We start from the raw sequence: 288,358 nt of genomic DNA, 5'->3' as shown, positions 1-288,358 counted from the left end.
TATATCAAAAAGAGTTAGTCGATATTCAGCCATTTCAAGAGGTGGCATATGATCAGGAACCGATGGTACTGAAGGAAGAAGTCCAAGCTGCTCTGAAGGCATTGGCGAAAAACAAGGCTGCAGGAATTGATGGCATATCAATTGAGATGTTTCAACAAACAGATGCAGCGCTAGAGGTGCTTACTCGTCTATGCCAAGAAATATGGAAGACAGCTTCCTGGCCAACTGACTGGAAGAGATCCATATTTATGCCTATTCCCAAGACAGGCGATCCAACCGAATGTGGAAATTATAGAACAATATCATTAATATCACACACAAGCAAAATTCTGCTGAAGATCATTCAAAAACGGCTGCAGCAGTGTATCAAAAGGGAACTGCCAGAAGTTCAGGCCGGTTTCAGAAGAGGACGTGGAACCAGGGATATCATTGCTGATGTCAGTTGGATCCTGGCTAAAAGCAGAGAATACCAGAAGGATGTTTTCCTGTGTTTTATTGACTATGCAAAGGCATTTGACTGTGTGGATCATAACAAATGATGGATAACACTGTAAAGAATGTGAATTCCAGAACACTTAATTGTGCTCATAGATGAAAAGGCAGTTGTCCAGACAGAACAAGGGGATATTGATTGGTTTAAAGTCAGGAAGGGTGTGCGTCAGGGTTTTATTCTTTCACCATACCTATTTAATCTGTATGCTGAACAAATAATCCAAGAAGCTGGACTATATCAAGAAGAATGGGGCATCAGGATTGGAGGAAGACTCATTAACAACCTGCGTTATGCAGATGACACAACCTTGCTTGCTGAAAGTGAAGAGGACTTGAAGCACTTACTGATGAAGATCAAATACCACAGCCTTCAGTATGGATTACACCTCAGCATAAAGAAAACACAAATCCTCACAACTGGACCAATGAGCAACATCATGATAACCGGAGAAAAGGTTGAAGTTGTCAAGGATTTCATTTTACTTGGATGCACAATCAACAGCCATGGAAGCAGCAGTCAAGAAATCAAAAGACACATTGCATTGGGAAAATGTGCTGCAAAGGACCTCTTCAAAGTGTTGAAGAGCAAAGACGTCACCTTGAAGGCTAAGGTGCGCCTGACCCAAGCTATGGTATTTTCAATCGCATAATATGCATGTGAAAACTGGACAATGAATAAGGAAGACCGAAGAAGAGTTGATGCCTTTGAATTGTGGTGTTGGAGAAGAATATTGAATATACCAGGGACTGCCAAAAAAACAAACGAATCTGTCTTGGAAGAAGTGTGGCCAGAATGCTCCTTAGAGGCAAGGATGGCGAGACTGTGTCTTACATACTTTGGACATGTTGTCAGGAGGGATCAGTCCCTGGAGAAGGACATCATGCTTGGCAGAGTACAGGGTCAGCAGAAAGAGGAAAACCCTCAATGAGGTGGGATGACACAGTGGCTGCAACAATGAGCTCAAGCATAACAACGATTGTAAGGATGGTGCAGGGCCAGGCAGTGTTTCGTTCTGTTTGGCATAGGGTCGCTATGAGTCAGAACCGACTTGATGGCACCTAACTTGAATGGGGAAAGGGACTTACCACTCTATCACCATCTGAAGTGTTATTACCCATGGTTTGGTTTGCTTTTTCATGGACTGTCTCCTCTGCAAGATGGTCGGCTCCGCAGTGCAGGGACTCAGCCACATTTAGAGCTGCTCCAAACAGCGAGAGCAATTTCTGGCACTCAGTGAACACACAGTGAATATTCATCACAAAACAAATGAAAGAATCCATACCAGGAATCTCCAGTGATGAAACAAATGCTTTTCCAATAAAACAAAAGCAAAAACAAATCACAGTCCTGTTTAGGTACCGCCTGGATCTCCTGGCCAGCACAGGTGAGCTTCCAGGTGCAGGATATACAAGCTTCCTCCTTGGGCATGGCTAACCTGCCCCCTGAATGGCCTGCCGCCATTCTCCTCAGCCACCAACACATGTTTTCAGGTTTTGGTTTAAATGGAAAAGAAGTTTCCCCCCCAGCACTAGGATGAGCACAGTCTGCGGATGAGTGGACGGCTTCCACCCACCATGCTCCAGCGGATGCGGGGTGGGTGTTTGGCCATTTACAGGGAAATAAAAAGCGCTGCTTGAGACCAGTAAGTATAAGGCATAAGTGATGCTCCCCGCTGTTCTACTTAATCTAGAGATAAGAGCAATGTTTTTTTCAGGCAATTGTTCTTAACCTTAATTATGTCAAGGATCACTTGGAGCATCTGATGAAATCTATAGCCATTCTTCTCAGACAAAAAGAGATAGCTCATGTTCTTGAGGGGCTTATAAATCTCTGGAAGCCTTCCTGTGGACCCCAGATAAGAACACCTGAGCTAGGAGAAGGATGGGGCTGCCTCAGAGCCTGCAGTCATTCCTGTACGGGTACCACGTTGTTGTTGTTAGTTGCCATTAAATTGGCTCCTATTTTTTTTATTCATAGCAGCTGTGTGCATTACAGAACAAAATGTTGCCCTGCCTTGTGCCATCCTCGCGGAGTCTCTGGTATATTTGAGTTCATTGTTGCAGCCACCGTGGCTATCCATTTCATGGAAGGTTTCCCTTGCTTTGCTGACCCTCTACTTTACTGAACATGTTAGCAATTGGTCCTTCCTGATGATGTGTCCAAAGTAACCAAGACAAAGCCTTGCCTTCTTTGCTTCTAAGGAGCATCCTGGCTATACTTCCTCCAAGATGAATTTGTTCGTTCTTCTGGCAGTCCATAGTACATTTAGTATTCTTCATCAACACTGCAGTTCAAAAGTGTCATTTCTCCTTCGATCTTCCATTTTCATTGTCCAGCTTTCACATGCATATTAGGCAATCGAAAGGCTGTGGCCTGGGTCAGGGGCACCTTAGTCATCAAAGTGACATCTTTGCTTTTTAACACTTTAATGAGGTCTTTTGCAGCAGATTTTTCCAGTGGGCACCACATGGTGGATGCACTCTTCTGGGCAATATCCGAGGTGGCCTCATGTCAATGAAAGAGCACAGTCTTTAGAGTGAGACAGACTTGGGTTTGAATCCAAGTTCTGACTGTGTGACCCACTTGCCCCAGTTTGTCCAGGAATGTTCCAGTTTGAGAACAGAAAGTTCTGCATCCTAGGAGCTGCTCAGTCCCAGGCAGTCTGGGGTGGTTGGTCACCCTAGCCTGACATTTGTTACCCTAGGGACCTTGAGTAGCTACTTGGGCTCAGAGGAGAAGCTCTGCTTGTTCCCTGAGAAGTCGATTCTGAGATTCTGAGATGGAGATTCTTGTGCAAGTGACTGATGCAGGGAGCGCTCTCAGGTGTGACCTCATAGGGAGGGAGAGGAGTAGCACTGGGCAGAGAAGAAGCGAAGTGACTGACTTCCAGTCTGAGCCTGAGTGCACAGGGGACACACAGCCCCACAACGTCCTCCTCTTTGAAGTAAGGGTCCGGACTTTTGTCATTGTCTGTGGAGCCGGCTCTGAGGGACATATCCTCCCAGATGTTTTTGGGCAAGCACCTCCTGTTAGCTGAGGGCATTTTTTTAGGAGAACAGGGCTACTGTGGGCTGTTATCAGCCAATGCAGCAGCTGGACGATGGGGGCCCCAGCCCAGTAGAGGGGATCAGGGAAGGGCACCGACAGTGTCCACTGCATTCTAATTGATGGTTTCATTAGAGTCCCCCAAGTCTTCCTTTAAGAAATGCAAATCCCCTGCTTTGTGGGGGCTCATGAGATTCAGGCATACCACCTTCAGGTCCTCTTAGAACGTCTGTGCCCTGAGGGAAAGAGTCATGAAAACATACTATGACAAGCGTCTCCCTAAACTTTGCAATGCTTGGAACCCAAGCATCCCCTCTGTGGGACTCCCAAGTCAACTGAGCCACAAGTCCTCCTCCTTATCTTTTGAAATCATCACTGGCCAGGGTGACTTGCAGTGGGGTTCCAGCTACACGGGTACCTACCAGCCCGGCCCATCACATACTAGGAGGCACTAGCCTTCTGCTCACACACCGCTCTCACTCTGTGACATTTTGGTGCCCGGATCCTGGTTTTCCTCACCACCCCAAGTCCCAAAATGTGTGTCAACTTGGCTAGGCCATGATTCCCAGTGTTGTGTAATTGTCCACAATTTTGTCATCTGATGTGATTTTCCTATGTGTTGTAAATCCTACCTCTATGATGTTAATGAAGAAGGATTAGAGGCAGTTATGTTAATGAGGCAGGGCTCAATCTACAAGATTTGGTTGTGTCTTGAGTCAATCTCTTTTGAGATATACAAGAGAGAAGCAAGCAGGAGGGGGTGGGGCATGACCTCATGCCACTAAGAATGAAGAACCAGGAGGGGAGTACGTTCTTTGGACTGGGGTCCCTGCACTGAGAAGCTTCTAGACCAGCAGAAGATTGATGACAAGAACCTTCTTCCAGAACCTACAGAGAGAGAAGGACTTCCCTAGAGCTGGTGCTCTGGGTTTGGACTTCTAGCCTCCTAGACTGTGAGAGAATAAATTTCTGTTTGTTGAAGGCATCCAGTTGTGGTATTTCTGTTATAGCAGCACTACATGACTAAGACACCTGCCATCATCTTGAGTACCTTCCAAGTTCATACGGATGGCCCATAAACACCTGACCTTCACCTCCTTAGCTCTGATGACTTTGTCTCTACGCCACTCAGCCACACAGTCATTCACTCATCACACTTGTTATATATTCTAGGTATTGGCCCCAGCCTTTCCTCCTTGCTTGCTTGTTCCATTTTCTCATTATTGCCATGCTTTAATTGAACAGAAATCTCTGGCCAATGACCTTTCCTCTTTCTCTTTCTCTCAGTCCGTTAGTTGTCCTTATCCCATGTGGGAGGTCCATGTGCATTTAATTTCAACAATACTCTTCCCAATAACCTAGTTGTGGCCTCATTTTCAGGAGCCCTGGTGGTGGAGTGGTTAGGCCCTCAGCTGCCAACCTCAAGGTCGGTGGTTTGAACCCACCATCTGCTCCTCAAAAGAAAGATGTGGCATTCTGCTTCTGTAAAGATTTAGAGCTTTGGAAATCCAATAGGGCAGCTCTGTCGTGTGCTGTGAGTCGTAATAGACTTGACAGTAATGGGTTTAATCTCACCTTTTTCCTGGGATATTATAAGACTTCAGCATGTTATTTATGTGCACTGAGCTTAGTTTCTCTATCTCTAAAACATGATAGCAGGCAATTATCTCAGCTATCTGTTGCTGCTATAACAGAAATACCACAAGTGAATGGCTTTAACAAACAGAAATTTATTCTCTTACAGTCTAGGAGGCTAGAAGTCTGAATTTAGGGTGCCAGCTGCCATGGAGTGCTTTCTTTCTCTGCTGGTTCTAGGGGAAGGTCCTTGTCATCAATCTTCTCCTGATCTAGGAGCTTCTCAGTGCAGGGACCCTGGGTCCAAAGGACGTGCTCCATTCCTAGCACTTCTTTCTTAGTGGTATAATATCCCTCTCTCTCTCTGCTCGCTTCTCTCTTTTGTATCTCAAAAGAGGTTGACTCAAGATACAACCTAATCCTGTAGATTGAGTCCTGCCTCATTAGCATAACTACCTCTAATCCTGCCTCACTAACATCAAAGAGGTTAGGATTTACAACACATAGGATAATCACATCAGATCACAAAATGGTGGGCAACCATATAATACAGGGAATCACGGCTTAGCCAAGTTGACGCACATTTTGGGAGGGACACAATTCAATCCATAAAGAATTGCTAATGAAAATTAAAGAAGAGAAAGCATAAATGACATCTGTTGTAATATTTGGCACACAGTAGGTGATTAAAGGCAGAGCTATGTACTTTATTCTGATTAGAGGCAAAGCTGTATACCTTAATATCAACGAAGAGGACGGTGGGGTTGATATTCTGTGAAAACAGAGGACCCTGGACAAGAGTCTTCCTTGAGTGGAATCTCTCTGTGAGTTGGGCTAAGGGATGGCCATTGGACTGGATGTTGGGGTCCTGAGTGTAGGAACTTGGAGGACTTTGATGCATCTTTGAGGGCATCAGTGCATGATACCACTAAACAATGTCTTAAGTTCAGAAGTGTGACAGCGAGCCATCCAGAAAAAAATTAAATTACACTCTGTAAACTCTCCTGAAATAAGGCAGAGGAGTATAATTTCTAAAATAAGTTATGTTAGAAATTACTAAGATGAAATCTACTTAGTGCTTAAAGGATGTGGTAATAGTGAGCTGAGGAGCCCTGGTGACACAGTGGTTAAAGCGCTTGGCTGATAACCAAAACGTTGGTGGTTTGAATCCACTGGCTGCTCCATGGGAGAGAGATGTGGCAGTGTGCTTCCATCAAGATTTACAGCCTTGGAAACCCTGTAGGGCAGTTCTACTCTGTCCTTTAGGGTCACTATGAGTAGGCCTCAGCTCGACCGCAGTGGGTTTGGTTTTTGTTCTGGTTTAATAGTGAGCTGGAAAATGAATTTCTGGGCACACGTCCTGAGGATTTACTGTAGGGAGAGAGCAGACGGCTGTGCTGGTGATTTCTGTAAAAACTTGTTGATTTTAAATCAGGATGAAAAAATGCACTGAAGAATAAATTGCCTTTTTCAGTTTGTTTAAGGGAAATATATAAAGGTAGGATTATCCTTGGAATCTTGTGCCCGAGGTAGGGTTCGTCAAGCTCAGTGTTTTATGATACCGGCTTGTGTTGGCCTTTGGGAAAGTAAAAAGAATAATAATATAATTGCTTCTGAAGAACAGAATGAGATTCCCTTGGTTTTCTTTTTTTCTTCGTTTCAAAAGTATGTGGATATTGGAGGCAAAAAAAAAAAAAAAAAAAAACCCAAAAAACCATGAAATCATCTTTAGGCGATGGATTAGAATTGAATTATTGGGTAGTACAGGGAAAGGAAGCTGTTTCTAGGCACTGACTGTGTTTCCCAGATGATACTTTTATTTAATCTTCCTATAGGAGCCATTATGAACCCCACTTAAAACTGAGGAGACCAAGGGACACGTAGATGTAATAATTTGCTTAGGTGTAATAATTTGCTTACAATCACACAGCTAGCAAGAAAGGTCAGAATCTGATCTCCACGTTAGTCTGATCCCGAAACTTTTGTCTTCTTATCTGCCCTATAGATATCCCTTGTGAAGGGCATTTAAAATTCTCCACAGATTATAAAAAAGCAAAGCCCAAACAATCCTAGTCAAGATCTTTAAATTTTTTTAATATAATTTTTATTGCGCTTTAAGTGCAAGTTGACAAATCAAGTCAGTCTCTCACACAAAAACCCATATACACCTTGCTACACACACCCAATTACTCTCCCCCTAATGAGACAGCCCACTCTCTCCCTCCACTCTCTCTTTTCGTGTCCATTTCACCAGCTCATGACCCCCTCCACTCTCTCATCTCCCCTCCAGGCAGGAGATGGCAACATAGTCTCAAGTGTCCACCTGATCCAAGAAGCTCACTCCTCACCAGCATCCCTCTCCAACACATTATCCAGTCCAATCCATGTCTGAAGAGTTGGCTTCGGGAATGGTTCCTGTCCTGGGCCAACAGAAGGCCTGGGGGCCATGACCACCAGGGTCCTTCCAGTCTCAGTCAGACCATGAAGTCTGGTCTTATGAGAACTTAGGGTCTGCATCCCACTGCTCTCCTGCTTCCTCAGGGGTTCTCTGTTGTGTTCCCCGTCAGGGCAGTCATCGGTTGTAGTCGGGCACCATCTAGTTCTTCTGGTCTCAGGATGATGTAGTCTCTGGTTCATGTGGCCCTTTCTGTTTCTTGGGCTCGTAATCACCTTGTGTCCTTGGTGTTCTTCATTCTCCTTTCATCCAGGTGGGTTGAGACCAATTGATGCATCTTAGATGGCTGCTTGCTAGTGTTTAAGACCCCAGATGCCACTCTTCAAAGTGGGATGCAGAATGTTTTCTTAATAGATTTTATTATGCCAACTGACTTAGATGTCCCCTGAAACCATGGTCCCCAGACCCCTGCCTCTGCTACGCTGGCCTTCGAAGCATTCAGTTTATTCAGGAACTTCTTTGCATTTGGTTTAGTCCAATTGTGCTGAACTCACCTGCATTGTGTGCTTTCTTTCCCTTCACCTAAAGTAGTTCTTACCTACTATCTAATTAGTGAATGCCCCTCTCCCACCCTCCCTCCCTCCCACCTCTCCTAACCACAAAAGAATGTTTTCTTCTCAGTTTAAACTATTTCTCAAGTTCTTATAATAGTGGTCTTATACGATATTTGTCCTTTTACAACTGACTAATTGCACTCAGCATAATGCCTTCCAGGTTCCTCCATGTTATGAAATGTTTCACAGATTCCTCACTGTTCTTCATTGATGCATTGTATTCCATTGTGTGAATATACCATAATCTATTTATCCATTCATCCATTGATGGGCACGTTGGTTGCTTCCATCTTTTTGCTATTGTAAACAGTGCTGCGATAAACATGGGTGTGCATATATCTATTTGTGTAAAAGGTCTTATTTCTCTAGGATATATTCCAAGGAGTGGGATTGCTGGATCGTATGGTAGTTCTATTTCTAGCTTTTTAAGGAAGTGCCAAATTGTTTTCCAAAGTGGTTGTACCGTTTGACATGCCCACCAGCAGTGTACAAGTGTTCTAATCTCTCCACGGCCTCTCCAACATTTATTATTTTGTGTTTTTTGGATTAATGCTAGCCTTGTTGGAGTGAGATGAAATCTCATTGTAGTTTTGATCTGCATTTCTCTAATGGCTAATGATCGTGAACATTTCCTCATATATCTGTTAGCTACCTGAATGTCTTCTTTAGTGAAGTGTCTATTCATATCTTTTGCCCATTTTTTAATTGGGTTATTTGCCTTTTTGCAGTTGAGTTTTTGCCGTATCACGTAGATTTTAGAGATCAGGCGCTGATCAGAAATGTCATAGCTAAAAACTTTTTCCCTGTCTGTAGGCAGTCTTTTTACTCTTTTGGTGAAGTCTTTGGATGAGCATAGGTGTTTGATTTTAGGAGCTCCCAGTTATCTAGTTTTTCTTCTGCATTCGTTATAATATTTTGTATACTGTTTATGCCACGTATTAGGGCTCCTAACGTTGTCCCTATTTTTTCTTCCATGATCTTTATCATTTCAGATTTTATATTTAGGTCTTTGATCCATTTTGAGTTAGTTTTTGTGCATAGTGTGAGGTATGAGTCTTGTTTCATTTTTTTGCAGATGGATATCCAGTTTTGCCAGCACCATTTGTTAAAAAGACTGTCATTTCCCCATTTAATTGTTTTGGGGCCTTTGTCAAATATCAACTGCTTATATGTGGATAGATTTATGTCTGGATTCTCAATTCTGTTCCATTGGTCCATGTATCTGTTGTTGTACCAGTACCAGGCTGTTTTGACTACTGTGGCGGTATAATAGGTTCTAAAATCAGGTAAAGTAAGGCCTCCCACTTTGTTCTTCTTTTTCAGTAATGCCTTATTTATCTGGGGCCTCTTTCTCTCCCATATGAAGTTGGTGATTTTTTCTCCATCTCATGAAAGAATGTCATTGGGATTTGGATCAGAATTGCATTAAATGTATAGATCGCTTTTGGTAGAACAGACATTTTTATAATGTTAAGTCATCCTATCCACGAGCAAGGCATGTTCTTCCACTTATGTAAGTCTCTTTTGGTTTCTTGCAGAAGTGTACTGTAGTTTTCTTTGTATAAGTCTTTTACATCTCTGGTAAGGTTTATTCCTAAGTATTTTATCTTCTTGGGGGCTACTGTAAATGGCATTGATTTGGTGATTTCCTCTTTGATGTTCTTTTTGTTGGTGTAGAGGAATCCAAGTGATTTTTGTATGTTTATCTTGTATCCCGATACTCTGCTGAACTCTTAGTTTCAGTAGTTTTCTGGAGGATTCCTTAGGGTTTTCTGTGTATAAGATCATGTCATCTGCAAATAGAGATACTTTTACTTCTTCCTTGCCAATCTGGATGCCCTTTATTTCTTTATCTAGTCTAATTGCTCTGGCTAGGACTTCCAGCACAATGTTGAATAAGAGTGGTGATAAAGGGCATCCTTGTGTGGTTCCCGATCTCAGTGGGAATGCTTTCAGGCTCTCTCCATTTAAGAGTGATGTTGGCTGTTGGCTTTGTATAAATGCCCTTTTTATATTGAGGAATTTTTCCTTCTATTGCTATTTTGCTAAGAGTTTTTATCATGAATGAGTGTTGAACTTTGTCAAATGCCTCTTCTGCATCAATTGATAAAATCATGTATTTCTTGTCTTTTGTTTTATTTATGTGGTAGATACGTTAATTTTTTTTTTTAAACGTTGAACCATCCCAGCATACCTGGTATGAATCCCACTTGGTCATGGTGAATTATTTTTTTGATATGTTGTTGAATTCTATTGGCTAGAATTTTGTTGAGGAGTTTTGCATCTACATTTATGAGGGATATAGGTCTATAATTTTCTTGTGGTGTCTTTACCTGGTTTTGGTATCAGGGTTATGGTGGCTTGATAGAATGAGTTTGGTAGTATTCCGTCCTTTTTTATGCTCTGAAATACCTTTAGTAGTAGTGGTGTTAACTCTTCTCTGAAAGTTTGGTAGAACTCTGCAGTGAAGCTGTTAGGGTCAGGGCTGTTTTTTTGTTGGGAGTTTTTTGATTACCTTTTCAATCTCTTCTTTTGTTATGGGTCTAATTTAGTTGTTCTACCTCTGTTTGTATTAGTTTAGGTAGGTAATGTATTTCTAGGAATTCATCCATTTCTTCTAGGTTTGCAAATTTGTTTGAGTATAGTTTTTCATAGTAATCTGATATGATTCTTTTAATTTCAGTTGGGTCTGTTGTAATATCTCATTTCTTATTCAGGTTATTTGCTACCTCTCCTGTTTTTTTTTTTTTTTTTGTCAGTTTGGCCAGTGGTTTATCAATTTTGTTGATTTTTTCAAAAAACCAGCTTTTGGTCTTGTTAATTCTTTCAATTGTTTTTATGCTTTCTATTTCATTTAGTTCAGCTCTAGTTTTTATGATTCGTTTTCTTCTGGTGCCTGTGGGTTTCTTTTGTTGCTCTCTTTCTATTTGTTCAGGTTGTAGGGATAATTCTTTGATTTTGGCCCTTGCTTCTTTTTGGATGTCTGCATTTATCGATATAAATTGGCCTCTGAGCATCACTTTTGCTGTGTCCCAAAAGTTCTGATAGAAAGTGTTTTTATTGTCATTGGATTCTCTGAATTTCTTTATTCCATCCTTAATGTCTTCTCTAATCCAGTCTTTTTTGAGCAGGGTATTGTTCAGTTTCCAAGTGTTTGATTTCTTTTCCCTGCTTTTCTGTTATTAATTTCCACTTTTATGGCCTTATGGTCAGAGAAGATGCTTTGTAATATTTCAGTGTTTTGGATTCTGCTAACGCTTGATTTATGACCTAATATATGATCTATTCTAGAGAATGTTCTATGTGCACTAGAAAAGAAAGTATACTTGGTTGGTGTTGGGTGGAGTGTTCTGTATATGTCTATGAGGTCAAGTTGGTTGATTGTGGCATTTAGATCTTCCATGTCTTTATCGAGCTTCTTTCTGGATGTCCTGTCCTTCACCGGAAGTGGTGTGTTGAAGTCTCTTACTATTATTGTGGAGCTGTCTATCTCACTTTTCAATGCTGATAAAGTTTGTTTTATGTATCTTGCAGCCCTGTCGTTGGGTGCATAAATATTTAATATGGTTGTATCTTCTTGGTGTATTGTCATTTTAATTGTTATATAGTGTCCTTCCTTATCCTTTCTGATGGATTTAACTTTAAAGTCTATTTTGTCAGAAATTAATATTGCTACTTCTGCTCTTTTTTGATTGTTCTTTGTTGATATATTTTTTTCCATCCTTTGAGTTTTAGTTTGTTTGTGTCTCTAAGTCTAAGGTGTGTCTCTTATAGGCAACATATAGACCGATCTTGGTTTTAATCCATTCTGCCACTCTCTGTCTCTTTATTGGTGCATTTAGTCAGTTTACATTCAGGGTAATTATGGATAAGTATGAATTTAGTGCTATCATTTTGATGTCTTTTTTGTGTGTGTTGATAGTTTCTTTTTCCCACTTGACTTTATGTGCTGAGTAGATTATCTTTATTTACTGACCTTTCCTCATATTTGTTGTTGTTGATTTTGTTTCTGCTGAGTCTGTATTTTTGCCTTGTACGTTATTTTGACGAGTAGGATAGTTTGTCTCCTTTGTGGTTACCTTATTATTTACCCCCATTTTTCTAAATTTAAAACTAACTTTTATTGCTTTGTTTCACCTTATCTTTCTCTCCATCGCCATATCTATCTTTCTCTCCATATGTAAGGTGCATGATTATATTTCTTAATCCTTTATTTTTTTTAATGTTGTCTTCTTTTATATAATATCATCGCTGTTACCCTGTTTTGGGCTTTTTTTTTTATAGTCTTGCTTTGTTTTTTTGGATTTCCCTGTCTGGGTTGACTTCTGGTTGCTTTGCCCAGTGTTCTAGTCTTGGATTGATACCTGATATTATTGATTTTCTAACCAAAGAACTCCCTTTAATATTTCTTGTAGTTTTGGTTTTGTTTTTATGAATTCTCTAAACTTGTGTTTATCTGGAAATGTCTTAATTTCTCCTTCATATTTAAGAGACAGTTTTGCTGGATATATGATTCTTGGCAGGCAATTTTTTTCCTTCAATTTTTTAAATATGTCATCCCATTGCCTTCTTGCCTGCATGGTTTCTGCTGAGTAGTCCTAGCTTATTCTTACTGGCTCTCCTTTGTATGTGACTTTTCATTTATCCCTCGCTGCTCTTATAGTTCTCTCTTTATCATTGGTTTTGGCAAGTTTGATTATAATATGTCCTGGTGACTTTCTTTTAACATTTACCTTATGTGGAGTTCGATGAGCATCTTGGATAGGTATCTTCTCATCTTTCACAATATCAGGGAAGTTTTCTGCCAACAAATCTTCAACAATTTTCTCTTTATTTTTTGTTATCTCTCCCTGTTCTCGTACTCCAATCACTCGTAGGTTATTTCTCTTGATAGAGTCCCACATGATTCTTAAGGTTTCTTCATTTTTTTCAATTCTTTTATCTGATTTTTCTTCAGATATATTAGTGCCAAGTGATTTATCTTCAAGTTCAGAAATTCTAGCTTCTACTTGCTCAATTTTGCTCCTCTGACTTTCTATTGAGTTGTCTAATTCTGTAATTTTATTGTTAATCTTCTGAATTTCTGATTGCTGCCCATCTATGGATTTTTCCAGCTTGTTAAACTTTTCATTATATTCCTGAATAATCTTCCTAATTTTTTCAGTTGCTTTATCTGTGTGTTCCTTGGCTTGTTTTGTGTATTGCCTCGTTTCCTTTCTGATGTCTTGAAGGGTTCTGTATATTAAACTTTTGTATTCTGCATCTGGTAATTCCAGGAATGCACTTTCATCTAGGAGATCCCTGGATTCTTTGTTTTGAGAGCCTGTTGAGGTGATCATCGTCTGTTTCTTTGTGTGACTTGATATTGACTGTTGTCTCCGAGCCATCTATAAGTTATTGCATTAGTTTATGCTTGCTTACTGTGTCGAAGCTGCTTGCTTTGTTTTGTTTTGGTATACCCCTATGGGTTGATTATTTTCGCCTTTGGAGCTCTGGTGTCCTGTCCCCAGCTGGCTAGAGCTGTTATCAGGTATATCAGTCTAGGAGTCCCTTCAGTTTTCTTGTATGAATTCAGCTCAGGTTTCCAGGTAGCTGATATCAAGTGTGTGGTACAGGCTCTGTCCTACAGTCTTAGAGGTGCAGGGGTGATTGGCGTATATACCGGTATCTAATTGCAGCAGGGGGTCATGCTCTGAACAAGGCAGGCGGCTGAGAACCGATCCCCAAGTGTCTCTGAGGAAAACATGTCTCTGTTCCCTAGAGCATGCTGGTGCGTGGGTTCTGCAGAGGGACCATGGGCACCCAAAGTTTTTGGTTGTACAGAGTGGGAGGTACCAGTTATCTTTGGAACCCTGTCACGGGTGGCTAGGTGACCTGAGTGGAGCTACCAGTCCTTAGGTCCCTGATGTGGGTAGGCGAGGACCTTGTTTAATAGGCAAAGCAATGTCAAATGTCAAACATCCACCTCTCCACCGCACAGCTGAAATGGTTGGAGTTTGCCAACAAGGACCTAGTCTCCTGAAATAGGCCCATGCAGGTCCATGCAGGAGGGATAGGTGCTCAAGGTCCATGGATTGTTTATGCCTGGACAGGAGCCGCTTCTGTCCTGAGCTCCGCCGGTTAATGGAGCTAGCAAATTATCTTTTCCCCCAGTTGCAATTTTTTTCCTTCCCTGAGGCTGGGAGGATGGCTCTAGGTGCTTACCAGGGTGTATCTCAGGCCCAGTGATTCAGCCACTGAAGCCAGCTTGGGGGTGGGGGGAGCGCGGTAAAATATACGCAAGTACATAGCTTTTGCCGAGTGCGCCGTTCTCATCAGGTTCTGGAGGTATGAGTGGTCTGTGCAGCTGGCTGCTTCTCCCTGAGGAAATTGTGGCGGAACGCTAGTACCAGCCTGCTTCCACTGCTTCTGCTCTGGGAATGGTGCCTGAGGGCTCCCTGCAATTCAGGTCCGGTAACTCCTGTCCACTTCTGAACGGTTTCTTCCTCCCCCTGCCCCTCAGTTCGTTGTCTAAGCTTGCCTTTGATGCTCAGGGCTCCCAGCTTGTCACAAATATACTCTTTTCACTTGTTTATTCGGGTCTTTGTTGTAAAGAGGGCTCCCCGGAAGCCTCTGTCTATTCTGCCATCTTGGCTCTGCCTCCTGTCTTTGTTCAAGATCTTTAACTTTTAACCAGCAAGGTGTGTGAACCTGGAAAAGCCATTGAGCTGCTTCTATTTGACTTGAAACAGGAAGGGAGTAAGTAACAGTCTTAACTGATGGTCCCTAATGTTATATAGGTCCCAGGGTGGAGCAAGGGATTGCACTCAGCTACTCACCTAAAAGTTGGAAGTTCACACACACCCAGAAACCCCACAGAAAAAAGGTTTGGCCATCTGCTTCCATAAAGATTACAGCCAAGAAGGCCTTATGACACAATTCTACTCTGTCACGTGGGATCGCCATGAGTCAGAATCGACTCAAAGGCAACGGGTTAATGTTATCATGATTCAGAACATACATGAAAGGCTGTAAGTATGCTTACTTGGAAAGACCCTTTATAGAATTAGGGGTTGGCTGAAGCTTAAAGGGAAAAAAAGAAAAGAATTCAGGGCTGTCTTACCTCCTCCCTACTGCTTCAAGTACCAACCAACCAACCCATTGCTGTCAGTCGAATCTGACCCAAAACGCACTCAAAAATTTAGTTGCTCATCTTTCTGCTTTCTACTTTATCAGCTCTCTTGAGCTAGTCAAGAAATGAAAAACAAAAAATGAAAAAAACAAAAGTACATTTACAGAAATTCTGGATCTCCCCTTTTCTCTTTGTTCTGTTCCCTGCTGGCCATTTTTATTCAAAATTCAATGATGACGTATGTTTCAAAACTTCTGGAATGTTAATGTGATGTATACATGGCTAGACTTAAAATCTACCTGATTCTTTAAGGTACACATTCTCTTAAGTTACAGTGAGACTGGATTGGCACCCTGTTGCCTTCTAGTCAATTTCAATTCAGAGTGACCCTGTAGGACAGAGTAGAACTGCCCCATAGGATTTCCAAGGTAGTAATCTTCAGGGAAGCAGACTGTCATGTATTTCTCCCATGGAGCTGCTTGTGGGTTTGAACTGCCGACCCTTCGGTTAACATCTGAGTGCTTAACAACTTTGCCACCAGGGCTTTGTGGGTTGGAACCCGTAGGATGTGGCATAAGACCTGTCTAGGTCACTGATGGGGTGAACAGTCTGCGTTGGTCCCCATGGACAGTAGAACGAAAAGTAGCCCAAGCCTTAACCATCGCCATGATTGGTTGCAGATCAAACCATTGTGATCTGTAGGATTTTCATTAGCTGATTTTTAAAAGTAGATCACCAGGCCTTTCTTTCTAGTCTGTCTTAGTCTGGGACCTCTACTGACACCCGTTCAGTATTATTGCAACCACAAGTCCCCACTGACAGGTGGTGGCTGCACATGAGGTGCAATGGCTGGGAATCGAATCTGGGTCTCCCGTGTGGGAGCTGGGAATTATACCATGAAACACCAATGCCTCATGTATATAGTAGAGAGAAGCCAGAGATAGCAGGCAGTGCTTTCTTCTCCAAATGATGCACTCATTTATTTAACAGGTATGTGGAAGTCTCTTAGCCGGTCATTTGACTTAGGTTTTCTCATGAAATGTTCGTGGCTGTTTTATGAGATAAATGGAAAATCTGAAGCTCAGAGAGATATTACCTTGCCTAGAATCACACAGATGATCAACATAGACCCAAATTCCAGTTTGGGGCCATCTGATTCTGAAGCTGTTTACTGGAAGCTATATGATAGAATAGAGGCATACTTACTGTGTCCACAGAGCAGTGCGTCCTTGGACCGGTTGGCTCACTCCTCAGCCTCGGTTTCCCCTCTGTTAACATGATGAGCTGAAGAGATACGCCCTAGTGCTGTCTCCACTGGGTTTTCTTCCACCTGAAATAATTTGTTTTCTTTGTATTTGCCCCCTCTACTGAACCTCTCTTATTGATACATATGTATATATATATTTTAATATATGTGCTTTTTACTTTTTTATTGTTCTTAGTTACTGCCAAGTTGATTCCAACTCATGGAGACCCCAGGTGTGCGGATTAGAACTGCTCCATAGGGCTTTCAAGCCTGTGACCTTTTGGAAGCAGATCGCCAGGCTTGTCTTCTGAGGCACCTCTGAGTGGGTTTGAACCACCAACTTTTTGCCTAGTAGCTGAACACTTAACTGTTTGTACCACCCAGGGACTCCTCTCTCTCCTTTTTATAATTTATTTTGTTGTTGTTGTTGAGAAAATGTACAGCAAAACATACACCATTCAGCCACTTCTGCCTGTACAATTCAGTGACATCGATTATATTCTTCAAGTTGTACAACCATTCTCACCCTTCTTTTCTGAGTTGTTCATCCCCCGTTAACATGAACTCACTGCCCCCTAAGGTACCTGTCAAGTCTTTGAGTTGTTGTCAATTTTATCTCATATAGGTAGATCTTAAAAGTGCATAATGCTCAAGGCAGACATTCTTTACTAGTTAAGCTGAACTACTGTTTGGTTTTAAGAAGATTTCAAGGAATATTTTTGGTATTAAGGTTTAAGGTTATCTCAGGGCAGTAGTTTTTGGGGTTCATCCAGCCTCCATGGCTCCAGAAAGTCTGGATTTCCTGAGAATTTAAAATTATATTCTGAATTTTCCCCCTTTTAATCAGGATTCTTCTATAGAATCTTTGATCTGCATGTTCAGTAATGGTAGCCCGGTACCATCCAGTTCTGGTCTCATGGCAGAGGAGGCAATTGTTTATGGGTCCTGTCTCTTTTAGGAGCGGTAATTATATATGTGAGTTTTATTCTTTCCTGTCCAACTGTGGGAAATATAAAGACTGAGTTTATTTCATGATCATCTATCTCCACTGTGCTTCTGACCATAGGTGCACACTGAGTGTTTGATGCAACTAGGATTTAATTAAACACAGCAGCAACAATCCTTAGAAGTAGGGTAATTCCATCATGTCAAAGAAGACATTTTGGAACCATATGGGTCAGAACTGCAGAGGTCTGAGATTGCCCTGGTGGTGCAGTGGTTAAGCACTTGGATGCTAACCCAAACAAAGATTGGCAGTTCAAACCTACCAGCCACTCCATGTGAGAAAGATGTGGCAGCCTGATTGCATAAAGAATGCAGCCTTGGAGATCCTACGGGGCAGTTATACTCCATCCTATAGGGTGACTATGAATTGAAATTGACTTGAAGGCAATGGTAATGGGCATAAGGTTGCCTCTGAGCCACCAGCACAGTCCTATCTGAGCTAAGCCCTGGTTGTGAATGGCTGTTCCCTTCTCTTCCGCCCTCAGTGGTCACAGGGAGGCCTTGTGGAGGTGGCACATGGAAGATTAAGATGTCAGGAACGAAGGAGCCAGGGCTGAACTGCCTGAGGCTCATGAGTATTGTCTTAGGCTGGTTCACTAGAGAAGCAAAACCAATGAAGCATTTGTATATATGTGTATAGAGAGATTTACCTCAAGAAAATGGCTCATGTAGCTGTAGAGGCTGGCAAGTCCCAAGTCCGTGGGTCAGGTATCAGGCTTTAGGCTTCTCCTGACTCATGCAGCTGCAGGGGCTGAAGGACCCATAATCAGCAGGTCAGATGGCAGGCTGCTGGCTCACGAGCTGTGGAAGGTTACAAATCCAAGATTGGCAGGTAAGATGGCAGCCTGCTGGCTCACAGGCTATGGAGGCTGATGAATCCTAAGATTGGCAGGCAGTATGGCAGGCCGTTGGCTCAAGTCCCAAGAACCAGAGGTCAGATGATGACCAGATGAATGCAGGATCCAGAGCAAGCAAAAGCCAGGGAGCTTTGCCAGAAAAAAAAAAAAAAAAAATTTTTTTTTTTTTGCCAGAACATCCATATATATTGGATGCAGGCCACACTCCTGAGGAAACTCCCCTTACAACTGATTGGCTGATCGCATCACATCACATCATGGAGGTGGTTACATTATATCACAAAATGGAGGATAATTACATCATTATATAACTGTCAAACTATATCATTATATAACTGCCAAACCACTGAGATCATGGCTCAGCCAAGTTGACATACAGCCTTAACCATCATAGACATCTGTTGTTGTTAGGTGCCATCCAGTCAGTTCTGATTTATAGTGACCCTGTGTACAACAGAATGAAACACTGCCTGGTCCTGCACTATCCTAATGATTGTTGTTATGCTTGAGCCCATTGTTGCAGCCACTATGTCAATCCATCTTGTTGAGGGTCTTCTTCTTTTTCTCTGACCCTCTACTTTACCAAGCATGATGTGCTTCTTAGGAACTGATCCGTCCTGATAACAAGTCCAAGGTATGTGAGACATAGTCTCACCATCCTTGCTTTTAAGGAGCATTCTGGTTGTACTTCTTCCAAGACACATTTGTTCATTCTTTTGGCAGCCTGTGGTATATTCAGTATTCTTTGCCAGCACCGCAACTCAAAGGCATCAACTTTTCTTTGATCTTCCTTATTCACATGCATATTAAAAAAAAAAAAAAAGCATATTAGGTGATTGAAAATACCATGGTTTGGTCAGGTGCACCTTATTCCTCAAAGTGTCATATTTGCTTTTGAATACTTTAAAGAGATCTTTTGCAGCAGATTTGCCGAATGCAATGCGTCCTTTGATTTCTTGAGTGCTGCTTCCGTGGGCATTGACCATGGATCCAAGTAAAACAAAATCCTTGACAACTTCTGTATTTTCTCCATTTATCATGATGTTGCTTTTTGGTCCAGTTGTGAGGATTTTTGTTTTCTTTATGTTGAAGTGCAGTCCATACTGAAGGCTCTAGTCTTTGATCTTCATCAGTAAGTGCTTCAAGTCCTCTTCACTTTTAGCAAGTAAGGTTGTGTCATCTGCCTAATGAAGGTTGTTAATGAGTCTTCCTTCAATCCTGATGCCCTGTTCTTCTTCATATAATCCAGCTTCTCAGATTATTTGCTCAGCATACATATTGAATAAATAGGCATCTAGATCCAACTAAGAGTAACCCTGTTCAGCCCAGTCCTGCTAGCACAATTGGTCCCACTGAGAATTTCCCAGGAAAGTTACTGCCCGGGGTCTCACTGTGCTCAGAAACGTACTTTCAAGCAGACATCAAGAGCCTGTCTAATGGGCTGAGCTTCTGGGGATAAACACCAGGAGGCATTTTGCTGGGAAAATCAGGTCTACAGGGTTACCATTTGATTTTATGCCATTTTAGGCTGGGACTTGAGAATGCTTCATAATTTAGAACCAATAATAAAAAACTTGAATTTCAATTTATTTATTCATCCAGAAAATATTACTCAGTACTTAACTTGGACCAAGCCCAGTACTAAGGATACAGAGGTATAATAATGATAGTTGTTGTTGTTGTTAGGTGCCATTGAGTCAGTTCTGACTCACAGCGACCACAAGTAAAACAGAATGAAATGCTACCTGTTCCTGCACCATCCTCCCAATCATTGCTATGCTTAAGCTCATTGTTGCAACCATTGTGTCAATCTATCTCATTGAGGGTGTTTTTCTTTTTTGATGACCTTCTACTTTACCAAGCAAGCATCATGTCCTTTTCTAGGGACTGGTCCCTTCTGATAATATGTTGAAAGTATAGGAGATGAAGTCTATCCATCCTTGCTTCTAAGGAACCTTCTGGCTGTCCTTCTTTCAAAACAGATTTGTTCATTCCTCTGGCAGTCCTTGGTATATTCACTGTTCTTTGTCCACACCATAATCCAAAGGCATCAAATCTTTCTCGGTCTTTCTTATTCATTGTCCAGCTTTTGCATGCATATGAGGCTGTTGGAAATGCCATGACTTGGGTCAGGTGCACCATAGTCCTCAAGATGATATCTTTAAAGAGGTCTTTTGCAGCAGATTTGCACAATGCAGTATGTTGTTTTATTTCTTGAATGCTGCTTCCATGGGCGTTGATTGTGGATCCAAATAAAATGAAATCCTTGACAACCTCTATCTTTTTTACATTTATTTTATCATCATGTTGCTTATTGGTCCAGCTGTGAGGATTTTTGTTTTGTTTATGTTGAGGTGTAATCCATACTGAAGGCTGTGGTCTTTGATTTTCATCAGTAAGTGCTTCAGGTCCTCTTCACGTTTAGCAAACAAGGTTGTGTCATCTGCATATTGCAGGTTTTTACTGAGTCTTCCTCTAATCCTGATGATGCATTCTTCTTCATATAGTTCAGCTTCTCAGATTATTTGCTCAGCATACAGATTGAATAGGTATGGTGATAGGATACAGCCCTGACTCATGCCTGTCCTGATTTTAAACCATGCGATATCCCCTTGTTCTTTTTGAACAATTGCCTCTTGTCTATGTTACAGGTTCCACATGAGCACAATTACATGTTCTGGAATTCCCATTCTTCGCGATGTTATCCATACTTTGTTATGATCCACAGAGTTGAATGCCTTTGCATAGTCAATAAAACACAGGTAAACATCTTTCTGGCATTCTCTGCTTTTGGCCAAGATCAGTCTGACATCAGCAATGATATCCCTCTTTCCATGTCCTCTTCTGAATCCAGCTTGAATTTCTGGCATTTCCCTGTCTGTGAACTACTGCAATAGTCTTTGAATTATTTTCAGCATATAGTAGTAATAATAGTAATAAAAACACTGGTAAAAAACTAAACCAAACCTGTTGCCGTTGAGTCTATTTCCCTTGCATTCATGGTAGCAGGCATTTTACTAAACACTTTGAATGTATTATTTAATCTGCAGGGTGCTCACCTTCAGGGGTGCCAGCCACATATTATTCTGTACACATGTTGGAGGGTCACTTGTTATATAAAATATATTAGCCCTGGAATTGTGTTACTTGACAGCTCTAGAAAACCAAAAATCCCAGGTGCCCTTGAATTGATTCAGACTCATAGCGACCCCATGTGTTTCAGAGGAGAGCTCTGCTCCATAGGGTTTTCATGGCTGTGACCTTTTAGAAGTAGATCACCAGGCCTTTCTTCTGAGGTGCCTCTAGGTGGGTTTGACCCACCGGCCTTCCAGTTAGCAGTGTAGCACTTACCAGTCTGTGCCACCTGGGCTCTCGAGCTATCTTTACAGATAAAGATTTAGAGAATATAAAGATTTAGATACAGGTTTAAAAAAGATAATCAATTTTCCACAAGTCACAACTTAAGTAGGCAGATCAGTTAGATTTACTAGTGCCCTTAAACACTTTATTGAACGCTGATAAGGCAAAGTCTCTGCCCTCCGGAATTTCAAGTTCGGATGGAGGAGAAAGATGACTAAACAAATAATTCGGAAGTGAAGTGTTAATTGGTATATTGGAAGCAGCTGTGTGAGCTCTTTGGCCATTCAGGGGATGGGGAAAGCATGGGATCAGGGAGGTCTGTAGACGAGGTGCTGTGTACTCTAGGATCGACAGGTGAGTTGAACTTCTCCAGGTGAAGCCAGTGGGGAAAAGCCATTCTGAAGCTGAAGGCAGAGTCCCTGAAGACAAGGACATGTGACGAAGCATGTCGTTTTCAGTGGACTTGCCAATGGAGCAGTCAGAATGACTGGGGCTCAGAATGTGTGATGGGTGTGGCAGGAGGGCCAGGGTTGATAAGGTAGATTCTTGGGTATACACTGAAATGAAGACAAATGAGATTTTAGTTTGCTGTCACAGAAGAAATTATGTATAGTTTTGTGTCAGTTAACACTGGCTGTAGCTGTAATCATAGAAACCTGACAACAGTGGCTTATTCAGGCCACTGTTTTCTTTTTCTTGGGTAACAACAGGTCTGGCTCCTGCAGTTGCTTGTGGACATCATCAGGAATCCAGGCTCTTTGAGCTTCCTGCTCTGCCATCTTTGGCATGTAGCTTTCTTTTTCAAGTTCATGGTTGGGAGATGTCAACTCTACCACTACACATGATGTCTATGTTTCAGATGTGAAGAAGGGAAGAAGGATGAAGAGCACAAGGCATGTGTCAGCCAAGTTTGTCTCTTGACCAGGAAAACAACAGCTTTCTCATAATCCCATCTGGTAGACTTTCCCTCACCTCTTCTTGGACAGAATTGTGTCCTGTGGCCACCACTGACCAAAAGGGCATCTGAGGAGGTGTCTGTTTGTGCACCTGGCTGTGCTAGACCAAATCAAGTTTCTGTTACTGAGAAAGGGAGAATGGGTGATATTGGATAAGAATCTAGCAGTGCCTGACATCATGAGTGACAAGGTCAGCTTTGTGTTTTACAAACATGGCTTCAGCAACCATCCAGGGGTGGATTTTGCAACCATGACCTGCAAGAGGGATGTATGGTGATAAAAGAGGCAAATAATCAGATGATTGTAATATTACATCTACCAACCATCTGTCAGCTTGTTGTCCTGTGGTGGGTTAATGTTACTGTGATGCTGGCAGCTATGCCACCAGTGTTTCAAATACTAGCAGGGTCCCCTATGGTGGACAGGTTTCAGTGGAGCTTCCAGACTAAGGCAGACTAGGGAGAAAGGCCAAGCAATCTATTTTAGAAATTTAGCCAGTGAAAACCCTATGGATATCAGACCATTGCAATTCACTTGCTTTGGACAAGCCATGATCCGGAGTATCATGGTTACTGGAATGCTAATTGAGGTCAGTCTGGCTTCAAAAGTCTCAGTCATCTACACCATGCTGCAAAAGTGGCCTTGGCACTCTGTCCAGTATGAATCCACAGGGTACATTCATACTCCCTTTGCTCCAGAAAGAAGGAACCAGGGCTATGTTTGCTTTCTGTTGACTGGCTCACTCTTTACAATGGTATTTGTGAACCTCAGATAGAATCACTGAATCTATTTAAAGCTTCTCCCAAGACAAGCTGATATAGTCGAATAAACATGGAATACTTATCTTTATGTGGTGTGCATAACAGATCTATCCCAAGGCACTCCTTGTAGCGCTAAGCTCCCCAGAGAGGTGCTAGCATTCAAGGGAGCTCATTCTGTTTATAGTTTTATAAACATTTACACGATGCTCAGAATGAATTAAAATGATGAAATTACAATGAAATGGAAAAGCTCTCTCTGTTTCTCTGTTTCTTTCATATTTTGAGTTAAAAAAAGAATCACTCAACAATGACTACCAGCTGGTCAAGAACTGGTTCTTATTTTCTTTACTCTTTTTTCTTTCATTTGTTAAATATATATATAACAAAACATTTACCATTTCAACATTCTTCACACGTGCTATTCAATGAGATTGTGTTCATCGTGTTGTACATTCATCACCGTTATCCACCTCCATATTTTTGCAATACCCTTGACAGAATCTCAGTGTCCCCTAAAGCAGTAGTCCTCCTTTCACCCTCCCTCCTGCCCACCCCAGTAACCACTAATAAACCTTGGTCTGTGTACACTTCCTTCATCTCTCTGCTGTCTAGGCTGATCTCTCACTTGTCTTACTTATCTAGTGCTGCTATAACAGAAATACCACAAGTGGATGGCTTCAACAAAGAGAAATTTATTCTCTCATAGGCTACAAATCCAAATTCAGGGCATCAGCTCCAGGGGAAGACTTTCTCTTCTCGGCTCTGGAGGAAGGTCCTTGTCATCAGTCTTTCCCTGGTCAAGGAGCTTCTCAGCTCAGGCACCCCAGGCCAAAGGACACGCACTCCTGTTCTTTATTCTTGGTGGTAGGGGGTCCACATGTCTCTCTGCTCGCTTCTCTGTTTTATATCTCAAAAGAGACTGGCTTAAGACACTGTCTAATCTTGTAGATCTCGTCAATGTAAGTGCCATTAATCCATCTCATTACATCATAATGATAGGATTTACAACACATAGGGAAATCACATCAGATGACACAATAGTAGACAATTGTACAATACTGGGGATCATGACCTAGCCAAGTTGACAGACATTTCTGGGGGACACAGTTCAATCCATGACACTAGTGAATTGTGTTATTCTCATTGGCAGTGAACGGCTGCCTTCAGCATTGTCTTAGTCATCTAGTGCTGCTATAACAGAAATACCACAAGTGGATGGCTTTAACAAAGAGAAATCTATTCTCTCACACTCTAGTAGGCAACAAGTCCAAATTCAGGGTGTCAGTTCCAGGGGAAGGCTTTCTTTCTCTGTCAGCCCTGGAGGAAAGCCCTTGTGCTCAATCTTCCCATGGTTTAGGAGCTTCTCCATGCAAGAACCCCAGATCCAAAGGGTGCACTGCTCCTGGTGCTGCTTTCTTGGTGGTATGAAGTCCCCGTCTTGCTGCTTGTTTCTCTCTTTTATATCTCAAAAGAGGTCGGTTTAAGACACAATCTAATCTTGTAGATCTTATCAGTATAACTACTGCTAATCCGTCATCCATCTGATTAACATCATAGTGATAGGATTTACAACACATAGGGAAAATAAACAATCACAATACTGAGAATCATGGCCCAGCCGAATTGATACACATGTTTTTTGGGAACACAGTTCAATCCATGACAAGTATCCAGAGAATGATTAGCAAATTGCTTTAAAAGACATTAGGATAATGGAACCACAGTCTCTACCAGCCTGAGCCTGGAAGAACTAAATGGTGCCCGGCTTCTACTACAGACTGTTCTGACAAAGATCACAATAGAGGGTCCCAGACAGAGTGGGAGAAGAATGTAGGACAAAATTCAAATTCACACACACACGCACACACACACACACACAGACCAGACTTACTGGTCTGACAGACTGGAGGAGCCCCTGAGATTATGGCCCCCGAAGACCCTGTTAACTCAGAACTGAAGCCGCTCCTAAGGTCCATCTTTCAGCCAAAGATGAGACAGGCCTATAAAGTAAACAGTAACACATGTGAGGAACGTGCTTCTTAGTTCTATCAAGTATAGGAGACGAAATGGGCAACACTTGCCCAAAAGCAAAGAAGAGAAGGAGGGAAAGGACAGGAAAACTGGACAAATGGACATGCGAAGCCCAAGGTAGAAAGGGGGAGAGCTGACACATTACAGGGATTGTGACCAATGTCACAAAACAATTTGTATATAAAGTTTTGAAGGAGAAACTAATTTGTGCTGTAAACTTTCACCTAAAGTACAATAATAAAAAAAAAAAAAAAGTCATTAGGCTTAACCTGCTGCAACAGTGTTTTTATCCCTTGTAGTAGTGTTCCTGTTTCAGGAATGACCATCTCTGAGCAGTTAGAAGGGAAGTGACCACAGGAGCTTAGAACCCTCTAAGGTATATATGGGAACTCTGGTGGGGTGCTGGTTAAGAGTTTGGCTGCTAACCAAAAGGTTGGCAGTTCTAAACCACCAGGCGCTCCTTGGAAACTCCATGTGGCAGTTCTACTCTGTTCTGTAGGGTCGCCATGAAATGGAATCAACTCGACAGCAGTGGGTTTGGTTTGGTTTTAAGGTATATATTTCTGTATTGCAAGAATACAGCAACGGTGGTGCGAGAGAGCCTGGAGAAGCAGCAAGGGCTTCACCCTAGAGGCCTGTGTAAGACATCCCAAGGATGCTGTGCATTTTTCTGTAGGCACCAGGAAGTAAACAAGAAGTGAGGATATGGGGACAGTGAATTTAGATGCCCTTGTCTAGAATGGCTGTGCAGGAAAAGAGAGAGAGAGAACAGGAACCAGAAGGGATCATGGGGTCAAGGGTGGGATTTTTAAGTGACAGAATGGCATGAAAAGATTGTAGATTTTTCATGGGTTATTCTGTGGCAGTGAGGATGTAGTAGCATATGACATTATTATGCATTTGTCAAAGCCCACTGAATTGTACAGCACAAGAGGGAACTCCAATATAAACTATGGGCTTTGGTTAGTAATAATGTAGCCATATGGGTTTATCCATTGTAAGAAATGTTCTACACTACTGTAAGCAGTTAGTAACAGGTGAAATGGTGTATATGCTGGGGTCAGAGGTATATGGGAACTCTCTTCTTTACAGAAGGTTTGAGGAGAAGGTTCAGAGAGTTTTCTAGCTTTGACAGAGTGTAGGCTTATCACTTTTCTATCGCTCTCTAATAGTGGAAAATATTTGAGTTTTCCTTCCTGGGAGGTTTCTGCCTTATACAAGCTCTGGCTTTCTCAGGTTTTATAGGTTTATACATATATATATATGTTTATATACATATATAAGTGTATATATATGTTTATATACATATACAAGTATATATATGTAAATCTATATATATATATGGAAGAGTGGAAAGAGGAGAATGAAAAAGCTGGTCAAGTGGAATGATACTGAATTGTTTCCTCGTGATTGTGAGAAATAAATTGGAAATGGCATGTGAGTAGAATGTGCAGACTTTTCTTCTGTCCATGGATAAGTCATGAAAAGCTAAAAGCTGGTGAGTCCGAAATCACCATGGAAGTATCCCTCTCATTTGATCTCCTTGACACAATGTAAGTAAAGTAGTGTTAGAGGAATGAAGTCTTCCATTACTAGGTGAGGAAGGCAGAAAGGGCTCTCAACTACAGACTGCTGTAGAGTTTTGACACGTGAGGCTCAGTAAACGCCGTAGGGATGTTGTTTCACAAAAATTTTATTATGAAAAATTTCAGTCACCCAGAGAAGTTGAAGAATGACACTATGAATACCCACATTCCCCACCCCTGGTTTTAACAGTTGTTAACGTTTTGCCATATTTGCTTCATCGATGTACGAATGTATGGATATTTTCTACATCATTTGAAAAGAAGTTGCAGATACTTTTATTTCTGCAACTGTATCATTCAAAGTCAACTGGTTCAACACAAATACTTCAGCATGCATCTCCTGAGAATAAGACATTCCTCAGTGTGACCCCAATGACATCGTCACGCTGAAGAAAGTTAACAATATTTTATAATATCTAATATATACTCCATATTTGTATTTCCCCAATTGTTCAAGAAAGTTATTTATAGCTATTAAAGCAGAATCCTATCAAAGTTTATGCATTTCTTTTTTATGCCATATCTCCCTATTCTCCTTATAGAAGAGTCCACCAAACTTCCACTGAGAACCCCCTGTCCGTGACATTGACTGTTTGAAGAGTCTGGGCCAGTTGTCTTATAAATGTCCCACATTCTGGAGTTGTGTGACTGTCCCCACATAGTGTCGTTTGCCTTGGCTCTTGCCCCTGTATTTCAGTAACCCTGGAAGAAGCTAAGTGTAAGGCAGTGCTGTCCAGTGGAGCTTTCTGTGATGAGGGAAATCTTCTCCATGTGTTGTCTGGTCTGGTAGCCACTAGCCTCACGTGGCTGTTGAGCACTTGAAATGTTGCTAGTACACTGGGGAAATTCATTTTAAATTTTATTTAATTAAATTTATATAACCAAATGTGTCCACTGGCTACTATCTTTGACAGTGTAGATCTAGAGGCTTGACTAAAGTCAGATTAAATACTTCAGCAGGAATGTTTTAAATTTGTTTCGTAAATTTGGGGGTTCGGACTCTGCTCTCCCTCAGGTGAACATTAGGGTTAGATCGGGCGGCAACTAATATAAGGTAATGTTTAGTGACTCACAGACCGTGTTCTTCTATTCTTTCAGAAGACTAGATGGAATCTTCTATTCAATATTTGGGAAAGATAATGACTATGTAGACCTTTTAGTGATCAGGGTCTTACTAGGAGCTTGCTTTTTGAGTGAAGAGACGAATTATTGGAAGACAAACCAGGAAGGATATTTTTTATCACCATCTTCGGTGCGGGAATCAGCTTCCCTTCATTCCAGTTTGCTACACCTTCATAATCCATATTCGCATGTGCTAATAACCAGTGCTTCATGTGATGACACGGCTGTCTGATCCTGAATCATCAAAGCAAGGTTTATATAAATTTGCCATACCATCTTTATTAAGGAAAGAAAAAAAATTCAATAACCAAGGTTTCTGCACAAAGTATTTTGTCTCATCTCCTTAATTAGACAAAGTAAATTAAACAGGACAACCCAGCCCTAAATATTTCACTCAGAGCTTTGAAGATGGAAAGGTTTCTGATCAGCTACTCTCACTGCATTGGCACAGATAAATTAATTTGCTCTTACCTCTCATCCTGTAAGACGCAGCATCATTTTTTATCTTATTTTTAAATTCTGTCTTTCAGCCATTAATCCCTCAAACAAACGTTAGTGATCCGTGTTTCTTTTCTTCGTGACTTTAAGGTTGCCGACCTATATACCTCAGCTTGGAAGCATATAAGCAAATGTCATTGTTAAATGTTGTCCGGTGCCTGTTGAGTCAATTCCAACTAATAGCGACCCTACATGACAGAATAAAACTGCCCCACAGGGTTTTCTAGGCTGTAGTCTTTATGGGGGAATAAGGATCCCTGGTGTCAGTGATTCAGGCTCTCAGCTGCTAGCTGAAAAGGTGGTGGTTTAAACCCCCCAGCCACTCGCTCCATGGGAGAAAGATGTGACAATCTGCTTCCATACAGATTTATAGCCTTGGGAACACTATGGGGCAGTTCTACTGTGTCACAAGGGGATGCTGTGAGTCAGAATTGGCTCTGTGGCAACAGTTGTTTAGTCTTTAAGGGAACAGATTGCCGGGTCTTTCTCCGTCGGAGCCACAGTGCTTAAACGTTGCCCTGCCAGGTCTCCTTTCAAGCAAACATTAGTGAACAATTTCTAGTGCCGGGCACCAGCTCCTAGTCCGCATGCACCTCGTCTCGTGGGCATCGCGGTGGCTCCCCGAACTCTGCGGCCCTTCCACACCCACCGCCTGATCTCATCTCCCTTTCTTATCCACTCCATCCCACTCTCACCTACTCACAGGCCTTTTCCACATACGTCTCCAGGCTCGCGTTCAGCCTGTGCTGACCTATTTCTTGCTCCTGCCCAAGGTTCTGACCCACTCCCTTAACTGGGTCATGGCAGCTCTCCTGCTTACATTGACCTGTCTTAGCTTCAGTGCCAGAGCAGAGGTGTCAAGAGCAGGGACCCATCAGCCTTCTGCTGTGACTGATGTCGGCATTACCCTCCTCTCTGACGCTTCCTAGGTCCTCAGCATATGAGCAAGACCTGGAGCTCACCCAGCTAGAGAAAAAGCAAAACACCAAACCCGTTGCTGTGTAACTCATGGCGTCCCCATGAGTTACACAGCACAACTGCTCTGTAGGGTTTTCTTAGCTGTAATCTTTATGGAAGCAGTGCCACTGGGTGGGTTTAAACTACCAACCTTTAGGTTAGTACCTGTTGCTGTCAGGTTAATTTTGACTCATAGCAACCTTATAGGACAGAGTAGAACTGCCCCATATAGTTCCCGAGACCTATAGGACGGAATAGAGTTGGCCCATAGGATTTCCAAGGCTGTAATCTTTACAGACACAGACTCATAGGGTCACTATAAGGTCTGTATAGGGTTGTTATGAGTCAGAATCGACACAGCGGCAAGGGGTGTAGTGTGGTGTGCCTGTAATCTTTGAGAAGCAGACTGCCCCATCTTTCTCCTGTGGAGTGGCTGGGTGAGTTTGAACTGCCGGCCTTTTGCTTAGCAGCCGAGTATTTAACCTCTGCTTAGGGCTCTTTTTTAGGATAGTAGCAGAGAGCAAACCATTTGCACCACCCAGGGACCTTAACCCAGCTAGAGGGTGGAATAACTGGGCTACAGCCAAGGATCGTATGTGAGGGAGGAAGGTGAAGCTTGCATCAGGATGTGGAGTCAGAGCCACACGAGGGCTGAGCGGGGGACTCAAGACCACCCCAGGTAAGAGGGGAGAGGCTTTTGCCATCTGCAGGGCTGAGCTCCACTTGCTGCATTAAGTGAGGCGTGGGTTAGGCAGAGGGTCAAGTGGCAACGCCAGCACAGGCAGAAGAATGCATTTCTTTGTGGTTAGCAGGGACCCAAGGGCATGAGAGAGGATTTTAGGGAGCAGCCACACAGAGTGAAAAGAATGAGGTCTCTGGAATCGGATAGTCCTGAGTTCCTCTTGTAACCCTGCCCCTGACTTACTGTGTGATTTGATCTTGCAGCAGCGTCTCAGTTTCTCCACCTGTAAATCAGGGACAGGATTAACTCTTTGAAGGAGGGTGAGGATTAAATGAGATGACGCCCCTGACGGATTCTAGCATAGGGCCCCGCACAGAGTGAAAGCTTTGTAAACATCCGTTAAGATAAGGTCATGCAGGACAGTAGGCAGATGGCATTGGGGTGTGAAGCATGTGATGAGGGAGACTTCATGCTCGCTGCTCCCTGCAGTTCCTGGCTTCATCACCTCCGCCAGCAGCTGCCATCGCGTTGATTCCCTCGCAGGGTGAACCCGTGTGTGTCAGAGTAAAACTGTGCACCATAAGGTTTTTAATGGCTGATTTGTTGGTAGTAGATTACCAGGTCTTCCTTCTAAGGTGCTTCTGGGTGGACTTGAACTTAGCAGCCAAGTGCGTTAACCATTTGTACCACCCAGGGACTCCTACCAGAAACCTGTTGCTGTCAATTATCTGCTCAGAGCAACCCCACAGGACAGAGTAGAACTGCCTCCTGGAGTTTCCAAGGAGTGGCAAGTGGATTCGAATTGCCAACATTTTGGTTAACAGCCGAGCTCTTAGCCGCCGCGTCCTGTGTATTCAAGGCCCCATGTAATTTTCATGACAACCCTAGGCAGTGGGTATCATTGCCCTCCTTCTAAGATCAAGTTCCTGAGGCTCATGTGGGTTATGTAACTTGACCCCCTGCCCCTCCAAAACCAAACCTGTTGCTGTCAAGTTGATTCCAACTCATGGCGACCCTGTGTGTGTTAGAGCAGAACTGTGCTCCATAGGGTTTCAATGGCTGGAGTTTTGGAAGTAGATCTCTAGGTCTTTCTTCTAAGGTGCCTCTGGGTGGACTTGAACCTCCAGCCTTTCTGATAGCAGCTGAGCGTGTTAACTGTTTGTACCACCCAGGGACTCCTCCCCCACTTCAGAACCACCTCCCTGAGTCCTGGTATTAACCTGGATTCTGGGAGTGCCTGGCTTAGTGTGGATCCTGCTCTCTTCCTGCTCTTGACTAGACAGTTTGTTTCCCAAAACTGCAGCCTCTTATTTTCTTAATTGCCAAATTGCCCACAAGCCTGTGACTCCAGCTTGTTGCTGTTTGCTCATTAATTGTTCTTTAAACAATGAGTACAGCTGGGAGTCCCCCCATCTTCTGAGTGTATCCTTCTGTATTCACAAACTTGTTATCATATGGCCCGCGAGTTCTGGGTGCCCAAGACAGGGAGAGTTGGTATCTGTCACGTCAGCTGCCGTATTTGCTGGCCTGGCATAGTGTGCGGTGTGGTCTAGGCATTTAGTACAACGTTCCAGAATCTTCAGGCACATTTCCAAGTATGATGCGCGCTCCCTTGTTTTCCTGCTCCGAGTTCTGGGCTGCCAGCCCATTGCCATCCAGCCCCAAGGATCTCTGTCAGGGCGATGGCAGAGTATCCTGAAATCCTTCCATCCTGGTTTTTTCCATCTCAGAATCTCACTGTGGCCTCACCAAACCTCCCATCTCCCAGCTCTCCTTTCTTGGAACATTTGTCTCATCCTGAATTCTAAGGCTAACTCTCCTTGTGTCTGTGAGGGAACAGAAGGGGCTCCTGCCTGTGGCTGGCCCCAGACCAGACAGCTCAGAAGTGACAACTGAACTCTTGCTCCAAGGGAACATGTGCTGCCCTTTCCTTTTGGGGTCCTGTGCCATGGTGTGTGTGTGGGTTGGGCGGGTAGGGGCATGGGAGGACTTTAAGGAGTTATTCTCTGAGTAGGGGGTAGGGCTGAGAGGGGGTGCTTTGGTGAACCCTACCGAAGGCACCAACCACAATGGACCAGAGACTGTTACTGCCTTGGGAAGGAGAAGACCCTGTCTTGTGCATCATGGCCTCTCACATACCCACTTGATCGACTTTGCTCAGGTCCATCTTAGCCACCTCACTGTCCTCTGTGCTAGAACACAGCCTTCCAGAATCCCAGGACTGTGGCCATCTCATTCCTTTCTTCACGTCCCTTGTCCAGTGGAGCTCTGACAGTACCTAGTGAAGGAACGAGTGCATACGGGTATTTAGTCTCTCTGAGCCTCATCAGCCCAGCCTGGGCAGTGATGGCCCACACTCAGCTGTGCTCTGGATCTTCTTCCTCTTCTGCATCTTGACTGCATCTTTCTTTGTGTCTCGTGCTGGTTCTAGCCAGATGGGTAATGTCTGGCATTTTCTCTTTCCTGCTTATGAAAATGTGCCAACTCTGTTTTTCAGCTGAAGTTGAAAAGAAAATCTCTGTGTAGGAAATGGATAGGGAGGTGAGATCTTTGGGTCAAATTATGGGTTGGAGGTCCAGCGCTGCATGGACTTGCCCTGGCCTTACCCTGCCCACCTTCCCCTTTGCCAGAGCAGCATTTGCAGACCCATGGGCACTTAGGAGGGGGGCTGGAAGTCCACAGCCATATATGTCTTTCCTGCCTCTCCACAAACATTTATGCTCAGCAGCAGAACTGACTCCCCTGGAGCTGGCTTAGTTTATAGCAGAACCCTGGGACCCTAATCCCCATCCACTAGAATCCTTGAAAGAACTTCGGTATGACTTACTCTACCAAATAGGAACACATTCTGCAAAGCAACAAAAACAAAAATAAATGTAAAGAGCAGTAGAAAAAATTGTGTTGTTCCCAATAACCTTTGATATACAATAAAGTAGGGATCAGTGGAAAGGGAAATAAAAGACTTGCAGTATTACCTATTGTCTTAGGCTGGGTTCTCTAGAGAAGAAAAACTAGTAAAGCATATATATATATATATATATATAGAGAGAGAGAGAGAGAGAGAGAGATTTATACCAAGGAAACAGCTCACAGGATTGTAGAGGCTGGAACATCCCAAGTCCATGGATCAGGATAGAGATTTCTCCTGATTTGCGTAGCCACAGGGGCTCGCGAGCCCAAGGTCGGCAGGTCAGAGAGCAGGACTCTTGCTCACAGGCTTTGAAGATTGATGAATCCCAAGATTAGCAGGTAAGTTGCCAGCTCAAGTCCCAAGAGCTAGAGGTCAGATGAACAAGAGGCATTTGCAGGATCCAGAACAAGCCAAAAGTCTTGGCAAGGCAAGCAGGAAGGAAGTAGGTGGTGGAGAGATGAAGCCTGAGGGGGTGGTGAGCCACCACAGGCCCTGCCCCCACTGGTACCACTCAGCAGATTCCATCATGGGGGTGATGACATATTAAATTTCAACAGGAAAGTGATCACAACATTGTACAACTGCCAAAACACTGAGAGTCATGGCCCAGCCAAGTTGACACACAATTTTAACCATCACAGTCCACCCCTTGTCAACTTGGCATCTGTACATATCTCCTGAAACCATACATAATCTTTGAATAAAGACAATTACAAAGTCATACTTGTGCCGAACATGATACAACTAACACACATACAATTGAAAACACACTAGCCCCGTTTACATCTTATATTTTATAAGTGAAGAAAACAGAAATATTTGATGCACACATACAAAGCAGAAATACTCATAACAATTACAGTCCTTGTTTCTGCAACTGGTCATGTGGCTGTAACCGGTATTCAGAACTACCTTCTTCCACCACCCATTCCGTATTCCCTTTGCCCTCAGCAAGCACCTCAGCTGGTTGTGGTTCTTTGCCTAGTGGTGTGACCCAAACCTTCATTCCTGAAGAGTCTGGGCCATTAGTAGTCATGTCAGAATCGGGTTGCTGTAGTTTTCCATTGACTTTCATCACAGGGCGTGGTTGTACTGAGAGATGCCCTAAAGGATCGCCTGCATTCTAGACATACTCTTCTTTACCTCCATTATGTAATATCAATCTGAGTTCCTCTTGGTAATCAGGATCAATCACACCAGCCAGTATGATAACTCCGATAACCCCCTTCTTTGCTTATTGATCCAGAGGCATAAGGAGCCCAAAGTGGCCAGCTGGCATTCTTAGTTTCCAGTTCAATGGAATCAGTGATGTGTCTCCAGGTGGGAGCATTCCTTCCTTTGGAACTAAGACCTCTAGACCTGCAGAGCATAAGGTCATGGGGACAGGAAGCAAAAATCTTGCAAGTGGGTTACTAGGGGTAATAGTGAGTGGTGCCACTCACATTTACACCCCTTGATTCCTGGACCTATGAATACTGGTTATAGGAGAAGCAGCACCAGTATTGGACACTGGTTTAGAGAATATACAGCCTTCTGGAGAACACTGCCCCAACCCTGCAGGTATTGCCACTTAGGTGGCTCTGTAATTGTGTCTTTAGGAGGCCATTCCATCGTTCTATCAAGCCAGCTGCTTCAGGATGATGGGAAACATGGTAAGACCAGTGAATTCCATGAGCATGGGCCCATTGCCATGCTTCATTTGCTGTGAAGTGAGTCCCTTGATCCGAGGCAATGCTGTGTGGGATACCATGATGGTGGATAAAACATTCTGTAAGTCCACGGATGGTGGTTTTGGCAGAAGCATTGCATGTAGGGAAGGCAAATCCATATCCAGAGTAAGTGTCTTTCCCAGTAAGGACAAAACTCTGTCCTTTCTGTGATGGAAGTGGTCCAATGTAGTCAACCAGACACGAGGTTACTGGCCACATCAGGGACTCAGTGTTAGTCTCTGCTGCTGGCAGATTGAGCACTCAGCAGTGGCTCTAGCCAAGTCAGCCTTGGTGAGAGGAAGTCCGTGTTGCTGGGCCCATGCATAACCTCCATCCCTGCTACCATGGCCACTTTGTTCATGAGCCCATTGAGCAATGACAGGAGTAGCTGGGGAAAGAGGATGACTGGTTTCCATAGAATGCATTATCCTATCCACTTGATTGTTATAATCATCCTCTGCTGAGGTCACACTTTGGTGAGCATTCACATGAGACACAAATATCTTCACTTCTTTGGCCCATTCAGACAGGTCTGTCCACATAGCTTGTCCCCGTAAATCTTTGTCTCCAGTTTTCCAATCGTGTTCTTTCCAAGGCCCTGACCATCCAGCCAAACCAATGGCCACAGCCTGTGAATCAGTATACAGTCACACATCTGGACATTTCTCCTTCCAAGCAAACTGAATAACCAGGTACACTGCTCCAAGTTCTGCGTATTTGGAGGATTTCCCTTCACCACTGTCCTTCAGGGAGGTTCCAGAAACGGGCTGTAGTGCTGCTGCTGTCCACTTTCGAGTGGTGCCTGCATATCGTGCAGAACCACCTGTAAACCAGGCATGAGTTTTCTCTTCTTCAGTCAACTGGTCATAAGGAACTCCCCATGAGGCCATAGGTGCACACTGGGAGATGAAAGGGCCCCACTCAAAACCAGCAGCTCTTCGAGTCACTTGATAAATAGGCTGGAGTAGTACACCCACATGAGTGACAGGAGTGGATACCATGGACATTTGGGCCATATCCTCATGCAACTTACTTGTGCCTTCAGGTCCTGCTCAGGCCCAATTTTGTATATACCACTGCCATTTAATGACGGAGTGCTGCTGTGCACGTCCAACTTTATGGGTCTGTGGGTCAGACAACGCCCGGTTCATGATGGGCAGCTCAGGCCTCATGGTGACCTGGTGCCCTATGGTTAATCGTTCAGTCTCTACTAAGGCCCAGTAACAAGCCAAAAGCTGTTTCTCAAGAGGAGAGGAGTTATTTGCAGAGGATGGCAGGGCTTTGCTTCAGAATCCTAAGGGTCTGTGCTGTGTTTCACCAGAGACTCCAAACAGCATCTCTATCTGCCACGAACACTTCAAGCACCATTGAATCAGCTGGATCTTATGGCTTAAGTGGCAGAGCAGCCTGATGGCAACCTGAACCTGTTGCAGAGCCTTCTCTTGTTCTGGGCCCCACTCAAAACCAGCAGCTCTTCGAGTCACTTGATAAATAGGCTGGAGTAGTACACCCACATGAGGAATATGTTGCCTCCAAAATCCAAAGATGCCCACTAAGCGTTGTACCTCCTTTTTAGTTGTGGGAGGGGCCAGATGAAATAATTTATCCTTCCCTTTAGAAGGAATATCTCAACATGCCCCACACCACTGGACCCCTAGAAATTTCACTGAGGTGTACGGTGCCTGAATTTTTGTGGGATTAATTTTCTACCCTCTGGGACACAAATATTTTACCATTAAGTCCAGAGTCATTGACACTTCTTCTTTACTATGGTCTGATCAGCATAATGTCATCAATGTAATGGCCCAGTGTGCTGTCTTATGGAAGGGAAAGGTGGTCAAGGTCCCTGCGGACTAAATTATGACATAGGGCTGGAGAGTTGGTGTTGCCCTGAGGTAGGCAAGTGGAAGTGTTTTGCTGGCCTTGCCAGCTGAAGGCAAACTGCTGCTGATGGTCCTTTGAAACAGGTATGGAGAAAAAGGCATTGGCCAGGTCGATAGCTGCACACCAGGTACCAGGAGATGGATTAATTTGCTGAAGCCATGAAACTGCATCTGGAATAGCAGCTGCGATTGGAGTCACCACATGGTTAAGTTTTCCATAATCTACTGTCATGCTCCAAGATCCATCTGTTTTTTGCACAGGCCAAATAGGCAAGTTGAATGGGGATGTGGTGGGAATCACCACCCCTGCATCCTTCAAGTCCTTAATGGTGACAGTAATCTCTGCAATTCCTCCAGGAATGCCGTTTGCTTTTGTAGGGGCAGTTCTAATGGCTTCCACTTGGCTTTTCCTACCATAATAGCCCTTACTCCATTTATCAGGGATCAAATGTGGGGGTCCTGCCAGTTGCTGAATATACAATTATGCATTCTGGACCTGGGGAAATCACTCTAAGATGGGTTCAGGGACCCACTGGGCCTACTGTGAGATAGACATGAGCCAAGACTCCATTAATAACCTGACTTCCATATGCCCCCAGTCTGACTGGTGGGCCACAGTGACGTTTTGGGTCTCCTGGAGTTAGTGTCAGTTCAGAGCCAGTATCCAATAGTCCCCAAAAAGTCTAATTATGTCCTTTTCTCCAATGAACACTCACTCTCATAAAACGTTGTAGATCCCTTTGGGGAAGGCTGGGAGTGAGATTAACAGTATAAATTTTTGGCAGTGTGTTAGAGTCCTTCCTCAAGAGGATGTGACCTCATTCATTCAAGGGGTTGTGGGTCTTTAAACTTGCTGAAGTCTGGGAATTGGTTGAGGGACTGTGACTCTCTATTCTGGCAGTTCGAGTTAGATTGCTGTTCACTTGACCTAGAATTCATCTGCTTGTACAGATCAAGTAAATATTTAGTAGATTTCCCATCTATTTCACTCCTAGGGACATCCTGACTAAGCAGCCAGCGCCATAAGTCCATACGAGTCAGACTATTCTGATTACTGCTTTGACTCCACTGTCCGTTACTGTAACCATGTCCACCTTGTCTTTGTCAATTGAGTGCAGCCACTTGGCCCCTGGTACCACAGGGTCCAATCGGAGCAGTTCCCACTGTCAAGTCTGATTTACATAAAATAGCAATCACAGCAGCCTTCAAGGATGCTGGGGCTCCCTTCACAAATTTGTTCCTCACCGTTGTGGTAAAAGGTATGTCTTCTGGGCACTCCAGGTGTGGGTCTGTGGGTCTAACCTGATAAATCCACTCTAGCATGCCAGCTTCCCTAAGCCTGTGGATACCTTCTTCTACAGTACACCAAGGCAGGTCTGGTACTTCAACTTGATTTAGTGTAGGCCACTGTGTAATCCATGCTTCAGTGACCCAACCAAATAAACTATTATGTCCTTTCCTAACTTCTCGAGCTGAAACATTGAAGAATCTGTGCTTAGTGAGCCCATATCAATAAACTCAGACTGATCCATCTTTATGTTTCTTGCACCATTATCCCACACCCTTAATAGCCATTGCCACACATATTCCTCAGGTTTGTGTTTGTACGTATTAGAAAAGTCAAGCAGTTCTTTTGGAGTGTAGTGTACCTCTTCCTGAGTCACATTTTGTACCTCACCTCTTGGGCTTGCTGGGATTTAAGTCTAGTTACAGGTCTAGAAGCCAGAATCCGTAGTATAGAATTGTTTTGAGACCATTCAGCATTGTCCTGTAAAGCATCTGCCTCAGGCAATGCCCCAGGCAATGACTCAGACAAGGGCTCTTTGGAGGCAGCTGGGATGGGAGTGGAGGGGTAAGTGGTTTTTCTGGGCAGGGTGGTGTAGCAGACAAGCAAGAAGTAACCTCTTCAGATGGGAGTGGTTCTGTTGGCAGGAGTGATTGAACAGAATTTAGGGTCTCAGTGTCTCTAGCTTTCTGATTATCTGACCATATGTCCCCATCCCAAGTTTCAGGATCCCATTTCTTCCCAATCACTGTCCTCACTTTAACTTCAGACACTCTCGAGGTTGGCATTTGAGCTGGCACTGTAATTCAGCCACTCTTACAGTAAGAGTCTGGGTTTCGTTTTCGGCGATATCAGCTCTGTTACTATAAGAAATAACACTTTCTTTCAAAGCACAAGTGGAATCTTTGAGGTGGTTTTTTGCAGCACTTGAGCTTTGGCTCTGAAGCCCTGAGCGTATCTCTTTCTTTTACCAGTTTGTCTAGGGAAAGTAGGACCAACCAACCAGCTTTCTTACACTTCTCATTACGACAAAATTGTAGAAAGGTATCAAATATACAATCACTCAGAGCCTTGCCTTTCTCTAATACCTGATTTATTGATGGTGATATTTTGTGTATTTCTAATGTCACCTCACGCTATGGATTAACAGTGCCCTCTTTACTGCTGGAAGCAAAGTCATCAACAACCTTAAGACTAACCAGACTTGAGAACCAATTTAGAAAACTCATCCTTACAATTTTGTTTCTCTAGAACCACTTTCAATACCAAATGCCTTAGACTGAATTCTCTAGAGAAGCAAAACCAGTAAAGTGTATAAATATACATATATAGAGATAGCAAGAAAAACAGCTCACGTGATTGTAGAAACTGAAACGTCCCGAGTCCATGGATCAGGATAGAGGTTTCTCCTGATTCACATACCTGCAGGGGCTGGCGAACCCAAGATCGGCAAGTTGGAGACCAGGGCTCTTACTCACAGGCTGTGAAGATCGACAGATCCCAAGATCAGTGGGCAAGACCACAAAGCATCTCATTCACATAGCTGCGGGGGCTGGTAAACCCAAGATCGGAAGGTAAGCTGCTAGCTCAAGTCCTAAGAACCAGAGATGAGATGAACAAGGAGAAGCTGCAGGATCCAGAAGAAGCCAAAAGCCTTGGCAGAAGGAAGTAGGAAGGGAGCAGGAAGGAAGTAGGTGGCAGAGGGCAGAGAGATAAAGGCAGAGGGGGTGGTGAGCCACTACAGGCCCCGCCCCCACCGGTATCACTCAGCAGATTCCATCATGGGGATGGTCACATATAAATTTCCACAGGGAAGTGATCACAACATTCCACAACTGCCAAAACACTGAGAATCATGGCCCAGCCAAGTTGACACACAATCTTAACCATCACACCTATAGTGGTGCAAATAGTTAATGTGCTCATTTCTAACTGAAAGGCTGGAGGTTCAGTCCATTGGAAACCCTATAGGACACAGGTCTACTCTGACACACATGGTGTTGCCTTGAGTTGGAATTGATGCCAACTGGTTTGGGCTTTTTGTGTTGTTTTTGCTGTTTACTGGTGATGACATAGTGCATGGGTGTGGAGTCCCCTAACACAGAGAGGCCTAAACAAATACAACAAAGTCATGGCTTCTGAATCCACGCAACTGTCCCCACAACCTGCCAAAAAAAAAAAAAAATCAGCCTGGCGCAAAAGGAACTGGGGAAAGTCATGCTGACAGCACTCAGACTCTCTGGTGGAGAACCACAGGCATGCAGCAGAAGTCGTAACTAGTGGAATGACCAAAAGAAGAAGAAATTTCGGTTGCAAAACTTGGTTCATTTTGGCGTTAAAACCATCAGGCTTTCAAAGTGCCAGTTCTTGAGTGTTTGGGGAATTTGTTGATATTGCTCCAGAACCACTTCTCACAATTGACAAAACGCCATGAGAGGAAATGGCAGATAAACCCAGTGGGAGGGGTGGGGAGCTGGCGTGGGCTGCAGGGAGCCAGGCGCCACGCTTCAGCGGCCAGGACACTGTAACCCCCAGGACTGCAGGGTCTCTGCATCAGATGTTGAAAAGGTACTCCAACGAATTCCTGATTCCTTGGCTTTCCATTGGCAGAGAGGTCTCCCTCAGTGTGCCCACAGCCTGGAAGGTCTCTAACGCCTCATTAGTAATCTCTTTAAGGACCAGGGCATTTGAGAGGCCCAGGTGCTCTTGATACAACACACATTTGTGAGACGGTGAGGTATGGAAGCTTTATCTCATTCCTTCCTCTTCAAGGAAAATCCGCATTGAGCCTCGGCTCTGCACAGTCCCTGCTTCAAATGCCGACTGAGGCAGGGCTCAGACCCTAGACAGCATCCTGGCCTGCTGCAGCCAGAGCACCTATGTTCAGAGAGCTCAGGATTTCCCATCTCTCCTCTTCCAGCCTGGAGCAAAGGGATTGGAGAAATAACAGCCAGGCTCCTTTGGAAAGCCTAGAAGAGCCACCTTAATTCAGCAATAGAACACAGCTCAGCCCAGACTGCCTTGGCCTGAGTTCTCGGTGACTTGGCCCAGTTGCTTCACATCCCTCTGCCTCAGTTTCCTGAGCTTCTAAGAAAGAATCATGATAGAACCTTCCTCATGAGTTTGGTATGAGAATGGACTGGTTTAATATATATAAAAACACTTTGAATAGGGTTGGGCTCACAGTAAGTATTAATGGGTGTCCCGGGTGGTATACATTGTTAATGTGCTCAGCTGCTAAATGGAAGGTTGGAGGTTCGAGTCTACCCAGAGGCGCCTCGGGAGAAAGGCCTGGTGATCTATTTTGGAAAATTCAATCACCGAAAACCCTGTGGAGCGTGGTTCTACTCTGATGTACTTGGGGTTGTGATGAGTCAGGGTCGACTTGGTGGAAGCTGGTTTTGGTTAAGTATTAACAACTGTTTGCCTTTTTTTTCCTGCAGTTTAAGCTTTTACCTTGAGTAGAACACTGGCACTTTTCATTCATTGTCTCACTTATTCTTCACAACCACTCCAGGAGGCAGATGCATCGCTTAAATTCTACAGATGAGGAAACTGAGGCACAGAGAAGGGAACTCGTTTGTTCAGAGGCACACAGCTAGCAAGCAGTGGAGCCAGGAATGGAAGGCTCCAGGGACTGTCTTCGAAGCCCATGATGATGACTACCTGACACCCACAGTCCCAGGGAGCTAAAGCCTTCCCTCCAAGTCCAAAACGTGAACCAAGAGGGCGAAGCTCACCCAAATCTAGAAGAGGTGGGAAGAAAGAGGAATAGTAAAATTTTGGAAGCTATTAACCCAAGGGAAACCTTGGTGGCATAGTGGTTAAGTGCTACAGCTGCTAACCAAGAGATCAGCAGTTCGAATCAATCAGGCGCTCCTTGGAAACTCTATGGGGCAGTTCTACTATGTCCTATAGGGTCCCTATGACTCGAAACCGACTTGACGGCACTGGGTTTGGTTTTTTTTTTGGTTTATTAACCCAAGCATGGCAGATGCTGCTGGCCGTCTAACCCAAAAGTCATTCATTCCTAATCTCCTCTCTTGTGCCTCTGACTATAAAGACTGGGAGAAAAGAAGACAAATATTCACTTCCCCAGCTACCATCTAGTTAAAATGACCATGTGACTCAGCTTTGGCCAATGAATTAAAAGGAGAAATATTCTGGTAGGCTTCTGGGAATTTTTGTTTTTTCTGCTTTAAAAGGGACAAAGGAGGAGAGTGACTGAGGCTGCACTTCCCTTTCCTTCAGCCTTGAACACAGATGTGATGTTTGGAGCTGTGGCAGCCATGATGCAACCATGAGGATAAGCCAATAACTGGGGATAGCAAAGATGAACTTCATTTTAAAAACAAAGAGGTGATGCCTTTTCACAAGCATGAAAGAAAAATGTCATGAACTGGCCACCTCCAGGCTTATTGAACAAACAAGATTTGGAGCCACAGTTAGTCCAGTATACCTTTACATAGAGCTGAGAGCAATCATGACCAACACTTCAAGGTTTTTCACCAAAGAAAAATTTCCTCTCTGGAATATCAATTCTCATTTGTAAAATAAAGAGGTAAAATGTAATGTCCAGAAAGGAACATTTCAGTTCTGAGTGTCTATGACTTTTTGCAGTGAGAACCTCCTGAAAATATTTGAACAGCAGTGTAACATGATAAAGACAGAGTACACATACAGGAAATTACTAGAAATATTATTGAAATATGGTCTCACACACCAACCATACTCTTGGTGTTATGGGCTGAATCGTGGTTCCCAAAAGACTTGTTGAAGTTCTAACCCCTGGTACCAGTGAATGTGACCTTATTTGGAAATAGAGTCTTTGCAGATGTAACCAAGTAAAATGAGGTCCTACTGGATTAGGGTGGGCCCTAATACAATGGCTACTGTACCTACAAGAAGAGGCGATGAGAACAGACACAGAAGTCCCGTTGACCACAGAGGCAGAACTTAGAATGATGCATCTACAAACCAGGGAACGTCAAGAATTGCCAACAAACCAGCAGAAGCCAGGAAGAGGCAAGGAAAGACCCTTTCCGAGAGCCTTCAAAGAGAGCATGACCCTGCCCTCGCCTTGATTTTGGGCTTCTAGTTCCAGAGCTGTGAGAGTTCCAGAGCTGTGAGAGAATCAATTCCTGTTGTTTTAAGCCACCCAGGTTGTGGTACCTTGCTACGGCAGGGGTAGGAAATGAATACACTTGTTTTTCATAGTCACGTTGACATATGCAAATAAAATGGTAACAATACCCAGTTTCTACAGGACAGCCGTTGTAGGCAAGGAGCCCTGGTGACGCAGTGGTTAAAGCCCTTATCTGCTAACTGAAAGGTCAGTGGTTAGAGCCCACCAGCTGCTTCGTAGGAGAAAGATGTGGTTGTCTGCTTCCATAAAGATTACAGCCTTGGAAACCTTATGAAGCAGCTCTGCTCTCTCCTGTAGGGTGGGTATGAGTCAGAGTCAACTCATGGCAATGGATTTTGGGTTTTCCCATGTTTAGGACCCCTATAAGTTTCATTGCACATATGCCACTTAAGCCTCCTGAGATCCATGTGAAATGAGTAGGATTACCGTTTCTAACAAAAATGAAGCTCAGACTTCAAAAGCCTGAACGAGTCAACCAGGATCTCATAGCCAGCTGTGACAGTGCTGGGGTCTAAGCCTAGACCTGACTTCCTGTGTGGGCTGTAACCACAGCAACATTGTCCCCTAATTCTTCTCAGAACCAGCACACACTCAGAAACTACGCACTCTCTGCATTGCATTCCATCCTCTGGTGGCAGAGAGTTGCTGACAGCCACCCACCCGAAACAACATGACTCATGTGGCCATCATTGTACTGAGTACACAGATGCCGGTGACAAGGCACTGGTCCCCTCCCAGAAACCTCAGAGACATGATAGCCAGCTGAGCCAGTTATCCAAGGCTGGCTAGGTACGTGCAAGAAGACGAATAAAGAAAAATATTCCCATCCAATGCCAACACTTCCAGAAACAAAGGAAAAAATATGTATATGTGTAATATACCAGTAACTGTCAAAAAGTCAGTTCCAGCAACTGGTCACTGGTTACCATGTGATGGGTAACCATTGTGGTAACTGCTGGAGAGTCAACGGTGAACAAAAAATACACAGTTTCTACCCTCATGGAGCTTGGAGTTCAGTGAGAAAACATTTAATAAGCTATTATATGCTCATTTGGAAAAAAAAACAAAATGTCACCATCGAGTTGATTTCCGTTCATGGTGACCGCATGTGTTCCAGAGTGGAGCTGTGCCCCATGGGGTTTTCTTGGCTGTGATCTTTATGGAAGCAGATTGCCAGTCTTTTCTTCTGCAGTGCTGCTGGGTGTGTTTGAACTGCCATCCTTTAGATTAGTAGTTGGGGGCAGACCTTTTCCACCACCCAGGGGCCTATTAAATGGCCATAAGGATGTATAATTTGTATGAAATTGACAAGTGTTGTAGGTGTTATAAAGCAGAAAGGATGAGGATCTTTGTAAATGTCAAATCTCTGCTTAAAACCTTTCAGTGGCACCCCACTGCCTGTTGGGGTCGTCGACTAAGAGTGAATTGGGGTCACTGGGGTGTGGGTTACACCATAGCCTCTCATTCAAAAAACCTATTGCTGTCCAGTCGATTCCGACTCGTAGTGACCCTATAGGACAGAGTAGAACTGCCTCATAGGGTTTCCAAGGAGCGGCTGGTGAATTCCAACTGCCGACCTTAGAGTTAGCAGGTGAGCTCCTAACCACTGTACCACCAGATCTCTGCCATATTGGTTTGTTAAGCCTGGAAAGGGCTGGGGATCTGAAGTTTTAATGGCCATCTCTGGTGATGCTGAGGCAGTTGGTCATAATATCATTTGAGGAATTCTGGCCCAGAAAATATGACAAGAACATGGCATGCCACACAGCATCTTGCATGGTCAGCCCCATTCTCCATCCTCCTCTTCTGTGACTCTCGCTTGCATGGCCTTGAGATGCCTGGAGCTTCTCAGGGTTCCCCACATCTCCAAGCCCCTCCTCCATCCTTGCATTTGCATGCACTGTTGTCTTTGCTTGGAATCTTGCCCTTTTCCTTTTCATCTGGCCCCCACACCTCTTCCCAGGTCCAGCATGGAGAGATGGATACAATCCCCGCTCCTTTCCGGGGACATTTTGGCTAATTTTTAAATTTCAAGTCTGCATTCAAATCTTTCTTTTCGTTCCTTTTACTTTTCCTTATCCATCTCCATTGTGTCCCAGTTTTATTCTCCCCAAAGCATCCAGAGTGGTTTTCCTGAGTTCCTCCTTTGTTTCATCTTCCCTTGTCAAAGATGAGAGTGAGAGTGATGAGGTAGGACTAGAGGAAGGGGGTGTGGTTCATGTCCACACTGCCCGTCTCCTCTTCATCTTACCAAGCACTGATCTAGGTAGAACATAATGGTGAGTCCTTTGCTTTCACTGTTTCAGTGTGAACCTCCTTTTCATCTTCTCTTTGATGGGGAAAATGTGTTTTTTAAGGCGCTTCAAGGGAATACGGGGAAACTACTGTTTGATGTGTATTAGAATGAAGATGAAGACTATAAAAGCTTTAGACCAATCTTGCTTTTCTAGCTGGGTGTATAATTATTACCCAGGGGTTGTTGGAGCTGCTCAGGGGGTCTCAGTTAAACACCCACCCCTCACAAGCTCATGACCTTGAGGGCAGGGACTTCCCATTTAAGTGCTGGATAATGCCTTCTCCCTAGGCTCGGTGCATGGGTTAAATACAAATAGCAAGCCCAAAGCAACTTAGGCCTTGCTCTAACCTTGCAGTTGCTCAGTGAAAGTGGTTTCTCCCCACTCCCCTCATCCTGTTTAGAAGTGCACTTGTTGTTGGCAAAGCGCAAATCTGTAGTTCAAAGCTACAAAGGATCAGGGAGATTACCTGGCTTTGTGGAGCGCAATCGGTTCTTAGTTCATTTTGACGACTTGAATATAAGTGAAGCCTGAACATTTCCAATACATGTCCAATGATACGCATAAGGGTTTAAAATCTAAATCTGGGGATTTTCATGGTATTGTTGCATTTGGGGAATTTTACAGGACCATCATGTGAGGGAGACCCCCTGAGTCCTAGCTTTAATTCACATCCCCTTCGTGTGCATGATGAGTATGTCGTTGACTCATTCACTCCTTTCAACATACACGTACTGACCTCCTGCTATGTTCCAGCATAATATCTAACCCTCACACACTCTTCAGAGTAGATGATTTGTTTCCCCCACTTCACAGAGTTGGAAATGAAGGCACAGGGAGATCACACAGAAGGGCAAACAGCTTGTGGTTGTGGAACTGGCATATGGATGGGTGTGTCTGACTTCAGATCCTGCATATCCATCCATCATCCTTGGCCTCCCCAACAATCCCAGTAACACACAGCTCCACAATAGGAATCTACACTGTGAACCATAGGAGAGGGTGGATACTCAGAGTCTGCATTTCCATAGCAGTGACATCCCCTTATTTGGCTCCTGCCTCTTCCCATTTTTAATTAACTCATCCATTTACCCATCCACCTACCCACCCATCTAGCCATTCATTGCCCATCCACCTACCCACCCATCTACCCATCCCCTGTCCATCCACCTACCCACCCATCTACCCATCCGCTGTCCATCCACCTACCCATCCACTCATAAGGAAGATAATGTCAGGCATGGAGAGACAGGAGCAGAATTTAGAAGTAGCAGGTCTGTCGGATTTAAGTATTTCTCTCTCCCTCAGCTGCCTCATCTGTAAAATGGGCATTAGGTTTGTTGTGAAGGCCAAATGAGTTAACATATGTATGATTCTTAGAATAATGACAGGCACTTTGCAATTATGTTATTACTATTAAGTCAACCATATTATACTTCATTTCACATCCTTGTCTAGAATCTTATTAGGAGATGCTGTTAGACCAACTGCTTGGGGTTTAAAGAACCTGAAATCCTAGTTAGTTTGGACTTCAGTGACTTTGATGTCTAATACAGCAGTATAGACCAAGACCCTACTGCAGGTCAAATATTTTGTATCCGTCTTAAAAGATTTCACTAAGCAAATCGGCCAACATAACTGCTTGGGGACATATTTAACCTCCAAAGCACGTGGAAAGGACCTGTTTTGGTAGATTCAAAGAAGTCTTATTTCTACGTTAAAATAGACCCCCCACCCGCCCCCAAGGACCTCATCTTTCTAAAGCTCATGCAGTTACTTCAAATTCCCATATTTACATTCTAAATGGCTTGGAAAATCTTTTGATGAATCTGAGCTTTAGTTCTCTCATTTATAACCTGGTACTCATCTGTCTCTTAAGATTTAAGTGATCTCATTCATCTGCTCAGCATTTTTTTTTTTAATTTTTATTGTGCTTTAAGCGAAAGTTTACAAATCAAGTCAGTCTCTCACACAAAAGCTTATCTACACTTCGCTACACACTCCCAGTTGCTCTCCCCCTAGTGAGACAGTCTGCTCCCTCCCTCCACTCTCTCCTTCGTGTCCATTTCGCCTGCTCAGCACATTTATTGGATGCCTACGGTATGCCAAGACCTGGGCTGAGGATAATAATACAATGGTGAGAAACAGTGGACTGATTTCTTTTTTCATGGAGGCTACCATCTTGCGGGGAACACTGGCTTTACACAGAGCATAGAACACACCACCTGGTGCACAAACAAAAACAAACCTGTTACCATTGAGCCGACTCCCACTCATAGTGATCCTATAGGACAGAGTAGAACTGCCCCGTAGGGTTTCCAAGGCTGTCATCTTGAGCCCTTTTGGTGCAGAGTTTAAGAGCTAGGGCTGCTAATGAAAAGTCAAATCTGCCAGCGGACCGCTCCTTGGAAACCCTACAGGGCAGTTCTACTCTCTCCTACAGGGTTGCTATGAGTTGCAATTGACTTGATGGCAACAGGTTTTGGGGTCTTTTTTTGGAGTGTTTACAGAAGCATACTGCCATATCATTCTCCCGAGAAGCACCTGGTGGATTCAAACTGCTGACCTTTAGGTTAGCAGCTGAGCCTGTAACCACTGTGCCACCAGGAGTCCTTGGCGCACAGTAGGCCCACAGTAATCAGTTGTCCCCATCCCTCCTGATTGCAAGTTTAGTAGTGCTCTTTGTCTGTGGCACTACGATAGCCAGAAAGTAGAACTCCTCCAAATGGACTTCAGATGAATTTAGGGCTGTAAGAATCTTTTAATTTTTTTTTATTTAATTAAGTACTGAGCGACAGAGAAGAATGGGTGTAGAGTCAGTCCTTACTGCCTGTCCTCCTTCTTTGAAATATCAAGAAAATTGTATACTACTTTTGGCTCCAGCTTCCTCCTCTCTTTAATGATGTGGTTCAAGTAGTTTGAATTCCCGGGTCCCTTCCAGGGGGAAGATGCTGGGATTTGTCAGCCATTTTGTATCCCTGTCAGCAGCAGTAAGACGGTAAGTCCCTCAAAAGTCATCATTCAGAGGAGGCATTGAGGACAGTCGTTTTCCATTTGACGGATGAGGGAGAAAATGGGTCACTGAAACATGGCTCCTTTCCAGTAATCCACTTTGGCTCAGAGAAGTGGCCTTTGCAGGAGCCTTGGCCAACTCAGTGGCTTAAACACTTAGTCTGCTTGTCACGAAGGCATTTCCAAAATTATTCTTTTCCGTTTTAAAAGCAGAGGACTTAAAAGGCACATTCTCGTGTGACTACCTGCCCTTTCTCCTGCCCGAGCAGAATTATTTTCTTTTTCTGCTTTGTCTGGACCATTAGTGCCATGCCCAGGCCTGGGAGTCGGGACTTAGGAGCTCTAGGCCTTATCTATTGGCTGGGAACCAGAGGCTTCTTTTATGAAATGAGAACGTGATGTTGACAAGAGTGCAGGACAGATCCTCATGCTCCATGTGGATTATTTAACTTAATGTGCACCTCATCTGATGAAGTTCCTACTGCCTTCGAGACGATTCCAACTTGTAGTGACTCTATAGGACAGAGTAGAATTGGCCCATAGGGCTTCCAAGGCTGTAAATCTTTATGGAAGCAGGCTGCCACATCTTTCTCCGTGGAGTGACTGGTGGGTTTGAACCACTGACCTTTCAGCCAGCAGCTGAGTGCTTAAACCACTGTACCACCAGGGCTCCTGTAGTACTGTTCTTATCTCCTCTGTACAGATACTGACACTGAGGCTCATGAGGTATATATAAGTTGCTTGGCAAATTCACCCAGCTTCTCTCAGTTTTCTCCACTTGGACAGCATCTTGCCAGAACTTTTCTCTGATTCCTAAATCCTTCCAAACACCATCCTGACACCACCCCGACTTTTTCTTTTTCATTTTTATTCATCTCTGACCTCCCTCCCCAGCCTCTGCTCTTTGTTACGTAGCTCCTGTGCTTTCTTAATTTTCCCCCCTTAGATTTGCCCAGTACACTGATTCTACTCAGCAAATTTGATCACAGAAGTGGGCCCAACACGCAAGGCTCTTCACTCTTAGCAGATGTGGGAAGAGGTGGGAGGGAGACTCAAAGACTACAGCCACTGATAGGTGAGAGCGTGCTCAGGGATTACTGCTCTTTAGGATCACTTGCACAAACTTCCTATCCTCTCATAAGTGGATAAATCCGTTGCTGTCAGTCAACTCTGACTCATGGTGACACGATGGGTATCAGCAGAATTGTGCTGCACAGGGTTTTCAGTGGCTGATTTTTTGGAAGTAGATTGCCCGGCCTTTCTTCTGAGGCACTCTGGGTGGATTGGAATCTCCAGTCTTTTGATTACCAGCCAAATGCTTTAACTGTACCATTCAGAGACTCTCATAACTGAACATTACCCGATGATCATAACTGAATACTACAAGACATAGAGTATATACCTTTGCTGTTCATGGTGGTTTTGATGGTAGTGGTGGTGATGATGGTGGTGATGGTGGTGATAGTGATGATGATGGAGGTTGTGGTGGTGGTGGTGGTAGTGGTGGTGGAGGTGGTGGAGGTGGTGGTGCCAATGGTGGTGGTTGTCTGCCAAAGGTGATGATGGTGGTGGTGGTGATGGTGATGGTGGTGGAGGTGGTGATGGTGGAGGTGGTGATGGTGGAGATGGGAGAGGTGGTGGTGCCAATGGTGATGGTCGTCTGCTGAAGGTGATGATGGTGGTGATGGTGATGGTGGTGGAGGTGGTGATGGTGGAGGTGGTGGAGGTGGTGGTGCTGATGGTGGTGGTTGTCTGCCGAAGGTGATGATGGTGGTGGTGGAGGTGGTGATGGTGGAGGTGGTGGAGCTGATGGTGATGTTTGTCTGCTGAAGGTGATGATGGTGGTGGAGATGGTGGGGGTAGAGCTGGTGGAGGTTGTGGTGATCTCTCTGTTAAGAGAGTTTTATATCCCATGTGTTAATTGTGTGTCTACTGCTCTATTCCAAGTGACTTTAGCAGTGCTTATCACATAGTCAGGCTTAGTAAACACTTGCTAAATGAATTTATTTAATCAATAAGACAATTTCAAAAATAAAGATGTCTTAGATTGACTAATTAGCAGTTCTGTTTGGGTAAGTACTGCCTTCAGATTTGATGTAAGATTTTGGAAGATCAGACATGCCTTTTTTTATTTGTTTTTTATTTCCTGTTTTGTTCCTGATAATAAAAGGAACTTAAGAATGTCCTAATGAATTGAACTCATGTTTTTTGGCTCCCTTTTGGAGACGTTCTTTGGAACCAGCATGACCTAGTAAAAAAAGACAAAAGGGTATTTGGGTCACACAGATTTCAAATTCTGTCCCAATCACTTATGAGTTCTGGCACATTAGGAAAATCATCCATGTATTTTATTAACCCTTTGTTCCATGGTCTACTATTTGGGATTAGCAAGATGTACTTCACCTAGATATAATGAGAAATGATCCTTTTACTGCCCTGCATTGTGACAGGTTCATGAACTATACCCCTGGGTGGCTCAAATGGTTAAGCGTTGGACTACTAGCCTAAAGATTGGTGGTTTGAACCCCCCCAGAGGCACCACAGAGAAATGCCTGGCTATCTGCTTCTGAAAAGTCACTCTGCAACACATGGGTCTTCATGAGTTGGAATTGACAGCAGCCGTTTTTTTTTTTTTTTATGTGTGGACTTTATCTCTCCATGAACAGATTCTGTCTGGAGATAGGACTAGTGGGGTCATTATATTCTATGCAGTACTAGCCATGGGACGAACCATGAGTCGTTGGCGGGGAGAAGCTGCCACTGGGCTCCACTTGCTAACTTGATTAAAGATGAGCCATTTTCACACGCGGGGACAAGGGGACATAGGCATGCTCTCCAGAGAAACATCATCTAGTCCTTTCTGATTTATCAGTGGCATTTGCGCTAAAATTGATCCATTTCCCAAACTCCATTGCTGCTGTCCTCTTATTGAGTTAGAGATTCAGCTAGAGTGCATCAGTTACCCACGGGGAGCGGGAAGTCCCAGCACAGCAAGGCTCTTCGACTCAGTACTGTTTGCTTGGAATTCATTACTCAGGGGACTTGGTGAATTGAAGAGCTATTACTTTTTACATTCTGCTCTCTGTGGAGCACCTCACATCATGTTCTGGCCACCCTCCAAAATATTTTTTATTGTTTTTGTGCCTTTCTTTTTTTTTTTTTTTTTCTCTTGGCTTCGTTTATTTTGTTTTGTGTTTGGCAGTGGAGGTCAGGTGGCGATAACACCATTGTAAAAGGTATCAGTTCTAGACCTGAAAGGCAGAATCTGAGTCCCTGCTACACCTGGTCATTTGGCATTTTTGAGCCTTTGAAGTAGGTTGATAAATAGCATCTCTTCTGGGGGATGTTGTGTGTACCTGACACATAGTGTTGTTGTTACTTGCTGTCAAGTTGGCTCAGACACATGGCAACCTTATGTATAACAAAATGAACTATGCCTGGTCCTGTGCCATCTTCATGATGGGTGATGTGTTTGAGTCCATTTTGGGGGCTACTGTGTCAATTTATCTCATTGAGAGTGCTCAGAGGTAGGTTCTTAGTCAACACATGTTGAGCAAACAAAATATTAAACACATACATACTTTGTGACCTGTAAAGAGAAGCTCATCTGTCAAGAGTTATGATTGCCATTTTCCTCTTCTCACTATAACTGATTTTTTTTTCTTTCTTTTTAACTAAGACGCTTGACTTGCTGTTGTTGTAGTCAGTTTTTGACTCATAGTGACCTCATATAACAAAGTAGATCGCCAGGTCTTTCTCTCGAGGTCCTGCTGGGTGAGCTCAAACTAACAACCTTTCAGTTCGCAGCTGGGCGCTTAATTGTTGCACCACCCAGACTCCTTAGACACTAAGTTAAGACTAGAAACCTAGGTTCTAGTCCCTAAGTCACACCCCTTGGATACTATTTTGAGCCCTCTGCTTCCTCATCTGTAAAATGGGAGCAAAGTGTCAGTGTTCCTTTTTATCTTTTGCCTACTGCGTAAAGACTAATTTATCCAACCTGATGTATAAAACATCAAACTGCCTTCAGTCGGCATCTCTGTTTGTGTGTTTATTTTTAAAGTTTATTTCTCACTGCTGTCTTTTATGTCTTCCTCCCTTCCTCCTCCCTCCCAAACTACTTCTATCTCTCTATCGCTCAACAGTTATTTATTGACTGTGTGCTATGTGCAGGCACTGTTTGAAGTAGTGAATACAACAGTAAATATCCTTGCTTTCATACTTATATGCTAGTAGGGAAAGAATAACAAACAAACAAAAAATCTTACGAAGGAAATAGTGTGTCAGACTGTGTTCAGGGCATTGTGTTAAGTTCTTCATGTAACGGTAATTGTGATACAAAACAGCTGAAGACTCTCCGTTGGTCTGAAGAAGACCATGTGCCCCTGCTAAGGGTGTCTGTGCCCCACTCCTTCCCACTGATGCCCCGAAGTTCACATAAGAGGCTTGATGAGTGTGTGACATCAACTTCCCTTGTAACTCTACAACCTTCACAGATACGTTCCAGTTCTGATTTTTAGCCTTGTTTTCCCTGTGGCTATAAGAAATAAGAGATAGTTTTAGGGTAGCCACAAAAGCACCCTTATTCTCTGATCGGTACTGAGTTGATAGAGCAGTTTAAGCCCAAATCTTATTATTTTCTTCTTTTATCTCTTCAGTGCAGTAAGACATATCCATCCCACCCAGTGTCCTTTGTGGTCATCATTAATGATGTAGGCAAGTGCAGCAGACACTGGGTCCTCCAAGGCACTTGTCAAAATAGGCACTTCCTCTCAAGGGTGCACAGGCCGTAAGTGAATTAATTGTGATACCACTGCTTTCCATAGATTACTGGGTATCAGTAGCTCATTTTTTATTGGGAAGAAGCTCAGCACTGCATTCAACTCCAAAGACATAAGCAAACCAATCCTAGAGTTCTATCTTTGAAGGTTGTGTTTCCTTGAACTAGTTCTGGTGCTAAGTAGAGTATTAATCAAAGCTCAGACAGGAAAACAGAGTTGTCACTAGTGATTTCAAACAGAGGGTATTTAATATGGGGAATTATTTATATAAGTTTTGGAAGACTGATGGGGCCAAAAGGGGATATTGAGACGGCTCAATGATTCATGATTGCAAGAAAGCAAGGCCTGGGGGCACAAAAAGTAATTGGAGCTACCAGAACCTCAGAGTTCTTAGGGAAAACTTCATGCAGCCAGTGTTCAGATTTCTGAGGAGGGGCCTCTACAAGGCTTATGCTTGGTCCCCTAGGGAGGGCTACCTGCAGGCACCATTTTGACTGACTAGGAAATACAGTCCATTTTTGTTGGTGATAGCTTTGAAGTAGTGCTGGGTGGCTGATGCCAGGAGTGCCAAAGGCATCTGAAGTCCAAAGTAGAGCTGTCCACTGTTGCTGGGGTGGTGCTGACAGAAACTAAAAAGGTAGAAGGCATCCATTTTCCCTCTTTGTTTCTTCCTAGTCTCCCTCTGGTACCTTCAATTGACAGAGTCTAACAGGAAGCCAGATTGCCGGGGAGTCTGGGTAATGTGGTTTTAAGATTCCCAGCTGAAGTATCACAAAGCAGAGTTGAGAAAGGTGGGCTTAGAGCTGAGAGACACAAGGTATAGAGCTATGGAAAGGCAAAAATCAAACCTGCCATTTTAGGGCATGTGCTGAGTACTGGGAACTAGATAGGTCCACTGCATAGTAAGAATGATGTTGACAGGAGTGAATAATGATTTCTGCTTTTTAAAAGCTCTTATGTGCAGGGACCCTTGGCCCAATCTCATTTACATAAAAATTGTTCCCTCTTTTATCTTCTTCATTCCCCATATCCAATTCATCTTGTCAAGTCTTGCTAGTTTTACCTGCTCTTTTGAAAATTTGTTTCTTGTCCTTTGTATCCTCAAGTTCAGCACAGTTTCAGTTTTACTCAGTTTCTTGTTTCCATTACTACAGGGTCTGTCTGGTCTTCCTCTTTGCCTGTACTTTCCCTGAAGCCAGCCTTCATGTTCCGGCCAGATAATCTTCCTTCTAAGCCAAAATTTTTTATCATTCCCCAGCTAAATTATTTCACTTGCTTACTGTTCAGACCTCCCACACATTGGCTCACAAGGCCATTGATGATCTAGCTTAGGTTATTCTTACATGCCCCATCATTTCATGCTTCCCTGCCCTCATTGCTCATGCTGTCACCTCTAGCTGGGGTCATCCTTCTGTCCCTTGTCCATCTGTAGACTCTCCTCATACAACAAAGCTTCCTTCAGTGGCCACATCCTCTCTGAAGCCCTTTCTCATCTCAGTGTTGGCTTCAAGGTTAGTGTGTGTGTGTGTGCGTGTGTGCGCACATGCGCGCACACCTGCACTTCACTGGACAGCTATTTGTATCTCTGCTGCACTTATTCCATTATTGTTAAATGTTAGGTATAGGTAGAAGGGAAGGAGCAGTAAACATCCTTGGTCTCATGGTTTATATGCTCGTAGGGAAAAGAATAAAAAACCAATAAGGAATTGAGGTCCAAGGATCAAGAAACGTATCACATATGGTGTCATCAGGCAGGAACCCAGGTCTTTCTGACTCTATGGTACTGAGATTGAATTGAAGCCCAGACACCCAAATACGAGGTGATTTTGTCCAAGTGACGTAGGCTTTCGGAATCTCAATGCCCACATCTGAAAAGTTGGACCTTAACACCTAATTCCAGCGTTAATTTTTGTGCCCAAAGAACCCTGACTGATTCAGTTACCTATCACCTGACTTTAGAGGTGCCTGGAATAGTAGAAGGAGCCCTGGTGGTGCAGTGGTTAAAACACTTGGTTGCCAACTCAGAGGTCAGTGGTTTGAAACCATCAGCTGCTCCATGGAAGAAAGATACGGCAGTCTGCTTCTGTAAAGATAACAGCCTTGAAAATTCTGTGGGGAAGTTCCACTCTGTCCTGCTGAGCCGGAATCAACTCAATGGCAATGGATTTGGGTTTTGATTGGAATGGTGGAAAGCACTTGGGTACTGGAGCCAAGAAGAACTGGGAACAAGCCACAGATCTACCTTTTTTATTTGCACTGTAACAATGGACAGTCAAACTTACTGGGTGCCTTTTTCCACATGGGTCACATGGGACACAGTACCTAGGAGAGGTGTGATACTCAGCTAGAGAGCAACTGTGAAGTGCCCAGGAGGGGTCTGGCACACAAAGGGAGTTTGAAAAAATAAGTTCTCTCTCTTTTTGGTACAGTAAAACCTGCAAAAGCTAGAACCTGTATAACGTGGAAACCTATCAGAGAAGGAAAACTCAAATATTTTCCACTAAAAGGAGTGATAGAAAAGTGGTAAGACTGCATCCTGTTAAAGGCAGAAAAATTACAAGACCCTGAAAAACAAGACAGTCCCATCAAGTTCCAGTTCTCACAGATTTCACTGTAATGTGTGGTATTCCTGTCCACAGAATCTTGATTGCCTCCAGTCGAGGGAATCCCAAAATATTCTCTCCTCTCCAGGTTATGTCTTTTTCTAATATTGTGTGGTTCTGTGTGGGAAGTAGAGTCCCTGGGTGGCACAAAAAGTTGCACACTTGACTACTGACTGCAAGTTTGGTGGTTTGAACCCTCCCAGAAGCAACTCAGAAGAAAGGCCTGCAGATCTGCCTGAGAAAGATCACAGCCATTGAAAACCCTGTGGAGTACAGTTCTGCTTTTCATGGGGTTGCCATGAGTCAGAATCGACTCACCAACAACTGACTTGGTTTGGTGTGTAAAGAATTTTCTTGGGGATCACAGATAAGGCTGTGGCTTGTGGTCCTCTAGGACCATGGAGGCCACATGGTATAGGGGAATGAACATGGGGTTTGGAGCAGACAGACCTGGGTTCCTGCCTGAGCACACCATATGTGATGTTTCTTGACCCTCCCCCAAAATCCAAACCTATTGCCGTCGAGTTGATTTTGATCCTCTGACACACAGCGACCCTACAGGACTGAGTAGAACAGCCCTATAGGGTTCCAAGGAGCAGCTGGTGGATTCTAACTGCTGACCTATTGGTTAGCAGCTAAGCTCTTAACCACTGTGCCACCAGGGCTCCCCTTGACCCTTGGACTTCGTTTATTGTTCTGTGCGGTGTGGATTCCTTTCATGCCTACCGTACAGGGCTATCGTAGTCTGATAATTGATAGTTCATGGGAAGGTAGTTGGTAACCAGTAAGAAAACTACCTTTGTGCAGAAGCCTCAACCAAGATTTCCAGGACACAGACATTGGAAGCCTTGCCTTGTGCATCTTCCCATGGATAAATGAGGTCCTTCAAATAGGTGGGAGATGATCCAGTTTCCACAAAAGTTAATTGAGATCTGTGTTTTCTAAAGGCTAATGGCCAGAGGAGAGGGGTCCTGAGTCAGGTGAATGTGGTGACACACTTGTTTTCTCAGGTACCAATTATCAAATGTAAGTCACATCTGTCACGGTTACCTTGTTTGTACAGTGACCCCGCCTACCTCACCCACAAGGTCTCCTTGGCATTTATAGGGGTAGAAGATAATCCCGGTGAAAGACGTAAGTGCTAATGAGTACAGTGCAGCCCCTAGGAAGCCTGGAATTGGTCATCACTACACTTCACCAAGCAGCCAGTCACATATTTATCCAGAACTACTCTGTCGACTAAGGACTAAGGTGTGCCTGATCCAAGCCATGGTGTTTTCAATCACCTCAATATGCATGTGAAAGCTGGGCAATGAATAAGGAATACTGAAGAAGAATCAATACCTTTGAACTATAGTGTTGGCAAAGAATTCTGACTATACCATGGACTGCCAGATGAACAAACAAATCTGTCTTGGAGGAAGTACAACCAGAATGCTCTTTCGAAGCAAGGATGGTGAGACTTTGTCTTACCTACTTTAGACATGTTATCAGGAGGGATCAGTCCCTGAAGAAGGACATCATGCGTGGTAAAGTAGAGGGTCAGTGAAAAAGAGGAATACCCTCGGTGAGATGGACTGACATAGTGGCTACAACAGTGGGCTCAAACATATCAACAATTGTGAGGATGGTGCAGGACCAGGCAGTGTTTCATTCTGTTGTACATAGGGTCGTCGTTAGTCCGAACCAACTTGACGGCACCTGACAACAGCAACTCTATGCCAGGCACCAAGCTAGACACAGACTCAAGGAGGAAAGGCTGGGACCTTCGTGCTCAGAGGGTTTGCATCTATTGGGGTGGGGGAGAGACTCAAAATCAAAATATCACTACAAGCGCAGCCACGATTCAACATAAGGCATATGTGAGGTGAGGATGGGCCATTGTTAATGGCAGTAAATGCTACTTGAGGTATCTTTGAAAGTTTGAAGTTGCCCAAGATAAAGTGTAAACCGCACACGACATGGCAGGAATCAAGAAAATTACTCACCCTTACCCCAGCCAGGCACATTTTATCCTAATTTGCTGTCTTCATACAACTTACCAGGATGTGAAATTACATTTTTCTCTCTCATACACACACACACACACACACACACACACATATATATGTATATACCTACACACACACGTATACGTATATACATTTGTTTACTTGTTTGTGTATCATGCTGTTTATTGTTGGTCTCTTTGCACTAGTGTAAGACCTTGTTCTATTGTCCTGTTTCCCTCTGTTCTCTTTCCATTAGCGTAATACCTGTATACATTGCCTTAGGTATAACGGAAGGAGCCCTGGTGGCACAAAAGTAGCCCTGGTGGTTAAGCTCTCGGTTGCTAACTGAAAGGTTGGCAGTTCGAACCCACCAGCTGCTCCGTGGGAGAAAGACCTGGCAGTCTGCTCCCATACATATTACAGCCTAGGAAACCCTGCGGGGCAGTTCTCCTCTATCCCATGGGCTAGCTCTGAGTTGGAATCGACTTGATGGCAACAGGTTTGGTTTCTACTTTTTTCAGGTGTAAAAAGGTGCTCAATTAATACACAATGATTGACTTAGAAGCCCTCTCAACCTCTGGTTCCATTCCTGGATGCACAGTGTAGCAGTTTTAAAACAGGAATTTGGGACTGTACGCATGGTTCTGTTCTGACACTTATCATATATGCCCTTCAGCAGGCTGCTTAACCTCTCTGAGCCTCAGTTTTCTCATCGAAAAAGAAATTGGCCTCTCAGGAGGAGAGAATGAGATAATGCATTTAAAACACTTGGGCAACACATGACAAGAACCAACCCAAAACCCAAACCCAGTGCCGTTGAGTCGATTCTGACTCATAGCGACCCTATAGGACAGAGTAGAACTGCCCCATAGAGTTTCCAAGGAACGCCTGGCGGATCCGAACTGCCAACCTTTTGGTTAGCAGCCATAGCACTTAACCACTATGCCACGAGGGTTTCCCACATGACAAGAGGGAGCCCTTAATGGTGGCAGCTACAATTATTACCTTCAGCTTCTTTTCTCATGCCCTCTTTCCTCCTCCAACCCTACACCTAGAGAGATCTTGGTATATATGTATATAAAATGAGCTTGCCAAAATATGAGCAAATGTAAGCTTTTAAGTTTTGTACTCCTGTACTCTTCCTCATTCCTTAAACACATAGTACCTTGTTATCCTCCATGTCCCAAGATTTAGTCCTTGGGTTTCTTCTCTGTTAACTCTCGTTCTCGAGGCGGCCTTATCTGGTCTCAAGGCTTTAAGTCATTCTGTATGCTGACTGAATCCCAGTTTCATCTCCAGCCAAGACCCTGACCTCCAGATCTATGCATACGATTGCCTCTTGACCTATCCACTTGACTGTCTTAACAGGCATCTCATGATGACATCTGTCAATCCAAAACTGCACCCTTGAGCCCCCTACTGCCCTTCTGATTCTATTTTATCATCCATCTTTCCCATCTCAGTGAATGGCAAATTGCATTCAGTGGTTGTTCAGGCCAAACTTTTTGCAGTTCTTTTTGATTCTCCCATCCACATCCAAACAAATAGCACATCCAATGGCTCAACATCCAACATGTTCCCATAGTCTGATCACTTCTTAGCTCCTCCTGAAGTACCACCCTGGTTCTGCCACCATCATCATTTGCCTAGCTTATTGCAGTGTCATCCTCACTGGCATCTGCAATTCCATCTTTACCCACGTATAATCTATTCTCCACACAACGGCTAGAGCATTTGTTGAAATGCAAATGAGATTATGTCATGCTTCTGCTCAAAACTTTTCAAGTCCCCCATCTCAATCATATTAAAGTCTAGAGCCCTTCTCATGGCTTACAAGGCCCTCCACGATGAGTCCCCTGCTCTCTCTCTGACCCATCTCACACAGGGAAGCACCACCTTCATTCTGCTCCTGCCACACTTGCCATCTTGGTGTTTTTTCAAAACTCTAAGCCATCCCAAATTGGGGCTTTGCTCTGATATTTCTTCTACCTGGAAATCTCTCGTCCCAGATGTTCAAAGGGCTCACTCCCTTACTCTGTTCCTTTCTCTGCTCCAAAATCTCCTCAGAGAGTCCTTCCCTGACGACCTTGCCTATAACATCCCCCCCACCCCATATACTCTCATCACTCTGTGTCTCTGACCCTGTTCATTTCCTTAGAATCATCACCACTTGAAACATTAAGTATTAATTAATAACTTTTAATTAATTAGTTTATTTTTATTGGCCTCATTTCATTAGACTAAGACCAATGAGAGGAGGAACTCAGTCTTTGTCTGCTTCTTCATACCTAAAAGATAGCCTGGCACCTAGTTGAAGGGAGCTCTGTAAATATGTACTGAATGTGCCAAAGCTTTGTGTGTGGTTGTTCCTTCATTCTTGAGTTGTGTTCCGTACTTCTCTGCTTTGACCTCTCTAGTTTCCTTTGTAAGGCTTATCTCATATGCCGCCTTCTCTAGCACATGTCCTTGACCCACCTCTAGAAATGAATTGGATTTTCTTTTTCCCTGCACTTCAATTATAATTCTCCCACATCATATAAGGGTGTGTTTTTTAATTTCTCCCCTAGTGATCTCAGAGCCCCTCAAGGGAAGGAGTACTAGTTCTCACCCTTTTGCTTTTATTTCTTGGAGAGCAATAAGAAGCCAATACATAGTAAGTGCTCAAAATCTAGTTGGAAATGAATGAGAGCTATAGATTTTCCATGGAGAGGCAACCTCTTGATACCTAGATCAATAAGGATGGGCTTAGGAAGAAGATGAGGACAAGAAGCATAGAATCAGGTTAAAAAAGACCCAGAGAAAATAGTCTCACGTATCAACTGTATGATATAAACTAATGACCTCACACAAAGCAGTGACTATCTATGCTGAATGTAGAAGAGAAAGTCCAAGAAATCTGGTGTCTTACTGAGTTCAATTCTGTATTCCTGGCACCTAGAATTATACATGGGGCCTAGTAAGTGTTCAGCAATTATTTGTTAAATTAGTTGATCTATTTATTAATTAGTTAATTAACAGTTTTATTGAGTTGCCTGTCGCCGCAGTCCCAAGTATCTGGTCTGTCCAAAGGTTTAGGCCCCAGATAAATGTGAACTTTCCTAAAGCTATAGTCTCGTGTGATTAAAATTTTCCAACACCATAGAATACTTGTTTTTCATTTGTAGTCTGAGGTATATGTAAGCTTATGGCTAATTTTCGTTGTGTATCAGCATATTTTCCATTATGTTGAGTATAGTTTTGTTGTTGTCGTTAGGTGCCACCTAGTCGGTTCTGACTCATAGTGACTCTGTGGATAACAGAACAAAACACTACCTGGTCCTGCATCATCCTCACAGTCATTATAATGATTCAGCCCATTGTTGCAGCCTCAGTCAGTCCATCTCATTGAGGGCCTTCCTCTTTTTCATTGATCCTCTATAGTCATTACAATGTCTGCTAATTCCCATGCCTGGATCATTTTAGAGCCTGTTTCTGTTTATTGTCTTTCCTTTTGGGAATGGGTCACATTTTCATACTTCTATTGTTGAGCAATTTTGAACTGTAGTCTGGATATGGTGAATGTTATGGTGTGGAGACTCTAGATTCCGTAATATTCCTTCATAGTGCTTTTTGTTGTTATTTGTTGGTTGGTTTGTTGTAGTGAGCAGTCACATTGGTTAGACTCAAACTGCAAACGCTGCCTTTTGGGTTGTAGTTCAAATCTCAGCTCAGTTCTTTCATCTGTTGTCAGGCTGCTTGGAGTCTTCCCCACACGTGCGCAGTCTGGGGTCATCCAGAGATTTGGGAAGGATTTATACACAAAATGGATGTCTCCTGTCTCTGGCTCTTTCCTTTTCAGAGGCTGAAGTTGCTCTGAATCCTGACCTGTGGTTCTTCAGGCCAGAAAGAGTACGGGTCTCCTACAGAGCATGTTATCCTGCTTGTGAGCATTAACTGCAGCCTTCCCTGCAGCTAACAGCCATACAAAGAGGAAGCTCACCATGTTTCTTTTCATTCTTCCAAATGTTGATTCTCCTCCAGAACCTGTCTGCCTTTTTTTACTTTGCCTGACCTTCAGATAGTTGTACTTTTCCATTGTCCGGAGTTTCTGTGTATTACCTGTCAGAAAGTTGGTCTGGTAGGAGCTTACTCAGCCACATTGGAAGTTGATTTTTAGTGTGATGATGACTGGCACCTTTAAGCACTGGTATAGGATTTAGCATTTCACCAGCTACTAGTACATGTGGTCTTCCCTCACTTATGGAATATTCTGGAATCAAGGATATGGTCATAAAGAAGTATAATAATTCCAGTGTCACCATTTAGCAAGACCTTCCATTTATCTGGAAACGCTGGTGGCGTAGTGGTTAAGTTCTACGACTGCTAACCAAGAGGTCGGCAGTTCGAATCCACCAGGAGCTCCTTGGAAACTCTATGGGGCAGTTCTACTCCGTCCTATAGCATCGCTATGAGTCGGAATCGACTCGACGGCAGTGACTTTGGTTTGGTTTTTGGTTTCCATTTATCCATAAACCCATTACCATGGGGTCAATTCTGACTCATAGTGACCCTATAGGACAGAGGACAACTGCCACAGTAGGGTATCCAAGGAGCAGCTGGTGGATTCGAACTGCTGACTTTTGGTTAGCAGCCAAGCTCATTACCACTGTGCCACCAGGACTCCCATTTAGCCATGGCAGCTGGTAATAGTGAATAATATTAGTCTCCATAGGTTTCATTTACTGAGAGCCTACTAAATGCCAAAGAAATGCCTGTTATCTCCCAAGCTATACATTACTTTTTTTTTTTTTTTTTTTGATGAAGAGATTGAAGCTCAGCGAGATCAAAGTCAGCATTCAAGTCCTGGTTGTCTCCATAGCCTGTGTCCTTTGCACTATGTAAAGAAGAGGGCTGTTTGTATAGGGAGGGGGCAGAGGCAGCGGTAAGAGAAGGAGAGCAGGGGTTTGATCTCAATGAAAAGAAGGAAAGGGGGCTAGTCAGTGAGGGTATTGACCACTGCTGAGACCTGAGAAGCTTTTGGTCATAATATATCTTGATGTTTTATATGAGTTTGAATTGCCTGTGAATTGTCCAGAGAAGTGTGTCTAGTAGGCATCTGATGGCTCAGGTCTGGAGCTCAGAAGTACAATGTGAACTTGATTTATAGATGGAGGAGGAATTGGCATTTATTAGCTGGTGTTTGAGGGACTCAAATTCCACCTCTTTTTACTATCTTTTATTGCATTTTCTAAATCTGCCCCACATTTCTTCTGTTACTGTGGAGTTCCAAGATCTCTCAAGAAGCTCATGGGCCCCTGGCCCTCAAGTAGGCATTACAATGCCTTTTCCTAGGTAAGATAAAACAAATTAAAATAACAAAGCAAAGCAAAACAGCTGTTGAGTTGATTCTGACTCCTGGTGACCCCATGTATACAGAGTAGGACTGCATTCCACAGGGTTTTCAATGGCTGATTTTTCCTGGAAGTTGGTCAACTGAGCTTTCTTCCAAGGCACCTCTGTTGGGGGGGTGGGGGAGCAGGGACCTCCAGCCCTTCAGTTAGTAATGCAGTGCTTAACTGGGTGTACTACCCAGGGACTCTTTCTCCTAAGTAAGGGGTGTGGAATGCCAGCAACTCCTTTTTGCTTGAAAGCCCCTTGAGTAATAATCATAAAAAGGTGTTTAAATACAACTTTGCATTTAAATTGCCTCTTATTCTTAGGATGTCAAAGTGCTTTACAAACATGGATTGCTAGAAACCTTTTAGGTTAATTAAAATGAGCAGGTTTCCCAGACAAAGAAGGTGGCTGTTTTGTACTTTCTGGTGTTTTTACAGATGGGCGAATTGAGGCACAGCTAAGTTTGTTAGCTGGTCAAACAGTGACGTTCTGCTCATAGGCGAGTTCAGCATGAGCACACCAGCCCCGTTGCTGACACTGCATTGTTCTTCAGAATAATAATGGTAATACTATCAGAGAGCCATGAATACTGGTACCTATGATAAGAGTATTTGTGCTACCTTTCACTGAATGGCTAGAATATGCCAGGCATTAGCCGAGCACTTGGTTTTCAGTAGTTCATTGTGTCTTCACAATGCTTCTGTAAGGCAGGTCTTATCTTCATTTTACAGCCCAGGAAACTGGGGTCCAAAGCAGCTGAGAACTTGCCACAAGCCCTCCAGAAAGGAAGAGGCAGAGCTTGGATTTTAACCTCAGTTTGTCTGATTCCCAAATCCATGTTCTTTTACTCTACCGATGTCATTATCAAACTTTATTACCTTTTTTTCCCTATCGCTAAAACCCTGAGGGACAAAACACATTCCCATGATAAATGAAAACTCATCATTGAAGAGGCCTTCTATGTTAGGTTTCTGGAACTTCCACAACAAATTTGATATCTTAAAACAACATAAATTTATTTGGTGGCTCCAGGTGTTCCTTGGCTTGTGGCTGCATCACTCCAGTCTCTGCCTCCGTTTTCACATGGCTTCTCTTTTTTCTGTGTTCACTTCTTTGGGTGTCTCTTATAAGGACCCTTGTCATGGAGTTTAGAGCCCATTAGGTTAATGTAGGATGATCTCATCTTGATATCCTTAACTTAATTACATCTGCAAAGACCCCCTTTCCAAATTAGGTCATATTCACAAGTTTCAGGGCAGGACTGGACATACTTTTTTGGAAGCCACCATTAAGCTCACTACACCTGCTGACTTGGAGTGGGCATTCCATACTGATGGCTAAAGGACTGTTGGTGGAGGTCAGAACATAGGGGGCTTTGCCAACAAGCCAAGGCCTGTGAACTTTCTTCTTATATGCCAACCATTTGTCAATATTAATCTATGGCACACAGGGCTACAGGAGGCCAAGGGAAGCAAACTTCCTTTCCCTGACCATATACTTTGGGAAGAAACTGTAGTAAACACACATTAACAAACTTAATTCTCAACCACCTATAAGGTAGGTTCTCTTCTCCATTTACAGAGTAAGAATCTAAGACTTAGAAAGATTAAAGGGTTTGGCCAAGGTTGCACCAAACAATAACAACAACAAATAAACCAGTTGCCATTGAGTTGATTGCGATTCATGGCAACCTCATATGTGTCAGTAGTGCTGAAATCCATAGGGCTTTCAATGGCTGTGATCTTTCAGAAGTATATTGCTGGGTCTTTCTTCCAAGGTGCCTCTGGGTGGATTTGAACCACCAACCTTTCAGTAAGTAGCTGAGCACTTAACTGTTTGTGCCATCCAGGGACCCAAGGTTGTACAGCCTTTACAAAATGCCACAAGCTCATTGGACTGCAAGTCCAATTCCTGCCATTCTCACACTGCTTGAAAAGTCACTTTCTAATCAGATCCGATGGCTAAGTCATTCTGAATTTCCTATGCCACACATGTTCACATGCTATGTAAAGATTTTATGTTCTGGGTGATCACATGGTCACCAAGTTTGCATATGGAGCAGTATGAGATTTTCTAACCTGGACACACCAGCGAAATACAAGAGCACCACTCTTTTCATCATATCCATCATAGCATCTGGTGGCACAGTGGTTAAGAGCTTGGCTGCTAACCAAAAGGTTGGCAGTTTGAATCCACCAGCTGCTCCTTGGAAATGCTATGGGGTAGAACTCTGTCCTATAGGGCTACTATGAGTCGGAATCTACTCAACAACAGTGAGTTTGGTTTGTATAGGCTTATCTTAGTGTCTAGCATGTTTATATACACAGACAACTTTGCCCACAGATAAGGCAAATGGTGTTCCTTTGCTAAGTTATATTTTGTGCATAGAATTTTTAACGATGTCAAGATCTCTTCTGTGTCTCGGAGGCTGTGACTCTGTGAACAGCAGGGTGGTGTGATGACAGTACAGGCCAGGCTGCCACGTGCATTTCTCAGAAGACAGTGCTCATGGCTTGGTGTTCAAGCAAAATGAGCAAGCACTTTGATTCCTCCTGTCTGACATGCTGGATGCATGTTGACAAATATTTCCATAGAGTAAGCACTCTTCACGTTGCATCACACCACTTGCCCCACATAGTAACAACACACATCATAGAAAATGCCCTGCAGAGGGGTTTTCCAGGGAAATGGAAGAAGTGAGCTTCTAAGTGTGATCTTTTCCCCAATCCAGATACATCGGTCCTATCATGTTATTCCTAGTGAACTTCACCTCTTCTTGTGAAATTGTTCCAGATGTATCCAGGTTCTCTCAGGCTTTTTATCACCAAAGATATTGCTGAGTTCCATGTTTTCCCTCCCCAGTGGCCAGTTATCACATGTAAGGTGATGATTATGATTAAATACTCCCTGTGCATCCTGTTTAGTAAAGGTGAAGGATCCCAACTCTGACTCTTTAATCGCACTGTCATTACAGGGTGAGACGGTCCGAGCGCTCCCTTTACAATAGGGCACCCAGGTGGTCAAGACGGAGATGTCTGGAGGTCAGGAGTTGTTGGAGGTTAGAAAGCTGAGATAGCCTGATCGACAAGGCAATGCGAACAAAGTAGTTTTGAAATATCTGCTGAATTCAGACTCTTGGTCTTGAGCTGAATGACTGGAGTAGCTTACTCCAGTCCCATTGAGGAATCAGTTTCAAAGTCTCCCCTACGATTTTAAAACAAAGGGACTATATGATCAAATCTATGCTTTAGAAAGATCATTTCAAGAGCAGATGAGAGAGGGGTTTATGACCTTCAAATAAGTGTTTTGATTCGTCTGTGTGGATTTATTTAGAAGGATTTATTGTGATATAACTTAGAGAAAAGCAAAGCCTGGGGGGATAATGTAGTTGAAAATACATGGGGATTTCTAAAACTGTCTATATAAACTCTTTATTGATATTTTTATTGTAATTTATATCCAGCTGCCATAAAGTTGATTCTGACTCATGGCAACCCCATGTGTCTCAGAGTAGAACTCTCATAGAGTTTTTATTGGCTGATTTTTTGCAAGTAGGTCACCAGGCTTTTCTTTCTAGTCTGTCTTAGTTTGAAAGTTCTACTGATCCTGTGGGTAATTGAAATACTGGTGGGATAACTTCCAGCACCACAGCAACATGCAAGCCACCACAGTATGTCAAACCGACAGATGAATGGTGGAATACAATTTAATATAATATTTTCATTATTACATATGAATACAATAGAGATACTAGTTAATAAAGCCACCCACCTATGAATCTGTCCCTTCTTGGAGCTTTGGTTTCCTTCAGCTTACCATGTGGTGAGGAGGCGTCAATAAGATGATGTGTATTGGGGTGCCAAGCATAGAGACCAGCTCATGGCTTAAGCCAGACTTGGAAGATTGGAAGTTTAACCTTGTCTAAGAGGAAGATTAGGCTTTGTGCTAAAGGAACGTTCTTGTCAGACAGATGTGATTGCTCAAGACATGTCCTGGAGCTGAGGTCTCCAGTCTGACTGGCACTGATGCTTTGTAGTTATGAAATGCTGGTATAGAACCCCACCTACTTGAACTGTGTACTTTATATTAACTTTATGAACCAGGCTTGGTGGGTGTCCCCATTTCTTATATTGTTAACAACTTCACAGATGATTAGTCTCCTGACCCTTAATCCAGGGTTCTAAGGATGATAGTAGAAATCAAATATCATAGCCATGTTGGGGACAGCCTTGAATGCCATTGCCAAAGAGAACTATAGCATGGAGTCAGTCTGACCCTTTTTTGTGTGTGTGTGCCAGGAAATCAGAAGCACAGGATTTGGTGTCTAATATGCCTCCGTTTGAATCCTAGCTTGTAGATGCCAGCTAGGAATAAATTGTTTGGCTGTACCAGCTTCAGGTTCCTCATCTATAAAATGGGAATATTTATATCTACCTTGACTTTGAAAACTACAGAGCGGGGTCACGCATAGAACAGGCACTCAATAAATGTCACTTTCTTTTCTTAGCTTTCCTGATTATTCTCACTCCCAAAGAAAATGAAGGCTCAGAATTGAATAAATTGAAAAGCCTCATAAGCAACATTAGATTCGTATTTAGACAGCAATTGGTTTTTTTGTTGGGTAAGAAAAATTACACATTTGCTTCTAAACTGTGAAGAGCAGTGATTATGATTCATGCACACATGATTCATAGAGAAAGCTGGGGCTAAAACACAGCTAAACTAATTATATTTCATCCTTGTGACTAAAGCTTGTCTAAGCTTAGAATGTGTACCCAGAGTTAGGTGCAAAGAATCCCAAGGGCAATTTTGATGTTTTGTTTCGATAATGGTACAAAGCAGAAAAGATTGAACATGGATGCAACATGAGCAAAATAAGGTGTTTATGCAAGAGTGGTAGTTCGTTTTGGAGAATAAACTGCCAGGAGAGGCAGCGGAAGGAAGGAAAGGCTGGAAAGGTGGGAAGGGATTGAAAGTCAAGTTGAAAAATTTACACTGAATTTGCAATCTATATAACCCTTCCTTTCTATCAAGTGCCACCATGGCTGGAATTTCATTCTTTAGGTGAGTTGGTAAAATAATTGAGCACAATTAGAGGACTCTTGCATAAAAACAACAGAACTGGAGCCCAGCACCCAGTTTTGTCACTAGCTGTTGTATGAACTGGAATTTGTCTTCTCAGGCCTCAGTCAATTTCTTTGTCCATTACAACAGTTGGAAAGGATTTCTGAAAGGGGACCTCTCGATATAAAACAAACAAACCCATGCTCTAATTTTTAAAGTACCTAAGAGCAAATCTTCTTTCCTGCCAATTTTGCATCTTTGATCTCTTCTCTGGGCTGGATGACAAAAGTCCTGTGTCTATTGTCCTGTTTGTAAGCTAGTGTGTTAACCAGGCTTAATACAAAACACAGTCATCATAGTGGATTTGCAAACAGTCATTAGTAGAAAGCTGCCCTTGCTGCAAGATTGTAAAATCACTATTAAGGACCAGGAGAAGAGGCTCTGAAATCAAATTAGCATTTCAGAGAAGTGGTTGGGTTAGTCAGCTTTCTCATTTCTTTTGTCATCAACAAATTGTTGTTTTCTGCTTTTCGGTGCCAAGATAGTGCAGTTAAAATAAAGTTCATCACACAGGTTTGTGGTCATTCAGGCATCTCCTACATTTTCTCCAATAATGGTGGCAGCCACAAGGATAACAAGAATAATGACAATGATAATAAAAATCAACTCAAGAAGCTTTAAGGGGATACTTTTTGTTTAAGGTTTAAAGATTATCTCAGGGTAATTATTTCAGGAGTTAATCCAGCCTCCATAGCTCTAGAAAGTCTGGATTTCATGAGAATTTGAAATTCTCTTTTGCATTTCCCCCCTTTTGATCAGCATTCTCCTGGGGAATCTTTGATCAAAATGTTCAGTAAAGCTCTTTTTATGATCTATGTATATGGGATCAAATTGACAACAGCAGCTCAAAAGATTAGATAGGAAACTTAGGGGCAGTAAGTTTATGTTAATGGAGGGGGAACAATTCAGAAAAGAAGGATGAGTATGGTTGCACAATTCAAAGAATGTGATCATTGTCACTGAACTGTACATGTAGAAGCTGTTGGTGTGTGTTCTGCTGTATATTCTCAACAGCAACAAAAAACAAATTATTTTAAAAATCAATTCAAATTCTATTGACCAGTTACCTTGTACCTTTTTTAGGACATGGGGATTGAGATGTGAATAAGACATTGTATACTCTTGTGTTATTTATAATCTATAGTGGAAACAGATAGGAAAATAAACTAAAATGTGGGGAGTACAGACTCAGAAGCTCTAGTTCCCAGTAGGTTAGGATAAATGTATTACTTCTTCATTCAGAACCTCTACTTCCTCACATTAAAAATGTGGATGATAATGTGTAATTTCTATGGTTCTTGGTCGTTTGTTTCATTAATTCTTTATTTTTTTGAACTTAATTCAACAGTGTATCAATTTAGTTCCAGGGATGGGTTGAATTACGTATTAATGTATATAAAGCATTTTTCCTGGAGCTTGACGCAGGGCTGATGCCCTATAAAGAGAAGCTGATTATAATGGAGGCGCTTTTATTGTTATTAGAAGGGTAGAGAGAGTATAACAGGAGTTAAAACGAGGAAGAGGACTTTGGGGAGGTTGTATGTGGCCTGGACTTTGAGAAAGTAGGGCAGCTCTGGACAGGTTGATGGGATGGGGGTACAATGCAGGTAGAACAACTTCGGTTGAGACGAGGTACAGAAAGGCATGGAATGCTTTTGGGATAAGAAAGGACTGTTATAGTAGGGATGAAAGGTGCATCAGGGTCTGATGTTTGCAATATAAATTGAAATATTGGAAATTACCAGGAAATGGCATAATATCTGTTTCAACACTCCACACTTTAGGGTTGAATTGACTGTGCTATAGGGTATGCCTGTGTTCACTTTTAGTAGATATTGCTGCATAGTTTCCCAAATTATGGAATGACTATACTTAAAGTAATAGCATTGGTAAGATTCACTTACTCACTCACTCATGCACTCATTACTAGTCTTAACTGGGATTCTCCTATATGCCAATGAGTTGTTGCAGTGTACATTTTCCAATTTAATGCTCACATCTATGACTTGAAGGTAGACATCACAATTCTTGTCTCACAGATAAAGGCTCAGAAAGTTTGACTTGTATCTTTGAAATGTAAATTTTATTTCAGGATAAATATAGGGTTTAGGGGGAAATTAAGTTAAAAGACATATCTAAAAATGTGAATATAATAGGAATGTGGATGTACAAAGCTTGAATCTAGGAAAACTGGAAATTGTAAAAAATGAAGTGGAATGCATAAACATTGATATCCTAGGCATTAGTAAGGTGAAATGGACTGGCATTGGCAGTTGAGAACCAGGCAATCATATGGTCTAATATGCCAGGAATGACACATTGAAAAGGAATGGCATTGCATTCAGCATCAAAAAGAACAAATCAAAATCTATCCTGAACTGCAACACTGTCAGTGATAGGATAAAATCTGTATGGCTACAAGGATGATCAGTTAATATGACTATTTCTCAAATTTACACACCAACCACTAAGGCCAAAGATGAAGAAGTTGAAGATTTTTACCAACTTTTGCAGTCTGAAATTGATCAAACATGGCAATCAAGTTGCATTAATAATTACTGTTGATTGGAATACAAAAGTTGGAAACAAAGAAGAACGATTGGTAGTTGGAAAATATGGCCTTGATGATAGAAACAATGCCAGAGATCACATGCTAGAATTTTGTAACATCAACGACTTCATTGCAAATACATTTTTCAACAACATAAATGGTGACTATACGCATGGACCTGGCCAGATGGAATACACAAGAATCAAATCAACTACATCTGTGGAAAAAGACAATGGAAAAGCTCAGTATCATTAGTCAGAACAAGACCAGGGGCTGACTTGGGAACAGACCATTGCAAGTTCAAGTTGAAGCTGAAAAAATTGAGAATAAGTCCACCAGAGCCAAAGTATGACCCTGAGTATATTCCATCTGAATTTAGAGGCCATCTCAAGAATAGATTTGATGCGTTGAACACTAATGACCAAAGACAAATGAGTTGAGGATATCATACATGAAGACAGCAAAATGTTATTAAAAAGACAGGAAAGAAAGAAAAGACTAAAACAGATGTCAGAAGAGACTGAAAATTGCTCTGGAATGTCGAGTAGCTAAAGCAAATGGAAGGAATGATGAAGCAAAAGAGCAGCAAAGAAGATTTCAAAGGGCAGCTTGGGAAGATAAAATATAATGAAACATGCAAAGAACTGGAGATAGAAAACCAAAAAGGAAGAACATTCTCGGCATTTCTGAAGCTGAAAGAAATGAAGAAAAAGTTCAAGCCTTGAATTGCAATATTGAAGGATTCTATGGGCAAAATATTGAATGATGCAGGAAGCATCAAAAGAAGATGGAAGGAATACATACAGTCATTATACCAAAAAGAATTAATTGATGTTCAACCATTTCAAGAGGAGGCCTATGATCAGGAACCAATGGTACTGAAGGAAGATATCCAAACTGTACTAAAGACATTGGTGAAAAACAAGGTTCCAGGAATTGACAGAATATCAACTGAGGTGTTTTAACAAATGGATGCAGCACTGGAAGTGCTCAGTCTTCTATGCCAAGAAATTTGGAAGACAGCTACCTGGCTAACAGACTGGAAGAGATCCATATTTATGCCTATTCCCAAGAAAGGTGATATTAATGATATAGTTTGATAATTTCAGCATTCGTTTGGATCACCTTTCTTGGGAATAGTCATAAATATGGATCTGTTCCAGTTGGTTGGCAAGGTAGCTGTCTTCCAAATTTCTTGGCATAGAAGAGTGAGCACTTCCAGTGCTGCATCTGTTTTTAATGACCTCCTGATTTCTTCACGTATGATGTCCTTGACGTCATTCCATAACTTGCCTGATCTTCGGTTACCAGCATTCAACTCATCAAATCTGTTCTTGAGATGGTCTCTAAATTCAGGTGGGATATACTTAAGGTCACACTTTGGCTGTCATGGACTAGTTCTAACAATATCATTAATACCACACGCAGTTAAAAATTTGCTGAAGATCATTCAAAAGCAGCTGTAGCAGTGTATTGACAGGGGACTGCCAGAAATTCAAGCTGGATTTAGAAGAGGATGTGGAACAAGGGATATCGTTACTGATGTCAGATGGATCCTGGCTGAAAGCAGAGAATACCAGAAAGATGTTTACCTGTGTTTTATTGACTATGCAAAGGCATTCGACTGTGTGGATCATGACAAATTACGGATAACATTGTGAAGAATGAGAATTCCAGAACATTCAGTTTTTCCCATGAGGAACCTGTACGCCTGTTTGAACAGTTTTTGAACAGAACAAGGGAATACTGCATGGCTTAAAGTCAGGAAAGGCATGTATCGGGATTGTATCTTTCACCATATCTACTCAATCTGTATGCTGAGCAAATAATCTGAGAAACTGGACTATATGAAGAAGAATGGGGCATCAGGATTGGAAGAAAACTCATTATAACCTGCATTATGCAGATGACACAACCTTGCTTGCTTAAAGTGAAGAGGACTTGAATCACTTACTGATGAAGATCAAAGACTACAGCCTTCAGTATGGATTACATTATCTCAACATAAAAAAACAAAAATCCTCACAACTGTATCAATAAGCTACATCATGATAATGGATAAAATATTCAAGTTGTCAAGGATTTAATTTGATTTGGATCAACAATCAGCACCCATGGGAGCAGCAGTCAAGAAATCAAACGACGTACTGCATTGGACAAATCTGCTGCAAAAGACCTCTTCAAAGTGTTAAAAAACAAAGATGTCATTTTGAGGAATAAGGTGTGCCTGACCCAATCCATGATGTTTTCAATAGCCTCATATGCATGTGAAAGCTGGGCAATGAATAAGGAAGGCTGGAGAAGAATTTATGCCTTTGAATTATGGTATTGGCAAAGAAAATTGAATATACCATGGACTGCCAGAAGAATGAACAGATCTGTCCTGGAAGAAGTACAACTAGAATGTTTGTTCTCACATACTTTCGTCTCACGTACTTCCGTCTCACATACTTTGGACATGTTATCAGGAGTGAGCAGTCCTGGAGAAGGACATCATGCTTGGTATAGTAGAGGGTCAGTGAAAAAGAGGAAGACCCTTAATGAAAAAGAGGAAGACCGTTAAAGAAGAAGACCCTTAATGAGGATCTTAAGTGGCTGCAACATTGGGATCAAACACAACAATGATTATAAGGATAGAGCAGGACTGGGCAGGACCCTGTTGTACATGGTGTTGCTCTGAGTCAAAACTGACTCGACAGCACCTAACAACAACAAAAATATGAGGGCCATGGAAGAAAGACCCTTGTATGTTTTATTCAACAATTTTCACTTCTTTATATGTATATATATTTTTTTATTTTATTTTTGGTGAAAGTTTACACAGTGAATTAGGTTCCTATTGAACAATTTCTATACATTGTTCAGTGACATTGGTTACATTTTCCACAAATGCGTTAGCATTTTAATTATTTCCATTTTGGTTGTACTATTTCCACTAATCTAGCTTCCCTGCACCTTTACCTTCTCATCTTTGGTTTAGGGTAAATATTGACCATTTGGTCTCATATAGAGGATCATTTAAAGCACTGTTGTATGTTTTTGCTGAAAGATCCTACATCTTCGAGGTGTATATAAACCAAAACCAACTGCCTTGCTGTTGAGTCACTTCCAACTCATAGCGACCCTGTAAGTGCACATATCATGTATATATAATTGTATGTATATACAAAAGTTCATATATGGAAACCCTGGTGGTGTAGTGGTTAAGTGCTACAGCTGCTAACCAAAAGGTCCACAGTTCAAATCCACCAGGAGCTCCCTGGAAACTATGGGGTAGTTCTGCTCTGGCCTGTAGAGTCAGTATGAGTTGGAATTGACTCGACGGCAGCGGGTTTGGTTTTTTAGTTTATATCATGTATAAATAGCTTGATGAATTTTCACAAACTCAAAAATCCTGTTTAACCAGCACCCAGATGAAGAAACAGAAGGTTACCCACACCTTATAAGCTCTTTTGTACTTCATTCGGTCACTACCTCCTCCCGCCATGGGTAGTTACTATTCTGGGTTATAACATGGTAGGTTAATTTTGTTTAGTTTTGAACTTTATGTAAGTGAAATCATACACTTTGTATTCTTTTGTGTCTGGCTTTTTTTTTTTTTATCAAGCAACATGATTATAAAATTAACCTATATTGCTGCATATAAGCTTGTTGCCGTCAAGTCAAACTGCCGCATAGGGTTTCCAAGGAGTGGCTGGTGGGTTCGAACTTCTGACCTTTTGGTTAGCAGCCTGAGCTCTTAACCACATTGCCACCAGGACCCCATTGTTGCATATAGTAGTATTGCATTCTCTCTGACATATAAAACCAAAAATAAACCCATTACTGTCAAGTCATTTCCAACTCGTAGTGACCCTATAGTATCTCAAAGTATAAACATACCACAATTAGTTTACTCACTGTACTGAGATACAGTAATTTCCTGTATTGGAGCATTACAAAAGAAAAGAACATTCTTGTACATGTTTCTTAATGCATATGTATATGCATTTCAGTTGAGGATATGCCTAAGAGTGGAATAGCTCATGATAGGGTATGTGTATATTTAGTTTAAGTATATATTGCTAAATAGTTTTCCAAAGTGGTTGTACCAATGCACACTTAATCCAGCAGTATATAAAAGACTCAATTATTTCACATCCTCATCCACACTTGGTATTGGCTGTCTTTTTTTCGTATCAGCCAGCTAGTTAGTAATAATGGTATGTTATGATTTTAATTTGCATTTACCAGATTACAAATGAAGTTGAACATATTTTCACATGGTTATTGTTTTTTGGAGATAATATTTTGATGTTTTATTTGAGGCTTAAATGTCTTCTGTTAATGCCTTTCTTGCTGTGTTAAACAAATTGTACTGAAATTCTCCAGTTCCTGTGAACTCCTTGATGGCATAAACTGAGTCTACTACCTTTGTGTGACTTCAGCACCAAGGACAGTACCTGTCAAACAACTTCTTGACCAAAGGTCAGGTGAAAGCTCAGTCACTGCCGCCATAGGGTTTCCAAGGAGCGGCTGGTGGATTTGAACTGTTGACATTTTAGTTAGCAGCCAAGCTCTTAACCACTGTACCACCAGGGCCCCCAGAGTCACATTGAGTAAGAGGTGAAGCCAGGGTGGAAAGCCAAGCTTGTCTGATGCTAAACCTATGTTCTGTGTATTCCAAAGAGAGTGAATAAAGCTTAGCTCAGGTTTTCTTCTCCATCACACAGAGCCATTCCAAATGGAATGCTCAATTAAGCCAATGAGTGGAGTCTTTATGAACAATGGGGATTCTGATATGGCCACTATGGGGAGCACACCTTCAAGGACTAGAACTGCATTCTTTCTGAATGGTTTTAAGAATACATGAGAAGGCTCAGCCCCCATCCCTGCCCCAACCACATCTTATTGGTGGGGAGCCTTGTTCAGAGTGATATTTGTCTTCTAATCAACTGCACTTGATGTTTCCAAGTAAGTGATTGTGTACAAACATAGTAGTTGCAAAGTATGTCCTTGGAGACCCAGTTCTGCTTGTCATTTATTCTTTGAGGTTTGGTCAAGTTGCTTGCCATTTCTGAGTCTCTGCATTTCCATCTGTAAAACTGGAGTAATCTCATCTACCTCAAAAGTCTTCGTAGGAATCAAATATGTGTATGGGTTTAAGATACTCAGGAGAACTCCTGGCAACTAGTGAACATTTACTTAATGCTGCTGTTGTTGTTAGTTGCCTTTGAGTCAATTCTGAATCAGTGCTTGCACTTGTTAATGGTGATAAATGGAGTATGTAAGTTTGAGATTTAGTTAAAAAATAATAACAATACTATGACCTTGCTGTTAGGTCAACATGGCATTTGTATGCATTTGTGATGGAAATGTTTTGAAGTGGGAGTCAAATCTATTGAGCATTGCAAGGGTTAAAAGATAGTGACGTAAGTATACTTTGACAAGTAACTGAGAAATAATATTCATAAAATTTATATAATGTATGATTCAGAAAATGGCATAGGTTCTGATTTTAGAAGTCACAGCCCAGATGGAATCTAGAATGTTATTTTATTTTCTCTTTTGAATATTCTTTCCCTTATCAGTTTATTTATTGAGCCAATGACTACGTATTAAATGAGTAACAGCACTGAAGCCTAATGGAACAAAGAGGAGTTTGGGGGTCAGGCAGACCTGTGTTTTGAATTCTAGTTCTATTGCCTCCTAACTGTGGAGCCTACAACAAACTACTCATTCAACAAAGCCACGTTTTTTTTTTCTTTAAGTCTAACATAGGGAAATCATAGGGCCATTGCATATGTTCACTGAGATAATGCAAACAAAGTGCTTGGTCTGGTGCTTGACACAGAGAAAGTACTTCAAGAGTAGACTTTAAGAAAATACCTACGTTGTATAGGTTATTGTGCTAGAATCTAGGAAGGAATTGAAGATAGGCGTATTTATCTTTTTCCCCAAATAGTGCAGTCTTTGGGCAGGAATTTTTTTTTTTTCTTTTCAGTTTAGTATCTCCAGCACTTAAATGAATTTTTGACATCTATTGATGCCTGGAAAGTGGTTTTTAAATGACTGAATGAACATGCCATACATAGATCTGACCCTGTAGAAACTTATATCCAGTAAAAAACCCAGAAACTTACATAGTGCAGAGAGTTAGAAAAGGTAGATATTTTAATAATGATTACGTAAGTTAGAAAGTGAGACATTAAAACAGAATAAGCATATCACTATATTGTATTACAGCCATATTTGAGTTGTTATGGTTGTTAAAAAAGGGTTAGCTGCCATTAAGTTGGCGCCTGACCCATGGTGACCCCATGCACAATGGAGCAACATGCTGCCCAGTCCTACACTATCCTTATGATTGGTTGGAGATCAGACCGTTGCGATCCATAGGTTTTTCACTGGCTAATTTTCAGGAGTAGATTACAATGCCATGAGGTACACTGGCCAGGAATTGAACTTGGGTCTCCTACATGGAAGGTGAGTATTCTACCACTGAACCACCACTGCTTTCCTTATATTAGAGTAAATGGAATAACATAAATATTGTCCTACGCATGTTACAGGTATTCTGTCTCATATAAGTGACTTGCCCTTGTTGTTGTTGTTGTTAGGTGCTGTCGATTCGCCTCCGACTCATAGCGACCCTATGCACAACAGAATGAAACACTGCCTGGTCCTGTGCCATCCTCACAATCGTTGTTATGCTTGAACTCATTGTTGCAGCCACTGTGTCAATCCATTGAGGGTCTTCCTTTTTTCCACTGACTCTCTACTTTGCCAAGCATGATGTCCTTCTCCAGGGACTGATCCCTCCTGACAATGTGTCTAAAGTATGTAAGACTGTAGGACGCAGTCTCACCATCCTTGCTTCTAAGGAGCATTCTGGTTGCACTTCTTCCAAGACAGATTAGTTTGTTCTTTTGGCAGTCCGTGGTATATTCAATATTCTTTGCCAACGCCACAATTCAAAGCTGTCAATTCTTCTTCAACCTTCCTTATTCATTGTTCAGCTTTCACATGCATATGATGTGATTGAAAACACCATGGCTTGGGTCAAGTGCACCTTGGTCTTCAAGGTGACGTATTTGCTTTTCAACACTTTAACGAGGTCCTTTGCTGCAGATTTACCCAATGCAATGCATCTTTTGATTCCTTGACTGCTGCTTCCAGCATTCTCTGTTTATCATGATGTTGCTTTTTGGTCCAGTTTTGAGGATTTTTGTTTTCCTTATCTTGAGGTGCAATCCATAGTGAAGGCTGTGGTCTTTGATCTTCATTAGTAAGTTCTTCAAGTCCTCTTCACTTTCAGCAAGGAAGGTTCTGTCATCTGCACAATACAGGTTGTTAATGAGTCTTCCTCCAATCCTGATGCCCTGTTCTTCTTCATATAGTACAGCTTCTTGGGTTATTTGCTCAGCATACAGATTGAATAGGTATGGTGAAAGGATATAACCCTGATGCACACCTTTCCTAACTTTAAATCAATCAGTATCCCCTTGTTCTGTCTGAACAACTGCCTCTTCATCTATGTAAAGGTTCCTCATGAGCACAATTAAGTGCTCTGGAATTCTCATTCTTTGTAATGTTATCTGTAATTTGTTGTGATCCACACAGTCGAATGCCTTTGCATAGTTGATAAAATACTGGTAAACATAGACAAGTGAGCACCTCCAGTGCTGCATCCATTTGTTGAAACATCTCAATTGATATTCTGTCAATTCCTTGAGCCTCGTTTTTTGCCAATGCCTTCAGAGCAGCTGGGACTTCTTCCTTTAGTACCGTGGGTTTCTAATCATATGCCACCTCTTGAAATGGTTAGACATCGACTAATTCTTTCTGGTATAATGACTCTGTGTATTCTTTCCATCTTCTTTTGATGCTTCCTGCGTCATTTAATAATTTCCCCATAGAATCCTTCACTATTGCAACTCGAGGCTTGAATTCTTTCCTTAGTTCTTTCAGCTTGAAAAACAGCTAGCGTGTTCTTCCCTTTTGGTTTTGTATCTCCAGCTCTTTACACATGTCATTATAATACTTTACTTTGTCTTCTCAAGCTGCCCTTTGAAATCTTCTATTCAGTTCTCTGTCTTCATTATTTCTTCCTTTTGCTTTATCTGCTTGACATTCATGAGCAAGTTTCAGAGCCTCCTCTGACATCCATCTTGGCCTTTTCTTTCTTGTCTTTGCAATGAACTCTTGCTTTCTTTATGAATGATGTCCTTGATGTCATTCCACAACTCGTCTGGTCTTTGGTCACTAGTGTTCAATGCATCAGATCTGTTCTTGAGATGGTCTCTAAATTCAGGTGGGATGTACTCAAGGTCATATTTTGGCTCTCGTGGACTTGCTCTGATTTTCTTCAGTTTCAGCTTGAACTTGCCAATGAGCAATAGACGGTCTGTTCCACAGTCGGCCCCTGCCCTTGTTCTGACTGATGATATTGAGCTTTTCCATCGTCTCTTTCCACAGATGTAGTCAATTTGATTTCTGTGTGTTCCATCTGGCAAGATCCATGTGTATAGTCACCATTTATGTTGGTGAAAGAAGGTATTTGCAATGAAGAAGTTGTTGGTCTTGCAAAATTCTATCATTCGACCTCTGGCATTGTTTCTATCACCAAGGCCATATTTTCCAACTACTGATCCTTCTTTTTTGTTTCCAACTTTTGCATTCCAATCGCCAGTAATTATCAATGCATCTTGTATGGATGTTTGATCAATTTCAGACTGCAGCAGCTGATAAAAATCTTCTATTTCTTCATCTTTGGCCCTAGTGGTTGTGCGTAAATTTGAATAATAGTCGTATTAACTGGTCTTCCTTGTAGGCGTATGGATATTATCCTATCACTGACAGCGTTGTACTTCAGGATAGATCTTGAAATGTTCTTTTTGACAATGAATGCAACACTGTTCCTCTTCAAGTTGTCATTCCCAGCATAGTAGACTATATGACTGTCTGATTCAAAATGGCCAATACCAGTTCATTTCAGCTCAATAGCCTAGGAAATCCACGTTTATGCGTTCCATTTCATTTTTGATGATTTCCAGTTTTCCTAGATTCATACTTCGTACATTCCAGGTTCCAATTATTAATGGATGTTTGCAACTGTTTCTTCTCATTTTGAGTCGTGCCACATCAGGAAATGAAGGTCCCGAAAGCTCTACTCCATCCACGTCATTAAGGTTGACTCTACTTTGAGGAGGCAGCTGTTCCCCGTCACATTTTGAGTGCCTTCCACCCTGAGGGGTCTCATTTTCCAGTAGTATATCAGACAGTGTTCTGCTGCTGTTCATAAGGTTTTCACTGGTTAATGCTTTTCAGAAGTAGACTGCCAGGCCCTTCTTCCTAGTCTTAGTCTGGAAGCTCAGCTGAAGCCTGTCCTCCATGGGTGACCCTGGTGGTATCTGAATACTGGTGGCATAGCTTCCAGCATGATAGCAACATGCAAGCCCCCACAGTACGACAAACTGACAGACACATGTCAGTCAGTCTCCACCCCCCACTTGCCCTTAGCAAGTGACTATGTTAATATCTTATGAACTGAATTTCCAGGGGGTGTTTGGAAACTTGCCCAGTGTCACATAACTAGTAAGTGGCAGGTTTGCTTGACTTAAACTCCTGGGCGCTAGCCTCTCCACTGCTCTGCTGTGCTACCCTACTAGTTGCATATTCCAGGAGGACAGAGAAAAGAGACTTATTTTGTCCTGAGAGATCAAGGGGAAGTACCATCTGAATTGTGTCTTGTAAGCTGAGTTGAATTTTGGTATGTGGAGGCAGAGAAAGGGAGGGAGACCAGGTAAAAAGTAGAAGGCTAAACATGTTGGGTCATGGGAAAGATGAGCAGGTTGCCTGAAAGGCTGGAGTCAGAGATGAAGCTGGAGAGGTACGTGGAAGCCATATCAGAGAGGGTCTTGTATGTCATGCCAAAGAAGTTGAACTTTTGACAGATAGCTGCCATCAAGTTTGTTCAGACCCATGGTGACCCCACGCACAACAGAAAGAAAAGTTTTCTGGTCCTGTATCATCTCATGATTTTCAGCATGCTCAAGTCCACCTTTGCAGCTCCTGGGCCCATCCATCTCACTGAAGCTCTCCCTCACCGTTGCTGGCCCTCTGCATCACCAAATGCAATGTCCTCCTCTAACTATTGATCCCTCATGATGACAGGACAGTATTCTGTTGCAGTCCATAAGGTTTTCATTGGCTAATTTTTCTAAGTTGATTACCAGGCCTTTCTTCCTAGTTTCTAGATATTGGGAAGTGCAGGGAGACAGTTGATCAAGGACTGAGTGGGTGAAGATCATGTTTCAGGAGATGGGTCTGAGGGGACCAGAGGGATTAGAGCAAGTGAAGTTACTATGTCACTGTCATTTGTTCTTGGACTCTGGAGAGTGATGGAATTGGATTCTTCTTGGGGCCATGTCTTCTCGATTAGCTCTTCACACTAATTAACTGCCTCTCATCCTTCTGTCTTCAACCACCTAAATCACTGAGGTCTCCTCTGAAGTCATCTTCAGCTTCGCCCTTTCAGAAGCTTCATGGGAACTGAAAGGAGCTTAAGCATGAATTCAGGACTCCTGGTTCCAGTCCTACCTGCTGCTACCTTGATGAGTCCCTAGGACTGTCTCTTCTCCTCCTGGGTCTCAGTTCTCAAACTCTAAGGTGAGGGAGCTGGCAGGGAAAATTCTCTACTGGGCAAAGAATCTATGATTGAATCCTTTGTCACTGTCACCACACATAGCTAAACTCAGAGCCATGGGAGTGTTGCAGGAAGGTTAGATTAGGTCGTTCTCACAGGACACCGATCAATGCTTGGAGAACTCTGGGGACCTGCTGTGTCCCCAAGATCAACCAAGGGCGAGGACATGGGTGCCTTCTGCACAGAGATTCCTCCAAGTAGTCTGCAAATTCTTCCATTCTGTCTTTAGAGTAATGAAGCCCTGGTGGTGCAGCCATTGAGCACTTGGCTGCTAACCAGGAAGTTGGCAGTTTGAACCTACTCAGTGGCTCTGTGGGAGGAAGACCCAGTGGTCTTCCTAAGAGTCCTTCGAAGGGCAGTTGTACTCTGTCATACGGGTTGCAATGAGTTGAAACAGACTCGACAGTGCACAACAACATCTGTAAAGGCAGCCAGCACAGATCTTTGTCTCTGTCTCTCTCTCTCACACACACATACACACATGCAAACACACACGCACCAGCGACAGACACACAGTAGGCACTCAGTAACTATATGTAACCTGACGGATTGGCATAGAGATAGTATATGAATAACTATGGAGAACAGGGCTTACCATGAGTAAGCCGTGCCTAAATTCCCAGAATGCTGGTGCTTTCCGTGAAGATCCACTTAAGCCAGACACTTCTCATTATGCTGAGGTGAGTTTGGTAGCATAGTGTTGTAGGCCAGGGCCAGGCCACCCAATAAGCAAGGTATGCATGGGCACATTGTGCCTTCCCACCAATCTGCAGTGCACGGTTTCACCTGTCCCCCAGCACGTCAATGATATGGTAAAACTAATATGAAATTGCTCACCACAGATTAGCAAGTAAATACAATTAAACCCATGCATACCTTGCTCAGTGCAAACTGGGTACGTACCGTGCATGCTGGTTAACCTGCCCCTGGATCGCCCTAAAATTCATTACCTAGTGATAGTGTATATGTTACATATTTCTTGCCATCAGCCACATTCATCACCTACCTCTGGAGAAAGGAACTGCAGTTGTCTGCTATCTCTGTAGGAAAATATTACATTAGATCAAAAGACTCTCATCCTTCAGTGTCCCAAGCCCTATTGCACTGTCAGCTGGGGTGAAAAGGCCATTTTTTCTTTCTTTTTGTGGAAGACTGGGAAAATAGATGTGAAAATATCCCTGGGACCAACATTTGGCTGACAGTCTGGGCTGGTAAACAGATGGCCTCCTTTCAAGCCTGTGGTTGTCATTCACTCAGGGAGGAAAGGTGCTGTGAGCATTGTGTGCCTCCTGTGTGCTTGCTGGTGATCTTCAAAGCTGCACCCCGTGCATCTTCAGCTGTGGAATAGGAACTGCAGAGGAGGCAACTGAGGCTGAGTTTCTGTGATTTACTCAGAGTTACAGTGCTGCTAAACTTGAGTTTCCTGGCCTTTAATAGAATGGTATTTGATTAGGTGCAGCTTTTCTCAGAGTGTGTGCTGTAGACTATCAGTCCAGGAGATATTCCATAGCATAAGTATTCCTGAATGTCTTAGTTGTTTCTAATTAATCACATTGCCCTGTACAATCCTAGCAGAGATCTCAAAAGGGTTTTGTGTCTATAAACTCAGAAAACTTTGGGAAATAAAGGGTGAATCGACTATGCCAAGAAATTTGGAGGACAGCTACCTGGCCAGCCAACTGGAAGAGATCCATATTTGTGCCCATTCCAAGAAAAGGTGATCCAACACAACAGAATGGAAATTATCGAACAGTGCCATTAAAGTGGAGCCCTGGGGCACAGTGGTTAAGATCTTGCTGCTAACCAAAGGTTGGCAGTCCGAATCTACCAGCTGCTCCTTGGAAATCCTGCTGGACAGTTCTACTCCATCCTATAGGGTCGCCACAGGGCTGCTATGAGTTGGAATTGACTCGATGGCAGTGGGTTTTATCACTGATGTCACACACAAGTAAAATTTTGCTGAAGATCATTCAAAAGGGTTGCAGCAGTACCTCCACATGTGTCTTAGCCATCTAGTGCTGCTATAACAGAAATACCTCAGGTGGATGGCTTTAACAGGCAGATTTATTCTCTCACAGTCTAGGAGGCTAGAAGTCCGAATTCAGGGTGCCAGCTCCAGGGGAAGGCTTTCTCTGTCAGCTCTGGGGGAAGGTCCTTCTCATCAATCTTCCCTTGGGCTAGGAACTTCTCCATGTAGGAACTCTGGGTCCAAATGATCTGCTCTGCTTCCAGGGCTGCCTTCTTGGTGGTATGAGTTCCTCTGTCTCTGCTTGCTTCTGTCTTTTATATCTCAAAAGAGATTAGCCCAAGACACACTGTAGTCTTGTAGACTGAGTCCTGCCTCATTAACATAACTGCTGCCTATCTTGCCTCATTAACATCATAGAGGTAGAATTTATAGGAAAATCATATCAGATGACAAAATGGTGGACAATCACACATTACTGGGAATCATGGCCTAGCCAAATTGATACACATATTTTGGGGGGACACAATTCAATCCATGACAACAGGGAACTGCCAGAAATTCAAGCTGGATTCAGAAGAGGGCATGGAATGAGGGATTTCATTGCTGATGTCAGATGCATCCTGGATGAAAGCAGAGAATACAGGAAAGATGTTTACCTGTGTTTTATTGACTATTCAAAGGCATTCGACTGTGTGGATCATAACGAATTATGGATAACATTGCGAAGAATGAGGATTTCAGAACACCTAACCGTGTTCATGAGGAACTAGTACACAGACCAAGAGGCAGTCATTCGAACAGAACAAGGGGATACTGCATAGTTTAAAGTCAGGAAAGGTGTGTGCCAGGGTTGTGTCCTTTCACCATACTTAGTCTGTATGCTGAGCAATTAATCTAAGAAGCTGAATTATATGAAGAAGAATGGGACATCAGGATTAGCGGAAGATTCATTAACAACCTGGTTATGTAGATGAAACAACCTTGCTTGCTGAAAGCAAAGAGGACTTGAAGCACTTAATGATGAAAATGTTAGACCACAGCCTTCAGTATGGATTACACCTTATCATAAACAAAACAAAAATCCTCACAACTGGACCAATAAGCAACATCGTGATATACGGAGAAAAGATTGAAGTTGTGCAGAATTTCACTTTACTTGGATCCACAATCAATGCCCATGGAAGCAGCAGTCAAGAAATCAAATGACATATTGCATTGGGCAAATCAGCCGCAGGAGACCTCTTTAAAGTGTTAAAAAGCAAAGATGTCACTTTGAGGACTAGAGTACACCTGACCCAAGCCATGGTATTTTCAGTCACCTTATATGCATGTGAAAGTTGGACAATGAATAAGGAAAACTGAAAAAGAATTGATGCCTTCGAATTATGGTGTTGATGAAGAATACTGAATATACCATGGACTCCCATAGAATGAACAAATCTGTCTTGGAAGAAGTACAGCCAGAGTGCTCCTCAGAAGCAAGGATGGTAAGACTTCATCTCATGTAGTTTGGACATGTTATCAGGAGGGACCAGTCCCTGGAGAAGCATATCATGCTTGGTAAATAGAGGATCAATGAGATGTATTGACACAGTGACTGTAACAATGGGCTCAAGCATAGCAATTGTGAGGGTGGTACAGGACCAGGCAGTGTTTCGTTCTGTTGTGCGTAGGGTCACTATGAGTTGGAACTGACTCAACGGCACCTAACAACAGCAACAGCAGACTTCCCTTGTGTCAGCCCTGAAGCTAAGACAGTGATTTCACATATATCCCAGTTTCTAGAAACACAGATCCATGGGCAGGGTCAATTAGAGTATGGGATTTGGAGTTGTCCCAAATCAGAGGAATGGACTACATCCTGTAAGTAAAGGATAAGGCTGTGGGTAGCCCAAGGACAAACAGGTCATGGCAGCCTTGGAAGTAATAATCACCTTACCTTTGGCTGGTTTAAATAAAGGCTGAGCAACACTGTGCCAAGGAACTGAGGAGGATCCCTTAGGTTGCACCACATAGTTCTTTCTACGTTTGGGATTCTGCTAGAGAGTAGGAGTCTGACCTATTTTTCCCTGACTCATCTCTCCTAGTCCTCCTCTTCTTATTCTTTCCTTCCTCCCACTTCCTTCTAAAGGTGGCGTTTGGGGATGAGGCTGGCATAAACTGGGGGTATCATGGGGACCTTAGCCTTATGGGGGTGACCAGGCTCTCAGCCTTCCCAGTCTCTGACTCTAAGCTGATCCTTGGCACTACATCCTACTCCTCAACCATCCCAGAGCCGATGTTCAGTCACATGTCATTACAGACAGAGCCCTGGGTAAGCAGCGGAGTTATTGGCCTTACGTCTGCCGGCCTTGGGCATCCCAGTTCTCAAAGGCCCTGAACTTCAACCAGAGCCCTCTTACTCCAAGATTTCCAGTCAAGGATTGTGGTACCTCCAAACACCCAAAGCCTAGGTTCCACAGAGATCTAGCACCAGAGATTCCTTCACCCCAAACATCTTTACCCACTTGGTATTTTTTGAGTCTTTACCTAGTAGCAGAATGCTCCTTAAAAGTGAGGATTGCTATCCCACTTTGGTGAGTGGCATCTGGGGTCTTAAAAGCTAGCAAGTGGCCATCTAAGATACATCAACCCACCTGGAGCAGAGGAGAATGAAGAACACCAAAAACACAAGGAAAATACTAGCCCAAGAGATGGAAAGGGTCACATAAACCAGAGAGTCCATTAGCCTAAGACTAGAAGAACTAGACGGTACCTGGCTACCACCAATGACTGCCCTGACAGGGAACACGGCAGAGAGTCCCTGATGGAGCAGGAGAAAAGTGGGGTGCAGAACTCAAATTCTAGTGAAAAGACCAGACTTAATGGTCTGACTGAGACTGGAGAAACCCCGAAAGACATGGCCCCCAGACTCTCTGTTAACCCAGAACTAAAACCATTCCCAAAGCCAACTGTTTAGATTAGACTAGACTATAAGATGTAAAATGATACTCATGAAGAGTATGCTTTTTAGTTCAAGTAGATACAGGAGACTAAATGGGCAGCTCCTTCCAGAGGTGAGATGGGAAGGCAGAAAGGGACAGGAGCTGGTTAAATAGGCACAGGAAATTTGGGAAAGGAGGAGTGTGCTGTCACATAGAGTGAGCAACTAGGGTCATGTAACAATGTGTGTATGAATTTTTTTTATGAGAAACTACCTTGAACTGTAAACTTTCACTTAAAGCACAATTTAAAAAAAAAAAAAAAAAAGATCACGAGCCTTCGTCTTGCTTACTTTGGACATGTTATCTGGAGAGAGTAGCCCCTGGAGAAGGACATCATGCTTGGTAAAGTAAAGGGTGAATGAGATGGATTGACACAGTGGCTGCAACAATGGGCTCAAGCATACCAGCTATTGTAAGAATGGTGCAGGACCAGGCAACATTTTGAGCTGTTACACGTATGAGTCAGAGCCAACTTGATGGCACCCAATGACAGCAGCAAGCACGGCAGGACAGTTGGGGGATAGGTATGAATAAAACCTACTTCCTGGGGCTTCTGGTACAAAGAGAAAGACAAGGGAATGAGGAATTATGTATGAGTGGAATCATACAATGCCTGCCCTTTTATGTCTGACTTGTTTCACTCAGCATGTTTTCAAGGTTCATTCGTGTTGTAGTCATACCTTTTTGTGGGTGATTCATATTCCATTGCATGTATAGGGCACATTTGGTTTATCCATTCATCTGTCACTGAGCAGGCAAGGGAGTGGGGCAAAGTCAAGTAAAAATGCCACAAACTTTTCTACCATTTTCAAGTTGCATTTTTCTTCATTCACAGTTCAATTACAGAAGCCGTAAACTTTTGTATTCCAGAGTTCTGGCAAAGTTGTGTCTCAGAGTTTGCTTGTTTTTTAGAGTTTCTCTGGGGGATGAGAGCTTGGAGCTGCCTGTACCAGTGTTTGCTGGTGTCACTCATTGTTATGTTTTTTGTTGCTGTTGTTGGTTGATTTTCATATTGTGTCCTCCAGGATTTGCATTGGATGGTTCTGATGCTTGACATGGTTATAATTGGTCTCCAGGAAGTCTTTCAGTTTTTTTCAAAGCACCCCTCAGCCTGGGGAGCTAGTAGGTAATGACTATAGTTCATTTAGTCATTCAGCAAACATCTCCAGGGGACCCACTTTCTGCCCAGTGCTGCTCTAGGTACTGGACGTGGAGAAATAGATAAAATCATTTTTTTCAGTGAACTAAAACTCTTTTTTTTTTTTCTAAACTCTTAGACCAAACCTTCATCTATAAAATACAAGTGAGGTTGATCTGTTGGCAGTGAGGAAGCCCCGAGCCCCGCTCACTGACCTCTTCTATGTTCCCTCAATGGATGCTAAGGAATGCCTCTTCCATACACTGGGGTTTAAGGGGCACTGTTTGAAAAGCACTCATCTTGAGAGGAAGTGGTTGGATAGAGGTTAGGGCTCAGTCTCTGTTCTAGACGGAGTTGACGTGAATCCTGCCCTTCCACTTTGCTGAAATGTTTAACCTGAGACTCAACGGCTTCATCTGTAAGTGAGCAATAACAAGGCCTGTCCGTAGGGCTGCTATTAGTAGGATGAGCATATGATGTATTGTTTAATCGTGAACGCTTCTGAGAGTGGACAGGAGTGGTATTAGTAGTTCTACTGGACTCTAGACTGTCCCAGGAAAATGAGGACGTACGGAGTAATTGATACTATGCAACAAGACAAGCCCCTCGGTGGTTCACACAGTTAAATGCTTGACTATTAACTGAAAGGTTGTTAGTTTGAACCCACCTAGAGGTGCATTGGAAGACAGTCCTGGTGATTTGCTTTTGATAGGTAGTTCATGGCCTTGAAAACCCAGTGGAGCAGTTGTACTCTGTACACGTGGGGTCGCCATGAGTTGGAGTCAACTTGATGGCAACAGGTTTTTGTTTGTTTTATGCAACAAGAGCCCTGACTTAGTACTTTTTCTTTTATTATTAGTAATGGGGAAACCTCAGTTTCTCATTCAAGGCCCTGGTCTAGATTCAAGTCTTGTTAACAAGGTGGATGTTCTTCTCCTTGTCAATCTTTGAGCAAGAGCCTGTCAAAGAATTTTCCAGATTCTGTATTAGGGGATATGGAGGATGAGGCCCGGGCCAGGTAGAGGTAGAAACTGAGTCCACATGAAAGACTTGCCATCTTTACCACCTTCTCCTGTGGTCTGACCACTAGTGTTTCAATAACATGTTTTCCATTACTTTTTCAAACATCTTTTCATCATAGGCTTAAAACCATTATGTCAGCATGCTGCCTTAAAATTTATTGAATAGCCCCCACTTTGGGGGGAATCTATTCCACCCATTCTTTATCCTCCCTGTCTCCCCCTCAAACAAAGAAACAAACAAACACTGTCGTTGAGTTGAATCGGACTCATAGCAACTCTACAGGACAGAATAGAACCGCCCCATAGGATTTCCAAGGCTATAAATCTTTATGGAAACAGACTTCCACATCTATCTCTGGTGGAGAGGTTGGTGGGTTCAAAACGCCAACCTTTCAGTTAGCAGCCGAGCACTTAACCAGTGTGCGTGCACAAACACACACACATATGCTTCTCATGACTGCTTTATCCCTGAATCAGGCCATCACTGCACACCCTGGGGCTGCATTTGCAGGTTGACCAGCTGGATTACTCCCTCTGGAGTCTCTGAAGGTCACTGATTTCAATTAAAACCTATGGCTTGTTCTTCTGAGCACTGTGGGGACCTGTTCTTAGTTACACAAGGCCTGCAGGTTGGGGGAGGCAGGTAGTAAGATTTTCACATGTAAACAGAGCAGACTTAACGTGAAGTCATCCACAGAAGAACTACTTTTGACTACAGATGCACACTCACACGTTTGACAATCCAATTGGCACCTCCCCTCCCCTGTCAGCCTTTTGATCTGTGTGGACAGAAGGCGCCCTCACTGGGTGTCAGGCATCATGCCAGAGAGGGTCCCATGCACTGTCCCTTGACTTCTCTTGGCCCTGTCGGGGTGGGTGGTGGTATCATCCCCACATTACAGAAGGAGTGAGGCAGCTTACCTCAAGGTCACACAGTCCTTGAACAAAGAGCCAGGATGCAGTGCCTTGCCCCCCTGGGAGCCCACCCTCTGAGTCTGCATTGTCTGAGAGCTGAGAGGGAGGAGGAGACTGAGGTTAACTGAGATCAAGGAACATTCCTGCTGCCCAGGCCAGGCATGTGCAAATGTCCCCAAAGGCCTGAGTGTACTTTCTTAGGCTTCTGAGGACTAGGGGAGGTCCTAATCCCATCTGAGGGGTATCTTACAAAAGAGGAAATCAGACAAATAGAAGAATGGCCGTGTGACAATGGAGACAGAAACAACTGCAAGCCATGTAATGCCAAGGATTGCTGGGAGAGACACCGGAGGGAGGCATGGATTGGTCTCCTCTTAGAGCACTCAGGAGGAATCAATAAGGGTGTTGTGGATTGAATTTTGTTCCCCCCCCCAAAAAAAATATGTGTTGTAAATCTTATCCCTATGCCTGTAGTTGGAGCCCTGGTGGCACAGTTTTTAAGAGCTATGGCTGCTAACCAAAAGGTCGGCAGTTCGAGTCCACCAGCTGCTCCTTGGAAACCCTAAAGGGTCACTATGAGTCAGAATCCACTGGACAGCAATGGGTTTTTTATACCTGTGGTTATAATCCCATTTGGGAATGGGTTTTCTTTGTTATGTTAATGAGGCAGTATTAGTGTAGGGTGTGTTTTAAGTCAGTATCTTTTGGGATATAAAAGAGTAGATTAAGCAAGCAAGCACAAATAGAGGGGAAGATACAGGCCACATGATCCCCGAGCCAGCGCCCTGAATTCAAACTTCTAGCCTCCTAAACTGTGAGAAAAAAAAAAATCCATTCGTTAAAGCCAGCCACTAGTGGTATTTCTGTTATGCAGTGCTAGATAATTAGGACAAAGGGCTATGCCCTCATTTGGACTTCTAGCCTCCAGAACTATGAGACAATAAACTTCTGTTCTTTAAAGCCACCACTTTATGGGTATCTTGGTATGGCAGACCTAGGGAACCACATAAGACAGGGGGAAATGGATAGTGGCTGCTTAATGGGTACTGTTTAATGGGTTTCCTTTAGGGTTGATGAAAATGCTTTAGAACTAGATAGAGGTGATGGCTACACAACATTGTGAACATATTAAATTCTGGCAAATTATATTCTTTAAAATGCTTTTTTTTGTTATGTGAATTTTACCTCAATTAAAAAAAAAAAAAATCCAGACCCTAGCTAGTAGTCCCATGACTTGGGCAAGCGACCTCAACTGTAAACCAGAGCTTTGAACTCCTTCATTTTGGTTTGACCCCCTGCTGAGAACTTGCGTTTCCACCTCAGATACGCTGAATTAGAATATACAGTTTATCAAGATCTTAAGAATCACCTGGGGGTACATAAGAATCACCCAGGGATCTTGTTAAAATATAGATTCTGATTCAGTATATCTGGGGGTGGAAAGGCAAATTCTCAGCAGGGGTCAAACTGGACTGAACTGGTTCAAACCCTGCTATAAACAGTAGTGCCTGCCCCCTAGGCTTGGCATGAGGATTACATGATTCACTGCCCATACTAAGCATTCAGTTAAACACGAGCTGTTACTTTATGTGTTGGCTCTAACTTCAAACATAAATTATATGCCCCTTGGGCTCCACTTCTTGGGTCCCACAGATGAAGTGTCCTTCTTGCACAGGACAGAGCTCCAGGAGTGTGGCATCAGAGCTCACATCCCCCAAAATTTTCCTGTGGAGCCTTCATATGCTTGGTTCCCGCATCCTCAGAGGAGAACTCAGCACTACTACCCTTGCCCACTGCAGTCCTGCATGCCTGAATGGGTGTCTTCCCACCCCCCTGGGAGTGACCTGACCGGACGTGGTGACCACACCCAGCCTGAGGACACTGTCACATGGTCATTCTTCTGTCTTTATTTGTGTTATTGCTGTCAAATTGACCCCAACTCATGGCAACCCTTTGTAGAGTGGGACAGAATGCTGGCTCGTCCTGTACCATCCCCATGATTGGTTGGGGCTCAGACCATGGTGCCCCATAGGGTTTTCATTGGCTGATTTTCAGAAGTAGGTGGCTAGGCCTTTCTTCCTAGTCCATCTTAGCCGGGAAGCTCTGCTGAAGCCTTTTCAGCATCATAGCAACACACAAGCCTCTACAGACGGGTGGTGGCTGCGTGTGAGATGCATTGGCTAGAAATCAAACACGGGTCTTGCACATGGATGCGAGAATTCTACCACTGAACCACCACTGCCTCCTTAGTGAGCTTCCAAAAACCAAACCCGTTGCCGTCAAGTTGATTCCGACTCATGGTAACACTGTGTGCTTCAGAGTACAGCTCCGCTCCACAGGGTTTTCTTGGCTGTAACCCTATGGAAGCAGATTACCAGGACTTTCTTCTACAGCATCATTGGGTGGATTTGAACCACCAGCCTTTTTCAAATCATTTGTGCCACCCAGGGAACCTTCAGAGAGATTAAGGTAGGTGGTAACTGCAGGGCCACCCAAGCAGAACCTGGATGCAGACTCAGGTGTGTCTGCCCTTCTGCTGTTCTCCATCCCCTGGAGCTCCTTTGAGCCTCTGATGCTGTCTGTGTGGCTCAGAATATCACACACCTGTAATGCAAACAGAAGACCTCAGTGGCAAAGGCAGCAGGTACAGCATCTCTGCGCCAGGGTCCTGTTGTGGGGCTGGCTGTTCTGCCCGGAATTCCTCAGAGCCCCCGAGAGGGTGAGGGGTGCTAGAGAGCAGAGCTAATGGCAGGCTATGCAGGCAAATTGATTATGTTAGTGGAGACATTCAAATATAATTAATGTAACTGCGGTCTTATTAGGTAAATAACACTTGGGATTCAGGGCTGCCTCCCCCCGGCAGGCACAGGCAGTGCAGAGGAAGGGGACGTATCACTGGGCCAGTGGGGGGTGGTTTAAAAAGGATGGGTGTGGAGAAGAGGCTGAAAAATGAAAGTCACAAGAAGGGACATAGGTCACCTAATTGTGAAATGGTATGATCCCAAATGGCTATGGGTACCCTCCTCCCCTTTTTTCCCTGACTCTTTTGGGAAATTACATGAGGTACCAGCTTTCTTGTAAGTGTACAGCTGATGGCCTAAATCAACACTGGACCATCCAATTGCATGAGCATTGTCCCCACTGGTCAGTAGTGGTGAGAGCTGGGGCATCATGACCAGCCTGAACCTCTCAGTATCCCCATCTGAAAAATGGGGATTCTAAGTCTACACAGGGCTGCTGTGGGGTGGAGTAGAAGAGCCTGTGTATGCCAAGGACTAGCACATGGGAAGTGCTTGATAAATGTCCTCCAGTACTGCGTTCACTAAAGGAAGGTCACCAAGATCACCTGCTTCCACCAAACAAGATACCAGCAGAGACAATAACTTTCATTTTGACCCTAGAGGGTGCCTCAAGTTTAGACAAGAGGTGGCAGTGTAGACTATTGGTTAAGATTGTGAATTAAGAGTCAGACCAACCTGGGTTCAAACCCCATTCCAACTCTCTCCTTTGATGATGGACAAGTTTCTTAATCTCCCAGCCTATTTCCTCTTCTGTAAAATGGGATGTTAATAATAACTATTCCCAGAATTGATGGGCGATTGCATGATATGATGGGGTAGAGCACACAGCCTGTTGCACATGGTAACTGCTAAATAAATATTAGCTCATTATTACCTGGTCCAGAGCCCACTAGCTGGTGATCCGTAAGACAAACATACCTCACAGATGGGTTTTGTTTGGACTGCTGAGGGTTTTGAAAATTACTAAATTCCTTCCCAGCCACTGATATCAAGATATTTTACCTAGTAAATGAGATACCTGTCTTGCTTTGAAAAATAGATTTTGGCAGCTCCAGGTCCATTTTGGTAAATGACACAATTACTGCCCCAACAGATGCTGTTCTCTTAGACAAGGTACAGTCTCTCCGCTCCATCACACAATCCACTGGGCCCCATCCCTTCCTGGATGCCAGCTGCCTGACCCCATTCTGGTCCAACTCTCTATTTCATGCATGAGAACACTAAGGTCCAGAGAGCACATGGCTGGCTCACAGGCACATGGTGTGCTCATGGAAGTCCTGCGTCCCAAATGTGGGTGCCATAAATCCTTGATTGGAACTTTTAGTTTCATATCATTCCATCTGGGAAGTGGAAAGGCTGAATGGGAGTGTTCTCTTCCAGAGACATTGGATACATGCAGCCAATATAGGATTTATTCAACTTCTGCTTTAAAATCCATCCATCTACAGCTCTATCTATCTGTCAGCCGAACCATCTATTCATATTATTTCATCTGTCCATCTACAGCTTCATCTGTCTGTCAGTCCATCTATCCATCCATTCATACCATTCCATCTGTTCATGGTCATCCATCTACAGCTTCATCTGTCTGTCAGTCCATCTATCCATCCATTCATTTCATTCCATCTGTTCGTGGTCATCCTCTACAGCTCCATCTATTTGTCAGCCCATCCATCCATCCCTTCATATCATTCCATCTGTCCATGGTCATCCATCTACAACTCCATCTATCTGTCTGTCCATCTGTCCATTCATATGTCCACACATCCCTACATCTATCCATCCATCCGTTCAACAATCACTGTGTGAATGCTTATTATGAGCCACACACAACCCAGCTCCCAAGGAAATCAGAGCCTAAGAGAGTCAGACAGAGATACTGCAGAGGGACTAATGATGGGGTGGAGAGGGGAGAGGAGTGGGCTGGAAAGGAAACTGCCTGAATGTTCCAGCTTGGGGCCATTGTGGTCATGCTTCTATTTAGATGTTCCCACTGTGAAATCATGATAGTTATTTCAGGCAAGAGGGGATTTTCTGCTAGTGTATCTGCCCACCAGGCTGTAAATGACGTTTCAGGGAGTAAGGGCCTATTTTTGTTTAGTTCACTGTGTAGATAGGACCTAAGGCTGTTCATGGTATATACACCTACCCCTCAGTTACCAACTGTCTTGTTATCCAACACTTTGCATTTATGGCAATGGTAAAACACTTACTATTCAACTATTTTGTGCATTAATGACATATGTTTGGCAGTAACAAATGCTAAGGTATGAGGCAAAAGTAATACTGGCTGTGATAGTTAAAGTTACATGTCAACTTGGCTGGGCCATGATCCTCAGTGGTTTGGCAGTTATGTAATGTGTAGTCATCCTCCATTTTGTGATCTGATGTGGTCATCCTCCATTTTCACATAATGCTGATTTTCGCATAACAAACTGGTCTTTGGAACCTAACCACATCGTTAAGTGAGGAGTGGGTGTAGTACATGCTTAGAATGTATTTTTTTTGGACTAACTCAGTGCCATGGAGTGTACCCCAACCTTGGAGATGTGCATTGAATACTGACACGTTGAACTGCGAAGTCCAGCAGGATTGGACGTTAGTTATTTATTTGACCAAGAGATTCTTTGGGAAGAATTGCCTATTTAGGAATGTTCTCAGGACACAGTCTGAGATGTAGGTTTCTAAATTCCAGAGGCCTAAGTAGGTTTCTAAATTCCAGAGGCCTGAAGAGGGAAGCAGAGGCATAGAGAGGAGAGTATGGGATGAGAAACCAGCAGGCAGCACGCTGTCACCTCCTCCATGCCAGGGCTGGGCTTGACTATCCAGTCCTGTCTGGACCCATTTTACAGGTGATGACCTCGAAACTCAGAAGTTACTTGCCACACTCACAAAGCTAGAAAGTGGAGGTTATTAGCCTCATATCTAATTCCAAAGTATTGTTCTTCTCCCATTTTGGTTTAGAAAAAATCATGTGCTAGTGGACCAGAGTAGGTGAGCTCTTTGACTTAGATGAGAAGGTGATGGAGAGTGAGGGAGGTGGAAAGGCTGACTGGGAGTGTTCACAGTCATCTGGAATTTCGGAGGCATTGGATGCATGCAACCAGCACAGGATTTATTCAGTATCTGCTTTAAAATTCATTCTCTCCTCATCATTCACACTATAGTGTGAATTGAAGTAATTAGTTAATGTCTTCACACATAGCAAAGTGTTACTTAGTCTTCTGGCCAGGAGGGGAATTTCCATGAAGCTGGTCCTGAGGCAGTTTGGGAGTAGGAGCTGGATTGGGTGGGAGGGGCTCCTGGGCCAGGGGCCAGAAGATGAAAGAACTGTTTGCAAAGGCAGTTGCAGACACAAGATAGAAAACAGTTATTCAGATGAGATGGCTAAATTCTAACCCTATTTGGATATTTAACATGTTTCCAAAACTATGCAAGGTGTTTTCCATATGTTGTTCAGTTCTATTCAAGTAATGGATTAATATCAGATCCTATGTACCACCTTGGGGCAGGGGTAGTTCAGTGGTAGAATTCTTACCCTCTGTGCTGGAGACCCAGGTTAAATTTCAGCCAAGGCACCTCAGGCACAGCCACCATCCATCTGTTGATGGTGATTTGAATGTTGCTATGGTGCTGAACAGGTTTTAGTAGATTTTCAGACTTTGAGGGACTAGGAAGAAAGCCTGGTGATTTACTTCTAAAAATTGGCCAGTGAAAACCTTATGGACCACAACGGTCTGATCTGCAACCAATCCTGGGAACAGCATAGGACTTGGCAGCATTTTGCTCGTTTGTGCATGGGGTCGCCATGAGTTGGGGGCAACTTATTGGCAGCTAACAACAGTGGTAGCACTATCCGTCAACTTGTTGTACTGTGGTGGCTTATGTGTTGCTGTGATGTTGGAAGCTCCGCCACCAGTATTTCAAATACCAGCAGGGTCGCCTACGATGGACATGTTTCAGCAGAGTTTCCATACTAAGACAGGCTAGAAAGCCTGGAGATCTGCATCTGAAAAACCAAGCATTGAAAACCCAATGGGTCACAACAAAACATTGTCTGATATAGTGCTGGAAGATAAGCCACCTAGATTGGAAGGCACTCAACATACACAGTGGTCACATCAATAGACTTGAGCACACCGATGATCATGAAGATGGCATAGGACCAGGCAGCATTTTGTTCTGCTGTATGTGGGGTCATCAGGAGTTGTAGCCGACTCACCGGCAGCTAACAACGACAGTGGTACCCGAGGTCCCTGGAGAAGGAGGAGCCTGCAGCTATGAGTTTTGTGGTAACAGCACAGGGCACCTGATTCCATGACTCCTTTTGGCCCCCGGGAGGATCCAGAAAACATTGCTCAGCTTTGTGTTTAAGGCCCTCCCTGTGTCTCCCACCTCCCCTTTCTGCTCTTGTCTGGGAGGAGGGTGTACTTACTGTGTGTGAGCAGGTTGAGAAGGCGGGGTCACAGATCTGGCAGGTCACTATGGGAGCCTGAGCCACTGTGCCCTGGTGAAGCTAGCGACAGACGCTAAAGAAAACTGGACCGCTAGCTGCCGCAAGTTAAAATGCCAGCCTTGACTCACTTGGTGCCGGCCTTGCAGCTTGCTGTCACCTCCTCTCCAGTTTATGGTTTGGTGTCAGGGAGGATAAATAGAACGGCACCATCGGTTACCGCCCCCCTCCTGGATGCTGGCTCCGCTGTGTGATGCTGTCTGCGTGATGGATTGGACCTGTCTTCCTTTCCACCTGGTGGATACACCGAGGACAAAAGGAGCTCAGGGCTGCGTTTAAAATAAGAGGGGTATAGGTGTTCCATTCTGCAAAGTCCTAAATAGGGGCTTGTTCCAAGTGCCCAAGGAGACTTTATAATTGATTGGAAAGAAGAATAATCGGTTCATTTATTCATTCATGCATGCATTTTCTCTTGCAGTCATTTATTCATTCATTCTCTTGTTCATCCCGGAAATGATCCCTGCTAAGAAGGTGGATCTGTTCACCCTGATCCTTGCTTAAGATCCTTGGCTATGCCTTCCCTTAGGGGAGCTTACAGTGTAACCCTAAAGATAGATATGCTTCCAGAACACACCGTGGTAAGGGTTGTTTTGGCATGCACATGGAGGGGCAGGGACCTTGTATTGGGGAGGGTAGTGGGATGACCGTTCAGGAGGGACTTCCTGGAGAAGCTGGATTGGACATGTAGGGATGGAGGCTCATCAGGTCGAGAGGTGAAAAGTGGGCCAGGCAGGTGAAGATAATAGCTTGAGCAAAAGTAGAGCATGTTCAGAGAAGGTGAGGCTCTTTGGAGAGGGCGTCGTGGGGGTGGGGATACGACGGTGAGAGAAGGTGGGCTGGAAGGGCCCCGAGTTTCCGTGCTGAGTTCGGCCATGCTCAGGTGAGACATGCAGCAGTGCACCTGCAGCGCAGTTGAGTCTGTTCATGCAGAGTCTTACGGAGCACCGCACTGTGAGGACCCAGATATCTGGAAGTCCAGTTGTGGCTTTTCTCTCAGATGGCTGAATGATCCTGAGACAGTCCTAGAACCACGCTGTTGTCCTTTTTCCTCTGCCCCATATGAGGGACTGAGCTGTGTGACCCTGAAAGTCCCCTGAGGTCTAAGGTTCTGAGATGCTGATGAATCTTGGTTACATCTACTTCCCTGTTTCCATGCAGATATTGGAGGCATTACCCTATCTTCTTTTTGTCCTGGGGTTCTTATGTATGTGAAAACTTTGACCACCAGGAATGCAAGGACTGTTGTTAGCTGCAATCAAGTTGGCCCCTGACTCATGGCAACCCCATGCACAATGGGATAGGATGGTTGTGATTCATAGGGTTTTCAGTGGTGGTTTTCAGAAGTAGATCGCCAGGCCTTTCTTCCTAGTCTGTCTTAGTCTTGAAGCTCTGCTCAAACCTCTTCAGCATCCTAGTGACACACAAGCCTCCACTGATAGATGAGTGGTTGGTGTACATGAGTTATGGGGAATGGAACCTGGGTCTCCTGCATGGAAGGTGAGAATTCTACCACTGAGCCCTGTCACACGGCAAGTTTCTCCTGATTTACAGTCCAGTAAAACAAAGATAACTGGACTAGGAATTGAGAGATACTCATTCTGTGACCGGAGCAGGCTGCTTCCCTCTCTGAGCCTCAGATTTCTCATCTGTGTCATGAGGAAGGGGGGCAAGGTGATCATAAGGTCTGCCGAGTTATATAATTTGACACATGAGCTATTGATATTTGAACATTGCTCACGACCTGGAAGAGTTAAACAAGGAAACTGGTGATGCTAAGCGCTGACGTCTTCATGTGATTTAATGGGAATTGGATGCGCTGCCATTCTGCACACGGAATGTTCTTGAAATATTTATAACCATTAATGAATGCAGAACCTTAAAATTAGATGGTGTGGTATTCATAGAAGCGCAAGACTGTCAGGAAGCTTCGAGGGCGTCTATTTGAGGCTCGTTCGTCGAGCTGGGATCCCCTTTCCAGCCTCTGTGGCAGACTTGGTTTTTGTAGGAACTCTTTCTTGGACAAAGAATCAATGCAGGTATACCAGTTATCCATGACCCAAGTTATTTCAATCATTGCATTGAAACCTTGCCTGCCACCTCAATGAAGGTGAGGCGCTATTATGACCTCCCTCCCCACATTAGGTATCTCCAGGAGGAGAGTCACAGCTCCACCCAGGACTCCAGAGGGCACAAGGACTGAATCTGAACCCAGTCCCCTTGGCTGGGACCTAAACACCCCATACTGTGCCTCCCTCAAGCACTGGGTCCTGATCCCAGCCCTGGACACCAACCACTTAAGTCTTCCTCGAGCACCTCAGTGCTGCTGTCTGCCAGGCTCGGTCACCATCCTCCCGCTTAGACTTCTTTGGGTATTGGAGCTCACCTTTGCTCTGCATTATCTCTTCCTTCCTCTATGCATTGTATTGTTATTATTCGTTATTCTAATATTAGTGTTGGTGATGGTGTGTAGTTGCCATTGTGTCAGCCCCGACTTATGTATAACAGAACGAAACATTGCCCAGTCCTGTGCCTTCTTCATAACCATTGATACGTTTGAGTCCATTGTGGCAGCTACTGTGTCAACCCATCTAATTAACGGTTTCTCTCATTTTGTTGGCCCTCTCTTTTACCAAATAAATATTAGCATTATCCGCTATTGAGCACTCCTAATGTTACTGAAAGAATAAGCATCATTGTCAATCTTCGAGAAAATCACTCCAGTGTAGATACTACTATTGTACGGGTACAGTTGTAGAAAGTGGGTTATAACTTGGTTAAGGTAACCCAACTAATCTGTGAAACAGTCGGGATGTGATCCAGGTTCAGCGAACTTGAAGCTACTGCCCTTCCCATGATACTATGTTCTTTCCCAAAGAGGCGAACCCATGGCATGCATTTTGTTGTGTGCGTACGTGTGTGCACACTTAGGTGTCCATTGGTATACATGCTTCAGTAGGCGGAAGGGGAGATGAGATGCCACCCACAACGGTCCCATGTTTACCTGCTGGCTGAGTGGCTCTGGAGGTTCCAACATGGCGGGAAGGGAGAAGACTCCTTGTTGCTGAGCTGTAAACTGTGCTTCCATCGTGGAACTTCCTTGTCTTTGGTCCTTTAAGGCTTCCATCTGAATTTATGAATTGGTTGTCCTTTCAAGAGGCTGTGAAATCTTACTTGCTTTTGTGCCTGGTTTTTACAGTGCTGCCTGAGATAAGGGGGGCAGAGAACCATGAGGAATCAGAAGCTCAGCATTGTGTGGGATGCTTCTCTTTGCTTTGTCTTCAGTGGTGAAAAGAATAAACATATACAGCCCGTTCTGTGTTCTGCACTGAAGGAAAGAAAATGCTTTGAGGCATCAGGAGGTGGAATGGCTGAGGAGTGGAAGTCACACTAGATGAGAGATGTTGATGTGAGTTCTGGCCTTCCCGCTGGGAGAACCTGGGAAAGCTCACGAGTCAGGGTGTGGGTAACTCATCTGAGGAATAGGGCTGTTATCTCTCTTCTCTCCTTGCCGTGAAATTGTTTTTAGCTTTTCAACTCTTTATCATGAAGACTTAGAATTATTAAATGTTTGTCATATGACAGGCTCCAAAGAAAGTTGCAGTTGAGGAAACCAAAGTATGAAGAGCTCAAGTATCCATTGGGCTGACCAAGCCCAGGCAGGCTGATCCTGTGGGCCACAGCCATCACCATTAGGCTTTAATGCCTCTCCATGCCTCCTTATATCATGCCTTGTATGTACATGAACCACCATTGTGACTTGGCTTTCTCCCCTCTGGTATGTGTCTTCTGACAGTCCCAGGACCATGGCTCAGTCATCCTCATATCTCTGGAGCTTTGAGCAGTTCTAGCTGTTGGATCGCAGTGTGTTGAAAGATGCTTTTCATGGTTAGAAAGCACATCTATCTTTGATCCTCAAACTTTTTGATGCTCAAAATGCATCTTTGCTCTGAAAAGCCCATAAAACCAGAAAACCAAACCTGTTGCTATCGAGTCGATTAGGACTCATAGCAACCCTATAGGACAGAGTAGAACTGCCCCACAGGGTTTTCAAGGAATGGCTAGTGGATTCAAACTGCCAACTTTTTGGTTAGCAGCCAAGCTCTTAACCACTGTTCCACCAGCGTCCCTGAGAAAGCCATATTGGCCCATATTCTAGATTTGACTGCTGAGGCTCAGAGACATTAAGTGACTTGTCCAAGATCCCACACAGCAGGTGAGACCGAGGTTTGGGATGCGAATGTGGACAGGATGCTGTCACACTAGGACAGAAGACCTCTTCAAAGGCAACACTCTCTCCTCAACAAAGAACTGTTAGTTGTCATCCCTAAGGTGATCACCTGGTACACTGAGCAGATTCTCTCCACAAATGATCCTACCAATCAGCAAACTGGAGCAATTTACCATGTTAGAGTGGCTGCCTGGAGTAAGTAGCCCCAGGCAATGATATCTGCTGAATACAACTGTGACTGCTAGGAGATTTCTGCTGCTTCTCTTCGACCCTAGAGGAAAAGCAGGAGATTCTGCTAGTTCTCCTGTGGCTCAGACACTCTGGGGTCAAGTCTGACCCTCCTCTGTCCTTGCTGCCCTCCTCTGTAGCATGAGAAGAATCTCTTCCTGAAACTCCTCCATCGAACACATGTAATTCCTTTACTTATATTCTTTTGAGTCCATTAACTTTGTGTGTCTTTTAATAAAGTAAATGCTGATGTGTTTTAAGATCAACATTCTTCTTTTTTTCATTTAATTTTTCAAGGTCCACATACTTTAAAGGCTGATTTTTAAAAGGGGGGGGGGGAAGACGTTTTAAAGGAAAACATGTTTGTAAAAGGATTTTTTTTCCACACTATATCCAATGAGGTGTTGGAATCAGAGTATTTCTCTAAAATATTTGTGGCATTTTCAACATCTTTCCTAATGGGCAACTGAGAATGTCCTAGGATATTTTAGAAAATATACATAACTTATGAAACATGATAGATATGTCACAATGTCAAGTATAGACAGTTGCTGGATATTAATTAACATCTAAGGGCTGCAGTGACAAAATACCACAAACTTGGCTGGCTCATAAGAACAGACATTTATTGTCTCACAGTTCTGGAGGCTGGAAGTCCAGATAGACATGTTGGCTGGGCCATGTTCCCTCTGCAGGCTCTAGGGGAAGATCCTTTCTTGTCTCTCCCAGCTCCTGGTGGCCCTCAGTGTCCCTTGGCTTGTCGATGCATCTTTACATGGTGTCTTTCCTCGTCTGCCTCTCTGTATCTCATCTCCTCTTACATGAAGTCACTACTCAGACAAGATTAGTACCCACTGTCCTCCGGTACAACTTATGTTAAATCAACTGTTAACATCTTCAAAGTCCCTATTTCCAAATAAGTTCACATTCACAGGTACTGGAGATTAGGAAGTCAACATATTTTTTGGAGGACACAATTCAATCCAGAGCAAACACCCTAGAAGCTCTGAATTTAAGGAGAGTGGCGTCATTCATGACGCCTGGATTGCATGAGGGACCTTTTGAATGTCTGCCAACTATCTTGAAGACAAAAATATAGTAATTGCTACCACTAAGAAGTGATTCCTTATTTGCCAGCCAATGACTGCAGTTTTTATGCATGTGCATGATTGTCTTTAATCCTCGGTACACACACATCCTCCTCTGGCCCCCATGCACAGACACGACTTTCCTGAACCTGTAGAGCAATGGAGTCCTTGGAAGACTACGTGCTGTAGGAAATAGAGAAGTGAATTCAGGCACAAATATGGCATGGGAGGAAGGATAATGCATTGTGCCCAGAAAGGTAAGAAAGTGATGCAGAAAGAGTATAGAAAGCCTCCTCAGCCATGTGGAAGGCAGAGGACAGAAGAACCACTGAAGGTTTCTAGACTGTGCAGAGACGTGAACTACTTGAGTTTTAGAAAGGCCACCGTCTTGAGAGAGGGAATATATCCAAGGTGGGTGAGGCCAGGCTGAGAGATCAGCATGGAGGAACCGGGTATAGTCCAGGCAAGAAGATGGCAGTTGTGGCGTTTAGACTTATTTTAACTTGGCTGGGCCATAATTCTCAGTGGTTTGGCAGTTAGTTAATGATGTAATCACCTCCCCAATGAGATCTGATACAGTGTAATCACTTCCATGATGGGATCTGCTGTGAGCGACCAATCAGTTAACAGGGAGTTTCCTTGGAGTTGTGGACTGCATCCAAGATATACGGACTTTCTGGCAAAGCTTTTGTTCTGCTCTGGATCCTCCATTCAGCTCATCATCATTGGACTTCTGGTTCTTGGGACTTGAGCTAGAAGCCTGCCATCTGACCTGCTGATCTTGGGTTCGTCAGCCCCAGCGCTACATGAGTCAGGAGAAGCCTCCAGCCTGACTCCCAACCCACAGACTTGGGACTTTCCAGACCGTACAATCACGTGAACCATTTCCTTGATATAAATCTCTCTCTAGAATACATACGTACATATATACATACATACACATTTTACTGGTTTTGCCTTTCTAGAGAACCCAGCCCAAGAGAGTGATCAAGACTCCTCGGCTGGTGGCTTTGGAGATGGAGAGAATGAGCTGGACTTGAGGAGCTAATGATAGAACTAAAGATGATGAGAATTGGGAACTACTTGTATATGGGGGTGAGGGGACAGGGAGATAGATGGAATTGTTGTATTCCAGTTTTGATGGCACTCCAGATACCTCCACTGCGAGGAGTTGGGGATCATTTTCTTGCCCTGTTCCTGAAACGAGAACTTCAGGCCACAGTTCTGGTGCAGAGAACAAGGCTTCTTCCCTACCCATCATGGTACCCAGTTTCACATGTCTTTGAATACACTGTTCTGGATAATAATGGCATAAGCCTAGAAGAAAACACACATACTCACAGAAAGATAAAGCTCAATGAATCTGACAATGAAAGTAAAAACAAAAGTCAAAATGGAACCTTCATATAATTAACTACATGCATTAACAGCTATTCTTGATGACTTAAAGCTGTGTGTCATGGGAAGGCTGGGTCTAACACCTCTTGTCAACCTTCTGTGTTATTCCTTGGGGGTAAAGATTTATTACCTCAGTTTTTCAGATGAGGAAACTAGGAACTGGGGAGTGTTTTAACCTGCAGTCAATTGTAAAATAGACTTTGGGGTCCTGGCTGGTTTACTCGGAAATCTGCTCCTCTTACACAAACACACACGTGCACACACACACACATACACACTTATACACACATATATACCCACATACACACACACACACCCATACATACACCCATACATACACAGACATGTACACAAGCACCCATATGACGACAGAGGCCCCATCCAGGTGCCACACAGCCTGGCTACCTTTTACACCGGAGTTCACGGATTCGGATCAATTTGTATAACTCTAAAAGAAAAGGCATTTGCTCCCTGAAAGAGAAGCCTTCACTGTTTCTCCCCAGAGCTGTTTTCCTGCCCTCTCAGGCCCCCCCAAGGGGAGCAGTTCATCCTGTCGACCCCTGGTTCAGCTGTGAACTGCTTGGACCATTTCACCATCAGAGCTGCTGTTAGAAGCAGCCCATCAGCGAGTCTCAAACTTGGGGGCACGAGTTCACCCAGGCCTACTGTCCTGGAGCCCGCGCTTCTCACACTCTGGGTCAGAGGTTGTTCCCTCTCCACCACGGGAAAAGCCGCTCTGAGGTCTGCCTTGCATCTCTCTGGGCATGTCCCTTTGTGCCCTCCCCTCTCCTCTCGCCTTCCTCTTCAGGGGCATTTCCCCAAAGCAGTGTGCACCAGGTGCAAGCTGCCTGAGCACAGGTGCCAGCTGTGAGTGCCACTGCCTTAGCAAGGGTCCAGCAGCGAGCTGGGCTCACAGGTCTTACCCAGTGGGGACAGAGGTAGTAGGTAGCCAGGGGAGCTGATGTTGGGACAACCTGCTGGGGACCCTTTTCATTTTCTGAACAAGTGAGGTTTGCATCCATGACCCTTGGTGAGGTGTGGGGCAAGTCAGATGTCTCATGGAGACAGACCAGGGAGGAGAGCAGCCTTCCCAGGGAGGCCCCCCTCTGCCTGAGCCTTCTCGCCTTGGTTGTTACTTGACACCCCCTCTCAGTCAGAGCATCAGGAGGGCAAGGTCTGTTTTCACGCTCCATGTAGATTGTGCCCACACAGCAGGCTTTCAGGAAAGGCGTGTGTGAAACTGGGCATCTTAGGATCACACCAATCAAAGTAGGACTGGAAGCACTAAAATCATGAGAGACTCTGGGTGTGGTAGGGAGTTAGTGCAGACAAGATGTCTGTGGTGTGTGTGTATGTGTGTGGTGTGTCTTTGTGTGTACTGTGTGCTGGGCATGTCTATGTGTTGGGTATGTATATGTGTTGTGTTGGTGTGTCTGTATGTATACTGAGTGTATGTGTTGTGTGTGTCAGGTATGTGTGTGTGGTGTCTGTGTTTGGTACACTGGTTTTGAGTGTTCGGCATTGTTGAGGGTGGTATGTTGAGTATATGTGTTTTGTATTGGTGTGTATATTAGGTGTGTGTTTTGTATGTGTTGGTTGTGTGTGTATGGTATCTTTGTGTGTGTATTGTGTGTTGGGCACATTGGTTTTGAGTGTTTGGCATATATTTGTTGGGGGTTGTGTGGTGGGTATATGTGTTTTGTGTTAGTGTGTATATTAGGTATGTGCGTGATGTGTGTTAGGTATGTGTGTATGGTGTCTGTGTGTGTATTATGTGTTGGGCACATTGGTTTTGAGTGGCATATGTTTTTGGGGGGTTATATGATGGATATATGTGTTCTGTGTTGGTGTATATATTAAGTGTGTGTGTGTTGTGTGTGTCAGGTATGTGTATATAGTATCTCTCTGTATACTATGAGTTGGGCATGTTGGTTTTGAGTGTTTGGCATGTGTTTGTTGGGGATTGTGTTGGATGTACGTGTTTTGTGTTGGTATGCATAGTAGGTGTATGTGTGTTGTGTGTGTGCATCCTGGGGATGTGTTGGGGATGTGTCACGTGTGTTGGGTGTTTGTTAGCTGTGTCAGGTGTCTGTGTATATGCCGTGTGTGTATCGTGTGTTTGTGCGTGTGTGTTTTCTAGCAATGTGCCAGACACCATGTTAAGCATTTCACATACTTTTTCTGTCTACCGATCATGAAAACGACCTTACGGGGTAGGCACTCTTATTATTCCCAACTTATCGACGAGGAAACTGATGCACTAGAGGTTCAACAACCGGCTCAAGGCCATGCAGCGCACAAGGAGCCCCGTGAACTCGAGTCCGGTGAGCTGAAAACCCTAGCCTCTAAACCAGGGGTTCCCGAATGACAGCGTGCATCAGAATTCCCCGGAGCGCTGGTGGAAACTGATTCCTGGGCACGCCCCCTGGGTGAGACCGAATGATTTGCAAAAAGTGATGCTGCTGCTGCTGCTTTGGGCACCTGATGACCACTGCTCTAAATTGTCTCTACTTCTCAGAGGTGGGAAGAAGATGGGACAGTTGGCTGCTGTAAAGATTACAGCCTTAGAAAACTACGGGGCAGTTCTACTCTGTTCTGTAGGGTCGCTATGAGTCAGAATCAACTCGATGGGAATGAGTTTGGTTTGGGTTTGGAGTACTCAGAGAAAAAGAGCAAGGAGGGGGCTGGGACCATAGCAAATAGCTTTGAAGTCCTAGATGCGAATTGGACATGGTGGTGCAGTGGTTAAGAGCTTGGCTACTAACCAAAAGGTTGGCAGTTGGAATCCACCAGCCGCCCCTTGGAAACCCAATGGGGCAGTTCTACTCTATCCTGTAGGGTCGCTGTGAGTTGGACTGGAATCGACGGGAATGGGTTTGGTGTTTTTGGCTATGGTTACCAGCAAAAGCAACGTGGAGTTTTTCAGCTGGGATTTTCAATGTGAATTCATCTTTCTCCTTGAATAACTGAGTGCTTGGTTATAATGAAGGGAAACCTGGTGGCCCCATGGTTAAAGCGCTTGGCTACTAACCAAAATGTCAGTGCTCTGAACCCACCAGCTGCTTCAGGGAGAAAGATGTGGTAGTCTGCTCCCATAAAGATTGCAGCCTTGGAAACCTTATGGGGCAGTTCTACTCTGTCCTATAGGGTTGCTGAGTCAGAACTGACTTGACAGCAGTGGGTTGGGGTTACAGTGAATCAAATACTGTTAAAAAGATGAAGGCAGCTTCCTACTAAGAGGCTGTATGTGTATCTACAATCTGAGACCCTGCCCCATTAGCCCTGCATGACAGGGGAAAACAATTTCTGCATGGTATTCTCCGTCCATTGGATCAAATATCTTTTCCTCTATTAATTCCCCAGAAACCCATTGGCCCCCTTCGTCACTGCCAGTAAGGGCCGAGGTGGGAAACCAGGGCCTCCTGTAGGGGATGGGTGTCCTCTGTGAATCAAGGTCAATACTACCTACCTGGGAGGGTTTTTGAGGATTGCATAAAGTAAAGCTTGGAAATCCTCTGGTTGTGCTTGCCACATGGTAGGCCTGCAATGTTAGAGTGTGTTTCTTTTGCTTGACCTTGGTTCCCCCCTCCCCCACTCCTGCCCCATTAGAAATCAGATCAGGGGCAAGTCTGGAGATGATGGGAGGCTGACAGCCACCAGCCAGGACTCTGCCCAGTTTGCTGGCTTGGTGGTTTTTTGCGGACTGAGCCGGAGCAAGGTGAAGAAGAAGTGGGGGAGATACAGTTGTTGCTGTTTAATGTGATCTCGTCAATGAGACACAGATCTGCTTCTGATTGCTGGCCCCTCTGTCCAGCTCTTACTGAAAATGCCTTGATATTGAAATTGAGGGGCGGGTCTGACCTTGGCTGGCTCCGGTGTCTCGGTGTCTCGATGGCTCTGCTGTTAGGGAAATGGGTCTCAGCACTTTCTGTGAGCCAGGCCTCTCCAGGCCCATCAGCTTGAAATTCCATCTTGTGGGAGTTACAGAGGTTGGGTGCTAGGATCTGCTGCAGTTTATTTGGTATGCGGTGCTTTGCGTCTCTGGGAATGTTTCCCCAGATGACACCCTGGCCAGAACTGGGATGCAAAGGTAAGGCCTAGTTAATCCGTGTTCTTGTTCTGGGAGCTAGCCTAGTGTGACCCCATTAACTGCTGTGGGGTTTGGCTCTGAACCACAGCAATGGTGGTCAGTCCCTGAGTGTCCTGGAGGTAGAAGAAGGGCTTTGAAATAAAATCTAGGTGCCAATCACCACTGGCCTGTAGGGGGAGACCAAATTCCTCCTTTATCTCCTCCCTCCCCTGCCCCAGCTGCTACCTATTGAGAACCTGCTGAGTGCCAGATACATTGCCAGTTATTATCTCCTATCCTATCAGGAATCCTGCTAGGATGCTTGTCTCACCCCCGTTGCACATGGTGGTAAACTGAGGCTTGGGGGAGTGAGAAGACTTACTAAAGGACACATCTCTAGAACATTCTAGAGTTAGAAAGTAGTGTCTCCATATCAGAGCCTCTCTGATCCTCTTTTCTTATCTGCAAAATGGGGCAAGAGTCTTTATCACAAAGTTGTTGGATAAAATTGGGCAACTGATATAAAGTATGGGGCACTAAGCACATAGTAGGAAATCGTGGTGGTGTAGTGGTTAAGTGCTACAGCTGCTAGCCCAAGGGTTGGCAGTTCAAATCCACCAGGTGCTCCTTGGAAACTCTACGGGGCAGTTCTACTCTGTCCTATAGGGTCGCTATGAGTCGGACGGCACTGGGTTTGGTTTTTTTTGGGGTTTGGTTTTTTTGGAAGTACATAGTGGAGCCCTGGTGGGGCAGTGGTAAAGAGCTACAGCAGCTAACCAAAAGGTAGGCAGTTCAAATCCACTAACTGCTCCTTGGAAACCCTATGGAGCAGTTCTACTCTGTCCTATAGGTTCGCAATGAATCAGAATCGACTCAGTGACAATGAGTTTGGTTTGGCTTTTTTTAAGCACATAGTGTTGTTGTCGTTAGGCGCAGTCGAGTTGGTTCTGACTCAGTGACCCCATGTGCAACAGAATGAAACGCTGCCCAGACCTGCACCATGCCCACAGTCGTTGTTATGCTTGAGCCCATTGTTGTAGCCACTGTGTCAATCCATCTTGTTGAGGGTCTTCTTCTTTTTCATTGACCCTGTACTTTACCAAGCATGATGTCCTTCTCCAGGGACTGATTTCTCCTGACAACATGTCCAAAGTATGTAAAACATAGTCTAGCCATCCTTGCTTCTAAGGAGCATTCTAGTTGTACTTCCTCCAAGACAAAGTGCATAGTAGGTGCTCAATAAAAGTCAGTTTCTTTCCCTTCCTTCAGCTCCCTGTTGTCTGGATTTTTCATAACGTAGGAAATTTGGCCTGCCATGAGTCTCTGTCCTGATTTATTTCTCATCCCAGACTTAGGCTATTATTTTAGTTGTGTTTTGCTCCCATCATCCTCACCCAACGCTCTTGCTATTGGCCCTAGGGTCCCTTGGCTTGGAAAATTAGCAGCCTGTCAAGTTTGGTTGAAGTCCTTGGGTGGCTCAAATGGCTCAAACTCACCCAGAGGTGCCTCAGAGGACAGGGCTGGAGATTTGCTTCTGAAAGGTCACTGCCTTGAAAACCCTGGGGAGTACAGTTCTACTCTGACACGTGGCATCACCATGAGTCAGAATTGACTCAACTGCAGCTAACAACAACAAGTTGGGTTCGGCATCTGTGTAGCAACAGCACCCACTCTGCTTCCCATGCTTGTAGAAAACATTTTTGCCCCTGCCACCGCAGCCCTCTAGCTCTTCGGAGACTTACTTTGTATATAATAAAACCATTTATTATTTATATTAGTTATTATTAATGGCATCACCATTTATTAAGTATTTACTATGTCAGGAACTGTACAAAGTGTTCTTTATGGTCTACCTCATTTACTCCTGCCATCATCTACCTGAGCTATATGCTATTATTGGTCCTGATGTCACAGCTGAGGAAAGTGAGGATAAGGGAAGTTAAATGGCTTGCTCGAGTTCACATGGCTGGAAAGTGACAGAGTAGGGCTTCTCATACCCTTGGCCATGAAGTGTGTGCTCTTAGCTGGGATGCTGACAGGTAGGGAAGGGCAGTAGACCAGCCTGGCTTCAGAGTCAGGAAGTCTGGGTCTGAGTCCAGCTGTTCTAAGTATGAGCTGTATAACATTAAGCAGGTCACTTAACCTCTCTGTGTCTGTTCCTATAAAAGGAACCCCATGGTGGTGCTGTCCGGTAGAAATATGGTGTTCCCATTGGTCAGAAACACGTGTCCATCTAAACAGCATGTGGCTTCACTGTGTAGAAACCTAGGCTCTCTATCTCTGGCTGATGAGATCCCAAGCTGTTAATGTTTCTCTTGTTTTTCAGGTAATGACCGAAAAAGATCATGTCGGAAGTACAAGGAACGGTTGAGTTTTCTGTGGAGCTGCATAAATTTTACAATGTGGATCTTTTTCAGAGAGGGTAAGTATGCTTTTATATGTGTGTGTGTGTGTGTGTTGTTTTTGTTGTTAGGTACCATTGAGTCATTTCCAACTCATAGTGACCCTATGTCCAACAGAAGGAAACACCGCCCGGTCCTGCGCCATCCTCGTGATCATTGTTATGCTTGAGCCTATTGTTGCAGCCACTGTGTTAATCCATCTTGTCGAGGGTCTTCTTCTTTTTTGCTGACTCTCTACTCTACCAAGCATGATGTCCTTCTCCAGGGACTGATCCCTTCTGATAACATATCCAAAGTATGGGAGAGTAAGTCTCACCATCCTTGCTTCAAAGGAGCATTCTGGCTGTGCATCTTCCAAGACACACACACACACACACACACACACACACACACATACATACACATATGGCGCCTCAGTGGCTTAGTGACTAAGCATTCAGCTGCTAACCAAAATGTTGGCAGTTCAAACCCACCAGCCGCTCTTTGGAAACCCTCTGGGGCAGTTGTACTCTGTCCTATAGTGTTGCTATAAGTTGGAATTGACACAACAGCAATGGGTTTGGTATACTTATATATATTTCCCCCACTGAAAAGGAAAGGGTGAAGGTGGTAAGGGAAGGTTATAGGGAATTTGGGCTTAATGTGAAAAGGATTTTCATTATTTTTCCTGCCAAGTGGAAAATCCAAATCCTTAGTGCATCAGCAAATAAACCATATATTGACAGAGACTAGAAAATGTTATTCTCCTCCCTCCTGTACCTCCTTCTACCTTCTCTCTTCTTAGTTGCTGTTTCCATTAAATATGTCAGTTTTAAGGGAAAGTAAATTAAATGGAGATGAAGCTGGCCTGTGTAGCTCTGACAACAAGGTACCTAAATACTCAATACCGGTTGGGGCCATGTCCCAAAACCCACATGTCATAACCCCTTTGCTTAGGTCTCTCAAAAACTGAGGATATTGGTATTTACAAACACCCTCATTAAAGACATAATTAAATGTAGTTGCCTTCGTATTTTGAAGATGAGCTCTGGGTTTGAGCTTTTACATGTGTGATCTCAATAGGTCCTCATGGTAGCCTTATTTCTCATGGTCACTCCAGATATTAAAGATGTGAAATGGTTGTATAAAACATCTAAACACCAACCGAAACTATTGGCACTCACAGCAGCTGCAATTTTTCCCATGTTAAAGATGAGGAAACTGAAGTTTAGAGGAATTAAATTTGTGATGTGCCCAAGTTTACAGAACAAACAAGTGTCCAAAACAAGGGTTATCTATCAGTTTGCTTTTGCTCCGTAACAAACTGCCCTAAACCTTAGTGGTTTAAAACAACAGCTGATGACTTAGTTTGTGATTCTTAGGTTAGGCGATTTGGGATGTGCTCAGCTGGATGGGTCTCCTGAACTGGGTCAGGCTTGGCTGATCTCAGCTGCGCTCACTCACAGAGATCCCGTTAGTTGGGGTTGACTTGATGGCAACTGGTTAGGTTGGTTAATTAGCCTCCGCAATAAGTAGGCTGAAAAATTTGAACTTAGCAAGAAAACTGTTTATGAATTCATAACTGTAATTATTCATAATACGCATCACCCTAACCGTGTATTGGGACTTGAAATACTGACTAAAGCTTGTATGACGTCAGAACCATTAGCAAGACATTTCAAATGACACATCTAAAACATGACAAGATCCCTGTGCAGTTGGTAAAGGGGGTTGAAAAATGAATATTAAAATCATAACTTATTCAACAAAGCCATGATACTCTTCTTTCTCAGTCTATGCATTTAAGAGGCATCTTGTTTAGTCATGCTGGCCACTAAAGCCTAGTACTAAATTAGACTGAACTAAGAACCAGCCAGGGAGCCCTGATGGCATAGCACCCTGAGGCACCACCCTCTACTTTAGCACTAAGACCCATGCTGACAAAGGGGGAAGGGCAGGGAGGTGCCTCAGAGCCTGGCTTTGGGTAAAACCTGAATTTGAAGCCAATCTCTGCCACTTATGAGCTCTGAGGTCTCAAGCACACTCTTTAAAAACACCCAAGCCACCATTGTATCACCTGTAAATGGTGATGACGAAGCCTGTCTCCGGGGACAGTCGTACAGGTAATGGCATGAACTCATCTGTGCAGCTAGCATGGTGCCTGGCATCTGGTAGGTGCTGTGTCTAAATTGCAGCTACCAGTTGCTGTTGAGTCAACTCTGATTCATGGCAACCCCATGGCAACTGTGCTCCATAGGGTTTTCATTGGCTGATATCAGAAGGAGATCGCCAGGTCTTTCTTCCTAGTACATCTTAGTCTGGAAGCTCCATTGAACCCTGTCCAGCATCACAGCAACATATAAGCCTCCAATGACATATAGGTGGTGGCTGTGCATGTGGTGCACTGGCTGGGAATTGAACCCAGTTCTCCCACATGGAAGGCAAGAAATCTACCACTGAACCATCAATGGCAGACCAAACCATTGAAGCAAAAACTCCACAACAGTCTGCGGGTCAAACTTACTAAAACAGCTGAACATTCTCTTATCACTGACTTATCTACCACCAGTCTCTGAAAAACACAAGCTACTGCCTACTTACCTACCAGTTGCTGTCAAGTGGACCCCAGCTCCTGGCAACCCTATCTGTGTCAGAGTAGAACTGTACTCCGTAGGGTTTTCAGTGGCTGATTTTTTTTGGAAGTAGATTGCCAGAGCTTTTTCCCTAGGTGCCTCTGGATAGACTTGAACTTCCAACTTTTTGGTTGGCAGCTGAGGGCATTAACTGTTTGTACCACCCAGAGACTCTAAATTACAGATACCACTAGGGAATTCTTGCCTCCAATCTCTCCTTAATGCTGTTAGTGGAGTTATTACCTATAACGGGCTGATCTGACCATTTTACTTCCTGTTTGAAAACTTTCCAGCTTCCTTTTGCCCTCACTGCTCAGACTGGTGTTCAAAGTCTTCATGATTTGACCTTAAACTTCTTCCACCTTGCTGTCTATGCTCATACAGTTCTTGGCCCTCCTTCCCTCAATATCTGCCTTGAAAATTCTACCTATATGCAAATTTGAGCTAAAATATAACCTCCTCCCAACTATTTCTTTATATTTGCATTTACCTGCTGTATCCGGTCCAAAACCAAACCAAACCCATTGCCGTCAAGTCGATTCCGACTCATAGCGACCCTATAGGACAGAGTAGAACTGCCCCATAGAGTTTCCAAGGAGTGCCTGGTGGATTCGAACTGCTGACCTTTTGGTTAGCAGCCATAGCACTTAACCACTATGCCACCAGGGTTTCCATATCCAGTCCAGTTTTCATAAATCCCTGTCTTTTCCATATTCTTAAGGCATATCTCTTATTTGTTGTATCTAGTCATCCATTCACACATTCATTACTATAAACATTATTACCCAAACCAAACCCACTACCATCAAGTCAATTCCAACTCACAGCGACCCTGTAGGACAGAGTAGAACTGTCCCATAGGGTTTCCAAGGCTGTAATATTTATGGAAGCAGACTGCCACATCTTTCTCCCTTGGAGCGGTTGGTGGGTTTGAACTACTGACTAGCAGCTGATCACTTAAGCACTGCACCACCAGGGCTCCTTCATAAACATTATTAGGCAAGTGTTATTGTAGTAGTCTCTGGAAACATTAAGATGAAAGATATACCTGCTGACCTCAAGGTGTTCACCAGCTAGTGAGGGGACAGATACATACACAGAGAACACCCATGCTGGGAGATCAGTTTTGTAACTGAGGCCAACTTAGGAACTATAAAGAGACACAAAAGGAGGAATCCAATCCATGGGCACAGTCAGCAAAAGTATCCTGGAAGGAAATAACAACAGGGCTGAACCTTGAAGGATGGGCTGGATTCAGCCCCTCAGAGAACCTGGAAAGGCAGGAGCAGAGTGGCTCAATAGTGTCAGGGAGCTGTGTCCACCTCAAAGAACAAAGACAACAATTCATAGTTGACTTGAAAGAGTAAGAATAGGGAGTAGATGGAGGGAAGAGAATTATAGCATCTATTGCAGGGTGCCTGTTGTTAGACTTGAGTTTGCAGGGATGCATGTGTCATGGATGGCTCCAGAAAGTCTGGATTCCCTAGGAATTTGAAATCCTGGTCTGCAATCTCCCTCTTTTGACCACATTCTCCTCTAGAATGTGCACTTTCTTAGATTGCAGGGGGATAGTTGCAAAAGGGAACAAATGCTGGAGATGTTATGTGTGTGGCTTTATCTTCTCCTTGAATAGATTAAGGAGATGAAGGATTAAGCTCCTTAAGGGCAAGGGTGTGATCTTACTTGACTTTTTATTGCCAGTGCCCAGCGTAGATCCTGGTGCATGTTGTTATTGTTGTTATGTGCCATCGAGTTAATTCCAACTCATAGTGATCCTGTGCATACTAGTGGATAGATAATAACTTATGTTTGATTGAACTTCCTGTTCTTTCAAAACTTCTTCGAATACAGATAGGGCTCGTAGATCTTTATTAGCTGATATTAATGGAAAGAAGCTGATTCCTAGTTCCTGTGGTGCCCTGATGATGCAATGGTTAAGCCCTTGGCTGCTAACCCAAAGGCTGGTAGTTCAAACCCACCAGCCGCTCCATGGGAGAAAGATGTGGCAGTCTGCTTCCATAAAGATTACAGCCTAGGAAGCTCTATGGGACAGTGGTACTCTGTTCAACAAGGTCACTATAAGTCAAAATCAACTTGATGGCACACAACAAGGTACTCTTTAAACCAGTGCAACCTGAGTGGGGCCCTTGGGCCAGCAGCATCGCCATCACCTGGGAGCTTATTAGAAATGTAAATTTGAAGGTCCTGCCTAAGGCCTGCCGAGTCAGACTCTCTGAAGGTAGGCCCAGGATACCAGGTTTTCACATGCTTCTGGGTGATGCTGGTTAAAAAATCTGGGAAGCACTGCTGGAACAGCTTCTGTGGGAACCTCAGCCTCGGGCACCTACTAACAGTCACCTATGAAACTGGAAAACTTACCTCCAGACCAGTTTAAAGAAACTCTAATCTTTCGACTTGGTGTTGTAATTTCATCCCATACAGATAGTTCTTAAAAGAGCACCATGCTCAAGACAGACATTCTTTTCTAATTAAGCTGAACTATTTTTTTTTTTTTTTTTTGGTTTTAAGAAGACTTCAGCAGATAGTTTCAGTTTAAGGTTTACAGATTATCTCAGGGCAATAGTTTTGGGGGTTCATCCAACCTCCATGGCTCCAGAAAGTCTGTATTCTCTTAGAATTTCAAATTCTGTTATACAATTTCCCCCTTCTAATCAGGATTCTCTTATAGAATCTTTGATCAAAACATTAGTAATGATAGCCAGGAACCATCCAGTAGGAAGCTTAGGGGACAGTGAGTTTATGTTAATAGAGAAGGAACAATTTGGGGAAAGAAGGTGAGAATGGTCCTACAGCTTGAAGAATGTAATCACTGTCAATTGTCCATTTAGAATTTGTCGAATTGGTATATGTTCTGCTGTGTATATTCTCAACAACAACAGCAACAATAAAATAAGATAAAATTCCAGGGTAGGACCCAGATATCTGTGCTTTTTAAAGCTCCCTAGATAATTCCTACAGGGTCGCTATGAGTCGGAATCTACTCGGCGGCAGTGGGTCAGATAATTCCAAGATTGACAATGCCTGGACTAGGACTAAGTGAAGGCTCTTCAAGTCAAGAAGCCTCAGTTTTTCTTTGCTAACCTCTTTAATGGGAGTGAGGCCCAGATTTCTCCATTCATAATGTGGGATTGTGAGACTGGAGCTTCACTTCCTTTACACATTCTTTTTGCCCAAGAACCTACAGGAATTCTGTGTTAGCTTCCCAGCATGAGTACTGGGGCTGAGAGAGCAGAAGAGAGGTTCTTATTTCATGTAGAATAATTTTCTCATAAGGAAATCCTTTTTAAATGAACAGCTAATTATAAAACCCATTGCATCGATATTTGTAAGTCATCAACATATCAATAACTCATTTGTATCTATTCATGACAGCATGAACCTTCATAACTAATATTAGCAGTTGAGTTCAAGCTCACATTTGTCCTTGAAAAGAAATACAGATTTTATCTTAAATCTTAAATCTACAATTCAGGAGTCTAAATCAAATTGTTTCTTTCTGATTGATGCTTTTTGTCGCTGATGTTTAGATTCATCTTCTGTCTTTCCTCAACCCTGTCTCCACAATGCCATTTAAAAGATTTTCTTTCCTGATGTTTTAGATGATTTTGCTGATAAATTCTGCCCCTACTCACACAAGAGTCACACACAAAGGGCCTACAATCACTATTATCAGATCGGATGGGAAAGGTTTGAATACTTCATAGAAACGTTAGGATTGAAATGAACCTTGAACAAACTTACCTGCCTTTCTCTACTGGAGTAAAAGCGGTTGAATGCTAAGTTGAGTGATTCCTCAGAGAAAATGCCACCTTGCATTTTTGTCCCTACATTTCCCGTCGTTACCTAATGCCTGGTGACAGCTAGCTCCCCTGTGAAATTAGTTAACCAGCCTTGATGTCCCGTAATAGACTCAGAAATATCATTATCTTGGCTTGGCAGAGATCAATTAATTGATTAGTCTGGTTCTGTCAGAAACAATCCTTTTTTTTTTTTTTTACTTACTAAAATATACTGAGATCCTTTTTATTTGTCACCACGCTGTTGGAGTGGAGTGGGGAGTATAAATATTTGGGATCCCTGTTGAACGTTTAGCTTTGTGGAACCCTTGTAGGGCTTGGAGGTCAAGGTGGAGGTGAAGCTACAAGGTTCGCATTACCAGGGCTTTGAAGGTGTTGTGTTTGCGAGGGTAGAATGTCCATTGTGATGCATTTGATGTGCCATGTCAGTCCCATGACTTCCTAGTTGTGCAAACCAATAAAAAACAAACCAAAACAAAACAAAAAAACAGTTGCAGTAGAGTCAGTTCCAACTCATGGCTACTCCATGTGTTTCAGAGTAGAACTGTGCTCCATAGAATTTTCTAGAGTTTCCAATGGCTGCGATCTTTTGGAGGTAGATTGTCAGGCCTTTCTTCCAAAGTGCCTCTGGGTGGATCAATCAGCAGCCTTTCGGTTAGTAGCCAAAGGCATAACCATTTGTACTACCCAGGGACTGCATGCAAACTGATACATTCCCTTTATTCTTGTTTAGGAGTCCTGGGGGTGCAATGGTTAAGCGTTTGGCTGCTAACCAAAAGGTTGGCAGTTCGAATCTAGCAGGCGGTCCTTGGAAATCCTGTGGAACAGTTCTACTCTGTCTGATAGGGTTGCTATGAGTCGGAATTGACTCCACAGCAGTGGGTTTTTTGTTGTTGTTGTTTATTCTTGTTTAAGGTGTTTGATTTAGGATTTTTATTACTTGCAGCCAAGGCATATAGGCTGCATGATCTCTAAGAGACTTTCCATCTTTAATACCCATTGTTATCATTTTTTATATACATTAATCTCCCTTCTCTCTAAAAAAAAAAAAAATCATTGTTATTATGCCTATGGAGAGTGACCAGGCTTCATTTAATCAAATTCATATTTAAATGGACATTCTGGATTACTTTTCTAGGAAATCCATATTCATGTTAACATGGTCTTGTCCAGGTTTTTTTTTTCCCCCTTGTCTTTTGCCTCTTAATCTGTGACTTCAGGAGCCTGCTGCTTTAAGCCTTTTATCCTCCTTGCCCCTGGCTGAGGACATGCTTAGCAGGTCTGTAAAGAAAAGACCCCTGCAGGGGGCCGGGTGTTCCTCTGCAGAGGTTTAAAATGCCTCTGGTGAGCTCAGAGCTACCCACAGGGCTAATGACCTCCTGGTGGAATCAGAGGCAGAGCAGGCAAGTCATAGGGTAGTGTGGTCCTTTCTAGTCTCGAACTCTAAAGTACTAGGTGGTTCTTGCTCAGGCCTCTCAAGGATAGTGAAGGGACGAATGGGCGTAAACACATCATAGTAGGAAAAGCACCAGCACTCATGACAATTAGGAGACATAGACCTCGGTGGTGGGGAGGAGTAAGTTTGGAATGTTGTAAGAAGGGAGTGATGTGGCCAGATTTGGGCTAGAACATCATTTGACTCAAGTGTGGAGAAAGATAGTCGGACTGCCAGAATAAACAAATCTGTCTTGGAAGAAGTACAGCCAGGATACTCATTAGAAGCAAGGATGACAAGGTGTCGTCTCACATACTTTGGACATGTTATTAGGAGGGACCAGTCCCTGGAGAAAGACATCATGCTTGGTAGAGACGGTCAGCGAAAAAGAGGAAGACCCTCCATGAGGTGGATTGGCACAGTGGCTGCAACAATGGGCTCAAGCATAACGATTATGAGGATGATGCCGGACTGTTGTACATGGAGTCGCTATGAGTCAGAATAGACTCCGGCACCTGAGAACACAACAACGGAGAGAGATGGTGGTGGGGAAAGACATTGTCCAGCACATAGTTGGCACTCCATATTTGAAGTCATGTTTGTTGGGTGGGTGACTTATGTCTGAGCTGGGTTATGATGATGAAGGAGATGTGTACTGCTCTGTGTGACAAAGAGTTTCTTAGTTTCTAGGTGGTTGGGGTTAGATTTGTATACAGCTCAGGTGTCACCACTGATTTCTCTCTTCCCATGACTTTGTGAGCTATAGAACCAGAAGAAACAGTAATAAAGTGGGAGCCAATGTGCTTTACTTATAGCTGGGAAAGCTCCTAATACTCTCCTAGTGTAGGGTGTTAAGAAAACAGATTGGGCAATAAAGATTAGACGTTGTTGCCGTGGATACCAAAGTGGGATTTCTTCCTGTCCCTCCCCACCCTAATTGAGATAAATCTTTAGATTCAAGTCTTTAAAGGATGAGGGAGAGGAAGGCAGAGGGGAGAGAAGATGAGTGGATACCTGGCCCCAAGAGGGCTCAGGGTTCATTGGCCTAGCTGTACTTACTGAATACAAGGAGAAATAGTCAATCAGACAACTGCATGATTCTTGATATCTGAGGCAAAGTAATAATACTATCTGTTATTAAAATTTATCCCAGTCTGTATCTCAGACTTTAACCAATCAAATTATCAACTCTCCTCTGTCTACCTTACTTCCTGGATCATCCAGTCCCATGGTTTTAAATACCATCTATGCCCAGTGGCTTCCAGATTTATGCAATCAGCTCACCCTCTCTTTCAAATTTCTGACTTGTCCAGGAGGCATTTGACTACACACTGTTGTCTTGCTATATAAAAGGCATCTTAAACTCACTGTGTCCAAAATCCTTTATCTCCCACCCTCAAACCTCTTCTACCAACAGCCCCATCTCAGTTGATGACAACTGCACCCTTCTGGTTGTTGAGGTCAAAATCTTAGAGTCATTCTTGGCTTCTGGGTCTCACACCTCTTGTCCACTCCATCGGGAATCCTATTGGCTCTACCTTCAGAACAGATCCAGAATCTGATAGTTCTCCCCTCTACTGCTAGCACCCTGGGCTGAGCCATTATAGCGTCTTATCTGAATCCACATGATAACCTCCCCTAACTAATCTCCCTGATGCAACCCCTGCCCCCCTGTAGTCCCTTCATAACCCTGAAGCCAGATGGTCAGATCATAATGCACCTCTAAGCCAATCCTCCAGCTTCTCTATGATTAAAAGCCAAAGTCCCTACGATGGCTTACCAGACCCTACAGGGTCAGCCCTCTGGGGCTCTACATTCCCTCTGTGCGTCAAACCCATGACACCCGGCACCATACATGCCACAGCTCAGTGTGGGAGGTGGAGAGAGTTCCTGTATCTTCAATTCAGCCACCCATGTCTATAAACAGAGACCAGAGTGGGACGGAGTTAGCTCTGGAACCTTTTAGAGCCTGAGGCCCCTTTCAGGCCCACCTTTGGCCTAGAAGTAGAGATCTGTGGTTGAGAAGCCATGCTTGGGGTTGGCCTTACTTTTGTTCAGCTGCTGATGGCAGCTGGGAGAATGGAACACACAAATCCATACCATGTGTTTCTTCCAACTTGAACATCTCTAGAGATGGAAAAACCAAGACTTTATGAGGGATCCAGCTCCATCCTTGGGCAGCTCTGTTGTTCAGGAAGCTCTGCTCCTTGCTTTCCTTTCCAGCCCTTGGCCCTGGATTTTCCCTTTGAATGGTATCAGGATACTGCAAGTATTTCAAGCTCCAGGTTGAAGAGCCCCAGTCCTCCAACTATTCCTCATGGGGCAAGGTTTTAAAGGGAACATATGCATACTTTAGTGATCCGTCTGTGTCTATTGCACCATGCAGTTTAAGGAAGAAAATGGAACTAGTCTGTGAACCTATGACTTCTCTGTGTTCAGTTCTGAATCCCATTGTGCACAGAGCTGGAGTCACTGATTGGGTGTGTACATGGTTGCATGCAGGTGTGTTTGTGGGCGTGCATGCTTGAAGCCCTGGTGGCACAGTGATTAAGAGCTCAGGCTCCTAACCAAAAGATCAGTTTGAATCTACCAGCCACTCCTTGGAATACCTGTGAGGCAGTTCTACTCTGTCCTATAGGGTTGCTATGAGTTGGATTTGACTTGACCTCATCCAGTTTGGTTTTTGGTTTTTATGCTTGATTAGACAAATGGACAAGCAGACGTATCTGAACCCTGTCATACAGCATTGGTGAGTTCTGGGCTTTAGGCAGGGACTCTTGTTCTGTCCTTTCCCCAAGTGAAACTGAAAGTTCCCATCTCATTGTGCTAAAAGTGATGTCTTGGCTGAGTGTCATAGTCTCCTGCTCAATCAGCCTGTCAAATGTCCCCTCTTGTCTGGGGACCATGGTTTCAGGGGACATCTAGGTCAATTGGCATAACAAAGTGTATTAAGAAAATGTTCTGCATCCCACTTTGGTGGGTGGTGTTTCCGGTCTTAAGAGCTAGCAAGCGGCCATCTAAGATGTATCAATTGGCCTCAACCCACCTGGAGCAAAGGAGAATGAAGAACATCAAAGATACAAAGAAAATATGAGCCCAAGAGACAGAAAGGGCCAAATAAGCTAGAGACCCCATCAGCCGGAGACCGGAAGAACTAAATCGTGGCCAGCTACTACCAATGACTGCCCTGAAAGGGAACACAACAGAGAATCCCTGATGGAGCAGGAGAAAAGTAGGATGCAGACCTCAGATTCTAGTAAAAAGGCCAGACTTAATGGTCTGACTGAGACTGGAGGGACCCCAGAGGTTATGGTCCCCAGACTCTCTGTCAGCCCCAAACTAAAACCATTCCCAAAGCCAACTCTTCAGACAAAGATTCGATTGGACTATAAGACATAAAATAATACTGGTAAGGAGTGTGCTTCTTAGCTCACGTAGACACATGAGACTATGTGGGCAGCTCCTGTCTGGAGGCAAGATGAGAAGGCAGAGGGGGACAGGAGCTGGTTAAATGGACACGGAAAATACAGGGTGAGAGAAGGAGTGTGCTGTCACATTGTAGATGAGCAACTAGGGTCACATAACAATGTATGTATAAGATTTTGTATGAGAAACTCACTTGAATTGTAAACTTTCACTTAAAGAATAATCAAAATAAATAAATAAAATGTCCCCTCTCCCGTGGGGTCCAGGACTGTGTTCTAGAGCCCTGTGAAGTTCCAAAGACACTTTAAAGTCACCTGCAGGGCTCTGTGTTGCAAAAACAGTTTAAAACATCATTTCCCTTCACCATTCCAAAAGCAGGTTGTGCCTTTTGCTAGTTCATAGCTGACTGCACTAATTTAGAGGCCAACGCAGGGATGACCATCTCTGCTGTTCTGGCAATGAAGAGGTTTGGGAGAGGGGTCCTTACTCACTCTGTGACATCAGAAGAGTCATTTCATCTCTGTGGCTCTCAGTTTTCCCATCTGTCACTCATGCCTGGGTCACCACACTCTAGACTCTAATCTGGAATTGAATCGTGGTTCTGCCACTCTCAAGCTGAAGAGCTGGCTTAATCTCTCTGAGCTCAGTCTACCCGTTTCTGTATAATAAGAAGACTTATTTCATAGTGTTCTTGTCAGCAGCAACTGAGTGAAGGAGTATGAAGATCTTGGCACATAGTAGGCAGAGTAAAATGGCTGGTAAAGTGCTTTTCATGTCTGCTGACTCAAGAACACCAATGACTTCATCTACATCTATAGTAACTTTGTATCCCCAGCAACTAACAAACTGTGTAGTGCGTGGTAGGGACTTGATAAAGGTTCATTGGAAGACTGAATAAAATAGTGCTTCATAACTGTTCCTTCCCTTTCCTTCCTTGGAGAGCTTAATGTCCTTCTGCTGAGAGAGGCTTTAAATGCTCAACTGAGATGCTTAGTTTATGCCTTCAGGAGCAGGAAGAAGGCAATGATGATGTTGAACAGGCTTGTATCAAAGAGGCACTTTCAGGGATTATTGCAGTGGTTCAAGTCTTCATTCACTCATTCACATTAGCAAACATCTTTTGAGTCCTTGGTTTTAGGTTCTCTGCTAGGTTCTGGGAATAGAGAATGTATTAAGACAGTAAGATAATGTTCCTATGTCCAGGAGCATGTTTGATCTTGTGGGGTTGAGTGCAAAGCCCACACGTGTAACACCAGGAGACAGGTGCGGTATTAGGAGAGCATGTAGGGACCATGGAGTCCTCAGTGTTCAGGCTAATCCTGACTGACAAATTGGCTTTGATGCTAATTCCTAGGACACCGAAGAACGTCCCTGACCGAATGTCCTTTTTTCTCTTCACATACCTGTTGTCTTTGATTTACTCCCACAGTCTGATCTGCAGTGTTATTTTTCCTCCAAGTAGTTTCAGGTTTGCTGAAGCACTGTCCCTTTAAAATACAAGAATGCTGTTTTTTGGTTTCCAAATTCCAACTGTAAGGTTCTCTTGTTACAGTGGGTTTTGCGGTGAGGGCGGCACCCTGGTCATCACTCACTTGGTAAGAGGTACCCAGACTTACTTGATTTGAGGCTATCTCATCTCCCTCATCTCTTGAAGAAACACCACGCAGGTGTCTAGAAAGCACTGTCAGCTCCTTTGCCTGGGGCAGCTCAACAACTTCTAAGGCCTTCTTATTTCCTCTCTGGGGTGTTGGAACCCAGATGAAATTGCTTTAGAGTTCAGTGGGCTCCTGAATCCTGCCTGGGTTTATGGTACACATGGTTCACTCTTGTCCCCTCTTTACACCCCCAGCACAACATGTACATCTGCTTCATCAAGGGTCATCACCTGTCATGCTTGTGGCACCACTCAGCAAGACAGAGTGGGGCAGAAGAAAGAGTATGTTCTTTGTACCCAGACCTGGGTCCAGATCTTGGTTCTACTATGCTAACGGGGTGACCTTGTCTGACTTTGGTTTTTCCGGTTGAATGTCTGTAAAATATAGATGTGGCACCTCAGCAGTGCCACCAGGAAGACCGAATGTTATGATTTTTGTGACAGTGTCCACAAGGGTGCCTGGTGAGAGTTCTCACAGGCTCCCTCCAGTATTCTGATAAGTTTCTTTGACTCTAATTTCAAATCTGCTGTAAAAGAAGTGGGAAAGACATAAACAAACAAAAAAAACCAAGCAGAACCCAGGGCTTTGAGCATACAAGTCACTCAGAAGTAACCAAAAACCAAACCCAGTGCCGCTGAGTCCATTCTGACTCATAGCGACCCTATAGGACAGAGTAGAACTGCCCCGTAGAGTTTCCAAGGAGTGCCTGGTGGATTTGAACTGCTGACCATTTGGTTAGCAGCCGTAGCACTTAACCACTACACCAGGGTTTCCCTCAGAAGTAAAAACCTTGTTTAAAAGGCTATGCTAATTTGTCATTTGTGAGCGGTTGCTGAGGGTTGACTGTGTTGCAGTTATCTTTGGAAGACCACTCTGGATGTAGGGTTAAGTGGTTGAGTAGGTCAGACAAACCGTGGTTTAAACCCCTGCTCCACTGCTGCTTCACTGTGTGACTTTAGGGGAGTCAGCCCACCTCTCTGAACCTCTTTCCTCATCTGTATTCTGGGATAATGCCCACTTTTAGGCCTGATTTTTTTTTTTAAAAAATGGTTTTCTGTCATCCTGAATATTGTAAAGTCATTTTTTTCTCCTGAAACTTTATACCATAAAAATGCTATTTTGAGTTTACACCACATTGATTTCCCTGAGGCCTTGTATGCCTAATTCAGATGCCAAAATACGTGTCAAAGGAGGCAGCGTATCTCTTTTTTTCAAATATTGCATGTCATTGGGGTTATTCATTACACAGCATTTCTTATTTTGGGGGACTGCGTTAAGTCAGAAAACACATCCCAGCACCCACCATGTGCGGCATGCCAAGGAAACCAGGATCAAAGTGACAGATTTCCCAAAGAGAGGCTGACTGTTTACTCTGGAGATGATTTATTGCCTGAAACTTGGGTGCTTCAGAGCCTGAGTCTTGCTCAGAGAAGGAGGGGTGGGGACGAGATGAAAGAACGTGGGCTTTGGGGTGGGTAGAGCATCTTGCTCAGCCAGCTCTTAGCAGCATGGCCTTGGAAACACCACACACCTCTCTGAGCCATTCCCTTCCCTGATGAAGTGGAGATGACCACGATCAGGTGGCTCACAGCAGCCTAGACATGAGGTGTACTCCTCGGCTAGGCAGCAGTGCAGGGCAGGTCCTGAGCTTGGTGGCTAGGGCCTGTACTGTTTTTATTTGCACAGGGCAGTGCCTTCAAGCACAAGAAGTATGGGAAGGACTGCTCTAGTTGGCGAACCTTCTGTGTGGCTGCAGAGTCAGGGGTGCCTGGACCTCCCCAGGATCTGTCCAGGCAGAACAGGGGTGCTTTTGTTCCCCACTGCTTCTGGATGAGGAGGGAGAAACAGGGACGTGGTGAGGTGATAGCTACCCGAGACTGGCATTGTCCTGAATCTCATACACCGGCACCCAGAGCTTTGAACTCACATGGGACACCTTGATTACAGGTTAGTGGAAACACAAGGGATGAAGCAACAGAGAATGGATGTGAGTAGCTGGGGCTTGGCTGCAAAGTAAGAGCGGCTGCCCTGGCTTTATAGTCAGAGAGAGTGAGTGTGAGAGTGTGTGTGTGTGTGTGAAAGAGAGAGATTGAGAAAGAGAGACAGAGATTGAGACAGAGATAGATGTTGTTGTTGTTGTGTGCCATCAAGTCAGTTCCCACTCATAGTGACCCCATTTGATGGAGTAGAATGGCCCCATAGGGTTTCCTAGGCCACAGTCTTTACAAGAACAGATCACCAGATCTTTTCTGCCATGGGGCTGCTGGTGGGTTTGAACTACTGACCTTTCCGTTGGCACCCAAGCTCTTAACCATTGTGCTACCAGAACTCCTTAGGTCGAATGATCCAAAAGTCGAGTTGATTCCAACTCATAGTGACTCTATAGGACAGAGTAGAACTGCCCCATAGGGTTTCCAAGGTTGTAAGTCTTTATGGGAACAGACTGCCACATCTTTCTCCCACAGAGCAGCTGGTGGGTTTGAACTGCAGACCTTTCAGTTAGCAGCAGAATGCTTAACTGCTGCACCAGGAGGGCTCCAGGTAGATCAATAGACTGAATTGATTGGGTAGGAACAAGCCACGGAACAGCCAGCCAGCCATTAATCAACCCAAGAAATGGCAATGCTCAGGTTGAAGCCTGCATTCCTGGGTTTTGTTGAACATGGCTTTAGTGAACAGCCTCTGCATTCTTCTCTTAACCATATGGACTTTTTAGTTTTTCCTTTTGTCATGGATTGAATTGTATCTCCCCCCAAAAATGTGTGTATCAATTTAGCTGGGCCCCGATTCCTGGTATTGTGTGATTTTCCTTTAAGCTGTAAATCCTGCCTCTATGATGTTAATGATGGAGGATGGGCAGCAGTTGTGTTAGTGAGGCAGAACTCAACCTACAAGATTGGATTGTGTCTTGAGGCAGTCTCTTGAGATATTAAAGAAAGAAGTGAGCAGAGAGACAGGGGAACCTCTTACCACCAAGAAAGCAGTGCCAGGAGCAGAGCATATCATTTGAACCCAGGATCCCTGCACAGAGAAGCTCCTAGTCTAAGGGAAGATTGATGAGAAGGCTGACAGAGATAGAGAGCCTTCCCCTGGGGCTGACACCCAGAATTTGGACTTTCAGCCTACTTTACTGTGAGAAAAAAAAATAAAAAGAACTTCTCTTTGTTAAAGCCATCCACATGTGGTATTTCTGTTATAGCAGCACTAGATGACTAAGACACTTTTCTTCCTCCTTTTCAGTTCAGTTAATACTTAGAGACTATCATTTACTGGTTAAACTCCTTGACCAAGGCCTTACATGGAGCCCAGGGCTTTGTCAGGAGTGATAATGGCACCTGTATGAATGTTAACAACTAGGGCATAAGTGCTGAGTCTCATGTCTCTGTCCTCACAGCGACCCTGTCAGGTGGCTCTGCTGCTTCTCCCCCTCCATCTGACCTCAGAGTCCTTGCTCTCCCTCCATCCTCCACACTCCCCTGCCCAGGAATCTGAGAGCACAAGGTGCCTCAAATCCTGCTCCTTTGGTTTGAAGCCCACCTCCCACCCCTCATTGTAATTATCTAACACATCTTAGTCAAATGGAGCGAAGGGACCTTTTTTTTTTTTCCTATTCTGTCTGAACAGCTTTACAAAAATAAAATTTGACTGATGAGGTAATGGAAGTTTTTACCCAGACAAGGAAATCCCTTGAAATCTCCAGAATGGCTTTAGGCTCCTGGTAGTTTTCATATCAAAAGGCAATTAAGAGTCATGAGGGACCAGGGGAGAAAATGAGCCAGGCCTGGGTGAGAAGACCTTGGTCTCAGAAGAGACATATTCTGTTGGTGGAGGCTTGAGATTGGTCATGGGTTCTTTCTCTGAGAGGACAGTTGAGTGTGTCTACCTATCAATATCTATATATCTATTAATACCTATATATCAATATATCTACCTACCTACCTACCTGTCCAAGTTTCAATGACCTACTTCACCTGTTGTCACAGCCCATGTATGAAATATGACTTGGACTAGATCACTTGTGTTTCCTTTAGAAAGAAGGCAGGGTAAGAAGGTGACATCATCCAAGAAGATTTTCAGAGTATCTCGTATTTTCTGACTACATACAGCGTGTAAGCACCTTTCGTGTATTGTCTAGTTCGTTCCTTGTAATAGACCTACCAGGTAAGGTGTCATTATCCTCCTTTGACAGGTGAGGAAACTGAGGCTCAGAAAGGTGGTATCATAAGCCTAATATCATACACCTGGTAGGTGGCGGAGACAGGATTCAAACTGAAGTTTGACTCCAAATCCAATACTTTCCTAGTATAGCACAGTGCTGCCCAGGAAGAATTTCTTTATTGGAATGATAGTCATCATAATATTAATCCATCTAGTGGTTACTGAGGACTTCCTCTGTGCTGTGCTAAACTTCTAATAGGTCACCTTCACACAATCCTAGTTGTTGTTGTTAGGTGCCATCAAGTCGTTCCTGACTCATAGCCACCCTGTGTACAACAGAAGGAAACGCTATCCTGACCTGCGCCATCCTCACAATTGTTGTTATGCTTGAACTCATTGTTGCAGCCATGGTGTCAATCCCTCTCATTGAGGGTCTTCCTACTTTTTGCTGACCCTCTATTTTAGCATGATGCTAAGGAAAGAGGCATGATGTCCTTCTCCAAGACTGGTCCCTCCTGATAACATGTCCAAAGTATGTGAGACAAAGTTTTGCAATCCTCGCTTCTAAGGAGCATCCTGGCTGTACTTCTCTTCCAAGACCGATTTATCCATTCTTTTTGGTAGTCCATGGTATATTCAGTATTCTTCAGTAACACCATAATTCAATAGCATCAATTCTTCGGTCTTCCTTATTCGTTGTCTAGCTTTCACGTGTATATGGATTGAAAACACTATGGCTTGGGTCAGGTGTACTTTAGTCCTTAAAGTGACATCTTTGCTTTTTAACCCTTTAAAGAGGTCTTTAACAGCAGATTTGCCCAATGCAGTGCATCATTTGATTTCTTGACTGCTGCTTCCATGGGTGTTGATTGTGGATCCAAGCACAATGAAATCTTTTGATAGCTTCAATATTTTCTCCATTATCCTTAGGACACGGGCCTAATTATTTATCTGCATGTTGCAGAGGAAGGAATGGGAGCCCAGAGAAGTTCGGTGCCTTTCTGCAGGTCATTTAGCTGGATGGTGATGAATCTGGCCTCAAATGAAGTTCTAGCTGATTGCAGAGTTGGCTCCTTTAACCACGACACTTACAATCTCTGGTAAAGAGTGGCTTTGGTCCTCTGTGTATATAGGAACAAATGCTAGAGTACGTGTCTGGGAAAGAAGTTCCTATTTGTAGGTCCTCATTCCCCATCCTGTGCTCAGCACGCCAGCCAAACTCGTCTCCCCACTATCCCTGCACACCCTCTCCAGGGCCACCACTTCATTTGCCCAAGCTGTTCCTCCACCTCTCTGCCTTCTTCCTCAGCTTAGCCAATGCCTACCTGTTCTTCAGGGGTGAGCCAAGATGGCATGCAGGCTTCACGGATGCCAACTTACACTTGTAAAACGGGCCAGACCCTGAATAAGTCAGGTGAACTCTTGCGTAGCAATATGCAACATGTACAGTTTTCCAGTACAGAGCATCTCAGTCTGCCAGGGTCTCCAGCATGCTCTGGGTCAAAGCCTGCCCTCTAAACCTGGAGAAGCACATTCTCATTCTCTGGGGATGTAGAAATACTGAGCACAGTTCCATCCGTATTCCCCTGAGACCAGCATTCTAATAAGGCCCTGCTGAAAATAGATGTCAGCGATGGTATCACCTTCTGCTCCAGCCACTGTGTTGTTCTTCACTGGCCTTGAACTCTTGGCTGTTCACGCTCCTGTTCCTTAATATGTGAGGTCTTTCCAGCATGTTCTATCATCATTCAGGGATTTGTTATCAACTCAGTTTTGCCTTGACTTAACCCCTACCTCCTACAGAAAGAAACGCCGTCCTATTCTGAGCTAACCTTGCCCTTCCTCTTGTCCTTTTGAAAGCCATGGCTATTTTGTCATTACAAGTAGTATCTCTGAAGTTGGCTTTCTTCTCACTTAGACGATAAGTGCCTTGAGGGCAGGAACTTTTTGTATAATTCATGTGTCCTCAGCCCCTATCTTGGTGCTTTGTACCCAGCACTGGCAAATTCATACTTGACCTAATCAAGCAACAAGGATATGTAGGATGTGGGCACAGGCCTTATAATGGCTTTTTCCATAACTATGCATTTTTGCCATGACTTTTTAGTGTCTGGGCTCTTTATGCCATTGGGAGTCAACACTGCACCCCAGTTACATTTCAGCTGGTGGACAGCATATATGAGTTGACTCGAATTTTAGGGGTGTTTTTATATCTATGTAGTTTCACAGCTACGAGCTTGCATCCCAGTTCTTCTTATACCTATAGGTTTATGAGCAAAATACTTTTGTCTTGAACTTCAGGTTCCTCATGAAAAGATTGTAGAAGGTAAGGAGCATCTTTATGAATTTTGACCAGGTAGAATGTGACAGTGCGTGCAAAACACCTAGTATGTTGTCTGACTCAAGGTTGACCTGCAAGAACTAGTGGCTCCCTTTATTCTTACTCTGATATTGTGGTTGCTATTGCCGACATTTGCAGAGTATCTGAAAGCAACGATAAGATAAATTACCTACCTTGTGGTGTGCAGAAAGTCTTCTCTTATCCCTTAATACCAATGTGTGCCCTAGAATTCAATTATGTCCAAATACATTGGATTAGACAGTGAACCAAAATGAGCAGTCCTGGGTTCTGGAATGGACACTGCAAATTAGCTCCATGGCCTTGGGGACTCCTTCCGCATTTCTCTGTCTGGTTCCCATTATTATCTGAATAAGTCATAATTATAATAATAATTAACAATTATGGGTTTAATAGGAATTGGTGTTTTCAGTGTATCATGCACTGTGCCAAGCGCTTTAGTGTATTATTTCATTGGCTTCTTACAATAATCCCGTTTTTAAGATAAGGAAACAGACACTCGGAGAGGTGTAAAATGAATTGCTCAAGGTCACACTCCATTAATAGTTGGCAAATCCAGTACTAAAACCTGGCCCGTCTCAGGAGAAAGCCAGAGCCCTTGGGTCCTCTCACATGTTTTCATTTCATGGCTTTGCTCCTTCTGCATCAAAGACCTGTGTGTTGTGTGTGCCTCCCACCCCGACCCCACCCTCCGATTGCTTGGATCTGGTGGCTGGTTCTGGTCCTGCCAGTTAGAAAGACATGTTCTCTCTGAAGAAACCCTGGTAACGGTGTGCTATTGCACAGCAGATTTTCTGGTCTGAGGTTTTAAATTACCCATGTCATTTCAAGCTGTGCGAGATGCTTGAAGGACTGCTTTTCTGCAGCCTCATTTAATCAAGCAACCCAAGTGCGAAGAAAATCAAATGCCACCTCAAGTCTAAAGGGAAGAGAAGGGACGCCTGTTGAGCATCCACTAGGCGCCCGGCGTATGCTGTGATGAAATGCCTGCTTCCTACTGGCTCTGTGGAAGGAGACTGTTTCTGCCTGCAAATGGTGCTTTTTGGGGTGACATTGAGATTGGCATCAGCAACTTTTCTGAGAGCAACGTTGACACAAGGCCACTCAAGCAAATTAGAAGCCCATCTGGGGTGACTCCTTAGGTAGGAAGAACAGGTCTACCAGCCAGTAAGAATAGGAACAGCAGGAGGAGACGCAGGGAGTGAGAGACACTTTTCCATTTCCCAGCTGCAGAGCCATCTCGTAAACTGTACATACGGCAACTCCAGCTAGGTTGTTTGTGTTGCTGATTCAGGTTCCTTAGGGCCTGCTTTAATGAATAGAGAAGTGTGTTTAGGAACAGATGGGGGCTGACATCTTAGGATAACAGCAGCAATAATAACCCGTCATTTATCGAAGCCTGGTTTTGTTTCATGCATTGATTTCGGTTTCTACATCGACTCTGGGAGGTAATGGATTTCATCCCTGTCTGCAGATGAGGAAATCGAAGTTCAGAGAGTTTAAATATTCTTCAGCTGCCACAAAAAGCATCTTGGTTGTTGATATTGTTGCTGTGGTTCTGTTTCGTTCTCTTTTTTACTGTGAATAAGAGGAAGACATGAAGGGAAGACTGGTGGTTACCGTGTTCACACTTCTGGCTCTGTATGCAAATGACACGCTTTATAAAGGTCAGTCTTCTATCCAGCTCACAGGAGAATTATCTCAGGAGCCTAATTAATGGAGCTTTATTCAGTGCAGCTTCTCTGAGCAATAAAATATATTCTGCCTGAAGGCTCAACTGTTTGAGTCCCATCCACAGTAATTTTCTTAGAATTGTTCCAGGTTGCCCATTTATTTATTCTGGGTTTTAGATTCCCTTTGATTAAGAAAAAAAAAAAAAAAAAAAATCGAGTGGTGGTGATAATGGGAGGAAGGAGAAGTAGGGATGCCTGGTAAATATTTAATAACTATCTCTCAAAAAAAAAAAAAAAAAGCTTTTTATTGTTTGTCCATGTCTGTGGTGTAAATACTCCCGCCATTAACAATTTAAAGCTACCAGATTAAAGAGCATGAGGTCGCACCCAGTTAACACAGCAATGCATAGCAGGAGAAGTGCCACTTAAAAGTGCAGTGACTCTCTTTATGGGTTTCTGTAGCATTTGGTTTAAAACCAATTCAATTGAACAAATGTTTATTAACTGCCTACAACTCAATTCTGCCATTACTAACTGGGACATTGGCCATGGAACTTAACCTTTCTGAGATTCATTTGTTTTTTAATCTAAGGAGGTCAATGGTCTCCAGGGACTTTCCAGCTTTAGGATTCTATTAAGGAATAAATTACCAGGTAGACAGAGCCCTGAGTTTGACATTTATGGCTCAGGTAAGAAGACACACAAAATCCAAAATAAGGAAGAAATAAGAATATGGGAGTCAGACTGCCTGTGTTGAAATCCTGATTCCGCTATGTATCCTGGGTAAGTTCTCTCACTATGTTGTGCTTCATTTTCCTATTCTGTAAAATGGTATATTAACAGTATTTACTTCAGTGGGTAGTTGCAGGCACTGAGTAAATTGCTACAAGTAAGTTATGAAGAGCTAAACCTAGCACATAATAGTAACGACTGATAGAACTAGGGTGGGCGTGGTGGTGGTGTTGTTAGTGAAAAAGTTTGGGAGGAAGAAAGGATAAAAAATATCAGGTAACAGGGAGATTTCTGGTTTAAACTTAATATTTCTTACTAATGGAAATCAGTGGAGACAGACCTGGATGTGTAGATTTAGGCCATAGTATTAGAGTTTTTTTTTTTTATTAGAGTATGCAAAATTGAGTTTTTGCGTCATGATGGAGGTACTGGGGACCCAAGGAAGATTTTTTATCCTTTTTATTTTTAAACAATCCATACCTTTATATTTAAAGTGGATTTTCCCCCGTTGTGCAGCATATAGTTGGGTCTTGCTTTATTTTATTTTTTAATCCAACCTGACAACATCTGACTTTGTGTGTGTGTGTGTTTTAGGTGAAAGTTTATAGTACGAATTAGTTTCTCATTCAAAATTTATACACAAATTGTTTTGTGACATTGGTTGCAATCCTGCAATGTGTCAGCACTCTCTCCTTTCCCTTTCTACCCTGGGTTCTCCATGTCCATTCCTCCAGTTTTCCTGTCCCTTCTTGCCTTTTGTTTTGGACAGGTGCTGTGCATTTGGTCTTCTATACTTGCTTGAACAAAGAAGCTCGTTCCTCATGTGTGTTAAACTATTTATTTTATAGATCTGTCTAATCGTTGGCTGAAAGGTAGACTTAGGGAGTGGCTTTAGTTCTGAGTTAGCATAGTGTTCAGGGGCCATCGTCTCAGCGGTTCCTCTAGTCTCTGTCAGACCAGTAAGTCTGGTCTTCTTTTTTTTTTTTTTCGTGAATTTGATTTTGTTCCACATTTTTCTCCCTTTCAGTCCAGAACTCTCTTTTATGATCCCTGTCAGAGCAGTCAGTGGTGGTATCTGGCCCCAGCTAGTTCTTCCGTGTTCAGGCTGGTGGATGCTGTGGTTCATGTGGTCCATTAGTCACTTCGTGGTGGTGGTATTGTTAGGTGCTGTTCAGTCATTTCCGACGCACAGCTACCATGTGTACAAAAGAATGAGACACTGCCCAGTGCTGTGCCATCCTCACAATTGTTGTTATGCTTAAGCCCATTGTTGCAGCCACTGTATCAATTCATCTAGTGGAGAGTCTTCCTGTTTTTCACTGACACTGTACTTTACCAAGCATGATGTCCTTCTCCAGAGACTGATCCCTGTCCAAAGTATGTGAGATGTAGCCTCACCACTCTTGCTTCTAAGGAGCATTCTGGTTGTACTTGTTCCAAGACAGATTTGCTCATTAGTCCCTTCCATTAATAGTTTCCTTGTGTCTTTGGTTTTCTTCATTTTCTTTGCTCCGAATGTAATGGTACCAATAGATGTATCTTACTTAGATGGCTGTTCACAAGGTTTTAAAGACCCCAGACACTACTTACCAAAGTAGGATGTAGAACATTATCTTTATGAACTGTGTTTTATGCCAGTTGAGCAAGATATCCCCCAAGACCATGGTCCTCAGCCCTCATCCCCAGTAACTTGGTCCCTCAAGGTATTTGGATGTGTCTAAGAAGTTTCTATGGCTTTGCCTTGGTCAAGTTGTGCTGACTTCCCCTATATTCTGTGTTGTCTTTCCCTTCTCCAAAATTAACACTTGTCTACTATCTAGTTAGTGATTTTTCCTCTCCACCCTTCCCCTTCCTTGTAACCATCAAATATTTTTTGTGTGTGTGTTTGTAAACCTTTTCCTGGGTTTTTATAATAATGGTCTAATACTGTATTTGTCCTTTTGTGATTGACTTATTTCACTCAGCATAATGCCCTCCAGAATTATCCATGTTGTGAGATGCTTCACAGATTCATCATTGTTCTTTATTATTGCATAGTATTCCATTGTATATATGTACCATGATTTGTTTATCCATTAATCTGTTGTTGGGCACTTAGGTTGTTTCCATCTTTTGCTATTGTGAATAATGCTGAAATGAACATAAGTGTGCATATGTCTATTCGTATGATGGCTCCTATTTCTCTAGGATGTATTCCTAAGAGTGGGATTGCTGGATCGTATGGTACTTCTATTTTTGGCTTTTTAAGGTGGCACCATATCATTTTTCATAGTGGTTATACCATTTTACATTCCCACAAGCAGTATATAAGAGTTCTAATCACCCTGCAACCTCTTGGACATTTGTTATTTTCTGTTTTTTGATTCGTGCCCGTAATGTTGGGGTAAGATAGTATCTCATTGTAGTTTTGACTTGCATTTTTACAATGACTACTAATCAAGCATTCCCTCATGTGTCTGTTAGCTGCCTGAATGTCTTCTTTGGTGAAGTGTCTATTTATATCCTTTGCCCATTTTTTAATTGGACTATTTGTCTTTTTGTCATTGAGGTGTTGAAGTATTCTATACATTTTAGAGATTAAACCCTTGTTGGATGTGTCTTAGCCAAAAAATTTTCCCCAGTCTGTAGGTTCTCTTTTCACACTTTTGATGAAGTCTTATGATAAGCACAGGTGTTTAATTTTTAGGAGCTCCCAATTATCTAGTTTCTCTTCTGGTGTTTGTGCATTGTTCGTTATGGTTTGTATTCTCCTTATGCCATGTGTTAGGGCCCCTAGCATTGTCTGTATTTTTTCTTCCATAATCTTTATTGTTTTAGGTTCTACACTTAGATCTTTGATCCATTTTCAGTTAGTTTTTGGGTATGGTGTAAAGTATGGGTCCCATTTCATTTTTTTTTTTTTACACATGGCCAACCAGTTTTGCCACCACCATTTGTTAAAAAGTCTTTATTTTCCCCATTTAATGAAACTTGGTCCTTTGTCAAAGATCAGCTGATCATAAAAATCCAGAAAATAAACCCGTTACCATCGAGTTGGTTCCGATTCATAGCGGCTCTGTAGGATAGAGTAAAACTGCCCCATAGGGTTTCCAAGGAACGGCTGGTAGATTCCAACTGCCGACCTTCTGGTTAGCAGCCAAGTGCTTAACAACTGCTCCACCAGGGCTCCCAGTTGACCATGAGTGAATAGATTTACATGCAGGCTCTCAATTCTGTTCCATTGGTCTATGGGTCTATTGTTGTACCAGTACCAGGCTGTTTTGACTATTGTGGCTGTATGGTAGGTTCTGAGATCAGGTAATGTGAGGCCTCCTGCTTTGTTGTTTCTCTTCAATAATGCTTTACTTAACCGGGACCTCTTTCCTTTCCATGTAAAGTTGGTGATTAGTTTTTCCATATCGTTAAAGAATGCTGTTGGTATTTGGACTGGGCAATCTCCGACTTTTAATTGAGTTTTTACATTCAATGTTATTCTCAATATGGTTGCGTTTAATCCACCATCTTGCTATTTGTTTTCCATTTGTTTCTTCTCTTTGTTTCCCTTTTCCATCTCTTCCTGCTCTTTTTAAATAAATTGGTTATTTTTTTATTTCATTTTGTCTTCACTCTTGGCTTAGAATATTTTTTGATAGTTTGTTTTGTTCTGTTTTTAGTGATTGCACTAGGATTTATAGTATATGCCTTTAACTTTTCAGCCTACTTTTAGTATCATACCACTTATAATGTAAGAAATTTAGAACAGTATTCATTTCCACCCTCTTCCTTTATGCTATGATGGTCATATATTTTACTTCTACATGTGCTATAAACCCCACAATAGAATATTATTACTTTTGCTTCCAAGAGTCAGTTATTTTTAAAGAGATTAAAAAATAGAGAAAACACATATTTGCCATTCCTTATGTTCTTTATTTTCCATCTGGCATCATTTTCCTCCAGAAAATATGACTCCAGAAGTATCTTAGAATCAGATTCCATCAATAAAGATTATGTTTGGCTAAACACAAACAGATAGATGTCTTATCAATTTTGTCTTAAATATCACATTATATCATAAGGAATCCAGAGGTAGGCAGCACCCAAAGGCTTAGATTTTTACTGTATTTCACCCTTAGCACATGACTTACATCTTCATGGATACAAGATAGCTGCTTTATGCCAGCTGTTATAGTCTCCATATCAAGCCAGAAGACAAAGTCAGAGAGAGGACAAATACTCCAAAGATCACAGAAACTGAGGCATTTTCCTTAAAAGCTTTCTAATTTTCTCCATGTGGCAATGTATACTTTTATCTCATTAGCCAGGAGAGGATCATAAGTTCACTCATAGCTGCAAGAGAGTCAGGGATGGTTAAGTATTGTTAAGTAGGCACATTACCTCCCCTGGGAAGTCTGAGTTTGCTTGTAAGGAAGAAGGGGATATAGAAATTGGGTAGGCAGTTCACAGTGTGAACCACACTGTCCCATTCATATCTGCAAGGAAAGGGAGGTAAATGGGTGAAGGAGATCATCACAATAGAATTGGTGAACTATGAATGGATTAGGGCCTCTATGAGTTGTAATGGACTCAATGGCAATGAGTTTATGAATGAATTAGGGATGCTTAAGTGCTCATCTGCTAACTGAAAGGTTGGTGGTTTGAATTCACCAGTCACTCCTCAGGAAAACGATGTGGCAGTCTGCTTCTGTAAAGATTACAGCCTTGGAAATGCTATGAGGCAGTCCTACTTTCTCCTGTAGGGTCACCATGAGTTGGAATTGACTTGACAATTTTTTTTTTTAATGAATGAATTATTATAACATATTTTGACCATAATCTAAGAATCTAGACAAGATTTGCTGAAATATTAGAGTGACCTTTTCTTGAAATAGTAGCTCCTTGGTTGCTGTTGAGGCCAATGGAATCCAACAGACTAGTCTCCAGTGGTGGGTGGATACTGTCAGAACAATTGAATCATTCTATGAGTGTGTAGTAAAACTATGTTAGAGAGTTCCTTTTATTTATTTATTTCTTAATTTTTGCAACACCAAGGCCTCTTTTATTGGCAGAGCTTCCCAGCCTTCTCTGCCAGGCTAGAAATTTTTCTCTCAGCATCAGTGGGTCTGCTGCTGTCAGGTTGGGGCCAGCTAGGTGAGGCTGGGATGCTGACAATGCCAGGCATCCTGCTGGTAAAGGGACTGGTAGGGACAATGTGATAGCTCATTAGATGCAAGCAAACAGTAATTCTTGATACAGATGGAGGTAGGTGCATTGATATTCAGCATGCCTGGGAATAAGACAGATTCCTGTACCACTCTATATTTTTATAAATTTGTATTCAGTTTTCCTACAGCTGAAAAAAAGGCCTCTGATCACATGATTACTACTCTGCATATGGTGCTATTGTTAGGGCAAGTCAAGAAAAGACCCCCACTTGAGAACCCTTTACTGTAAAATAATCTGGAGGCAGCTTTGACTCCAATGTCTCAGCCTTTTGGGAGCAATGATATAGCAGAGCACCACTCACGAAGTCAGAGGAAGCTTAACTCAAGTCCTGAGCCCTCTTCCAAGTTTGCAGGTGGCCTTTAGTAAACTGTCCTATTCCACAGTTGCTAAGTGGGGAAAGTAGGAGCTGTTTTGAGTTTCACCCAAAGGAATGCATATAAATGTGAACATGTTTTAAGGGGGGTAGTGGTAGTGTTGGCCACCATATACAGAAACCCTACCATATGCCGTGCTTTATCTCTATGCATTAAAAAAAGTTCCCCTTCTGTCTTAGTCACCTAGTGCTGCTATAACAGAAATACCACAAGTAAATGGTTTTACCAAACAGAAATTTATTATCTTACAGTCTAGGAGGCTAGAAGTACAAATTGAGGGCACCAACTCCTGGGGAAGGCTTTCGCTCTCTATTGGTTTTGAGGAAGGTCCTTGTCATCAATCTTCCCCTGGTCTAGGAGGTTCTCAGCTCAGGCACCCTGGATCCAAAGGACGTGCATTGCTCCTTGGGTCTAAAGGATATGCACTGCTCCCAGCACTTCTATGTTGGCAGCATGAAGTCCATCTCCTCTCCACTCACTTCTCTCTTTTGTATCTCAAAAGAGATTGACTCAAGGTACAACCTAATCTTGTGGACTGTGTCCTGCCTCATTAATATAACAATCTCTAATGCTGCCTCATTAACATCATAGAGGTTAGGATTTACAATGCATAGGATAATCATATCAGATCACAAAATGGTGGGCAACCGCATAACACTGCGAATCATGGCCTAGCCAAGTTGATGCACATTTTGGGGGGACACAATTCAGTCCATAACACCTTCACATTGATATTTCAATATTCATTTTAAATATGAGGAAACTGAGACTCTAAGTTTTGGGTTCTCAGAAATTTTAATCCATGCCTGTCTGACTCCAAAGTTCCTTCTGCTCTTGCCTCCTGGGGCTCATGTACACAAGATTGGATGTGAGATAGTTACTCGCTTTCATCCCAGTGCTCTTTGCTGACACCCATGCTGTGCTCTGCTCTCTCATGAGCCCTGAGGTACAAGGAAGCAAAGATACTTCACCTGGTCACAGCGACTTGACATCTAGATGAGAAGACAAAAAGAGAAAGACATCTATCTTAATTATCATCATTTTCATGTTCATCACCATTATAAACACTGTTTAGAATCAATATTTGTCAGGCACTGTAGTGGTTCAGAGTTCGGCTGCTAACCAAAAGGTCAACAGTTTGAATCCACCGGCTGCTCCTTGGAAACCGTATAGGGCAGTTCTACTCTGTCCTATAGGGTCGCTATGTGCCAGAATCAGCAAGAACCGATTTTGGTTTTAGGGTAAACATTTTACATGTTTTAAATTCTTTAATCTTCCTGTCAGCCCTATGAAGTACATTACTATTGTTTCTATTCCTATTTATAGGTGAAGAAGGACAGAAACGTTAGATGACTTACACAAGGTCACACAGCCAGTAACTGTTGAGAGTTTCAGAGTTCACACCCTTAGCCTCTATGCTAAATTGCCTCAGAGGACTCGAAGATTTTTTCCCCTCATCTGTATGAGCATAGCTATATCATAGAAAAAATTCACACCGCAAGTCTGCCATTTTATGTGCACCACAGGCATTCCTGAACCTTGTCCCATCCCAGAGTGTCATTTCTCTCTCACTTTCACCCCTGTTGTGGAGATGTAGGATAGATTGGATGGAGAGGATATCTATTTCACATATATCTTAGGTAATAGTAACAAAGATAATTTCTTTTTAATAACATGCAGGGTTTGAGATCAAGACAAGGGCTTTACATGCACTGTCTTGTTCATGCTTCACGATGATTCTGTGAGGCTGGTACAGGTGTCATCACCCATGAGGAAAGAGACTCAGAGGGGGAAAGTTACTAGCCTAAGCTTATTTACCTGGTAAGTGTTGGCATTGGCTTTGGGTCCTAGGCATTCCGACTCCAGAGCCTCGGCTATTGACCTTTCCACCAGAGTGATTTGTATGTTAGTTCATGGCAAAGTTCCTGGGTCAGAATGGATGTTTCATATTATACCTGATATCAAAGTGGTTATGACAAAATGTCACAGACTTGCATTTCCGTGGTAGAATGTTATTTGCAGTTTTATAAACATTATATGTGGATTTTGAGTCACTCATAGAATTGTAGATATTGAGATTGGATCATATAACCTCACCTTTTATTAAGGAAACCTCTCTGGTTGGCATTTCATTCATTTATTCATTCATTCATTCATCCATTCATCTGTTAAGCATCGACTGAATGCCAGCTGTGTACCAGCACCATGTTAGTTGCTGGAGATACAGAGATGCATAGAACATGGCTTGTCTCCTCCAGCAGCTGGTGGTAGCCTGTATTTCTATAATCAAGTAAAAACAAATTTTTATTGGATTTTTAATTTTTTTTTCTCCTTACTGCAGTGGTAGGAGCTCTGGGGAATACAAGGTCCTTTTGAGAAAACAGAAGGAGATGCGTGAAACAACAGATGATATTAGGCAGTTAGTGATCAGGGCAAGAAGGTGATTGGGTTCCAGGTGAGGAAACAGTGAGGGGGAATTTGAGGCAAGCTAGTGAACTTTAAAGCACCTGGCCTTGCCTCCCCAACATGACAGCTTTATTTTAGTCAAATGGTCCTGTATTTAAGGAGCCTTAGAGGTGTGGTTAAAACAATCAACTGTTAACTGAAAGGTCAGGAGTTTGAAATCACCAGGTGCTGTGGGAGGAAGATGTGGCAATCTGCTTCCATAGAGATTTATAGCCTTGGAAACTCTATGGAGTCGCTATGAGTTAGAATCAGCTCGATGGAAGTATGTTTGGTTTGGTTTTGGTGGTCCTGTATTTTAATCCCCCAAATTTCCACTAACCAGTTAACCTCTATGAGTCATGGCTTGTATACTGTTAACATGGGGATAATCATTCCCACCTATTAGCTTTGTGTCATGAAAAGGAAATTTCAAAGCCAGTGTGTATTAGTTTCCTATTGCTGCTATAACCAAGTACCATAAATCTAGTGGCTTAAAACAACACAAAGGCATTATTTTATGGTGCTGGAGGTCAGAAATCTGAAGTGGCTCTCACTGGGCTAAAACCAACATGTCTGCAGGACTGGGTTCCTTTGTGGAGGCTCTAGGGAACAATATGCTTCCATGTCTTCTTCAGCCTCTAGAGGCCACCCACATTCCTTAGCCAATGGCCCCTTCCTCCATCTTCAAAGACAGCAATGGCTGGTGGAGTCTTTCTCATGCTGCATTGCTCTGACACTGCCTTTTCTACCTCCTTCTTTCACTTATAAGGGCTCTTGAGATTATGTTGGGCTCACTCAGATAATCCAGAATATTCTCCATATCTCAAGGTCAGCTGATTAGCAGCCTTAATCCCACCTGTGACCTTAATTCTCATTTGCCTAACATATTAACAGGTCCTAGGGATTAGAACATAGACATCTTTGAGTAGGACACTATGTTGCCTAGCATTTTATGTAAAAGGCATAGCTCAGTGCCACTTTTACAGATGGGAGTCAATATAGGCTGACTGCTTTTATTATTGTTACCCAAGAGGAGTGCTATGCAAATATAGACTACCCATAGATGCCAACACACTATCTGAAGGTTTTCACCTCCTGGTCTTAGCTTCTCTGTTTCTTCTGATTGGAACTCCTTTCTCTGCGTTCTTCCACCATTTGTTTGTTTTTCAAGGACTTGATCTAAATGTTCCCTCTTCCTTCGTGTTTTCTCTGAATGAACTCATCTGGAAGCAAGTAGCTGTAAGATGGTTAAAGGAAGTCCAGATATAAAATAATATTTGTCTTGGGATTTCCCTTGCAATATTTACTGTGTTTGTGAACTTTCAAAAGCTAGACAGTGAATAAGGGAGATCGAAAAAGAATTGATGCCTTTGAATTATGGTGTTGGCAAAGAATATTGAATATATGATGGACTCCCAGAAGAATGAACAAATCTGTCTTGGAAGAAACACAGCCAGAATGCTCCTTAGAAGCAAGGATGGCGAGACTTCATCTCATCTGCTTCAGACATCTTAACAGGAGGGACCAGTCTCTGGAGAAGGACATCATGCTTGGTAAAAAAGGGGAAGACCCTCAGTGAGAGGGATTGACACAGTGGCTACAACAATGGGCTCAAACATAGCAACAATTATGAGGATGGTGCAGGTCCAGGCAGTGTTTCATTCCGTTATACAGAGGGTCGCTATGAGTGGGCATTGACTCGATGGCACCTAACAACACCAGCATGTGAGCTTGGACATATCCTATTATCTCTAGATGTTAGCTTTCTCATCTTTAAAATGGAAACCATGGTGAGTGCATCAAAGATTTGCTGTAGGGCTCAAACAATATCATATATGTCATGAAAGAACCTTGTTTATGGATTTATGATCTGTCAGAGACAAAAGGGACTTCTTAAAGGGTTCAGGCATTCTGTTTAATTAGGACAGGGCCCATATGGATTGACATACTTGAAACCGAATTCTTTTAGGAAATTCCTGGAAAACATCTGATTCCTTGAAGTAAGACTCAGGAACATCAAGTGATTTTAAGGAACAAGAATTCAGACAGAGGTTTGGAAATGGCTATAAAAGGTGTTGAATTTATAGTACCACCACCCATCTGTCAGTTTGTTGAACTGGTGTCTCACGTGTTGCTATGATCCTGGAAGCTATGCCACTGGTATTTCAAATACCAGCAAGGTCACCTATGATGGAAAGGTTTCTGTGGAGCTCCCAGACTAACAAAGACTAGGAAGAAAGCCCTGGAAATCTACTTTTCCAAATTAGCCTTTGAAAGCCTTATGGATCACAACAGAATATTGCTCAGTATAGGGTTGGAAGATGAACCTCTAGGTTGGAAGGCACTACACGATAGCCACAACAATGGTCTCAAACATGCCAATGATCCTGAAGATGGCACAGGACTGAGGACGGTTGTGTTCTGTTATACACGATGTCTCCATGAGCTGCAGCTAACTCCAAGGCAACTAATGACAATGACAACAGTGAAACATAGCAACAGAATGTGACTCCTACAGGGGGTTGCCAGACAATGAAACATACAGTCGTCTCTGAAGTTATTATCCCAGCAACCTTGCCTAGGCCTGTGGCCTTGGATAAGTAATCAGATCTCTTCTGTGACCCAATTTCTTCCCTGATGCTTTCTTTCACGGAGGATTTATGGGGAATCAAACAAGATGACACACGTGGAAGTTCCTACAAAAGGTCCTGGCACAAAGATGTTTAATAAATCCAAGTGCTCCAACCACTATCTGGCAGGAAGGTAAGGGTAGTCCCTGGCAATCGCTGACCCATCTTCTGTTCAAACAAGCCATTCGATTATTGCAGCTGAAGGGGTGGGGAACTTGTACCCCCTCACTTTGATGATGAAATTATTCAAATATACAAGTCTTTATTGTACTTACATTTAACCTAGCCAAACAGTGATTGCTCTTGCCTGAAGATAGTAAGAAACACAATATTTTGTATTTGTATAAATCAGGTTTTACCAATTATTGGCCCATGAGGATTCAGCCTGCAAATGCGTTTTATTTTGTCGACGTAGAGCTTTACCGTTACTGTTCTGGCAATGGCTGCGGCTACCCATTGTTTTTGCTGTTGGTGTTGTTGCTATTCTTATTGCCATTGATTTGATTTAGGAGCCAATATTTTAGATTTTAAAGAGTTTTCATTGAGAACTCAAAATTTCTGTCTTCCCCTGGGAAGGGTGCAGGAAGGAGGAGTTCTAGCAATACAGAGGCAACACTTCCTGGAAGTCAGAACAGATCCCTCTTAAAATCTGCATTTTAAGAGGCAGAAACAAGTTCAGAGAAGGTATGTCGCGTGCTCAAAGTCACTCAGCTAGCAAGTGGTATCACTTGGGCTACAGCTTCGGATCTAGAGGCCTTTCCTCTACCCTCTTCTGATCATCATATAGACACAGAAGCACGCCGCCGCCTGCCGAAGACCCCACCGAGTGTGCACAGTGAGGCTGAGTCAGCAGCTGGGCCGTCCCGAGCCGTGAGCCCAAGGAGCCCTGGAGACGATGTAGCCATGTGATTTCACCTCCAATGTACTTTGTGTTATTCCCGTTCTGATTCACAGTGAGCTTTAAACCAGGGGAAGGGAGGACAATGGGGATACCAGAAACATGCCCAGGTCTTGCAGTCAAAAGGGCTATTCTTTGGAAAACACAGATACTTTCGGCACCTGTGGGAAAGAGGGTAGATCTGGAGGGTTCAGCTGGCAGCCTGCGCGATATCCTGAAATAACGGAATTTGGGAATGGGCGTGAGCATTGAAAATGAGAGCTCAGAAGTGCACCGGGAGGAGTCTTCCGCCTTCCCCTTGGCAGTAGTAACTCAGCCGCAGTGTTTCTGACGGTGTTTGTGTTGCAACATGATGGCAGCTCAATTTATATGTGGGCTTTCCACCATGTGTTTAAAGCACCTACACGCCTGTAACTGGGTCCCTGGGTGGCACAAATGGTTTGCACTTGTCTGCTACCTAAAGATCGGTGGTTCAAATCCACCCAGAAGTGCCATGGAAGGAAGGCCTGATGACCTGCTTCCACTGAGGTTATAGCCAAGGAAGCCCTATGGAGCTCGGTTCTACTCCGTAACACATGGGGCCTCCGTGAGTCAACACTGACTCAACAGCAACAGGTTTGGGTTTTTTTGTTTTGGTTTTGGTTTCTATGCCTGCAACAGTAGACTTTTCTGACTAAGTAAAGAAAATATGCACATTTCTTAAAGTGCCTGTTCATGTCCCTGTGTCTCATGACCCATCTCTTCCTTTTCTCTATTCCCCTCTCCACCAGCCTCACTCCAGCTCACACTAGCTCTCCAGTGAACTCCACTTCCTGCCTCCAGCTTTGCCCCATTCCCTTCCTCTCTCACTTTGCTGTCAGTGTCAATCTGTCTTTGATTCCAGACGATCATGTGTGCTATCTAGAAACTTCCATGACTCACTATGGCCTTCAGGATTAAATCCTGGCATTTGTAGAAGAAGCCAACAGTAAAAAGCCTGATCTTCAGTGGCCTTTTCTGTGTTCTTTTCTCAGGTATTACCAGATCTGTGTGACCTTGAAGGTGTCCTCAAGGATCCCCCACAGAGTGAGTGCCTCCATCGTTGGGCAGACAGGTGAGCAGAAGGGTGGCAGTGGGTGCTGGTCCCCCGCTGGTAACCTCTAGTCATCACTACTCCAGGGTGTAGCGGAGTACCTGGCATGCAGGGGCACTCAGTAAATTGTTTTTGAGTGCTAGATGAATGTGTTTTGGAAATAGAGACCCTCTGTTGGACGTGGCAAGGTCTGTACATTGCTGGAGGGGGAACCACTGTCCCAGGAGCAGCTGGTACTTGGGATACACTTGGCTGTGGGGGTTGGCTAAAGTCAAGTCAGGGAGGAAAAGGACGGAGACTGACATCCATAAGGGAGTTAATGGGTAACCTGTGGTCAAAGAGAATCTGCTAGTTATATAGGTGCCCAGAGGACTAGGTGAGTAGGGAGTTCCATAGCAAGTTCTATACAGAATGTGGGGTCCAAAACTGTCCCCAACTTGGGGAGAACAATTGCCAAGGACAACCCAGGGTTTTAACACTGTATTAAATGGATATTCTGGGGTCCAGCCAATACTTAGTGTAACAGAATGTGAAGTCAGAAACTTAGAACTCATTGCATCAGTGGGAGCATAAGAGGTTACAGTAGTAAATTTGGGAGGACTGTGTGAATCAGCCAGACCTTAAGAATAAGGAGAAAGACATAGGGGTGGGAGAGAGAGAAAGTAAGAAGATAAAAAGATGACACTGTGGAAATCGTACATAATTGTAGTTATGAAAGTCAGGGTGGCCCAGAGCATTATAGAAATCCAGTTCAGTAGACTTAAGAGTTGTGATAGTAGCTATGGTTCATTAGCTTCATTTGGAATTGTCCGGGCCATTAGACCACCACCATGTTTGCAAGGATATTACAGTACAGCGAGTGAGGTCACAAGCCATTTAATAGTCATAAGTTAGAGGTGTAGATGCAGTGATCTGCTTAGCTCCATCCTGGAAGAGGTGTGGAAAGGAGTCGATGACTCAGGCCACGCAAGAGGACATCAAAGGAGGCTTATAATGTGTTTTAGGCAAATAACACACACCTTTTGTGTTTGTTTGCTGGCTGTGCCCTCCCTCCATGAGGTGCCCTCGCAAGCACCACCATGCCAATCCTCTTCCACATGCTGCTGTTAAAAAAAAAGAAAGAAAAAAAACATAGCATGCTTAAGAAGATACCACATGGGCGTGCGACTGGCAAACAAATGCTGAAGGTGCGCATTATTTGTATAAAAATACGGTTATTTATGGACGAACAGGCTAACTTTGACTTCTGAGATCTAGAAGGAGGAAAAGATTGCTGACCACTGCTTCTCCCCTGACTCTGGGCAAAATAAGTGTTAAGTAGTAAATAAGCCACTCTCTCCCCAGGATGTTTTTCCTGTTCTGCTCCACCCCTCTCTTTTGGGGAGAAATCAGGGATCTGAGACTGAGAAGTGGCCACTCACTCTCCTATGCCCCGTGTTGGTCCAGGGGGATTCAAGCAGCCTGAAGTTCCCTCCTTTCTTGCCCCCCTGGTTTGGGCCCCTGCTACACCCGTTTCCACCAGAGGAAGGTTCATGGAGTCCATACAAAGATCCAAAACTTTGCCCTTAGATGGCTTTGAACCCTAACATTGCCACAAACTAGTTGTGTGGCCCCAAGAATATTCTCCATGGCTGAGCTTCGTTTTGGCACCTGCAAATGAGGATAAAAATCCATCTTCCTCAGGGTTATGTTTGAGAGATTATTAATATATCCTGGACAGGGACTGCCACAAAGTAAATGTCCAATAAGTCCTACCTATTTTTTTTTTATGAAGAGTACCTGGGTGGTATAAGCAGTGAAACTGACCAGCTGCTAACTGAAAGGTTGGGGGTTTGAGTCCACCCAGAGGTGCCTCAGAAGACAGGCCTGGCGTTCTACTTAAAAAAAAAAAAATCAGCCACTGAAAACTCTATGGAGCGCAGCACTGCTCTGACACGTATGGGGTTGCCGTGAGTCAGAACTGATTCTATGGAAACTTTTTTTTTAACATATAATTTTTAAATTTATTTTTGTTGTTCTCTTGAGAATATACACGGCAGAACATACACCAGCTCAACCCTTTCTACATGTACTATTCAGTGACATTGATTATATTCTTTGATTTGTGCAGCCATTCTCACCTTCCTTTTCTGAGTTGTTCCTCCGCTATTAACATAATCTCACTGTCCCCTGAATTTTCTATCTAATCTGTCAAGTTGCCTGTTGTCACTTTGATCACATAGAGATAGTTCTTAAAGAAGCATAATGTTGAAGGCAGATATTCTTTACTAGTTAAGCTAAACTATTGCTTGGTTTTAAGACTTCAGGGGACATCTTTAGTTTAAGGCTTAAAGATTATCTCAGGGCAGTAGTTCATCCAGTGTCCATGCTCCAGAAAGTCTAGAGTCCATGAGAATTTAAATTCTGTTCTGCATTTCCCCCTTCCGATCGGGATTCTTCTATAAGATCTTTGATGAAAATGTTCAGTAATAGTAGCTGAGCACCATCCAGTACTTCTGGCCTCATGGCAAAGGAGGTAGGTATTCATGGAGGAAATTAGCCACGTGTCCCATTGTCTTCTTCTATTTCGGACTCACCTTCTTCCTCTATTGTTCCAGGTGAGTAGAGAACAATTCTTCTGCCTTGGATGGCTGCTTGCAAGCTTTTAAGACCCCAGGCACTACACAGTGAACTAAGAGGTAGATAAGCAGCACTGATCACGTTATTAGGTCAATCAACTGGGACCCTGGACCCTAGAAACTATATGTGTGTGTGTATATATATATATACACACACACACACACACACATGCACATACTTATATATATATTTACATATATATTTTAACGAGTGGTGATATTACCTGTTCTCAGGGACAAGGCAGATGCCCAGAGGTGAGAATGGAAATCAGGTGGGACTAGCATCCTAGCCAATTGGCTACAATCTGTCCCCAGGTTCCAGCCAAAGTACCTGCATCTCCATGTGACTCTGGACAGCACAGGCTCAGTCCCTGCCCTTTGGCCGAGCCTCTCTTGGAGCTGCCAGGCCCCAGCTGTGAGGACAGAGGGCTGATGGCCATCACAAGAGCTGACAGAGCCCAGTGGCTTAGGGAAGTGACGGGCTTGTGATGGTGCTACGTGGAGACAAAGGAAAGAAAAATGGTATGCTATTTTAGGAAAAAAATACCTCTATTATTTTTTGTTCTCGTTGACACAGGGTAATTTTAGGGAAGTGAGTATGCCCTTGAGTTTTACGCTAGCATAGTATTTAGGCCAGAGTACTAACCTGGAGGCCAGCAGTAATTTACAATTATTGTTCCCGGCCACCACTGTGGGTGAGGGGTACGTAACATTTGTGATTTCTTCTTCAAGGTGGATTTTCCAATTACAGTGAAACCTGTGAGAGCTGGAACTCCAGAGGATTACCTTGTTTTTCCAGGTCTTTCTAGTTTTCCACCTTTGACAGGGTGCAGTCTCACCACTTCTCTATTGCTCGTTTTAGTGGAAAATATTTGAGTTTTCCTTCTCTTGACAGGTTTCCGCTTTACATAGGTTCTGACTTTTGCACGTTTTACTGTATATAATTTCAGTTAGATATTGCTGCATTACAAATAACTCCAAGCCAGACTTAAGGGTTATCATGGATTGAATTGTGTCCCCCCCAAAAAATATGTGTCAACTCGGTTAGGCCATGATTCTCAGTATTGTGTGGTTGTGTTCCATTTTGTGATTGTAATTTTATGTAAGGGTGGGATTGTAAGGCCACCCTTACTGAGGTCACCTCCCAAGGTAAAGACAGTTTCCCTGGGGTGTGGCCTGCACCACCTTTTATCTCTCAAGAGATAAAAGAAAAAGGAAGCAAGCAGAGAGTTGGGGGACCTCATACCCCCAAGAAAGCAGCACCCAGAGCAGAGCACGTCCTTTGAACATGGGGTCCCTGCGCTATGAAGCTCCTCAACTGGGAAAAGATTGAGGACAAGGACCTTCCTCCAGAGTTGAAGAGAGAGAAAGCCTTCCCCTGGAGCCAACGCCCTGAATTTGGGCTTGAAACCTACTAGACTGTGAGAAAATATATTTCTCTTTGTTAAAGCCATCCGCTTGTAGTATTTCTGTTATGGCAGCACTAGATGATTAAGACAGTGGTTTTAAACGATGATGATTTATTCCTTCTCGATTATTCTTGTTTTTGGAGTTAGCTGGGCTTGGCTGGGCTCATCCATGCAACTGTTTTCGTCTGAGAGCTCAGCTAAAGCTGAAACACAGCAATTCCACGATGTCTTCTCTCACATGTCTGATCTGCTGGTTGCAGTGGCTGGACTGACTGAGAGATGGCTGTGGGCATCAGGCTGATGTGGAGATACCCTCTTTTCTCCCCAGCTGAGCTCCTACAAGGCAGCTCAGTACACCACGAGTGAGAAGGTAGAAGACCTCAGGCCTCTTAAGGGCTAAGTACGGGGTCTTGCTCTCCACATTCCATTGGTCAAAGCAAGTCTCAAGGCCAGCCCCGCTTCAGGAGAGGGGGATAGACCCCCTTCTTCATGGGATGTCGTCAAGGCAGCCATTGGCAGATAGTCACCCCAGCATATTTTCCACTATCTGCATGTGTTTCTGAGAAAATGAAAAAAAAAATTTTTTTTTGGCAATGGAGTGTGATATATTGACAAGGGATAAAAACAAAAACAGAAGGATTGAGAAGACTTGGGGTCTAATGATATCTCTGACTCTGATTAGTTGAGAGGATTTGTTGGCATAGGACGTGAAGGCTCTTTTGTTGTATTCCTGTTACTGTCCAGTCAATTCTCACTCATAGCAACTGCCCCATAGGGTTTCCAAGGAGCAGCTGGTGGATTCGAAACGCTGACCTTTTGATTTCAGCAAAGCTCTTAATCACTATACCGCCAGAAGCCCTGGTGACGCAGCGTCTAGAGCTGCAGTGAGCTATGGCTGCTAACCAAAAAGTCGGCAGTTCAGATCCACCAGGCGTTCCGTGGAGACCCTATGGGGCAGTTCTCCTCTGTCCTATTGGGTTGCTGTGAGTTGGAGTCGACTCAAAGGCAATCGGTTTTTGTTTTCTTGGTTTGTTCTATTCATCTGTAAAATAGAATAGAAAATGGCTGCTACATCTGGAGAGTCAATATTCAGTAGTGGTGCGGACCTCAGGGTCTGGGCTTCCCAGATTCAAATCCTACTTTGCCACTTCTCAGCTGTGTGGTTCTAGTAAAGTTACTTAATCTCTTTGTTTTTTTCAGGTTCCCTATCTAAAAATGTGATGGTAGACAATACCTACCTCGTAGTTTTGTTATAAGGATTGAATGAGTTATACAAGGGTGATAGTCTGAGTAATGGCTTTCCAAAGATGTCTATGCCCTCATCCCTGGGGCCTTTCAACCGGTGAATGTAATACCTGACATGCTAAAAGGAATTTTGCAGATGTGCTTAAATTAAGGAATTTGAGATGGGAAGATTGTCCTGAATTATTCTGTTTTACGGATTTGAATTGTATCCTCCAAAAAGATAAGGTTGAAATCTTAACTTCTATGCATGTGAACATGACCTTGTTTGGAAATAGAGTCTTTGAAAATGTTATCAATAGATATGAGGTCATACTGGAGTAGGGTGGGTCCTAATCCAATATGACCTGTCTCCTTAAAAAAGAGAAGATACACAGAGGGGGAGACAGAAGAAGGCCGCCAGGTGATACTGCAGCTGCCAGCCACAGAATGCCTGGAAGCTGGGAGAGAGGGAAGCGACAGTTTCTCCCTCAGAGCTTCAGGAGGAGTCAATATGGCTGACACCCTGATCTCAGACTCCCAGCACCCAAAGCTGTGAGATAATAAGCTTCCGTTCTCCCAGGAAGCTAGTACATCCAGTTGGGCTCAGTGTAATCACAAGGGCGCTTATGAGAGGGAGGCAGGGGAATCTTAGTCATAGGAGATTCAGTGATGGAAGCGAGAGGCTGGGGTGAAGTGAGGAAGGGGCCACCAGCCAGGGAATGCAGGTGGTGCCTAATGGGTGAAAAAGCAAGGAACTGGCCTCTCCCTCAGAGCCTCCAGAAGGAACCAGCCCTGTTGATGCCTTGGCTCTAGCCCAGTGAGACAGATTTGGCATGCTGACCTTCATCCAGAACTGGAACATAGTAATTATGTGTTGGTTTAAGTTACTAAGTCTGTGGTCATTTGTTACAGCCCCAATAGGAAACTAATAAAGTGAATAAAGTGCTCAGGATGGTGCCTGGCACGTAGTAATCTCGTAATAATTTAGCTAGAATAAGTGTTATTGTGCATAGAGTGGATGGTGCAAATAGTTAACGCCCTCGGTTGCTAACCAAAAGTTGGTGGTTCCCGAGGTGCCTCAGAAGAATGGCCTGGTGGTCTACTTCTGAAAAAAATCAGCCATTAAAAATTCTATGGAGCACAGTTCTCCTCTGAAACACATGAGGTCACCAGAAGCCAGAGTCACAGCAACACATCGGTGGTTCATTGTTTACTTGGCAGTATTCTGTCCTACCCTGGTCCCTGGGAGACATGTGGACGAGAGGCTGCCTCCCTGCCTGGGAGAAGCTCGCAGTCTTGTGGGAGAGACAGAGAAGGGCTCAGATAAATACAACAGCCAAAGGAAGTGGGGTGACTATGGACACAGCAGTGGGGCCATGCCAGGAGCTGGGCGGCTCAGCTGCAGAGAAGGGCCTGTGGACTGAACCTGGCAGAATGAGAGGCTGACCGTGCAGACAAGGGTGGGGAAGGTGCTTGAGGCAGAGGGTGGGTGGTAAGAGCTCTGGAGTGGCTGGTGATGAGGAAGGGGCTGAGAGGAACACCAGGGCTATAGGCCAGAACGTGTAGGAGATTTTGTGTCATACTGAGGAGACTGGCACAGCCAGACAACACGAAAGCACCGTGACAACACACAGCCAGGGCTGTTCAGACGCCAGGTGCCATCTCACCAATTAAGGGACAGAATTATGTGTTTTTGTTCTATTTTTAAATGTGTCAGTTCTCAGCCACATTCTATGGAAGCATGCCTTAATTATGTAGACGTTTTAGATCCTACTTGTCTAGATGTAAGGAGCCCTTGTGGTGCAGTGGTTAAAGTGCTTGGCTGTTAACCAAAGGTCAGCAGTTCGAACCCGCCGGCTGCTCTGGGGGAGAAAGACGTGCCAGTCTGCTTTCGTAAGGGTTTACAGCCTTGGAAACCGTACGGGGCAGTTCTCTTTCCTCTCGTGGGGTTGCTAGGAGTCAGAATCGACCTGACGGCAGTGCTGTTGGGTTGCCTAGATGTAAATCAATTTCTGATTGAATTTTTCAAGCTAGATGTTTGTGGTTAGAGTATGTGAATTTAAAAAAAAAAAAAAACAGCAGTAATGATTCCCCATGTATAAAGGCAGGCAAACACTGCTTTCTTTTTTCAATTCTTTTTTTAAAAAGTACCCTGAGGAAGATTTCTCTGGAGACTGATGGTTCGCTCTTGTTTGAGTTAGCTGTGCATCTGGTGGAATGAGGGATTATGACAGGTTCTGAGCTCAGGATGCTTAGGAAGTCTCCTCTCCTGGGTGTTCTAGAAAGATCTTAGCATTACAGAACACACAGGTGAACAAGTTAGTACACAAGTATGAATATACATGTGTATGTAAAAAAACAATTTCAAGTATCTATCCTGTTCTGAAATGTATACACTGAACTTTCTGAACTTTAAGCTTGTCAGCCACGTGTATGACTTTTTGATCCAAACCAACATTTATCTCAATTCAACAAACTTTTCAGATGCCTCCTACAAACCAAAGTATTAAAAAACAAATAAACACACACATAAAAAACAAAAAGCACACCAGTTGCCGTCAAGTTGACTCCGACTCATGGTGACCCCATGTGTGTCAGAGTAGAGCTGTGCTCCACAGGGGTTTTCAATGGCTGGTTTTTCAGAAGTAGATTGTCAGCCCTTTCTTCCAAGGTGCTGTTTGCACCACCAAGGGACACCTAGATAGTGTTGGTTGTTGTTAGGTGGTGTTGAGACAGTTCTGACCCACAGCCACCCTGTGTACGACAGAACGAAACGCTGCCCCGTCCTCTGCCATCCTCACTATCTTTGCTGTGTTTGAGCCCATTGTTGCAGCCACTGTATCGGTCCATCTCTTTGAGGGTCTTCCTCTTTTTTGCTGACCCTCTGCTTTGCCAAGCATGATATCCTTCTCCAGGGACTAATTCCTCTTGATCACATGTCCAAAGTATACAAGATGAAGTGTCGCCTTCCTTGCTTCTAATGAACATTCTGGCTGTACTTCTTCTATGCCCTGAGAAATATAGAGATGAATGCTAGTTTGATATGCTCGAGTGTGGTGGGAGAAGGTCCTCTAAGTAGAACAGTAGATGCAAGGATGAGCTCTGATAAAAGTCCCTCCAGGAGCACAAGAGAGGAGGCCACCCATCTGGGAAGAAGAGTGATTGAGAAGGAGAGCGGCCCGGGAGATTTCCCAGGAAAAGGCTTATATAGTCTGAGTCCTACAGGGTTTAGCTAATTAAAATGAAAGGGCTAAGGCATCCAGTAGGAGAAAACCAAAAAAAGAAATTGAAAACCATAATTATGCTTGCTTCAAAAGCTAGTTTACATTTCTTCTCTCTTTTCACCTGAGCTTGAGGCTACAAATAATTCATATGTCCATGGCCGTGAATAAATCTTAAGTGTACTTACCAAAAAAAAAAAAAACCAATTGCCGTCGAGTCGATTCCAACTCATAGTGACCCTATAGGACAGGGTAGAGCTGACCCATAGGGTTTCCAAGGAGTGGCTGGTGGATTTGAACTGCTAACCTTTTGGTTAGCAGGCAAATGCTTAACTACCGTTCCACCAGGGTACTTAGCCTTGGCTAGCTCCTTCCACCAACATGGTGCTATGCAACAGATTTTGCAGTCTCTTCCTACCTGGAGATGTTAAACAGCAACAATAACAAAACTCATTTTTCCTTAGCTGGATGGTCAACTAAATCAGATTTTGATGGAAATGTTCAAGCTTACTGAGGCTGCGGTGAAAGATTAAGGCACAAAACAGGCACCTGCTAGTCATTGCTCATCAAAGCAGGAGAAAAGATAATGAACCCAGTGAATTGTGCAAACGTGGAGAAATTGCCATGATTAGTTTTCGTAATGTTTTGAGAGGTGATTTCCATTTCCATTAAGTAGAAGCCTTCAAGAGTTTCACCATGTAGCAGGTGGAGCAGAGACATTTATTCTTCAAATGAGTCAATCTGATTTCTTTTCAGGGTCCATTAGCACACACCTAAATATTAACTATGGCTGTTTTCATGGAGAATAACAGCCAGGTGCTCTAAGAACCTGGCTGGGGCGGAGGAGGGCTGCTCAGGGATATAGGATAGACTTCCCTGAATAAGCAAAGCGGTTAAAGGAAGCTTTTCCATCTGCTCGACTTCTACCCGAGCCAAGGCAGTTAAGTCAGAAGACCAGGGGAGCCTACCTCTGACTCCTCGTACAGACCAGGAATCACAGTTTTCCAGCTCTCCAGGGACCCAGCCTTCTTGGGACCAAACCCAGAACTGTCCGTTTATCCTTTGCCCTGATAACTGCATCTTAAAGCTTGCTTGACCTCCACAGCCCTCTTTCCAGAAGCTTCTTTCCATCTCCTGTGCCGTCATGATCTTCATACCTCTCAGCCTCTGCTGTTGCTGTTCCTTCTACTTTGAATGCCTATCCCTTCCTTCCCCAGCCTTCCACTCCTCTAGGCCCACCAGACTGGCAGGAAGAATTTCCAGTCTTCAATGACCAGGTTATCTATGGGTCTTCCCTTAGCAATCTCTGGGAACAGTTAATAATCTCTTATCTGAGCATCCTTAACACTAACTGTGTACACCCGGCATGTACCCCTCCCCCAGTCCTCCCCTTTTCTGTGTCCTCCCTGCCCCCACCACCCCATTTCAGGGGGCTTTCAGATGCCAGAGCCTGGGGCTTTGCTCTGGAGGAGCACCTAGAAGCTACTGGGAGCATTCTACCCAAGCTGTAGAGAACTGAAAGTTCTTAGGAGTGTAACCCACACCCACACTCCCACCCTGACCCTGCCATAAGCCAGTGATCAGCAGCTCAAGTGAGTGGAAGCCCAGAAGTCCTATCTGAGGATGGGATAATGCTGAGGTGGAACTCACCCCCAAAGTCTGCTGCAGGAGCAACCGAAGCAGCTGGAGAAAGGAAAGCAGAAAGACAGAGCATCAGGGCTTCTGATGGTATCCCTTGACCAAGAAATCCATCCACACTCTAGCTAGAACTACAGTTGGGCTAATACATTTTCTTTCTTGTTGAAGACAATTTGAGTTGATCTTTCTGTGACTGGGAACAGCTCTATTATGGATATAAACTCCCCTAACTTCCCTCTGATGTTAAAGCAAGTGTCTTTGAAGACAAAAGAGTAGACAGCATGATCTTCTAGGGTCCACCCTACTTCAAGAATCACCAGTCTAAGTCTCAGAAGGACCCATCAGACATCCTTAAAGCTCAATTTGTTTAGGGACATTGTTTAGTTGTGGGCATCTCCTTGATAATTTTCTCTAGCCAGCCCATTCCGCCTCTCTAAAAGCCAAGGGCTGTCTTTGAATCCTTGTCCCACAACTACCTGGCTAGGATCATCTCACAGGCCTTACGTGCTGTTAGAAACCAGCCAGGGCATCTGGCCTTTTACATCTCTGCTCCTCTGTTACAGTCTTTGGGGAGTGGATTGCTTTTGATCATAAAATGCACACATCGAGAATGTATTTGACACCAAAGTTAGAGAGAGAAAAGTAATCCCGTGATCTCACCATCTAGACGTCACATAAGCATTTAGGGCATTTAGTGGATTATCTTTTTATTTGTTTTCCCTTTTTGTACCCCCTCTTCTCTCTGTCTTTTTTTTTCTTCTCTCTCTCTCACTCCCTCTTGTTCTTTGTCTGTGTTTGTTGTATATGTATGTATAAAAATTTCAAACCTTTTGCTCTCAACTCAATTCCAACTCAGTGATCCTATAGGACAGAGTAGAACTGCCCCCATGGGGTTTCCAAGGAGCATCTGATGGATTCAGATTGCTGACCTTTTTGGTTAGCAGCCGAGCTCTTAACCACTAAACCACCAGGGCTCCATATATATATATATATATATGTATATATATATGTATATATATATGTATATATATATGTATATATATATATATATGTATATATATGTATATATATATAAAATACACAAAACTAAGATCATTCAGCAGACTATGCATTTAAAAAAATATTTCTTATGAATTTGTAGATATTTCATTAATTATACTTAGAATGAAACCTTTTTTAACCCTCTCATAGCTTTTTTTTTTTTTTTCATAGCTTTCCACTTACAGGATATAGAATGATTTATTTAACCATTTTCGTAACTATTCAACAGTGTGATTTCAATCTCATTTCTTGTAAATAATGGTTTGATGGGCTTTGTCTGCCTAAGTTTTGTCTGGGCCTTTGCCTGTTGCCTTAGGAATGCCTTTGATTAGTCAGTGGGACAATTGGTATGCACATAGCATGGTCAGTGGATAGAACCTGGTCAGTGGGTATGTACACAGCCTGGTCAGTGGGTATACATAGAACCTGGTCCGTGTGTATGCACACAGCCTGGTTAGTGGGTATGCGTAGAACCTGGTCAGTGGGTATGCATAGAGCCTGGTCAGTGGGTATGCATAGAGCCTGGTCAGTGGGTATGCATAGAGCCTGGTCAGTGGGTATGCATAGAGCCTGGTCAGTGGGTATGCATATAGCCTGGTCATTGAGTATGCATAGAGCCTGGTCAGGGGTATGTATACAGCCTGGTCAGTGGGTATGCATATAACCTGGTCAGGGAGTATGCACACAGCCTGGTCAGTGGGTATGTACACAGCCTGGTCAGTGGGTAGGCGTATAGTCTGGGCCATTGAGTATGATATAGCCTAGACAGTGGGTATGCATACAGGTGACCTTTCGAGGCTCCATTCTCCACTAAGCCTTGCCATACTCTGAGTCTAAATATAGCTATTTTGATCTAACCAGTTTCAGCCAACTTGTTTGTTCAGATTCACGCTAATGTCAGCTGGCTCTGCGTGTGGCATTCTGTGAAAGCTTCCAAATAGCAAACAGCAGAGAGCTGTGAAGTGTTGCAGATCGTGAGAGCATGTCGCAAGGCCTGGAGGTGCAGAGTCCAGCTGGCAGGTTGCCGAGCCTCCAAAGTCACTCCTGGCCGAGGGCAGGCAGCGCGGCATAAGGGGAAATGGACTGGGGGTGGGAGACGTGAGTTTGATCTTGGCTTCATCCTCACGGTTAATCATGCACATTTGCTTCCTCTGCCTTGAGGCTGAGAAGCCCTGGTGGCACAATGGTTAAGTGCCCGGCTGCTAACCAAAAGGCCAGCAGCTGGAACCCACCGGGCAGTTTAACCCACCCGGCACTCCATGGGATAAAACACCTGCGGACCTGCTCCCATAAACAATGTTGTCATTAGGTGCGGTAGACTCTGTTCCAACTCATAGTGACCCTGTGGACAACAGAACGAAACACTGCCCAATCCTGTGCCATCCTTACAATCGCTGCTATGCTTGAGCCCTTCGTTGCAGCCACTGTGTCAGTGGGTAGAATACAAAACCAAAAACCAAACCCATTGCTCTGCCAAGTCGATTCCGATTCATAGCAACCCTATAGGACAGGGAAGAAGTGCCCTGTGGGGTTTACAAGGCTGTATATCTTTACGGAAGCAGACTGCCACACCTTCTCCTGTGGAGCAGCTGGTGAGTTCAAACTGCTGACCTTTCAGTTAACAGTTGAGCGCTTTAATCACTGTGCCACCAGGGCTCCTCTTGTCAAGAATATAGCCTAGGAAATCCTATAGGGCAGTTTTACTCTGTTACATGGGGTCCCTATGAATCAGTCAACTTGATGGCACCCAACAACAACAGCCTTGATGTTGGACTCCTTGAGAACCTAGGTTAGCAGGATCTCAGACAAGTCTCTCTAAGCCTTAGTTCCCTCATTTGTAAAGTACGAATGCTAAGTTGGATTTCCCAAAACCAAGTTCAAATTTGTTAAATGGAGCCTGTCCCTTGTGTCTTAGTTGCCTAAGGCTGCCATACAAAATACCACAAAGTGGGTGACTTTAAAGGACAGACATTTATTTTCTCACAGCTCTGGAGGCTAGATGTCCAAATCAGGGTCTCAGCCGTGTTGATTCCTTCTGGGGCCTTTGAGAGAAGAGGTGCTCCATGACTCTGTCCTAGTTTCTGGTGGCGGCCAGCAATCCTTGGCGTTCCCTTGCTGCTTATAGATGCATCTGTGTCTTCTGTCACATGGCATCTGCCTTCCCCTCTGTCTGTGACTCTGTTTCCATGTCTGCGCTTCTCTTTTATAAGACACCTCTCAGAAGGGATTAGGAAGAGGACCCAGTATGATTTCTTAGCTCAAATGATAACATCTACAAAGGAAAACCTTATTTCCCCCAACAAGGTCATATTCACCGGAGCAGGGGTTAGGCCTTCACATCTTTTTGGAGGACTCAGTTCAATCCATAACACCTTGGAGTTAGGAGAAAATGAAAGTTTAAAGAAAGAAAGAAGCCAGAAATTAGAGATAGACCAGTTGAGACCACTGAGTCCTCATTCAAAGGAAACCTGTCCTAGATGTTTACTGCTGTCAGAAGACCAAGAGACATCAGGACAAGTTGTTCCATGAACCTTCCCTGGATTGCTTCTCTGCTGATGTAAATCCTGGTCGCCCTCCAGTCATCACTGATTTTCCTCTTCAGAATCATTTAGTGGTCGCCACCCTAGCAAGCACAGTAGAATACATATTTGCTTCCTCGCCTCGGTCCTCTCTGCCATGAGCATAGAGGCTTTGACTCTCCAGCACAGGCTGATTGACACCAGGGGCTTAGTGACTACTTAATGGCATGGAACTCCCCTGCAGAGTTCTGCCATAGCTGTGGTGTCTCTCTTGGAGAGGCAGCACAGAGGTGTTCAGACCTCATCCAAGGGCTCTAGACGTTTATATGTTCTTCACACAGTGTTTTGACTACAGGTTTGGCCTGATGTAACATTTGTAACCAGCTCAGCTTTCTGAGTGTGGTTCTCTCTCCTGATTCAGCTGACCATCTACCCTGCTTCAGGGAATCTGGTGGGCTAGTGGGTACATATTAAGGTCCCTGGGGGTGCAAATGGTTTGTGATCAGCTACTAACCTAAAGGTTGGTGGTTCGAACCCACGCAAGAGCACCGTGGAAGAAAGGCCTGGCAATCTGCTTCCAAAGGTCACAGCCGTGAAAACCCAAAGGAGCACAATTCTTCTGGGCACACGTGTCTGCCCTGAGTCAGAATCTACTCGATGACAAACTAATAACAAGCAGAAACAGGGTTCCATGACAGTTCTAAACCTGGGCATCCTGATTGCAGAGGCTGAGAAAACGGACAGCAAGAATCTACCTCTTTTGAGAAGTGACACGCAGAGTTTTGATTGGCATTAGAAGAGGCCCTGGTGCTGCTAGCTGAGCTGATACTATATTAAAAGAGAGCGAGAGAGAGGTGATTTCCTACACAAAGGAACACCCAGCTGGAAGTGTCGGCTGAGGGAACAAGGACTGAACGTCCAAAGGAAAACCAAGCTGATGCTGGGTAATGAGAGGCTGGGCAGGAAGGTACAGGGAAGGCAGACATCATGTTTGAAAAAGTAGAGGGTCAGCAAAATAAAGGAAGACCCTCAATGAGATGTACTGACACAGTGGCTGCTACAGTGGGCCCGGGCGTAACAACCATCATGAGAATGGCGCAGGACCGGGCAGTGTTTTGTTCTGTTACATGTAGGGTGCTATGATTCGGAACTGACTCAATGGCACCTAACAATGCTGGATGGAAGTTAATGCCCGGCACTTCTCCAAAGCTCCATGACAGAAAATCTTGGGCACATTTTGTAGAAAAGGATTCCAGGAAGTTTTGTGGGTTGGCTGTTTTTTTTTTTTTTTTTTTAGAGATTTTAACTTTTTGTCTGCTTCTGTCTATAAATACTTCAATTGTTGATATGAACCTAGCTTATAAGGGCCCCACCTGGGCCCTGCCGGCTCTCTGCACCCACTCTCACCATGAGCTGCTTACCATGCTAAGTTCTAGACCCACGGGGACTTTTGTTGGTTTGTTTAATTGAGGCAACATTCATACAACAGAAAACGAGTCATTTAAAGTACAGAATTCAGTGACGTTGAGCACACCAGGGTTGTACTTAGGAGTACATTCACCTCCATCCAGTTCCCAAAACATAAACCTATACCCATTAAGCAATCTTTCCTCGTCCCCTCCGCCCCCCAGGCCTGGCAACCACTAACCTGCTTTCAGACTCTGAATTTACCTGTTCGGATATTTCATATAAGTGACCTATTGTATCTGGCTTCTTTCACATATTCAGCAAAACCTGTGAAAGCCGAAACCTGTGTGAGATGGAAACCTGTTAGAGAGGGAAAACTCAAATACAATGAAAGCTGTGAGAGCCAGATGGCGATGAGACTGCCTTGTTTTCCTGAGTCTCCCGTTTTCTGCCTTTCACAGGGTGCACCTTACCACTTTTCTATAGCTCCTTTTAGTGGAAAACATTTGACTTTTCCAGCTCTCACAGGCTTCACTGTATCGTGTATCTAATTTCTCTCTTTCTTGATGAGTTTGTACCCTTGTATAGGAGCCGTGGTGGTGCAACAGTTAAAGCTATTGGCTGCTAACCAAAAGGTCTGCAGTTCGCACCAGCAGCTCGGCAGGAGAAAGATGTGGCAGTCTGCTTCCATAAAGATTTACAGCCTTGGAAACTCTGAGACAGTTCTACTCTGAAGGCACACATTATTTGTTTAAAAAATATGGTACATATGAGCCCTGATGGCACAATGGTTAAGTGCTTGGCTGGTAACTGAAAGATCAGCAGTTAGAACCTACCCAGCAACTCCATGGGAGAAAAGACCTGATCTTCTTCCGTAAAGATCAGAGCCTAGAAAACTCTATGGGGTAGTTTTACTTTGTCATACAGGGTCACTATGAGTCTAAATCTACTTGATGGCACACAACCGCAGACACACAAAGAAACACACACATATTTATATTCTACACTCAACAAAAGGAGCTCTGGTGGCACAGTGCTTGAAGAGTTTGGCTGCTAACCAAAAGGTTGGCAGTTCGAACCCACTAGCGGCTCTGTGGGAGAAAGATGTGGCAATCTGCTTCCATAAAGATTGTTGTTGTCAGGTGCTGTTGAGTTGGTTCCAACTCATAGCAACGCTTTGTACAGTAAAATGAAAGATTGGCTGGTCCTATGCCATCCTCACAATTGTTGCTATGTTTGAGCCCATTGTTGCAGCCACTGTGTCAGTCCATCTCGTTGAGGGTCTTCCTCTTTTTCGTTGACCCTCTACTTTACCAAGCATGATATCCTTCTCCAGGGACTGAACCCTCCTGATAACATGTCCAAAGTATGTGAGACCAAGTCTCGCCATCCTGACTTCAAAGAACATTCTGGCCGTACTTCTTCCAAGATAGATTTGTTTGTTCTCTGGCAGTCCACAGTATATTCAATATACTTCGTCAACGTTGTAAGTCAAAGGTATCAATTCTTTTTTGGTCTCCCTATTCATTGTCCAGCTTTTACGTGCATATGAGATGATTAAAAATACCATGGCTTGGGTCCAGGAGACGTCTGACCTCTGCATCTAACTTCGTGAGGGGGTAGGAGAATCAAAAGCAACAGCCCAAGGCTGATTCGTATGAGGTGGAGGTCAGACATGCCTCCACCCTCCAAACTTTTTACCAATTCTGACACCAGCGGTCCCTCCCACAGCATTCTCTACTTCACTGCTGGGTTTGACAATTTGTTGCAATGGCTACCCAGAACTCATAGACAATAGTTACGATTATGGGGTTTATTAGGGAAGTAACAGGGTTACAATTCAGGTTTAGAAATGCTTAGGATACAGTTTTTTGATCAGGACCACCTCTTCTCATCTGTGCCCACAGACGTGCCTTTCTCTGGCCCCTCAGTCTCTTGGCCCCTTGGCCCTGCTCTGGCAAGTGTTACAAAGCTCTTTTAGCCCTGCTCTTAAGTACCTGGACGCACCCCATTCCACCAGTAAGCCTCCTGCCTGAAGGCATTCATCTTTGTCGCTCCATTGGCCAGGGAGCTCCACTGCAGCAGTCTCGAGATGATTCCTGCCATTTCAAGCCACCATCTCTTGCTGTCGTCCATGTAAAGATTACAACCTAGGTAACCTTATAGGGCCAGTTCTACTCTGTCCTATAGGGTCACTGTGAGTCAGAATTGACTTGATGGCAATGGGTTATGCTCACTAAGCTTGTATCCAATAGCTAGGTGCTATACAATGAATCAAGTCTGTTTGAGAAAACTCAAACCTACTCTCATAGAAATCTTAGCCTAATGTGGGAGGCAGTTATTTTACAAATAATTACACAAACAAATAAGTCCTTTCCCCGTCAACAAGTGCCAGGATCCCAGGGAGGTGTATCTTGTAAGGGGAGCCTGTACTTTTGTCATGTAGATTAGAGAAGGCTTGCTGGAACAAGAAGAGATGCCTGAACTGATTTCTGAAGGATGAGCAGGAGTCAGCTTGGTCCCCAGGGAAGGGAAGCACTATTCCAGGCAGACAGACCAGTATGGGTGAAGGTGACTTGGTGGCAGGGAGGGACCAGACCACAGGCCAGTGCAGCTGGAGCCCAGCGAGTAGGGCGTGTGGGGTGAGAGACAGGATGGAGATGTGGGGAGGGGACCCTACTAGGAAAGGATGTTTTTCTTTATCCCTAGGGGATGGAAGGATGCTGAAGGGATTTCGCAGGGGAGCACCTTGGTTCAATCTGCATCTTGGAAAGCTTTGACCCTGGCTGTGTTGTAGAGAGACAGACAGGCTGGGGAGAGGCAGGCTGGGCAGAGCAAAGGCCATTGCAGTGGTCCAGGTGGGGGGCAAGGACATTGAGGACATGGTTTGCTGCTGGTTGAGGTGGGGACAAGTGACAGCAGTTGATCATGGATTGACTGCCCATGGAAGGTAAGGGAAAGGATAGGTCAAGGGTAATTCCAAGGTCTCTGGCTTACACCAGAGGCTGGATCCTGGGACCACTCACTAAAATAGGAAATATTAAAAGAGAACGCTTGACAGCTGACAGAAAGGCTGACAGTTGGAACCCACCCAGAGGCTCCACAGTAGAAAGACCTGGTGATCTGCTCCCTGAAAGGTTACAGCCTAGGAAACTCTGTGGGGCATTTCTGCTCTGTCCCATGGAGTCGCTATGAGTTGGAATCAACTCGACAGCACCTAACAACAACAATAACAAAAACAAAAAAGATTCCAGTTTCTTCGTCCTCCTCCTCCTCCTTCTTGTTTTCTTTTTCCCAGGGGAGGTGTGGGAGAATTTACTTTTAAACATGTTAAATGCACAGTGTCTTTGAAAATCCAAGATTTCCAGAAGGCAATTTAACTTACAGGTCTTGATCTAGAGTGAAACTCTTGGCTGTAGACACACATTTTGTTGAGTGGTTATGTGCTAGGTGACATTTTAGGTACAGAACATGGAGAATGCACAAAACAAACACATTTATTATTCTCATAGAGCTTACATCCTGGTTAGAAGAGAAGATAGATATATGTCACACTGTAATATGTGCAGTGAAGTAAAATAAAAAATTATAAGCAGGGTAGGGCATGACACTGGGGTGGGTAGGCATGCTAATATCCAGGGAAGTGATTTTGCTAAGGAGGCAGAGAAAGAACTACCAGAGAGGTAAGAGGAAAACCAACCAACCAACCAACCCAACCAACCAACCAACCAACCAACCAACCAACCCAACCAACCCAACCAACCCAACCAACCCAACCAACCCAACCAACCCAACCAACCCACCAAGCTGTTGCTATCAAGTTGATTCCAACTTGTGGCGACCCCATGTGTTACAGAGTAGAACTATGCTCCATGGAGCTTTCATGACTGTGATCTTTCAGAAGCAGATCACCAGGCCTTTTTTCCAGGATGACACCGGGTAGATTTGAACCACCAGCCTTTATGGTTAGTAGCCAAGTCCGTAGCCATTTGTGCCACCCAGGGACTCCTTAGAGGAAAATTTGTAGAGCTGTTTTTCACAGAGGCTGAGGGAAGAGGGCATTTCAACAATAAGGGGTTGACTGACATTGCAGAATGCTGCTAAGAATTCAAGCACAATGTGGACTAAACGTTTCCTTGAATTTTTAGCAACATATAGGGCATTGATAATCTTGATAGGAGATTTATGGTAGTGATAAAGGGCCAGGAATCCAGATTTTGGGGGACTGAAAAGTGAATAGAACCAGTAAGGAAATGGAGACAGCCAGTAAAGTCACCCTTTGGATAGGTTTGGTTAGAAAGGCAAGGAGGGAGAGAAAGTAGTGGTGGAAGGGGTTGAGAGTTTTGACTTTGCTGTGTGTGTATTTTATATTTAATGAGAGAACATTGGCTATATTTTAACCATGGAGCAGGATCTAATTTAGAAGAAGGCATCGAATATATAAAATAAAGAAGGGAAAATAGTTGAAACACTCTACTCATTAAAAAGGTTACCTTTTTTCAGGTGTGGTGCCAAGCCATGTTGCTCCTTAGATGAACCACAGCATTGCTGAACCTCAAGACGTTCCTGTTGTTTTTAGCTGCTGTTGAATGGTCTCCAACTCATGGTGACCCCTGTACCATCCCCACGATTAGTTGTAGATAGGACCATTGTGATTCATAGGGTTTTGTTGGCTGATTTTCAGAAGTGGATCACCAGGCCTTTCCTCCTAGTCTGTCTTAGTCTGGAAGCTCTGCTGAAACCTGTTTAGCATCACAGCAACATGCAAGCTTCCAATGACAGGGTAACTATGGCTATATACGAGGTGCATTGGCCGGAAATGGAACTGAGTCTCCTGAGCGGTAGGGGAGGATTCTACCACTACTTATAACCAAACCAAACCAAGTGACATCAAGTCGATTCTGACTCACAGCGACCCTATAGGACAGAGTAGAACTGCCCCATACAGTTTCCAAGGAGCACCTGGCAGATTCAAACTGCCAACCCTTGGGTTAGCAGCCATAGCACTTAACTGCTACACCACTAGGGTTTCCACCACTATTACTTATAGAGATAAGTAAATATGTAATTATGAAATGGTGAGTGGTCATGAGGGATATGGAGCCATGGGCTCTGGCAGCCGTCTTTGGGTGTGGTGATTCTGCCTGGGCTGCCCAGGAAGGTGCTGCCTAGAAGGTGAGCTGGGTCCCCCCGCCCCCACCCTAACAACTTGCAGATGCCCGCTGATTGCAGCCTGGTGCATGAATAGTGAGCTTGTGTGGTTGCTCCTGTGCCGAGGTGTAGATGTGAAGAAAAATGAGGCTAGGAGAACACACCATCTGGTAATTGAATCTAAAGCTGCAATAATTGATTCTAAGGTGGACGGCCTAGGCGTGCACTGGTTTTGGAGAGCCAATTGGCTACGTTGGCTGACAACCAGGCAGGTGCTGCTGCTGTGACTTTCAGATGCCAGTTATAGAAGTTACTCAGGTGTAAGGGCATGAGGGAGTCTGCAGAGTAGTCTTCAGTGCTCTGGTGAGCATCAGGGGTAGCAGGAGGTGGAAGAGAGAGCCCTGGACTTGGAGTTCAGATCCACAATTCCCCTACTGGCCTTGGGCTGGATTCTTCACCTCTCTGAGCCTCCAGTTTCTATCTGTAAAATGGGTTCATAGAACATGATTTTCTTTTAACTCCCACTCCCCATGTTAGAGGTGTGAATTCTCAAACGTAGGATAGTAGCTGAGAGATGGAGATAGGAAAATTGCCTAGTGAGTACCCCAAAAAGTCTGTCTTGGAGGAAGCACAGCTAGAATGCTCCACAGAGGTAAGGACAGCGAGATTTTGTCTCGCATACTTTGGACATGTTTCCAGGAGGGCCCAGTCCCTGGAGAAGGACATCGTGCTTGGTAGAGGAGCATCAGTGAAAAAGAGGAAGACTCTCAACAAAATGGATTGACACAGTGGCTGTAACAATGGGCTCAAACATACCAACCATTGTGAGAATGACACAGGGCCGGGCAGAGTTTTGTTGCATATAGGGCTGCCGACTGGACAGCACCTAACAACAACAATACCTAGTCAGTACCAAGCATTTCGTTAGGGATAATCACAGTCCCCGGGCTAAAGCCCAGCCTCCCATTTTACCAAACAGTTGTTAAGCATCTATTTTATTCAAAGTGCTGACTTATGTCACAGGGAAGAGACCCAAATGATTGTCGAATTGCCTGTGCACTCAAGTATTTGGAGGGAGGAGGAGAGGGAGCGGTAGGCGGGGATACAGTGACTCTAAGGTGAGTGAACTGGAAGAGGTCTGTAAGGTACACAAGAAAGGTGTGATGATAGATGGAGGAAGAGGCCAGGTGTGCATTTTTAATGATGACCTCTGCATTGTCTTAGCTCTCCTTCACGGCAACCCTTCAAAGAAGAGATTATCATGATTCCTTTATATATGAAAAGTGTTAAGCTCAAAAAGGGTAAGTGATTTTCAGGTGGGTAGAGAGCCAGGCTTGAATACGGATCTCTCCTGATGTCCGACCTGAGCTGCTGTAGCCAGTAAACACTGCCTCCTACTGGGAAAACCCTTTGGGAGCATTGGCATTTGAGAGGCCTCTATTCTGGTAGGGTTTTGAGATGAGGATGAAGATGTTAATTCATTCAACTAACGTCACATGCCTTCTCTGTGCCAGGCGCCTTGCTAGAAGCCCTACTCACAAAGGTGAGTAATGTAATCTCCAGGCTTGGAGAGGCCCTCAGTCTAGCTACCAAAAGACACACAGGACTGGAACACTGGGTGACAGGTATTTGATCATGGCTGGTAGAAACTGTGCTGAGAACAGAGAAGGGTATGCCAGCACCCCAGCATGGATGGAAGGATTCTGGAGAAGAGACAGATAAGCAGGGCCTTAAGGGATGAGAAGGAGAAAGCCTCATGGGGAAAATGGCAGAGGTAGAAGGATTTTAGAAAAATGTTAATTACAGATTGGCTGCTTTCGGCAAGCAATGTGCTAGGCCCTCTGAAAATTATCAGTAACAAACCAGGTCTTTTCAGAAACTGGTATTTGGCATGGCAGAAGTCACTGTGAGCCAACTGCCCCCAAAAATTACAATTAAAGAAGTATTAAAACATTGAACATTTATTGATTTACAGTTAACCATGAACATTTCTTATCATTGTGTGATTTGTTACAAAAACTTTGTAGTTATAGATTATTAGCTCTATTTTACAGAAAACAAAGTGATTAAAAGAGTATCAAGTTCTCATAGTGCTGACCCAAGCCTCTGACTCTGCCCCCACATCCCAGTGGCCTCATCAGCTGTCCAGCATTCATGGCATCATCCTGCCATATTTGTCTGAGGGACAAAACACACTTGGGTCACCTACTGTGGGTAAGAAGTACTTGATTCTACAGGCGATGCTGTTGAGGAAGTCATGACATTTATTCAAAGAAAGAGAATGAATGATATTGGGTATTCTTGAAGGTCAGTTACCATCTTGCATCCACAGATCCTTCGGGGGCTTAGGACTCTCAGTTTGTATTTTTTAATTAGTGGTGTGCATGTGTGTGTGTGTGTGTGTCTCAGGGGATGCAATAGGTAAATGGATAGGATAGATAACATCTGGTGAGCGCTGTTAGGAAGTATGCATACGGAATCCAGAGCACCGGCACCCTAAGCTGGGTGGTCAAGGGAAGCTTGCTGAATGAAAAGGAGTTTGCAATAAGCCAAAAGGTTGGGAAGGAGTTAGGACCTGTGCGAATCCCCAGACAAGTGCAAGAGTACCCTACAGTCCAACTAAGTATGAGGCTTGTCCAGCTAGGCTGGATCCAAGGTGGGAGTACAAACATTCAGATCAAGAAGTATCCCAGAAGTGGGGTGGGGCCATGAAGGGGGGCAGAAACACTTTGTGTGGAGTTGAAAGTCAGTTCCTAGGTTCAGCCAGGGCCAGGGTTGAGTCAGAGTGGCCCATCAGAAACCAGGTCACCCATTAAGCTGGGACTGTAAGGCGTGCAGGCCAACTGGGAAAGGCTAGATTTGGAAGGAGGAGAGCTGGCCTGGAGTAATGGCCAAGTCCAGGCACAGAAGCACTGCAAGCCTGCGACATCTGAAATGGACTTGCAGACAGCAGGGAGAGGGGCAAGGGGCAGTGTCTGCTGCAAAGCCTCCCAGTGTCCCCAAGATGAGAGAGGGGCTCTGGTCACACTGGGCACCACTCAAGTTTAGAGGGAAAAGAAGTGAGATGAAAGCATGGAGATGCAAACAGACAAAAATCTAGCTGCCGGGACAGGTCTGAGGAAGGGTGACTGGGCTGACCTGCACGAGGTACAGAAATACCTTGTCCATTTTCACCAGGGGCAATATTCAGCCAATATGACCTGTGTCCAGTCCCTGGGTGGCACAAATGGTTCAGTGCTCCACTACTCACCGATACGTTGGCAGTTCCAACCCACCCAAAGGTGCCTCGGAAGACAGGCCCGGCAATCTGCTTCTGAAAAGTCACAGCCTTGAAAACCCAGTGGAACAGTTCTACTCTGCACATACGGGGTCACTATGAGTCAGCATCAACTCCACAGCAACTAACGACATCAATAAATCCAGTGTGACAGCTGTTGTGATACCACTGCCCTGAGCCTTCCAAGTGCTCCGCTCCCCCTTCCCATCTCCTATGATCCATTCATAAAGGGTTAATGCCGGAAGAGCAGATGGGCTGAAGGACCCTGTTCAGCACTGATTGGTTGGTACCTGTGTCAACCAATTTTGAAATCCCGCCCCTCTACACAGGTATGGACCAGATATAGGTCCTAAAGGACAAGAAGGAAGGATTCAGTAGAGAAAAGGTGAGGCCTAGCAGGAGCATTCAGGTGACAATGTCCTGGTGACTGGGGCTAGCTCTGCTCGTTCATGGCTTGGGGAGGGGAGAAGGGTACTTTCAGCACTCTGAGGTACCCTGTAGTTGGAGCTGAATCTGCCAAACTGAGTCTTCCTGGACCCATCAGTCTTTGCTCAGCACCTGGGCTGGGACTGGCCCTGCCAAGGGACCCTCCATTTCTGGAAGACAAAGGCAGAGCTGCCACCTGGTCTCACCAATCAGCAGTGACTCTGGGGGCTCCCTGCTATTTTTGTAACAAGTCACTCCCCACTCCCCATGTTCCGTTACCTCCAACTAAGGCCAAGGTCACTGTGGGCTCCAGAATAGGCCTGTGCTCCTTCAAACACAGTGGGGGCTGTGGCTGGACAGGGACGCCACTGTTCTTACAAATATTTGATTAGCTGCAATTGCATCTATACTTAGTTCTCCTTGGGAAGCATATGCCCAGGCAGATGGCTCAGGAAGGCCTGAATCACAGAAATAGGGCTCGGTGACTTCCTTTTGCTGTGTCTCCTGGTGACTTATTACCAGAAAGGGTTCCGGGATTAGGAGATGGAGCCTTGGTTATGCCCTTCTCAGGAAACGCCGTCTGCACTGTTGAGTTCCAGGCTTACTTCATGCCAGCTAATGGCAAGGGGACATGGGCTGGTTTGGAAGCTGTACTCAGTTACCTGAGGACTTTGCAGGAAGCAGAGCCAGCCTCCGTGAGCTAGCTGCTTGAGCTGAGGTTCAGTTCACTTCCACAAATGTTTATTAAACACTGCTGCCAAATTCTCAGCCACCAGGTCACTTTGAGTGCCAGGCGCCAGCCCTGCTTCCTATTGAGTCCTAGCTACAACTGCAGTTTCTGAGCCAGGCATTTAGGACCAATTAAGCCACAGTAAAGAGTTTTTTAAAGAGTTTGGGTTTTATTTCAAGTGTTGGGGTGGGGGGTGATGGCATCTGGTAGATGTTTTCTGTTTAACGGACAAAAGGGAGGTAAGAGTGGAAGAGGAAAGATCAGTGAGGTTTTCAATGTTCGAGATTTGATATCGAGAGAAAACCACCAAAGAGGACAGGAAGGGTTGGAGTCCACAGCCTTTGCAAGTTATTATTTGCAGATAAATTGGATCCTGGGGGCAAGGGAAAAAGAGGGCTCAGAGAAGACCAGGGAGTATTTCACTGATTTGGGTAGAATTGGGGGAGCACGTTTGGAAAACATAATCAAAGGTTCCGCCTCAGATGTTAGATTTAAGATGCGTACCTGACATCTGAGCAGTAATGTCAGGCAGGCAAGGGACCACATGTGGTCAGGAGAGAGATGGGGCTAGAGTTATGAAACTGAGAGTTCTCAGCTTAGAAATGTACATACACCCGGTTGCACTCTAGTGGACCCTGACTCATAACGGCCCCATGTGTGTCAGAGTAGAACTGTGCTCCATTGGGTTTTCACTGTCTGATTTTTCAGAAGCAGATTTCCAGGCCTGTCTTCTGTGGTGCATCTGGGTGGACTTGAACCTCCAAACTTGTAGTTAGCAGCTGAGCACGTTAACCATTTGCACCATTCAGAGACTCCTGGAAGTAGTATATAAAGCCTTGGGAATGGCTGAGATCCCCTAGGGACTGAGCCCAGCTTATACAAGAGAAGAGAGCTAGGGATCAAGAGCTGGAGGTCCACCTCAGAGGTATGCGAGGTGCAGGAGGAGGCAGGTCAAGGGACTGAGAGGGGGCAGCCAGCGAGGTGAGAGGGAGATCTTCAACACACACGTTCATGTAGCAGGAAGGTGAGAGACGAAGGAGTCCTCGTTTTCCACATGGACTTGATACTGCTATCACCACTTTAACCTGTGAAAGATCCGAGACTGGGGGAGTTAAAACGCCTCAACCCAAGTCACCGAGGTAGTCAGCCGTGAGCGTCTTCATTCTCCGTTGTTTCAGGCAGTGCCCATGCCCCTCCCATGCCTGCCCTCCCCCCAGTGCCAGTGGAGTTGTACTAACAGCTGGTCTGATTCAGCTAATGGTCATATTAGCTGCACGTGTATATTCACTGTCGGAATCCCATCCGTGGCAACTTGAAGTGGTTGGTGTATCTGTCAGGCAGCATATATATCGGTTGCTGTTCCTCTGAGCACTTATTACAATGCTGATAGGCTCTGTGTCTTCATAGGGCATTGAACACTCCCGGCAACACATGTTGTTGTTAGGTGCCATCAAGTTGGTTCTGACTCATAGCAGGTGATTAATTAATACTTAATGACTGAATTAACATATCATATAGCTAAAGCCCCAGAAACATTTAATCTGTGATTATCGGCGAGCCATACACTTACATCTGTGTGTATTAAAGAAAGTATGCTGAACAAATAACCCGAGAAGCTGGACTGTATGAAGAAGAACGGGGCATAAGGATTGGACGAAGACTCATTAACAACCTGCGTTATGCAGATGACACAACCTTGCTTGCTGAAAGTGAAGAGGACCTGAAGCACTTACTGATGAAGATCAAAGACCACAGCCTTCAGTATGGATTACACCTCAACATCAAGAAAACAAAAATCCTCACAACTGGACCAATGAGCAACATCATGATAAATGGAGAAATGATTGAAGTAGTCAAGGATTTCATTTTACTTGGGTCCACAATCAACAGCCATGGAAGCAGCAGAAAAGAAATCAAAAGACACATTGCATTGGGTAAATCTGCTGCAAAGGACCTCCCCAAAGTGCTGAAGAGCAAAAATGTCACCCTGAGGACTAAGGTGCGCCTGACCCAATATTTTCAATCACATCATATGCCTGTGAAAGCTGAACAATGAATAAGGAAGACCGAAGAAGAGTTGATGCCTTTGAATTGTGGTGTTGGCGAAGAATACTGAATATACCATGGACTGCCAAAAGAATGAACAAATCTGTCTCAGGAGAAGTGCAGCCAGAATGCTCCTTAGAGGCAAGGATGGCGAGACTGCGTCTTACATACTTTGGACATGTTGTCAGGAGGGATCAGTCCCTGGAGAAGGACATCACGCTTGGCAGAGTACAGGGTCAGCGGAAAAGAGAAAGACCCTCAATGAGGTGGATTGACACAGTGGCTGCAACAATGAGCTCAAGCATAACAATGATTGTAAGGACGGCGCAGGACCAGGCAGTGTTTCGTTCTGTTGCGCATAGGGTCACTATGAGTCGGAACCGACTCCATGGCACCTACCAACAACAACAGGTACTTTAAATGGAAAGCAAGGGAAATGTTTGATATTCTTTAAAATGACAGTAAAAATATCGGCCAAAATACAACTCTATGTGTGTCACCAGTTCAGCTGGGGAAACGGAGGCTCAGGCTAGGTAAGCACCATTCCCAGCTACACATCACACATGTGGTGGAGGCAAGAGCAAATCCATCTTCTAAAGGAAACCCCGTTCTTGTCCTTCAGAGGCATGAGGTTACAAGGCCATGTCCTGGACTCTGTTACTGAAATCCAGATGGGCTCACCTGAGACCACTCAGCGGTTCGGGCCAATCTGATAGAGGCCCAGCTGTGGATTGTTGGATGACCACAGTAAGCTAGAGACAACACAGCTGGCCTTTTACTTATGAGGCTAGGTAGCAACGCACGTGCTGGCTAATGAGGCCAATCAAGTGCTGGCCTTTACTGGGCTCACGCTAATAGGTAGGTCACAGTGGTTTGCAATTAAGTAATTAGGAGCTAGGAGAATAACCGATTGCTGTCGAGTCGATTCCAACTCATAGCGACCCTGTAGGACAGAGTAGAATGCCCCATAGGGTTCCCAAGGCTGTGACCTTCGTGGAAGCAGACTGCCACATCTTTCTCCTGTGGAGCAGATGGCGGGTTAAAACTGCTGACCTTTCAGTTAGCAGCCGAGTGCTTTAACCCCTGCACCACCAGGGCTCCATGATAGGAGAGTGATGACTGCTAAATTGCAGCAGCAGGCCCTGCTTGTTTTCAGTAAGTTAAATGGTACTTTTGCTGGGTTCTTTGGCCTACTTGAGCTTTCTGTAAATATAAATTTTTGCCAGGCCCTGGTATCTGGTAACTTGAGTTTCCTTGTGGACCTGTCCAAGAATCAGAAACCCCAGGTATTAAACTGCCACTCCACCACATATCTGTCAGTTTGCTGTACTGTGTGGGCTTGTGTGTGGCTGTGATGCTGGAAGCTATACTACCAGTATTTCAAATACCAGCAGGGTCACCCACGGTGGACAGGTTTCAGCAGAGCTTCCAGACTAAGACAGAGTACGAAGAGAGGCCTGGTGATCTACTTCCGAAAATTTCCCAGTGAACACCGTATGGATCACAACAGAATATTGTCTGATATCAGCTGAAAGATGAGCCCCCTGCATTGGAAGGCACTCAAAATATATGGTGTCACAACAATGGACTCGAGCAAGCTAACAGTCAGGAATTTGGTGCAGGACCAGAGGATGGATTACCTGATAAGGAAGGTATGCACGGCCTTACTTGTGCTTACTTACTAATCTGTAGTGCAGAATTTCGCCTTTTTTTTTTTTTTAACCACATCAAAGATGTGGTGCAACCCATTTGAAATTGTGCATTTCAGATTAGTAAATTAAGACAAGTAAGCCTGTGTGTACCATGCTTACTGGTCAGTCCACCCCTGCCAGGACCCTGTTGTACATGGGGTCACCATGGGTTAGAGCTGACTGATGGCAACTCACAACAGGCTGGACCTCCAGCCAGGTAGCAGGTACACGGATGGCTAAGAGGAACACTCTGGATTTTCCTCTGGAAGAACTATGAGCATCTGCTTCCAGGTAGCTTTCTGTTCTACTTATTCCTAGAAATGGAAAATGATAATAAGATCCTCTTTCAAGGTGACTTTATGCCCTGCCTGTTCCTAGAAACAGTCAGAAAATTACCTGGCATTTAAAAAAAAATGAAAAAAAGTCATCATCATTATCTTCATCTTACCAGGAAATCTGTTCCGTGTTTGACACTTTTACAGTTAAAAGCAAACACTTTCACTCGTGATGCCTTTTAACCCTCCCCATTACTGGGAGAGTAGGCAGGACATGGTTCTTGGCTCATTTAAGCTCAGATTAACTGGCCTCTCAAGGCCCCTCCAGCCAGAGGGTGGTGAGGGCACGTCTAGAATATATGCGTGTCTTACCAGAGGAGATCCTAATCTAAGCCATTTGAAAGCCAAGGCCCCTACCTTGAGGGACTCATGATCTAATGGGGTTTCCCACTTTGGTGGCCTCTAATGTATCAGAGCATTCTCGAATAAGGGTATGGCCTAGATTTGAAGATAGTCAGCGATGGCCTTTCAGCATCTTATTCCTCAAACAGTCCAGACCTCACCCAGCTGGCTCAGGCATGGGGAGTAGGGGCTGGGAGTGGTCTTTCAGAGTTTTGACTGTTTAGCACAAACGTGATGGTAGGTGGAGCTTCCACGTGGGTACAGCCATGGTCACTGGGCTGATCATAGTCTTGTAGTGGGGTCAGGGTTCAGTTGACACGCACATGCCCACGAGGGTGTGGTTGACTTGGACTCAAAGAACGAGCAGTGCCTACATGTTGTAATTTCTGCCCACCTAGCCTTCTTGAGATGGAGTGGTTTCTCAGGAGCAGGAAGGCCATTGCTTTGAGTTTTGCATGTTTTTTGCATGGTTTTTCATCTTAGAGGTGCAAAGACATGCAAAGTATTAATAATATCACTGATTTTTTGGGAAAAACTGGTACAACCTGAAACTCTTTTTGCTCTGGCCCTCTGGCTTGAAATTCCAGATTAAGCCATTGGAAGGTGTTATTTTGACAGTGGGGAGCCATTGGACAGCTCCTCTTCCCCCTACCATTTTCTCTTTTCTCTAGCCCCACTTACTCTCCTCCCACCTTCTTCTTTTGTTGTTGTAAAATACCATTTACCAGGTGCTGTCAGTCGATGCTGATTTATGGCGCCCCCACGTGTGTCAGAGTAGATGTCGATGCTGATTCATGGCGCCCCCTCGTGTGTCAGAGTAGAACTGCCCTCCACATGGTTTTTAATGGCTGATTTTTTTCAGAAATAGATCACGATGCCTTTCTTTCCAGGCACCTATGGGTAGACTTGAACTGCCAACCTTTCAGTTAGCAATCGAACTGAACCATTGCACCAACCAGGAACTCACCCACCTTCCTTTTTTCTACCTCTTTTTCTCTACAGTTCACACTCTTTTCTTTCTGGGTACTTGCATATTGAACCAACTCTAATTCATACATACAGAAGAAGACAAATTTGGGGGCAGACACTAGTGTATATCTTCTGATTGGACCTCTTGAGTAGAAATAGGATAAGAGAATAATAAGTAAATCCTAAAGAGGAAAAAAAGTATATCTCTTCCATAGCTACGAAGGGCAGCACCCCTAAGCACGAACAAGATCTTTAAGGCTGGGTACCCAGTGCCTGGTGTGTGAAGGAGGCTGAACGGCACGTGATAAATAGTGCCTTTGTCTGCCAAGGACAGCTCCACAGAATGAGCATGCGAGCCAGGGCTATGCATGTCCAGGATCAGCTTTGCAAAGGAGAGGGAAGTAGCATTTCCTTCAGAATATCAGGAACAAGGAGCAAGGATAACAGCCAGGGGTCCCAACACGGGACGTTGTTGCTAAAGAAGAGAGGATCTGGATGGGGGCAGAGAAGGCAGGGGCTGTCCCAGCAATGCCCACAATCCTAGAAGCATCTCGTAACCAGCAAGCCTTCGCCTTCCCCTGTATAAAGACAGCTGTTGTATGCCCTACTTAGTAGTGATGAGAAAATGACCTGGAAAGTCCCACAGGGCATGAGAAATGCCTAATTCTGGGCTTAATGGAGAACCCTGGGATTTGGCGAACTTCAGTAAGTACCACTGAGCCCTGTGACCTCATTTGCCAATCCACTCAAAATCAGAGGAGCTTAATCTCCCATAAAAATGTGGCCAGTGGAAATGTATTCAACAGAGAATGCTCAGGCCTTTCTCTCTAAAGAAAATTAAAAAATCATTGTGCTGGATATTGACTTCCCAGGACATGTCTTGTCTCGGATTCAATGTGGTTTATCCTCTTTATGTCTCCAGCAGTCAGGAGGTCAGAGTAGCTGTGCCCATTTTTCAAATGAGGAAGCTGGTATTGCAAGAGATGATGTGATTTTCCCAAGAAGGCAAGTGATGCAACTGTTTTGCTGGCTGACCCCCCCTGGCCCCAGAGAGCTCTGTGTTGCTCTGTCCTTCAGAGTATTTGAGCCATCCATCCCCTGCCATGTTGTTGGTCTGGCTTATAGATCAGCTAGGCTTTGGCAGTGATGGAGGAAGGGTGGGGTACAGCAAATGCATACAGAGAGGCTTTGGTGTGCAAGAATCACTTCTGTTTTAAAGCCACAGCATCTTGAATCTAGCAGGTCTAAATCGGGCTGCATGTTGTTGTTAGCTGCCATAAAGCTGACCCCTGATACATGGTCCCTGCCATGCACAATGGAACAAAACACTGCCTAGTCCTCTGCCATTCCCTTCATTAGTTGTGGACCAGACCGTTGTGATCCATGGAGTTTTCACTGGCTGATTTTCAAAAGTACATCTTCAGGCCTTTCTTCTTGGTCCGTCTTAGTCTGGATACCCACTGCTGTCAAGCTGATTCCAAATCATAGCAACCCTATAGTGCAGAGTAGAACTGCCCCATAGGGTTTCCTAGGCTGTAAATCTTTATGAAGGCAGACTACCACATTTTTCTTCCATGGAGCGACTGGTGGGTTCAAACTGCCAGCCTTTCGGTTAGCAGCTGAGTGCTTAACTACTGCACCACCAGGGCTCCCTTAGCCTGGAAGCTCTGCGGAAACCTGTTGAGCATCAGGGCAACACGGAAGCCCCCAGTGACAGACGGTGGTGGCTGTGCCTGAAGTGCCTTGGCCAGGAATTGAACCTGGGTCTCCCACATGGAAGGCAAGAATTCTACCTCTGAACCATCAGCGTTCTCTAGGGCTACATTAGGCCAATAATATTTCCTTCATACCCATTTTCTTTGAGTCGATTCCAACTCATAGTGACCCTATAAGACAGAGTAGAACTGCCCCATAGGGTTTCCAAGGAGTGGGTGGTGGGTTTAAACTGCCGACCTTTTGGTCAGCACCCTGAGCTCTTGACCAGTGGAGGGTAAATTAGAGTAGGCACGTCTCAGCAGCCTTGGAAATGACCTGGGATTTTACTCTGTAGTTGTTTCGTACTCCGAAGCTACAAAGCTGTGTTGGTTTAAGTGCCACTGTGTATTTGGAGGTGACAGTGAGCCCTTATCCCTACTGCCCAGGAGTACATTAAGCCATCTGGGGGCAGGGTGCAATGCCCATGGGGTTCTCTTTGCTGGTTGGGCTAATTTTTCTAGGCTCTCTATTCTATCATACTGTTTTATTCGTTTAGTATGCCTTTGTCACGAACCTACCCTTTGCTAGGAATTGGGTGTATTTCATTAATTTTCCTTCGGAGACTTTGTTTTCTCAGCTGTTGAATGGGTAGATGTGAGAATGAATCCACACAATGCCTTGTCATAGAGCAGATACAAAGTATCTTAGTCATCTAGTGCTGCTGTAACAGAAATACCACAAGTGGACAGCTTTAACAAACAAAAATTTATTCTCTCATAGTTTAGGAGGCTAGAAGTCTGAATTCAGAGCACCTGTTCCTGGGGAAGGCTTTCTCCCTCTGTGGGCTCTGGGGGAAGTTCCTTGTCATCAGTTTTCCCCTGGACTAGTAGCTTCTCAGCGCAGAAACCCCAGGTCCAAAGGACACACTATGCTCTTGGTGCTTCTTTCTTGGTGGTTTGAGGTCCCTAACTCTCAGCTCCCTTCTCTCTTCTTTTATCTCTTGTAAGATAAAAGGTGACCCAGGCCACACCCCAGGGAATCTCCCTTACTCCCTTGGATCAGGGCTGTGACCTGAGTAAGGGTGTTGCATCCCACACTAATCCTCTTTAACATAAACTAGTCTTGCCTCACTAACCACAGGCAGAGATTAGGATTTACAACAGAAAATTATATCAGATCACAAAATGGAGGACAAGCACACAGTAATGCGTATCATGGCCTAGCCAAGTTGACACACATTCTGGAGGGGTGGCGGGAACAAGCACACAGTAATGAGTATCATGACCTAGCCAAGTTGACACACATTCTGGAGGGCAGGGGTGGGGGAGATACAATTCAATCCATAACACCAAGACACTTGCTTTTTCCCTGAATCTTGGTCTCTTTATCTGGAGAATTTACCTGAGGGATTTTCTATAAGGATTACAGGATGTAACACATTGGAAAAGCATTTTGTAAACTGTGAAGTGTGCCATCATTGGTCACTGTTATGAATATGTAGTCATTGGCTTATATCACGTGAATACTAGCGCTACGCGTGTTAAAATATGTATATGTTTTCCAGCTGTGTAGTTTTGGTGTTAAGTGATCCAGAAGAGCTCCCCAACTTGTTCCCCACAATAAACCCTGCTGGGTAGATGCAGTAAGCCTCTTAACATCATTGCATAGATTGTCTTCCTCAAGTTGAACTCCACTTTCAATAAGCGTTTAGAGATTAGGGGTATTCAGGATGCATCGGAGGACATAAAGCTGAACAAAACTAAAACCCATTGCCGTCGAATCAATTCCAACTCATAGTGACCCTATAGGACAGAGTAGAGCTGCCCCATACGGTTTCTAAGGAGCGGCTGGTGGATTTAAACTGCTGACCTTTTGATTAGGAGCTGTAGGTCTTAACCACTGTGCCACCAGCTGAGCAAGTCTTCTCAAAAAGCTTGGCATTTGTACAGTCAGACAGAAGTAGCGTGTTTTTCTAAAACTGGCAGGCTGTATTAGTCTTTGGGAATTTGGCAGTCAAAAAAAAAAAAGAAAATGGCTGCCTGGAGGCTAGTCTGTGCCCATTACGCAGTGGCTCATTGGGGCAGGGCTGCGTGGCCATCTAGCTACTCAACAGTACTGGTAGGAAACCAGCAACATTCATCTTCTCAAATAGAACAACGCGTCAGACTGTCAGGCCCAGATCTGCAGGCCTGTGCTTATTAGTATGTCTGGGTTTTGACCCTTCATTATAACCAAGAAATGGGTCAGATGAGGAGTCCTGAACCAGCTGTCCGTCAAACTGCTCCAGATGACAAATGGCTTAGCCACAATCATAGTAAAGGATTGAACTAGATTCTTCTGAGACACCAGCCCAAATCTATTAACAGAAATCCCTGTATGATGGAGTCTCATTCATCTGTACTTTTAATCTTTTAGGAATTAGAATGCATTTGGGACCATTGTTTTCCTTGAGCTGGATAGACCCTGGATGGGGCCACAGGTCTGGGATAGAATTGGAGCTCACGGGCTCCTATGCTTCTTGTTTTGCAGAGAGCTCCAGCCTGCGCTCAGCCTGCGTCCACGAGAACACTGTGCACAGCCGCGTCTTTCAGATCTTGTATAGGAACGAAGAGGTGCCCATAAACGATGTCGTGATCTTCCGAGCCCACTTGCTCTTAGATGGTGAAAGGGTAAGTCATAGATGTACTGCCAGCCACGAGCCACTGTCCCGCTCATGTGCCTGTTGTATCCTCTGCCAGGTAAGTGGTGAATGAAGCAGGAGCTATGGAATTTGCTCTGGAATCTGACAGACGGGGATTCATGATCTTAGAGCATTCATGCCCTTATGTATGTATGTATACATGTTTGTATGTATGTCTGTATACATGTATTATGTATGTATCCATGCATTATGTTTATTTCTTTATGTATTTTACTCTTTCTTTCATTCATATACTTGCTCATTCTATGTAACCTCAAGTACAAGCCATCCTGCAGGCTTTCCAGAAGCCAGGGTATCTTATCTTCCTTTGCAGCCTTGGTACATGCCACAGGGTCACACTGTAGATGCTTAACAATGGCGACTTAGTTGGGGAATGAATGAATGAATTGGACTGGGAATCCTCTACTTTTTCGGGTCTTTGCAACACCTTCTGTCCAAGCAGAAATGAACAGCTCCCACATGCCCCATTTGTCTGGACCTCAGCCCTTGCTTATATGACATTCCTGGGCCAGGGCTGCCTCCGGTAAAATTGCGAGTAACACACACCCAGCTGCACATACCCAACCCACTGGAGCCTTCAGTTAACTGACCTCCATCTTCCTTACGCCATCACAGTGACGACCGATGGTTTATCTGTAATTGAAATTGAAGAGACAAAAAGAAACTCCGATTAGCGGTGCTGACCACCTTCTGACTGCCTTTCCATCCCCCTCTCTGCCCTTCCTGACCTACTTCAGACCCCAGGAAGGTGACTGAATGGGCTGCTCACTAGTTTCCTAATCTTTTGGTTTCTGAGTTCAGCCTCCGAGAAGTCCTGCAGGTGACTGGACGGGGGTGCGGGAGGAGAGCGGGCCGGAACACTGTTCCCCGGGCTCCTTGAATGCTGGGTCACACAGTTGGCTGCGCCCGGTGGTGTGTGTGAGCCGGCTCATACCAGGTTTCTAGACCCGAATGTGTACATCTCTTCCAAATTCCATGTTCAGCGTCTTTACATTGGTGGCTTGAAATCAGGTGTGACAAAGTATTTATACAACAGAAACTGGCAAATGCTACAAGGCAGGGCTGTTTATATTCCCTTTGAGAGCTGGTTTTTAAATATTTACCAACATTACCACTGGCTGTGTCCTCCCACCAGAGGTCCCAGCTGCAGTCAGTGGCCGTATGCCATAGAGCTTCCTCTCCAGTCCTGATAACCGCTGGCTCAGCTTCACCCCTCAGGCCTGGGGTGGTAAGAAAGCCTGTGGTTATCAACCCTCAGACACTGAGCCATCCCTTGTTGCTTCCCTAAATCCTCCTGCATCTTTGTCAATACTACCTTAAATATGGTCTATTTAGATTCCTCATTTTGAGTAGATTGCCCATTTCTTTCCAGGACGTTGGTTGATACACTTAATCTAGGAAAAGATACCCATCGATTGCCTTGAGTATTCAGGAACTCCCAGGCCTCAGACTCAAGCTCAGCTTCCCAAATTCTAGTAAGAGAACTGCACCTTATGTCTCATAAGCCAATGTCCTTTGCCATGTCGGTCCCATAGAGCTTCCCGGGCAGAGTGGTTGTTATTGGCAGCAGAGCTTGGATATTTTTGGGGCATCTGGGCCATTATTCCATCCTAATACCACCAGAATCTCACTCCTATCGCTCATAGCTAAAAGCCTTTCAAGGTGTAACTTCCACAACACCCAAACTTTAGCTGGTGTGAGGCTGTAACAAGCCTCACCCACCCAGTAACCCAGTGCCGTTGAGTCGATTCTGACTCATAGCAACCCTATAGGATGGAGTAGAACTGCCCCATAGAGTTTCCAAGGAGCGCCTGGTAGATTCGAACTGCCGACCCTTTTGGTTAGCAGCCGTGGCACTTAACCACTACGCCACCAGGGTTTCCGTAACCAGCCTTAGCTCTCAGGTTTTACAGGGAGTCTGACAGCACGTGTTACTCTTCTCTGCATACCAAATTGCTTGTCTCTATAGCTAATAATTTATTATTGTACTGGGGATAATCTATACAGAAGCCAACAATGTAACAACTAGTCATTATATCCAAGCCAGTGGCAATTAAAGTAAATTGGATATACCCATAAAAGCAAAATGGATAAATTAGCTCTTTTCTAATGAATATCTATCTGCTCATGACAACCAAAACCCTGCTATAGCCAAGTGGGCAGAGTATGTGAACCTGCACACACGCAAACATCACCATGACCCACCTGTGCGTGTGCAATGCCTGTCCATCACACGCTGGACATTCTCCGTGCTACAGGACACACAGAAGACGCAGTCGTGCAGTGAGGTCCCAAGAAGACGGAACTAGCCACAGTTTAAGGCAGAAGCGGGGATGTTTTAATGAGAGTTGCAAAGAGTAAATGAGTGTGAGGGTGAGGTGGGTGTTTTATGTATATACACTCTATGTAATCCCACAGAATATTTGAGAAGGCTTATAAAAATACATAAACTAGAAAAAGTAGGTGGGAGGGGGAAGAGTAATAGAATAAGCTGGGTGGAAGGGAAAACACAGGTAAGGAAATTAAAGCCTGAGGTAAATGTAACAGACCAGAATGTGCTAACATAACTCTGGACATTGACAAATGGCGGCCCACATACTTTAACACTAAGCTTCCCAGCAGATAATGCAGAAAAGAAGGTGGTTGTTGTTGCTAGGTGCCATTGAGCCCTTCCCAACTCATAGTGACACCACGTACAACAGAACGAAACACTGCGGGGTCCTGCGCCATCCTCACCATTGCTGCCATGCTTGAGCCCATCGTTGCAGCCACTGTCTCAGTCCATCTCATTGAGGGTCTTTCTCTTTTTTGCTGACCCTCTACTTTACCAAGCATGATGTCCTTCTCCAGGGACTTGTCTGTCCTGATATCACATCCATAGTACGTGAGACAAGTGTTGCCATCCTTGCTTCTAAGGAGCACTGTTAGTAATGAGATGCATAGGCTTTAAGGACAGTGTGCATTTTTATACCCGTAGCAAGGAAAAGCGTTTCCCAGGTGTGATTCCTTGGAGCACTGCATCACAGTTCTATGGAGGTGCTTGCTCAGCCCAGATGGGTGGTGGTTTGGGCCCATCTGAGACCCAGTGAATCAGACAGAGATTTCTTTTTTTTTCTAGCGGGGGAAGTTGGCTCAAGATTTTGATGAATAGGAATGAGTGGGATTTCTGCTACAGGTAGTTAAGAGCTGTCCAGGCATAGGATGGCAAGGACATAGAAAGCAGTGGAAAACTTTGGAGAGCAGCATTGTTGCCAATAGGACAGGATGGGGTCTGTAGGTAGGATGCCAGGCTAGAAGCAAGGTTGAGGACATAGCATGGAGAGCCTCAAAGACCTCATGTTTTCCTTGTTCTGAAGGCAGTGGTTCCCTCAGGAGTCAGGAGGAAGAGAACTGGGATTTAGAAAGGTTCCTTTGGCAAAAATATGGAACAGGGGTCCAGGAGATTGAGGACATGGAAAGCATTGCTGTAAGCCCATGTAAGTGTCCATGAGTGCCACAGTCAAGGTAGCGATAATGTGAATGGAAAGGGTGATTTGAAGGTGAGCTGCATGGCAGCTGCATGTAACCCCTAGACCTGGGTTGCAAGTCAACCATGAGAAACAGAGGCCATCACACAGGGAAGGGAGTGGAGTAGAAGTTGACTCTAAGCTTTGAACATGAAATACCTCAGAGATACCATTGGTAGAGCAGTCGGAAGATGGCAGGGTTTAATTAGGGAGCGATGTGAATTCAGGTTACATTATAATAGCAATCACAATGATCTTAACGCTAATAGTATCTTCCCTTGATTAAGTGTGTGTTGTGTGCCAGGCATGATGCTGAATGCTTTGGAGTATGCCACTAGTCATCACGATAGCATTATGGGGATTTATTATTCCCATCAGACAGGTGAGGATCCAGAGATTTAGAGAAGCTAAGCAATTTGTCCAAACCACATGCTAGGAAGTTCTGGGGTCAGGATTTCAATCTAGACAGCCTGATCGTAAGGCCTGTGTGTACAACTAGCGTGCAGAATGCCATGTTGCATTGGTGGAGGGATGGACCTTTTAGATGGCCATGTCCAGTCGTAAGTTGAAAATAGCAACAGTAACTAATGTTTGTTGAGAATTGTTCTTTTTCCTGTACTGTGTTAAGTCCTTTATATACATTTTAAAATTCATTTTTAATAGCAGTATTCCAGAGTAGGTGTTATTATTCTACCCTCATTTCACAGATAATAAAATGAGCTTAGAGAGATTGACTGGCCCAAGGTCACAAAGACCCTGAATGGTAGAGCTAGGATTTGAACCCATGTAGCTTAACTTCAAAAGCTGCCATCTTAACCACCAGGCTGTAGTGGAACTCAGGAGAGAAGTGAAGACTAGAGAAGTCAAAAGGGCCGCCATTATGGGTGTGAGAGTTAAAACCAATCGGTGAAAGAATGTGCAGCCTAGAACGCAGTTTAGACCTTGGGCAAAGGCCAAGGAGGTGGAGCCCTGGGTGGAATCCTGACTGTGGGACTCAGAAACTGTTTGAATTTAGGAAAGTATCTTTGCCCTGTGGAGACTGTTTCCTCATTTGAAAATGGGAGACAATGTTTCTTGCTCAGAGTTTTATTCACATTAAATAAGGTAGTATATTTATAGTGGTAGTTCAGTGCCTGCCACATAGTGTTTACTTCTCTGGTAAGAATTAGCTACTACTATCCCTGCTTGGTGCAAACAGTTCATGTACTCAACTGCTAACCAAAAGGTTGGAGATTTGAATTCACCCAGAGGTGCCTTGGAAGACAGTCCTGGTGATTTATTGTTGTTAGGTACTGTCCAGTCAGTTCTGACTCATAGCAACCCTGTGTACAACAGAACGAAACACTGCCCAGTCCTGTGCCATCCTCACAATCCTTGTTAAGTTTGAGCCCATTGTTGCAGCCACTGTTTCCATCTATCTCATTGAGGGCCTTTCTCTTTTTTGCTGACCCTCTACTTTACCAACCGTGATGTCCCTCTCCAGGGACTTAGCCCTCCTGATAATGTGTCCAAAGTACGTGAGACAAAGTTTCGCCATCCTGGCGTCCAAGGAGCACTCTGGCTGTATTTCTTCCAAGACAGACTTGTTCACCCCATGATCTGCTTCTGAAAAATCAGCGATTGAAAACCCTGTGGAGCACAGTACTGCTTTCATGCACGTGGCGTTGCCATGAGTTGGAGTCAACTCGGTGGAAACTGGGTATTATTTCCACTATGATACAAAGATGCTTCCTGGTGGTGGAAAAATGACCTTTGACGGAACATGATGTCTTTAACCAAGATGAAGCGGAAGGGAAGGGTGTGTGTGTGTGTGTGTGTGTGTGTGTGTGTGTGTTTAGAAGGAGGAGCAGGCAGTCAGAGGTGAATGAATGCTTAAAGAAGGCATTGTCTTCATTCTGCATTGAAACATCCACGGAGTCACAGCCGGGTGCAGTCTAGCTACAGCTCACCCGGGCAAATTATTTTTCTCCTAGTTCCAAAGGAACTGCAGTGAGTTTAACACTAGAGCTAATGGTGAATTTTTGTTAGCCAAGAAAATGCATGCACAGAAGTTGGTTGGGAGAGCTTACTTCGCCAACCTCACTTCCATGGAACTGGCTGCAAGAAAGTGTATTGCCTGTGTTGTGTGTACTAAGCCAGGTCCATGATTATGCAAAACAAAGCTAGAAGAGGAAGTTATTTATAGTGCTTGGATTCAGCAAAATGTTAACTTTAAGTGCTGTTTTTTTATAACAAATTTTAAACCCTGGGGACCTAAAGATAAATCCAGTCCATATGTTCCTGCCTGAATTTTGCTTAACCAGGAACATGTCTCCAAGGAGGTGGGGAACTTGGATCTCTGGGATCAGGGTGTTCTTGCAACAGCAGCAACAACAAAAGGTGGAGGTGGGGAGAGAGCTTTATTCCCCAAAGATTCCTCGATACTGTCTATGTGGCAGGCACTATTCCCGGAGGCAAGGATCCAGAATGAATTAAGGCTAGTCTCCTTCCTAATGGGATGCAGATTGCTGGGGACTCTAGGCAGGAAGATAGCCAGGACAGCTACTGTCAGTGAGCCAGTGCTAGATAGGAGAGCACGTGCCTGATCCTAACGGAGCTTCCCAGTGCCAGCCCAGCATTGCCAGGCCCAGGAATTATCTTCAGAAGAAGCTGGAAACCTGCAATGGTAATACGAAATTGCCTGCTTTTCAAATGCCCAAGGTAACAAAGAGACTGAATGGTAGACTAGAATTTGAACTCATGCAGTTTGACTTCAAAAGCTTTCTTTTTAATCACTTACAACTTATTAAGATAAATGCAAAAATAAATACTATGGGGACCAAACCAACCCTGTCTACAGATCCTGTTTGGCCCATGGGCTTCCAGGTTATAAACCCAAAGTAAGAAATTATAACTAAACCAAAACTGTTCTCTTGAGTTGACTCTGATTCATGGTAACTCCATGTGTTACAGGGTAGAGCTGCTCCCTAGGGTTTTCTTGGCTGTAATCTTACTGGAAGCAGATTGCCAGGTCTTTCTTCCATGACACCACTGGGTGAGTTCAAACCACCAGCCTTTAGCAGTTGAGTTGCAAAGCCTTTGCACCACCCAAGGGTTCAAAGCAATTATAATAAACCAAAAAGAACCCAAACCCATTGCCACTGAGTCGAGTCTGACCCATAGCAACCCTACAGGACAGGGTAGAACTGCCCCATAGAGTTTCCAAGGACCACCTAGTAGATTTCAACTGCCCACCTTTTGGTTAGCAGACATAGCTCTTAACCACTATGCCACCAAGATTTCCAGCAATTATGATAAAAGGAGACGTTAAATGCTAAAGTAGAAGAGAAGCAGTGCATTGTTGGAGAAGGGCTCCCTCCAGCCTGGGGGTGAGGAGAAGGTCTAGTCGTGTTACAGTGTGTGGTGCTTAGACAGGGTGGCCCACGTGAGTAGTGGTGGCTGAGATCTGATATTTAGCAAACCATTTGCACTTGAGATGGCTAGGATGGTTGTTTAGGTTGAGGAACGAAGACCTAAGGGCTACCGTCCTTTAGGTGTTTGTGAGAAGCTGGCGGGTAGAACAGGATGATTCCTGACGTTAACTAAAGAGCACCGTTTTATTAGCTAAGGATGAAAGCAGCCATGGGTAGGATGTGGAATGCTAAAACATCATCTTACAGGGTCAGTGGTTAAATGGAATGCATCTCAAGACAAAGGGGATGATCTGCTTTCTAAAGAAGCTGAGTCACCTTGGGAGATGGCTCCTGTCTCCTGAGTGAGCATCTGCTTCCTTTTCTGTCCACGTGGAAGATGATGCCCTGCCACGCGAGCTTGCCCAGGGGTTAGAGAGTGTAGCCCCTGCTGTCGCCCTATCACTCCAACCAAGCGGGGTTTCCTCTAGACAACTTCACTCCACCACCCTTCCAAAGCAAGTCCTATGGAACACTTTACTCCTGCATAACAGGGCTCTGGATCACATCTGCTTGGGAAGTGAAGCTGTCAAAAGCCCTGCAGTAAGGAAGCCTGTTAGCATTCTTTTCTTCTTTTTTTGCAAAATGACTTTTCCCAAACTTGACGAGATAGATGGATGGATGAACCCATCCATCCATCCATCCATCCATCCATCCATCCATCCATCCATCCATCCATCCATCCATCCATCCATCCATCCATCCATCCATCCATCCACCCACTCATCCACCCATCCACCCCCCCCATCCACCCATCCACCCATCCATCTATCCTTTCCTTCTATTGTTCTCCATGTAATACCCATGGAACATACATAGACTTCTACTTTAAGCATGAATGGCTTATTAACTTGGTGGTAAGATGCTTTTTCTCTACCTTAGGAAATAGAGCAGTTATTTTCTCTTCAGAAGGATCTGGCTGCTGAAACACCTTGGACTTTGTTTCTCTTGTAGGTGGAAGATGCACTAAGTGAAGTAGATTTTCAGCTCAAGGTGGACCTGCACTTCACGGACAGTGAGCAACAGTGAGTGTCACTAAGCTCCTTGAGCCATGGTAGAGTGATGTCCCCCCACCACCACTTCCCCACCCCTGGGCCACCCTCATGGCCATGAGCCTCAGATGTCCTATTTCTGAGAAGCCTCGGTGCCTATCCACTGTCACAGCTTACCTGCAAATGTGGGGTCATCTCAAACTACGTGCATTACAGGCAGACAGCTCAATGCAGCGTACATAGAAAACTGACTTCCTGGCTTTATTAACTGGTGCATTCTCCTATCTGATATCTCCATTTATTTTGGAGGCAGTTTTAATTGGGGTTTTGTATTAATGACTCTATGAGACTGCAAACCAAAGAGGTTCTGTCAGCATTCTGCATCTTAGTACTAAATATCTGCTATTGTATTTCAACTCCCTGAAAATTGAAAATCCATTTATGCATAACCTGCTGATTAAATAAGGAAGCAGGGCCCTTCTTTTGCATAACTGCTTCCTTTAAACTTGCTCTGTGGCTCCTTCCTCCTTACCCTGGGGGTGCATTGTCATTTTACAAAACCTTTTCAGGTTCTTTCAGGAATAAATAGTCCTTCTCTCAGGTTTGAAAACATCCAGTCAAGTGTGATACCAGACTCTAAACTCTCATCCAAGGTATACCTTCTCTGCATTGCCCTCTTCCTACACCCCACCCAACCCCAGGCCCATCCTTCCTCGGGGTAGGAACCCCCAGCGCAGAAGCAGGGCATGTTGGGGGGTGTTCATGTCTCCCTTCACCTCTTCCCTCCCTGTGGTTTGTGGTCCTTCCAGGGTGAGGCGAGGTGAAGATGGAGGAAGATGGCAGAAGGGATTCCTCATTGACTTGTTCTGTTGTGAGCAGAGCCCTTCATTCGCCGATGCTGGGTCTGCCTCTCTTGGGGTGTTTTTGTGCTTTTCTTGGAGTTGTTTCTATTTAGCAGCCTCCTCCTGCTGTTCTCTGGTATGAGTGAGGCCTTCTAAGGTGGGGTCACTCATTTAAGGAAGCTCTCTTGGGAAGATTCTTCTCCACAAAATCCACATCTGGACCATGGAAAATGGATGCCTTAATTGGTAGTTCTATGATGGAATGCTTGTCTTCCACGCAAGAGACCCAGGTTCGATTCCTGGCCAATGCACCTCATGTGTAGCCACCACCATCTGTCAGTGGAGGCTTGTGTGTTGCTATGATGTTGAACAGGTTTCGGCAGTGCTTCCAGGCTAAGATGGACTAGGAAGAAAGGCCTGGCGATCTACCTCCAAGGACACAGGGAATGGGGCTTTCTTGCCATCAGAACAGTAGCTACTGGAGAGCCTGTGTACAAGAGATGAGCCCAATCAAAGTACGTTAAATTCGGCAACCTAGGCTCTGTGCTCATCAGCTGTGAGACACTGGGTGAGCCTCTGCACTTCTCTGAGTCTCAGCAGGCTCATTTATGAAATGGGCATCATTACAGAATATGCACTTCCGAGGTCTTTATGAAGATTTAGAGGGGTCATATATACAACGAGCCAAGTGCATGGCCTGCTACTGAATGTCTTCTTCCTATTTATGGCTCCTGGATGCAATGGGGCTAGGCTTTGATGAGTAGCTTCCTCTCGGTAATGCAAAGAAGCACTTAATAACAATGAGAGCAGGGCATCTCATGGAGTGTATGATTAGCTAAGAGGAAGCCAGACGCTGGGGAGGAGTTGAAAATGCCATCTTTTTTTATTTCCATAAATCGGGTTTAAGGATGATGATGACTCTGTAGCACATCCTGGGGGTACACATTAGGCTTTGAAACATGGCCAGGCTGATAGCTTCTTCAGCTCCATGCAGGCCTGAGTAGGAATAAACAGAGACAAGTGACATCTGAGCTCAGGGGCGCAGGGCTCTTAAAGTCCATCTGGTTCGGTGGTTCTCGATGGTGTGGGACAATCTGCCCCCAAGGGACGTTTGTTTGACCATGTCCAGAGACATTTCAGTTGTCACATCTCAGAGTGGAGAGCTACTGTCATACTGTGTGTAGAGTCCAGGGATGTTGTTAAACATTCTACAATGTATACGATAGCCCCCCTGAACAGGATTATCTGGTCCAAACATCAGTATTGCTGTGGTTGAGAATCCCCATTCTAGGCTCACCTCACCTTTATACCTATCCACTACTCTGCAAAGGCCCAACTGCTGTACAAAGACCTGGAGCTCATTGCTTGCCATTACAGCCCATCTGCCCTGGAAAGCTCTATTAGAGCATCCTTTATATAAAGGAGCAATTCATCCCTTGTGAACCTTCCCTCGGTCCATCTCAGTTCTATCCCTTGGGAGCACCCCGGAAATTTCTCAGGCTAGATGACAGTTCAGATAAGCAAATTCTGTAAGTCATTTCTTCATCTCCAGGTTAAACACCAGGGCTCTTCCTCTATGCGTTTTTGTTTGTTTATTGTTTTGTGTTCGATTGTTTTTATTTCCTTTATAAGAACCCAGGTATTCTGCGTCTCAGTACTATTCAGCTTATCTCTGTCTTTCCTAAACTTTGCCTCCCAAGAACAGCATGAATTGGTTCTATCCATTTCAGGACACAGAACTATCACCTCTCTCTTTTTAAGTCTTTACTCCTATTAACATGACCTAAATTCTTGTTAATGGTTTTGACATCTCTGAGATCCTGGCATGATTTTACCTCCTGTTGGTCAAGCTTTAAGGCTATCCCTGTGATTCCTACTAACCTGTGTCTGAATAGATTCAGGGCAATATTGTGCATTAGGTCAGAAAAGACTGTGGAGTCTGACAAACCAGGGTCTAGAACTTCAGTTTCACCTGTGACTATGAACAATTAACTCACGTTGGCTCTGCTTCTTCATCTATAAATGGAAAGCACTAGTAAATATCTCATATGATATTCATCAGATAAAGGAAAAAGCACCGTGTTTGGCTCACAGTAAGGCCTTATCAAATTGTCAGAATTTAAGTGGATGTAAATGTTATCAACTTTCTGAGCCTCTTGGGGTATCCACTACCCCCCACTCCCTACTTCTCCGTCATTTTGTCCTGGTCTCCCCATGGCATTGCACTGGCTCCAGTGTTTTAGCTGAGTCTTTTCCCTGACATTATTCATCTACACACAAACTATAAGCAACAAGAGTGTCAAGGAAGCAAAGCCTGTTGGGCTGGGTCTTGGGAGACTGCTTCCCTCACCTTCTGCTCTCTATGCCTGTTTCCTCATCTATGGAGGAAGGAGACACATCTTCCCTGAAAGTTCTCTGAGCTCTCTGTCCTCGTCCCTGAACATGCTCAGGCCAGCTCTCCTCCCCCTCTGAGCCAGAGAGCCTTGCAGAGTCTGGGTGATTGGTTTTCAGAGCTTGAGATTAGCGCCCATCCCTCTTGAGAGGGATAGCATGGTCAGCTTTTACCTAAGGAATAATTAAATCCTTTTTTGTAACCAAAGACTCTGTAGTTGGGTCATGCCTGCACATTGGTTTCTCTCTCAGGAATTAGGCATGAACCAAGATGAGAATGCTAGAGGAGAAGATGAGAATGCTAGAGGAGAGGTAAGGGTCTGGAATTCCTGCTGAAGCTGGGCACACTAGTCAGCCGTTGTGCTTTGGGGGTTGTATAAGTCTCTGAGGGCTGCTGTAACAAGGAACCATAAAGTGAGTCACTTATAAGAACAGGAATTTATTGTTTCACAGTTCTGGAAGCTGGACGTTCAAATCAATGTGTTGGCCTGGCCGTGCTGTCTCCAGAGTCTCTAGGGGAAGATCCTTTCCTGTCTTTGTCAGCTCTGGTAGTTCCAGATGTTCCTTGGCTATTAGATGCACCTTCACGTGGCTGTCTTCCCTCTGCGTGTTTCTCTGCATCTCTTCTATAAAGATACCACTTGGATTGAGCTAGGAGCCAGCCTCCTCTACTATGATCTCATGTTAACTGATAACATCTTTCCAAACAAGTTCACGTTCACACGTACCAGGGGTTAGCACTTGGCTGTATCTTTTCAGGGGGACACAGTTCAGTCTATAACAGGAGGGATCCATTCATTCAGTCAGCTGTTCACTTTAATAAGCAGGCATTTGGCCAACTTCCCCATTGCACCTGATACTATGCTAGGTGTTGGGTTATACAGCTGTGTCAGTCATAGCCCCTGCCCTTAGGCAGCAGGAATCTTCAGGGAAGGCAAACCTACAAAGGCCACCACGTGGTATCTTAGTGCAGCACTGGTGACTGGGGGGAAATGAGTAGGTGGGGAGGAGAGACATGAAAAGGGCCTTGTTCATCACTAACATGAAGTTTGGTAACAGCGACAGAGGAGTGGGAGCCCTAGACCTGTCGCGGAGCAGTGGTGTGACGTCTAGTGAGTTCTTTTCCTCTTCCTGGCCTCAGTTTCTTCATCTGCAATCCTGGGGAAACGGTTTCTTCCAGGCAGAGTGCTTCCAGGGATAGACAGCACAGCACATGCACAGCTCTTGACCCATAGCGAGGTGTACTGTGTGCCCACCGGGGTGTGGCAGGAACCACTGCCGTCACTAATGCAAGTTCCCACGCTTGCCTTCCAGGCTGCGGGATGTGGCCGGAGTGCCCATGATCAGCAGCCGCACGCTGGGGCTGCATTTCCACCCGCGGAGGGGTCTGCACCACCAGGTCCCTGTCATGTTCGACTACTTCCACCTGTCGGTGATCTCCGTGACGGTCCACGCCGCCCTGGTGGCACTGCAGCAGCCCCTGATCAGGTACTATGTCCTGAGGGATCCTTGAAGTACGGGTGGCCACTTCAGTTGTCTTGTGACACTTCTATCCCAAGTGTGGCCGAGACTAGTGGAGTTTGCCAGGAGAGACCAGCACAAACCGGAAGAGCTTCTTTCAGGCTAAAGGTTTAGACTCCGGATTTCACTGAGGGAAATGGGAGGGGTGTGTGTGTGTGTGTGCATGTGTGTGGTGTATTGTGTGTACCTGTGTGTGTATATCTGCATATGTGTGTATATACGTGCATGGTGTGTGTACCTATGTGGTATGTGTGCATAAGTGTGTATATTTGTGTGTGTGTGTGCGTGTGTGATGTATGTGGTATATGCATGTATGTGATGTGTGTGGTGTGTGCATGCATGTATGTGTGTAGGTGTGTGTGTATGCATGTATGTTTGGTGTGTGTGTGGTATTGTGCGTGTGTGTGTATGTGTTTGTGGTGTGTATGTGGTATGTTGTGTGGTGCCTGTGTATGTGTGTGCTATGTGGGTGTGTGTGGTGTGTCTATGGGTGTGTGGTATGTGGGTGTCTGTGTGTGTGTGTGCATGTGTAAGTGTGCGTAGAGGACAGCAGGAGTCAAGGGGACCCTGGCACGGACCTGAGACGCTGAAACCGCACACTCAGATGGGATCGTTGAATTGGATGCCACTCTTGGCTTCACTGCATGGTATTTGAGAAGTCACCTGAAGTCATTGAGCCACAGAATCCTCATCTCTAAAATAGGAACACTGATGCGTCCCACCCACACAGGGTTTTAGTGAATCTCAAGTAAGGACAGTCCCCAGCCGTGGTAGGGACCCCAGCCCCCCAGGTGCTGTGTGTTCAGATGCAGACGCCCACCCGTTAGGTCCTGCTTCCTCTTCAGTGCTTGTCCCACAGTGCCTCCAAGGTCCATGAAACGCTGAGGCTTTGTGATTTCTAGGCGGTGAGGGGGAGTCCTCAGGTGGTGCAAACGGCTAATGTACTTGGCTGCTAACTGAAAGGTTGGCAGATCAAGTCCACCCGGAGGTGCCACAGAAGAAAGGTCTGGTGATCTGCTTCTGAAAAATGAGCTATTGAAACCCTAAGGAGCACAGTTCTACTCTGACACACATGGGGTTGCCATGAATCAGAATAGATTCGACAACGACTGGTCCTGGCATGCGCTGAGGGGCATAGGTGGCAGCAGTAGCGAGAAGCTTGTACTGTGATCTTCAGACATGGACCTGATGTGGCTGACTGTGCCTCAAGTCATCTAAGAGCATCACGCATGCACGTGGGCAAAAGATACAGAGGTGCAGTGGGGGATTTAGGAATGGGTCTTGAAGCACGGAGTTTGGGGGGGTCACTTTCCCAACGTTCCTCCTCAAGACGGCTTTTCAGGGCTGCATGTGGGTGAGACTCCAGTCTTCACCAGTGTGTGGCAGGGCCTTTGCTGTCCATGTCCTGTGCCACTATTCTCTGCTGGGGTCAGTGAGGAAGAACTGAGACACATAGCCCTGGACCATGGAATGTGACTGTGTGGAGCTGCCCACACAGTGGGTGCCTGTACCAGTCCCATGCCCAGCTACAAGTTCCATTTGCGGGCTCTACTTGCAAATGGGGCAATGTCAGATACTGACTGGGATTGGTAGAGGTGCTATCAGATACTGACCGGGATTGGAGCGGTGACATCAGACCCCCGCAGGGATTGGAGAGGTGACATCAGATCCCGGCAGGGATTGGAGAGGTGACGTCAGATGCCGGCAGGGATTGGAGAGGTGACGTCAGATCCTGGCAGGGATTGGAGAGGTGATGTCAGTTCCTGGCCGGGACTGGAGAGGTGATGTCAGATCCCGGCAGGGATTGGAGAGGTGATGTCAGATCCTGGCCGGGACTGGAGAGGTGATGTCAGATCCTGCCTGGGACTGGAGAGGTGATGTCAGATCCTGCCTGGGACTGGAGAGGTCATGTCAGATCCTGCCTGGGACTGGAGAGGTGATGTCAGATCCCGGCTGTGCTTGGTAGAGGTGATGTCAGATCCTGACTGGGATTGGAGAGATGACTGATGTATATCAAATAAGCCATGAGCCTCAAGCTGAGAAGTTTCACCCAGAGATAAAGAGCAGGTAGGGCTAAAGGGCAGGGCGAGATGATTTCTGAGTGCATGTGGGCCATTGGTGGTTCAGAGGTAGAATTCTCGCCTTCCATGTGGGAGACCCAGGTTCGATTCCTGGCCAATGCACTTCATGTGCAGCCACCCCCGCCTGTCACTGGGGGCTTGTGTGTTCCTGCGATGCTGAGCAGGTTTCAACAGAGCTTCCAGACTAAGACAGTCTAGGAGGAAAGTGCTGGAGATCTTCTTCCGAAAGTCAGCCACTGAAAATCCGATGGATCACGAGGGTCTGATCTCCAACCGATCATGGGGTGGTGCAGAACCAGGCAGTGTTTAGTTCCATTGTGCTTGGGGTCACCATGAGTCAGAGCCTGACTCAGCGGCAGCTGACAGTGACAACAATTAATGAGGCGTTAAGGAATTGAGAGTCCCTTCGTTGGGTAAGAGGGAGGCATTAATGAGGTTTAAGCAGAAGAACCTGGTGAAGCCTGTGTTTGGCAAAGACGCCTCTGGCAGCTGTGAGTGAGCTGAGTTGGAAATTCCATCAGCGTGGAGGCAGGAGGTTAGGGGCAGACGGTGATCAGCCAGCAATGGTGAGCGTGGCAGCTGCAGAAACGGCAGCGAAACGCAGGTGTCGCCCCTTTGCTGCTGGGAGCCCTGATTATACTCTAACGAGGATTGTGGGATCTGGAGCTTCTTAGTGGAAAGTTTGACCTTGTTAAAGAAAATAGTCTCTTGCAAGTTTGTCTGCAGCAACCTTGCCAGGCATGGAGCACCCAGAGAAATTTATAAGAACAGAGGCTGCTCCAGGAATGGCGGTAAAAATAGCACTGTCTTCTGTTCTCTGGGTTTGGCAGGAGGAATTTCTATTTGTGAACTGACAGTAGTTGGGAACAAAGGGAACCCTTTAAGGTTATGGAAAATACCTGTCAAATAGGGCACGCTGTAGCTTTTCTGGAAAAGCAGTTTTAAGCAACATCACTTAAATCTGATCAGTGGGAAACAGGTGTGAAATTAAAATTTAACCTCAAAAAACCCTTCACCTTCACGGAAACAGAAGAATCTAATTTTAACCCTCAAATGGGTACAGTTGTTTTTTGGTTGAGATCTTCAGCTCTACCAGAAAAGTTAATTGAGGGTCACACATGAATGAATGACACATTGTTTTAATTTGCAGTCTGTCCCTTGAATAGGCATGTTCAACTTTCTGGAATGTTCCTTCTAGCTAAATCCTAGGCTTGCTTTAAATAAATCTCAACTAAAGGAAAAATGGAACAATGATCGTGAGGATAATATTTGGGGCATTTGTTAAATCATTTACTATTTGCCAGACACTGCCAGTTACCAGTTGCTGTCAGATTGACTCTGACTCATGGTGACCCAATGTGTGTCAGGATAGAGCAGTGCTCTATGGGGTTTTCAATGGCTGCTTTTTCAGAAGTAGATCGCCTGGCCTTTCTCCCAAGGCATCTTTGGGTAGACTTGAACTATGCTGATCCCATACTTGGCTTATCTAATGGAATCTCCACATAGCCTTGTAGTTGAGGTTCCAGTATCCACCTTTCTCACACACAAGGAAACAGAGGCATTGGGGAGGAGGTACTGGGCGGGGGTGGGGGGGTGTTAAGAAACTTGCTCCATGTCTCACAGCTTGTAGGTGATGACGTTGGGATTCGTACTCCAGGCAGTCTGGCTTCATTGACTCCCTCTTTACCACCTGGCCGTGTTCTTTAAATATCATCTCTTACGAGTCATCTTTCTCTGTGTTTTCACCCAGTTTGGTTTATAAGGTGCTCGTCTGTGCTCAGTGACCTGAGTTTAACTTCCTTGTGTGATATCTATGGTTATTTGTCTGCTTCTCTCTCTAGACAAAATCATGCCACCTTAGCACCTAACACACCGTAGGCCATGAGCCTAATAAATATTTGAATGAATGAATTTAACAGAGTTATAATGTAAAGTTTATTTCTCCATCTGTATTTTAAGCAAGAATTTAGACCTCTTTGATGAAATATTCCTTGAGCATTATGGTGGAAATGATGCCTTCTGAGACTGAACACTTATCAAGACCCTCTTTGTCATCAGGGACTTTGAATCTCACCAGGGGGAATAAGACTTATCAATAAAATAGTGTTCACTAGATGAGAACGCAGTTAACCATTAGGGTACTTAAGGCAAGAGATCTAAAAGAAAAGAAAAAGCTGAGTTTAAGTAAACTTCACCAGTGTATCAATTGATAAAAATCAAAACGCAAAGGTAGAGAAAGATGAAAAAATAACCCCAAATAAGATGAATTCAAATAGATCCCACAGCCCTTCATAATCACCTTTGATCCTAAAATTGATAGTTGCTATTACACAGGAAAAAAAAAAAATTTTTTTTTTTTTTATTACACCATGTCACTTTGTCTTTGGGATAAGTCTTAGAGCTTGGCAGGATCTGGATGTTTACGGATAATATTCTCACTTAGCATTGGCATTATGAGTGCTTTATAGATGGTGACACTCTTTGACAGTCATTATCCTAGTGGGTTTGTGTGTGAATTGTGGAGGTAGGTATGTTTTATGCTCTTCCACAGAAGGGCACACAGAAACTCGGGTTGAGATTGAAGGAACCCATTGTGTGTGGTGCCAGCATCAGCAGTGGAGTCAGGACTCAGACCATGCCAGGTTGACCCTCACCTTGTCCTTCTTGCCGGGAGCCCATTCCACCTGCCCCTCCCACCCACACCACCTGCAGCCCTGCCTCAATGTCTCTCAGCAGGTGTGGTGCTGGCATTTAGGGTGGGCATTTCTGCTTTGCTCCAGATGGTCATACACATAGTAGGATGGGTATCATCCTTGGTTCCCAGACTTCATGCCAGTTGTACTCCCTTATCATCATGACATCTAAACACGTCCCTTCACCTTTCCAAACACCCACTAGGGGATGAACTAAAAGAAAAAAAAAAAAAACCCATTGCTGTGGTCAATTCTGACTCATAGCGACCCTATCAGACAGAGTAGAACTGCCCCATAGGGTTCCAAAGGCTGTAATCTTTACGCAGACTGCCACATCTTTCTCCCACAGAGCTGCTGGTAGATTTGAACTGCTGACCTTTCTGTTACCAGCTGAGTGCTTAACCACTGCACCACCAGGACTCCTAGGGAATGAATTGCTCCTTCCAAATGGTTTATTCCGTAGGCTCCCTAGCACCATTCCTCCAAACCAAAACCAAACTTGTTGCTGTCTATTCCAACTCGTGGCAACCCCGCGTGACAGAGTCGCGCTGTTCTGTAGAGTTTTCTTGGTTGTAATCTTTATGGAAGCAGGCCTTTCTTCCGTGCTGCTGCTGGGTGGGTCTGAACTGCCAACCTTTAGGTTAGTAGTTGAGCGCAAACTGCTTGAGCCACCTGGGGGCCTTTCATTCAAAACCACCTGCTGTCGAGTTGATTTTGACTCCTGGCAACCCTGTAGGACAGGGTAGAACTGTCCCATGGGGTTCCAAGGCTGTAAATCTTTACGGAAGGAAACTGCCACATCTTTCTCCCACAGGGTTCAAACTGCTGACCTTTCAGTTAGCAGCCAAGTGCTTTAGCCGCTGTAGCATGAGGGCTCCTTCCTTTCATTCAAGAGGGGCTGAATTTACGGAGGCATCACTTTCCTTACAGCCTTCTTCTCCTTCAATTCTCTCTATTTTAGTTTCACTCGTCCAGGAAGAGGCTCCTGGCTTGGCAAAGGCGGCCCAGACGCGGGGCCAGAACAGTCCAGCATTTCTCTGGAGAACCTGGTCTTTGGAGCTGGGTACTGTAAGCCGACTTCCTCAGAGGTAAGGTCTGCATGGGAGCAGGGGCCGCGTGGCTCTGCAGACTTCTCTGTGCAGCGTTTGTCTGTTCTGTGAGAGCCTTCTTCCCACAGTCTCATTTAGAGATTCTTCTCCATGTTTGTCCCTTCCTTTCATCTATCCATTCATTCCTTCTTTTTATTACTGCAACACTTATCAAACCTATCCCGTATGCCAGGCCCTGGGATGCACCCAGGGTCTACGGTCTTCACCTGGTACCCCTTCCACGTGGTTCCCTGAAGGAGATCACAGGGGCATTGATGTGAGGAGATTCCCTCGCACCACATGGTAACTTTGGAAGTCCATTGGCATTGGAGCTGTGCCCAGTTTCAAAACCTGGCTCCAGCTCTCATTGGGTCACTTCTCTGAGCCTCAGTTTCCCCACCTGCGGAGTGGGATTTCTCATACCCAATGATCTCAGGATGCATTACATATGCCCTGCATTCTAACATGTGTAAAGTCCCAGCAGGTGCTCAGTAGACATGCGTTCCCTGTCCTTCCCCTGCTGCCTTGCTCCTCCTTCCCTAAGCAGCATGTGCCATCCCCTTCCATGTTGTGCAGACCCCTGGCCACACACAGCGTTTGTTTGACCGTGTTTTCCTGAGGCAACACATGGTGTGTTTTTGTGAGTGGCCTTTTAGAGACAGCCAGCCTGTGGTACAAGTGTGCAAGGTTGTCCACGAGCAGACATCCTCAAAAAGAGAGGCTCCCTCCTGTGCAGCCAGGCTCCAAGCTCAGACTGTCCAGGACATCGGGGACTCCACTTGCTCCTTGTGATGTCCCCTGTTCTGGCTCTGAGTCCAGCCAGCAGTCTGGCTGCAAAAGCTGCCCAGGCCATGTCTCCAGCTGGTCCAAGTTACTGTATCATATGTTCTACTGGGGCAAGTGGAAGACACAGCTGCCAAGATCCTCCTGAGGGACAGGGACGTGAAGCTGGAGTCGCTTTGGTGCTGAGAAGGGGCAACGTTAGCGCCAAATAGAATCACTTTGAAGGTAGACTCCAGGGACTTGTAGGTGCACGACCTTGGACAGCTGCTGAGCCTCTCGGAACCCTTGTTCCAAGCACAGGACCTGGAAGTGAGTGGAAGCCAGCAAGCGTGGGGGTTTCCACATGACCATGCGTGCACCCAGGGCTCAGGGCTCCAACATGGGGCTGGAGAAGAATGGCCGGTGAGACTTCCTGCTTGTTCTGCACCCCAAGACTTAGTACGGACTCCTCAGAGTGTAGTGGTTGCTGGGGTATGTCCCAGTGTTAGCCCTGCTGCTGCTGGGGGTGTTGGCAGGCGACTCTACAGGGCCATCCCTGCTCTTCCCTTGGGTCAGCTGAGGCCTCTGTTGTTACCACATCACGACCCAAAGTCTCCCTCTGTGAAGCCCAGCGCTTCTCACCTGTTGGTCCCAAGAGCCTCCTTAGGGAACCTCCTGCCCGGAAACCTCCAGGGAATGCACCCTGCAGCTTTGTCAGTGGTCACAGACCACTTACCTTTCCAGACAAGGGCCCTTGCTGGCCCCAATTGTGATCCGGTATCTGCCTTGAAGGGTCTCAGCTGCACGGCTCCCTACACATCCCTTAGGCCTCGTTCACATGCCACCTTCTCCATGAAGCACTCTTGGATTTCCTAGGAGGAATACTCTTTCTCCCCGGTCAGCTCTAGGCATCTCTCTCTTTCCTCCACTGGACTCCAAGCGGCTGGAAGTAGCCACCCCCTCTCCCCAGGGCCCAGTGCGATGCCAGTAGGCATAGTTAGTGCTCAGAGAATGTGTACTGGGTGAGTGATGGACAGTGTGTGCCTGGTGCTGTGTAGGACACCAAGCAGTAAGGGACTTCACCTCACAGGTATCCATTGCTTTATATGGTGGCAGACAAAAACCACATGGGACAGCAGGAGAGAGAGGGCACTTCCGTTGACATAGGGGTGCCAGATGGGGCTGTACTTTGTTTAGGACCCCTAGTCCTGGGGGATATTGTTGATCATTCCACACGCCCCAATTTTGTCATAGATAACGAAGCTGGGCACAGGGAGCTGTGCTCAGCATGACTCAGCCAAATCTCCTCTTACAGGCCTGTTGTGAGGTGGAGAGAAGGTTCTGGTTTCAAGTACCAGCTCTGCTAAATACCCCCTGGCTTGGGAAGACTTATTCACCCTCGTGGAAACTCAGTGTCCTCACCTGTAAAATGGGATAATACCAACCTTGCAGAGAGAATTACAGGAGCTATTATGTGTAAAAAATTTACAGAAATACAGAGCAGACATGATTCAGTATTTTTTTTTCTTTTTTTCATTTCTTTCTGGGTTGTGTGTCAAAGCAGGCGTTCCCGTCTCTTACAAGAGTCAGATAACGTGGCTTATTTGTGGGTGCTCTGCACTGATCTCGCTCCGAGAGCTCAGCTCATGGACTGGTTTTGGGATGCGATTCTTTCCTGTGCCTTCTCCACTTGGGGCCCAGCCAGCCATGCCGGCTCAGTGCTGTGCACCCGCCCTGTGCTTCCCACCAGGCAAGGGCTGCCAAAAAAAGAATGAAGCCCCCCTCCCTTCCTCTGGGAGCTATGCAGCCAGACCCCAGAGAAGCCCAGGGCAGATTGCAGCATTAGCTAGAGGCATTAGCAAACAGGTGCTTCCTGCAAGGTAAGTGTTCCTTGCAGAGCTGTGGCTGGGACCAGAGGTTCATAGCAGAATGAGCTGCTCTGCATGAGACAGCATGGAGCGGTGGGGGCTGAGGGGCATCCCAAGTCCCTTTCTGGCTAGCCCAGGCCCTTCACCCCTTGGGGCTCTTGTTCTTTCTTGATGCATCATAGTCATAGCATTGGATTTACAGTGATTGGAGCCAAGGCTTGTGCTTGCTCCCCATCACAGGCCACCATTCTGCCCTATGGGAATTACAGGTAGTCCCCGACTTACAGCAGCATCCCGTTCTGACAACTGTGTCGTAAATCGGTTCTGACACAGTGGAATACCTCATTTCTTTGTTTATTTGTTTTCGTTATTATTGCCTTTTAATATCAGCATCTTTATAAATCATAACATCGATCATCTGTGAGTGAACATCTGAGAATGATGTCCTCAGTAAGTTATGTACTGCAACATTGCATGTAGTACACATTGCTAACAATAAGATGTACAGGGTAAAAAACCAGATGGTCTTAAGTGCAGTTTCTCGTAACTTGGATATGTCGTAAGTGGAGGCGACCTGTATTACCTTATATGTCCAAGGGGCTGCTGATGGCTGCCCTACAGTGTTGCTGGGATTAAACGAAATAAGCACATACAGGCTTTGAGCTCAGAGCCTGGCACACACGTGCCTGATGGAACCCTCTCTACTGGTATGATTATTCCTTCACTTTATGTACGTAATTAAATGGAAGGTGACTCCCAGAGCCCCATATGGTTTTGTGGGTAGGGGACTGAGCATAGAGCCCTACGTGTGGTTCTGTCTTGGCTTCAGCCCTGACTTGCTGCGTTACCTGGGCCAGCCAGCCACCTGCCATCTGTGCTTTGGCTTCCCCAGGTGTGCAAGCATGGGTTGAGATCATCTGTGGGCCTCCTTTGGCACTCTCTGTTGTTTTTCTGGGGCACTTGGCACAAGCCTGATCAGTGCTCTGAATTCAACATTGTTTGAAGACCAGGAATCCAGCAAAAGATGCCAAATCAGGAGAATCCCATCGTCCCTCCAGGGATGCTCCACACCCCCTGATCCTCAGACACAACCTGGAAATGCTAGAAAAGCTGGAGTAGGCAGGGTTGTCCAGCTGCCCAGGGGGAGGGATGATGGCCTGGCGGGGCAAGGCTGACTGAGGAGGACGTGCCTGTGCCCCGGGACAGGCGGCCCAGGGGGAGGGATGATGGCCTGGCGGGCAAGGCTGACTGAGGAGGACGTGCCTGTGCCCTGGGACAGGCAGCCCAGGGGGAGGGATGATGGCCTGGTGGGGCAAGGCTGACTGAGGAGGACGTGCCTGTGCCCCGGGACAGGCTGCCCAGGGGGAGGGATGATGGCCTGGCGGGGCAAGGCTGACTGAGGAGGACGTGCCTGTGCCCCGGGACAGGCACATCCCTGCCTGTGTTAATTTATTTACCCATCCGCCGTTTTTATAACCAGTTGCCGTGGAGTTGATGCTGACTCATGGCAACCCCATGCGCATCAGAGTAGAGCTACGCGCCATAAAGGTTTCAGTGGCTGATCCTTTGGAAGTAGTAACCGTGTTGACAAGTGAGGAGAGGATGTATACTCAAACTCCAGTTGCTGTTAAGTTGGTTTCTGACTCATTTTGACCCCGTGTGTGAGAGTAGAACTTCTCTATAGAGTTTTCAAGGCTGTGACCTTTTGGAAGAAGATCACCAGTCCTTTCTTCTGAGGCATCCCTGGGTGTATTCAAACCAACAGCCTTTCGGTTAGTAGCCCAATGCTTAACTGTTGGTGCCACCCAGGGATTTCTGATATATACGTTGGACCTTTTATACCTATGGGGAGCGACCATGGCCAACTTAGCAGTCAGACACAGTAGGCACTGTGCCTGTGAATTCAGTACTTTTAGGAGCTCACACAGTGAATTAATTTCTTTTAAAACCAGAAAGAAAAAAAAAAAAAAAGAATATAATCCAACCTGGATAACCTCCATCTTTATGCCAATGCAGTCATAAAAATATAATTTTAATTTTGTTTGTTTCGTGGACAAAGGGGCCTATCAAGACAAAAGTAACTGAGTTCATCACGCAGCCCCTGGAGAAATTACTATTACTCCTCATGATTGTCTTCTGTTGCAGACACGGGTGAGCTGTGCCCACTGAGCCCAGGGAAACCCCCAAGGTGGGCAGATGCAGCCCTAGAGTCAGCTGCCCACTTTGCCCCCTGGCCTGTTGCACCTGCCACCCTCGGCATGAAGCTTGTGCATGCGTGGAGCCTACTGTGTGAACATGGCATGTGGATGAAGTAGCAGAGTGCAGAGATACAGCTGTTTGAAATGTGTGAATGATGTACTTCTGGGGAAAGATCACAAGTTACCAGGAAAACACAGAGTTACTTAAACACACACACACACACACACACACAAAAACACACACACAAGGCTTATAGTTTTAAAAAAGTCTTTATGTTTAATCACCTCTGATGTTTCAAGAAATAAGATGGCAAACACTACTGTGTTCCCCTCCTGTTAAAATTAAATAGCTTCAGAATTTCTCACTTTAATGATTTTCTGCTTTAATAAAACGCTGCCAGATAAATAGCAGACCGCTGTGCGGTACACAGGCTGTGATGTGCTTTGAGTAGATGGAGCGTTAATACACCCATCTGCATATGAATCCCAGGTAATTCCACAGGCCGTTTCAGCAAGCAATATAGATCAGTGGAAATGGGCTTTTCATGCAAAAGTCCACAGTATTGCTTATTTGTGCTCAGTTATTCATTATGTTTTTCCTTACCGAAAATTGCCTTCATTCCACTTCACCTGCCTTGGATGCCTGGCTCCTCTCCAGGTTTGCTAGGTGTGATGCGAGGTGTCAGGTAGTAAGGGTGAGGTTGACACATCCCTTAGCAGGCTGTCAGCCCCAGGGGGCAGAGGCAGGCCTGTCTCTTCCCCCGCTCAGTCCTTGGTGCCCAGCGCAGTACATGGTATACAGCAGACACTCAATAAATGTATACTGAGTGAGTACAGGATGAGGGAGCCAAACGGATATGGACAAGAACTCTGAATCTGGAGTACAGAAACTTGGAATGGTGCTGGTTGGGTTCTTCCATGGCTTAACTGTGACAGCATGGACTAATCATTGAACCACTCTGAGCTTCTGTTTCTTCTTCTTTTTTTAATGGGGAGGATGAAACCTGTTCACCCTACAAGAGTGGTCTTGTTAGGTGCTGTAGAGTTGGTTCCAACTTGTAGCTACCCTATATACAACAGAACAAAATGCTCCCTCGTCCTGTGCCATCCTCACAATCCTTGTTATGCTTGAGCCCATTGTTGCAGCCACTGTCTATCCATTGAGGGTCTTCCTCTTTTTCGCTGACCCTCTGCTTTGCCAACCAAATGTGGAAATTATAGAACAATATCATTAATATCACACGCAAGCAAAATTTTGCTGAAGATCATTCAAAAACAGCTGCAACAGTATATCGATAGGGAACTGCCAGAAATTCAGGCCAGTTTCGGAAGAGGACATGGAACCAGGGATATCATTGCTGATGTCAGATGGATCCTGGCTGAAAGCAGAGAATACCAGAAGGATGTATACCAGTGTTTTATGGACTATGCAAAGGCATTCGACTGTGTGGATCATAACAAACTATGGATAACATTGTGATGAATGGGAATTCCAGAACACTTAATTGTGCTCATGAGGAACGTTTACATAGATCAAGAGGCAGTTGTTCGGACAGAACAAGGGGATACTGATTGGTTTAAAGTCAGGAAAGGTGTGCGTCAGGGTTGTATTCTTTCACCATAGCTATTTAATCTGTATGCTGAGCAAATAATCCAAGAAGCTGGACTATATGAAGAAGAATAGGGCATCAGGATTGGAGGAAGACTCATTAACAACCTGCGTTATGCAGATGACACAACCTTGCTGGCTGAAAGTGAGGAGGACTTGAAGCACTTACTGATGAAGATCAAAGACCACAGCCTTCAGTATGGATTGCACCTCAACGTCAAGAAAACAAAAATCCTCACAACTGGACCAATAAGCAACATCATGATAAATGGAGAAAAGACTGAAGTTGTCAAGGATTTCATTTTACTTGGATCCACAATCAACACTCATGGAAGCAGCAGTCAAGAAGTCAAAAGACGCATTGCATTGGGCAAATCTGCTGCAAAGGACCTCTTCAAAGTGTTGAAGAGCAAAGATGTCACCCTGAAGACTAAGGTGCGGCTGACTCAAGCCATGGTATTTTCAATCGCATCATATGCATGTGAAAACTGGACAATGAATAAGGAGGACCGAAGAAGAATTGACACCTTTGAATTGTGGTGTTGGCGAAGAATACTGAATATACCATGGACTGCCAAAAGAATGAACAAATCTGTCTTGGAAGAAGTGTGGCCAGAATGCTCCTTAGAGGCAAGGATGGCAAGACTGCGTCTTACATACTTTGGACATGTTGTCAGGAGGGATCAGTCCCTGGAGAAGGACATCATGCTTGGCAGAGTACAGGGTCAGCGGAAAAGAGGAAGACCCTCAATGAGGTGGATTGACACAGTGGCTGCAACAATGAGCTCAAGCATAACAATGATTGTAAGGATGGCGTAGGACCAGGCAGTGTTTCATTCTTTTGTGCATAGGGTCACTATGAGTCGGAACCGACTCAATGGCACCTAACCACAACAACTACTTTACCAAGCATGGTGTCCTTCTCCAGGTACTGACCTCTCCTGATAACATGTCCAAAGTATGTGAGAGGTAGTCTTGCCATCCTTGCTTCTAAAGAGCATTCTGGCTGTACTTCCTTGAGGACAGATTTATTTTTCTTTTGGCAGTCCATGGTATATTCAATATTCTTCGCCAACACCACAATTAAAAGGCATCAGTTCTTCAGTCTTCCTTATTTATTGTCCAGCTTTTGCATGCATATGAAGTGATTGAAAACACCATGGCTTGTCTTGTGGAACATCTAGCTCAATTGGCATAACGTAGTTTATAAAGAAAATGTTCTACATTCTACTTTGGTGAGTAACGTCTGAGTCTTAAAGGTTTGTGAGCAGCCATGTGAGATACTCCATTGGTCTCACCCCTTTGGACGCAAGGGAGAATGAGGAAAACGGAAGACACAGAGGAAAGATTAGCCCAGAGGACTAAGGGACCACATCTACCACAGCCTCCACCAGACTGAGTCCAATACGACTAGATCGTGCCCGGGTACCACCATTGACTGCTCTGACAGGGGTCACAATAGAGGGTTCCAGACAAAGCTGGAGAAAAATGTAGAACAATATTCTTTTTTTTTTTAATTGTACTTTAGATGAAGGTTTACAGAATAAACTAGTTTCTCATCAAACAGTTAGTACACACATTGTTCTGTGACATTGGTTAACAACCCCATGACATGTCAGCACTCTCCCTTCTCAACCCTGGGTTCCCTATTACCAGCTTTCCTGTTCCCTTCTGCCATCCAGTCCCTGCCCCAGGGCTGGTGTGCCCCTTTAGTCTTGTTTTGTTCCATGGGCCAGTTCAATTTTTGGCTGAAGGGTGAACCTCAGGAGTAACCTCATTACTGAGCTGAAAAGGTGTCCAGGGGCTGTACTCCCAGAGTTTCCCGTCTCTGTCAGGCCAGCAAGTCTGGTTTTCTTTTTGAGTTAGAATTTTTTTCTATATTTTTCTCCAGCTCTGTCCAGGACCCTCTATTGTGATCCCTGTCAGAGCAGTCAGTGGCAGTAGCCGGGCACCATCTAGTTTTACTGGACTCAGTCTGGTGGAGGCCATGGTAGATGTGGTCCAACAGTCCTTTGGACAAATCTTTCCCTTGTATCTTTAGTTTTCTTCATCCTTCCTTGCTCCCGAAGGGATGAGACCAGTAGAGTATCCTAGATGGCTGCTCACAGGCTTTTAAGACCCTGGCTACTACTCACCAAAGTAGAATGTAGAACATTTTCTTTATAAATTATGTTATACCAGTTGAGCTAGATGTTCCCCAAGACCATGGTCCCCACAGCCGTCGGTCCCTCAATTTGGTCCCTCAGGGAGTTTGGGTGTGTCTTTATGGAGCTACCATGACCTTGCCTTGTACAGGTTGTTCTGGCTTCCCCAGTATTGTGTACTGTCTTACCGTTCACCAGAGTTTCCACTTACGTATTGTCTATTAAATGTTTTTCCATCCCCACCTCTCCCCTCCCTCGTAATCACCAAAGATTGTTCCTTGCACTATGTAAACCTTTTCATAAGTTTTTATAGTAGCAGTGTCATACAATATTTGTCCTTTTGTGGTTGACTTATTTCACTCAGCATAATGCCCTCCAGATTCATCCATGTTGCAAGATGCTTCACAGATTTGTTGCATAATACTCTATTGTGCGTATGTACCACAGTTTGTTTATCCATTCATCTGTTGATGGGCATCTAAGTTGTAGGACAAAATTCTAACTCACAAAAAAAGACCAGACTTACTAGCCTGACAGAGACTGGAGAAATCTTGAGAGTATGGCCCCTGGACACTCTTTAGGTCAGTAATGAAATTACTTCTGAGGTTCACCCTTCAGCCAAAGATTGGACAGGCCCATAAAACAAAACAAGACAAAAGGGGCGCACCATCCCAGGAACAAAGACTGGAAGGTAGAAGGGGACAGGAAAGCCAGTGATTGGAAACACAAGGTCGAGAAGGGAGAGTGTTGACATGTCATGGGGGTTGGTAACCAGTGTCACAAAACAATATGCATACTAATGGTTTAATAAGAAGCTAGTTTAGTCTGTAAACCTTCATCTAAATACAATAATAATAAAAAAAAAATCACAGCTTGGATCAGGTGCATCGTAGCCTTCAAGGTGACATCTTTGCTTTTTAGCATTTTAAATAGGTCTTTTGCAGCAGATTTGCCCAATGCAATGCGTCTTTTGATTTCTTGACTGCTGCTTCCATGAGTGTTGATTGTGGATCCAAGTAAAATGAAATCCTTGACAACTTCAGTCTTTTCTCCATTTATCATGATGTTGCTTATTGGTCCAGTTGTGAGGATTTTTGTTTTCTTGACGTTGAGGTGTAATCCATACTGAAGGCTGTAGTCTTTGATCTTCATCAGTAAGTGCTTCAAGTCCTCTTCACTTTCAGCCAGCAAGGTTGTGTTTTCTGCATAACGCAGGTTGTTAATGAGTCTTCCTCCAGTCCTGATCCCCCATTCTTCTTCAAATAGTCCAGCTTCTCAGATTATTTGCTCAGCATACAGACTGAATAAGTATGGTGAAATAATACAACCCTGATGCACACCCTGACTTTAAACCCACAGTGTCCCCTTGTTCTTGTTCAGGGTGGGTAACGTAGTTCCCTCTTTGAGCATTCCTTCCTCCCTGAGCCCTCTTGCTGTCTTTGCGCTCCTCAATTGCGGATAATGGGGTTAGTAACATATTAGTTATTATTGACTAGATCAACAATGCCAATAACAAAAAGAGTTTTCATCAAGTCAGTTCTGACTCATGGTGACTCCATGTGTGTTAGAGTAGAACTGCACTCCATATGTTTTCCAAGAGAGTGACCTTTCAGAAGCAGATTTCCAGACCTTTCTTTCAGGGTGCTGCTGGGTGAATTTGAACCACCAACCTTTTAGTTAGTAGTTGAGTGCTTAACAGTTTGTACCACCTGGGCCTGTACTGGACCAGCAGATGTCATATAAATGTGCCCTAGATGAACAGCCAACACCAACCACTCTCAGTGTTCCCTTGTCTCTGTCCTGTTTAATCCTCATGACAACCGTGCGTGGCAGACATCAGCACCCACATCATGGAGACAAAGAAACTGAGGCTGAGAGAGGTGGGTAACTTGCCCGAGGCCACAGCATTAGGAAGTTGCAGTGGAGAACCCAGCGTGGCAGATTCCACCTAATGCCTGTGCACCTGACCTTGGAATCTGCATGTGGAAAGGGCACAGCCCCCAGGGTAAGGAGCTTCGTGTCCCCGGTGACAGCCTCCCACACCACCAGGCCCTTTCCATCCCATTGTCTAACCCTCACCTGCAGCTTGCACAGAATGTTTCTTCTCCCTAAGTATAGCAGACATGCCCTCTGAGCCTGTCTGTGCTCATGATTGCCCCAGTTGAACAAAATACAAACCATAATTTAAGGATAGCTATTCATTTTTTTTTTATTTATTCATTGAGCTGGTAAAGGCTTGGCATTAGTTACTGGGGGTGGGGGGGACTGTCTTCTTTCCTGGCTGTCAAGAATCCTTAGTACACGCAGTAAAGATATTTTTATTTAACCCTTTCAAGACCCAGTTATTCTCTGCTTTGAATTTTTTTCTTTAATTGATCTCATGTGTTTTCAGTAGTGGAATTGTAGAGTGTGTTTAAATTTTTAGTTGGTGATATAGATTTTGGTGAATATGATGTGAAAATATATGATTTGTGGAAGCCCGTCTGGCCCACTGGTCTTAGGTAGCAGGCTTTATTGTGGGGCACCTTCCATTTGGGTACATGGATCACCTCTGTTTTTGCCCAATACCCCAGCTATTTTGCTTCAACGAGTGTTTCTTTCACATTTTACCATTACACAGGTCCCCACTGGAGGGAACCAGATGCTTTCAGTGGGAAAAATATACTCCCAAAGAACTTCAGAGGTATAAAAAGGGGGTGGGATACCATATGTTCCATAAGTCACGAAGGCATTAAATTGGACTCTGCCACTTACTAACCTTTGTCCTTGAGCAAGTTATTGAACCTCCCAAGACTCAATCTTCCTTAGTAATATAATAGTCGTATGTATTCTTTGCTTTTTTAATATAGTCAGTAACTCTTGCTCACTGTGCTGTATACCATACACTGTTTTTCTTTTTTTTTTAATTTTCTTTTGGTGAAAATATACATAGCAGAACACACACCCAGTCATTACCATGGACTGCTTCAATCTTTGATGAAACAGCTGCGAATGAGACAAATCTTGCCCTGCCTTTGCAAGGCTTACAATGGGGGGGGGGGTGTCTGTTGAGGATAGAATAGATATTAAACAAATAATTGTATTAATACCGTAAGTTCCAATAGTGGTAAGAGGCATAAAGAAGTAGAGCAGGTGGTTTCTTTTCTGCTCCATATCATCCCATCATCCCATTTTCTGTCACTGCCCAAACCCCTGCCCCTAAGTGTCTCGGACCCTTTCTCTAGGCATCTCTCTGTCCATCTTTCCCCTTATCTCTCCCCTCACCTACATGGCTTTTTCTACACATCTCTTTATCTCTCTGTTGTTCCTCTTGCTCTGCCCCCTTCTTGATTCTTCTATTTTTCTATCTTCTCCCTTCCCTGCTCCATATCTCTGCCTCTTACCCTCTTTTCTTCCTTCTAACTCTCTCTGCTGAGAACGTCTCCGTCATCTATATCATTTCTGGATCAATTTCTATTGAGGAGATGGATATGACTGATTTTTTTTTTCCTCCTCGTTACTGGTTATACTTTCCTGCTTCTTTACATGTCTGGTAATTTTTTATTTGATGCCAGGCATTGTGAACTTTACCTTTGTCAGTGCTGAATATTTTTGTATTTCTATATATATTCTTGAGCTTTTCTGTGGAATGCAGTTATTTGAAATCAGTTTGATCCTTCCAAGATTTTCTTTCAAGTTTCTTTAGGGGGGACCAGAGCAGCCTTTAGTTTGTGGATAATTTTGCCCATCTATTCAGACAAAGAAGGAGCCCTGATGGCACAGTGGTTAAGTGCTTGGCTGCTAACTGAAAGGTCAGTGGTTTGAACCCACCACCCACTCTGTAGGAGAAAGATATGGCAGTCAGCTTCCAAGATTAAAGCCTTAGAAACCCTATGGGGCAGTTCTACTCTGTCTTATAAGGTCGCTGTGAGTTAGAATCAGCTTGACAGCAACAGGTTTGGTTTTTTGCATTTATTCAAACAATACCTTTCTGAGTTCTCTACTCAATGCCCCATGAATTATGAGGTTTTCCACTGTGCTTGTGGATACACAAACTATTCCCAGCTCTTCCTGAACTTTGGAGCTTGTTCCCTCTCTTTCTTTTGGAATGTTTCCTTGGTTTCAGATAGTTTCATTACATGCGTGTGGTGGTCCATACTTGGCTGAAAACTCAAGGGAGATCCTCTATAGATTTCTCAAGCTCTTTCTGTGGCTCTCCTGTCTAGCAGTCTGTCATGTCAACCCCAGTCCCTTTGTCCTCTTTGGACTCCTCCCTGCACTCTCAGATCCATCTCCTCAACTCAAAGAGTCTGCAACGATTTGCTCAAGTCCTGAATGGAGACTAGGGAGACCAGAAAAGACTCACCTTCCAACATCACAACCTCTATCATTTCTCTCCATTTGTTTCTTCTTTTGCATTACTGTTCTGTGCAGCCTTAAGCCCAACATTTGAAAACTGTTTTTTCTTATTATTTTATCTACGTTTTTAGATGTTTCATATAGAAGGCTAAATCTGGGCCCTGCTAACCCTCCTTAACTAGAAGCAGTAGTCTCTCCCCTCACCCCATTTTTAATGGAACTTTTTCGTATTGATATATGTGGGGTTGGAGCCCTGGTGGCACAGTTGTTAAAGCACTCAGCTGCTAACCAAAAGTTGGCCATTCAAACCCGCCAGCCACTCTGCAGGAGAAAAATGTGGCAGTCTGCTTCTGTAAAGATTTATAGCCTTGGAAACCCTATAGGGCAGTTCTACTCTGTCCTATAGGGTCGCTATGAGTCAGAATCAACTTGATGGTGATGGGTTTGGTGGAGCTGGTTTTTGTTGATGATCTATTTCCTATATCCTTGTAAACTATGAGCTGAAGTCTATACTGTCAGCTTGAACAGAAGACTTGAAAGTGAGTTTTGCTGAAATCCCTCTGTGAATAGAGGTGATAACATAGTTATTTTCATCTTCCTCATTATCACCACCACCACCATCATTATTATCATCATTAACCATCTTCAGCATTGATACTTACTGAGCACTTACAGTGTGTCAGATGTAGTTCTAAACTGTTTATATTTATTTAGTCATTTAAGTATCATAACTTACCTATGAGGGAGATCATCTCCCTTTTCACATGAGGAAACTGAAGCCCAGAAAGCTCAAGGAACCTTCCAGTAAGCAGCTAGACTAGGAAGCACACCCAGGTCCTGTGGATCCAGAGTCTCCGGTCTTAACACTTACCTCTCAGCAGGGGCTGATCCCAGCAGGATCTTTCCAGATGCCCCAGAGGGAAGGGTAGAGTTTGCTGATTGAAATGGCATTTGACCTGTACTTGGGTAGGGCCCTGGAGGGATGATCAGATGTGTCCCAGACTCTGGACTAGAAGATCAGCCCGAATAGGGCCAGAAGTTTCTTGTTATAACATTGTCACCTTTGAGCAAACATTTCAAATTACATATCTGCCTTAGCACTTATGATGTCCATCATGGGCTCGAGCCAGATGCCTACGTTCTAATCTCAGCTCTGCCACTTTCTGTGCATGTGCGTGAAAGCGCATATGGGTATGTGTGTAAAAGATTGGTTTTAGGCAAGTCACATGCCCCCTCTGTGCCTGAGTTAAACTCATATGTAATATAGGAACATCATCAATGAGAATAACTCATCAGGTTAGGGTGAGAAGCAAATGGACTAATATATTAAAACACATAAATTAGTGCAAGGAAAGTCAGCCATATATAAGCTGTTATACATATAATAGTTTATCATAACTGCTGATTAGTAGTATTTTTATACCTGTTTCTAATGTCCAAAGTATGAGCTTCTAGGGGAATGGATGAGAACACACAGGAGACCCTTATAGTAATCCAGGCAGGAACTTGATCCATGGGAATGACCACAGGAAGTAGGGCAGGGGTGGTATGGGATAAAGGACCTAGTTTTACCCTAAGTAAGGCAGACTTTTTACTTGGCTACAGGGAAGTAATCCTTGGAGTAGTTGGAGTGCCTTGGTCTGGAACTTCCAGGCAACACTGGAGGATTTGTGCTAATGAGTACGGATCGGCCAGACCAGAAAAGACTCACCTAGAAGATACACATCAACTGTCCCAGAAACAGGGGCAGATTATCCAATAGACAAGTTGAATACGGTGCTTACTATGCTTACCAGATCATCTGTAGTGAACAGCTTCACAATTTCTCACCACATCAAAGATTCTGCTTCTAGGTATGGCTGCCATCTTTCTCTGTCCCAACCCCACAGCACCTTCTACAGAATTAAAGGCTCTTTTCAAATTTACAATCCCTTACAGGGTCAGATTACCCACCAAACAAGGTAAGCACAGGCTTACTTGTGCTTACTTACTAATCTGTAGGGAAAAATTTCACATGGGTTTCACCACATTGAAGATGTGAAATCCATGTGAAATTGTTCTCTACAGATCAGTAAGTAAGCATAAGTAAGCCTGTGCTTACCTTGCTTGTTGGGTAATCCACCTCTGCTCAGAAGTCATGAGTTAGCCTATCATGCAGGAGTGGCTACTACAAGCTTGAAACCCTAAGGCTGAGAGAACTTCCTGGTTGGGGAAGGGAGGGTGGCGTGCCTACCCTGAGACAGGGCAGCTCCACATTGGGAACCTCCCAGACCTCATCTGTGTATCTCTTTCTCATGATGATTCTTCTTTATATCCTTTACTGTAAACCCATAGTCATAAGTGTAATATCTTCTGTGAGTTTACGGAGTTGTTACAGTGAATTAACTAACCCAGGGTTTAACTTTAAGGTATGACCTTATCCTTTGGGGGGTAGGGGCAGAGAAAGTGAGTGGTGTGTGAATGGCTGGTGTCGGAAATGGTGGAGATGGGAGAAAGCAGGGATATGATTTACCTCCACTTCTGGAAATCAGCTTTATGCTGATTCTCATACACTAAGCTATTGCCGTAGAGGGTACCGAGTGAGAGACATTTTAGAGGGACAGCAAATAGGTCTGAGGCGGGGAGAGAGAAAACTCTAAGGATGACTCTAGTTCCTGCTTTGACTAATTGGGGAATGGGATGGCTCTTCGGTGGTCTTTTGGTATTTTCTCAACCTCCATCTCGACTAGGTAACTAGATTCACCATTCCTTCCACGGGATTGCTGAGTGGCCTCCCTGAGTTTACTGGGGCTCTGGGCATTCAATGGCACCTGATGGACTTTGTAAATCCGTTAAAAATCAATTGTCTTTGAGTCAGTTTTGACTCATGGTGACCCCCATGTGTGTCAGAGTAGAACTGTGGTCCATAGGGTTCTCAGTGGCAGATTTTCTGGAAGTAAATCATCAGGCCTTTCTTCCAAGGTGCTTCTGAGTAGACTCAAATTGCCAGCCTTTCAGTTAGCAGCTGAACACATTAACTGTACCACCCAGTGACTCCATAAAGTAACCAGGGCAAAAAAAAAATCAGCTTCCTGTAATGAAAGCTAACAAGGGTGGGCTCCCTGGCTTAGCAATTCCAGAAATTACAGAAGTGGAAATTATGATTTATTCCCCAAAGTGTCATCTTGTTTTCCCATCAGTGTTCTCTTTTCTTCCTGAAAAATGAGCAGAGCCAAAGGAATATTCCAAGATCCCACACTGTCTATCCCCAATGTTATACATTATTGAATATATTTGATAGTTTCTATCATCTTGAAAAATCACTTTTCAAATATTGAAATAATAAAAGATCCGTCTCAAAACAGTGGTGCGATATTACCTTCTGTTCCCATGGAGACCAAATCTCTAGTGTTCAGCTGTGTGATTATTCATTGGCAGCTGCCAATACAACACGTGTTGGGTTACATGTTGGGTTAGCCTGATAAGTAAGCATGTGACATTTATTTTCACCTGAAAATGTGTTCAACTCATTTCAACTTGTATTTATTGTTGGGATTTCAGAAATGGTCATATTTTCTAGTTTGGATCAATTTAATAATTTTCTCAAAGGTCATATTGCCAATTGCAAGTAAGCAGGTTTTTGGCTGCATTGCCTGGTCCGATGAGGAACATTTCTCTCACATATGAATGTGTGTGGAAACCCTGGTGGCATAGTGGTTAAGTGCTATGGCTGTTAACCAAGAGGGTGGCAGTTCAAATCTGCCAGGTGCTCCTTGGAAACTCTACGGGGCAGTTCTACTCTGTCCTATAGGGTTGCTATGAGTTGGAATCAACTCAGTGCAGTGGTTTTTTTTTTTTTTTTAAATGAATGTGTGTGTTGGGAGAAAGGGCATTGAACAGGGCTTCGGGAGTATTGACTCAGTGGCTCTAACACGCCTTAGAAGACAAAAAAAAAAAAAAAAACCAGTACCCAGGAAAAAGCGGGGTTAGTTATTGAGCAAGGAGCCCTGGTGGTGCAATGGTTAAGCACTCAGCTGCTAACCAAAAGGTTGGCAGTTCAATCCCACCCAGCAGCTCCATGGGAGAAATATCTGGGGATCTGTTCCTGTAAAGATTACAGCCTAGGAAACCCTATGGGGTAGTTCTCCTCTGTCACATGGGATCCGTATGAGTTGGAATCTACTTGACAACACACAATGACAACAGAATTTATTGAGCAACTACTATCTGAGGTACATGGTGCTCAGTTTTTGCAATATCCCTTCTGAATCTTCTAGCATCCCTGTGTGGCTCTGATTATGAGCCCCATTCTACAGACGACAAAAATAAGCATCTGAAAGGTCAGGCATTTTTGCTGAAGGCACTAATTTGAGCTGAAATGCCAACCCTGCTCTGTATCAGTCTGAAGTGATTGTTCTCTTTTCTGTATTGTACTAAATGGATTTGGGATTCTGAACTGTACATGATGCTAGCCCTGTGGGTTTCTCTCATGATTGATGCATTTAAGGTGATTGGCACACCTTAAATATTGAATAAATGGTTCCTCTCTTCTTTTCCTTCTCCTGTTTCTGTTTTCCTTATTATTTTTAGTACAGTTACAATTAGAAGTAATGGAAGTAGAATTATTTCTATTTTTACTCATTTACACAAGCAAATTTTGGTTAATGCCCTTACATGGATTCAGTTATTTTTCCCCCAAAGTCTCACTGAGCACATATTTGGGAGTAATCTGAGTTGTCATGTTTCCATAAAAGCTATATTTGCATTCATTAAATTCTATCAGTCATACTTAGTCTGCAAACCCCAAAAAAACAACAAACGCACTGCCGTCGAGTCAATTCTGACTCATAGCGACCCTATAGGAGGTTAAATATAGCTTCCCTTAAAAGTCTAAAGTCTCATTGTTTGGTAGAAAGGGGTGGTTCTTCTAATAGAAACAAGAATTCTCTAAACTTAAAAGCCTGCCTAGAAGAAATCCTCGAGTGTCTTATCTTCTTCCCATGACTGTTTCATAGTAGCATTCTACTCCTTATCGGGTCTCATTTTGTCTCCATTACCACAAAAGCTCCATGAGGGCAGGGGCCATATCTTCCTTCAACATTAGTATGTCTTCAGCGCCTCACCAAGTGCCTGGCCTATGGGAGGTGTTATGGATTGAACTGCTTCTCCAAAAAATGTGTGTCATCTGATGTGATTTTCCTATGAGTTGTAAATCCTGCCTCTATGATGTTAATGAGGCAGGATTAAAGGCAGTTATGTTAATGAGGCAGGACTCAATCTAGAAGATTAGGTTGTGTCTTGAGTCAATCTCTCTTGAGATATAAAAGAGAAACCAGCAGAGAGGGAAGACCCCCTACCACCAAGAATGAAGAACGAGGAGGGGCTTGTCCTTTGGACCTGGGGTCCCTGTGCTGAGAAATTCCTTGACCAGGGGAAGATTGATGACAAGGACCTTTCCCCAGAGCCCACAGAGAGAGAAAGCCTTCCCCTGGAGCTGGCACCCTGAATTTGGACTTCTAGCCTCCTAGACTATGAGACAATAAACTTTTTGTTAAAACCATCTACTTGTGGTATTTCTGTTACAGCAGCACTAGATAACTAAGACAGGAGAACACTCGCTAAATACTGTTGTGTAAAGGAGTGGATCAGGGAACAAGTACATAACCTTGTGAGGAAGGCTAGATGCAAGGGTTATTTTTCCCATTTTACAGCAGAGGAAACTGGAATTCCCAAAATCATTTCTTCCAACTCTTAAGTGAGAGGTTCTTTCAGCTATAGCATTTTGTTGTTCAGATATGTGTATCCAGGGATATATAGATGATTCCAGCCATAAAGCACAGTTTTTTCCATTTACTATTTATGCAAATGTAGAACACAAATGAGTTATCCAGTCTGTTGCTCTAAATGGGCATGTTAGGTGACAGATGATGAAGATGATGATGACATCACTTACGTTATGTGAACATGTTTGTGGAAGTGACCACTGGGTCAGAGATTCCCAGTGGATGAATCAGAACTTAGGGAGCTGATTCTCACTCTCCTAACATCCACTCCATCACTAGCCGTTCAATATAAACAGCTACGATCTTCAAATGCCATCTTGTTCTCCAACACTCGTGAGGACTCAGTATTTATTTCTCTGGTGAGTGAGAAAGGTGGCACATCTCAGAATTCCTTTGCTTTTGTTTTCCCCTGACCCCCTTTTGGGACCTATGATGCATGGTCCTTGCTCAGGCTGTTGGGATCCCTCATTGCATCATTTTCTTCTCTTCTTGTGCAGTGTCCGTTCCATTAGAAGTCATCATATGTTTTCACTTCTAGACTGAAGGCCCCTTAAGGGCAAACTGTGTCTGCCTTCACGTTGTAATCCTCATCACCTCATCACCAGCACCTGGTACTCAATAACTATCAAGTGAACAAATGCTATTAAAAATTGCCCTGAAATACTTAGCCTTGAATTGATCAGGAATATCCTATTTTAGTTAGCCATCCCCCAATGGTTGTAAATCATGTTGCTAGTGACTTTATGGAGCCCTGTTGGCACAGTGATTAAGAGCTTGGCTGCTAACCAAAAGGTTGGCAGTTTGAATCCACCAGCTGCTTCTTGGGAACCCTACGGGCAGTTCTCTATTCTATAGGGTCACTATGAGTCAGAATCGACTCGATGGCAATGGGTTTTGTGACTGTATAGTAACTTATTGTGGCCATTTAGATTTTAATTGTCAATTAGCAACTCACTGCCACCATCTGCTTCAGATCCTCTATTCCTGGAGTAGATATGGCAGTGACACCCTCTCGGGATCTCCAGATTGTCCCAGGTGCAGAAGGTCTGCAGGCCCAGGAGTGTCTTGACTGTGGCTTTCACTGTAACATATTCTGCCCTAGTGTTTATTATTGGAATCGAGTCCATTTCTCAATGACTTTCACAGTCCCCTTTGCCTCTTTGGGTAGCACAGAGAATCTTGTTGTTATCAATCTCGTTCTCTTTCCCAAGAGAACTTTTAGAGAAAGTGATGCTCATGTCTGCCAGAATGTCTGCTGGGGCTTCAGGGAATACTCTCATCTCTGCTGAGCCTTTCCCACAGGATCTAAGCCTCTCAAGGGTTGGGTCAAGGTAAAGGGAGTGGAGAGCCCATGCATGCAAGCTTCCCAAGGTGCTTTACTGCACTTGCTGAGAATCAGCATTGATGCCTCCAGTAATGAAACATGAAGCCTGGACTCCAAGGCACCATTCTTGTGAAGCCCTGACATCCCTGTTGCTTCACTGAACATTCCTAACAGCCCTGTGATTTGTAACCCCTTTCCCAGAAAGGGAACCTGAGGCTCAGAGGGTAGAAGTGACTTGCCAAGGATTGCCCATCTGATGAATGTCAGACCCTGGATCTAAGACTTCAAGCCCAGTGTTCTTCTTGCTACATGAAGTGGTTTCTAGCAATTATGCAGTGGATTAGTAGAGATATGGGGCATATCATTTCATGGCTAATATTCAGACCAGACTCAGTGCTTTCAATTAATTAATAGAATAGTGTTAGCTAAAATATATTGAGTCCTTAACTGTTTTCTAATTTTTGTCTCAGCATTTGTACACGTTATCTGATTTACTCGTCACTAGAGTGCTATGAAGGTACCCTGGTGGTCCAGTGGTTAAGCACTCAGCTACTAACCAAAAGGTAGGCAATTTGAACCCACCCAGCAACTCCATGGGAGAAAAGACTTGATGATCTGCTCCCATTAAAGATTACAGTCTAGGAAACCTATGGGGCAGTTCTACTCTGTCCTGTAGGGTTTCTGTGAGTTGGAATCTATGATACACAACAACAACAGCAGTCTATGAGGTTCCTGAGTGGTGCAAGTGGTTTGCAATCAGCTATTAACCTAAACGTTGATGGTTCAAACCTACCCAGCAGTGCAGCAGAAGAATGACTTGGTGATCTGCTTTCTTAAAGGTTATAGCCAAGAAAATCCTGTGGAGCTCAGTTCTACTTTGTAACACACGGGGTCGCCATGAGTTGGAACTGACTCAACAACAACCAACAACAACAATATTTTATGCTAAAATCATGTCATTTTTATTTTTCAGTTCTGCAAAAGGCCTTTCTTTACATGTGTCTTCACATCTGTTCCTCAGTTTCCCTCCACTTGTCTTCATCTGGCTATTTCTTTTCAACAGTAGGGTCATTTCCTCCATGGCATTTTTCTTGACTGCCTCCAGAGTGGTAGGGATGCCTTCATTATGCTGCCATAGTGTTTGTATATAAATGTATCACAGCACTTGCCAAGCCGTGCAGTGATCAAGTCATCTATGTGCTGGCTTACAAAGTAGACTACCAGGGCCTTGAATCCAGAAATCATGTATATGTGTTATCTAATTTAGTCTTCACTAGCATCCTAGGAAGGAGCCTTGGTGGCACTGTGATTAACGTGACTTGACTGCTAACCAAAAGTTCAGTGATTCAAAAGGACCAGCTGCTCTAAGGGAGAAAGATGAGGCAGTCCGCTTCCTTAGAGATTTATAGCCTTGGAAAGCCTATGGGGTTGTTATGAGTGGGAAACGACTCAATGGCAATGAGTGGGTGCATATATATAAATGAAATTTTTTGCACTGATAGCACATTTCCACTCCACCTAGCCACATGCCAAGCACTCAGCCATGTGTGCTCTGGACGGTACAGACTGAGGCAGAAAAGGGGTGCAGAAAACTAACACTTAGGGTGTGCTTATGATATGCTGGGCATTTGATTTTCTGATTTAATTCCTGTCCACGATCTTATGCAATAGGAGGTATCTCATTTCAATTTTTTTTTTTTTTAATTTTCAAACAATTTTATTTTGTTGTTGGGAAGGTACACAGCAAAACACACCAATTCAACAGTTTCTCCATGTGCAATTCAGTGACATTGATTACATTCTTCAAGTTGTGCAACCATCCTCACCCTCCTTTTCAAAGTTATTTCTCTTCCATTGACATAAACTCATTGCCCCCTAAGCTTCCAATTTAACCTTTCGAGTTGCTGTTGTCAATTTGATCCCATATAGATACATCTGAAAAGAGCATAGTACTCAAGTCAGACATTTTTTTCTAGTTAAACTATTGTTTGGTTTTAAGAAGACTTTAGGGGGATATTTTTGGTTTTTAATAGATTCAGCGTTTCCACATGTTGGGGGGGGACCTGAGGAGTCACCTCCCTGGGCCATGGTCTCAGAGTTTACCATTTGCAAAGCCAATGTGTGAATCCAGGTCAACCTTAGCCAATGAATGCATGATCATTTCCCTTAGCAAGTGATCCCTGGAGTCTTTAAAAATCACACCTAGTGACTGTTAAGTACTTTTTTATTGTGGTAAAATAATGTGGGATAGAATTTACTATATGAGCCATTTTAAAGTGTATATTTCGGTGGATAAAGTACCTGCATGACGGTCTGCAACCATTACCACTATCTAGTTCCAGAACTTTCTCATCACCCTGTACCCCTTAAGCAGTAATTCCCCATTCCCTTCTCTTTCAGTCCCTGGCAACCCCAAACTTAAGCAACATATATGCATCTGATTGAGTAGGAGAATATTAATTATACCTTTTAAAATCAGAGCTTCCTTCGAGGCAGACGGTAAAAATAAAAGACATTCATCGGAAAGGTGTTTGTTTGGGGTTTTATGATGATCTGACAACTAAATTGCTTGTTCAGTATGAGTTGTGTAATGTTGTTCTCAATTAGATTAAATATTAAGACTCCAATTTGCCAACTGGTAACAAAATTGCTGAACGTTGCACACAGTTTGGGGAATTGCTCTTAATGAAGAACAAACGGAACTGAAATACTAGAAAATGAAGGTCCCAGAGCTGTGAGTGTTCTAATAGATGGACTCAGCATTTTCAAATGGGAGGTGTTAAGTATTTTCTACACTGGAATGATGTATTGGCACCTTAATTAAAGAAGCTAATGTCTGTGAAGTCATTGTTAATAGACACAGTTGTGAAGTGGCCCGTTCATATCACGTGAGGACTCCATCTACAACACTGAAAAGAAAAAGGCAGAGGGGCAACCATTCAGAAGATGGAAAATGAGGTTCTAGTGGCCCCTTACTTCCTCCTTTTGTGCCTTGGACCCCCAGCTCAGAGAAAAGGGGAGGCAGTGTTTGCATAGTATTGGATAACGGTATGGTGGCCAGCCTTGTCACTCTACTTGCTCACCCTCTGATCTGTGTCCTTAGACATCTCTCCCCTGACACCTGCAAACTGGGTTGCACACCCCCCTTCTGCATTTCCATAATACAAATACCTATTCTTTATTTTTTGTCAGACTCTCTTCTAAGTATGTTTTATGTATTCTGTCTTAGTTGTTCCTCACTACCTTGCTTGGATGTAGCTGCTATGATTACTCCTGTTTTATAAGCCAGACAATAAATACAAATACTACTATGGGGTACGTACTACATAGAAGGTGATCACAGTATTCAACAGAGTAGTAGCAAATAATATCGTTGTTGCCCTTGAGTTGGCTCCAGCTCATGACGACCCCATGAATAACAGAATGGAACGTTGCCTGTTTCTGCCCCATTTTCATGATCGTTGGTATGCTCCGGTCCAATTTTGCAGCCTCTGTGTTATTTGAGTGCCTTCCAACGTTTGGGGCTCATCTTCTACCACTATATCAGACAATTTTCTGTTGTGATCGTAGGGTTTTCACTGGCTAATTTTCAGAAGTAGACCACGAAGTCTTTCTTCCTAGTTTGTCTTAGTCTGGAAGCTCCTTTGAAAGGTTTCCATCATGGTTGGCCCTGCTGGTATTTGAAATACTGGTAGCATGGCTTCCAGCATCATACCAACACACAAGCCAACACAGTGTAACAAACTAACAGGGGTGGTGGAGCAAATGATATTCAGTGAACAAATGCAGACCAGCATTAAAAACAAGCTGAATACCTTGCTCCAATGAAGAAATGCAATATCAGTGTTACCACTTTGGCAGGCATATGTATAACAACTTGATCTTGAATCCTAATGAAAATAGAGCTACTGAACTGCAAGGTGGTAATATACATGATCAAAATTTTACTTAAATTTCGCTCAGTTTATTTTTGTTGCTTTAATTTTGACGAATACTTTTGTAAGATACTCTTGATTCCTGAGACTGTCTGAGAGATCTTCCAATCTGTCTTTTTATTTATAAAATGAAGCTAATAATGATACCTACCTTAAATCCACCCCACATGTCTCTCAGTTTGTTGTACTGTGGGAGCTTGCGTGTTCTTGTGAAGCTGGAAGCTATGCCACCGGTATTCAGATACCAGCAGGGTCACCCATGGAGGACAGGTTTCAGCTGAGCTTCCAGACTAAGACAGACTAGGAAGAAGGAACCGGCAGTCTACTTCTGAAAAGCATTAGCCAGTAAAAACCTTAGGAATAGCACCGGAACATTGTCTGATATAGTGCTGGAAGATGAGCCCTCCAGGTGGGAAGGCACTCAAAAGATGACTGAGGAAGAACTGCCTCCTCAAAGTACAGTCAACCTTAATGATGTGGAGAGAGTAAAGCTTTTGGGACCTTCATTTGCTGATGTGGCACGACTCAAACTGAGAAGAAACAGCTGCAAACATCCATTAATAATCGGAACCTGGAACATAAGAAGTACGTATCTAGGAAAATTGGAAAACATCAAAAATGAAATGGAACACATAAACATCAATATCCTAGGCATTAGTGAGCTGAAATGGACTGGTGTTGGCCATTCTGAATCGGACAATCATATAGTCTACTATGCTGGGAATGACAACTTGAAGAGAAATGGTGTTGCATTCATTGTCAAAGAGAATGTTTCAAGATCTATCCTGAAGTACAACGCTGTCAGTGATAGGATAATATCTATATGGCTACAAGGAAGACCAGTTAATACGACTATTATTCAAATTTACGCACAACCGCTAGGGCCAAAGATGAAGAAATAGAAGATTTTTATCAGCTGCTGCAGTCTGAAATTGATCGAACATGCAATCAAGATGCATTGATAATTACTGGCAATTGGAATGCAAAAGGTGGAAACAAAGAAGAAGGATCAATAGTTGGAAAATATGGCCTTGGTGATAGAAACAATGCTGGAGATCAAATGATAGAATTTTGCAAGACCAACGACTTCTTCATTGCAAATACCTTCTTTCACCAACATAAACAGCAACTATACACATGGACCTCACCAGATGGAACACACAGAAATCAAATTGACTACATCTGTGGAAACAGACGATGGAAAAGCTTAATATCATCAGTCAGAACAAGGCCAGGGGCCGACTGTGGAACAGAGCATCAATTGCTCATATGCAAGTTCAAGCTGAAACTGAAGAAAATCAGAGCAAGTCCACAAGAACCAAAATATGACCTTGAGTACATCCCACTTGAATTTAGAGACCATCCGAAGAATAGATTTGATGCATTGAACAGTAGTGACCAAAGACCAGATGATTGTGGAATAACATCAAGGACATAATACATGAAGAAAGCAAGAGTTCATTGAAAAGACAGGAAAGAAAGAAAAGACCAAGATGGATGTCAGAGGATACTCTGAAACTTGTTCTCGAAAGTCGAGCAGCTAAAGCAAAAGGAAGAATTGATGAAGTAAAAGAACTGAACAGAATATTTCAAAGGGCGTCTCAAGAAGACAAAGTATTATAATGACATGTGCAAAGAGCTGGAGATGGAAAACCAAAAGGGAAGAATACGCTTGGCGTTTCTCAAGCTGAAATAAGTGAAGAAAAAAATCAAGCCTTGAGTTGCGATAGTGAAGGATTCTATGGGGAAAATATTAAACCATGCAAAAGAAGGTGGAAGGAATACACACAGTCATTATACCAAAAAGAATTTGTCGATGTTAAAACATTTCAAGAGGTGACATATGATCAGGAACCGATGGTACTGAAGGAAGAAGTCCAAGCTGCTCTGAAGGCATTGGTGAAAAACAAGGTTCCAGGAAATGATGGACTATCAATTGAGATGTTTCAACAAATGGATGCAGTGCTGGAGGTGCTCACTCATCTATGCCAAGAAATATGGAAGACAGCTTCCTGGCCAACTGACTGGAAGAGATCCATATTTATGCCTATTCCCAAGAAAGGTGATCCAACCAAATGTGGAAATTATAGAACGATATCATTAATATCACACGCAAGCAAAATTTTGCTGAAGATCATTCAAAAATGGCTGCAGCAATATATTGACAGGGAACTGCCAGAAACTCAGGCCAGTTTCAGAAGAGGCCATGAAACGAGAGATATCATTGCTGATATCAGATGGATCCTGGCTGAAAGCACAGAATACCAGAAGGATGTTTACCTGTGTTTTATGGACTATGGAAAGGCATTCGACTGTGCGGATCATAACAAATTATGGATAACATTGCGAAGAGTGGGAATTCCAGAACACTTAGTTGTGCTCATGAGGAACCTTTATATAGATCAAGAGGTAGTTGTTCGGACAGAATAAGGGGATACTGATCGGTTTAAAGTCAGGAAAGGTGTGTGTCAGGGTTGTATTCTTTCACCATACCTATTCAATCTGTATGTTGACCAGATAATACGAGAAGCTGGACGATATGAAGAAGAACCGGGCATCAGGATTGGAGGAAGACTCATTAACAACCTGCGTTATGCAGATGACACAGCCTTGCTTGCTGAAAGTGAAGACTTGAAGCACTTACTGATGAAGATCAAAGACCACAGCCTTCAGTATGGATTGCACCTCAATATAAAGAAAACAAAAATCCTCACAACTGGACCAATGAGCAACATCATGATAAACGGAGAAAAGTTTGAAGTTGTCAAGGATTTCATTTTACTTGGATCCACAATCAACAGCCATGGAAGCAGCAGTCAAGAAATCAAAAGACGCATTGCATTGGGTAAATCTGCTGCAAAGGACCTCTTTAAAGTGTTGAAGAGCAAAGATATCACCTTGAAGACTAAGGTGCGCCTGACCCAAGTCATGGTATTTTCAATCGCATCATATGCATGTGAAAGGTGGACAATGAATAAGGAAGGCCGAAGAAGACCTGACGCCTTTGAATTGTGGTATTGGGGAAGAATATTGGATATACCATGGACTGCCAAGAGAACGAACAAATCTGTCTCAGAAGAAGTAAAACCAGAATGCTCCTTAGTAGCAAGGATAGCGAGACTGTGTCTTACATACTCTGGACATGTCAGGAGGGATTAGTCCCTGGAGAAGGATATCATGCTTGGCAGAGCACAGGGTCAGCGGAAAAGAGGAAGACCCTCAACGAGGTGGATTGACACAGTGGCTGCAGCGATGAGCTCAAGTGTAACAATGATTGTAAGGATGGCTCAGGACTGGGCAGTGTTTTGTTCTGTTGTGCATAGGGTTGCTATGAGTCGGAACCGACTGGATGGTACCTAACAACAACCTTACAGCCAAAAACCAAACCCAGTGTCGTTGAGTCGATTCCGACTCATAGCGTCCCTATAGGACAGAGAAGAGCTGCCCCATAGAGTTTCCAAGGAGTGCCTGGCAGACTCAAACTGCTAACCCTTTGGTTAGCAGCTGTAGCACTTAACCACTACACCACCAGGTTTTCCCTACCTTACGGAGTTGATATAAAAGCCCCAGGTAAACTACAGTTCTCTATACAAATACTTTTATTTTAGTTTCTACAATTGTTAAAGTTATTCCAATAGAAGTTAGATGAACTTTGAGCTGGTTTCCTGTGGAAGTAAACATTCTAATATGATAATATCCATGCAGTAGCCTCACATGCAGGTTTAATAATCTCTCCGAATAGATTAATTGCTTTTTGTAGTGGCCAACAGGGAGACAATGGGGGCATCAGTGGTAGAATTCTCATGCGGGAAGACCCGGATTCAATTCCCGGCCAATGCAGCTCGTGTGCAGCCACCACCTCTCCGTCAGTCATGGCCTGTGTGTTGGTGTGATGCTGAACAGGTTTCAGAGGATCTTCCAGACTAAGACAGACTAGGAAGAAGGGCCTGGTGATCTGCTTCTGAAAATCAGCCTGTGAAAACCCTGTGAATCACCTAGTTATCTATTTCTAAAAATCAGCCAGTGAAAAGATTCCAGTCTATGCCTGATCATGGGGATGGTACAGCTTCCATTGTCCGTGGGGTCAGCATGGGTCGGGGACCAGCCTGACAGTAGTTAACAACAAGAAGAACAACAAGGAGCCTGTATCATCACTGAGCATCTTATCTAGGGAGGCAGGACTAGGTGATGGTTAGGAGCATGGGCTCTGGGACCAGGGAAGCTGTTATGGATTGAGTTGTGTCCCCCAAAAGTGTGTATCAACTGGGTTAGGCTGTGATTCTCAGTATTGTGTGGTTGTCCACCATTTTGTGATCTGATGTGATTTTCCTATGTGTTGTAAATCTTAAATCTTAACCTCTACGGCATTAATGAGACAGGATTAGAGGCAGTTATATTAATGAGGCGGGACAAAATCTACAGGATTAGGTTGTATCTTGACTCAATCTCTTTTGAAAGATAAAAGAATCAAGCAGAGAGGAGAGGGACCTCATTACCACCAAGCAAGAAGAATCAAGAGTGGAGTACGTCTTTTGGACCTGGGGTCCGTACACTGAGAAGCCCTTAGACCAGGGGAAGATTGATGAGAAGGACCTTCCTCCAGAGTCAACAAAGAGGGAAAGCCTTCCCCAGGAGCTTGTGCCCTGAAGTCAGATTTCTAGGCTCCTAGGCTGTGAGAGAATAAATTTGTCTTTGTTAGAGCCATCCACCTGCGGTATTTCTGTTATAGTGGCAATAGATAACTAAGAATTCTCATTCAAGACATATCTGTTCCCCGTGCTAGTTGTCTGACTCCAAGACAGTCACTCCTGGCAGCCCACCGCATGCTTGGGTGCAAACTCTGGGTCTTATGCACATCTCAGACCAGGAAGTTTATGAGGAGCCACGTGAGTGGGTGTTTGCTGTCAGAGCACAGAATCTGATTTCAATGGACCAACATGGGCCGTAGAAAGCACCAGCAAATGTATGGGAGGAGGGATAGATGAGGAGCAAATTCACATGCCAGACTTAGGAACTCACAATAGGAGAGTGATTATAGATGCCGACTCTCTGCCTGCCCCAGAGCCAGTTCAAGGCATTTAATACCCCTCGTAACTAAAATCACAAAGCACAGCATTTCACATCTTTCAGGAGCCATAGTGAACCTCTGCCATTTCCCGTGCAGAGACAGTGACAGTGGTCGCAATCCCAGAAGGTGCTGAGATTGCCAGCTCGTTTATCCTGCAGATATGCTTGAGCTTATGTTCAGGGCTTTGCCCCTTGGGGAGGGGAGTGGTAATGGCTTGCCCCATCACCCAAACATCACACATGACATAATTAATCCACATTATCTGATGGCCATTCACCTGCTCCAGCTGTTCTTATCATCTCTGCTCTCAGTGCCGGGTGCTCTGCTGAGAAGCTGCCCTTCGGTTCAGATGCTTTGATTCTGGTGAACTCAGAACAGTGCCCTGTGGGATAAAGAGCTGGGCTTGGCAGCCTGGCTGAGCTATTTTGGAATTCTGGACTTGCCTCTGGTTAACTGGAGGGCTGAGGGCCATTAACTTAACCTCTCTGGGCTGATTCTACTTTTACAAGTTTACATCATGTTCCAACCTCCCTGGGGGTTTAGAGATGCGATGAGATAACTGGTGAGGAGCTGGAGTCATAGCAGAGAGCCTCCACGCAGGCCCCCTTTCCCCTCTCTCCTTGGGGGACACACTAGCTCACGCTGCGTACATTCCATTTTGCATCTTTGGGTGCCTGAGAATTGGTTCTCATGTGATACACCTGGTCCTTGATGTCCTGACTCCATCCTCTCTATCTCCATCTTTTGCTTTTCTCTCCTGGACTCATTTATTTTAGCAGCACACAGCTGATTGCATTTCCTGGTGCTTTGTTTTTTTTATGGTCCCTGAGTGGTCCAACCAGTTTACTCTGAACTACTAACTAAAAGGTTAGAGGTTTGAACCCACCCCCTGGCATCATGGAAGAAAGTCCTGATGAGTTGCTTCCCTAAAGATTGTTGTTGTGTGTCATTGAGTTGATTCCAACTCATAGCAACCCTATAGGACGGAGTAGAACTGCCCCATGGGTTTTTCAAGGAGCAGCTGGTGGATTCGAACTGCCAGCCTTTTTGTTAGCAGCTGAGGTTTTAACTATTGAGCCACCAGGGCTCCATGTACATGAGAGTTATGAATTATTCAGAGTCAATATATCAACTTCCCTAGTTACTAATGAGTTATTATTTTTTAAAGTTCTAAATAGGTCAGATAATATAAGAATTGACCAATGTATTAGAGAAAACATCGTAAGTTAAGTGCATTGGTGAATTCACATGGAACACCTGCTGATAAAAATCATTAAGACTAATGACTTGCATGTTTGGGGTGCTTTGTGGGGGCAGAGAACTCTTCTCCTTTATCGTCACTCTTGTCTTCTGAGCGCAGCTTGGTCCCAGTGCAAAGCCTTGACTCCTTGACCCCAGGTCTTTCCTCCAATTCCAAGTCCACTGAAACGTTTATGGAGCTCTGTTGCTTTTCCCACAAAATGCAAGTTAAAAAAGAAATCACCTTGCAGTAATTTGTAAGAACTGAGTCAAAAGGCATCTTTGAAAAATCTTATAAAAACTGCTGTGTGTAATGTAGATCGTAAACAGAGAGGAAAGAAAACTCCCCTTCTGGCAGAAGGCATGCTGGTGGTTCAGGGAGGTAACACTGGCAATCCGTGGCAAAACCAGAACTTGAAGTTGGAGTTTGGGTTTTGGTCTTAAAACCGTTTGCTCTGTATGTAGCCCAAGTTCCAAACCCTCTGTTTACTCCCTTTGAGCTGTGCAAATATTTACCCATGTACACTGGACTGAATTTAGCCATAGAAGGGGAGAGACACCTACCTGTGACCACACACTTAGTGTGGGGTGGGCTCTGACCCAGGAAGCTAGCATTTCTGAGTCCGTGTGCAGCCTAATGTCCCAAGTGCCCTGCATGGTTGCTCTATCATTATCTAGGGTTTCCATTCCAGACTGTTGAAAGGGGTGGTTAAACCATTCCTTCTTCGTGCTGGGGAGATGGAGCATGGTTTCTCAGTCCACTTCGTGCAATTCTGATAAACATACATTGGCTCTTCCCAGCCAACACAGGCAAGGCGCTGCAGGCCTGGAGGGGAGGCTGATGGAATTTTCCGTGGTATAGCACTCATTTTCAAAAATGCATGCTGCTGAGTAATTCAGGGACAAAGACATTTCATTCTGTTTTGCTTTGTTTTGTTCATAATAACCTCTAGCTGTATATTTTTTCTTCCCAGATTTCTGTTTGAGTTGGCATTTTGGCTTCATATTCTATCAATAGTCATACTGAAGCAACCTTATGAAGATTTCCCAAACTTTTCTTTGTTCCTGTCTTGAAAAAGTCATACGATATTGGTGCCTAGTTTTATAAGTCAAAGTTATTAACAGACTTCGTGGGCTCCTTGCCTTCTTCCATATATCCTCAGGCACTTTCCAAATGAGGCGTTGTTACTTAGAAAATGCAGTTGTGGGTAGGTAACCACCAGAGCATGGGGTGCTCAGAGCTAAGCCAAATGCCGCTTGGAGCAAACAAACTGGAGACCCATACCTCCTGGCTCTGAGGTCTGTTAATCCTCTTTCTGCTTTGTCACAGCTAATGGAGACACCCCAGGACTTAAGTTAATGCCTCAGTCAAAGTAAACAGCCCTTTGTGGAAACATCTGTTCTCCACCAGGCATTGCATTGAGAGACATGTGTGGTATACTGAGAACATATTAGCACCTGGATTTTCAGAATCATTGCCTCTGCTGGCAAGCATGGTGACCTTGTACAAGTCATTAAATTCTTTGAGCTGCAGTCTTTCGATCTGTGGAATGGAAATAGGAGTTCCTACCACGTAGTGTAGATCTGGTCCAGAAAGAACTATAGGAGATATTCAGTGAGAAATGTAAGGAAGAGAGAAATGGCTAGGGTATGTCCCAGCTTGTGTGTGTGTGTGTGTGTGTTTTCAAGATAAATATTCATTAAACGGACATACATATACATAAGAATGTATGTAGATAAAAATATTCTAGAAGAATCCCTAAGAAATTATTGAACTCTGAGGAGCGGGGCCCTTTATCTCGTGTTTCCTTTTGTAATGTGATTGGTGATTTTCACCGTATCTATACCTATTTTGAAAAGCAGAATAAGAGTGTCTGCCTTATATGGCGCCTGTTGAAGATCAAAGGAGATAAAGTATAATGGGAACATCGTAGATGTTTCAGAAACAGCGGTTTCCTCATTGCCCCTGAGGAGTGTGGGGTGTCCCTTGCCATACACAGGCTCTGCTGGTCTTTCTCCATTTTTCCTGGCTTCTCTGCATGCTACCCTAATGTAATAAGACGGATGAGAACTAGGAATATGGGGATTACCCTAAACACCTGATGAATGTAGGCATTGTAGTGGACTGAATTCTCCGGTTGCGAAATGGACGCGTGTTTTGACTCCAAACCTTGTTGAATGTCCTTCCTACATTCCGATTGGATGGGACCCAACAATCTCCTGATGCAAACCCAGGTTTCAAAGCTGAGAAAGAGAGGCCCTGGGGTGTGAAGAGAGGTACCGAGAGGCTTTGTAGTGGATTCTGTGACGTGCTGCCCAGACCCCCTCTCCAGGCCAGGAGCACCCATTCCCCCAACTGTGGGGGACCCTAGTGGCCTGTAGCCACCGGCCAGGTCACTCTGGGACTTTGCCTGTCTGGGGAGAGCTGCACAGCAATGCCAAGCTTCCTCCCCAGGGTCACACACACCCAGCGCTGGTCAGTGCAAGGGGGACCTGGTCCCCCGCCCCAAGACGGGGCAGCCTTGTGGGGCCGTCATGCATCCAGAACACCTTTGGGATCAACTGGCATCTTCGTTGTGCCTGCATGGCTGGGCAGCACCTCCCAGCCCCCAAGGTGTTCATCCTGAGAGCACAACCCAGTGGGTGCTTGCAGGTGAATGTCTGCCTCAGCTGCTTTCCTGGAGCACTGACCTAAGAGAGTCGGGGGACTGTGCGATGGCAGACCTGATACTCCTTTGCTTACCAGATTGTCTGTAGTGAACAATTTCACATTTTTTTACCACATCAAAAAATTTGCCTCTAGGTATGGCTGGCATCTGTCTCTCTCCCAACCCCATAGCATCTTCCTATGGAATCAAAGCCCCTTTTAAAATTTACAGTCCCTGTAAGGGATGGGTAACCCAGTAAACCAGGTATGCACAGGCTGACTTGTGCTCACTTACTAACCTGCAGTGAACAATTACAGATAGGTTTCACAGGGTGTGTGAAATCATTCACTACAGGTTAGTAAGTAAGCACAAGTCAGCTCATGCGTACTTGCTTACTGGGTACTGTGACCCTGTAGCTGACCCTCTCGTCATGACAAGCTGGGTAGGGTATGGGCACACCTATCATCTCCTGCCTTCATGGCAGTGTTGGGAGCACTGCAGAGGTGCAGATGGTCACTGATCCCCACAGAACTGTCCTACCCCTGATGGGTCAGCTTAGGACTTATAGACAGCAGCAAGGGGCCAGGGGGACCAGGTGAGGCAGGGATCTGCCACGATGGCCCACTACTCAGGCCAATTTACAAAAGCCACCAAAAGCATAGAATCCCACTGATGCCCCAGCTGGAGTTTCTTTCATGCAGTGGGCTGCCAATCAGACAGGCCAGGCAGCACAGAACTGTGAAGAGCCAGAACTTTCTCCCAGCACAGCCATGGGCCATCGGTGGAGCTGGCAGGCCTTGTGACTAGCACGCAACTCAAAAAAAAAAAAAAAAAAAAAAAAACAGTTGCCATTGAGCTGACTCCAACTCATAGCAACCCACGTGTGTCCGAGTAGAGCTGTGCTCCATAGGATTTTCAGTGGCCGATTTTTGGAAGCAAATCTTCAGGCCTTTCTTCTGAGGTGCCCCTGGGTGGATTTGAACCACCAGCCTTTCGGTTAGTAGCTGAATGCTCAACTGTTTGCACCACCAGGGGAGCCAACACACACTACTCAATGCCTCCTTTTTCCCACTGCCTGAGAGCCAATTCCCATGAGATTCTTTTCTCCGTTATCAGAAGAAAAAACAAACCTCTTTCTTGATATTCACCCAGAAAATCCTTGTCTCTTGCATTTGCAAGAAAGTCAGACCGTCCTCTTCTTCATCGTGTCTGGGTCTCCAGTCCACTGTGGACTGAGGGGTGTTTTCCTTACTGAAAGCCACGTTTGTGTGATTTACTGATTTAATACATCCTGCATCTACACAGCAAATGAAGAGAACATTCCTCTCCGCACGTTCACATTCAGAACCTCTAACAAAGCCAACTTTCAGCATTGGCCGCCTGACCTCACGGTGCCTTCCTATTTCACAACAGTACAGGTTTTTCTTTATCAGCACCACCTGCTTCTCGCCTGTCTGCTGCAAGGGTCTTTTGGATTGTCTGCCTCTCCCGCAAAAGGAACTCACCCCGTCTGTCTCATGACCTCTCCCCTTAGAGTGCACCTTGCAGAAGAAAGGGGCTTGTGAGTGGGTGCCATCCAGTTCTCCCAATGAGGCAGGCCATCACCGCCATGACCTTCAACTGTTGTCAGCTTCATCTCTGTCCACATCACCATCAGCATCATCATTCATCACCGTTATTGCTGCATTGCTAATTTCAGCACGACAAGACAGAGGTGGGCAGGTTTCATGCTTTTCCTGTGCAGAGGGATGGAGAAGAGCCCTCTGCCTGAAAACTTCTCCTGGAAACGTCAGTCATGTCCCTGTTTCTAGGGAACGGGCCTGTATCCCAGAGCCTCGCAACTTTCTGTGATTGTTGGTGCAGGCGGTGGAGGGAGGGACCCTGTGCAGCCGTGCCAGGTGTGATGTCCTCAGGTGTGCTTGTGTCCCGCCCACAGGGGAGCTTCTACGTGCCCTCGGAGAACTGCATGCAGCATGCCCACAAGTGGCACCGGGGCCTGTGCCACCTGCTGCTGCACGCCTACCACGGCCTCCGCGCCTATTTCCTGGTCATCATGCGGGACATCCCAGAGCTGCCACGCACGGAGCTGGGTAAGGGGCGGGGCAGGGAAAAATCCATGCCAGCAGCCCACCCTCCTCTCTGGGATTAGTGATCCAGAAAACTTGGCACACTTTCATAAATGTCACCGTAACACACACTGTGGTTCAGGTGGGCGTTCCTGCCCTCTGCATCATTCCAGCAGGCAGACTCCCATATGTGAAAATGCAGGGAGCAAAGGCATGAGGGATCACGGAGTGAAGAAATAAACTAGGTAATCCTTGCGAAAAGAAGACGACACAAGCACCTCGAGGCACATTCATTCATTCACTCATTCATTGACTCACTGAATAGGACGAAATGCCCACCACATCCCTCGTGCTTGTGGTGCATACTCTTGCTTTCTAGGGTGAAGTGTAGCTCACGATGTTGGTAGTTGCTATCGAGTCAGCTCTGATTCATGGCAACCTTATGTACAACAGAAGGAAATGTCTGGTCCTGCGCCAGTGGAGTTTATTTCCTTTCCTTATTTAGGCTGTCATGATGAGATTCCAACTTACAAGAGCGTAAAACAATTTTAAGAAAGGAAGAAAGGACCAGAGAGAGAGCAAACACATACTCACGTATATATTAATCTAATGATTATAAAAGGATCCCTGGTGGCACAGTGGTTAAAGCGCTTGACTGCTAACCGAAAGGTCAGTGGTTTGAACTCACCAGCCACGTCACAGGAGAAAGATGTGGCAGTCTGCTTCTGCAAAGATTACAGCCTTAGAAACCCTATGGGGCAGTTCTACTCTGTCCTGTAGGGTCGCTCTGAGTCGGCATCTACTTGATGGCAATGGGTTTAATGATTATAAAAACCTCTTATGTAACCATTGTATCTGGACTTCTGGAGATGAATTGCTTCTTGCACATGAAATTTCCAAAAATTGAACATCATAGAGACCATTGGTCCCGAATCCTTCTTGCTTGACAGGTGATTAAACTGAAGTTCAGAGAGGTGAAGTGACTTACTCAGGGTCACACAGCAGTTTGTAGCAGAACCATGACAGACGTGCAGAGATTCTGAATCCTGGGGCAGGTCCTTTATGTCGCATCACACTCACTTACCACAGGTGAGGTAACCTGGTTCTTCTCAAAGCCTTCTAATGAGCCTCTTCCTCAAACTCTTGCCTGGACCAAGTGTACATGACTGGCCACAGCATCATGGAACCAGGGGAGAGCTCACACACACCTATGGACATTAAATCACAAATGCTGAGAGGCTACTGGATCCCACTAATAAGGTGGAACAGTGAGGGCCCACCTTGGTGGCATGGAGGGTCCTAGTGCTTTAGGATGAGAGTCACTGGAGCTGGGGAGCAGGCTCAGCATGGCCACTCCCTTCCCTGGGCTTTCAATTCTTCATCTTTGAAATGGGAACACAAGTCCATGGCCATATAAGTTACATAGACCTATGCCGCTGTGTGTGTGTGAGACTATTTTTACACAAATAACGTGCAAGTTCTATGTTTGTTTGCCAACTGCACCCTCCTCTGTGAGATATTTTCATAAGAGCTCTATGCCAATTTTTTTTTACATGTTGCTGTAAAAAAAAATTACATCGTGTGCAAAAATACCTGGGGGGAGGGCACATCTGGCAAAGAAACACAGAAGGGATGTACACGTTATTTGTGTAAAAATTCAGTCGCACGCCTCTACTCACAAAAGCACAATGCATGTAGAACCACTTGGGACCACACACAGTGCTGTGTGAACATGGGGATCTACTCTTTCTAAGAAATCATCCAGGAGATAGTGTTACACTGTTATCTAGTGCTAAACTACAAGGCTCCAAATCAGGATTTAAAAAAACAAAACCCAGTTGCGGAGTCAGTTCCAACTCATGGCAACCCCATGTGTGTCCGTAGATCTGTGCTCCATGGGGTTTTCAATGGCTGATTTTTCAGCAGTAGAAAAGGCCTTTTTTCCAGGGCATCTTTGGAGGGATCCCAACGGTGAACTCTTTGGTTAACAGCAGAGCAGCCTAGCCATTTGCATCACCCAGGGACTCCAAACCAGGATCACCCTCTTCATAAACATGACCCATGTAGGCAGTTAGAATAGGTATAACAGAGCCCTCAGGAGGTGTGTTTGACTCTGGGACTGTAATGCCACCTGGAAACCTATGCTTTTTCATTTCATTAGCAACTGCTACGTTCTTGTATGTGTCCATTTAATTGTTTTTTTTTTTTTTTCCCTTCCCAGAGGCCCTTGCTGTTGAAGAAACACTCTCTCAGCTGTGCTCAGAGCTACAGGTAATTAAAGAATTGGACCCCTTGGTTCTGAGCGGTAGTAGCTATACAGGACAAGCATAATTGCGTGCTTGATAGAGAAGGCAGAAATGAAGAGACAGCCCTTATAACCTCACACCGGACATCCATCCAAAAAATACTCAACATCCTGTCACTCAAAATCATTAAGTGTCCATTAGACACCTGTTGCGTGCCTAGCTCTGTACTAGATGCTATGGAAAAACTAAGCAAGTTCACAGGTCTCTTTCTCTAGAGTTCAGAATACATTTATGGATTTGATCATTACCCATCCACTTAACAACCACATATTGACTAATTACTATCCGCTTCTCACTGTGGGTGACAGTGCACCTGTGCTCATATGGTCCCATGCATGGCTGGGAGGTTGTCAGCTAGGATAATGATGAAAATGACAAAGTGGACTTGCCAAAACTCCATCCAGCAGATTTTAAGAATCTGTGCTTAATACATGTTTGGCAAATGTATGTATTGTTATGTACCATCTGTGGGACACTTTCACATCCCATTGGGTTGTATGCTTTGGGTGAGGGTTGTTATCCTTACATTGTATTATTGTTATTGTGTACTGTGGAGTCGATTCTGACTTGTGACAACCCTATATGACAGAGTAGAATTGCCCCACAGGGTTTCCCAGGCTGTAATCTTTATGGTGTTGGTGAAGAGTATGGAATATGCCATGGACTGCCAGAAGAACGAACAGATCTGTCTTGAAAGAAGTACAGCCAGAATGCTCCTTAGAAGCGAGGATGGTGAGACTTTATCTCGCGTACTTTGGGCATGTTATTAGGAGGGAGCAGTCCCTGGAGAAGGACATTGTGATCATTAAGGTTGTGTGTCAACTTGGCTGGGCCATGATTCTCAGTGGTTTGGCAGTTAGGATGTAGTTTGCCAGTCAATTGATGATGTGATCACTTCCATGATGAGATTTCATATAATAGGATCACCCCCATGATGGCATCTGCTGTGAGTAGCCAATGAGTGGAAAGTGAGTTTCCTTGTAGGCGTGGCCTGTATTTAACGTAAGTGGACTTTCTTGCAAGGCTTGTGGGCTTTTGCTCCCTCTGGATCCTGAAGCTAACTGCTGTTGTTTCGGCCTCTGGTTCTTGGGACTTGAGCTAGCAGCTACCTGCCATCTTGTCTGCCAGCCTTGGGATTTGCCAGTCTTTGTAGCCTATGAAGAAGAGCTTTGCTGTCTGGCCTGACCTGCCGATCTTGGGTTCACCATTCTCTGCGGCTGTGTGAATCAGGGGAAGCCTCCAGCCTGACCCAGGGACTTGGGCTGTCCCAGCCTCTGCAATCGCATGAGCCATTTTCTTGATATAAATCTCTATATGGATATTTATGTGCTTTACTGGTTTTGCTTCTCTGGAGATCCCAAGCTAAGACGGACATCATGCTTGGTAAAGTAGAGGGTCAGTGAAATAGAGGAAGACCCTCAACAAGATGGATTGACACAGTGACTACAGCAATGGGCTCAAGCATGGCAACAATTGTGAGTCTGGCACAGGATCAGGCAGTGATTCATTCTGTTGTACACAGGGTCACTGTGAGTCAGGACTGACTCAACAGCACCTAACAACAAGAACAATCTTTACTGGAGCAGATCTCCAGGTCTTTCTCCCATAGAGCTGCTGGGTAGGTTTAAACCACCAACTTTTGGTTAGCAGCCAAGTGCTTAACTGTTGTGCAACCAGGGTCCCTCTCTTTATATTAACAAGAGACAAATGCACATGGAAGGAGAAGTGGGGATTGGTAACACAGCGATTACAGTAGAAGCAGGACTCAAAAGCTGACCATGTCACTGCAAACCGACCTCTCTGTCCTTTAACCCAGCGTTTCCCAAGTCTGCCTGAACGATGGAATCATCCTTGGAACGTTAAAGAAGTGCCTTTGCCTGAGCCCCATCCAAAGTAGTTGGAACAGAGTATCTGGAAGTGGAGCTTGGGTACTGATACTTTCATCAAAAGCTGCCCAGATGTGTATAAGGTACAGCCATGGTTGAGAACTTTGTTTTATAGTGCTAAGGTGCACCTGACCCAAGACATGGTGTTTTCAATTGCTTCATATGCATGTGAAAGCTGGACACTGAATAAGGAAGACTGAAGAAAAATTGATGCTTTTGAATTATGGTGTTGGTGAAGCATGTCAAATATACCATGGACTGCCAGAGAATGAGCAGATCTGTCTTGGAAGACGTACAGCCAGAATGCTCCTTGGAAGCGAGGATGGTGAGACTTTGGCTCATGTACTTTGGCCATGTTATCAGGAGGGACCAGTCCCTGGAGAAGGACATCATGCTTGGTAAGGTTGTGTGTCAGCAAAAAAGAGGAAGAACCTCAATGAAATGGACTGACGCAGTGGTTGCAATGACGGGCTCATGCATAGCAATGATTGTAAGGATGGCGCAGGACCAGGCAGTGTTTCATTCTGTTGTGCGTGGAGGTGCTATGAGTCAGAACTGACTTGACAGCACCTAGCAACGACAACAAATAAAATTAGCAAAATTCAGTGTCACTTTTTGCCATTTCAACATTTTACATGTACTTACCAGAATAATGGTGCCCTGGTGGCAGTATGGTTAAGGGCTGGGCTTCTAACCTAAAGGTCAGCAGTTCGAATCCACCAGCCACTCCTTGGAAACCCTATGGGGCAGCTCTCCTCTGTCCTATAGGGTCATTATGAGTTGGAATCGACTCAACGGCAATGGATTCTTTTGTTTTTTACCAGAGTAATAAGGAGTCCCGGTGACACAATCGTTAAGCGGTCTACTACTCACTGAAGGTTGACATTTTGAACCCACCAGCAGCTCCATGGAAGAACCCCCCAAAAAAGGTTACAGCCTGGAAAATCCTATGGGGCAGTTCTACTCTGTCACATGGAGTCACTATGAGTTGGAATCTACTTGATGGCACCTAACAACAACAATCAGAGTCCTGGGCCACTGCGAGGCCAAGCCACTAACTCTGCCTGGAAGGAACCAGAGCCCTCAGAGACGCAGGGAGGAGACTGCATTGGAGCCCAGCTGAGAGAGTAATGGGGCCTGGCCTCCTGTACAAGGGACTTCCGTGGGGCTAGGGGCCTGGGGGTCCTGAGGGCAAGGCCTGCGCCTGGGAAACTGAGTGGGGGAACGAGGATGGGGATGGGCGGGGGTGGGGGGGGGCGGGCAGGCAGTGAGCTGGGCTAATCACGAAGGGGCCTGTACTCCTGGCATGCCACAGAGCTCAGACTAACTCCCCAGGCCACAGGGAGCCATGGAGAATATTAAGGAGGTAGGTGATAAGCTTTCTGGGGCTGTGAGGGAAAGGAGGCAGGGAGGGAGTTCCTCTTGGGGCAGTAAGTGATGGCTAACTACAGTTACAGGGAATTAGGGACCTTCAGGGTATGTCCTATGTACAGAGCAGGTAATGTGTGTCACAGCCTCCCGTGAGGGGGCACTCACATACCCCACTCATCCACTCATTTTACGCTAAATGGACACAGAGGAGTGGCGTCTTCCTTAGCCCCGGTACCAGTAAGGGGTGGCCCAGGTCGTGAATCCAAGCCTGTCTGAGCCCCAGTCATGCAATACCATCACACCTGCCTCCTGCGGTGGCCTGGGGGAGAGGTTAAGAGGTTAGCACTCAGGCTGCAATGAGCCCATCACATGCATTTCATGAGAGGCAGATGGCTGCCCCCTTCCTTTGGGCTGTGCCCCCAGCTGCAAGGAGAACTCTGCGTTTGGAAGGACTGTGATGGTGCAGGCTTTGTTTTGTACCAAAGCAACCAGATCAGCAGAAGGCTGCAGAGATGTGGCGTGGTGACAGGGAGGAGAGGAAGGAACGGGGTGGGCATCAGCCGACTTGGCGTTTTGCTAAAGGGCTGGTCCTGGTGGTTGGAGTGGAAGAACAACACCCCCGCCCCCAAACCCGAAAAGGTGCCCACCGACCTGACAGAGGCAGAACATCACCGTTTCATGGACAACCACAAACGGAAGTGACGTGCCATCGCAGGCTCCTTGTGTGGGATTGGAAATGGTTCCAGGTGCTTGAAGACACTGAAAACAGTGCTACAGCAATGGAATGGTTTAGGTACCTTTTCTCCAGGTGACTCTGATAAGCATTTACTAAGCATCTACAGTGTGCCAGCCATGGAGCCCTGGTGGCGCAGTGGTTAAGAGATTGTTAACCAAAAGGTCAGCAGTTTGAATCCACCAGCTGTTCCTTGACCATTCCTTGGAAAGCCTATGGGGCAGTTCTACTTTGTCCTATAGAGTCTCTATGAGTCAGAATCGACTCAACGGCAATGGGGTTGGGTGTGCCAGCCATTTGGCTACTTGTCAGGATACAAAGATGGAAGAGACCACCCGACGTGGGATCTATGAGAAACAGATGAGTCCACAGCTAAGGCAGAATCTGCCCATACAGTCAGTGCTGGAACCAGGGGTATGAGACAGACCAGGGGGCTGTGCCAGCACTAGAGGCCCACGGAGGAGAGCCTGACTCCAGCTGGGAGGACAAGAAAGGCCCTACAGTGAGGTTAGCATGAAGGCGTAGGGGAAACACGCAGAGAGGGAAGGGCACCCAGGCAGAGGCAGCTGGCTGAGGTAGGGGTAAGACTGCACCCACCTGAAGCAACATAGGTGCTAGAGCCCAGCGGAGGATATGGAGCCCAGGTGTGGGGCAGGGCTGGAAGGTGAGCTGGAGTACAGCTGAGGGGCTTTGCTGTGTCGCCTGATGGCTGATCAGGAAGAGGGTGGGGGGCTCTGCAGAGCAGATGTGAAAGCCCTAATGAAACTCGGCCAAGACTTTGGTTCAGCAATTAGGTTCAAATACCACGCTGAGGATCTACTGGAAGCAATGTCAACTTTCTTTGAAAAGACAGCAACACAGGGATTCCTGTAACCCAGAAGATTCTCCCCTGGGTGCTCCCAAGTTGTCTGATAGTCTCCAGGGAGATTCCACATTGTGGTGAGCAGCGTGCCCAGACCTGCACCGTCCTGGTAGGAAGTACTGCAGAGAAGCTCACTGACTGGACAGTGAATGAACAGCTACAGATTCTGGGCAGTCAGAGGTTTTGTTTGTTTTGCTCTTTGCCAGTTCCCTTGCCAGAGCATCCTCGTGCGGTAGGTGGCCCAGGAGGAAGCTCTGGCCCAGTGAGGCCAAGCCGCTTTCTCAGGGCCTCGAAGTGGAGGGGCCGCCCGTGCGGGGCAAGGAGGCGATGCAAAGGCCCTCTCTTCCTCTTTCTAAAATGCTAGGCCACTGGTTGGGCTCAGCAGTCATCCTAAAACCTTTCCAGAGCTCTGAGAAGGCTGAAGCACCTTTTTATGTCCCTGCCATGGTAAATTGTCAACAAGAATCCCAGCCTCCAAGGCTTTTACCTCTGCACTCAGCGCCTTGTTCTCCCCGTCTGTAAAACAGGGGAGCAGGGGGTGGGGGTGGGGGGGAGAGGTGGTGGCAATAATAGCACCCATCTGATAGGGCCGTGTTTTAATCATCTAGTGCTGCTGTAACAGAAATACCACAAGTGGATGGCTTTAACAAAGAGAAATTTATTCTCTCACAGTCTAGGAGCTAGAAGTCCAAATTCAGGGTGCCTGCTCTTGGGGAAGGCTTTCCTTTTCTGTTGGCTCTGGGGAAAGGTCCTTGTCCTCAGTCTTCCCTGGTCCCAGAGCTCCTCAGTGCAGGGACCCCAGGTACTCCCAGTGCTTCTTTCTTGGTGTTATGAGGTCTCCCGGTCTCTCTGCTGCTTCTCTCTTTTCTGTTGGAGATTGACTCAAAACAGCCTAATCTTGTAGATTGAGTCCTGCCTCATTAATGTAACTTCTACTAATCCCGTCTCATTAACATCACAGAGGTAGGATTTACAACACATAGGAAAATCACATCAGAGGACAAAATGGTAGACAATTATACAATACTGGGAATCATGGCCTAGCCAAATTGACAGATATTTTGGGGAACACAATTCAGTCCATGACAGGCTGGTATGAGGATTAAGTAAGTTCACGTCTGAGATACACTTAGCCCAAAGTACCCCCAGCTGTGGGTGATCATTATTTTAGATGCCCTAGTGGGCACTCAGGGAAGCTGCCAAGGGGAGTGACACAGAGCTGAGACCTGCAGACAGTGAGTGTGTGCAGGGAGGGATTGCAAAGGTGGCAGCGCGCACACAGGCAAGGTGTGATTGCACAGGGGTTTGCAGCCCTGGCTGCACAGGGGGCCCCCTGGGAATAACTTATAAGTTGTAGTGTCTGAGACAATGGGGCGGGCCTGGACAGATGTTGTTTTACAGCTTCCCAGTGAGTCTGCTGTGCAGACAGGACTGGAGACCTTGTTAAAGAGCCTCTCTGATTCAGGGAAAGAAAAGCAGGCTTCACTAGACTCAATACCTGCTCCTGTTGAGGACTCAATGATGCAGACATCACATCCTCCAGGAAGCCCCCCATACCTCTTCCACAGCACTCAGTACATACCTAGTTCACAGTCCGTTGTAGGTGTATTATAACCACCTAATAAATAAAAAAAAAAAAATTTTTTTTTTTAATAAATAGTTATAACTAGACCATAGCCTCTTCCTGGACTGTGTGTTATGTATCTTCGACTCCCCAAGCTTGACACACAGCCCAGCACATAGTGGGCACTCAGTGAACACCAAGGGCAAGAGGGAGGCAGGCAGTGGACAGTAGAACGTGGCTAGAGCCTAGCAGACCAAGGTGGACAGAGAGGAAGCTGGTGGGTGCTGAGTATTTTCCAGGCATTTCACCTGAGGCAGAATGAGCTGCGATCACATCCTTGTTAGCGTGAAGGGCCTCTCCTTGGTCTTGCTGGGGAAGCTCCTCCAAACCCATCATCGTAATTGCATAGCCCAGGAATCCGGGAACGTACAGAGTCCTCCTGTGGCTTAATTAGAAGCTTTCTGCAACTTGTCTGCAGCCATGTCTATTATCAACTGGGGAAAAATATAATTCTCCCAGAAGTACATTTAATGAATAGATTTTCTTTTTTTTGGTCCTTCACATTGGTGCCTAGGCTCAGAATGTGAACCAAGCTTGCCCTGCCAGTACTAGCAGAGGGGAAATGCTGTGGGTGACAGAAGAAGATGCCGAGGAAGGGAGGTCTGAGTTACTGAGGCACAGAGCACCTCCCCTTGATGCAAATGCACTTATTTATTCAGCAACAAGTTATGAAATTCCGACTCTATACCAGGAGGCATCATGCTAGCTGCTGGGAATACTGAGAAGACTAGAGCTCGAAATGCAGACAAGAGAGAGATGTTGGAAGTAAAACAGCAGTGTATGGTGAGGGAGGCTCTGAGTGAGATCTGAGCAAGCTCAATGGAACCCCAAAGAGAGGGAGTTGTGCACTTGAAGCCTGATGTTGTTGTTGTTAGTTGCCATCTAGTCAACTCTGATTCATGGCAACCCCACGTACAACAGAACAAGATGTTACCCAATCCTGTGCCATCTTTATGGTTGTTGGCATGTTCGAGTACCTTGTTGTGACTACTGTGTATTCTGAGTAACTTCCAACTAGGGGGATCATCTTCCACCGCTGTATCAGACAATATTCTGTTGTAAACCATACTGTTTTCATTGGCTAATTTTCAGAAGTAGATCACCAGGCCATTCTTCCTAGTCTGTCTTAGTCTAGAAGCTTTGCTGAAACCTGTCCACAGTGGCTGACCCTGCTGATATTTGAAATACCCCTGGGATAGCTTCCAGCATCGTAGCAACACCCAAGCCACCAGAGTATGACAAATTGACAGACGGGTGGTTGACTTGCCAAATTGTTGTTGTTAGGTGCCATGCAGTCGGTTCTGACTCATTGCGACCCTATGTACAACAGAATGAAACACTGCCCTGACCTACATCATCCTCAGTCGTTGCTATGTTTGAGCCCATTGTTGCAGCCACTGGTATTCTCTGTTTTCAGCCAAGATCCATCTGACATCAGCAACGATATTGCATTTTTCCATGTTCTCTTCTGAATCCAGCTTGAACTTCTGGAAGCTCTATGTCAATGTAGCACTGCAACCATATTTGAATTATCTTCAGCAAAACATTACTTGTGTTTAATATTAATGATATTGTCTGATGATTGGCACATTCCATTCGATCACCTTTCTTTGGAATGGGCACAGGTAGCTGTCTTCCAAACTTCTTGTCATAGATGAGTGAGCACTTCCAGCATTTCATCCGTTTGTTGAAACACCTTAACTGGTATCCCGTGAATTCCTGGAGCCTTGTTTTTTGCTAAGGCGTTCAGTGCAGCTTCGAGCTCTCCTTCAGTACCACTGGTTCTTGATCATAGCTACCTCCTGAAGTGGTTGAACACTGACCATTTGGTAAAATGACTCTGTGTATTCCATCCATCTTTTGATCCTTCCTTTGTCATTCAATATTTTGCCCATAGAATCCTTTAGTATTGCAACTTGAGGCTTGAATTTTTTCTTCACTTCTTTCAGCTTGAGAAACACCAAGCATGTTCTTCTGTTTTGGTTTTCTAACTCCAGGCCTTTGCACATGTCATTATAATACTTTATCTTCTCGAACCACGCTTTGAAATCTGCTGTTCAGCTCTTTTATTTCATTTCTTCCTTTCATTTTATCTACTATATGTTCAAGAGCAAGTTTCAGAGTCTATTCTGACGTCCATTTTGGTCTTTTCTTTCTTTCTTGTCTTTTTAATGACCTCTTGCTTTCTTCATGTATGATGCCCTTGATGTAATTCCACAGTCGTGTGGTCTTCAGTCATTAGTGTTCAATGCGTCAAACCTGTTCCTGAAATGCTGTCTAAATTTAAGTGGGAATACTCAAGGTCATATTTTGGCTCTCGTGGACTTGTCCTAATTTTCTTCAGCTTCAACTTGAGCTTGCATTTGAGCAATTGATGTCTGTTCCACAGTCAGCCCCTGGCTTTGTTCTGACTGATGATGTTGAGCTTCTCCATCGTCTTTTTCCACAGATGTAGTTGATTTCATTCCTGTATATTCCATCTGTTGCCATTTACGTTGTTGAAGGCAGATATTTGCCATGAAGATGTCTTTGGTCTTGCGAAATTCTATCATGCCATCTCTGGCGCTGTTTCTATCACCAAGACCGTATTTTCCAACAACTAATCCTTATTCTTTGTTTCCAATTTTTGCATTCCAATCACCAGTATTATCAGTGCATCTTGATTGCATGTTTGATCAATTTCAGACCAAATAAAAATTTTCAATTTCTTCATATTTATCCTCAGTAGTTGGTACATGCATTTGAATAATAGCCATGTAAACTGGTCTTCTTTGTAGGTGTATGAATATTATCCTATCACAACAATGTTGTGCTTCAGCATAAATCTTGAAATATTCTTTTTGACAATGAATGCGATGCCATTCCTCTTCAATTTGTCATTCCTGGAATAGTAGACCAAATAGTAGGTACTGGTAAATGGAAGCTATAATAGTTGCAAAGCACTGAGTTCAGAATTCAGTGGAATATAATGTGGGGTCCCATATAATAACCTGCTATACTCTTTCGAGTACAGTGTTGATAGAGGATGTGAGTGGTTGATTTCCAGCTGGAGGCAACAGGAAAGATGTGCTGAAGTAAGTGTCTCTAGAGCTGCTCGTCGAAAAGTGGGTAATTGAGATTTGTGGTGATAGGGTTAGAAAGTTTGCAAAGAAAAATTGAAAAGGAGTCAATGTAAACAAAGGCAGAGAGAAAGGATCAAAGGCACAAGATACTTATAGAAATCCAGGAATAAGTTGTATCTAAAAGATACCTAAAGGTAAATGGAAAGGCTAGATTAGTGCTGCATAACGGGTGATCTTGTACTCAAGACAAAGGGCTTTGCCTTGTTATTCTGCAGACACTGAGAAACTACCTAAATATTTTATTGTTGTCATTGTTGTTTTAAGTCCCAGCTTAAGAGTGATACGTAACGTGATCCTGTAGGGCTCTGAGGCATAGTAAAATATCATAGGCGTACTGAGAAAGGAGAGAGATTAATGAAAAACGGAGAAGTCCTTGAAGATGTCAGGAGAAGGCTACAGTAGGTTAATGGACTACAGGACATTGACCTCCACTTTTTGCCTCTCCAGATGCTGAACAATCCAGAGAGAATAGCTGAGCAGATAAGTAAGGATCTCGCCTGGCTTGTCTCCCACCTGATGGCCCTGTGGACCCAATTCCTGGACACAGTGACTCTGCATTCCCAAGTGACCACCTATCTCACCCAGGAACATCACACCTTGAGGGTAAGGTGTCACCTGGCATAAATGCTATAATCACATCAGTGATCTCTCAAGGAAGTTTTATGAGAGGCAGTTGATGGAGCAGAATAAGAATTAGGATTGGCCTCTAGATCTGTGTGTTGATCCTGTTTCCATCATGGACTTGCCCTGTGACTTCGTTAACTTAATTAGCCTACTGACCCTCTGCTGTCATTAGTAAGATACCTTCCCAGGCTATCTCAGGTGATAGCAGAGCCTGTCACAAAGGGTATTACAAGTCCTTTAAAAAAAAATTTTTTTTTTAAGTATTATCAAATATAAGACATTGTTCTTAGTGTATTTCTTTTCCACCAGCTTGGGTGCATGTGAGTAGTTATCAATGTCAGAAGTATTAATGCATAATAAAAGATGTTAGTCTTCTCATTTAGAACAAGAGGATAAAATACCTGAGGATCAGAACCACGGAGCACCTGACAAACTCACTTACATGACTGGCTTTGCAAATTCGGTTTCGTCTGCATTTATGTATGGTCCCTAGGTGCAAGGGGAGTCCCTGGGTGGTGCAGATGGTTAGTGCACTTGGCTGCTAACCAAAAGGCTGGTGGTTCAAGTCCACACAGCGGTGCCTCAGAAAAAAGGCCTGGCAATCCACTTCCAAAAGATCAGCCATTGAAAACCCTATGGAGCACAGTTCTATTCTGACACGTATGGGTTGCCATGAGTCAGAGCTGACTTGACAACAACTGTGTGTGTGTGTGTGTGTGTGTGTGTGTGTGTGTGTGTGTGTATTCATGCAAGGGGCTCATCTTCTAGTAGAATAAATATGAACTAAACATAAAAATGATAGAAAGCTGCAAGACTGGATTCGTTAGCATCCATTGAACTGCTCCCATGAGCCAGGTTTGGGCTCAGAGTATGGATAAGAAAGGGCAGCTGTGGAAGTTAGAAGACCCTGGTGTGGAAACCTGGGTTTGTGGGCACAGCTGTCCTGTCGGCCTTACCTCCTTGAGCCTCAGTTTTCTTTTAAAAGTGGCTAGAACGCTCACCTACAGGCTTACGCTGCCCACATTGTCTCATTCCTCAGGTCCGAAGGTTTTCCGAGGCTTTCTTTTACATGGAGCACCAAAAACTTGCAGTCCTGACCTTCCAGGAAAATCTGTATGTATCCACTGCATTTCCACCTCACCCCTAGCAGTAGCTGCTCAAGACATTCTTGACCAGTTACTTTTTTTAAAAAGCGTTTTTATCGTTGTGTATTTATGTGTGTATGTGTGTATATATAAATATGTATATATGTGTGTGTATTTATATGTATATGAGCCCTGGTGGCACAATGATTAAGCACTCAGCTGCTAACAGAAAGGTTGGTGGTTCAAATCCACCAGCCACTCCACAGGAAAAAGATGTGGCAGTCCGCTTTCGTAAAGATTTACAACCTAGGAAACCCTATGGGGCAGTTCTACTCCGTCCTACATGGTTGCTATGAGTCAGAATCAACTCGATGGCAATGGGTTATTTATTTTTTGGTTGGATATATATGTAACATTTACAAGTTCAACATTTTTCACGTTGATAGCAATGACATCATAGCAGTGACTTTTTTTGCATGATAGCAGTGACATCAATCATGTTGTATAACCATCACCCATGATTGTTGCCAGTTTCCCCTCACCATAAACAGAAACTCACCGCTTCCTAAACAATGACTCCTCTTTTCCCCCTCCCTCCTGCCCCTGGTAATCACTAATATAACTTTGGTTTCTGTACATTTGCATATTCTAGAACTTTCAAAGTTACTTTTTCTGTTCCCGTCTGGCAGAGAAGGAGACAAGCCCACCGATCTCTGCACATTCTGTCTGTGGTGTTTCCTCTGCAGAGACAAGAGTCAGGCAAACTGCAGAGGCTGGTGCTGGCAGGGGGTGGAGAAGGTCAATAGCCACAGCTTTCTTTTGTTGAGGTTTGTGATGGCTCTGTGGGCCAGAATCAAGACTCCTAGGTCCCTGAAGACATCTGTGCTGAGTCCACTTTGCAAAATAAATTAGAAGCAGGTGGTGTGGCCACAAGCTATCAGAAAAAGCAGAGCTGACCTGGGACTCTGCAGCAGGCAGCTAAGAAATGCATTTAGCATAAAAATTAAACCTGAAATGCCTAATTAGGAGGATTGATGAATTTCTAAGTTTACCTTCTTCCAAGGAGCTCTGGTGGCACAGTGGTTAAAGTGCTTGGCTGCTAACCAAGAGGTCAGTGGTTTGAACCCACCAGCCACTCCACGAGAGAAAGGCGTGGCAGTCTACTGTAAAGATTACAGCCTTGGAAACCCTGTGAGGCAGTTCTGCTCTGTCCTATGGGGTCACTATGATTTGGAATAGACTGGATGACAATGTTTTGTTTTGTTTTTTGTGGGGGGGGGTGGGGAGTGGCCTTCTTCCAGATAAAATTAAAGTGCTCAAGAAAATTAGTCAAGGGCTTCCGGAAAGATGAGGCGGTCCTCTCTTATAGATTTCCCTCTTAGGCAGGAGCAGAGCTTCTCCCCAGGTGCTGGGACCTGTGCCACAGAGGTCCAAGGTGGTGGTGTTTCTGAGTGGTAGGTCCACCTCCACAGATACATGTGGATAAGCCTGCTTTGGATGCCCCAGCAAATCTAGCAGCAGAAACACTTGAGGTTCATCCATCATTTAAAACACTGGGAGATCCTTCCACGGTCATCTTTGTAACTTTATTTTCTCCTCACTCTTCATTCTGTTTGTAAAGTACAGTGACATTTACGATTTGCCTCATGGATTCTGACAGTGAGAGGGACACTGAGGAGAAATACTTGCATGTTAAAATAGCTTGTCTAGAAATATCTCGAGTCTTTCACTCACTTGCTGACTCGTTTATGCATGGTTCACTCCAGTCCCCAGCTACAACTGGCTGAAGATATTTTCCAAAACTAAAATCAGAATGACTAATATGACACATCTAAATATGATTTTGAGGGCCACTGAACAAAATATTAGAAATCAGGATTCCTGCATGACATCTGTGTCCCAAGGTCACCACAAAAATAGGTAATGCTTAGATGCCCAGGCCATGGTCGTGCTCTCAAGGAACGAAAGCACACATGGGGGTGATGACATACCAGAAACTACTCTCCTGGAAGGAGCCCTGGTGGCACAACAGTTAAAAAGCTCAACTGCTAACCAAAAGGTTGGCAGTTCAAACCCACCCAGTGGTTCCCCAGGAGAAGGCCCAGGCAATCTGCTCCCATAAAGATTACAGCCTAAGAAACCCTATGGGGCAGTTCTACTCTGTCACATGGGGTCGCTATGACTCAAGATTGACTCGACTGCACATAACAGCAACTCTCCTGGAAGACCTATAGTAGGATGCCAACCACTGTACAAAGTGGGAAAGAAGAGTGTTCAGACGGGCTGAGTTTAAAACCCTTGTCTTTCAGTTACTTGTAGTGTGTCTTTGAAAAGTTTTTTTTTTTTTCTTCCTTTCCTTTTTTTAACCTTACTTAGTCTTATCAACAAAATGGGAAAGATATACTTTTGAGGGTCCAATGAGATAATCAATGCATATGGACCCTAGTGTATTCAGTACCCGCCACAGACTTTCTGCTCAGAAAACATAGACGGTGATGAGTTAAAGGGAGGTTTATGATGCATGTAAACACTGGGAATACTGCAGCAAACAAAGCAACAACTCTGTCCCCATGGGCTACTCATTCTAGTGGAGAAACAAGCAAGACATAAATAAATTGTAGCATTTCAAGTTGTGACAAGTAAAGACAAATAAAGCGAGGTAAGGGCATAGATGAGGATGAGAAAGGGTGTGGCCAATGTCTTGGTCAATGTCTTCCAATAACCAGCTCTCAGAAAATCAAAACAAAAAACTCTAGTTTGTGGTTTTTACCAATTTCCCTGGTGTAAATACACCTACGATGGCTGATCTTAAGCTACCTGTGTGATTACCACTGAATGCAGAGTTGGGAAGATATGTGCACAATCAGCTCTTGTGAGCCAGTCTGAACTGGCTCCAACACAACTTTGAGTGTGGGATAAGGGTTGTTTTAGCCAGTGTGATCAAAGAAGTCTTTTTGATGCTATGACATTTAACAGAGACTGGGGTTATAGCAAGTTATAGGAAGACTGGTTAGGAGTAAAGACCCTTATATGAGAACACAAAGGGTTTGAAGAACAGCAAGAAGGCAACAGTAGCTACATGGAGTGAGCAAGTCGGAGAAGGGATGGGAGGTAGGGGCAGAGTGGTAGGCAGGCACCAGGTCAAGTGGTATCTTGTGGACCAGGATAAACATAGTAATTATGATTTATTATTAAATTTTTTTACTGGAAAATTGGTATGGTGGAAAGATCTTGTCATTTCAAATTTCATATATTTGGTTTGAAATCTAGATTCTAATATTTCTAATACCAATGACATCAAACTAGCTACTGAGCCTTTCTGAGCTTCAGTTTCTTTGCTGACAGTCAGGGTGATTCATTCGTTCAGCAAATATCTATTTATTGTCGACTGTGTGCCAGATATTTTTTGGGTGTTGTATCTTCAGCCATGAACAACATAGATAAATTCCCTATCTCATGGACCTTACGTTCTAGTGATGGAAAGAAAACAAATAACTATGATATACCAAATAATAAGTGCTATGGAGAATGATATATCAGGGTGAGAGGGACAGGGAGTGCTGTTTAATAGAATTGTCAGGGAAGCCATCCCTGAGAAGGTGACATTTGAGCAGTGACCTGAAGCTGGTGAGAGATTGAGCACTTCAGATATCTAGGAGATCATGATACTTACCCTCTAGAGTGATTTTAAATGTTATGGAATTTTATAATTATGTAATTATATATCTATATCTCAGAGCTCTTGGTGCAGTGGTTAAGCACTCGGCTGATAACTGAGAGGTTAGCAGTTTGAACCCACCCAGAATCTCTGCAGGAGAAAGACCTAGTGATCTGCTCTCATAAAGGTCACAACCTAGAAAACCCTATGAGGTAGTTCTCCTCTGTCACATGGGGTTATTATAATTCAGAATCACCTTGACAGCACCTAACAACAACGTCAGCAACATGAACTGTATCTCTGTTTATCTGTACACTTATACTCAGGGCAGAACCTGCAGCTGTGTCAGGGATCAAGGAGACAGCCAGTGGGGCTGGGGTTGTGTATAAGGAAGGAGGTGAGGAGGTAAATCACAGAGATGGCAGGGGTGGAGGATCATGCAGGACCTTGGAGAATTAGTCCAAAAATCAGAATTTATTCCCAATTTTGCTAAAAATGAGCTAGACTCCAATTTCTCCCCACATCCTCACTTCAGCTTCCTTAGTCCAGATCTAAGGTTATCTCTTTCTTTAAATATTTTTGTGTCTCCCAATTGGCTCCTCTCATCCTATACTCTTTTCTTCCCCACTGTCACCCTACCACATGCTTATGCACACACTTGCACTCATATGCAGGAACACCTTCATGTATGTATCCATGTACACCGACACACATACAAACACACATGTGCACCACACACATGAAAACATGCATGCACACATGCACCAACACACACATACAGACCACACATGTAAACACACTCACAGACTCACTTTCTGGTCAGAATTATCTTCATAAAACTCAGACTTGATGTGGCATTTCTTGGCTTAACGGATTGCACTGTTCCACTGTTGTCCACACAGGACATCTAGACTCAACAAGAGTCTCAAGGAACTTCACACTCCAGCCCCAAATGATCTTTGTTGTCAATCCCAGCAGCCATTCTTCCAGTCCACCCTTCTGAGGATCTGGTCTTATGCAACATCTACTACTTCCTTTCATACACTGTGTTGATTCATCCATCCATCGTACTAGTATTTATTGATGGTCCTCTGTATGCTAGGCATTGTTCAAGGCACCTGGGATACATAAAGGAACAAAAGATACAGCACATGGGGGAAAACAGATGCTAAGCAATAAGCACTATAGATTAATAAGTTATATGTATGTTAGAAGGTGATACATATTGTGGAAAAAATCAAGTAAGATGAGGGGCTGTGAAAAGTGCTGGCGGTAGGGGAGAAGTGGGGCAGATTGTACGGTTTCATGTCTTTGGTCTTTGCTGTTCCCTTGTGCTTCACCTAATCATACAATCCGTGTCCTCTGCATGCTTTGTACCTAGACCAGTTTTGGATGCAAAGATTATGGCTTTGAGAGCTGAGGTAGATGGGTGGGGGAGAGGAACCATGGATGGACATAGAGATGGGCAGATTTTCTGAACGTTTTCTTAGGATTGGAGAGATGGTATAATAATTTTTAAGCATTTAATCTTTACTATGATGCTGGTTTTGTCTGCCCCCAGAATACAGACCCACAGCCAGCTGTCCCTGGATGTCCGGAACTCGGAGTACCTGGCCAGTATGCCCCCACTGCCTGCAGAGTGTCCAGACATCGATGGTGACTGGAGCACCCTGCCCGTGATCTTTGAGGACCGTTATGTGGACTGCCCTGCCACAGGTGGGCCTTTTCTTTGGAAAGACTCAAGAAAAAGGCTTGTCAGTGGGTTGCAATCTGTTACCCTATTTCTATCCCAACAGCCACCTAGTGGAGCCAAACTAATGAAGTATTCCATCAGTTCATAGAGGAGAAACAAGATCCTATAAGGTTAAGCTAGTTGTTTGAAATGACTTTATTGAAGTGCAGTTGACAAATCAATCCAACAAAGCACCCTACCCCACCCCATCCTTCTGGATGGAATTATAGCCAGTGCCTCAGTGTTTTCACACACAAACTGGGAACCAAATTCTCATCTCGCCAGAGGGATGTGATATATGAATATCCCTCCTTACCTGATATGCACAAAATCATTTCTAGCTGAATTTTAATGGCATTCAGTGAAAATGCCCATGAAGTGCCCATTTTATTTCAGGAGCCAAGCAGTGAAGTTGAGCAACTGGGTTCAGTAAATAAACAGATAGACGGATGACTCATCTCAGGGAGAAACGATAGCGAGTTTGACTGTATTTGTTTATAGGTATGAATCCAATCACAGTCTGGTTGGTTGGTGTTGTGCAGAATTTGTTAATGAATGGATGGGCCTGCTGGAGAGAGGCTAGTACATACTGGGCAATATCAGCCCACTGCTCTGTCTACAGCCTTGTGCATGGACACTCAATAAATGACTGCAGATACTCCTGTGATCCTTCATAAATGCCAGGTTCTGTGCTGGAGGTTTCATGTGATTTATCTCTTCAGTCCTGTAAGCAATCTCATGAGCCCTGTTTCACAGACGATAAACTGAGGCACAGGAGTTTATAAGTACTTAAGGTCACACAGCTTATATGAGGCAGCATTCAAAGCCAACTCACTGTTACACCAAAACCCCTGCTTTGCTCAGCTGTATCTTTGTGGGGTGTTTTAAACCATTGTACATGGGGTGCATGGGCATTGTTTACGTGATGGGCCAAAATATTAAATGTCAGAGTTTCTACACTCTGAGATTTATAGAATGTTTTACAAGTCTAAGTGACTTCCAAGGACAACCAAACCAAAAAAACCAAACCTGTTGCCATTGAGTCTATTCTGACTCATAGCGACCTGGTAGGATGGAGTAGAATTGCCCCATAGGATTTCCAAGGAACACCTGGTGGATTCAAACCACCGACCTTTTGGTTAACATACATAGCTCTCAGCCACTACAACACTAGGGTTTCCACAAGGACAATACAACCTTGCAAATAGATTCTGCTATTTGGTTCTTGGTTGTACTCTGACATCTAGTGTCAACACATTGTATAACAAATAAAATGTGTGCTAGCTTAGAAATGGTAGCTCAGCCAACTTAAACTTAAAACTACATTGACACTTTTGTGTGTGTGTGTGGAATGTTTGCAGTGTGTGTACATATGTATATATGCTTATCTTTGTTGAAATATCTTAGTGTAAACACTAGATCAATGCTCTGATAGAAATTAAAACACAATTTTTATTGAAGGAATAATTTCATTTCGCAAAATGGAGAAACACATGGCATTCAATATAGATTGCAGTGCGTGTTCTGCCTTGCAGGTAGTACAGTGGGGAATTTAACAGGTAAACAAATGCAAATGGTGTCACATGAAAGAGGTTGCAGGAGAAGGAAGGAGAAATTTACAAGGAGGTCAAACTACAAACTTCCTTAACATTAATTTCTAGTCTAACACAAATCTCTTACTCCTGATACAAGTTGACTAAGGCAATATTTCTAAAGTGAGACACATTAACATTCTTGATGTGGGGGTTTAGTGATGGATTGCAGGCTGAGTCAAACCTAGTTGGAGTCCTTGAAATGTAAAGTGAACCATGTTAGGAAAGAGTGAAGATTAAATTAGCTCTAAATCTGAAGCTTTTTGAAATGTAAACATTGCCCATCTGGATAAAAAGGAGTGAATTAGCACCAACGCATTCACTGGATGAATTCCCTGAAAGCAGTTAAGGTAGTAAGTATATTTACATAAATTAAAGCTGGAACCTGTGCACTCTTTGTATTACAGACAGTCAAGATTTTTGTAGCTTATTTCAACAAAGTTAGTCTCTATCTAGTTACCAATTTGCAAAGAACTAGCAGAAACACAGTGGGAAAATTCTAAAGAGTGAAAATTAATTTGGGAGTCAGAACACGGAACTAAGGCTTGTTATATACCTATCTGGCTATAAAGTTATTTATAAGTTCTAATTTCACTTAACATTATTAGCCCTATTCTCTAATCTCCTGTTGATCAAGTCACCTTCTTTGGGGCCAGCTGTGTAAACATTCTTAACATGCACCAGGAAACTCCTTATTCAGATTAGAAATTCTGACTTCTGCCTTATTTGTTTTTCAAGCAGTAAAACTTTGACAAAAGACAGAATGGTTTCTTTAGAAGAGCAGAAATGAAAATCTTAGTTTAAGTTAGAATGAGGTTTTAATTTAGGTCTGAAGTCATCTAATTCAGAGAAGTCAACACCTTACATTCTTAAAATTCACACCCACAATAGTCATATAATTTAACTATGGAAAATTTGAAAAGTTAAAGAAAAAACTTAAAATAATCATTCATTATCAAATCCTCTAATATCAAATTATACATTTTCTATTCGTATGCATAGGAGCCCTGATGGTGCAATGGTTAAGAGCTTGGCTGCTAACCAAAAGGCTGACAGTTCAAATCCACCAACTGCTCCTTGCAAACTGTATGGGACAGTTCTACTCTGTCCTAGAGGGTTGCTATGAGTCAGAGTCAACAGGACGGCAGTGGGTTTTTGGTTTGGGGTGCATGTGTGCAATAATAGTGCACTTTTTTTTTTAATCAGTTAACTTCAGCTCTGACTCCTCATCTGGCAGCTTTCATGGGAAAGTCAACTTCAGGCTATCTGGGGCTGACTTCTCTAGCCCTCTGCCATTGTTACCACAATTTCACAAGTTAGAGCCACCTGCTACGAACAGCCAATTCTTGAGACAGGGGTGAGGTGGGTGGCAAGAACTTTATTATATATATACCCATATGTGGAGACAACCCCCACGTGTCTGTCAGTTCGTCGTACTGTGGGGGCTTGTGTGTTTCTGTGATGCTGGAAGCTATTGCCACTGGTATTCAGATACCAGCAGGGTCACCCATGGAGGACAGGTTTCAGCTGAGCTTCCAGACTAAGATGGACTAGGAAGAAGGACCTGGCAGTCTACTTCTGAAAAGCATTCCAAACCCGCCAGCGAAAACCTTATGAATAGTACTGGAACATTGTATGATATAGTGCTAGAAGATGAGCCCACCAGGTTGGAAGGCACTCAAAAGATGACTGGGGAAGAGCTGCCTCCTCAAAGTAGAGTCGCCTTAATGACGTGGATGGAGTAAAGCTTTCGGGACCTTCATTTGCTGATGTGGCATGACTCAAAATGGGAAGAAACAGCTGCAAACATCCATTAATAATCAGAACCTGGAATGTACGAAGTATGAATCTAGGAAAATTGGAAATCGTCAAAAATGAAATGGAATGCATAAACATCGATATCATAGGCATTAGTGAGCTGAAATGGACTGGTGTTGGCCATTTTGAATCAGACAATCATATAGTCTACTATGCTGGGAATGACAACTCGAAGAGGAATGGTGTTGCATTCATCGTCAAAAAGAACATTTCAAGATTTATCCTGAGGTACAACACTGTCAGTGATAGGATAATATCTATACACCTACAAGTAAGACCAGTTAATACAACTATTATTCAAATTTACGCACCAAACACTAGGGCCAAAGATGAAGAAATAGAAGATTTTTATCAGCTGCTGCAGTCTGAAATTGATCGAACGTGCAATCAAGATGCATTGATAATTACTGGCAATTGGAATGCGAAAGGTGGAAACAAAGAAGAAGGACCAGTAGTTGGAAAATATGGCCTTGGTGATAGAAACAATGCTGGAGATCAAATGATAGAATTTTGCAAGACCAACGACTTCTTCATTGCAAATACCTTCTTTCACCAACATAAACGGCGAATATACACATGGGCCTCGCCAGATGGAACACACAGAAATCAAATTGACTACATCTGTGGAAAGAGACAATGGAAAAGCTCAATATCATCAGTCAGAACAAGGCCAGGGGCCGACTGTGGAACAGAGCATCAATTGCTCATATGCAAGTTCAAGCTGAAACTGAAGAAAATCAGGGCAAGTCCACGAGAGCCAAAATATGATCTTGAGCATATCCCACCTGAATTGAGAGACCATCTCAAGCATAGATTTGATGCATTGAACATTAGTGACTGAAGACCAGACGAGTTGTGGAATGACATCAAGGACATCATCCATGAAGAAAGCAAGAGGTCACTGAAAAGACAGAAAAGACCAAGATGGATGTCAGAGGAGACTCTGAAACTTGCTCTTGAGTGTCGAACAGCTAAAGCAAAAGGAAGAACTGATGAAGTAAAAGAACTGAACAAAAGATTTCAAAGGGCCTCATGAGAAGACAAAGTATTACAATGACATGTGCAAAGAGCTGGAGATGGAAAACCAAAAGGGAAGAACACGCTTGGTGTTTCTCAAGCTGAAAGAACTGAAGAAAAAATTCAAGCCTTGAGTTGCAATAGTGAGGGATTCCATGGGGAAAATATTAAACGACACAGGAAGCACCAAAGAAGATGGAAGGAGTGCACAGAGTCATTATACCAAAAAGAATTAGTCGATATTCAACCATTTCAAGAGGTGGCATATGATCAGGTACTAAACAAAGAAGTCCAAGCTGCTCTGAAGGTACTGGCAAAAAACAAAGGCTCCAGGAATTGATGGAATATCACTTGAGATGTTTCAACAAATGGATGCAGAGCTGGAGGTGCTCACTCGTCTATGCCAAGAAATATGGAAGACAGCTTCCTGGCCAACTGACTGGAAGAGATCCATATTTATGCCTATTCCCAAGAAAGGTGATCCAACTGAATGTGGCAATTATAGAACAATATCATTAATATCACATGTAATCAAAATTCTGCTGAAGATTATTCAAAAACAGCTGCAGCAGTATCTTGACAGGGAACTGCCAGAAATTCAGGATGGATTCAGAAGAGGACGTGGAACCAGCGATATCGTTGCTGATGTCAGATGGATCCTGGCTGAAAGCAGAGAATACCAGAAGGATGTTTACCTGTGTTTTATTGACTATGCAAAGGCATTCGACTGTGTGGATCATAACAAACTATGGATAACACTGCGAAGAAAGGCAATTCCAGGACACTTAGTCGTGTTCTTGAGGAACCTTTACATAGATCAAGAGGCAGTTGTTCGGACAGAACAAGGGGATACTGATTGGTTTAAAGTCAGGAAAGGTGTGCGTCAGGGTTGTATTCTTTCACCATACGTATTTAATCTGTATGCTGAACAAATAATCCGAGAAGCTGAACTATATGAAGAAGAACGGGGCATCAGGATTGGAGGAAGACTCATTAACAACCTGTGTTATGCAGATGACACAACCTTGCTTGCTGAAAGTGAAGAGGACTTGAAGCACTTACTGATGAAGATCAAAGACCACAGCCTTCAGTATGGATTGCACCTCAATATAAAGAAAACAAAAATCCTCACAACTGGACCAATGAGCAACATCATGATAAACGGAGAAAAGTTTGAAGTTGTCAAGGATTTCATTTTACTTGGATCCACAATCAACAGCCATGGAAGCAGCAGTCAAGAAATCAAAAGACGCATTGCATTGGGTAAATCTGCTGCAAAGGACCTCTTCAAAGTGTAGAAGAGCAAAGGTGTCACCCTGAAGACTAAGGTGCACCTGACCCAAGCCATGGTATTTTCAATCACATCATATGCATGTGAAAGCTGGACAATGAATAAGGAAGACCGAAGAAGAGTTGACGCCTTTGAATTGTGGTGTTGGGGAAGAATATTGAATATACCATGGACTGCCGAAAGAACGAACAAATCTGTCTTGGAAGGAGTACAACCAGAATGCTCCTTAGAGGCAAGGATGGCGAGACTGCGTCTTACATACTTTGGACATGTTGTCAGGAGGGATCAGTCCCTGGAGAAGGACATCGTGCTTGGCAGAGTACAGGGTCAGCGGAAAAGTGGAAGACCTTCAACGAGGTGGATTGACACAGTGACTGCAACAGTGAGCTCAAGCATAACAACGATTTTAAGGATGGCGCAGGACCGGGCAGTGTTTTTTTCTGTTGTGCATAGGGTCATTATGAGTCAGAACCGACTTGACGGCACCTAACAACAACAACAACAATGTGGAGACAGAGGGGAATGATCTCCTCCTGTCTGTCTCAAGAAACTGTAGACCTGCTAGGTTTTAAAGGGAAAAGGAGCCATAGGTTTTAAGAACTTGTGGAATGTGCATTCTCTTTCTGTTTGGTTTTGGTGGTCATATTTCAAACATGTTCGTCTTTTCCTGCCATTATCCCATCAGCCCAGGGGTGGCTGGCACCATCCTTCCTCCTGTTTGACAGGCTTAGATTGATATCACTTGTTTTCCACAGTCCTAGCGGAAACATTGGTTAACATTTAACTTTTAGAGGAGTTAGCAGCAAAATCATACTTGAGAAAGAGACAGGCTAAGGAAGGAAAAACTGGCACAGGTTCTGTTCAAGAGATGGCTGAACAGCCTGTTCTACCATCACCTATCGTGTCGGTGTCGCAGAACCTTGAATGGCAGCAAGACATGGCTGGGAAAGGTATTTCTAGGGCCATCTGCCCAGGAATGATTCTCTAAGCCATGCCTTGACCACAGCCACATAGTATTTCAGGAAACTGTCTGCAGTTTCCGTAACATGCTTGGGACATGGGACTCTACTGAGTCTGGGAACCCCAGCACTTATGGTCCCACTTCCTGGAAGAACTACAAAGCATGACTCTCAGGGACCTGGTATCTCTCCAGGGCCATATCCTCACAGCTTCTCTCCTGATCATCCATGTCTCCAAAACTACTTTGACCAAGTTATCTGCTTTTCTTAACCTTCTTGTTTCACAATGATCTGAGGATTCTTCAACCCCAGGGCAAGGATACTAGCAAATAAAGAGCTATTTCTCCATGCCTCAAAGTCTTGGCTGCCTTGGAATCCAGACCTTCCCAAAGGTTATCAGATATATTTGCATTCCCTTCCTTCAGTACAGTGGAGAAAAAAAAGGAGGTAAAAGAGTTCAATTTTGATATTAAAATAATATTTTTTATGGTCTGATATGGTACCATGGCTTGAATGCGGAGTGTACCCGAAACTCCACAGATTCTATAAATAATCTAAAATGAGCACACGCCTCAAACACATACCTACTCCACGATGATTGAGTGAGAGGTTTACCATAAAGAAAAACGAAAAAAAAAAGGAAGATCATAGGTTGGCTCCAGCCCATCTAACTGTGAAGGCCAAGGTGATTCTGGGAACTTATTTATGACTGGAATGCCACTTAGGATATTCCCCCCGTTACAGAGCTCAGGCTTGGCAGCATTTCACCACAGAAAGCAGAAATCTTTTTTCCTTATATATAGCATCATTCATATCTTAACTCTACTCTGAGTTATACCTGTGAGGCAGCTGCTGGTTACTATGAATCTGCCCAGCCTAGAGTTGAGGAAGATGACCTCCAGTATAAAAGAACTTATTTAAATTTCATAATTGTCCAGGGTCCCCAGGCTGATAAATGGCAATGTCAGGATTCAAAACCAGGCCTTCCTAGCTCCAAAGTTCTCTTTCTACTTGCTAAACACTAAGCATAGCATGGATGAATAAATGGGTTAATATTTACAAGTAGGAATCATTAGAAAGGCTTTAATAAGTAAAAAGTAAATCAAGAATGATACCACTTGACCACTTTGCACTAGGCATTTGGATAACTTGTGAACACAGATTCTTAAACTATAACATTTTTCTTGTTCTTTTTTTATTTTTGTAGGGCATAACTTGAATATTTATCCTAATTTTGATGTTCCAGTGACAAGTCCCTCAAGAATGAATCTAAAACACAGAGAAGAGAACCATAATGTAAATAGCAAATCGTCTTTCATGGAAGACCTTGTCTTGGCCTCTAGGAAACCACCCCACATGGACTCTGATGAAGAGCTTATTAGGGGCCAAGGTCTAGGTGAGAATGAGGCCACACCAAATCATGCAGTCCTGTGCTCTGAATCACAAGTGTATCTGACAATTGGTGAATTTCAGAACAAAGCAAGTTTGCCTGAAGAAGAATGTTGGACAGGCCAAAGGTCTGAGGTTAGAACACATCCACTGGCAGATATGGACATGCCCATAAAGAGTCTGGGTCCAGATGATGGGCAGGTCCCAGCACTGACCTACATTGATGTGAAATCAAGCAGTAAGAACCCCTGCAGAATTGAACCCATGGTGGTCGAGCCCATGGTGGTTGAGCCCGTGGTAGTCGAGCCCATGGTGGTCATTAGTGCTCAGTGCGAGACTGGGGCCTCAGGAGATAGCTATGAATTAGACAGAACTGTGTTAAACAAAATGGCAGCAGGTGGAAGCCATCAAAATGCCATCTGTTCTGAAAAGACACCACTCCACGAATTAAGTCCTCTTGGAAAGAGAGTAGAACAAGAGGGTAAGATGGTGCTGCTAAGTCTGAAACCCATTCCCTCCGAGCCCTGTGATCCACTAAGCTCTATTCTGAGGGACCCTTTGGACATTAGGTCTTCCCTAAAGGACCCCCACACAGAGGAACAGGAGGAAGTGTTAGTACTTTCTGGGGTCATCAAGAGATCTTCTTCTATCATATCCGACTCTGGCATTGAGAGTGAGCCAAGCTCAGTCGCCTGGTCTGATGCCCGGAGCAGGGCTCTGGATTTGCCCAGTGACCGAGAAGTCTTGCACCAGCTGGTTCGAAGACATGCCCTCCACAGGAACTCCTTGGAGGGTGGGCACACAGAAAGCAACACAAGTTTGCCCAGCGGCATCCAGGCTTCTCTCACCTCCATCAGCTCTTTGCCCTTTGAGGAGGAGGAACGGGAGTTGGCACTCACCAAGTTGACCAAGTCTGTGTCTGCACCCCAAATCAGTAGCCCGGAGGAGTCTGCTGAAGACACAGACACCATGCAGCAAGGCGGGGGTCTTGCTGAAGCTTTGGATGTGCACACCAAGAGCATAGATTCCCCAGGAAACTGCTCGCAACTTTGTGGTGGCACTAGAACCCACGATGCTGAGATAGATCATTCCCTTGTAGAGATAGTTTTAGATGCTGATGACCACCAAGACCCTGGTTACATAGACATCCCCAAAGGTAAAGAGAGTCAGTTGGATCCTCAAGGACACTGTAGTCCTGGTGGTAGAACTGATAACCCCCCAGATGTTGATACCAAAGGTCTTAATTTAAAAATACCACGCATCATAGCACTTGAAAAACCTAGGGACAGATCTTTCCATAGAACGGTATTGGAGACCCCAAAGGGCATGCCTAAAGACTTGAGTGTTGGGGAGAGAGCTCTTTCCGACAGCACCATTTCAGATGTTGAGGATATTGTCCACCATAAGGTGCCTGTATGGAGCTGTGCATTAGCCACTGATGCCATTGACCTAGATCCAACAGGGGATCCAAGTAGCTTACCACGCATCACTGATGACACAGCATTTACTAAAGGAGCTAATGCCTCACCTGGGACTGAACATAAAGCAGGCACCATGTGCCCCACTGTGAATCACTCCACCCACTTCCAAGAATCTGAAAACCAAGAGCTGAAGGCAGGCACTTCCATCACCGTGTCCCCACTGAACGCTCCAGAGACCTTTCCCCTGGACAGCCTAAAGGCTGTGGAGGTGGTTAACTTATCTGTGTCCTGCACTGCTACATGTCTCCCTTTCTCATCTGTGCTCAAGGAGACCCCTGCCAGGGCTGGATTCTCTTCCAAGCAGGCGCCGTTCCCCATCACTCATCAACCCCTGGGCTCCTTTGGAGTTGTCTCCACACATGCCAGCAGGTTGGAGGGAGAAGTCAGTGAAAGAATGTTTAGGTAAGCTTGCTGGTGGCTTGTCTATCCCAGATCAGTATTCTGTGTTTTTTCCACACATTTCTGAATTCCATGCATAATTATTTCAAAATTAAAGTCATGGTTATCTTCTGTTTTAAATAAAGTAATATATGCATATTGCAAAAATAAGAAAATACAGAGAAGCATAAAGAAGTAAAAGTTAATGATCCTACCTCCACTGTGTAGGTATGTTATTCCACTTTTTCTCTACGTGTGTCTATATCTAGTTGTGCTTTTTATACAAAAATAGGATCATTCTGTACAAAATACATCATATTTTTCAATTTTACAATATATTGGAAACATCTATGTTTATAAATCTAGTTTTTCATTATCGTTTTAATGTTTAAACAGTATTCCATTTTATAGAAGTGACATCATTTATTAAATCCTTCAGAGATGGACATTTAAACCCTGTTCAGTGTTCTTTATTATGAACAACCCTCTTATCTTCATCTTCGCACCCTCAGAGACGGCAGTTTTAAGGACCTTTGGGGGAGTAGGATTTCTGCATCAGCTTTGCCTCCTAGGCCCCCTTCAGGATTGTGAGTTCTTAAGTTTGCTGTTCCTTTGCAATGCCAGGAACCCAACCTTCATTCTTGGGCTGGGTTTGTGCTCATATTATTCCTCCCAACTATAAGCCATAAATGTGCTGAAGTATATAGAGAATCATTTTACCAAAGCATTCAATTGCATTCACTCTATGGAAAAATGCTGAAGATTACGTATTCGTGATATTCCCCAAAGAAGCTGCATAGGCAGGTAAACTTTTGACTCTTTTTGGTAAAAATATATACCCATTCAGCAATTTCTGCATGCACAGTTGATTAATAATGGTTACACACTTCACATTGTGTCACCATTCTCATGATGCCTCCCCATATTGTTTCATCACTGTTAACTTAGACTGTCAGCCCCTTAAAGTTCTCACCTGTATTTTACAGTTCCTGTTGTCAGTTTGATCTCGTATAGATAATTCTTTAAAAGGGTGAATGTTCAAGGCAAACATTCTTTACTACTTGAGCTAAACTGTTTAAAGATGACTTCGTAGGATCATTTCAGTTCAAGGCTTAAAAGTTGTTTCCGGGCAATTGATTCAGGGGTTCCTCCAGTCTCAATGTATCCAGTAAGTCTGGCTGCCAATAAGAATTTAAAGTTCCATCCTACAATTTTTCTCCTTTTGATCAAGATTCATCTACTGGGTCCCTTATGAAAACATTCAGCAATGGTAGCTTGGCACCATCCATTTGTTCCAGTCTCATAGCAATGGAGGTAATAGTTCATGGAGGCAACTGGACTTGTAGATCATTTTCTTCTCCACTTGCCAGGTCTCTTTCTTCCTCTGTTGCTCCAGGCAGATAGAGACCAGTTGTTGTATCTTAGATGGCCGCTAGCAAGCTTTTAAGACCCAGGCGCTACTCACTGAACTGGGAGGTAGAGCAGAAACTCTAAAGACAATATTATGCCAATTGACTACCTAAGGACCTTTTGTTTTATAAAGACTATTAAATACCTACTAGATGACACTTACCAATTCAACAAATACATACCAGGCACCATCCAAGGTACAGCCGGTATTGTCCTGGCCATTATGGCATTGATAGTCTAACAGGAAGACAGATGATGAGAGATGCAAATGAGAACAATTACTGGGTAAGTGTGATGATTCATATGCACATAATGGAACCAGGAAGAGATGGACCGAATTTGGCTGGAGGCCAGGAGAAGCTTTATAGAGAAATTGCCACCTGGGTTGAGGGTAAAATAAACAATTATCGCTATCAGGATATGACCAATAATAGATTTTTTTACTGTTTGCCGGATTTCAACTACTGTACTAGGCATTTTGCATAGATTATATCAGTCAATGGACAAAATAACTTTATGAATTAGGTAAAGATGCTGTTCTACTTTTACAAATGAGGAGACTGAGCACACAGAGACTAAGCGGTTTGCCCACAGTTTGTAAGTTTCAAAGACAGGATGGTAACCTTGGGAGTCTAACTCCAGAGTCCATGCTCTTAACCACTACCTTGTCAGGTAGCCAAGTGGGAAAGACATTCCAGGCAAACAGACAAAGGCATAGAGGTAAAGCCAGATGACATGGTTCATGAAGGGAATTAGTGAAACCTGTGACAGCCGGCACCCGACGGGACTGCCTTGTTTTTCCAGGTCTTGCAAGTTTTCTGCCTTTGACAGGGTACAGTCTTACTACTTTTCTCTTTCTCATTTTAGTGGAAAATATTTGAGTTTTCCTTCTCTGATAGGTTTCTTCCTTATACAGGTTCTGGCTCTCACAGGCTTTACTATATAAAAAGTGTGTTATTTCCAGAGGCTAGGTGTGGCTGGGGATGATGCTGGAGAAGCAGGTGGAGGCCAAGCCAGTGGCCATGCACACCAGGTTAAGAAGCTTTAACTATGGGAGGATCTTTTGAAAGATTGCACAGATCCTTGGAGCTGGATAGAATCTTAGAAGTTCCACCATCTAGTCTCCTACTCAATGCGGGAGCCACAAAAATGTCTGTAGAACCCAAACCAGAAGAGTCTTTGGTTTCTGGGGGGCTGCTTTTCTGCCTCCTTGTTTCCCCCACCAGCCTCTCCCCTGAGGCCTCATAATCAGCCTTCGCTGTTGAGCAGATACTTCTCTTGCTGATCTTCGTTACTCCCACATACCAGCCCAAATCATTTCCTGTTCAACATGGAACACACAGCATGGCTTGTGATTAATTAGTATATTCTCCAGTTTCTATCAGGCCAAAGAAAAATTTAAAAAAGAACTGAAGATTGAAGGATTTCTGTACAGTGACTTATCTGTACTAGCTTCTGATGTACCATATTTCCCACCAGAGGAAGAGGAAGAAAATTTGGAAGACGGGATTCATCTGGTTGTCTGTGTCCATGGCCTGGATGGTGAGTTCTAGGACATGTTTCTTCCTCAGGATTCTGTACAGCATACAATTTTTAATATTGATGAATTCATTTAGATCACATATCTGTTAAACAAACATTCAGTTAGCTGGAATGGCAGCGATTACGCTGGATCTGGAGACATGGTGTGGCATTGTGCACAAAGCAAATGTCTAGCACACACAAAAAAAAGTTGAGTAAATGGAATACATAACTGAGTGAATGAATGGGTTGAAATAGTGAATCAAATAAATAAATAGGTATAATGAATGAAGGAAGGGATGGAATGAATGATTGATGGCTGAATAAGCAAAGAATTGGAATGAATAATTAGTGGCTGAATGAATGAATGAAATAAAAGAAGGGTTGCATGAGTGGATGAATAAATGGGTGAAAGTATAAACGGAATGGAATTGGAATGGAAACATGCATGGAACTCATGACTCATTGGAAGTGTTTGAATTAATTGAATAATATTTTTTTTTATGAGTAAAGAATGGAGTGGAATGTATGAGTGGACTTGTGGGGAACTCAGGTTAGTGGCCCAAACTACTTTGCTTCCTGTTTTTATTTACCTCTCATTTATGGGGCACATTTTATATACCAGATAATCTACCAAGTTCTGGGAATGCATATATCAGATATGGTTTCTGGTCTTGAAAAGTTCTTAATTTAGTGTAATCAATAGAGAGAGTTTGCTACAAAAAAAAAAAAAAATCTAATACATAGTGAAGAGGCCGTGGGGAAGAGAGGCTGGACAAGGGAAATGACTCTCTCCCACTCCAAAAAAAAAAAAAAAAAATGACCTAGTCTCTAGATGTCAAGTTTCTGTAGAATTTTCCTGCGTCAGTCCAAATGCTTTGCCTGAATGTCTTCAATTTCCAGCTTAGCCTGGACCAAAAGGAAAGTATTTTGCCTCTAACGCCCTCATGGAGTTGTCTCTCCTTGACTATCTGAGCATAGTGATGAGGTGAATTGGGGGCACTGGGAGTTTTAACTCTGTTCCTCAAGCTCAAGTTTAAATCACAACTGATCTGAAAATTGGGATGTAGAATGTGTCTTCTCAAAGGAATCTTGACATCCATTTTGTATAAACTCTAATGTAGTAATCAAGGATTAAAGAGATGAAAGGACTTGTCCAAGGCCTCACAAGTGAGAAGTGGCAAAACTTGTGGTCACTTTCTTCTTATGATCATTAAATAGGGTGTGGTGGTGTGCGAGGCTTCCATGATGCACTCTTCTTGATGTCCTTAATTCTTCTGTCTACTGGGGTCAATGCGTGTAATTGTGTGCATCAATAGTCTGCATTTGATATGAGGACACTTAGTCAACGAGTCTATTTGGGGATGTGTTGAACAATGCAGTTGTAGATAATACTTTCTAGATGATGAGAAGGAGGTTGAGGAGGAGGAGGAGGAGAGTCAGGACTTACATATGACTTACTCTGGGCCAAGCACCATTGCAGATACTTAGTGTATATCGATACATATGTTATTTAAAAGAAAATAGGTTTATTTAAAAGAGAAACTTTAAAGCACTGCCATAAGTAAAATAACCAGAATCACTTATGCAAAAAAAAAAAAAAATGGTAGTAATAAAAATAAACACAATGAAAAGAAAATAATTTTACTGAAGTTTGGGTAGTCCTGTTGTCAGAAGGCTCCAAGCTTGGGACTTGCTCTCCCTCTTAAAAAGGAATAAGCTAGTGAAGACGCGTTAGTTTTTAGCTGGACCTTCCAATCAGAAGGATTTCAATAAAGAAAAAGAATAACGTTCTCAGTCATCAGCTCAATGCATCTTCATGAGCATTCATGGACAAGCAGCATCTCACAAGCGACCAGTATGCAACTCTCACCTGTTGGTGTTAGGTGCCGTTGAGTCAATTCAGACTTACAGCAACCCTATGTACAACAGAATGAAACACTGCCCTGCCCTGCAACATCTTCACAATTGTTGCTATGTTTGAGCCCATCGTCGCAGCGACTGTGTTAGTCCACCTTATTAAGAGTCTTCCTCATTTTTGATGACCCTCTACTTTCCCAAGCATGATGTCCTTCCTCAGGGACTGGTCCCTCCTGATAACATGTCCAAAGTATGTGAGATGAAGTCTTGCCATCCTTGCTTCTAAGGAGCATTCTGGTTGTACTTCTTCCAAGACAGATTTGTTCATTTTTTGTTTGTTTGTTTGTCAGTCCGTGGTATATTCAGTATTCTTCACCAACACCAGCTCTCACCTAGATGATATTAAGTCAAAATGGAACAAGACTCTCAGCCCCTTTGTTAAAAGAAGAAATCTGGTCAGGCCATAGCCTTTTACTTCGTTCTCATTGTGCGCACGTGAGAAGAGGGATGTTCCAAGGTAGAGCAGCTTCACCCATATTTTTACTATTTCGGAAAACTGAGCTGTCAGTTAAAAGTTCTCATCTGGGCCACAAGTCATCACGGAAACAACTGATGCCAAACACAAGTTTCTTTTGAAGGTTACTTTTCTAGTTCAAGGAGCACGTGTCTGAACTCCGCAGATTTTACAGGATCCATCTGATTTGTGTTATTTCAGAAATTCATTCTGATGTTCTTTGTGCCTCTGTGATTAGCAGCAGCCTCACATTCTTAATTGAGCTTTCACTCCTCTGCCTCTTGGAGTTTTTTCATGACTCCTGTTTTCAAAGACAACTTTTACTCCATTGTAGACAAGAAGGTCCTGATTGACCTGTTTTGGGGACATGCTGATTATCTTTAAGTGGCAGGACTGGGTAGGTAGTCTTCGTATTAAGTGAGAGACTTGAGAGAAGATTTGTAGCTTCCAGATTATTCCACATCAGCCATTAGGCGCCACCAGTTGCAAAATGTTTTAAACCAAAAAATAAATCCAAACCCATTATGGTCTGGCCAATTCTGATTCATAGCAGCCCTATAGGACAGAGTAGAACTGCCCCATAGGGTTTCCAAGGAGCAGCTGGTGGATTCAAACTGCCAACCTTTTGGTTAGTAGCCATAGCTCTTCACCACTGCGCCACCAAGGCTCCGCAGAATGTTTTGGGCAGACAATTAACTGAGGAAGAAAGGGGAGGTGATGGGCCTCCAACTGTTCCTGTGAGTGGATGTTCACAAGCCCCGTGTGACAGGCCAGGGAGGAATTCTACTGGGGTAGGACCACTGGGAAGAACTAGACTCTACGTATATATTGGGGGCAGGAAGGAAGGTGTGGGCTTGTTTTAGTTGCTGCTGTTATCTGCTTAACAAAAATGGGAATGCGACAAGAAGGAGAAAGAGCCCTTGTGTGTCTGCTCTTCTGTGACTAACTCTGCCTGGGGTGGGGTAATCTGTTGTTTTTAGGGAACAGCGCAGATCTCCGGCTGGTAAAGACTTTCATAGAACTGGGGCTTCCTGGAGGAAAATTGGACTTCCTAATGTCCGAGAAGAATCAGGTATGACAACAAAAACATCAGAGCTGAAGGATCCCCCTGAGGCATCGCTCACCTGAGCCTGCTCAAGCCACAATGATGGTTTAGGGACGCACACAGATTGGGGGGTGGGTGAGGCACCTTTCCACAAAGCACTGCCCATGTACTTGGATGGTCTGGAGAGAAAAGACTTCTTGCTTTATTTCAGGAGAGTGGGGAAGAATAAAAAGTGGGATCCCGAAAAAAGAAAAAAAGGTGGTAGTGGGGGGGAGGGACTGAATGATAATGGACCCAACCACAGTCTTTTGACAATTCTGAAATGAGATAACTCTGCTTTCTTTGCTCCAATGTGAGTTCACTGGGCCTGAAATTTGCAGAAAAAAACAATGGTTTCTGTTTCTAGCTCAGTTCCTAGACTGCCCCAGAGTGGGAGAAGATGGCTCAAGAGCCCCTTTCCATTGCTTCAGCATTGCTTGAGGGTCAGACCTGAGCTGCTCAGGAGGGGTGGCCCTTGCCTTTTCAGGTGAAGAAATTTGTAAAAAAAAATAAGAAGTGGGATCATGTGAGCCAGGCGTTAGAGTGGGTGGCAGCTTGGAGCATAGATGATTTGGGTCTCCACAGGGCTCTACTTGGGGAAGGGGGCCATCACTGACATCTCTGTAACCCCTGGAGTTTGGCTATGACCTCTTTAGAGTCAGGGGTGATGTGTGGGCCTTGGCTGTTTCAAGGGAGGTGGGGTGTGGTTCTACTGAAGTGTCAGAGTAGATGAGAACTCAGAGAACCCATGACAACATGGTGGAACTTGGATGTCTTCAGCACACCCCCAGGTTTATTACAGCCCAGTCTGTGGCTCTCTTTCCTGATGCTGAATCCCACCCTATAGCCCTAACAGCAGGCTTGAGCATACCCCAGGATGTTCCATGATGTCGAATGAAGAAGACGGGCTTGCACACTGAGTAGGGTCTTTGCTGTGAGCCACCACCTCACCTTTACTCTGTTGTCTTCCTCAGATGGACACATTTGCAGACTTTGACACCATGACAGACCGGCTGCTAGACGAGATCATCCAGCACATTCAGTTGTACAACCTCTCCATATCCCGAATTAGGTAAAAGGGAACCACAGGTAGTTAATGCAGTGGGAAGAGGGGGGACATTTGTGAGTGCTTGCTGTATGCAAATTCGGTCTGATGCCTTCTGTGTAGCCCTGGGATAAGTTAACCTGTGGCTTTAAGCAAATAGATTACCTTCAGAGCAGAAGGGAGTACTAGAGACAGTGGACACACCCAGATATGTCTTAGGATGGGTACAGGAGAATCAACTTTTTGTGGCTCAGTAGAAAAAGTATTGGACTTAAAAGCCGGAGTTTCTAGGTTTGAATTCTTCTTGTTCTTCCAAACACGTTTGGATCCTGATTCCCCCACGTGGAAGCTGTGTAAAACCTTTGCAAGCTTCCTACATCTCTGAGCCTCTGTTTCTCCGTCTGTGAAATGGGATATCACTGAGACATATGTTCGAGATCTGAGTAGATTGCCTGTTCAACAAGAGGTTTTCAACGGCTGCTGCTTTTGTCTTTCCTGTGTAACAAATAACTGGGTTTAAATATTTAGATGGTGAGGATGGTAGCGGATAGCTTTCACTTTGGAGGCATCTGCCATGTACCATGTGCTGTTCTCAGCCCTCAGCATACAGGATCCCGTTTAGTCCTCAGAGATATAAATAAATAAATAAATAAATAACTTCTTCATTTCACAAATGAGGCATCTGAGGCCTGGAAAGATTAGGTAGAAATAAAAGGACATGGAGAAGACAATGCGATTTCATAAACGAACATTTGTTTCCTTTCTTTGCCCAGTTTATGCTTGCCACAAGAAGTGGGGAGACATGCCTCTCACAGAATAGGGGATTAGTGAATAATTATTTAATTTAAGTGTAATGAGATGTTGGGTCCACTTGCCTGTGAGCAGCAGTACACCTGGAGCAGAGCATGTGGGGGGTAGGTGAGGGGGAGGTACAGGGTAGGGCTGAGGACAGGCTGCTTGATACAGATTTGATGAATGAATAAATCAATGAATGAGAGAATAAATGAATAAGCCCAAGAGGCTGTTGGCAGACAGGTCACGAGGGTCTTCCTAAACTAGGCTACAGACCTGAGATTTTATCCTGTGAACGAGCTTAGATGTACCTTTTAGAAAGGACCCCCACCCCCACCCTGAGGGGGCACCCGAGATCAGAAGGGAGGCTGCTGCAGTGACACAAAGCCAGGTCACATGCCCCTGCTTCTCTGATGGCCACACTGGGAGCAAAAGCTTCCATTCATGAAGACCCTGCCTGAGGCTTGGCAAGGCCCAGCTTTGGAAACCTGAAGAGGGGGAATTAGAGACCCCTAGGTCCCTGGGTGACACAAATGATTTGCGTTTGACCACTAGTGGAAAAGTTGGCAGTTTTTTCAAACCCACTCAGTGGTGCTTTGGAAGAAAGGCCTGGCAATCTACTTCTGTAAGATTATAGCCATGGAAAACCATGGCTATAAAACACACATGGGGTCACCATCAGTCAGAGTCAACTCACCAGCAACAGGTTTGGGCTTTTTGGTGAATTCTCTTCGCTAGTTTCACTAAGTCCTATGGGCAGTGGAGGGCTGCTGACCTCTCGGTGACACCAGCATAGGACCCTCCGGCAGCCAGCCTACTGCTGTCCAGCTCACGTGTGCATTCTGTCTCTAAACAGCTTCATTGGCCATTCTCTTGGGAACATCATCATCCGGTCGGTCCTCACTCGGCCCCGGTTTCGGTATTACCTCAACAAACTGCACACATTCCTGTCACTTTCTGGGCCTCACCTGGGGACCCTGTACAACAACAGTACCCTGGTTAGCACAGGTAAGACTGTCCCCAGCCTCGTCATCCTCAAAATGAATTCAGGCCAGAGGGGAGATGAAACTAGCGGTAGAGAGCTTTTTGACGGAATCTCGGGACCCTGGAGCCTCTCCAAGGGATGGAGGCCTGGGCTTAGAAGATGGCCCATTCATTATAGGGTGCTGTTGTTGTGTGCTCTCCAGTCAATTCTGACTCATAGCAACCCTATAGGACAGACAGTAGAACTGTCCTGTAGGGTTCCCAAGAGGCGGCTGGTAGATTCAAACTGCTAGCCTTTTGGTTAGCAGTCTGAGGCGTTAACCACTGCGCCACCAGGGACCCTCTTTATGGGCTGCTAGGTGTTTTCCAAGAGCTCCTCTACCTTCAGCTACCTGTGGGCAAAAAGGTGATGTCTCTGGGGTTCTGCCCAGAAAGGACTGAAGAGGCAAAATAGTGCAGGAGGATGCTGGGCTGTGGAGTTTGTTTAGCCTGGGGCAAGTTCTCACTCCTACACCTAGGGAAGAGCCTGCCACGAAGTTCACTCTCTGTCATCTCAAGTTTCCTTATGTGTAAAGGGGAGGTAGTGTGTGTGTGTCTGTATATCTATAGAAGAAATATAACCAGAGTGCTCCTTAGAAGCAAGGGTGGTGAGACTTCAACTAGCTTACTTTGGACATGTCATCAGGAAAGACTAGTCGCCAGAGAAGGACATCATGTTTGGTCAAGTAGAGGGTGAGCAAAAATGAGGGAAACCTAAATGAGATGGATTGACACAATAGCTGCAACAATGGGTTCAAACATACCAGTGATCAAGAAGGTGGTGTAGGACCAGGCAACACTTCCTTCTGTTGCATATAAAGTCCCTGCCATGAATTGGAGCCAACTCAAGGGCAACTAATTAACAGCAAAAATGCCCACCTGCCTAACTATCTACCTACCTACCTATCTGTGCCTGTCTGTCTGTCCGTCTATCTGTGTCTATCTATCTAAAATAGGATCGTTGAGAATTAAGCAAGAGAAGGGGAAATTAACTAGTATGCATGTAAACCCAGATATGGCTGATTGCTGAGATATAATGACACAGTCCTCAGTTTTGAGCCTCTTATATTTTATTTACGTTTTAAGGGACAGACATTGTGAAGGATAAGGAAGCAAGGCTCAATATACTCTGGAAGGTGAGGCCCATGAGCAGTATCTCCAAGATACCCAATAGTGGGAAGAGTTTTCTGTGCAGAAGGAACAGTACATGTAATGACACAGAAGCATGGTATAATCAGTGAACTGCAGGCGGGTCTCTGTGACTGCAATACAGGATGCCCTGGGGGGCTGGGGATGGTGAGGAAGCTCTCACCAGGAGCCAGGTGATGCCGGCTTCTCTCAGGATGTGACTCCTTAGTGTCGCTTAACCATAGCTGAATGCATGGGTTCTGAAAGGAAATGTTAACTCAGTTTTTCAGCATCCTAAATGGATGTATAAGGAGCACTCTTGTATACCTTTTTGTTTTTAGGATTATATACTTACGCTAAGGAGTTCCAGAGGCACAAAGGTTAAATGTGCAACTGCTAAGCGAAAAATCGGCAGTTCAAACTCATCCTGCAGCTCTGTGGGAGAAAGGCCTGGCAATCTGCTCCTGTAAAGATTACAGCCTAGAAAACCCTATGTGCAGTTCTACTCTGTCACATGGGATTACTATGAGTTGGAATCTGCTCAAAGGCTCCTAACAGCAACAGCAACAGCAACAACAATACCCTTAGTCTAGATTTCTGAAAGAATACTGAATGAATTGGAGGGTCTGGATGGCTTCATGACACCTGTTGCCATATCATTTTCCAGGTGATTTTTCATGCCTGCCACCAATACATGTGAATGTAAATTCCCCTCTTACTTCCCCAGCATTTGCTAAAAATGCTTACTGCTGTCTTTAAGTTAACTAAACTCACAGCATAACAACAATCTCCTCCTAAGGACTCTGCTCCAATTTTTCCCCCTAGGCTTGTGGCTTATGCAGAAATTGAAGAAATCCGGGTCCCTTTTGCAGCTGACCTTCAGGGATCATGCTGATTTACGCAAATGTTTCCTCTACCAGCTAAGCCAAAAAACAGGTGGGTGGCATGCTTTGCAGTGGCCCAGTTGTGTTCGTGAGTGTAAGCTGGAAACCTCACTCCTGAGACACAAATCGGCCTCACCGCCATGTTGACCTCGCTTTAGAGAAGGATGCAGCCAGGAGACATGGAGTACATGGAATCTTCCTTTCATCAAGGGGTCCAGCAGCCACCCATTGCTTAGCTTCTCTTGACCTGTCTCCATAGGGGCCGAGAGCCAAGGTGGGTGTAGGGGGGCATCTCACCACACAGAAGCTACAGCTGCTACTTCCCACCAGTGTTAGTTCCAAGGTCTGTGAGCCAGTCCACGGGTCTCTCACCCAGCTGCCGTTCCACCAATAGGAGAGCATACCCATCATAGTACAGTGCGGTAGAGACAGGGTCATTCTGAGACAGGATGGGCTGACACAGGCCCAATGCCACATCTTCAGTCTTCACCCTCACTCTGTTATGAGCCGGAAACTTGACCAAGGTCACGGATGAGCTCAGGGCAGCAGTGATCATGGCTGGGTGGTCTCCAGGTTCAGGCAGGGAGCATGCTCAGTCCGTTGGCCAGGCCACAGCCCTCCCTCACTCCGTAAACACTGACCCTGTTGATCTCTCTGTTCCTCCCCGAATGGGAATCTGGCTTAGCCACGGCTGCTGTGTCCCCTGGAGCGGGTTCTTGAGCCACTTTGGGACTCTCCCTATTAAGGTGAACTCAGCACCTTAACACCCCTGACCCCGAAAGGCTTTTAGTCACTTATTTTCCCCTTATCTGCCACCGTTCAGGGTAGCTTGCTATGTATCTTCATGGTTTCCATGGCTGATGTGAACAAAGACTGTCTTCTCCCTAATGCACAAAAGCCCGGTGTAGTGACCTCAGCCTCCGCTGGGTGCCCCCTGCCCTTCACTGTGCACATTAAATCTCAGATTCGAAGGTCATTGTGCAGTGACATGACTTCTGTCCTGGGTGCCCCTCGCTCAGCCTCTCTCTGGAGGAAGTCTACACAGTGGCTGCACCCCAGAGGGCATGGGTGAAACCACCTGAGGACAAAGCTCCATCTGGCTCTTGTTGCAGGGCTGCAGTATTTTAAAAATGTTGTGCTGGTTGCTTCTCCCCAAGACCGCTACGTGCCATTTCACTCAGCCAGGATCGAGATGTGCAAGACTGCCCTTAAAGACAGACACACAGGTGAGCCACACTTCCTTCTGCACAGACCTTCCAATATAAAAAAGCAAGATGAATTTGTAAAAATGAATATAACTTGTGGGCAAAAGGTAGCATAGGACTGTATTTTTGCTGTTTTTTTTAAGAATATACACAGTAAAATATATACCAATTCAACAATTTCTACATGTACAATTCAGTGACATTGATTACATTCTTCAAATTGTGTAGCCATTCTCATCCTCCTTTTTGAGTTGGTCCTCCTCCACTGACATAAATTCATGGCCCCCTGTGGTTCCTATCTAGTTTTTCCAGTTGGTGTTATCAGTATGATTCCAAATAGATGGTTCTTTAAACAGGCACAGTGTTCATGGCAGACATTCATTACTAATTAAGCTAGACTGATGTTTGGTTTAAAGAAGGCTTCAAGGGATATTTTTAGTTTAAGGTTTCAGGTTTAAGGGTTATCTCAGGGCAACGGTTTCAGGGTTAACTCAGCCTCCATGGCTCCAGAAAATCTGGACTCTATGAGAATTTGAAATTCTGTTCCATATTTTCGCCTTTTGATCAGGATCGTTCTATAGAATCTTTGATCAAAATGTTCAGTAATGTTAGCTGGGCACCATCCAGTTCTTCTGGTCTCATGGCAAAGGAGGCAGTTGTTCATGGACGCAATAGGCACACATTCCATTTCCTCTTCAGTCTAGGGCTGCATTTAATCCCAGAGCTGAGAGGTAGGATTATGTCTGTTTTTCTCTATCTCCCCTCTCTCCCCTTGCATCTCTCTGTCTCTGTCTTTCTGTCTCTCTCTCTATATATACACATATGTATATAAATATATGTTGGAAACCCTGGTGGCATAGTGGTTAAGACTAAGGCTGCTAACCAAAAGGTCAGCAGTTCAAATCTACCAGGCACTCCTTGGAACTCTATGGGACAGTTCTACTCTGTCCTATAGGGTCGCTATGAGTCGGAATCAACTTGACAGCAACAGAGTTTTTATATAAAATATATACATATACATATGTGTGTGTGTGTGTATATATATATATATACATATACACATACACACGTATATATGGATCCCTGGTGACATACTAGTTAAGCTCTTGGCTGCTAACCAAAAGGTCAGTGATTTGAACCCACCTAAATTTTTTTTTTTTTTTTTACCAGCTCTGTTTTTTTTTTTTTTTTTTACCAGTTCTGTTGGGGGAAAGACTTGACAGTGTGCTCCCATAAACATTATAGACTTGGAAACCCTATGGGGCAGTTCTACTGTGTCCTGTAGGCTCGATATGAATCGGAACTGACTGGATGACATACAGCACAACAACATCTAAAAACATGACTGCGCCAGGAGCTTATTCAGCAGGAATCTCATTGCCCCTGCATTGTCCACACCCCACCCTAGTGCAGGAGAGGTCAGCAAGCCTGTCTATACCTGGTCCCAGAGGGCAGGTGGGACAGGTGAGGCAGGGGACTTACAGTACCGCTGACTTAAAGTGAGTCTCGCCATGTGTCACTGTCTCCCTCCACCTGGGGTAGGATGGCAGAGGCACAAAGGCCCAGGAAACCACACTCCCTTCTCTGTTAGGTTTCGTCCGTCTCCATCATCTGAAGGAGTCTGATCTAGTATTCAAGACTGAGTCAGAAAAACAAATAGCAGTTCTGCTGAATTGTTTCTCCTTTCACATTTTTGGTATCACATTTGAATTTGGGCTTTTGTGTATAGAAATTAGATGTTCCCCAGGCCTTTGTTTTCAAGTCCAGTGCATTGGGAGGGTTTGATCTAGCATTTCTTGGAATACAAGTAAAGATATGAGGGAGTGCACAGGTGGGGAGTGAATCCACATAGCACCTCAACTGTGCCCCACCACACACACACACACACACGCACACACACGCACGCACGTGTGCACACAGTCCACCATTTGTAATCTTACTGCACAAAAAGAACTTGGATTTTATTTCTTATTTGTTTGCCAACATTGGAGGTGTTTGGAAACTGGTATATCAGGTTCTTCCCAGGAACAGGAACCAGTCCCATACCCAATATTTTTCTCTAGATTCCACTGCTAACTTCTGAAATGTCTTCATGTCCCTCTTCCCTCTTTGCAGGGCCAGTTTATGCAGAAATGATAAACAATCTTCTCCGCCCTCTGGTGGAAGCCAAGGACTGCACTTTAATTCGACACAACGTGTTCCATGCCCTGCCCAACACTGCCAACACCCTGATTGGCCGAGCTGCCCACATCGCTGTGCTGGACTCAGAACTCTTCCTAGAGAAGTTCTTCTTAGTGGCCGGACTCAACTACTTTAAGTAGTGGCTTTGAGGGACGAGGCTTTGGGTAACTCACCGGACCTGTTTAAAATCCATTGAGAGCTTTAACTGGGACATGCTTTTATTGACCTCTGCCATTTCAGGGCAGAGCACACAGCAAAAGGTGTTGCGTGGGGTGGGGTGGGGTGGGTCTCGCCAGTAGAGGTGCTTTCATTTTGGACATTTGGGAAAGCTGAACAAATAGCATAAAAGACCACAGAACTTGCTCTAATTTGTCTAGCCACCTGATGTCTCATCCAAGGTACTTTCTAGGAAAACTATGAGAAAATAAAGAAACAGAATACTTTGGGTTGGTGAGCTCAACTTTTTAGCCACCACTGGCTCACAGAAATGGCTCTGGTTTAACTAGATGTGTCCAATATTTTACTAGCTCATAGCTTTACTACCATTTTTGATTAAATTAAGTGCACACAGCATTTCAGAACTCAGGTTAACCTCTGTTTGTGCAGAAGTGGAACATATTTGTGTAAATATAATCCTTAATAGATTCATATGTGCCATTTGTCCAGACAATACGATACCCATACTCTCATCCTCTCTGTTTTCTCAACAAGGGAAAAGGAATGCTTTATAAATCCCAATTGCATTTCATAAGGGCAGTGGAGGGGGGTGACTTAAGGCACGGAGGAATAAACATAATGATATCAGTAGATCCAAGTTTGTTACAAACAAAAATAACTATAGGGAACAAGTTGAGCTAGCTGCTCCACCTAATTCCCTAGACGTTTTCTGTGAAGAGTTCTGGTCCACAGATTATTTTTGTGATCACTTAAATCTCTGTCTGAAGTAGAGAAAACTGGCTTACACTAAACAGAGAGGGCACGGAGGTTAATGTACACACACGTGAAGTTCCTGCTGACATTCTGCCAAAGAAATGCTATGTTAGCGTTTGACGCAATTGCAAAAAAAACAAAAAAATGAGCATGACCAGCTGCTTCTCATCTCTGTGGAAGGAGAAAGACATCTAAGGAGGACTGTTAGATTAAAACCTCAGGGGAGCCCCAAGAAGGGTGCTGGTTATCTTTCAATTGAATTGTCTTCTTGCCTTAGGAAAATAAGGGCTAGGAAAGATCATCATAGATAAAAACCAATGAACAGCAGGGACATAAGTGAGATCAGCAAAGAGAACAGCAGTCAGGCCAAGGACTCAACCTAAACCATTACTGGTAAGTGACTTAAGGGGAGGTTTTGAAAATCATCGGGATATTTAATATGACCCCAAAGACTGAGCGCATTCTATGGGCTAAAGGAAGCCTAGAGGATGATTTCGTTGCACTGAAGGAACGCATGGACCAGAAGAGTAGGGATGGTTAACATAGGAGAGCCTTCTTTTGGAAGTGAAAGCTCCTGCCTCTGCAAAAAGTCTCTTCTGAAGTTCCAAGACTTATGTGGGATCAGAGTCTAGGTCCTAGCACCTTGGACCATGACTCTCTGTCAGTGATATCATGGTAACAAAGCCAAAAAATCTAGGCCCATCTTAGAATTTTAGATTCTCTTGTATTTGCAATGTGACTTTGAAACATGAATGCAGACCATCCATATTGTATATTGAATATACAATATTGTATACTAATGGTCTAATATACAAAAGCAAGCCTAGGCAGGCAACTCTGCAGGAGGGTAGCCTCGTGGATATCTTAAAAAAAAAAAAAAAAAAAAAAACTGAATGTCCTGTAAAGGCAGGCTGCCACACAACAATTTAGGGTTTCTCTGTAGGTCCTCTCAGAACTAGCATTATTGTCTAGTCTTAACATGGATGGCTTCATGAGCCCTTTAGCCACTTTCCTGCTTGGGTATTCTTTGGAGTTCCTGAGTTAGTGTGGGGCATAGACTCCGGTAACTCATACTGGGGAGGGGTTTGTTTCTCTGTAGGTGAAGTCCATAATGTTGTGTTTCCTGGCCTTGACAAGTGCCCACTCTCGGTGCCAGGACCCTGAGTTTGTAGCAGCTTCTCCTTTAGCCCAAAATATGAGCCCTTCCTCTCGGATGAGCCTCATTCCATTTTGTGTTTCTGATTCCCATCAGCCACCGTGCGTCATCCCCTGGTCATTTGAAAGACCATGTAACCAGCGATTATGGAGCCAACATGAATCCAGTAATCAGCGTCTTTTCAAATAACCAGATGCCATTTTTAACTCCAACATGCTGTCTGGACATAGTGAGAACTCATGGCAATAAACGTCCAGCTGCATGGTGCACCTCCTTTTGATAGGGGTGCTCTGCTGTCTTTGTAAACCCTCTCTGGCTACCAAGCATCTATTATAATTGTGTAGGAAGTACATCACTATATTGTAAATAAGAGTGTCAAATGTGTGTCATGCCTCATTTGAAAAGGCTTTTTTATGTCTCTTTCTATTGAAATATAGATAACTAATATATATATACACACATAGATATATATATATATATAATGTAAAATGAGGACATTCTATTATTGAATATAAAAATTATAAACAAAATGCCTGCCAAGATAATGGTCTAACATGTCTTCATTCTCAGCATAATTTTATTTATTATTTTTTTTTGTTAAGTTTCCCCAAAAGAGTTAGAAATAAAGATTGCTAATATTGAGACTAATTGGAATTTGTTGTTCATGAACCAATAAAATCTAGAGAATGAGGTATGAACCTGAGGTAACCTTGGGGATAAATAAATACCTTAATTGCTGGTTGAAAGCAGCTGGTGTGTTATGAACTTGGAGAGAAGGTGAAGAGAATGTATTTGTTACCGCAACCTGTAGACACTTACTGAGCAACTTCACTTTGTGCCAGATGGAAACACAAAGATAAAATACAGAGCCCCTGCTCTCAAATAACTCAAGGAAGTCCCAGATTTGTTATTGCAACATGATAGAATTAGGGCTCTGAGAAATTGGGCTGGGATGGGCAAGAAGGAGGGTGGTCCTGGGAGTCTAGCCTTCATTGCCTGGGGAAGGTTGAGAAGGTAACCTTGAAACTGAGACTTGAAAGGTGAGAGTATTTGCTTTCAGCAACCAAGTGCACTCATCCATCAACCTATCAATTTGTTCAACAAATGTGTATTGAAGGCCTACTCTGTGCAAAGGATGTATTGGTGAGATGTAGTAGCTTGTAGTTTAGCATGGGATATAGCCAATCAAATGGGAAATTAAATAGGTAGGCACCACAGTAATGGTAGGGTTCACTCCACCCTGGAAATGTTGGGTAGGGAGTAGTCAAGAAGGGCCTCATGGAAGATGTCATGTCTAAGTTGAGACCCAAAGGATTTCGCCAGGTGAAGGGTGGGTCAGAGGGGCCCCTCTGCATGGGAACCAAATGACCGAAGAGCTTAAGGTGAAAGAGAGAAAGCCAGGAACATTGGGTGAACTGGGAAGGCAGATGGAAGATATATTTAAGTACAAGAGTGAAGAAAATGGAGCTTGAGAGGTCAGAAGCCACACAGGATTTTCTTATATCTGGAGGAAATTTTCATTGCTGAAACAAGAAGGAAAATGTCCACTCAGAAACAAGGGTCCCCAGGAAGACCAAGCTCCTCCTCTCCATCATCACACCCTCCTCAGGGCTGACTTTGCAGGAGAGACTTGTCCCCTCCTGTCTGTGCGAAGTCCAGGCCACATCTCTCACTCACTCATTCCTGAAATTCCCCTTTGAGGAGCATAGTACATGCAACCACTGGGCTTCTCTTGTGGAGAACAGCTGGAACAACTGGCATCACATAAGTAGGTCTCTACTAAATGGTTCATGTATTGTAGATGCCTTTATTATAAGGGCAAAGTGCGCTCCTGGCCCCCTGGGCCCACTCCTTTCTCATCTTTATCACAGTGTTTTACTTGTGTTCTCGTAGGTCTCTGCATTTGAACAGGGGCTCCATGAGGGTGGGATGCATCCCTGCTGTTTCCCGCACTGCCTGGCACAGAGTGGAGGTACAACAAGTGGGTGTCAGTTCCGTGAAAGCTCATGTTTTCTTCTCTAGCCTCTTATCCATCCACAGCAACTGATTCTGGTACAGAAAGGTCTTGACATAGACTCATGTTTACCCTCTAACTTTCTGAATTTGCGAGAGGAAAGTAATTTCAGGAGACAAGAAACCAGAATGATACTTTTGTATAATGGGAAGAGCCACTACATCTAGGCCTCAGTTTCTTCATCTGTAAAACAGATTTGAAAACACCTATCTTGACATATATTTAGGAGGTATAGATTGACATAGTGTCTACAACAATGGGCTCAAACGTAGCAGTGATTTTGAGGATGGCACAGGACCGGGCAGTGTTTTGTTCTGTCGCACATAGGGTTGCTGTGATTCCGAACCGACTGGATGGCACCTAACAACAAAGACAACAGGGAAGAGAATGGAAAAGTAGACTGCCTGAAACAGTGTCTGCTGTAGAGTAGGTGGTGTAAAATTTTAGGTGGTCACTTGGGAATATTTTACAGTGAAAAGTTTGGATATAAGGAGATTTCTTTGTAATTAATGCAGACGTTTTCTACATGGCCTCCAAGTTGTTCATCCATGAAGGCTGGAGGAAAGTCACCTCATCTGAAACTTTAAGGTTTAAGCTCCCAGCCGTCAGACCATTCCATTTTAATTCTAGGAGCTTCCAAGCCGGAGTGTCCCATGGTCAACTCAGTGCATGATTGGATGATTTACATAAGCAAACTAGCTTGCTGCTCAGGGTATGTTGTAAGGTAAGAGATGAAGAAGGGCTTCAGTATGACACGCAGCTGAGAACGAAACTACTTCTAAGGTGTTTGGAAGCTGAATTCTGTAACTGTCATTCAGAATCTTTTGTATTGCATTGAACTGCAAAGACATCTTGAAATGTCTTTCATCCCAAGTTTAGACTTACTGCATATGGCAGAATACTGTGCTTCCTCCTTCTTGTCCCCAGGAGGGTTAGTGATAATCAAGGGACATTCAGTTCACCTGTGCCCATGTCTTTGCTTATTTTCATTTTAAAGAGTGTACTTCACTTTGTCCCACAAACTCTCTTCCCTGCATATAACTTAAGATGAGAGTCTGTGGTTTGACTTTCATTCCTCATTTCCCCATGACCTCGATTTGATGTATTTTTCTAGTAAACGGCATTTATTTAGTCTCTGGCTTTGGTGCCTGGTGCCTGGCCCGGGTGGCTACCAAAGTTAATCAGAATCTGATTTTCAAGGAATTATAATCTAGAGGGCGGGAGCAGAAGCCCACACAAACTCTCCAGGGTGGATTCATCAAGCAAGAGAGAAGGTGGGAAACATTGAGAATCACACCATCCCTGCACCTCTCAGAGCCAATCACATCCTTGGGGTTGTGGTTTCGGCATCCTAACTGGGTCTGGAAGCAGAGAAAACCAGCACAGATGAAACACCACAGCAATATGAGCCATACCACTCAGGTAGGATTTCAAAGCCTCTCTGGGGCCACCATCCCCAGATCAGCATCAAGTTAGGAAACCCACAAAAGGAAAAGGTTAAGGGTGTATGTCACAACCGAGTGTGTTCAGTAGCACTGCATCCTGGCTAGCGTATCACCTGTATCACTTGTCTGCAATACAATGTCTTTGGATGCTCTGTGGCTAATCTTTCTACTTCTCAAATGAAAAGACCAAAAAACCAAACAAATTTTCACATAAATAAAACCCACACCAACAGCGTGTGTGTCACGCTCAGACTTGGCCGAGGGAACCAGCCTATGTCTTGTGTTTACTGACCACAAAGGGCAGGGACCTAGAATTTTTATTTTTTTTTATGTCATTTACTCATTTATCTTTGCTTTCAAATGTGACCTGCTACCTGGCAAAAGGCAAAGACAGGCACAGTCTTCAGCATGTTCCCTTTATCTGGCAAAGAACCTGAATGTATAGGTGGGTGTCACTGTGAACTCCTAATGTGTGTTTAGCTGTATACCACAATTACAATCGCCTGCACGCCCTTGTAAAATGTCTGTAAAACAATGATGACAGTAATAACGAAGACATCCATGCCAATATGATTCTACTATTTTTCTACATTGGCTCTTCATTCGGCATTTTATGTAGCTTGTGATGTGTACAGATGATAAACAACAACAATAATAAAATCCTTGACTTTCTTCTTGCCAGGATTTTGTGTTTATGATATGGAAAAAGCACTTACGCCTTAGATATTATCTCTGTATTTGGTCAGAGGATATCTGGAGGGTGGTGGTTATTTCTGGGGTTCTTTGTATAAAAATTTTTTTTTTTTCTTGTATAGGAAGGGTCTAGGGTATTCTGGGGTGGCTGAACAGAGCATGAGAGAACTCAGAACCAGGGCTGAGGAGGATCAGTTCTGGAAATGGGATGTATCATTCAGTAAACTGAAGACCCAGGATTTTCATCCATAGGTCTAATGCACACAAATTACTCGGGTTTTTTTTTGGTATTAACACCCAGAGCTGCTCATTCAAGATACACCAGGAGCTGGGTGGTGATGACATGCTCATGCTGGAGGATGGATTTGCTGAGTATGTCTTGAGACCAGAAGCATCCTGCTATGGGAGGGGATGTCCATTGTCTCCTGCCATATGGTAAGGTCAGTTGTGCTGACTGCCATGTCCACTGCCCCTTTCCAGTAGAGACCCCCCCATGGCTACATACAGCTCCTGCTGGGAAAGGGGTCTCAGGCAGGTCTGCAGTGAGTGTGACATGGTGTCTACACCATTAATTCTACCCCCACACCACTGCCACCACTTAATTCTACCGTATCTAATTGGACCAGGTTTGGGCAACTGAGACAAGGACAGAGCTTCCATAGACAGAATGATCTGTGGTAGACAGATGACAAATTGACCAATCAGGAATGGGGAAAACTAGCCAACCCACTAAGGAGATATCCAGATGCTAACCTGGAGAATGTAAGAACATCAGGCCTTTGGTTGTAGGTGGAGTAAAGTGTATGATGTAGCCTGTGGCCCTGGGGACACACCGATAGGAGATGGCTCCCTGCACTGCACACCTGGGCAGCACAGGTGGCAAAGACCAGGGTTCCAGGGCCTGCAGAGGACTTCCAAAGCCGGGTAATAGCAGACTAAAACCACAAACAGCAAACCTATTGCCATCCAGTCGATTTCAACTCTAAGCAACCCTATAGGGCAGAGTAGAACTGTCCCACAGGGTTTCCAAGGAGCACCTGGTGGATTCGAACTGCCAACCTTTTGGTTAGTAGCCGTAGCTCTTAACCACTATGCCACAAGCGTTTCTAATAGCAGAGTATGCCCTGGAAATTTGTCCTTAGGTGCCTTCGAGTCAATTTTTGACTCTTAGGGACCCCATGTGATAGAGTAGAACTGCCCCATGGGGTTTCCTAGTCTGTAGTCTTTTAGGAAGCAGATCGCCAAGTCTTTCTCCTGCAGAGCCTCTGGGTGGGTTCCTATGTCCAACCTTTCCGTTAGCAGCCAAGTGCTTAACCATTCGCACCACCAGGGCTTCTTCATTGCTCTTGAAAATGGGGTAAACTGAGGCTCAGAGATAAGACAAGGCAATGCAATATTTGAAGTGCCCCTGGGGATACAGAGGTGGAAGAGATCAGTGCTCCAGGGGGAGCTGAAGGGAGAGTTTGCACTGATAGCAAGGTTTGGCTGGACTGGGAGCAATGACCTAGTTTTTGCAGATACAGGGTGTGAAGGAAGGTGTCCTGTCACAGCGAACAGCATGTGCAAAGGCACGGGTGTGTGGGAAGGCATGTCCGGGCACAGCTGAGGGTGGAGGTGGTGCTGGCTGGAGGTGGAGCTGGAACAGCATCATAAACATCCCGCTCTGAACCAGAAGGGGGTTGGGTGGATGGAAGCCATGGGTAAAGTGGACAACGATTTGTAAGGAGCAGAGCTTGTGCAATGAAAATGCTTAATAGCCAGTAAAACTCTCAATAACACAAGTAGATGGAGAAAGTTAAAGACAAGCTGCATCATATAGACCAGTGATCCCCCGATAGGGCAACATCCATTAACCTGATAATTACCGGGTCAGCAATGATGGCCCAAGTGAGCAGATTGAACACCAGGACCTGCAAAGCTGGACGGCCATGTGACTTCTGCAGGGACTTGATGTGACTCTCAAAACAACCGTAACCTAATTCCTAATATTTTCTTAGATGCATATTTTTTTGTTGTTAAATAATTTTTATTGTGCTTTAAGTGAAAGTTTACAAATCAAGTCAGTCTGTCACATATAAGCTTATATACACCTTACTACATACTCTCATTTACTCTCCCCCAATGAGTCAGCCTGCTCCCTTCTTCCAGTCTCTCCTTTCGTGACCGCTTTGCCAGTTTCTAACCCTCTCTACCCTCCCATCTCCCCTCCAGACAGGAGATGCCAACACAGTCTCAAGTGTCCACCTGATACAAGTAGCTCACTCTTCATCAGCATCTCTCTCCAACCCATTGTCCAGTCCCTTCCATGTCTGATGAGTTGTCTTCGGGAATGGTTCCTGTCCTGGGCCAACATAAGGTTTGGGGACTATGACTGCTGGGATTCTTCTAGTCTCAGTCAGACCATTAAGTATGGTCTTTTTATGAGAATTTGGGGTCTGCATCCCCCTGTTCTTCTGCTCCCTCAGGAGTTCTCTGATGTGCTCCCTGTCAGGGCAGTCATCGGTTGTGGCTGGGCACCATCTTAGATGCGTATTTTTAAATGATACTAACAGACGTGATCATGTGCCAGGAGCTCTGCCAAATGTCTCATAAGTGTTAGACTACCTGTCCATCTAGTCTGCTGACCCCAGTGCCAAGCTGACCGGATACCATCAGCCCATCTCTTACCAGGAAAAAGCAGTTTGATACCATAATCCCAAGAGGGGACTTAGTGCATGCAATTGCTGGCCCAGTGCTACCAGCAAATGAGCCCAGATCACTAGCCAGCCAGCAAGGCTAGGAGACATTGCTTACCTCATGTAGAGCAAAGTGTGTGTGTGTGTATGTGTGTGTGTGGTGTGCATGGATTTAAAGGACCTTCCCTACTTTCCCACTGACCCTCATCCCCCTGGAACTTCAGTTCTGCGATCAACAGGGCTCCTGTTGACAATAAAATTTTCCCTTCACACTCACTTTTTGCTCTCTTTATTTTTTACTGAACGCAGACATTATGTGATTTAATCCCCACAACACTACTAAATACATATGAATATTATTCCCATTTTATTGATGAAGAAACTGAAAGTTGGAGAGAAACTTGCCAAGAGCACACAGCTAGCAGAGTGGGAGCCAGCAGGCCAGGATTCCCCTGCAGGGAAGCTGGGGCTGGAGTCCCAGCTTTAGAGGCAACTTGACAGCATGCTCTTTTTTTCTCTGTATTCTTCTTTAAGTGAATTAACTTTTTAAAGAGAGATTATTAAAGACTCCAGTATGTGTCAGATAGAGTGTAGGGTTAAAAAAAAACAGTGTGGCTATAAACCTGATAACTTGCAATCCATTATTTCTAAAGACAAAAATAATCGGCTCAAGTTCCCCTAGAAGCTGGTGCTCTTGGCCACACTGATACCAATTCTTTCCTTTCCTATAATACAGAGGCATCACTATTTTTAGAGCTGGGAGTTCCCTTTAAAATCATTGGTTCAACCAGTTTATTTTGCAAATGAGAAAACTGAGGCTCAGAGAGGGTATCTCCCTTGCTCCAAGACATATAATTCATCAGTGGCTTGGCCGATAAGAAACCATGAAACTTGAATCCCAACCCAATGTTGATCCCGTTGCTTCCCTCTGTATACATGTGGAGTGTTCATCAACAGCGTCTAAGCCTAGCGTTTCACCTTCTCCCATTGCTTCTCAATCAGTGGGCAGTCCTGTGAATGAGGCTGGGTATTTCTTTTTTTGCTGGGTATTGCTCAAATTTCCATTTCTCTACTGTTAGTTGCTGTCAGATTGGCTCTGACTCCTGGTGACCCTACACACAACAGAACAAAATGTTGCCTGGTCCTGCACCATCTTCATGATTGCTGGTATGTTTGAGTCCATTGTTGTGGTTGTTATGTCACTCTGTCTCATGGAGGGCCTCCCTCATTTTTGCTGGCCCTCTACCAAACATGGTGTCCTTTTCTAGTGACTGGTCTTTCCTAATGGTGTGTCCAAAGTAAGTGTGAAATCTGGCCATCCTCACTTCTAAGGAGCATTCTGGCTCTATTTCTTCTAAAACTCACTTGTTCATTCTTTTGGCATTCCATGGTACATTCAACTTTCCTCTACACTGCCCCTTTAAAAATAACGTAGGGCTGGCTGGAAGAGTGCCTTTCACTCATATTTTAATCTCTAGGATCCTCCTGTAAGCCCTTTAAATGTGAGACCGGTTGTTGGACTTGGTCTTATTAAGTCCTGGGCTTGTCGGTCGAGCATTAATATTTGCTTTTTGGCTTGATGTCATTTTAAATCCTTCCAGTAATATATTTTCCAAAAAATTAAATGGAAAAGGCTTTGGGCTATGTTTTCTTTTCATGTCCCTCCCCGCTCACTCTGTCCCTACCCCACTACTTCAGTCCTTAGCTGCTGACCCTCTTGTGTGGAGGATGGAATTAGAAATGACGCAGGATAATTGAAAATGGATCTTGGGCTCAGAATGTCATAGGGAGAAAAAAAATAAAAATTGTTCCTGGCTTTTGTGAAAAGCTCATTTTACAGAGTCATCTTTTATTAAAAACGTAAATGTGCTGTGTCACTTCCTGTTTAAAACCTTTCAATGGCTCCTGGTTTTTCTTGTTGTTGTTAATTGCCATTGAGTCAATTCCAACTCATGGTGACCCCATGTGACATACTAGAACTGCTCCATAGGGTTTTCCAGGCTGTAATCTTTACAGAAGAAGACTGCCAGGCCTTTTCTTCCACAGTATCACTGGGTGGTTTGAACTGCCAACCTTTCAGTTAGTAGACAAGTACAAACAGTTTACACCACTCAGGAACTCTTCTTGTGCCACCTGACCCACTGCAGTTGAGTCAGTTCTGATTCATAGTGACCGATAGGGCTTCAAAGGTTATACATCTCTACAGAGGGTTTCAGAAGCTATAAATTTCTATGGAAGCAAACTGCCACGTCTTTCTTCCTCAGAGCCGCTGGTGGCTTCAAACAGCCAATCTTTCGGTTAGTAGTCGAGGGACTTCAATTTCTTACAAGACAGGAACCAGCCCAGTCAGCTGTAAGTTCTGTCTCCTTCTACTCAGCATCAAACCTTTAGAACTCAGCACAGATCTGGCACATAGTAGGCTCTCAATCATATAAAACAAAAGAAGGAAGGAAAAGTAGTTAGTGTGCAGTGTGCTTCCTACTGAAGGACGTGGACTTGGAAGCCAAGAGACTTGGCTTCAGATCCTGGACTCACTGATTTCCTGATCCTCTCAGCCTTAGTTTCTGCATTTACAAAACATGAACGATAAAAATATGATCAACCCCAAGGCTTATAGTGAGGAGTTGACGAGATACTTCACTTACAGCACTCAGCTTGGGGTTTTATAAAAATGTCAGTTATGCACCCACTGTTTACTCTGATCCTACTTTGTGTGGGCATCTTGAATGTCGACGAAGATGGACAGACCTGCTCCTTGCCTCAGTCTAGTGTGGACCATCATGTAGCGATGATGGAGCAAGGAGATCAGCAAAACCACAATTTAACTGGTATAAATTCAAAAGAAAACAAAGCAGCCATTTACCTCCACTGGAGCTTGTCCTGAGAGGCACAAAGCAAATGGAGAATCATTCATTGAAGAAAATCTACTGAATCTCTAAGAACTGTGAGTCTGTGGCATTTGAGCTGAGACCTGTGTTATTGCTGACCATTCACCCTCCCAACCTGCTTTGT

At 44.2% G+C, this 288,358-nt stretch overlaps 1 protein-coding gene across 1 annotated transcript; it reads left to right on the top strand.

Annotated features, from left to right (window-relative positions):
• Positions 1-109,700: 109,700 nt before the first annotated feature.
• On the top strand, positions 109,701-276,573 carry FAM135B (family with sequence similarity 135 member B). Its single transcript, XM_003408304.3, has 19 exons — positions 109,701-110,422; positions 144,836-144,915; positions 179,163-179,302; positions 187,244-187,314; positions 191,829-192,002; positions 197,771-197,897; positions 232,729-232,882; positions 235,080-235,129; positions 245,210-245,365; positions 246,426-246,499; positions 251,691-251,845; positions 259,746-261,810; positions 264,572-264,738; positions 268,072-268,163; positions 269,150-269,247; positions 270,869-271,020; positions 272,989-273,099; positions 274,160-274,273; positions 276,368-276,573. The coding sequence occupies exons 1-19, from the start codon at positions 110,346-110,348 to the stop codon at positions 276,571-276,573; spliced, it is 4,263 nt and encodes a 1,420-aa protein (XP_003408352.2). The 5' UTR covers positions 109,701-110,345.
• Positions 276,574-288,358: the final 11,785 nt, after the last annotated feature.

Source organism: Loxodonta africana, chromosome 14 (assembly GCF_030014295.1).
Source record: "Loxodonta africana isolate mLoxAfr1 chromosome 14, mLoxAfr1.hap2, whole genome shotgun sequence".
Lineage (NCBI taxonomy): Eukaryota > Metazoa > Chordata > Mammalia > Proboscidea > Elephantidae > Loxodonta > Loxodonta africana.
The sequence above is the reverse complement of the archived record's forward strand: the minus strand, read 5'-3'. Positions and strand labels throughout refer to the sequence as shown.

Bases quoted from the DNA above. Each gene is read 5' to 3' on its own strand.
- FAM135B (XM_003408304.3), top strand. From the start codon at position 110,346: ATGTCGGAAGTACAAGGAACGGTTGAGTTTTCTGTGGAGCTGCATAAA. The intron at 144,916-179,162 runs GTGAGCAGAAGG...CTTGTTTTGCAG, and splicing joins CTCCATCGTTGGGCAGACAG to AGAGCTCCAGCCTGCGCTCA. The intron at 246,500-251,690 runs GTATGTATCCAC...GTCTGCCCCCAG, and splicing joins CTGACCTTCCAGGAAAATCT to AATACAGACCCACAGCCAGC.